Here is a 288,358-nt window from a genome sequence, read left to right as displayed (position 1 = left end):
TTCTTTGTTAGGAGAATGAAGAGATGAAAAAGATTCTTAAAATATTAGTATTTGTCTACAGAGCGTGAACGAAACTTCATTATTTTGACAGTTACAAAACTAGCTATGCCTAAAACCCCCCCCTAAAACATGATAACTCAGCAAGCACATGCCATGCACAATTTACTAGAAGGCACTCGACATACCCATTCTGTATAAGAATGTACAGGACTTGAGATGTAAGGTTACAAAAACCTTGGTATGGGGTGTGAATGCTACATTTATTTATTTTAATTGACTAACACTAAAACCTATCATAACATCATGACGCCGTTCATTGGATTTAATAAAACTAAAGGCCTATGTTTTTATCATTTCAAGGCAGATAATAAACAAGTTATGCAACGTTATGTGTGTTGATTGATGTTAAATAAGCAGCTGCCAATTTGAAAGCTCTGCCAAATTATTATCGTTGCATAATAGCAGTAGAAAGTAAAGTTCATGTGAAGATGTGTTTCACTTTTGTTGTTAACTTGAGGGTCATGCTACGCAGTGTTTTAAAGTCAGTTGGTCATTATTTCAATGATAACGCAATCAGTTTCTATTTCGGCAACTATTTTTACTTAAATCTCTTCAATTATAGTGCAAGATTTTTGCAGCACTTATAGTTATAAAACTAGACCATTCGTTTAAATCTTACGAATAAAACAAAACTTCAGAAAGAGACCTTAGCGCCGGAATAGTGACTTAGTTTATACTGTATTGGTTTCGCATTTTGCTATTTGCTATTAGTTTCACAAGATTTTTGTTTATATAACTAAAAAAAATATTTCTTTTATTTTTTTTTAAAGTAATTTTGTAAAAATATTGCATAAAGTAGTATTAAATCGTATTAGAAATACGCGACTTTTTCGTTCTCCTTTGTCAGAAACACTGACCTCTATTACCATGTTGTACAGGTCAGTGGTCAGAAGACGTTTAATAGATTATCTTGTGATACGTGACGTTAAGTCTATCGGTTTACCATAAATCTTAAATGAGCTCAAGCTAAAAAGAGTGTATGGTAATTATTTTGATGCAAATTTAGTACAGTAATGCACCGATTATTCTTGGCCAGCATCGCGTAATTTGCAGTTGTAATTGGCACTATGGCACCGTGCAAACGAATATTATCTATTCAAAGTCATGTAGTGAGGGGTTACGTAGGAAATAAAAGTGCAACCTTTCCGCTTCAGGTAATTAATTTAATGATAGCCTGGATATTTTCTCATTGAAATCCTCGATAAGAACGAGCGATTAAATCTTAACATATGTATTTTCGTTTTTGTTACTTCATAGATAAGTTTCATTTCTGTATGTTTTTACTAGTGTGTTGTTGGTATTATGCTCATTGTTTTCGTATGAATTGCTACAGTTGGTGTAAATTTAAGTCAACTATAGCTGCTGGATTAGAAACTACTTTTATAAGCTGCTAGAATAGATACAATTGGTTTGTTATCAATGAATCATTAATAGCTTGATATGGAGAAGTAGCTGGTTTAGATAGATTTTAGCCGATGCTTTTGTAGTATAGAAGTATTAGCAAAAGCAGATAGCGTAATGGAGAAACGACTAAACACCGGAGACGTCCGCAATATTACAATGAACGTGACACCTAATAAATTAGAGGACCAGCAATAAAGACAGGCATATACTTATCTACAAGCAGCTTAGAATCTCCTGTGGAAGTAGCTCATGAAGAAAAAAACATCAATTGACATGCCAGAAAGCCATTAAAAGAAATCAGACCTGTACCTCAGGGGCTTCACTCTCTTCTATTCATCCCCAAGGGCTAGTCGGAGATGTTATAAAATGCACCTTTTCCACTGACTTACACATTTATAAAAAAAACTACCCTTATCACTTCATCACCATAGACTAATTGCCCCCTTTTTTGGCTCAATCACTGCTCTTACTTAAAACATGGATTTTACCCCTTTAACACTACTTAGTACAGGTATTTTACCCCCTTAGCGCTACTTACATGCCATTTTACTACTGCCTGCGGTGGATAGTAATATACATGTCAAAGTGTTGGCATGAGATCCACACTTCCAAGTTCAGCTGCACATCCAATTCATTAACAGTGATGAGTCAGTTGAATGACTATGTACAGTTGTCTATGTATGAAATGCTTAGAAGGATACCTTTCGTGTAGCCAACGCCAGTAGCATCATTTTTTTCTGTATATTTAAAGTCTGCAGAGTTTACATCACTTCCATCATCTGAATTATTTTCATACTGACCAGACAAAAAATCATTAACGATCACAGGATCACAGCTCCATAATTCATCAATTTAAGCCTGGTTATTTAAACCTTAATATCTTGTTGATAACATGTAAAATTTACTAGCGTTTATAGCCTTTGTTTATTGTTACTAGGCGACAGCTTTATAAACGTCTACCGAAAGTGACAGAAGTCATTTCCTCACGCAACCGATAAACGACATTTTGGTCGGTTCCCCAGCTAAAGGCTCAGGGCAGTATGGCTTCCAAGATTGACTTCAACAGCTCCTAAGCACTACCAGGGTTGGCTCGGTTTAAACCGAGTGGTTTAAACCAGCCCGAAAAAAATGATTTTTATAGTTTTTTTGGTTTTTTCATTATTTTTGGGAAAAAACATAATATTTAAGCTCCTAGTGGTTCATGTGCGGTAGAAATGCAATTATATGTAATTATCAGCTGTTGAAGTTCATTTAGGATACAGTAATAAATTGATGGCAGAGCTCAAGTTGAAACTACATGAAATCCTAGCACAACAATGAATTAGTGAATTTCATTTTCAATTGGTTTTATCAAGTGATATGATGATCTCTTTACTGATGAAATATAAAAACCATGTGAAATATACTAATCCAATCATCGTCTCTAATAATGAATAAATATTTTCTCAAGTCTGACCAGTAAGAAAGGATTACTTATAATTAGAAATTAAAACAATAAAATCCTTTTGGGCAAAGGCTTCAAGTTTGCAAACTAATATTTTATTTATTGGGCACAAGCCAAAGTAGTTGGATTGTTAGAATTCAGTTTATAAAGTTTGTTGTGTTTTGAAAGGCAAAGGTTTTAAGGCAACACGCAGTAGGTGTGCTGTCGTAACGCGAGGTCACGCAGATAGGCTTAAAGCTCACGTAGCAAAATGTCAAGCTGAAAACACCAATTTAGACAGTGATGCTAGTATTCAGGTGATAGAAGTTGATTCATCTGCCACAGCTCCAAACACTAGCAATGCATCTGCATTATGCTCTGCTCTACACTACCACATGACTAATCACTGGGATTAAAGTTTCTACTTATATATAGAGCTGTATGTAAAATATTCACTTTATGTGATAAGATTTTTGCTCTGTATTTCATCGATCATGTTTGATTTAAGACTCATTCTGAAATTTCCATATGTTTTCTCTCTTTTTTCTCCTTAACAACTCCCACAGTACCATCTTTAACAGATGATTCCACATATGTATGTTCAATACTCAATCATGCAGCTATAGTAAGGGATGTTAATTAGACGTAAAATTGTAAAAACCTTGGTAAAATTATAAAAACCGGTTTAAACCAAAAAAACCTGGTTTTTTTCATAAAAACCGTGGTTTTTTCCAACTCTGAGCACTACACAACAGCTCGTGAATACCCCTTTTCACTGTGTGGAACTCAATAAGACAGGTTTGGCCCCTTTCCACTAAACCAAGCTAAATAAACATATCCTTTTTGTATGAAAACACTATAGTGTCTGGCCATCAAAAAACACCCCTAAAACGTGCTTTCTCTGTCGAGCCCTTGGAGATGAATAAAAGAAAGTGAACCACCTGGGACCTGTACCAGACACGACCAAGACAATTGGAGTTAGTCATCATTTCCAATCATTACATTCCTTTGACGTACTTACAGTAAGGCTAGTTCACTTTATTGCTAACCCTATGCAACATAAAAAACAAAACCTGATCGCCTAAACACCTTCTCACAAGCTAACAAAGACATCTATAAAAGAGAACAGCTCCTCATCCTCTCTCCCTCTCAAAGAGAGACTCATCCTCTCTCCCTATCTGCAGTCGATCTATCTCTCCTTCCTGAAGGATCTGCTGAGGCTCCCTCCGCCTGTTGAGGTGCGTTCCTCTGCCTCTAGAGCTTCCCTCCCTTTTTCCTCTGGAGCCTCTCTCCCTCTTCCATCTGGAGCCTCCCTCTCTCTTCCCTCCGCCTCTGGATCCTCTATCATTCCCCTACCTATCGAGACTCTCTCTTCATCATCAGCTGATTCGCTTCTACTTCTCTATTTCAACTACCGAGCCCTTACATATAGGGACTGCCATGACTCTCATCTGACTATTGAAACTCACAGCCGTACGAGACTGAGCAAGCAAACATGGATGACCGTTCAAGTAAGGGTGTAACTTTTATTGGCTATTTACCCTTTTGTCATTAATATTATTGCTTAGAATTTTGTTAGTTGTGTATTTTAATTGTTGAACTTATAGAATAAAGAAGTACTTTCTACGGGTAAATATTAGTATTGCTTACGATAGCTAAACACCTCACTAGTACCTGAACCAATAATAATCAAATTAGTTCCTACCTGCTAAAAAAAGTGCACAACTGAGCATAGTCAAAATAGAATAAAATGACAAAGCAAATTCAACACTGATGATATGTGTGAATTCGGATTAGTTATGCATAAAATAATTTCTCCAAGTCTACCCATGACATTTCTGGTGGAAGTGCCGGATACTTCTTCATTTCCACCCATAACACTTTATAAGGCGTCCTATTTCTTTGTATAAACATTGAGATAATAAGGGCAAGTGATTCGTCTGTTGCAGATGTGTTTGTGTGCTAGTTTATAGTCATAAATATCCCTTCATTCTTCTCGGCTTTATTATTGTGCTGTTTAATATTTGGCAATTGAATCAAAGTTGTTCACAGTCTAAAGCAAGTTACAATCTACATTTTCTTACCTCGGTACTAGTAATAGCGACCATACTAAGAGTACATTCTATATACAAAGAGTTTGTTCTGTGAACCAGTTATCTGTTCACGAAGCCTACTGAGCCTGTCAGCGGTTCATGGAGTCTACGGAGCCCGTCATCAGTTCACCGAGTCTACCAAGCCTGTCATCAGTTCACTGAGTCTACTAAGCCTGTCACCGGTTCACTGAGTCTACCAAGCCTGTCACTGGTCCACTGAGTCTACCAAGCCTGTCGTTAGTTCACAGAGTCTACCAAGCCTGTCTCTGGTTCAGACTCTACCAAGCCTTTCGTTGGTTCACAGAGGCCCCCAAGCCTGTCACCGGTTCACGGAGTCTGCCGAGACTGTTATCGATTCAGTCTACTGAGCCTGTTATCAATTCACGGAGTCGGCTGAGCCTGTTATCGGTTTAGTTGTTCACAGAGTCTCTTATCGGTTTATTGGCTACATTTCAGTAGAGTTTACTTTACAGTACTAAATTACATGTTGCCAGAGAGGTAGAACTGGTCCATTATCTTATGCTGAGAATAACAAAGATGTTCCAGACATTTCTTATTATACAATCTGCAACAGAAAAAAAATGAAATCAACTCGCTTTTCTCAGCTTGAGCCAACAGAGTACACCGTACTCTGGCTGCCTATGATGTAATCTGATGCAGCGGATAAGAGGCATCAAATTAAACATTAATAATTAATTTTACTACTGCCTGCGGTGGATAGCAATATACATGTCAAAGTGTTGGCATGAGATCCACACTTCCAAGTTCAGCTTCACTTCCAAATATTATCTGTGCAACAATGTACTGGATTGTTGTCACTCACTCAGTTATGATTAAAAGGTTGGCAGGTTTTCTCATTACACAAACATTTTTATGGAATATCTCCAACATCAAAGGATGCCTGATATCCCAGATATCTCTAAGTGGCTCAGTCTGTCAAGAATAGTGCCAAACTGTGGAAAGAAATGGCTTGTCAAATTGTTTCCATCAACTCTTGGGCTCCTTCGAGTTGGGTTTGTCCAAGCTGCATATGATGGGCACAAGTGACATCTGACTCGGGTAACACCTCAGAGTTATTACTTCTTGATCCTTTTCAGTGCCATCATTAGTATAGTTGCTTGTTTTGTGAATAATCTGTTCTACCTTTGTGTGTTGCTACAAAATGATTAATTGAGAACAAGTCCCAATTTAAAGAGCAGTCACATGGGCTGGTGTACTAGGCATTGGCTACAAAGCCTAGTAATTGAGCATACTCAATACTACTTAATAGCCTTGAAAATGATTTGCTGGTGCACATCATTTCTATCTTCAATTTTTATAGTAAAATTAATTTTTTTCAGGAAATATCTACCAAATATTTTGAACAGAGGCTTTAAGCAGAGCAGTATTAGTAAGCTGCTCTATTTAAAGGTTGGCTTGCAATACAATTCACATTACAGTTATTTGGTATCAAAAAATTCACCATGTCTTACTCTGTTGTGTTGTAGGTGCCAAATATGTGGAAATGTGATTACAAGCTCTTAAAAGCTCAAAAACGAAAAGCCGCTGTAAATTGGAATATCTTTATTTCGATGACGTAGCCATGAAATTTGGTTATTGTCCTGTCACGTGATGTTCTCACGTGAATTGAAAGGCCAATAAAAAGCTCAATATAAAACTCATCGTAGCACTAGTTTATGACAAACACTTCGGGTTTTACCGAAGACCCCGTATCAAATATAGATGCTCGCTACTTTACAGTTTTGTTTCGGTTTGGTCTAATTGGCAAGTCGTAATCTGATCATGTGACCCAATACTTCACAAATAATTTCTGCAGCACTTTTCGATTATCACAAGTGGCCAACAGTCTCGTCATGATTATCAGACAATGATATGTACTTCTTCAAGCTAAGGCTAAAAAATTAAACGCATTTTTACGGTTAGTTATAAGATATCGGTGCTAAAAGTGATAGCATTACAATGACGATAAAACAGACGCGTAAGAACAATAGAAATGGTTTTATTGAATGCATGAAGTATATTTGTAAAAATATTTTGACGAATAAGGTTGCATGAAAGTGTAAACAGAAACCATCTCCCACAGCTACATCACATTTGAGCCGTTTTGGAAAGAGAATCCAAACTACGGCGGTCTCGTGTGGCTGCGATTTTCTGTTCGTTTTTGAGCTTTTAAGAGCTTGTAATCACATTTCCACATATTTTGCACCTACAACACAACAGAGTAAGACATGGTGAATCTTTTCATATCAAATAACTGTAATGTGAATTTTGTTGCAAGTCAACCTTTAAGAAAAGTGAAGATCATTTTTGCTCTTTGGTTTATAAGGTAGTTTCACCAGCTACATCGCTCTATTGTTGGTTGTAAACAAAATACAAATACTTAATTGCTGGTAACCAAAAAAGTAATAAAAATCTCAACCCTACATAATCATGGTAGAAACAAGCTAACTGGTATCAATGGGTATCAGCATTTTTTCGCTGCCTGCTACGGGCCGATGTGTAATTGTTACTTGTAGGTATTAGGCTATGAGGTTGATGCCATCAATTCTGTTCAGTTCTGTACACATACACAATACAAGCACATTACTGGACAGATTCTTAAAAGCCAGGAGCTAGCTGATTTGTTTAGTGGATTAAAAAAGAATGAGTTGTTAGGGGAATACTCACACTTGCTCACAGGTAATTAAGCGTTTGCAGTTTTTGTGTTATTGCCACTTAAAACCTGTCAGGGAATATTATCGGCTTCTCTAGGCTTATTCATCTAATGTTTAAAAAATTTACTTTCATTGTATAATGTTTGAGAGTAATGTATTAGTGGATACAATACAGAATTATTTCATTGAGTGTTCTATAAGGTTTCTGGCATAAGTCTTAAAGAGTAAACGTGTTTCACACGATTGCGTGAGTTCAGCCAAACCTTGACTTAAGATGACTTCTTCTTAAAGATCTCACACAAAGTTTTAGTTGATGTTATCAGTGATTATCAATATTTTTCTACAATTTGCGATGGTTTTCTACGTTTGAGGTGATTTGACTGCCAAGATGTTTCAAGATTAAAATCGACAAAACTTGATCTCAGTTAAAACACTCGGATTCAATTGAAGTGTGATTATGACCTCTATAGTTGCACTTTGACAAAGAGACAGAACAGAGTTGGGTAACACTGCAATTTGAATGTTATAGCTGATATCTATAACGAGAGAGCCAGGCAGCCGCCCAACTAGTGATGTCATTTTGCTTCTATGACTTTTAACCGCAACCAAGTTTTGTCGATTTTATTCTTGAAACCCTCTGGCAGTCACATCACCTAAAAAACAATCGCAAATGATACCAAAATATCGATACTTTCTCATGAAATTCACTAACACCTTGTGTGTCGTCTTTAAAATCATCGTCTTTAAAAAGTTTACATACTACGTAAAATTTGATAAAATATTTGTCTCTATATACGAAGTAATTCTAAAATTTATCAAGACATCAATTTTATAAGCTGAAGAATAACTTATGGAAAGAATTACACCTTAGATGTCAAACTGAGAAAAAAGTAAGTTAATTCAGCCTATTTATTGTAAGTTGAGAAAGGTGTGTCTCTATGGTCAATTAACCATGTTTTTATTTACCGATTATTACTTCAATTTATTTTTACATATAATTTAGGTTTAGATTTAGCATTTTTACATAAAGTTTTATGTAATGCATTGGTTTTAATGATTTACGCGGCCATTGACAGAGTTTAATTTTTAGTTGTTGGTATCTAGAATTCAGTGAACAAAATATAATGTATACTTACCAATGTTTGATCAACATAGAAAGTAAATTTTAAAATGGGTTACCTTTGCATGTTGCGGCTGAGCACTCACTATGTTTCCATGACGGTGTTTGCATAATCCGCAAGATGGGAACGGTGAAAACCTGCGAGTCAAATGAGTTTTGTTACTCACAAACGTTTATCGAATTTTTCATGTTTGCGAAAAATAGAAACGACGATTGCGAATGATGTCTAAGAAAATGTCGAGTAAGTTATTCCATTTTATACACCAAAGTCATTCCTATTTTGATTTGACAAGACAGAAGTGCGCCGCTATGACCTCTGGCATAGAATTCCTTATCTTTTTTAACAAAGCCCCCGCGTTAATCCACATCATGTGAATGTCTATTGAAACACTTAATGCATCGTGACTCAACGCGCTCACAGTTCCAAATTCGCATAGTGGAAACAGCGAGTAGTTGCGTCAGTATTTTCCGTATAAAATCTATTTTACTAGGTCTCGCTTGTGTAAGCAGTTTTGTCTTACAGAAAAGTTTAGGTTGTTCTAAGATAGCTTGATTCAGTACGGCGTAATATGAAGTTCTGAAAGCCTATTGTAGGTTATATTGGAGATAAAGGTTTCTTACGGGAGGCAGTTGCTGTCGCTAAACAACTCAAAGCTAATAACCCAAATCTCAAATATGGTGAGGAAGTATGAAATATACATCTCATTATTGTAGCAGCAGATGTTTGACTAGCCCTGACATGTTGTTTTTCTTCTTTTGCCAGTATGCGATCCTGTCATGGGAGACGATGGAAGATTTGTAAGTATTCATTCTTGCTCTGCGCAGATCTGTTGACTGGTACACATCTTATGTTGTAGTTAACCTTTTGTTAAGTTTAATGACAAATACTATATATGGTAAGATTTTTTCTGATTAGAACTAGGGGCTGCCGCACAGAGCAATGCTGACTCTGATGTACCTGTTATTGAACACATTATAACTAACGCTTACCTCGACAACTTTGTTGTTATGGTGGTGCTCTGTAATGGATATTAACATATTTGGTTGTTGGCTATTTACAATTGGCTGAAAGTTTTCACACTATGATATGCAGCTAGCGAACTAAGAGAAGATAATTCTAACACATGCAATCATCAGTCATTTTGCCCCAGCGAACTAAAACGGTGTTGTCATAATTAATCATTTATTCATGATATTTTTTCTTTCGTATCAGAGTCTTCTCTATAAAATTGTTCATGGTTAGCCCTATGACATACACTTACCTTTTCCCAATAATATATACTCTCTGTCCTTTGTCCAATCACATCTACTCCCACTCCATTGTTCAATCACATGTACTCTACCTTTTGTCCAATCATATATAATCCTTGCGCTTTTTCCAATGACATCTACTCCCGCTCCATTGTCCAATCACATGTACTCTACCTTTTGTCCAATCATATATAATCCTTGCGCTTTGTCCAATCACATACACTCTTGGTCCTTTTTTCAATCACATATGCTCTCTATTCTTTGTCCAACCACATATATTCTCGGTCCTTTTTCCAATCGCATCTACTCCCTGTCCTTTTCCAATCACATGTACTCTCTGTCCTTCGTCCAATCGCATCTACTCCCTGTCCTTTTCCAATCACATGTACTCTCTGTACTTTGAGCAATCACATATACTCCCTGTCCTTTTCCAATCACATATACTCCCTGTCCTTTTCCAATCACATGTACTCTTTGTCCTTTGTCCAATCACATCTACTCCCTGTTCTTTGTCCAATCACATATTGTATGCTCTCTGTTCTTTGTCCAATCACATAGGCTCCCTGTTCTTGGTTCAATCACATGTACCTTTCAAGATTTAAACCAAACGAGTGCGCTTCTCTTGGTTTACGTTATCACATAGATTCGTCAAGATGTAGCAGTTTCACATTTTCTCACTTCTATGCTAAATCTTTTTTGGTCAGTAAAGAGTTTATTCAAGTACCTTTCAAGTCGTCGACATTAAGTACCTTTCAAGTCGTCTACATGGACTAACTAATTGTTTAACAATGTAATATTGCATCTCATCACAGTCTATCCAGCTTGAAATTTTGCTATTGTCTCTTTGTAGTATGTAGACGAAGCCCTGTTACCTATCTATCAAGACGAAGTATTATCGGTAGCTGACATAGTCGTCCCTAACCAGTTTGAAATGGAGTAAGTTAGTAACCTCAGAACAGACAAACCTTTACATACTAAATTAATCCATTATCCAAAATATGCTTCATATCTTAAAACTGTCAGATGTTGGCGCAGATATTATTTTAAGAATCCACTAGTAGCTTGACAGTATAGTAAGAGATCATCAGGTGTAATAACTATACGTACAATAATTCTGAAATGCCAGTGGGTGGTAGATCGGCGCACTTGTTAAGAGTGTTGGTCTACCAAACTGAATTGATGGGTTCAAATCCCATATGTAGCAATATTTTATCTCAACCTCTATTCGTTACTTTGGATGGACAAGCAGACACTGCTTTTACTATAGTAAGAATTGTATTTTGTTTAATTTGTTCCAGACCTTGAAAAGCAACGATAAATACTTAAGTAATCACATACAGCATTTAAATGAATTTGTTATATAAATCTATCTATAAACTGAATAGATAAGCCTAAATTAATGGTGTAATAAGCAGCAATAAACTTTCGTAGTAGAGTGGCTGATAGAAATTCACAGGGTTACTCACTGAAACTTACCTTCGGTATAATTTACCTTAACATCACCTATATATGTTATATTTTACATGCTTTTATTAGCTTGTTCACTTATACATACAATGTTTAGAGTTGTGGGAAATTTTTACTGTCAGATCTTGGAAACTGCTTGGTGTGTCAAGGCAAATATTTTCACATATTTTATGTAGAAAATTACATGTAGAAAATTCTGTCCGTAGAGGTGATCATACGACGAGGTTTGACTGTATTATTTGTGAACAGCATTTCAATACAGTTAACCTCTACTCACCATGTATGGTCTCTTATCTGTAGATTGTTGGTGTTTACTGTAAGTACATGAAGTGTTTGGATTATACTAATCGGGGCTCCTTCTGCGTAGTATACATTTGCACTTTTCTATTTACACTCTGCTCCATTTTTGTTTTATACTTTTACTTAAATACCTTTACTTTGGCGGATTATGAGTTGACATCTTGAAAAGGTTCAGTTGGTAAAATTGATTTCAAGAATGGAATACTTCGGTTTGATTGCACTTCCTTGTGTTTGTTATTACATCTTTTACTTGTAATTGTTTTTAAGAGCGATATTTTAGTTTGGTTATTTTGTTAACGAGTTGAGGTTGGATTGAGTTGGCCACTCAAGTAATCTTATTTTTAGTTTCCATGCAAGGCGGAGATAAAAAGGGTATTTTTCAACATTAGGTGGTATCCTTAGACCTTTATAATGAAATCCATGCCTGACATCACAGTTGCAGGCAATCAATGGTGGCCGTGGCATGTAGCATAATTTCGGTTGCACTTTTTATAATTAACTGAGTTTATCAAGGTGATATCACTAACCTGACATCCTCCAACAGGTGCCTGACTGGTATGAAGATATCAACTGTGGCTGATGCTGTAAAAGCTATGAGAGCGCTTCATGAGAAGGGGCCATCCACCGTTGTATTGAGCAGCCGTGACCTTGGAGACCATGAAAACCTCGTAATGTTAGCCTCAGAACGTCAAGGTATTTCTTTCCTTTCCATTATGCCCTCCCAATTTCATTACACTACTCTCGATTTCTAGGTGATGGTTGATTCATTTACCCTTACACCAACTACAAATTGGTGAATAGCCTGTGGTTTATATCAACTTAAGTAGAGTCATGAACTCAATAGTTGTGACGGCGGCCAAAGAAGAGAGCGAGAAAGTGGCCTCTTGTCCAGCTCATGAAAATGTCTTTAAACTGATGTGAAAGGAAGATATTACAGTAGGTGTTCTTACAATGTCCATAATCCATTCCGAGAACGTTTACGTTATAGGGATTTTACCTTGTAAAAACATTAGGATAAATGTAAATTGCCTAATGCCTTTTAAGGTCACCCCAAATTCACCCCTTCGGCCTCTCAAAAAGGAAAACACTAAACTTATTTTTTTAATTTAATGACTTTAATGACTGTGCAGTAACTCTAGTAGTATTGGTTTGTATTGACAACTTTTCTCTTTTTTCTTTTTTTCGGTTCGTGGTCCATGAATATAGTAATAGTACGTTAAGTTAAAGGGAGCGCACACCTGCAATGTCAATTTAAATTGCTTTTTTCACATTTTCTACACAGCAAAATCTATTTTTACACAGCAAGATTTACACCTCCAAGAAAAAAAATTATATATGTCTAAAATAAAGTAAAACAAAATATATCGTTTCTATAATAATAGCGATGTCTGTCCGTCTGTTCAAAGTCAGGGCTAGAGGTTACGGTAAAACATCGCTTTCAACGAGACTTCATCTCATGACATTCAGATTACTAAACCGACACTCTAACACCTGCACCAATCTACCACCTCTTAAGTATTTCTGAATAGTTGTGCACCTACTTATTCTCTTTGCTTTATCAGCACACCTGACTATCTGTCACCGCACACTAGATTAATGAGGTACTAGTATATACAATAGATATACCCATATAAATAAGAGAAAATGATATTGTAAGGCTAACTGTGAGATTCTCATTATTCAAATCGGATTTGAGAACTTGCGCTGACTTGACGCTTTACATTATTTGGAACTTTTTATGTAATGCGAAGCAAAAACTTTACATAAATTCTTCACGTTGAGTGGAATTTATGTAAAAAGATATTTACGTTATAGGAACGTCTACTGTATTTGTAAGTTGTTAAACTGACACAGGATTTAATTCATGAAAGTTTGATGATAGCTCATTGTTAACCTGCATGAATATGGACTCGCAACAAGTACCAATTAAATATATGGCTTACTTATTTCAGCCTTGGCGCTGACTGCTGAGTGTGTTTTTATAAAAGTTTTCATTTTTCTGCACATCAATGAATGTTTGCTGTTTATCTAACTTCCTGATATTCTTTTTCATTCGGAACACAGTAGAGTACAATGAAGGCACTTTTTAGATGCCTGTCATCAAAGTCATCCAGACATACAACTGGCCACAATGATTAGTTCTGCAGTCCAGCTAGTAACTAAATAAAAAGACAACATATGTAATGAGTTGTAGCCCACTATTCATTGTGTCATTTATAGACACCATATGTATTTAATGACAAACACAGAGTATAATTTTATAATTCATGTACCAGGCGCATAATTGTATTGTTAAGATATCACCACGAACATCTTTTTTGTAATCATAATTTGCCATTCTAATTTTTTTTCTAACATTCAGAATGATGAGGCATCGGGCAGCAATAGTGTTTCACATGCATTTACCAGCCCTCGCCCTTCTCCGAAACTAGGACTCGGCTGCATTTTCGTACCACCTGTTGCGTAATCAATTAGCAGACAGGGTTATTTTTTCTCCATTTTGACCAGCACAGAAAAACAATTTTTTTCTTTATTACAAATTGGGTTATAATATAGCTTATTAGTGATAAAAGTAACAGCGATTTACTTGCAGGTGATGGGAGTTACACTACATTCCAACAACTCATTCCAAAAGTTCCTACATCCTTCACCGGCACTGGTGATCTATTTGCAGCCTTGCTTTTGGCCTGGCTCGAGAAGGCCCCTCTTCAGGTTGGTTTAAAATGATGGAAGTCAGTTGAAACGTGTGGTAAATAGATGACTTTGATTGGTTAGACTTTCAAGGCGTATGAGTAGTTGAATCAGTCGGAATATTTTATAATGCAACATTTACTAAGTTTCCATACAGAGCAGATAGTGTAGCAACACCTGGGTGCACCAGTGTCGAAGGCTTACGCTGGGCTGACAAGTAGATCATGTTTACATAGGGCGCTATATTAGAGCAATGGTTGTACGACTCCTTATGTCAAGGCGTATGTCTGCATATGAAGCAACAGGAAGGCAAGACCTATGCGCACGCATAAGCGCAACGAACTTTGTCGCCAAGGCCATTTCCATGGCACAATGATGGCGGATCGCATGGGTATTTTGCTTTCAAACAGCGACACTGAGTCATGACAGAATGAAAACGACACGGCTGTTTCTATGATGGTATTGCAGCGCCATATGGGCGTGTGTCACTACGCTGCTATCACTGTATGGAACTTAGTAATAGTTTAACTCTCCAAACTGCAGTTAGTTGATTGCCTGTCAGAGTTTAAACTTACCTGCATTGTCTATTTGGAAGAGAGAACAATTTAGGTTACATGCCCTTCCTGTTTGTCTGACAATCGCACCCCAACCTGTTGTTTACATGTGCTCTAGCTGCTCATATTCTCATCTGGGGTGCAGGCCAACCAATATTTCTATTTCTTACATTCTTTACAGAACATCATATCTTACAAACAAGTCTAGCATAGTTTTATACTCTCTAGAGTGTATTGGAGTTGTGACCCCTTGTAAAGACAGCTATATTCAATGTAGGCCTACAATATAAAATTATCAATCAATATAATGTGTCACTTCAATTGTGGTTTAGTTTCTGCAGTCAGTCTAAATTACAGGTACCAATATGTATATTGAATTTTAAATGTCTTTCTGTGATGCGATTGTAATATCCCCTCAGGCATGCCAAGTCTGCCTTTGGTTGCAAACATTATAGGGCTATGAGAGCAGGACAGTTCATACATTAGTCAACATGATTATGTGGAAAACCTTTGCTTTAGTTCGGCTTAATGTGATAATAGAATAGATTTTTAATAACCCAGCTTGCTTGGTTAACAATCAGTCACGTTGGGTCTCTGTATCCTGTGTGTTCTTGAAGCTACTGTATGAGATTACTAAATTTTATTTTTTCATCATTTCAAATTTGTTGGCTAATTAGCCTAGTTCTGGTCAATTGCGGTTTTTTGTCAACCTTGTTACGTCGTTGTTGTAGCATTTGATAATATTTTAATAGTCACCGAAAATTTCAACTTTTTAGTTTTTTTTAGTTAGGTTTAATAAATTTGTTGCAAGCATCATGCAAACAAAGCAAGTGAAATTGTATATTTCAAGTTGATCAAAAATTGTACTAAAATTTTCAATTTTTGTTTACTGGCAGTTTACCCAAGCTGCTGCATATAGCAATGAAAACGGTAGCTGGCAGCACTTGAATTTAATCATCGTACATAAAGAAGGCAAATCTAAATTCTACTTTAACAGAAATTAGAAGTTAAAAAGTTCCACTAGTAAAAAATTGAAAAAAGTTTCCTGTCACACCACCTTTACTACCTGAGAACTGCATTGTACGCTCGCTATTCCATTAGGTCTTCATAACAGTGGAGCTAATGCATTTGGTTTAGATTGATCTCTGACAATGGAGCTAGTTGATTCAGCATGCATGTTTGCCCAACACTAGAGATAGTCAATTCAGCATTCATCTTTGTCCAACGCTAGAGCTAGTATATTCGGCATGATGTTTTGCTCATCAGTAGAGATAGGCGATTCAGCATGCATCTTTGCTGCAAGTCGAAAATCGCTTATCATTATTATCTTATCACAGGAAGCCTGTCAGCGAGTGATAGCTACAATGCAGCATGTTCTTTGGAGGACTCTAAAGGAAGCCAAAGGTATGATGACTTTTTATTCTGATGGAGATTACAGTTAGAGAATAATTTGTCATAACCTCAAATATTAATAAAATCCTGGTGCTCCGAAGTAATCTATCAACAAAATATACAGACTTCCTTTAATAATTGCTTAAAGCGAAATATCATTTACATACTCATGAGCAATACCCGTAGTAATCCATCCTTCCTGTGGTCAGGTCAACCCACAAGCAGTATTCATGGTTTAAAACCAACTCTATTATTAAGGTCTCCCATTCAAACAATAGACATAATGATATATGATACTGTAGATGATTCTATCTATTTCTAATTGTGGTTAGGATGAGCTGTTTTGGATGAGTCATGTAAAGGGGATTAGCTGGCACCACAATATTCTAGGGAGGATGGCTCACGGCGCTCTACAAGGTTATCTATAGGTCAAGTTTTTCATATGTCTCCAAAAAGTTTATATATGCTCATAAATACAGCTACTCCGTGAGGGTTCTAGAGAGAGAGTCTATATATGCTCATAAATACAGCTACTCTGTGAGAGTTCTAGAGAGAGAGTCTGTATATGCTCATAAATACAGCTACTCCGTGAGAGTTCTAGAGAGAGAGTCTATGTATGCTCATAAATACAGCTACTCCGTGAGAGTTCTGGAGAGAGAGTCTATATATGCTCATAAATACAGCTACTCCGTGAGAGTTCTGGAGAGAGAGTCTATATATGCTCATAAATACAGCTACTCCGTGAGAGTTCTAGAGAGAGAAAATATTTTGTGTTCTTATATATAGTTTCTGTATTTTCTTTTAGTTCTGTTTAGAACAAAAGGAATGCTTTAGTTGAAATGGTTAAAGTTCTCATCTACTCACTTGAAGAGGCAAGGGTTAAACTTTATATTTGATGCTTTTAAAAAACTAAAAAATTTATTTCAGTAGTTAAACAATTAACTGAATTCAAGTATTTTGATTAGTTTTAGATTTTTCTCCTTTTTTACTATTTGTCATCTGATCTTTGTGTAAAACAGGTTTTGATGCCAGTTGTTGAGTTGTACAAAAGTCAATGCCCCGTAGGTGTGTGCACAGGTTCAACTGTCGATGAGTAGTTTAGGACCAAAGCTAATACATGTTGAAGACAGTTGTAACGGCAGCCCTAGCGTGATCAACACACTTGTGTTTTGAAGGGTTGCATGGTGCTGCCATGATTCATGTATTTGGGTTGGCTGTCTATTTTCCTGTTTGCTGTTTATTTGACCTGGTGGATAATTAATTGGTAGGCTGCCTGAACTGGTCATCATTGCTCAATGCACTAACTTTCAATGATGAAAATGTAGTGACAACGCTGTCACCTATAGTAAAAGCAACAAATGAATCGGCGAAACCCTATTGCTTACCAATTGCAAAAGTTATTTTAGTGATTTATAAGTTCTAATTTTATACTTAGCAGTAGTTGTTTACATGTTTACAAGATTGCCACTGTATAAAAGCGAGATATCGTTTCAAGACCGCAGTACAGCACGAACAGTGAAGAGGTGCGCTCAAAGGTACGAGTGACACTTTCGACTGTATCTCTCAAGCAGATTGTAGTATTAGCAATGATATACAGCCCCAAAGGATAGCCGACGGCGCTCATATGGGCGTGGTTTAATGATGAAGCTCTGTTAGGATTAATCCGAACTCGGCACCCGAACAAACAAATATGCTGAATAAAGCACCTTGTAAATTTACGAATATTATGAACTATAGTGGTTATTTTACTAATCTGTTGAATTCATTTTGTTGTCAAATAAATATAGTATCCCAATATTGTCACCGTTATGATCAGTCAGTTGCCATTCACAAGCATTCGTGATATTAATAGTCACAATCGTAAAATAGCTCAAATTCGGTTTTGCATTTAGATTTTGAGTATGAAAACTACACTGCACAGCTTTGCCTGCTGTCCCATCTTATTGGCAAGGTAAAACAATGCGAAACCGATGAAAGACTTTGTCATTTTATATTAGGGGTGGCAAAATATTAATCAAAAACTAGAAAAAATATGCCGTTGTTCGGGTAATTATATTCAACTTTAGGCATATACTACGCCCTTTACTAATTTTAAAATTATTAAAAGTAGGTAATTTGAAATGTTTTATTTTGATTAGATCCATTATTTTGGTTAGGTATTACCCCTACATTGCAGAAATTCAATGTTTGCTATTGTGACCCGCGGGGTCTACTGGCTGAATAAGCTAGTGAAACGATAACAGCGATTCGTGTTTTCTAAAACCTAACAAGGCAACGCGACCGCCCCGCGAGAGTTGTGTTTGCTTTAAAACCCTGGCTAGCACAATCCTAATAGAGCTCCATCATTAAACCACGCCCATATGATAGCCGTCGGCTATCCTTTTGGGCTGTATATCATTGGTATTAGCTAGTTTCGTGACAGAGAGTACAAGGTATGCAATTTCTCATTTTATATAGCCACTATATATTTCTCAACTGCAATTTTATAGTTTAAGCAGAATGGCTGTAGTTTAACATTTCAATGATTTGCATCTGTTTGTTGCTGTGACAATACTGAATTTATACCTCATTATATGCTACTTTACCAATGCTATCTTTTAACAACTGCTTAAAGAGTGATGTAAAACTTTTATATATCATAAAACTGGTGTAAATTTTGACTGAATGCGAAATCTTGTCTATTGATACTTTTTATAATATGCATAATTCTATTGTAGTTTTTACGTTGTAAACTTTGGCCAATAAAGTTTGCATCAGTCACAAACCCCTCTCATATCTATCCGGAACATAGCTACAACAGTTCTGTTACATAAGAGTTATATTCAAAACTTACAGTAGGTTGAAATGTTATGTAGGGCAGTAATTAGATACAGTAGACACTCCTATATTGTATACTTCCTATAGCGTAAATTCTAGATAGCGTAAAAAATTATGAGAAGTTTTTGCTTCCTACTATGTAATAAGTTCTATATAACGCAAAGTGTTAAGTCGGGCGAGTTTTAAAATTTGATTTGAATATTAGTTTACTTCGCTGCGCTTGCGGAAGAAAAAATGACGCATGTGTATAGCGTTATATCTATTATATATATGTAACTTTCGCGACATTTTAGATCGTTGCAATAGATAGTCAAATGTGTCGACGAAGCTGAGAATAGGATAGGTTTTTGAGCTTTTAAGAGCTTGTAATCACATTTCCACATATTTGGCACCTACAACACAACAGAGTAAGACATGGTGAATCTTTTGATACCAAATAATGTGAATTTTGTTGCAAGTCAACCTTTAAGTCAAGTTTTTTATTTTGCATGGCCAAAGGGGCGAGTTTGGAAAGATCTTGGAACGGATTAGGCAATTCACATGTATTTTACTGTTCTTATAACGTAAATTCCCTATAATGTAAACGTTTCTAGAATGGATTATTTACGTTGTAGGAGTGCCTACTGTATATAATAAGTTGGTAACAGCGGAGCAGGTAACTGACATGCAGCTCATGACAAGTCTCCTGCGTTGCTTCATTCCTGACTGTGATGCTTATTTTAGTACAACTAACCACAAACTCTTATTTTAACTGTTTGTATCATGGGGCTTCATTTAGAGCACCTTTATTGTGCTTTAAAGTTTTTAAATTATCCTACCAAAAACCATAAACTGCTTCCTTGCATGATGTTTGATTAAACCAAATAAACAAGCATTTTTTTCTCAGGTTCTTATAAAAGTATTGAACATAAATTTAAATATTGTTGGTATGCAAAACACACAAAAAAAACAGAACTAAAAATGTGATGCGTGTGAGGAAATGGCTAGCATATGTGAGCAAGTGCACTAGGGTTAGCTTTGACTCCTCACTGTCAAAGTATTCACATTCTTTATCAGCTAACTTAGTGATAGTTTCATGCCTTTTCTACGTCTCAAATATCGGCCAAGTAGAAATGTTATTTTACATTGTTCATATTTAAAAACATCAAAGTTAACGAAATATTATAGACCGTTGGTTAATAATTGTACTATTAATATACATTTTTCAATGAGTTTGAACTGAAAACTTTTTGTGTATCTAAAAAGAGATCAGTTCTATTACACATGAGGAAATCACTGCATGGTTGGTTGACCAAAACTTGTCCATAATACATGCTCATTGGAGTGAAAATGCGAGCGTTACATGTAAACAGGTAATTCTTTTGTAAGTTTTTGTTGTTCTTCAAGCGGTGATACCAACAGGCTCAATTTTTCATATTGGTTCATGTTTATGTTGAATAGAGATGTTGCGGATTTTTACCAAAATTAGTACAATTTATGACCCACTGTTAGGTTTTGTGTATTCCCAAGAGATATTTGGCATTTATTCATGCCAAACCTGTCGTAGGTTCCTTGGTAATGTAATTTATCAGTTCTTGTGAATGTTTTGACTAAAAACATTACAAAAACTGTTGTTATGTAACAGTCCAAACATTACATGTTTTGACTGTTGCATAAAAAACTGGAATGAAGACAATTTGCAACTTGTGTTTATGGTCTCAAATGGATCTATTTTTGCATCCGTGGAATCTGAAGTATCATCTCATGTTTATGTAGAACCAGTGAAAATTAAAGTATATACTTTCCTTTTTGTGACCAACAAACGTCAGCAGTAAGTTTCTTATAAAAACAATTAGTTTCACAAAACTGTAACAAGCTGTGAAAACGGATGACTTTGGTTTTTAGATGGCAGTTCTTGAGTCATATTCATCACAATTTTAGGCCAGCTCTGTAATGTCTGTCTTTATTCTATTATCTTTTTTCTCCAATCTTGGTTAGCAGGAAAAATATGCAAGTGGAAAATTTCCATCCCTAGGAGAGGATGTTTGTTTAGCTCGTCAGCGTGTCTATGTGTTTGTTGATAACATCTCTGACATGGTCACATATTATGTCACCACAGTTGCTGACTAAACACTCTCATGGACTATTCCAGCTGATTGGCTCTTTGTTCAACATTGTAACAATAACATTTCGTCCGGCATCATGTCATGTTAGCTTGATTTGTACAAACATAGAACTATATTCTAAACATTGCAGTTTACAAGATTCAGGCCTTGTGATAGTAATAACTGCTGTTGTCTCTTTGCTTTAATGGTGCCGACCTCAGTCTATTTAGTTTTGCAAATACTGAAATATTTTCAGTTGATGTAGACAACAATACCATTCATCTCATATACTGGTCCGTGTAAAATTGTGAATTTCTCCGACAAATGCTTCTAGACTGGCACTCGGAGAACTAATGTGCCGTTAGACTGTCACCTGCCCATGGCTGTCTGTGTAATAGCCTGTAACTGACCTAGGTACCTACTGATGTCATGTGTATGCATTTACTTGATAGAGGAGGCAGGGGAGGGGAATGAGCCTACCGTGAGACATCTAGAACTGAGAGTTATACAGTCCCTCACCGATATTCAACAGCCTAGTATGTCTGTTCCATCTCCGTCTAAAGTGGCAATCTGATATGTCGCTACAGGTGCTCTGTTATGACAACGAATATACCAAGTACTCACTCACCAAACTAGCTAGTATTCTGTCAAGTGACTTTAGCTTATTACATTATATTGTTATTTATTATCTATGATTTTCTATAAACGCTCTAGAATATTCCATTACAGATCTTGTGCTGCTCTCTACCTCGTACTAAGTTCTCAATGTAGATGGTTGCTGTTAGAAAATATGGTTTTTAATCAGTTAAGTTCTTCCAATTCTTCGTACATCTATTATTGCTCTTATTGTTATTCGGTTTGGTTAGTATGAACTTATTCCAGATTATAACATTATATTGTTGTGTGAAAATGAGTACATTTGTTTTAAACAAATATATACAATGATTTCGCCTGCCGGCTTAGTCAAAATAAATAACTTCTTATTTACATTATCATAGTTCCTCGATAAAAAGTTTTATAAAAAATTATATACATCTGAAAAAGTAGTTTAATAAATCGTATAAGTTGTCAAGGGTCTATAGATGAGAACACTTCCTGACATGCTGTAATACATTAGCTAGCCTTTCGAGTAAGACTTTTGTTGTTTTAGTTGATATTCTCGGTAGGTATTTTAGAATTCGTGAATCTATTTTCATCACTTCTTCATTAATAATGTCAATTATGTTATTTGATTGGAGTAGAGCAGTTATAGAGTCTATTGTAGATTGTCTAAACACGCAAATAGCGTTAAGTGATTGTTCATGGTGATGCGAGTATCGGTCTAATATCCTGTAGCCATGGAATAATCCATCCTCATTGTCAAAGAAAATAAGTGAGCCATCTTTTTGTGCCAGATTATGCACTGACATGTCAAGAATATTCGAGTTCCACTGTTGATTGTGGAGGCTATTAACGACCCGATCCATATTACCCACTATATAGTCAAATATTATCATATCTGACCATTGGGCCAAGTTTTCTGCATTCTGTGGAGTTATGTCCTCTGGTGAGACGCTGCCTGGCTGCATAGATTTCAATTTTTGTGGTAGGACAACTTCTTTTGTGTCTGTTATGTATTTCGTCAAAATTAGGAGTTTGTTTGACTGCCAGTTAACCTCTAGTATCGAACCCTCTACTCTCGACCATTGATCGTTTCGTATATCTGGCAAGGTTGTAGCTAGAGGCGGAAGGTTGCCGATCCGTAGTAGTCTTCCAATCACGTGTGAATAGATCTCTCCTTGCATCAAGTGGCTGTTAGCTCGGTACCTTGCACACGCTTTGCTTCCATCATCAAACGTGACTATTCGATTTTGCATCCTCCCACAACCCCTTTCAATTTTAACTGCTTTGAGCATACTGAGTTTCTCTCGCCATTTCTGGTCAGAATCCAGTGAAAAGCTGTGGTTGGCCGTAATGAACACATCGGACTCTGCCGTAATAGGCCCATGACCTTCCCTTGTTTGTTGGCAAGCCGCCACTGCAAACAGAGCCGTGATAGTGGCTAGTAGAGTTCTTCTGTAAAAACTTGGCATGATTATTCGGTCTTCTGGTTTTAGTGACAGATCATTGCTTGTCAGCTCCAACTAAAAGCAAGATAAACAGTAAATCACGTCAATGGGCAGTTTGTCAAAACCAGTAAAGGCATTCTATTGGGTGCGTTCCAATTTAGTAGCTACTCTAGATGAGCAATAGAAATACTTTAGTGTTTTCTAGTAATGCCAACTTGGTGCCATAGCAAACCTTCGATGCATGAGTGACACACGTTTCATGGTAAAATCATTTTTAATATTTTAGCCAAGGTGCATTCTGTTAGGGCTAGGATTTTGTGTTGCAACTCTTTTATACTCAAACCATCAGCTAACAACATCTATAGCAGCAAGTATTTAGCCACAAACTATAGATAAATGTCATATACAGACATAATTTAACAAAGAGCTCGCTGGATAAAGCATGTTATACATGCCGGGCAATTATATACTATAGATGTTTTTACGCGGCCTGTGCATAGGGGAGGTAGGTTGGTATAAGGCCACACATGTGCCATTTGAGAAGAAATTTTTTCCAGGTAAGCCGCCGTATGAATCACCTCAAGCAGGCACATCTCTAGTAGTTCATTCTATTCTATGTGAAAATGGGTTGCATGCCATCACTCCTCAGCTTAAAAGGTTGTTTGGTCAACTACTGCATTCAATCAAAAAGGCCTAATTGCTGTCAGCTAGAAGAAATAGTAAAAATACAACACTATCATTTGATAAAAATGAAGCTGCCAGCCAACCCGCAGCATAACACACGTAAAATCAGAGTACGTCTACGCTATTCACCAGACTTGCTCAAAATATAGTATTTGCTCAGGCATTTTGGGTTCCTAAGATTTAATTAAACATTGAGCCAAAAATCTTCTAATCGGGTCATTCCAGAGCATGCCTTGCAAAAGCAGTAAATCTGTCCACAGTTAGTAAAAACCTTCTGGATGCTAAATAAAACAACAGAATGTATTTTATGCTATTTTGTAGCAACTTGCTAGACCTTTCGAAAGTGAGATCTCAGTCAATATAGTTGTTTAATCCGCATACATTTTAATTTGTTGTAATGTAATTATGCCACTTTAATTGTTATGATTTTCTCAAGCACAACAGTCAACATTTATATCGGATTCTGTCATGGCTAACCAACGAGCTAGGAGTTGCCTAAAACTATCACTCACTACTACCAATACGTAGTTCTTGGTTCCAATATTATGTGATATATATTTTGAACAAATTGATTCTTACATCAAAGCCTCCAATCGATGGAGTTTTCTTAAATTTTGTCAACCTGATAAAACTTAAGATGCTCAAATGTTACCTTGAAACAGTGTCGGGAGCTATAACAATGTTTTCCGAAAGGCTTGACAAATATATCGCAGAAGACTGAGATTTCACATAAAATAGAATAGACCTAGATTGATAAACATAAACAAAGCTTGCATGCGAGTTTTATCTACAAGTATTCTAAACTTGGTAGTATAAAATAGTGTATACATCTGAAATTTGGTAGAAAGCCATTTATATAAAAAAGCCTGATTTTGGCCTACAAGCATTTAAAAATACCAGTAATGAAGTAGGCATCTATTACAGATAAATATTCTATATTGACTCGTCAGTATGTGTCAATTCTCTTTAAAAAAAGGCAACAAAAACCCATTTGCTCAGGCAAAACTTTCTCAACACGAAAATAGTTTTTCTCTTGCAGTTTCTTAATAAAGATAAATAGCCTAAGTTTCGGTATTATGTTAATCCACAGGAGATTTTTATTATGCTATTAGACATACAACAGCTAAATAAGGTTGGTCTATCATCGTGCATATACAGCAGCATCTATGAAACCATAAACGACTGAATAAAGGGAGGTAGTTGTAACCTAGAGAAGAATGAATAGGGTGATAATGATGGTTTGATAATCAGAGGAAACAGGTGAAATTTATTGACACTTGTTAAATATTAATAATTACATTGATGGTATAAGCAAAAGATAAAAAATGGCAATTTAGCACAGGTGCTTGTCTACAAATGCATCCCCAAATAATAGCACATGTCGGGTTTTGATCAAAGGATGGCAAAACCACCGTCTATCTCACCAATAGCCACAGATTCATCTAGCTATTTGGCCCAAAGTGACTCCCTAATGTGCAATTTGTTTTCTTGAGTATGTAGCATGTCAGAGCTGTAAACACCATTATATGATTCATTACATTACCTACAGCACACGTAAATAGGCATTGGGAGGCACGTCAGACATTGAGTATAATATATGGCGTTTAAAAGTATTTAGCAAGCGTCAGTGATGACATTAATATCATTCAAAGCTGGAATATTTGGCTGGAGATACTAGATATATTAAAGCAATTATTCTTTTAGAGTTCTTTTATAGATGAAATATCATGTAATTTTAAACATTAGGATATTGTGAGAATACAGGCGCAACCATAAAAGGCATTGTTCACGAGATTAAATAGGATAACGTTATAGTGCTCTCTATACATACATGCAAGCTTCATATCCGGCTGGCTGTCCGCTCTAAAGTCGCTATCTACTGATATCTTGCTCATTACAGCGTATCTAATCAAATGATACTCCCTAGTGTCAGCAAGTGTTTGATTGCTGTGATGGTTATGCCAACACACGTGATAGCAATAGTCCAAGGAACTACATTCTTTATAGCCTTAGAACTTTGATGATATTACATTCCTTACTGCAGGGCTACCATACCCCCACCTTTTTTCTAGCCCAAAACAAAACATACTTGTGCTTCCTATTGGCTCTCATTCTGTTAGTTTAGAGTATAATCTCTCATCTGTCCACAGTGTCAATCCTGATGTTTTTCAATTAATTTCCTTCTATGTTAGCACTTATGATATATCTATTAACACAAGATGGTTCATCTATGTCATGTTAGTTGTTATAGCGGCTCTAAATTGTGTCTCATTAAACATTGCTGACAAGTTATGTCAATCAGATTTGCAAACAAAAAAGTGCGCCAAGGCTTATAATGATATCAACAGGGTTGCTGGCGGATGTTCCATTATGATGTTGTGATTAAAAAAAAGCTAGAGACAGCAACGGGCGTAATATTATTATTTCAGGTGATAAGTCTAGAGATACATACATCAGTCAAACTGAAATGGCTCCAATAAGAAAGCACCTGATAAGCTTGTCGCTACACTCACACGACTGCCAACCGTAACATGTAAATTACTCAGTTCCGGTGCAAATCTTTCTAGAGGGAACATCCCAGTTATAATAACACAAGTGGCACCTATAATCAAAACTATAAACTTCGAGTATGTCACGTTGAGTTTGCCATAAATTCATAAGCCTTAGCTGTTGTTAGGACATTTGACAGCTGGTTTCTGTCTCACACCAAAATTGTTATAACCTTGCAGAATCACACGGCATTAACGATGAGCTTACACAAAATTGCAGTAGATTTTATCAGAAAGTGTCGATATTTTTCTCTCATTTACGATTTTTTTTATGTTTGAGGTGATCTGACTGCCAGGATGTTTCAAGATTAAAATTGACAAAACTTGATCATGGTTAAAATATTCAGATGAAGCAAAAGTACCGATTATGATGTCTATAATTGCACTTCAGCAAAGAGACTGACAGAATAGAGACGTGTAACGCTGCTACTTGAACACAATAGCCGATATCAACTATAGCAACTAGTGACATCACTTCGTACGTTTTCTTTCTGAGCCTTTTAACCGCGATCGATTGTAATCTTGAAACATCCTGGCAATCAAATCACCTCAAACATCAGAAACAATCGGAAATGATAGAAAAATGTCAACTATTTTTGATCAAATCTACTAAAATTTTGTGGAAGTTTATCGTTATTCCAGTGATTCTTCAAGGCTACAACTATTTTGGTGTAACTCTTTTTTACATGAGCAGTTCTACTAATAAAAATATGGTGAAACGAAGCTAATTGTATTCAATCGCAGGCTGCAACCAATTAATTTTAATCTAATCTACTTAAAGGGGCATCTATTAGCGCATATCAATAACAACACACTCCTCTTATAATTATTACCAGATGGTAACATTTTAACATATCAGCGGTTTATTAGCCGGAGATCAGCCTTTGATATTCACTAATTGTTAAATGAGCTATGATGAGCCTTAAAACTGTTGATTAGCCAACTAAAAATTGAGATTGTCTTCTTTTTCATTAAGACAATGCCAAATTTCTAAAATCTAGCGATGTTTCCAACTACATAAATTACAAATACATTTTTCTCAAAAATATGCAGTTCAACACTAAATTAAATATAAGTGGTATTGTATTCAAAAGATGTAAATGTTTGTCAGCGGTGATTAATACTTTAGCGATGGAATTTTCATCTTTGTTATCAGAAAGGAATATTTGAACAGTTCCTTGAAGTTTGTAAAGTATTCTATGGTAGTGTTTATTATTTAAAATTAGATTATTTGAAAGTATTTTATACGAAACGTATTACACAAAGGCAATGTTGTATGACAAATCACAAGGGAATATACTTTTAGACAACAAGCTGAAGCTTACAGCCTTTTGGAGTAATAACGAGACATGGCGCTCGCTGTACAGGCATAAACTTTGTTAATGTGTCATTTGGCAACACAAAAATTGTGGTTGGTGGAGATCTTCAGATATTAAACTTTTTATAGAAACGCCAGCTGATATCAAATACAACACCCGGTAACGATATTTAAAAAGGATGGAATACTTAGTATGTTACATTTGACATTTTCCTAATTTGATTTTACATGTCAACATCATTCACATGTTGTAAGTTGTCATGTCATAGTATAACTGTTTGACATTATCCTATGATGACATACATTGTAAAACATAACAATCTGTCATTCTATTATCTTACTAACCAGCATTAGTCCCATTGGAGTATGTTACTTGTATTACTCTGTTTTTAGAAGCCACTGAGAATTAACATGCTCATGGAAATGCGAGCCTATATCGAATATTGAAGCCTAAATAATTATACTAAAAAAAGTGAATAGTGTTGGAGTGTGTTTCTCAAATAGATGTAATATACCGAATAATAGTTGAGTTGCTCTACTTGCACCAACAAATAAAGCAACTACTTTAAAAAGCTCAACGCTATTTCACCAGCTATTTGGTAAAAAAAACTTTAATAGCCTTTAAATTTCTGTATCAACTTGTATTAGCTGATTACTTATATACTATAATGATTGTGCAATGCCGTGAATCTTCATAAACCAAAATTAAGTAATCTTACTTCAAGCACCTCCGTAAGTTGTTGCACAATTTATTTATCACTTCAATTCCTTCAAAACATCCAAGATAGTAAAAAATGGGGTTATTTTGTGATGCATTTCAAAGCTATTTTTTAGATATCGCTGAGGCTTGAACCAGCTCTAGGTGTAATAAGTTGGTGAGTTTAGCATTCCTGATTCAACCAAAAGTTTTCAGATGAATCAATTCAACTATAGTAATAAATAAAAACATCAAGTGAATAACGTGATTCTAAATTTAGAAAATAGAACCTCATGTTATTGCATTCATGTGTCACCGTGTTTTGTCAGAAAATCACAGATAAAAATCTAATGACAAATTCACAAGTTCTGTCGGTAATGACTTGGTAAGCGATATTACATGAAATATTTTCCCCGCTAATTGATATTCAGTGTCTAGCTTGGCCACTCGTTGGCCACAGTCTCAGGTTTGCTATAAACGGCTACACTATCATTATAACGCACAGGTGTTTATCAGCTCTGTAGGTTTACAACAGCTGAGCTAGCTGTATAATTATTACAAGATTACAGCTAGCCAGCGGTAGGTCTAATCCTGCTAATGACTGCCTTTCCATCAAAGGCCAGCTAGGTCTTTGAATATCTTATTGAACTTTGCTGGAAATGACACTTTCAGTGATGAAGGCATTTCACTGCTCGTTAACATTCACGCCGTTGTTATGAAGGCCTCCAAAAGCTGATGTCAGCATATGCTTTCCATCAATAAACAAAAGTATTTAGCTTTCAGTTTTACATCTGTTAGAGCTCATAGCAAACTATGAACACTACCACAGAAGTTTGTATTTATTTGATGTTTTTATGTAGAGATGCCATGTTTGCTAAAAACCAGTAGTTTAATTGCATGCTTCAGCAGGGAGGTTAGTTCTGGGTAAGATCTTAAAGCATGCGACAAAGAGTTGTTCTCTATTGTCACCTAAATTGTCACCTCTATTGTCAGCTAGTCGTCACCTAAAGCTGACAAGCGAGAATTATTTTTAACAACCACTCAGCACAAAAACTGCATATATTTAATCTATATTTTAATGTTCAGCTAAATACCAGCATTTAGTCTGGCAAATACCCTTAGCTACTAATGGACCAGAGTTATCTGTGATTAAAATCATTAACAATTGCTGTGAGAACTTGTTTCTGCTCCGCTATGGCAACTTGCAATGGAATGGCGCAACAACCAATTCTCAAAACTAGACTCGAAACATCAAAAGCGCAACAACCGCTTTCCAAATGAAGACCTGAAAACTTTCTTACAAACTAGTTAGCAATTTGGATGTACAATACTGTGACTTTACATCTTAAAAGTCAGGTACCGCTAAAACTACTACCGGTAATACTCACTACTACTTCTAATACTCACTACTACCGCTAATACTCACTACTACCGCTAATACTACTACCACTAATATTCACTACTACCACTAATACTCACTACTACCGCTAATACTCACTACTACCACTAATACTCACTACTACAGCTAATACTCACTACTACTTCTAATACTCACTACTACCGCTAATACTCACTACTACCGCTAATACTCAATACTACCGCTAAAACTCACTATTAACTGTTAAGATAAGATGGATAAAAAGTTACGCCCTTGCATCTTCCTATCATTCAGCCTACGTATGTTTAGTAATCACCTAGTCTGCTCTTCTCTTGTTAGCGGTAATTACCTCCTAGTTGCCTCGATGAGTAACTACAAGTCAGCAATTAATAAACTCTTCTGATTTGTAATTGTCTCCACACTGAGTATATTGATAGTAGTTAGTCAGAACCTAGTTATTAAAAGTTAGATATGTTCCGCCCAAAAGTATATATAACAAAATATGGCAATCAATTGAATTACAACTAGATATAATTGTATACAAGTGATTACTCCCACTTATATATCTATTATTATTTTTATTATATATCTTACATATTACTCTCACATATGTTATCTCACATGCCAATACCTTTTTATTTATTGATTATTTTGTGGCACCATATGAATAACCTTTTCTTTATAAAAATTATTATGGACTGCCCAATAAAAGTATATATAAATACATATATATATATATATATCTGTTTAAGTGTTATATATAGCGCTTAAACACTCAAGTAGAACTTGAATATTATATATATGTATATAATATATATGTATGTATATATATATGTATATAATATATATGTATATATATATATGTATGTATATAATATATATGTATATATATATAATACTTGAACAAATTGTTGATGATGTTTATATAAACTACGTTGGTTGATTGACAATTAGTATAGTCTGAAAAATGTCTCACAAACAATCAATTAGTACACTGAGCAGTTTATCGTTGTACCAAAGGTTAGACTCTGACCTAGAACCTTCATCTTGTTCTCTTCAATGGAAGTAAACATTGACACTGTTAGTATATTTTGTCATGACTGCCAATTTTTGTAAAGAAACCTTGAAAAGTTGTGTTATGTTTTGATGTTCTGGGTTTATTATTAGTTTATTTATTTAGTTATTAAACAGAGAGTCAGCGATACTAAGAGGAAGTTCTTTTTGTCAGGCTTGTTGTGAAAGCCTCCTATTTGGTTGTTAGCCAACATTTTCAGTTGGGTTTTGTTGCCTCAGGTTTTAGTTCTATTCAAAACGTGATTGTAAAAGTTTTATGGGAATTCAGACCTATATCTATATCAAAAATCATTTGCTAAAAAAAAGTGCAAAAACTTTAGTCTTGCTAAAAAAATATTGTCTATATCACACAGCCTTTACATTCACAAACTCAAATAAAATTAAAGTTATTTTACTCTACTGTTATTCAGCTATGTTCTTTAGTGAATAGTTACCATAGCTCCATTTACCTCTATTGAGTTGATGGTATGTGTTTTATGGATAGCTCGTGTAAGATTCTCTCAAAATAAATAAATCAGTAGTCTCTGACTTCCTCTTCTGCGATCTTCAAACTACAGTCTAATTCAATCGCTATCGACCAGCCTTCTGAACGTGCCTTTGAGTAGGCGAAGCCTTTAATGTGGCTAGGTCAAGAGTTCACCCATGCGTGTAGCGGACTGGATGCAGATTAGAAAGATTATCCGTCTCAGCTGAGCTCAACTCTACTCTACCCAAATCTACCTGTTTACAGTTGTCAGTTTTTACACAACTTGGTCGCTTAATGTCAACAAAACCAACTGGCTTTAAGACAAATTATATGAGCTTTGAGATAGCTGCCATTGATTAGTTTTTATTGAAAGAGTGTCTAGCAGAAATATTGTCTAATTAGTTGTGTGTAATAATCGGATGAGAGCTCCAGGGGTTTGCACATTACGTATTGTAGACAAAGTATACTGCATCACAGTACTATAACAGTCCTATGACATCAACAGTCCTATGACAGTTAGTTTGCTATACAATGTTGTACTGTGGGCTGCCTCTGTTACACTTTAGGATTAATTATATATTTAGTTAAAAAAAATGTTTCAAGTTTAAAGTGTGAAAGAATTTGATGCAACATCATCCTTTAGAAATTCGCAGGTTGCTATAATAAAATCACATGAAGTCGCGATTTGTGCGCAAATTCGTTATAAAAAAACTATCTAACTGAAAATCTTCCCCACCTTTTCAAACTATTTTTTTAGAGTATAGATCATTGACGTGGTTTGTGTTTTTTGATGCTTATATACCAGAGAAGTGACACCAGCTGCAGGTGTAAATTGTTCACCATTCTCACATATTTTCAACTCGTAGTACTATCACCTGGTAATTTCGGGCACTAAAATCTTAAGAGCCAATTATCTCGCCACAAAAACCTACTTACATAGGTACACCATTACTAGCTACTATGTTATGAACCATTTAGAGAAAATGCTTCAGTTGCTCATGGGTGAGAAGGCATTTTGACAATGTCATCTCACCCAATGCTTCGTAATATAGTACACATATTCTCTCCTTATATTTAAATAATTCTGTCATTTCTGCTGGTTGTTAAACCAATAAAAGGAAGTCTTTACAAAGTATTGCTTGACAATAACATTCGTAATTAAGCTAATCCATCTTGAGCAATCACTAATAAAAACAAAATAACAAGAGATCTTTGCGAAAAATTCTTTTAAAGTTGGCTACCGCACTCATATTTTTCTAAAAAACTTTATTTTGCTGATATAAACTAACTATAATGGTTGTTAAACTCACCATCACTGACCGCATAAATTTATCTTACTATTACAATAGCTCTTGTTTTAAGTTTTGATGACGTTTGTTAGCAAATATTTACAGTTTAGACCCATCATCCTGTTTTAACTAGCAATAAAGAGAATTAAGCTATTTAATTTGAACTTTTCAGTGGCTGGCTGTTTCAACTTTGAATTTCGCAACATTTTACACGCATAACACAGACAGCTACGGGTATTTTCAAATAGACGTTTTGATTGTTTTGCAATGAGTCTAGACTCTGTCAGAGAGATATATGTCAGCCTCATCAGTTCCATCGGCATCTAGGGTTCGAATAAACCAAATACAAAGCTGCATGAGCTAATCGCTGTTAAATAACAAAATTGCGTGTTTAACTCACAAAAAGGAGGTTTAATTTCATGTATTTGATACATCTGCGATAACAATAATTTCCTAGTCATGATTGTTAGTAGTTGTCCCTTGGTGCTTAACTACTTAGCTGATACATCTGTTTGCGTGAAGTCAGCCATGATGACCGTGGATTTCCCTTTGTTGAGAAAAGCGCATGATTAATTTACAGCTGATTTTCGACTATGGCGTGTCTTGATGCTCCCACGAACTGGAGTCCGCTCTTGACTATTCAAAAAGTTTAGTCTGTCAAAGGCGATCGTTTCCCATGGGTAATGCTGACGATGCCTTCTACGTAAATATCAGTTGTTAGAGTCAAGTGCAAAGCAAACAACGAGTTGAGTTTTCATTTAAAGATGAACTTGTACAACCTTTTAGCAGATTTTATCAGAAAGTATCGGTATTTTTCTATCAGTTGCGATTGTTTTTTAGTTTGCGGTGATCTGATTGCCAGGATGTTCTCCAATTAAAATCGATAAAACTTGATCCCGGTTAAAAGGCTCGTAAAAACAATAATGTGCATAATGACATCACTAGTTATCGTTGTGATAGTTATTACTGGCTATTGCGTTACAGTTGCAGCGTTATGCCTGGTTCCCATATCGTCGCGAAGCACCGGAGACAGCACCGCAGGCTATTAGCGGTGAAATGGGAACCTACGCGTCGGGCTCCGCCGAGGACCGCCGGTAGTTGCTGGCGGCAGCGCAAGAGTTTAGCGCTGTTCAAATTGTGCGAAGAGCCGCAGGCAAAACCTTCCCGAAATGCATTGTACAGGTGAAGGTCAGCATTATCGATACGACATGGCGAACGAACATTTTTATGCCGTTATTAGCGGTGCAGCTTTATGTGAACATAAGCTGTCGAACCTCTAGCATCGCAAGCGTTTTGCTGCGCAACGGTACCGCCGGAGTCTCACAATCGATATGGGAACCAAACATTACACCTCTCTATTCTGTCGGTCTCTTTACAATTATAGACCTCATAATCACACTTTCACTTGATCTGATTATTTTAACCGTGATCAAGTTTTGTCAATTTTAATCATGAAACACCCTAGCAATCAGATCACCTCAAACATCAGAAACAACCGCAAATGAAAATTTTGTGCCTGTTTATCCAAAAACAGTTGGACATTTGATATTTCAGCCAACTAAAGACTTAACCCTCTCCAGCTAAGACCTATTTCAGCTGATGTTGATCAATCTTGACATGGTTAGAGGGGGTCGAGATAAAATAAGACTATTATGAAAGTGATGGCTGATGCCCGCTGACAACAAAATAGTTAGTTATTATTCATCAATAACCATAATTTCATGAGCGATGGGTTGCACCCCTAGCTTGCTAATGATAGTAATTATGACTGGTTTCGGAGAACTTGCTCGGCGGGCATCGAGTGCAGAAGATGAATAGGGCTGCTCCTCTCAGTGTCATAACATATATAACACATGCATGCCAGCACCAGCTATCTCATCACGCAATGTCAGAGCAAGTATGAAGAGAATGGCTAACATAAGTCTTGCATCGTTTCATCACACAGAGAGTAATGAAGCGATAAATGGATGTGGGCCAAGCAGTGCATGGAAGGAATATTTGCACCGAACGGGAATGCTGCAGGCTGCTGATATTTTGGAAAAATTGGCAAGACTTTTATAAAAAATCAACATTTTATCTATATATTTTGATGATCAAATAAATTATTGAATCCTATTGAACCCTCAATTGTGCAGAAAATCATTTTTTTAGTGCGATGCCTGGAAAAATTTTTGTTCGCTTGCAGCATAGCTGCAACGATCAAGGTTAAACACATAGTATGCACAAAAAATTCAAGGAACATAAATGCTTACTTGTGAGGAAAATGTGAATGTAGATGTCACTGAAACAACGTTTGCTGTACCTTCACTTCAATAGATAGATAAAGGCTTTCAAGTGTCCCTGCGGTAAGATGGGGACAGCCAGCCGGACAACAGCTCCTGGCGGTACAAGATTTTAGAGATTAGAGAGCTTTGGGGTAATTAATATTCAGCAATTAAAGATAAGACCCACTAGTAGAAAGGGATAGTCTGATGGTTGATAAATCTTTACCTTCAGTATGACGCAAGGACTGCGGCTAACAGTGTTAGAATGCTTGCACTTACTGGCTAGAGAGCTTCATTAGAACCAATAGCGACATAACCTGGTTTTCTTCATCGCTAAATTAATCATTCTATGCTTTAGACTAACTCTCCTACCTTAGTTTACAAAACTAAGGCTAGAGACAGCCATAGATATTATCTTAACTGTTAGCATATGAAAGTCTCCTATTATGAAAGTATTTTCTTTGTAAAAATATTTATAACAATAAACTCTCAATTTATTTATACATAAATATTAACTCCATGACATCTATAAGATATTTGTAACAAAAAACTGTGCCTTTTAGAGAGCTCACTGACAGATATTGGGTAGCTAGATGTCATATCTGAAGCATGGCGCCCATAGATAGCAGGTGTACCAAATAATGAGGAGATAACTAGCATTAGATGAGTGGACTTGAGACAAATTAGACTGTTCCAGTAATAAAGTCTGTGTTTAATGAACTCCTTGTACCCATTACAGAACTGCTAATGGTTGTTAGGAAACCCTAAAAGTAAATTGCCGTATTTCGTATACAGGCTATTTTTATCACCTACTATCATATAGTGTACATTGTAGAATATATAACTACTCACATTTGACCAAATGAAGTCTATTAGGAGACTCTGTTAGTGGTAATAAAACTAATTTGTTTGACAAAGGGTGAGTATATGAGTAGAAAGGTAAAATGTATCTATGGTTTGATGTGGTGCCAGCAAAGATCGATAGATGTAGGAATGATATAATTATTAAAGTACAATTTTTAAATCGATTTTATAAAGTATCATGAACCAACTGACAAATGTTGCATTTCTATGCTTTAGCATTATCAATATTTTAAAAAATCAATAAATTGTTGGTCATAGATCATTTTGTTTACTGAACCAAGTAAGCAAAATGATGGCACCTTGATCAAATAATTGCAAGCATTTTATCAGTGCTTCGCTCAAAATTTTTTCATAATAATGATATGCAACTGCTTTGAAATTTCATTTCACAATCACACCATACTAAATATAACATCAAAAGCACGTATTCAACACAATCTCTCCACACCAGCCATAATACGTATATACAGCACGTACTCAACACAATCTCACTACACCAGCCATAATATGTACAGCACGTATTCAACACAATCTCACTACACCAGCCATAATACGTATATACAGCATGTATTCAACACAATCTCACTACATCAGCCATAATATATACAGCATGTATTCAACACAATCTCACAACAACCATAATATATACAGTACGTATTCAACACAATCTCACACCAACCATAATATATACAGCATGTATTCAACACAATCTCACTTCAACCATAATATATACAGCACGTATTCAACACAATCTCACTTCAACCATAATATATACAGCACGTATTCAACACAATCTCACACCAACCATAATATATACAGCACATATTCAACACAATCTCACACCAACCATAATATTCAACAATCAACTTGGACATTGAATGATAATGAAGTAAGTCACTGATAAAAGTACATTACTATGTCATGACTTTCTTGGCTAATTTTCACTTGTAATAATGTAAGTAAATGAAACTGTGTTATAATATAGGCTATGTAAAGATTAGTTCAGCAGGAGCCATCATTGTTTCATGCGCCAATCTTAGCAATTATCATACCTTATTACAGTTTATATCATCTAAACTCCTCCAGTTTACAGTGAGTTTTAGCTTAAATTCAGTTGACAGTTATTACCAATCACAATAAGAACACATTTAGTGTTTTTTACGCATTTGTTTCAATTTCAGCTTCTCAATCTTAGCCCATCTACGCAGAGTACTGGTTTTTATTTAGCCACTAACTTGTTAACGGCATTGCTCAAAACATATTTGCTTGATCGCAGCTTTTTTGGTTTTTTGTACTAATTTGATGTGGGTTGTTCCGGATATGTGGATATAAACTTATTACTACTAAAGTTACCACAAGTTAGTTAAACACATGATAGATATAACAGATGTTTTTGCATTTGTTATCACAGAGCTCAACAGTTGCTTCTAATAAGCTGATGAGTTTAATATAAGAGATGTTCAACTCAAGTTATACTTTTTAATCAAAGTAATTAACTTTTGAAGATACGAAATTTCAGGACAAAAAAAACTGTTGGTACCCCAAAAAATGCCAAGAATTTAGATCAAACCATGAAAGTAGACTAAAAGATTGAAACTAACATGCAAATATTTTATGAATTTCAAACCATAAAGAAATTCCAAGGACTAAAAGATAACACGAAATTGTTGTGGTTTGACAACTATCTTTTATGTTGACGCACAAAGAACTTTTAAACTTACAAAACTTTTTTACAGTTACGGCCTTGTAACTGTAAAAGGTACTTGGTACTAGAGCAACTCCTAACCTCTCACAGCTGCATTACTAAAGCATCATGCATGTTTTTGCATGTTGTAGATCACATACATGTATATCTAAAATCCCTTTTCCATGAAGGCTAACAGCTCTACCAATTACACGTGTTTGGTTGTTAGTCATCTTCTGATGATAATTATTTGCTTTGCCAAATAAAACAAGAATGGAATGTAGATTCTTCACTGACACTTTATGGGTAGACGTGAAAAGGAAATTTGTGGCATGTACATGATAATGTGTATTAGATATCATGAGTCCTATCAGTGTAGTGTTTCTACTGATCACAGAAGACATTTTATCGATTCAACTTGACACGGGACATTACACAATGAGCTCTGCTTAAAATTCCTATAGCACATTTTTGCAGGTCTTGTGTTTCTTAGCGGCATTGATACCAAAACATATAGTTTAGGCGATACACTGATACTTCGCAGAAGGAAATGATGGAAATATAAGTTGACCCATTTGAAAAGTCATTGAATTTCTAAAATAATGGATCAAGATCAAAATTTGTATAATTGGATTTCAGAGTCAGAATTAAAAGTACTATGTCTGTAAAGTTGCTCTTATCATATGTAGGGCTCTGTGAAAAGCTAGGGTGCAGGAAGTTACGTTGCTAGTGTTCTGGTTGTTACCTCGATGAAGCGTATTTTCATGAAAAGGTAGACATATATGCGTGGTTCTTAGGGAAAATCATAAAAGAGTTGGTGTTCAAATGAATAGTAGTCTATTTCAACTGCTTTGATACTGAGAGAAGGTCTGATAGGAATTTCCACTAGTTCTGAATTCTGTTTAATGTACAGTTCAAAACCATATGAGTAGGAGACATTGGCGTTTGATATTCGCAAATGCTGTTGTATACTTCATTTTGATTTTTGTTGAGGTTATAAAATTGTCTGCTAAAAATATCTTATTGTACGATCAAAAGACATATTCTAACCAGGGTACTTTAGCTGTCTATGAGTTTGCTAATGTTTGGAATGGTAAACTCTGATCTGTCATCATATAATTGATTCAATAAAGGATGAATTCTGTTAGCTGCCAGACGATAGCCTAAAGTGGGAATCTCAGGTATTTTCCTTTCTTAACAAATGTTGCTAAAAACAATCAACATTCAGAATATTCTATCAATTTTAGATACTATAGATGATATTGTGAAATATCAAGTTCACTATTCTTGTTGTTTAGGTTCATAGTTCTTAGTTTTAAGAATACCATATGCAAAAATGATTTATTAGCAAATGGTCATATCTAGCGCTTTGGTGTGGTTGATGCACCAGCTTAACCAGTTCTGAATACATTTCAAGGCTTGTTGTCTTCAATTATCGATAGAAAAACTCTCAAAAAGCTGCTCAGTTTCTGATAAAGTCTAATAAAGTAACAAGTCAGCATTCTGGGAGTCAGCATTCTGGGAGTCAGCGTTCTGGGAGTCAGCATTCTGGGAGGATGACCAAAAGTGCTGCTTTTCTAAAATGAGATGCCATTGGCATACCCTAACAATTAATTTTTAATGTTTTTTATCTTTTGCTTCTGTAACAAATCTTCCACTTGAATGTTTTGTGTCATTCTTTGATTTGCTTACGATAAATATTCGTTCCATGACCTCTATAAGATTTGTGTAACAAAGAACTGTGCCTTTTACAGAAGTTTATGATGGCCTTTATTTTGCTTGTTTATTATGTTGGCATTTTCGTCGTACCTATATCTGTTATGATAGCAAGTGCAAATTATAGCTTCTTGTTACCCCATTGCATACATACTGGTGGCAATTAATGGTTTTACCAGACATATTTTAGTGAGAGCTTTAATTGAAATGTGGAAAGCAATATATTCCTATTATTGGTAACAAGTACTTTCTCTAACTAAATGATTATAATTGAGTTTGAATACCAATAAAAATACTTTTCAATCCTTTGAGTGACATAGCCTACATGTATATAACATTCCCTAGCTTAGTCTAGCAGATAAAACTGCAATGTTTGTTCTGCGATTAAGATTTCAGCTTCCATTTTGCCCGCTTTGATGATGCCTCCATTAACAACGGATAAGCTTCTGTCGACAGGTTAATTTTTTGCCAATATTTTATAAATATATCAAAATCAACCAGTGAACCAACATTAGATTCTCCACAAGTATCAACACAAACTCAGAAAAAGTTTGTTTGATCTTACCGTATGACTTCTTTAGAAGCTGTTGGCTGAAATGCTGTTAGTATGATTCCTTCTGATTGCTGGTATCTCAAGGATGAAAGGAGAGACACGCTGATTTAGTCTAGCAGTGGTACCCAGACTCAATCTAGACAAACAATGGCCGCATTTGACTGATTAACTCAAGGTGGATGTGAAGCAGGCCTTATCTGATCATTTTAAGATTTCTATTGAGGCTCTGAAACCAAACAATACATCCTTTTGCTTCAAATAATCTTTTCAAATGCATTTCTTAAAAAACAAGTATCGAAATACGACCTTTTCACTCTGAAGGTGTAGCCCCAGAGGAACTGACTGAGCGTTTGGCAGTGAGCTGTGATTTTGTTTTAGTAAAGCTTGCGTCCATAAACAACCTTTCTTTGTTCATGTTACAAAAAAACGCAGCATGTGGTTTATGATTATTAATAGCAGGTTAAACAAGGTGGTAGTTAATGCTAGGCCATGCGTGTAATGAAGAAGAATGAATGTTTTGTGTACGTAAATACAAAATCCTTCTGTACAAAATTTCTTTTGCACTCACAAAGCCAAACCACTAATGCCAATATACCGATTAGACTTTATCAATCGTAATGTAAAAAAAACCATCTTTATGTTACTGTGGCGCATTTCCACTATTAAAACTTCAGGAATTCATTTGAGTTTATAGTATTTGATGCAATAAAACCAATTTATTTTTCACATTAGCCTCAGCAAACTTAACCCTTTCGGCGCTACTTAAAGAATGTGAGATGTAGATAAAGTCTGGAGTTGGCAAAAATCTTTCCAAGATAAACTTCTTTAATTAAGCATTTTATAATACTTCTATCTGCTTGGTACACAACGAGTAGCACAGGCCTATGACAAACAAAAAATACTATCGTTATAGTTATGTAGTCAGCTATATACTGAGCTAACGAAAAGCAAACCTTAATGCTATGAACAACAGCTTATTGGGTGCTTTTACTAGATGATGTTATAGGGCTTGGTTTAAGATAGCCTCAGGTTCATAGCAGCTATGTATCTAATCCAAGTTTTTTTATGGCATATTGCTAAGGAATATCTGTCTATTTTGTGCTGACTATTGACACAAGCGATATTATATCACCTACATCAAAGGTCAGCAAATTTTACTATCACTTAAATTGTTGTTTAGTTTTTATTATATAATATGTAAAGTGTGTAAAAGAAACTATCACGGTAGCTATGCTGAGGAATAGCTACATACACGCGTGTGGCCAGTATGCTATGGTTATTGTACATTTATCCAGTATATATTAAGAAGTTAGCGTTGACGAGCAGTAAGCCTGATGAAGCCCAGGATTTCTCTCATTTTAAATCTGACAGCCTCCAGGTGGATGTTTAAGTGTCTGGTTTTTAGGAACTGTATGAAGTTTTGAAACCAAATAGTTTTACCAACCTGGTGGAAGGCACTGAGCAAACGAGTTTGAAGTTTGGTTAAAATTGACAAAAAAGTGAAAACACAAAAAGTTCACACAGACTAACAGACACACACAATGACCAAATGGGATTTATCAATGTAGATAGTCAACAAACTTGACGCGACTAGTCATATGAATCATCCAATATTTTCAATTTGGGTTATATACACTTACATGAAATATTGTGGAGGCAGCAAAAAAATTAATTGTCAGCAACATTTGAATGCGCTATTACTTAAAGTACAGATGGTGGGTAATGAATCTAAAAAAATTTCATTTGTAATTAACATATAAAAGTTATTTATTATATTAATTCTTCTGTAAGTTTAATACATGAATATAATAACTAAATTGTATGTTATCTGGGTTGAGAACAGCTGATGATGCTGCTTTATCAATTACCTAAAGCTACTCTTCTGAGAAACTATTCCTAGCTAAGGTAAATGTTAATGTTTGGCAGCCATAACTTAGCATTTTTTGGCCTGAGAAGATTTTAAAAGACATGAGATGTAGGAAGGTGTTAGCTTCTAAATCGTCGATAGTTCTTTAAAAGTGCTATAGTCAAGATCCTTTCTCTAGCGGTAGATGTCTTCATAGAGGTAACTCGTTTATACCTTTAAAGAATGAATGCAAAAGCAGATATTTCTTTTGTTATAAAGATTAGTTTTAATATGAAATCAGAAACTTTCAGCTTTTTGTTCAGCGTCCTTCATTTCTTTAATCGAGTCAGAGATCTACATAATAAGAAATGGCACCAAGCGAGAGGAATTTAAACAATGAGTCTTATCCAAGGTTCTGTCTGACTCAGCTAAAAAAGATCATCGAGGAAGTTTCAATACACTTTGGAATGTTCTAAAAGATTCTTGTTTTGCCCAATCTTCTGACCTGGCACATCAGATGTCGGTGTTAAGATTTACTGCTGCCATAAATATACCATCATCTTTTAATTTGCTCTTAGACATGCCTTCCACGTCCCATCGGTGCTCTCTCATCTTGTCAGTCATATCATCGACAGAAGAGTCAAAGTAGCTATAGATGAATTATTAATCGGTAATAATTAATGGCGTGACGTGGATCAAAGTCGCCCACCACCATAAATCATTAGTTCATCATACATCAGCAAATGAAAAGTAATGTTTTAGAGAGTTTTGATTTATATACATTTTATAAAGTTACCATAAGACATTTATTTTTTCATATTGCTTTATTATTAAATAGAGTTATTAATTCCTTTTGAACTTTTACCTTTTTCTTTTAAACTGGTTGACTGTAGACACTTGAATTAACTAATTCATATCTAAACAACTTAATCATATTTATGTCTTTGACTTCCTTTGAAGCTCTCAGACACAGAATCAATTGAATAATGATTTAATGAATTCTATGAACTTTCTGTTACTGCAACATACAATTCACTATCCTGACTCCTCTGCAATGCTATTCGATTATTCACTTTTAAAACGCATTTGTTCAACTCATTCAATAATTTCTGACTTTTGTAGTTTTACTTTTTTTGCACGTAATAAAAAACATTTTTTGATGATTACCAATCGACTGCCGATTGCATACCTACTGTATATACGTACATACCAAAAAACCTCTAATCGAACGCCACCTCTATTTGAGCGCCACCTCTATTTGAGCGCCACTTCCAATCGACTGCCACCTTGAGAGAAAAGTTAAAAAACAGAGCGCCACTTTTTAATTGAATGCCACCTCCATTTGTTGAGGGTGGCGCTCAAATAGAGGTTTCAACGCCACCTCCAAAAGTTGTTTGAGCTCTAATATCGACTAGCTCAGTAGTGCAGAAAAATAGTTGAGGTCAGAAGACATTGGGGAGGTACTAAACAACTTGAAGATGTTTGTTCCATCAAAAGCAACAATCGGAACACGGCTATCCAAGCAAACGATGCAAATATTTTTGTTTTAAAAACATTAAATTTTGTTTTTGCATGTATAATATACCGGTGAGTATGGTTCGTTTATGTTCATTGTTCATGAATATAAAAATATATGTATATATATTTGTAGCATTTGATTGATTATCTTTATATAACTTATAAATTTGCAGATTTATAGCATATTATTTAATAGCATCCTGGTGGTTATCTTAACACGACTTACAAAGGATCAACCCTCATAACTCCTTTTCTATTGCACATAAAAAGTTAGTGTTGGCTGCAAACTGTAGCAAACATACCAATGAGTGCAATGATATTGTATTAAAAATTGTTAAATATAAATGTCGACATAAAACAAAGAATATGCCTTCAAGTTTAGAATGAAATAAAAAATTGAAAGCTCTAACAAATTGCAAAGCGAGGAAAAGGTTATAATATCATCACAGATTAATTGTAGACAATCGACAACAACAGGTGAAAATACAGTACCTCTCGGCTTCCAACGAAAATTTTATTTACAGATCTTTGACAAATTAGAGGTGAATTAGCAGATTTATTGCATTAAAAAAGGTTTAAGATTTCTCTACCAGAAAATAAAGGCAAAATATAGGCGACATTTGCTTCGCCTGGAAAAAGGCTAAATTTAACTTCCTAAAATTCTGATGAACTATTTGAAAAATGCACCGCCAACCTATTTTGAACGCCGCCTCCAATTGACCACACTACAGAAGAAAGGTTGAGAAATAGAGCGCCATGGCATTCAATTAGAGGTTTTACGGTAAGTACATACATGCCTTTGTATATACATGCATAAGTATATAAGTACATACATACATACGTACATACATACGTACATACATACATACGTACATACATACGTACGTACATACATACGTACGTACATACATACGTACGTACATAAGTACGTACATACGTACATACATACATACGTACGTACGTACATACATACGTACGTACATACATACGTACGTACATACATACGTACATACATACATACGTACATACGTATGTACATACGTACGTACATACGTACATACATACGTACGTACATACGTATGTACATACGTACGTACATACGTACGTACATACGTATGTACATACGTACGTACATACGTACATACATACGTACGTACGTACATACATACGTACGTACATACATACATACGTATGTACATACATACATACGTACGTACATACATACGTACATACGTACATACATACGTACATACGTACATACATACGTACATACGTACATACGTACGTACATATGTACATACGTACGTACATACGTACATACATACATACGTACATACGTACGTACATACGTACATACATACATACATATGTACGTACATACATACATACATACATACGTACGTACATACATACGTACGTACATACATACATACGTACGTACATACGTACATACATACGTACGTACATACATACATACGTACGTACATACATACATACGTACATACATACATACGTACATACATACATACATACATACATACATACGTACGTACGTACGTACGTACATACATACATACGTACGTACGTACATACATACATACATATGTACATACGTACATACATACATACGTACATACGTACGTACATACATACGTACATACGTATGTACATACGTATGTACATACGTACATACGTACGTACATACGTACATACGTACGTACGTACGTACGTACATACATACGTACATACGTACATACGTACATACACACGTAAATACGTACATACGTACGTACATACGTACATACATACGTACATACATACGTACATACATACGTACATACGTACATACATACGTACATACGTACATACATACATACGTACATACGTACATACATACGTACATACGTACATACATACGTACATACATACGTACATACATACGTACATACATACATACGTACATACATACGTACATACATACATACGTACATACGTACGTACATACATACATACGTACATACGTACGTACATACATACATACGTACATACGTACGTACATACATACATACATACTCACATACATACGTACATACATACATACATACATAAATACATACTCACATACATACAATAATTTATCATGAATTCGGTTATATAGTAAAAGTTCTATTATGATATACATGTACTTTTTATCACAAGGAGCTTTGAATATAAATTTAACAAATGGTGTATTCTATAGATTTTTTAAATTAGACTGAAAGAACCCAGAAATGTTTGCAAGATCTGACAACAAATTTCAACACAAATTATTGAAAAAAATGATTTGGCTAGTAAACATTCACAAGCAATGTTTGAATGAGGGACAACAAAAAAGTTTTAATAAAAATTTTCACACAAGAAAATTGTTGAAATAAAATTTCTCTTGTCTTCTTTTTCAACGCTTCTAGAGACATCAATGGAAGAGACATCAATGGGAGAGAATGCACTACAAACTGGTAGGATCATTCAGCTTTTAAAAACGCTCATGAATTGTTTTCTAAAAAATATACATATATGTCAATCAAGCTTGCGTTACCTAACTTGTTCCATTAAGTTTTGGATACACAAAGTTTGTACGGCGCACCTTACTTTGCAGTTACTTTCCTAGAACTGGAACTACGTACTTATGTGCAGACCTTTTAATATGTAAGTGTGCTTGGAGAGTTTTTATATGGAAATTATTACTGACCAATGCACTGCTATTAAATTCGTTGCATACTTTGAAAGTATGCATCAGGGACATTTGAACTTTTAAACCGGTATTGCTAAACTTTCCCAAGGTCAGATGAAGGTTGTGAGTGATTTTTAAACTTTTCGACTGGAAAACAAGCAAATGAAATGTCTGTACCCTTCTTTAATATTTTGCAGCTGTGCCATATCAGTGACTGATTAAACTACTAGTTTGACAAGAAGTTTGACATTTTACTTATTATTCTTGTTGTTTATTGGTGCTCTGCAAGTAGTTCTCAAACTCAAGGGTTTAAAAAAGAATTAATTTTTGTGCTGTTACTGTAAAGCTATTCAGCGCTGGAAGCGAATATATGCTCTTCTATAAAGTTGTTTTTAACTCTGACGGGCGCAATTAAAACTGTAATGAAATGTTTGTGCTTGTAAGATAAATTCTAACTTGGGGATTATAGAGATATGCATGGTGATAAGGTCATCCGCATGTATATAGTTCATTATAATCTGCGGAAGCAACCATATACATGGGAAGGATTAATTTACTAAATTCTAACTCTTCCCTTATTTGATTTGAAGCCTAACAACTTATAACTACAGCTCAAGCTGAATAAGATAAGAAATATTAAACAAGAAAAAGTAACAAATTTATTTTAATACATAAGTTTATGCAAAACAACCGTCTGCACGAGAAGACGACTTACACAGCCATAAAAATTAGAATGAAGTGAGAACAGGAATATTCAGTCAGAGAAATTTTTTTAGGGAGAAGACGACTTTAACAATGTCTCAATCTTTTGCTTTGTTTGTGAGCTTTTGTCATAATGTTAGGAACTTGGGCATCAGTTAAATGCAGATTTATATCAACTTTATAAGACCTCACCATGTTCCATTACACCATAATCTACAATTATTTTTTTGCCTCTGTAGCTAACTTGTCATTTTGCAACTATCAGCAATTTTGGTCTCGATATAAATTTAACAAGAATGTAGTTGTGTAATCTTGTGAGAGTTGCGAAAGCAGGGCTCACATCAACTGAGGCTAAATGGAGCCAGTCAAAGCCTTCTGAGTCTAGCCAAGATAGCTATGTACAAGCCAGCGGTGCCTAAAAAATGACTAACATAACAAGAACAGGAAAAACACAGGTAATGAGAGAATCCACAAAACCTGACCTTTTTCGGATGCACTGTTTTAACCTTAGCAGCAGCAAAAGAAGAACAAGCATTATTTAGTTAAAGGACAAAAACTAGACACTGCGACTACTCATCGTAAATTCATGCACTGTATGTCATTAGCCAAGACAATTTCTGCTTTTGTATGTGTGAACAGATGGCAAACACACCAAGCATTATTATTATAAAATATATAAGTAAACAATTGTTTGTAACCAAAATTAACAATACGGATAAACAGTTTTCTCTTAATTACTTTTCGGGTAAACTGTATTTTACAAAATGGAGAGGTGGCAGCATTGTGAGATCTTTGTCATTGAGCATGTTCTTCCTTCACCTCAATTGTTCATTCACACCCTCATCAGTCTGTTGAGTTTATGAGTAAATACTTATCTCTTCATAGAGTACAAAATCTTTCTTAACCGCGGTGAGTATTATTCCCATTAATTCCGGATAATCCACTGATTTTACCAACACACCATTTGATATTAATTTAAATCCTCCTATGAAAAAATTAGCTTGCATAAAATTTTGCAAGAATGAGCTGAACATCCTTGAGTTTCTGGTGAGAAAGTCTGTGATGAAGGTGTTATTTTACAGTAGCTCGACAATCCTGTGAACTTGAGCAGTTGCTATGACGTTTGATGTTGAATACATGCTTAAAGCTAAGTGCTTGTAGGTAGTTTATACCTAGTTTATGAGCAAACAGACGCGACTTTTATCTTCGATTTGTTGTAAGGAGCTTTAGCATGAAATATATCCATTAGTTAGTGTCCCTGCTCACCGGCATGCTACACATTGAAATTGCATTTTAAAGACAGCAAAGTGAATGCAATAATACTTGTAACCTATACTGCACAAACAAGACTGTTAGAAGCATAAACAGTGCATGCATTACTTCTGGCAGCCTAGATGGTACATGCATTACTTCTGGCAGTCTAGATAGGACATGCATTACTTCTGGCAGTCTAGATAGTGCATGCGATACTTCTGGCAGTTTAGATAGTGCATACAATACTTCTGGCAGTCCATATAGTGGTTGCAACAGTTCTGGCAACCTATATAGGGCTGTAGCACTTCTAGCAGCTTAGATAGTGCATGCAATACTTCTGACAGCTTATATAGTGCTGTTACACTTCTGGAAGCTTAGATAGTGCATGCAATACTTCTGGCAGTCCACATAGTGGTTGTGAAGGTTCTGGCAGCCTATATAGGGCTGTAACACTTCTAGCAGCTTAAAGAGTCCATGCAATAATTCTGCCAGCTTAGACAGTGCATGCAATACTTCTGGCAGCCGATATAGGGCTGTAACACTTCTGGAAGCTTAGATAGTGCATGCAATACTTCTGGCAACCTATATAAATTCTGCAACACTACTGGCAGCTTGGATAATGCTCGCAATACTTTCAGCAACCTAAACAGCATTTGCAATACTGTTTAGATGGTGCACGCAGCGTTATTGACAGCACAGAGACTGAGTGCAATACCATTAATTAGTTCAGAAAAACTATAAAATACTATCACTCTTTTGGTTGGAGCATAGTATACTACTGCCTTGTCAGGTAGAGGATAGTTTACTATTGCCCTCTCAATAGAAGAAAGCAATAATACTGTCTTCTCTGGTGGAGTATAGAATGCTACTGTCCTGGCAAGCAGTGTATAGAATATTAGGGCTCTTTTAGGTAAAATTGAGCATACTAATGCACTATAAGAAAAAGTATATAATACTACTAGTCTTTCGGGTAGAGTACAGCATACTGCTGCCTCCTCTGGTGGTCTATAGTTCAGTAGAGCACTACATTCAAGCTAAAGGTGATTCAGTTCTTGCGAACCAAGACTTATACTGGCTCAAGTCAATTTTCAAACTACATGTTATGTTGGTATATTATTCATCGAGCCTGACGAGTCTAAGCGAGTCTTCAAAACAACGATTGGTTTAAGCGATGTATTTTACTTGCAAAAATGTTTTGACCAACACTCTAACTGGTTTTCTAAAGACTGGATAAAATACTATTGCAAACTTACTAGGAAAAGGACTAAAGTATTAGGAGTACAAATTAAGGCAAAAATATATCGAAAGATCACAAGTGCAAAAGTTGTTGAACATCATTTTTGGGTACCAAATAGAAATTAGACTCTCAGAATATTGAGGTAATTCATGTGGCTACAAAGAGTTACATAACCTGAAAGATATAAAGTTTTGAAGCTTCATTAATTTGGTCACCTCTAGGTGAATAGACTGACAATTATCTAATGAGAGTAAACATGTACATATTATATTAAAAGTTTAAAGTTTAAATAAAAGATAAATGATGTGGCAGGTATTTACAATGGCAGTAGCAGCATAAACCAAAGTCAGGATTACATCTGAACAGAGATGTCCTTGTTTAGGGATGCATAATATTTGTTGATTTTAAGTTTCATCTGTTGCTGATTTGTCTTCTCTTGAACTATAAGTCCTCTAATTCTAGCCTTTGCATCTGTACTGGCATCGGCAGATGCTACTCGTTTAGTAGTATGATTCCAGGCATTTTTTGCTGAAATAAAATAAAGTGAGAACAACTTCATAGATTGTAAAAATTTTCTGGCAAGTTTAGCTTTCAGCAAGAAAAAGTAGACAACTCTGGATGCTGTAGAGAGTTTTAGTGGAATTCAAATGTTTACCCTTTATGGCATTGGCTTAACTAAACATATGAACATTTAATGTAGCTAATTCATTTTTAAATACTCTGTTATCTGAACCCAGTTTGTTTACAGAGGAGTTCAATAGTGCCAACATTTTACGGTTATTAGTTAACATAAAATAACACATTTTAATATAAATATTATTTGTATGACAGTTGGATCTGCTGCTTTTGATTTTTAACCCAAAATTTTTTGCTTAACACAACCAAAGTGATTGATAAACTAAAAGAGTAATTAGCCATACAATTGGCTAGCTATATCTATGCGAGCTAGCTATACAGCTAACATGGCTAGCTTTATTTATGTGGGTAGCTATAGAGCTATATTTGCTAACTGTATCTATTATAATATCGCAGATCATACATCCAAACCTCTGAACCGTTAGCTGATTACCTGACTGATTATGTGAGCATTTTACTCAAATACACAATGCTTTATGGTTGCATGGCTTTATTTAATTTTTTATGTGGCTTTGTTTACGTTTTCTTATGTTTTCATATGTAAAGGATTCATATAAATAGAGGGCCAAATAAATGGTTGTCAGCCTAAACTAGTGGTGCTACAATAATGACTTTTACATTACACCAAACTTCTCTTCTACAACTTCTATGAACACAACAGTATCTATGTGGATTGGCTCTACAACTATATTGACTAGCTGTATCTATGTGCACTAGCTATACACTTAGGTTGGCTAGCTATATTCCTGTAGGCATATTTATGTATATTCATGTATCTATTCTAGTTATCTATATCAATATAGGCTAGCTATACTGCTATATTGGCTAGCTATATCAATGTTAGTTAGCTATACAACTATATAGGCTAGTTATAGCCATATGGGCTAGCTAATCAACTATGTTAGTGATAGTGTTCAAGCTGGTTTGCTATACAACTACATTGGTCAGCTATACATATGTAGGCTAGCTATACTACTATATTAAATAGCTATATCAATGTTGGTTCATATCTATATAGGCTAGCCATTTCTGTGCGAGTTAGCTAATTAGTTAAGTTGGCTAGCTAAATCCAAGTTGGCTCGCTTACAGCTACATTGACCAGCTATACACACGTAAGCTAGCTATGCTGTTATAATGGTTAGCTAGATCTATGCGGGCTACACGACACAACTTTTCGTCTTTAATAAAAAATCTGTTGAGTTTGAGGGAAACTATAACTACCTTGCTGCGACGTCTTTGGCATAAGCAAAAAATTGATGGTGACTGTATCTATATACCGGTATATAAATTTCAGTGTTTGTCTGTCATTCGTCTGTCCAGCTGTAGCAATAGAAACAGTTTTAGGAACAAAAACTCCGCTTCACACTGGATTTGAACATTCAGCCTCCAGGGTCTGCAGACTGGTGAGCTAATCCACTCCACTACACTGTCTTTACCATTCACAAACATCTTATCTATCCTTATAACGATTGGATGTTACAAGCTAAATATGTACTTGTTATTATTAATAAATATCACCTTTTGTGTTGGTTTTTCTGCTAAAAGCTTTTCAAAAGTCTTATGACCATTACCTATTTTTTAATTTGTCATTTTTAAATTCAAATGTGCCACTACACGCTTCAATTTCAGGTTTTTTCTAAGAGTAATCGCTAAAATCTGTAAACCCTAAAAGCCGATACCGCACCTCATTTTTGTGTTTGTACCAGTATTGAAAGGTACCAGTATCATTGTATTCAAAATTGTTGTATTGACGTATTATTATGTTGTATTCAACATATCCATGATTTTTATTTTGTTTTCTCAGTTTATATCAATTGTATAAGTATCAAATCATTTTTCGTTGTAATCATTGTAGTAGAACAGACTTTACCTAACCATTTCTTGCTTATTACTTTAAATTTAAACACCTTCACAGTTATTTTATTTTTTCTCTGAATTTATATTTGAACTGCCCAAAAAACTTATCCTATGATATGAAATGTAAAAGTTAGAATGGTAACTGTTGTCATATGTTCAACACAAATGGATTTTCTGTACAAAACTTTTTTTTATCACTGTTGCTCGCCAGGCATTCACCTAGTATGTGTAGAAGTATGCATTTCTCACATTATTTCTTCATGACAGTTAAAAAAGTTATGGGAGTCGCCCTTGCTTCAAGATGGAATGTTTCATCCGATATTAATCAGCTACGATTTTATATAATATAAGGTTGGAATTATGTTTATGGTGTTAGGAAGGGCACCTGATCGCATGTGGTCCTTAAACCTCAGGGTTTAAGCTGCTAGTTTTTAGGTTGATACTAAGTTATGATTGTGTCCAATGTTCATTAATCAGCTGCTATCATCTTCAACCTAACAACTTATTAGTCTCTACTCCATCAATGGCTGCCTGCAGCTGCCAAATCTTATAGAACCTTTTTGCAATCCCACATCCGGCTGAAAGGTTTTCAGTAGTTAACTGAGGGTGGTTAAGGATGTAATGCCTGCTAACCTATAACCACTCCAGTCTCCGTTGGATTTGTTTTCTCTTTGAAGAACATATCTAACCATGAGTTTATTTCTTGGTGATAAATGTTAGTAGTTTTTTCTGCTCTGAATTTCCTCAATTCTGTTTCCAAGATTACTATTTTTGGTAACATATGCAAAAAACCAAGTTATTTGTATGAATGAACAAAACATTTTGTGGCCGGCGATTCTCCACTGATGAAGGAGTTAAAACAGCTATATTACCTTCACTCGCAACTATCCCCTTTTACAAGGCTGCGATACCAGCTCTTATAAAACTCTGGACAGCAGCTGTGGACAGTAGAGGATATATGTTGAGAAATAGAGCTGTATTCATTCGTTATTTCTAGTCATTGCAATATGTATTTCATGTGTGAGCCCAAGAAAATTCTCTGTTCTTGTACAACAGACGGTACTTTTTAAAACACTCTCGTAGTTATGTTCTGTCGTAAAGTACATGTTTAATAACATGCTGAACCATACACCTCCTTTGACATGTTTAAGATCTTCACTTGTGAGGAGGATTCAAAGTACAACTATAAATGTTTATGACTTACGAAACGGCAGAGAATGGTAGGTATTCGTGGAATAGGTTCCACCAGGTCTGTAGACTCTGTTAGCGAGAGGGCACGTCACAGCCCTTCTAAACTGAAGGCGACCTGTTTCGCCATTTCCCTCTTTTCTCCTTCCCTGGGCTGACCGTTTTGCCTCTCTATGTTTTCCAACAATCATAGCGAAGGCTTTCTTCCATCTCATCTGATATGAAAAGAACAGTAAATAATGCTTGTTTATACCATTGTGTTGACTTCAGTTAGGGTTTAGTAAAGGAGGGATCAGAAAAACAATTTTTTGTGAGTAATGTCAATATAACCATAAAATCATGCAACAATTTGTAATTTTAACAAATGAAGTAATATTATTGAAGAAACCATATCAATCCCAAAAGGTGGTAAAAATTGTTTTGTCAAAGTTGAGCTTTATGACACCCACATATCATTGGTCAATTTGATCATAACTCCATAATCAGGCTGAATGTTTGAGTTGAATATTTTTAAATGTTATTTGATTCTAAATCTTTTCGAGCCATGAATTTACAGCTATCTCAGAAAGCATTATATTTTCATCTCTCTATATCCATGAGTTCTGTAACATTAAAGGTTGGCTTGCAACAAAATTCCCATTACAGTTATTTGGTATCAAAAGGTTCACCATGTCTTACTCTGCTGTGTTGTAGGTGCAAAATATGTGGAAACGTGATTACAAGCTCTTAAAAGCTCAAAATCGAACAAAAAATCGCCGCCATCACAAAACCGCCGTAGATTGGAATCAGTTTATTTCTCTGACGTAGTCAATCCATTTGGTTATTGTTTTAAACCTTTAACTCTTGTTAATTCTTGTTAACTCCTGTTAACTCCTGTTAACCTTTGTTAACTATTTTAGCACAGTTAAACCATTGTAAAAACTTCACAGTAAACTAGAGCATTAGAAGTTGTTATGTGTCCGTAGTTTTCCTGTTTTCCTGTTATGCCCGTAATTGCTTTGTCAAACAATTGAAGAACTTTATTTTAATGAGATTTCAACAACACATATCTATGCCACCTTTTAACAACATAATGCAATCATTACTCTCCGTCTATTACTAAAAGCCTCTCTCATCTAAAACACAAGTTAAAGAGTCCAAACTGTTTCGTAAGAAGCTTTTGGAAGGTTTTACAGAAGGTCAGTGACAAAAGGTTCCATCTCTGAGGGGCATAAAAATGCAAGCGTAAAAGTGTCCCATAGTGGCTGTGGGTGTCACGGTAGAAAGGAATAACATTAATACTGCTTTGACAAACCATTATTATTAGTATAATATTATCTCTTTCTGCTCTAATCAGAGCGCCTAACTGTTCTCATGTAGGTACCATAAACAGGTTAATTAAGTATATACGAGTTGTTGTTGAAAACAACAATGAAAACAACAAAACATATAATATTGCTCTGTACATCTGTACCGAGCATGATGTACAGATGTACAGATGTACAGATGTACAGATGTACAGATGTACAGATGTACAGATGTACAGATGTACAGATGTACAGATGTACAGATGTACAGATGTACTCTGTACATCTGTACATCATTGGTTACCAAATTTCCAACTTTTTATCTGCTGAAAGAGTTTTAGTTTTTATAGATTATTTTTCTTCTTCAGTCTTAAACTGCACTAAAACAGATACAGATGTACAGATGTACTCTGTACATCTGTACATCTGTATCTGTTTTAGTGCAGTTTAAGACTGAAGAAGAAAAATAATCTACAAAAACTAAAACTCTTTCAGCAGATAAAAAGTTGGAAATTTGGTTTTCTTATAGTTTTTGGATGGCATGTCCATATTATTACTCAATGACGGATACCTTAACATCTTACTACTGTGTGTGAATTGTAATCAAGATTCTCACATTTCCGAATTTTGTTCGATCAGTATTGCTCAACTGTATGAACAATCCACTCGACTGTTTTATCAATATTTGTAAAGGGTGAAATCCTTTGACTAGAGTGTGATAACTACAAATATTATGTATGTCATTAATATGGTTTATTTTCATTTGTATATTTGCTCACATGTGATATGTTACTCAGTATTGGTTACCTAATCCGCCACAACCCGCATTTTCAACGAAAAGCAAACAGTATTAAAACTTATGGGAATAACACCGATCGATGGATATTTAGTTTTATTATGTCATACAATTTGTACAAATAATTAATTTGATTAAGAAAAAATTGTATCACATAAACTAAAATAGTCATTTTTTACCGCTTTCAGTTATGGTATTTTAAAGCAAGTTATTCAAGGATTCCATAAAAAAATTGTTGTTGGCGTAGCAAATTAATTGACAATGTTCATGTGCCCACCCTGAAGTAAATTCATGTTACAAGTGGTTGTATTTAATTCTGTGGTATCCATCGTACAAAGGTCTCACTGTCTGTCTGATGATACCCACAAAGAAAGATCACAGAAGCGTAAAAGAAGATTTCGTCTCTTGGTTTTTGGAAATGTGATCAATCATACCTTGCTTCGTTCAGAAAGCTGTCGCGACCGTTCCGTGATTCGGGCAAATTCTGTGGGTTTTCTGGTTTCTGGCAAAGATTCCAAATTGAGCTTGCCTTGTTCTTTCAGCAGCTGTATAACTTCAAACATGGTTCGAGGTTTGCGCTCACTTTTTTGGTGGTGTTGTGTTTGAAACAGAAGGCGTCTCTGCTGCCGAACTCTTTCTTGTCCTATATGAAAAAACACGTTTTAGGGACCAAGTTCTCAATGGTCGTTAAAATAATGTAAATCAATTATTACAAATCTCTATTTCATTTTAAGAATACTTTCTTGCAACTGTTCACATGATTTTCACTCTTATTTTATTGCTCACTAAAAAAAAGTGTATTGAACTAATATTTTCATACTTCTGATTACAAAATAAGAAAACATTCAGCCTTACCGTTACTCAACAATACTAGTGTTCCAAACAGCCTAATAAAATAATTATGCTGACATGTTTTACTGGGCAGAGTTTATTTTATAAAAAATTACCTTCAACCTATTATTAGTTTCAACTCAAAATTACTAGTAGAAAGATAAATAGAGATATTATAAATAGAGCTATCATAATTAGAGTTATCATAAATAGAGTTATCATAAATAGAGCTATCATAAATAGAGTTATCATAAATAGAGTTGTCATAAGTAGAGCTATCATAAATGGAGCTATCATAAATAGAGCTATTATAAATAGAGTTATCATAATTGGAGTTACCATAAATAGAGTTATCATAAAAAAGCTATCATAAAACACGCTATCATAAAAAGAGTTATCATAAATAGAGCTATTATAAATAGAGTTATCATAAATAGAGTTATCATACATAGAGCTATCATAAATAGAGCTATTATAAATAGAGCTATTATAAATAGAGCTATTATAAATAGAGCTATTATAAATAGAGCTATTACAAATAGAGCTATTACAAATAGAGCTATTATAAATAGAGCCATCATAAATAGAACTATAGTAAATAGAGTTATCGTGCGGATGTAAGCTCTATCTCTAATATGAAAACTCATTTTCTACAAGTAGATTATACTGTTATCTGAATACTGAAAGCAAATAGCCACTTCAAATGTTGTCTATAACTGCATGTTTAAGTTACTCCATATATAAGGTGGCAGTTCGTTTTATTGTTTCAATGTGGATCTACATCTTTAGGTACAACTTTGCCATATTATTTGAGCACACATAAAATTGACGATATTAGAGAAACTAAGGTGAACTTACCTAGCATTTTGTTGATGAGAGACTCTGGTAGAGTTGTCTGTAATAATTGATTGAGTTTTGAAGAGGTCATGGCCTCGATGAAGCTCATGTTAGAGCGTGAATGGTCATATGCCAGCGAGTCTCGCCGCCTTTGCTCATCAAAAAAATCTTCTGCTAACCTTTGAATCTACACAAAGTTGATTAGATATTTACAGGATTTGTGCAAGTCTGTTTGATGAAACAACTTAATGGTTAAACAGAGAACTATTTTTGTAAAATATAAACTCCGTTCATCTTTAGGTTTTTAAATTGTATGTTTACAAGTTTTTGAAACAATTTACATAGAAAGTAACAACTAGCCTCTCATTTTGCTATTCTCAGATCAAACAATTAATAATTAGCATATAACAACTATATAAACAACACCAAGGATTAAATATATTTCATTGTTGCATAAAAATACACAACATACTAACTAGTGCAAGACCCAACTCTGCTGACTATATGCATGCCATTTGCTGATTGAAAAATGAGTGAGAGAACAGTGAGAGATGGGTGAGAGATGGATGAGAGACGAGTGATAAAAGAGGGACAGGAAAGTGAGAGATGAGTGATAGATGAGTGAAAGATGAGCAATCAGAGAGTGAGAGAAGAGTGAGAGATGGGCGAAAGAAGAGTGAGAGAATAGTGAGAGAAGAGTGAGAGAAGAGTGAGAGAAGAGTGAGAGAAGAGTGAGAGAGGAGGAAGAGAAGAGTGAGAGAAAAGTGAAAAATGTGTGAGAGAAGAGTGAAAGATGAGTGATAGGAGAGTGAGAGAAAAGTGAGAGGTGGGCGAAAGAAGAGTGAGAGATGAGTGAGAGAAAAGTGAGAGGTGGGCGAAAGAAGAGTGAGAGAATAGTGAGAGAAGAGTGAGAGAAGAGTGAGAGAAGAGTGAGAAAAGAGTGAGAGAGGAGGAAGAGACATAAAAAATAAAAATATTAAGATTGGTGTCCGGTTTTATATCCTACAGCCTCTTTAGGTTACAGTTATACCTCTTCACATCATGGCTACAATACAATTATAATGAACTCTTGTGCTTTGGTGCTTACATCTTCAAGGTTTCGTCTCTGAGCCTTTTCTTTAGCTACCTTCTCTTTGTATGTTTCTAGAAGAGCCTGCTTCTTGGCCATAACTTGCATGGCATATATAGCTGAGAGTCGACTGAGCTTTTTCTCTATAGATATGTTGATGAGTTCTCTTTGAAAACTCGCCTGCTGGACTCTGTTCAGCATGTACGCTTTCTTCTCTTCTGGACTAGTAGGAATAAAAGTATATACATGTACATGTACATGTACAAGTACATATAGACATATATATACACATTATATACAATGTACATCTACATATACATATTAAACTTGCATGTATACAAACGTATACATATACATATAAGTGCTTATATAAATACATAATAATATGTATATGAATACTTAAACATAAAGATTTATATGCATATACTTATACCCTCAAATCTGACTGCTTGAACTCAGTGAATCAAACATTTATTGCTATCTGCGTGTATCCTCGGAACACTCTTAATCAAACAGCAAATGTTTATTTGTTTTCTGATTTGGTTAGAGTCGCTTATCTATGCTCTGTTATCCAGATAATAACAATAATAATCAACTTGTTGGCAAACTTGAAAATTTTATGTATATGCATTTTGTGCTAGGTCTTTGAAGTCCTTACTGGGCTTGTATATCAGATAAAATAAAAAATGCATCAAGCGTCAGCTAACCTGTGTTTTATATACACGTATACACAGCTTAGTTCCTTGTGATTGAATTGATTCAAATGACATAACTCTTATACTAATGCACTTATTAAGGTTAACTGATTGAGATAAAGTAATATTCACATAGCTATTACCTGAATAAAACCTGGCATTTGTACGACTTTTTTATTTGTATAAAATTAAGATGACTTTGGTCTATGAAGACTGAGTGATTGGGTCAAATGGATATAAATTCTAATATGTTAGGTTTGTCAACTTTTGCAATTGGGGTGGTAAATATCGCCATGATATGCGGCAAGTGGTTTTATGCAGTTTTCTTTGTGTATATCTGGGCATTGTATTTGGGTTGTATTATAAGGGTGCTGCCTAGTTTATAAGACGGATAAGTTGGCGAGTATTCTATAACAGATTTTTAACCTTTCAGCTGAAAGACTTATTTGGTTTGAAATTTTAACTTGCTGTACCCTATACCATCATAATTGATGAATCCAAGAAACATTGCTTATTGAAACAGCCGGTGCTCAGTATCAGTGTGACAAGATCACTGCTACCAGCATATAGATGCCATCAGTGATGAACTCACAACTTTGCTGTTGCCGTCTCTCAACTAATAATGACAATGACCAAAATTTAAGAATAATTTTTCCATTAGAAGAAAACAACATAATAGCTTGAACAGCTAGAAGATATCCTTAATGCATGAGCCAGTAGATTATGGTTTTTCCAAAACTTGAGACAATCACGTAAAAAAATTCTCTGGAGATATAAACATCTTGCTGACTGATTGTTTTACATTTAACAAATTGTGACTTTAAGTAACTTTGCAAATCCAGTCTATGAGAAACACTAAGCCACAACCATTTTTACAGCAGAAAATTCTTTTACGTGAAGTCGTAATCAGACAAATTTCTATTTTTAAGCTCATTGGTCTTTCGACAAAAGCTTGTTACACCAAAAAGGATGAAGACAGATTTTTTGTTCAACTCTTACCAAGTGGTTCTTTACGATACCAACAAACATGGGTGTTAAAAACAGTAGCGATAGCAAACCCTACAATCACACTTGTTACGTGTTGTCAGTAAGTCAGGCTACGTTGAATTGAATCTATATTGTGTATAGAAACTCTGAGCGGAGAGACAGTTTCAAGGAATAAACAAAGAGGTATTTCAGGAATTAAAAAGACAGTTCTCTATTTCTCTATCTTAACTAAACCTGATGAGAGCACCATAGCCAGTTTTGCCAACGGCTATAAATGAGTCTGCACTTGATATTATTATTATTGTCCTTGTTGATTTTCTCAAATTTTCAGCCAGTGACATGTTGACATCAGGCTAGGGCCCCTAACCTGAGATATCCAACACCTTTCTCAGTATCCTCGCTGATCCTAGTAGGGCAGAGAAATGTACTCTATCTACTTCCTTCTTCTCTATGTCCAGCCGCTGCATTTGCTTGTGTTTGCCTCTGCTCCCAGTGCTCCCATTATGATTGGTACTATCGTCACTGATGTTTTCCATATTTTTCTTATCTTTTTTGCCAGGTCTTGATACCTCTCCACTTTCTCTTTTTCTGTTATCCTTGCGTCTCCTGGCATGGTTATGTCGATAATCCATGTGTGATCGATCTCTTTGTTTTGCACAACGATGTCTGGTCTGCGGGCTGGTATGGTTTGGGCTCTATTATCATTGTTATTAGTTTTATTATTGTTCATTGATTCTGACTGATATTATGTAAAAAAAATGATGCTAAAAAATATAAATTATTGTAATTCGTATTTTGAATTTGTTTATTATTATATTAATAACAAATTAGTCACTTAGATGCCATAATTACAACATTTTACGGGCAGCTGAAATATCATGTTTGACAAAATAACACTTTCAAGAAAGAAAATATTAATTTTTGTTAGTTTTTGAATGTGAGATGTCAAAAACAAAGGTCATAGCATATCAATAAGGCACTAAAAACAGCCATAAATATAGCATCCCTATACATAGATTGATCTTACCTTGCAAGACATGCCTGAGGAGGAAGTGTTAGCTTGTGTGATGGCGCACTTTTTATGAACTCGAGCAGGTTCCTGGTGATCTCTTCCGTCTCGTTCATTTTATCATAGTGCAGAGCCATGCTGACTGTCTGAGATGAAGTGGGATGCACGCCGTTATCTTAACGCTGCCAGTCTTATCATAAGAACTATGTTTGTTCTGGCGCAATCACATTTTGTCGTGTAGGACTAGCCACATGATTATTGGTTGAACAGTTAGACTGTGGTCCACAAACCCGATTGATATCGCAGTACTTTTGTTTAGATAGAGAAGATAGAATATAAGCTTGAAAAACTGCGTAAGCTTTCGTCCAAGTTTGCGGAATTAAAAATCGAATGTGTCAGAGCGAGCTAATATTGACTTTGTGAGAGCTAGACGATGTGATAGCATATGCTAAGAGAGGTAGTTCTCTGTAGATCTGTTTAGTAATTGAAGAAATCTAGATAGACTTCTAATAATTAAGCAGCATTTATAACAAGTGCTCTAGAGTGAATAGACATGAGAAACTTTATACAATTGAAAAGAAAGCAATTAGGAAAGACATCACAAGGTAATTCAAATCAAAGTGATTTGTTTTCTCAAAAATGCTATTAAATTTCCTTTCATAGCTCTGGTATCCAAGCAACCTTAGAAACAATATCACCGACTGAATGTTGGCAGGTGAACAGCATATTAACCACAGCATTTTCATCACAATATCTTCTGCACGGTGTATTGACCACACTCTATTCGCTACAGTATGCTCACCACAGTATGTTGACCACAGTATGTTTGCCACATTATTTTTACCACAGTATGTTCCCCACAGTATGTTCGCTAGAGTTTGTTCACCACAGTGTGTATACCGTGGTGTGTTTACCACAGTATGTTTCCTACAGTATGTTCACCACTGTTTGTTTACCACAGTATGTTTACCAGAGTGTGTTTACCACAGTATGCTCACCATAGTGTTTTTACCACAGTATGTTCCACACAGTAGGTTTGCCACAATAACTTCACCCCCTCCTACTACCAAAAATATCTTCTGTAAATAATAATAGCAATCTGTGCATTGCATTCTGTGCATTGCATTCTGGTGGTAAGTCTTTTTCATAAAACTATTGAAGTTACTAGTAGCAGAGTTTGAAAGCATTTGAAAACATGTATAATTATGGTTGTACGTTTATCACACTGAATTAAAATTACACTAGGTAGATAGGGAGAGACCATAATTTTATTCATTCAGTTGTAAAAGTTTAAGAATAGTTTGTGTACAACCAAAAAACTAAAAATTTATTCTTCAAATCTTCCAACTTTTTTACTGAAGCAATTACCTACACAAGTGTATGGCCGCCTGCGTTGCTGAATGACCAATAATCTTTACTATGATAAAAGCAGTGTTCATTCGTCTGTTTGTCCGTTTGTCCAAAGCCATGCTAGAAACATTAAGAAAATAAGTGCTTCGCACAAAATTAGACTTTGATCCTCTGTTTGCAATTCCCCGTTCTAACCACTACTTACTCCTACTAACTCCTACTCTAACCACTACCTCCTTACTAACAATAATAACAACCACTACCCCACTCGGTCATATTACCCTTTCATGAGTAAATTATCCACTTACTGATTACTCATGATGAGCTCTCACCGTGCGCAAGACTTGCAAGCGTACTGATGAATATAGAATGTCATCCGAAACCTTAACTAATAACAGCAATGCCTATAGAATTCTCAGAAGTATCTGGCAAAAACTACTTGATAAAATGTTGGCCTTGCAGCGTCTCTAGTTGCTTATTAAGTAGAGTAAATGGATACAAAATAAAAAAATGTTTAAACCTTTTTTATTTTTCTGTAATGCTAGAGTTGTCCACACCATTAGAAGACAAGCTCATAACCTGCACATATACAAAATATTGCTGAAAAGGTAACAGTAAGAACAGAACTGACTGGCCACGCTAAACAATTGGTAATGGAACATTGGAGCTAGCCATTTTGTGGAGAGGAGGGGGTACCTAAGCCCTTTTGCATGTCCGTACAAATATTTTGTTGCTACTAAACCCTGAATTGCTGCAGCTAAATGATGATGCAAATGGAAAGAATTGAAATAATTACAATACGTAAATCGATGTCATGGAAAATTGAGTCATGTTATGCATTGTTATAAAGCTATAGCAATAAAAATCATTTTATTTACCAAAAGTAGTTTCAAAATTTTTCATAAGAAATAATTATAAAATTAAAATAATAAGAGTACATTTCAATATATTGTCAATATATATTGATTATTGATAAGTTGGCAGCTCCGGCAGCCAAACACTTGCGCAGGTAATAGCTTCTGTGAGAAAGCTTGAAACATAATTTTTTAGTTTTTTTGTTTGTACATAAGTTATCTTTGAAACTTTCAAAACCAGTTAAATAAAATAGTTGTCTTTTTACAGCTACCTGGTGTACTTTAAATTCAAGGAGATAAATGCTCAATCATGCTTAGCCTATACCTACATTCAACAGCTCCTCAAACATGCAAAATGTAGGTTCACTTTTGCTCCCAACTGATCTACACGCAAGGCTATATGTGTGTTTGTGGAATGAGTAAGTGGAGCAAACATATTGGAAGACCTGCACACAGAGTATACTAGTTTACTATCTTATTTAATTGTATTTTAATAAAGATTCTTGAATGAAAATGTATCCAACTTCTAACAGGAAGTGTTGTGATATTCCTTCCACACCCACTTCACTGCACTGTGGCTCATGATCACTTCTGGCTGCCAGTATTGATAACTCCAAAATGATTTTTTTAACCTACATTTATTTAATTCAGCCTTTTATGCCAAGCAGGCAGGCAGAATATTAACCTTTCCAAATCAAATTAAAATTGTTTAGTTTGGTATCTGACTGTCTATAAAGAAGACGCTATGCTTGGACTCTGTAGCCACTGTGTCACTTGGTTTCCACTTGCCAATGGACCAGTAAAAATAATTAGCACCTTCAGGCCCAAGACACACATTCTGACCAGAAGAAAGTTTGATGAATTTTGACAAATCAAGTGAAGCTAGTATAATTTCATTAAAAATTGAACTATACATGATAAACAGGTGAAATGTGCATGTTCAGTTTCTATACATGTTGCAATGTAATATTAATCAGAAAAAGCTTTAGGTATCAGCTGAGCTGAGACAGTATACTTTACAGTTTGTATTAGTTATAGACTTCCATGTAAGTTTGTTTTCACATCTATAAAAGCGACAAACAATCACTAATTAATAAAGTCTAGCATAGCACCAAATTGATTTACTAAATGTAGCAAAAGTAGTAAAGGTTGTCAACAGCAATCCAAGATCTGCAAACATGACATTAGAATTAGAAAAATAAAGCATCACGAAATTAAAAAAATAACTATAGCATTAAAAAAACGTAAAAGTATTAAAATATTCTGCTATCACTTGACATAGAACATTGTAGAATATTCCTGGGCATACATCTGGCCATCACACAGTCTTCTAGTATATCCTGCATCAACCTAAAATTAGACGAGGGAGATAATTTGGTTTTAGTTGACTCGCCTACCATATGGCATTAATGAGGCTACTTCAAACACTTCTAATTAATGTTGATAAATGAACCCGTTAACTTATTCATCAGCATAACAAATGTTCAATATAATGTACAAACACCAACCCTCCAAGGCTACCTTACTGAACCTAAGCGTTGAGAAGTTGTGTTTATATCTGCTGAAGCAAACCATTTCAACACCATTTAGTAGCGCTAGGCCTCTTGGTCATCAACATCATTTTTCTATATAACTAAACTTGAAGATTTTATGATTATCTTTTGAGTGATGTAGCCTAACAAACTGAATAAACTATAATACAACTACAAGGGAAGATAACTTCAAACAATCATCTCCATAGGATGAAGGTGTGATTATGATTATATCGTTAAAATTTTATCAGATTAGAAAACAAATTTAAAAAACAAGAGTTATAAATGTGTGTTTGAATGTTTCCCTGTTAGCTGTGTTTTAAAGAACATCTATGATATGGTATCACCAGTCATGCTGGAAAGTACTTACCTATTTCTTGCCTTTGCAGGCTTGCTCCCATAGTGGCTGAAGGTTACGTACCATGCTCCAGTAATTGTTCTACATAATACCGTTATTAATTAAAGGTTGACTTGCAACAAAATTCACATTACAGTTATTTGGTATCAAAAGATTCACCATGTCTTACTCTGTTGTGTTGTAGGTGCAGAATATGTGAAAATGTGATTACAAGCTCTTAAAAGCTCAAAAACAAAAAGACGCTGTAGATTGGAATCTGTTTATTTCTCTGACGTAGTCATGAAAGTTATTTATTGTCTTGTCATGTGATGTTCTGACGTGAATTGAAAAGCCAATAAAAAGCTCAATATAAAACTTATTGTAGCACGAGTTTATGACAAACACTTCGGGTTTTACCAAAGACCCCGTATCAAATATAGATGCTCGCTACTTTACAGTTTTGTTTCGGTTTGGTCTAATCGGCAAGTCGTCATTTGATCATGTGACCCAGTACTTCGCAAATAATTTCTGCAGCACTTTTTGATTATCACAGGTGACCAACAGGCTCATCATGATTATCAGACAATGATATGTACTCCTTCGAGCTAAGGCTAAAAAATTAAACAAATTTTTACGATAAGTTATAAGACATCACTGCTAAAAGTGACAGCATTACAATGACGATAAAACAGATGCGTAAGAACAATAGACATGGTTTCATTGAATGCGTAAAGTATATTTGTGAAAATATTTCAACGAATAAGGTTGCATGAAAGTGTAAACAGAAACTATCTACCACAGCTACGTCACATTCGAGCCGTTTTGGAAAGAGAATCCAAACTACGGCGGTCTCGTGTGGCAGCGATTAACTGTTCGTTTTTGAGCTTTTAAGAGCTTGTAATCACATTTCCGCATATTTGGCACCTACAACACAACAGAGTAAGACATGGTAAATCTTTTGATACCAAATAACTGTAATGTGAATTTTGTTGCAAGTCAACCTTTAAAATGCTATATTCTTACAAGCGGCACTATGGTCAGCCAGAGTTCCATTTTTAATATCAAAGGCCTTCCAATAATGTTCCACAGTTACTACAATACTATATTCTTCCACACGAACTCGTAACACCAATGGACTTCCGACGCAAGCCTGTTGCACAAATATTGACAAAGACAACTTATTCATTTAGTGATTGTGTAGTGGTCCTTTTTTTGGTTAGCAAATGCAAGTGTGACCAAAACAGCAGTGAACCACACGCACGCGCGCGCACGTACACACACACAAACACACTACTTGCTGTCCGTAAATCAGGCTATATAGAATTGATTGTAGTATATTGTGTATAGACACTTCGAGCTGAGAATCAGTTTCAAGGAGTAAGCAAAGACATGAGATAAAAACACAGTTGATAAGTTCGCATAGAGGACGGACTACTCACTGAAATATTGCTAAGACGCTTGGCTTTTGTTGCATGAAATCGGCTATTCCTAGTCATTTTGGCTTTAGTTTTTCTCAAATCTTCCAGAAGTTTCTTGTTTCTTTGCGCTGCCGAAAACTCATTTTTTCTGTCTAGTGTGCTAGTGCGATTCAGCTTGTCAGGATCTGGTGTGCCATACAGTAAAGCCTCTCTTGCTGCCAGCCTGCAGCAAAGAGTAACACTCATGCAATTCCTTACTTGAGTTACACGCATAGACTAAATTGAATCTTTGCAAAAAATGTATTATTCTAATAATTTTTGAACAATCCCAAAATCTTTACTACATGAGGTTACATCTATACAGAAGGGCATAGATTGGTATACGCCTATAATAGATGTATATTTATAGATGTATACTTATCTATACATCTATAGATGTTTACTTATATAGATAAGCATACATCTATAGATGTATACTTAGCTTTGTAAGTATACACCTATAGATGTATAGATAAGTATACATCTATACTTAGGTATCTGTACATAAGAACTGTGTTTGGCCATCCATCTGGCTGAAACTATGCTTAGAGGTTAGGAAAAAATGCATTGCACAGGGATTGAACTCAGACTAACAGCCAGGTACACCGCCAACTGTACTTCACCACCTAGCTGCATTGTGGAATAACTGTGCATATAGTTATTACACATAGAGGTCTCTCACGGCACCCAAGACTTCCAGGGTACTAGTGTTAATAAAACAATAATACATGCATGCATTAGAGCTTAGTGGGGTTCAGCATCCTCAGTTTATAGCCTCAGTGCTGTTGATATGCAATGTAGGAGTTCTCTATTGCATATCAATACATGACTTATGTATTATAGAAATATTATGTATATATTATATTCTGTTACAAGATGAAACAGATTCCATTAACCTAGTCACTTATTGTTAATAAAGAAAACACACTAACACTTATCTCAATTATGGATGTCTATCATAGAATCTGTCTGCTTCAAGTATTAGAGCTCAGGCTAAACTTACAACTTCTGATGACGAATGTTCAACTCCTGCTCTTCCCTCAAGATATGTTCATCACTGAGGAGAGCTCGATAGTCCTGGTCACCTGTTAGTTGCTGGCAGTCCATTGCTAGTTATCCAACCTGCGCCACTATCGCATGCCATTCAGTAAATGTTTTGTTGGCAGGTGAATGCATCCTTTGTGCTCATTCAGTACTATGTCTATTAGGTCATTGTACCCTTACAACAGCAGTGTTTACCTTGGCTCAGGTTAACGAATGGTAATGAATAGGCCAAAGGCCAGTGATATCCATTAATCACAAATACAAATAAAATACAACTACACTCAAGAGATAGTTGCTAATGTCCGGCACTGCATAGATACGCAGTAGATGCATCTAACGAATACACTCTGACTGGAAAGCAGTTTTCTTAATACGAACACTGAAACTCTGATCAATATATTGATGATCAACAGGATATCGACAGAATTACTGACAGGAAACTTCGCAATAGTGTATTTTCTAATCCCACATGAAATAGCTACAATTTACGTTGCTAAGACATAATATATTGCATTAACTTCCAAATCCTCACCATATTATTAGATTCACTCTTGAACCTTGTACCTAATCTGACATTGCTTTAGGTACAATGCAAATATGTCCTTGAAAAACACGCCATGCTACTCAGTATATAATCACTTGAAAGCCCAAAACTTGGTATGACAAGGAAAGAAATTAGCACCAGGAGCTGAATGTACTTTCATTATCCTAGAGGCATGAAGTGATCACACCTCCAAAGTTTATACATATAACTACTGTTTTAAACAAACCTGCCTTCAGAGGGAATCACAAAATATTCTCCGAGTGAAATGCCTTCAAAGGCGTTGTTGAACATCCTTTTTAAGTTTTTATACAAACTACAGATCGATAAATCCAGTTATCTTTGCGTACAAGTGTACTATATTATACAAAGATATTTCACATACTAATATATTCATTTTTCTACAGCCAATGAGCTGATCATGTTTCCTATACATACAGTATGCTATTATGTACAATTAGAAGGCAGCAGGAGAGGATAAATCAGATAGACTCAGATGCACTCCTACAATGCCAGAACCTCATTCTGTTGTCGTCACTGCAGGTTATGAAGGTAGCAGATATTGGAGAGTGGCACATGGATGTTACACAGTTGTTATGACCTGCGAACACATCAAAGAGAGATAGACACATGTAATAACATACATAATGCAATTTTTAAAGAAGCTAAAGAAACTAAATTGCCTTGACCAGTACTGTTATGGTGTAAAATAAAGCTGGGTCATTACATGGTATGTTCATTGACAGTGTAGGCACACTAACTCAAGTTTAAAGAATGCAGGTTTTGTGTGCTGTTATAGCCAAGTGCTAACGCCATAAATGACATTTTGATTATTATAAATGACTAGCTGTCCTACCCGGCGTAATAAAACAGTGCGTCGCCCAGGTAATAAAAAAGTCTTTGGACAGAAAATTGACCTGTATTTAACATATAACAGCATTTCCCATTCTAACTACATATCATGAGAGGAGTGTTTTGTGTAGTTGAAATAAATTAAGAGAAAAATAAAAACAACTGTAAAGGTTTTAAAACTTTGTCAAACAACTGTAACTTTCAAACTTCATGTCATGAGGAAATGCTTTTATGATAATAAAAGCACTGACACATTGCCAATGGAAAATTCCAGTACGCTAGTTAATAAGCGCTAGGCTTCTAATGAAAGTACGCCATGACGTTACGTCAGCATTGTTCAGCTACGTTTTTCTAATAATAGCTATAGCTGGAGGGACACAAATACACACATATTCACACACATATTTTGAAAAAAAAAATATATATATATATAGATGATAGATTTAACAGATTTAGCAATTTTTTAGTTTTATAGTAATTGTTTTTATGTATTTGTGAGCCTAAGTAAAAAAATTTCAAGTTTTTTTTCAAATCACCGTCATGCAAAATTGCTATTTTCCTTACAGTAGATATTTGTTACAAGAGATTTCCAAACACTGATGCAGTGAAATAAAACCTTATTTTTGATACACACATTTATATTTTAAGAAATGCCACAAATTACTAAACAAAAATCCAATAAAAAGCTATAATATTTATTTCAATGCTGAACTAAACAATCAAACATGAAATTCGAGCAACTTCCGGTAGCTTCTGCTCAACATAAATACATTTTTATATACTACAAAACTCAAAGGAAAAAATTTGAAGATTTTGTGATGGATAAAATTGTTACACATTTTATATGCTCTTTTGACATAACTTTTATAGCTGAAGGATGATCCTCAACACTAAACGGAGTTCCTAATTTTGCTATCACTATTACATAAGGGTTTATTTTCACTATGGTTAGTCGTTTATCAGGCTTGGTATCTAAACTTGCAAGAAATTATGTTTGACATTATTATATATATTGACATATGCATATTATAATATATTGATATTATATGATTAGTTCTTTCACGGGCTTTGTATCGAAACGTTTAACAGATTATGTTAGATATTACATTATTTATGAAAACCAAGGGCAGTATTTCCATAACAGGTATACAGACGCTCCCCTACTTACGAACATTCGAGTTACGAACAGCGGTACATACGAACAATTCTGCGCGTATGTCCGACGCTATTAGTGACGGTATTACCGATATATTAGCGGCGGAAAGAGGCACTACTCAGAAGCACCACCCAGCATCCACCTTCCTCTGCCCAGTTCGTTGCAGTGCATAAGTGCGTGAACGTATCTCCAGTGCGCAAACAACTTTTTTATTTTTACTGTAAAAATGGACTGGAATTTGCCAGCCTTTACTTGGCACGATCTAGACTAACAAATAAAGAGAAGAGAGTGCGTGTAGTTTCATTCAGCTTTTTATTAGCGAAGGAAATTTAACTAGCCGAGGAGCGTACGGCTATCTGCTCTGCTCAACTAAGTGAGCGCGCTCCTTTATATACAATAATATCAACCTTTCCGGCGAACGGCAAACGATAAGAACACCGGCTAACAAGGTGAATGAATAGGACCGCTAGCGCATTGACATGTCAACAATATAAGTGACGATAAGTGATAGTGTTAAGACGGTATATCAGATATAACAATAGCATAACGAGTGAAACAACGATATAATAAAAGGACAACACATACAAAAAATAAGACAACAACGATAAGTGATAGCATAACGATTAAAACAACGATAAAATAAAAAGGACAACACATACAATAAATAAGAAATGCAGTGTCATGGCCCGGCGTCCACCACAGTATTCTCTCCATTTTATTAAATATTTTTTCAGTACAAACCAATACAGGTTACTTATACAAGCCTTAAACATACTTATATAAATCTTCAATATACTTATATACATGTAGGTCTTAAACATAAATTATAATACAAAATATAGCACCGAAGCAACTTACGAACGAATTCACCTTACGAACGATCGTTTGGAACGTAACTCGTTCGTAAGTTGGGAAGCGTCTGTACTATTAACTTAATTAGAACTACCTAAATTGAATAATAATCTTAAATTTGAAGCACCCTGTAGAAATATAGAGCGAATATGTTAGCAAATTTATCGGTGTTGACGCTGTAGCTAAGAGTAAACGCTAATGAATTCACAGGTATCAGGAGTGCCTGATAGTTTTCCCGTCACTTTTTCATGACTAGCTAGTTGATTATTATAAAATGAAACCAAAAGCTCACTAGAAGATGATAGTTTGACTTACGTGTATAATAAATACTAGATTAAACTACTCTGAGTAAAACAGTGCTTTTTGAATAAATGTACAGTGCAACCTCGGTTCTCGAACACAATCCGTTCCAGAAGGTTGGTTGAAAACCGAGTTGTTTGAGATCCGAAACAGGTTTTCCCATTAGAATTAATATATGTAAGTTTTAATCCGTTCCAACACCCTGAATGTTTACTTTTTTAGTATTTTATACATTATTTTATGCATGAAATTGCACATTAAAATGCTGACCAACACATAAAAAGCAATGTATATCTCAAAAAATGTTAAGCAAAATGGCAAAGACACAAATAACATAAACATAAATGTAACCCAGGCTAATCGTACGTTCGCCTTGTCGTAATCTTCCATACGAAAGATTACGCTAACATGAACGTGTAAAAATAAAAAAAGGATAAAGAAAAGAATTATGAATAGGATTTTTTACTCGGCTACAGGATGCTCTTTTCTCTTAAAATATCTATCCAATGACACTTGCTTCTGCCTTCTTTTTAGCACTTTTCAGAAGTGGTTCATGATAGTGTCATTAAAGTCATTGATGACTCTGGTGGCTGCAGCTTTATCGGGGTGGTGGAGTTCGACGAAATTCTGTAACTCGGCCCATTTGCTACACATTTGTTTAATCTCGGACAATGCGACAACAGTTGGTCACGAAGATAGCGATCTACACCCGTACGCCGCTCAGCATCCCACCCTCACGTACGCATTCACGCGTCGTACCGGCGTTTGAACTCCGATTTTTGTTCGAACTACGAAGCAAGAATTTCTTGAATTTTTTGTTCGGACTCCGATTTGTTCGAACTGCGAGTCGTTCGAAAACCGAGGTACCACTGTATTAACAACCGATACTAAAAATATGTAATTTATATTGCTTTATAATATTTCAACAATGATTTCTATATATGCTCATTCCTTATGTCTAATTTTCCACTTGGCAATGCACACTTTGCAAGGCTGATGCTAGTGCAAGTGTTTCACAATGTCTTCCATATTGTCTCCATACCACTTGACCTTTTACAGAATAAACTCAAGAGCCAGAATAAACTGGCTCAAAGCACTGAATGAACCAGTGCATAGCTCGCAGAAATATCTCACTAACATAATCTAATCATCCCATGTTGAACTAACTGTCTTTATGATACAATAAGTCAACTGAGAACTTACTGAGTGAGAGAAGGGGCTGTCGTTCAGCATTTCTAGAATCCCAGCAGCAAAGACTCGTTGTCCTCTCATCAGGGAAAAGAACTAAAAATTAGTTTGCATGATTAAATCAGGTGATGAGAGCGGAAGGTGAGAACATAAAGACACATGACATCAGAAACAGGAAGTAACATCTTGATACATTCATGAGATCGGAACTCAATCAAAAAGGAAAACTTTAAAGAGCGCCTTAGAAACTGCAAAGCACCAGATGATGAAAAAGACAAAAGAATGATTTTAACCAAACCAAATTCTTTTTAATGGTTTATATTTTAGCTACGCACCGTAATCCTCCGTGTGGTTGAAGACAGCGTTAGTTTTAGTGGTCATCTTTCCTGTTGTGCCAGCACCAGTGTAAGCTATCAGGCATCGAGAAGTAGACAACTCCCATAATTTCACCATGGAGTCCATACCAGCAGTAAGCAAATACTGCGCATATAAGCAAATGTAAAGTAAATATAACAGTCTTTGTACGGATAAAGCAAAACCTCCTAATAGTTATTTGTGAATATTGTGTGAGAGAATAGCCAGAGCAGAACCAGGACGCGCAATGATAGAGCCATAAGAATGCGTGGTCTATCCCTCCCTAAGGATGCATGGTCTATCCCTCCCTAATGATGCGTGGTCTATCCCTTAGGCTAGCTACCAGTTTGCATTTCATGTTTCTAAGTTTTTACTCATCATACTAACTGAATAGTTGAACAATATTTTTTCCAAAATGGATTAACATAAATAGTTAATTTAATTCAGTCACTAATTTTTTTAATTTTACTCTAATTATCAAGATATACTCCCTCTCTGCTGCATGTATGACACTATATTCCCAACCAGATTTAGCCAAGAACTAAATATACTGTAACTCTCTGTGAATGGGATTTGGCACAGGAGAAATTGTGGCTGGATGCCCTTCCTAACACCACTAAAGGTCCTTCTGTGATTCAAACCCCTGACCATGACAAGTCACTCCATGACTGATACTGTCATTAAACAGTTTATGATGAATGCATTATTCTATTAGACAATCTGTTAGCTATAGTAGCTGGCTTCCTCCTATATTATATAAATATTATGTACATGTACATATTATATTCTGTTACATGCTGAAACCTTTAACCTAGTCACTTGTTGTGAATAAAAAGAACCCCGTTTTTTAGCAGTTATCTCAATTATGGATATATATCGTAGAATATTTTATTAGCAACATTCCAGACAAGCCCAAGTTGGCCGAATTACTAACAAATACTCTAATTTTTACCAATAATCAAAAACATAAATCAACCAACTTGTTGGTGAAAAACCATTCATCTACGCATATTCTAGAACGCAAAATATTTTTACCAAACTTAGGAAGCCAGCTTATACGAGCGTATAAATCTATTAGAAAACAAACGAAATGACATTATGCTAACTTAATTTAAACAACTACAACTCGAGGAACACTGAGCATGCGACTGGTAGCCTTTTACCAACAGTTTGTTTGGTACAGTATTGATGGCTTGCACTTAAAGAAAAGCCACATGTGAAGATTTATTGAAAAAAATGCAATGTAACCGGTACAAGTAGCCTGTTTCTGTCCAGCTTTGGTTCTCACAGTAAAAGGTTCCACAGCTTTTTGTTTTGATAGGTACGTACGGCGTGCTACGATTTATAGGGTCGGCTTATATGGGAAATAGGCTTATACGCGGGATATACCGTAGTAAACCTAGAATAACTGGTGCTTTTTTGTCATGCAACAACAGTGAAAGGGGCCTGAGTAGAATAATGATAGGACAAACCTTGGAATTACGAGAGAAGGCAACTGATACTATCTCTGTGCCAGAATGAGCACCAGAAAATGTGCAGAAGCATTTGTTGCTAACACCGTCCCAGAGTTTGATGTTCCCATCCGCAGAGCCTGTTGCAAACATTTTAGCATTCATGCTCCACTTGCACTAAAACACCCAATCACATTCTGATCATTATTGAAAAAGCATAGAGATAAACATTGTTGAAACATGTGAGTAAACATACAGTATACATAAAGCATACGGTAGTTGAAATAACTCTGGTCTCCCTCATTTTCATATTTTATTTTAGGATTTACTTTTTTAACCTTTAATTTATAAACAGCTACTTATACAGTCTCTCATCATACAAAATATTTTATCTTAGCCCATCACAAAGTTTAGCCAATAATCTTAGTGATTAATGCAAGCCAGTAAATATTCTACTTCCTCATATCATCTTCGATTTCACACATCTTAATTTTGATTTCTATCATTAACATTTGTTTAACATTTGAGGTGAGGCCAAGCAAATGTTTAACAAGATAGTCTTCTCCATAAAAACTACTCCTTGTAGAAAACTTACAGTAGTGATTGGTCCGGAATGTTGGTCCTTAGGGTTACTTCCGACGAAACACTGCTGTGTTGTGACATCATACAGTCGCACTGCAACAGATAAAATAAGGCACCATAACCGCTGCTAAGCTTACGGACAAACATCATTAAACTGAATTAAAATTTGTTTTACTCACTCGTTGGGTGCTCGGTGCCCACAAGCAGCCAATCACATTTCGGGTGAAGATGCAGACATTTGACTGGATATGCCTCCTAAAGCGATGCAACACGGCAATAACAAATAAATGTACACAGAGTGGCATGCATGAATTACAACTTAGCAATAGTGGAGCATGGGAAGAGACCAAATCAGGTCCCACATTTAACAATAAATGGTTGTATAACTAGTGATCTGACTTGGCAAATATAAAACACGACCAAATTAAGGCTTCAAATTGCTCCAGAACACCAAAACTATGAGTGCCATAAAACTACAAAAAACAATGCCATTGCAGGAGAGCTCATGGAAGTGCTTTGAACTACCTAAGCATAATCACAAATCAATTACATGTATATATTTCAGTACAATGTGGCTACAGACTTTGCAGATACTGAAATATTTTAAAAGAGATGTAACATTATTTCAAGCCTGACCTTGACCCACCTACTCTGACAGTTGAGAACGACATGCGTTGAACAAAAATACAAATCGCTCGAAAAAGACTCCAGCTAGTATACCCTTAAAAATGGAAGATGCCAGAACAGAATGATATTTCACCTGAATGCTGCGTTGAGCTTTCTTAGTGGAAGATCTGGAGTAATCAAACACTTTGACGGTTCTGTCAGTGGATCCAGATATTAGCACTGAGCTAGCGATGTGGAAGTCTAAACAGGTGACGCCCTGTATGACCAATCAAATTCTTCATTTCTCAATTGAACTCGTTTAAAAACGTTTAGACTCCTCTAACAACATGCCATTCAAAATGGGAATAGATTATCAACTGACCACACATATAGAATTATAGACATTGAGCTTTCAGCAGAAGAGAAAGATAAACTAGCTTACAGCAGTATGATCATAGAGTGTGCGTATTACAGGGTGGGACTCCATCTGCTCTTTGGATGATTTACTAGCCTCACTCTCCTCCGTCTCATCGGCCTTCGCTATCATTCTGTTCACATCTAGCACCTTGATGGAGCAGTCTTCAGATCCAGTTGCCACAAGGTTACCTGGTAGTTGAACATCTCATTCCAAGCAATACTATTATCACTGACATTACTAGCATTCAAACAATGAACAAACCGTATAGGTTTCTCAGTAAAGCATTTATAGATATGGTTTGATTAATTTTAAAAGTTGCTTCTATGATTCTAATCCCATGTAAATTATGTGTTCGATTGGTTGTGATGAAAAGATGATCATATCATCATGCATATCATTACAAGCTCATGGTTATGAATATTATGACCGACACAAAAAATTTGCTATTTTTTAACTGTATTGTGCGGCATCCAAGATAATTTGAAGAGCTCGGTTGAACTGAACAAACAATAAAGTGAGAAGCGATAACTCAACAAAGGCTATAATTTTTTGACAGACCATGATTCAAGATAATATATATATAGATATATATATCTATATATATATTTCTCAAAGTCCGTCTGTGGATCTGTTGGTTTTCCGGCTATAGCTATTATTAGAACACCTGCGCTGGACAACAATGCAGACTCAAAGTCATGGCTTACCGTCATTGGAAGCCTAACCATATTAACTAGCTTTGTGGAATTCTCCATTGATAATATGCCAGGCTACTAGCTTGAAAGGTATAGTTGTTTGACAAAGTTTTAAAACCTTTACAGTTGTTCTTATTTTTCTCATGATATGTAGTTTGAAAGTTAGAATGGCAAATGTTGTTATATATTAAATACAAATCAATTTTCTGTCCAAATACTCTTCTATTACACGGGCAAAGCCGGGTGGTACAGCTAATATATATATATATATATATATATATATAAATCTCAGGGTTTGTCTCTTTGTTTTTTGTTAAACCCTGTGTCCAGTTATAGCAATTAAAATCTAGCAATGAAAAATCTGCATGACCCTAGATTTGATGACAAGACCTCCAGATCTAGAGGCAGCAAACTTAACCACTAAGCTACCTGGAATACAATGGATTTATTGGGCAAATAGTAATTACATTGGTTAAGATACTCACGCTTGAAGCGCTTGCTAGGGGTTAACAACTGGCACTGTTGACCTAGACGGCATAACGATTGTTGTATTGTTGTAAACGGGTATTGTTTAAGAAAAATTTAGTAAAGATCTAGCTTTCAGGTAAGCTACTCAAATTCATTAGGTAATTAGTCTATTGCCCGTGCAGCGGGCATTCACCTAGTTTTGTCATAAACTCAGTGAGAGCTAGCAAATACAGTTCACGGTTATAAAATACTCAAGTCCAGGTTTTAGAAACCATCACCAATATTTGAAACAATCTTAGCACTTTTAATAGCTTAGCGTTTACATGGCAGCGAAGTATTTAGCCTACACAATCAGACCTTAAATGATTTACAAGTTGGCTCTATCATGCTTTTAGTAAACTACTTGATAACTAATGCAATCCTTCAGTCAAACAGGAAGTTCTAATAACAATGTTAATGGTACCCTTTGGATGAAAGATTCCAACTTTGCAGGGCCCCTTGTGTGAAGTCACATACAGGGTCTGGTACTGGAAAGCATCTGGAGAGATTGATTTGACATCTGTTTCAAACTCCAGATCAACTCCTGAACCTGGCAGCACCAGCGCTTGTTTCTGAGCATCATTGTAGTCTATAGAAACATAATAAAAGAAAAATATCTGTAATTATCTACATAAAGAACTCAGCCTAGACAAACTAGAGAGCTCACGCTATACTCATGATAAAACATTGGGTATTGGAAAACTACACATGCATACATTTCTAAAATCTTAAACTTTCTTCTATTTTTCATATTACAGCTTAGGTGACAATGACGACATGTTTCTTAGCTTCAATAAAAATAACAAACTGGGCTTCCAATTGAAACAGAGTGAAAAGCAAAAGTAGATAAGAAGAAATGAGCTCTCTACCTTCCTCTTCTCTCAAACCAAGGTGAAGAACCTTCATCAACCTGTCACTAGGAGAGCAGGCAGGGTGGGCCTTGACAGCTGTGGCTAAACTCACGGCAAGGTTTTGGTGACCGTCATAAAATAGTTGGCTAGAAATACCAAATATGTGTTATCGTAATAAATAAATAATATTAATAAACGAACTCTAATGAACTCCAACAGAATATGCTACTCATCAAAAAAATATGAATAAGATATATGAACAATAACAGCGATGAAAATTTTCTTTCGATATTTACAAACATTTCATGATAATGGTAGTTGACCATTTCCCAAACTGATCAGAAACCTGTGACGGCGAATAAATTCGCAGACAGATTATCAGCCCTAAAGATTGCCGAAATTCAATGGACTCCACCAATTGAAACCATAAAACATTAAAAGCGAGTGGTCTGTTTATATAGGGACAATAATCCGCTATAAAATACACAACATACAGCAAGAAGATCAAAACACGTGTCTTATAGTTTAAAGCAAACCTTATAATCAGACGATACATAATCTCTCGATCTTTGACTGTAAAATTAAAATCCCCGGTCGCCATTGCTCTTGTACAAACACCTGTCAAACCAATCAATGTGTAATAAGAAAATAATTAATACACTGTACATTATGTACATATATTAAAGTGAGACACAAATTGTTGTTTGTTAACATTGCGTCATGCATTCCCAACTGAAAAGACGTGCCATTTATATGCTGTAAGACTAATGGCTATGCATAGAAGATTTTACTGCATTGCCATTAATATATGCATCGAGTAACGAATATACAGTATCCTATCACAAGTGCAAATTCCAGATGAGACATCAAGCTAATGTAGGTTTGTGTTTTAACTCTATTAAGAACAAGGACTACAATACAAATAGAGACAAACTATTAGTAAGTTAGGCTCACATATAAGCAACCAAATAATTGCTATTGCTGCACGAAGACAAAATCGATTGAAAAAACCGTCTAAGAAAAAGATTGTTTATTGTAGCAGTAAAACTACTTGCAGCAGAACAGTAAACAAGAGGCTGATATCTGAAAACTTAGAGTAAATAAAAACCTAGCAAATGGTGAATCCTGCATTATAACTGAATTATTCAATTCATAAAAGAAAAAAAAAATTCAACAATTATCTTAAAGAATGGTAAATATACTGAATATATTACAACCAAATGTAAAAGGTATTACACTGCATTTACGAAAATGTAGGGAGATGATAACTTAGATCAACCTTTCAAAAGCATTCGTGCTCATCACTAAAATAATAAATCACCTATGTCTAGTTACAATTAGGTATTTCATTTATAGAATAGCTAATGTAAATAATCAAACATGGCTATATTGTTCATCCAGGATGTAGCAAACACACCCATGCGCGTGCACATACACACACAGATACACACGCTTGCGCACACACACAGGCACACACTCGCACGCACACATATATAATAGCACAACTGATAACTGTAACAACTTTCATCATTACTGATGCCCTGTCAGTCTAGTGTTCCATGAGAGATCTGTTGTTTAGTGTAATTTTGTTTGTATAATATTACTCATACCCTGTCTACAAGTATGCTCTTTTTGCCTCGTTTATTATCTACTGCCTGTACTGACTCTAGCTAATTACTTTACCAGTTATTATTGAGGCTAAATATTGCTATGTTATCATACCTATATTATGTGTGTTCAGTTCTAATAAAGTGGTTGCTGGGATAAGACAATATTTCAACAAGATCGGTGTCTCTCGATCTAGCACAGCGAACAACTATTCTGAACTCCTGAAAGGCGGTCGATTAGTGTTATAGTGAACATCTACTAAACCGAACACACCAAGTTTGAGTCCTGTACAAAAATATATTTTTTCCTAACCTTTAACGATGGTTTCAGACAAGCAGACGGACCCAGCTCTTAATATAGTAAAGACTATTTATATAGAGCTTATTTTTATAATGCAAGATACATATCCAATGAAAGAAAATTACTGTGTTTTAAAAGTTGTAGCATAACCTTCAGAACATAATAGTTTCCTAAATACATGTAGTAACAGCAGTAACTAAATTGAAACTAAATGAGTGTTGCTTAAAAGGTGTTCATAGTTTTAATCAGGTAACAATTAAACTATTTGCAAACAAGACCAGTTCAACTCACCATTGTATGCTAGCAACTCATCAAAAAAGGTCTGATGCACAGATATGGTATGTGCTGAACATACATACATTGTGAACACTTGGATTAAACAAGCAACCATCGGTCAAGCAAAATATCAAATGCACAAATGTGTAGAACTTGGCATAGAAAATATAATGAACAGGTGAATAGATTTTAATTGCCTTAGGAAATGAGAACTAACACAAATTATATCCCTGTCACATTGTGAATGATGTTTCGCTTTTTATGATATTGAAGTGTCTTTAACTGAATGCATTTCGTAACTGGTAGCTCTTAAAAATGAAGAGCTCCATGTAAATTCACACAATTGGCAACTGAGTATAAATTCTCACGAAACAATATCTAAAAAAATGATGCTTGCAATCAAACTTAGCGCCCATTAACCAACCTTGAGGCAGGAAAAAATGCCATGTTCGAGGCACTGACAGGTTTAGGCACTAACAGAAAGTTTGCAGTGGACCAGTTACAGAGCCAAGAAACCATTGAGGCAAAGAGAAGACAAAATCTTGAATGGGTTCCTTCCTAGCATGCTTAATAGCAAGACCAAACTAACTTCCACTTGCTGCTCATATGCCTTAATAGTACAGTCAAACCTCCACATACGAGTGATCCAACATATGAGAAAATTGAGATACAAGCAGCATTTCGAACCATTTTCTTCCTTGAAATATGAGTAATCTTGGAGATGCAAGCCGTTTCTCGAAGGTCACTATATGGCGAAGTATGCGAGAGATTGCTTTCGAGCACAGCATCATTTAGTCTTTCTCCTCGAATCAGTTTGATTAAAATAAGTTTAGCAAAAGTTTAAAACTTAGCTTCAAAAAAAACTTCAAATAAAAGCTTAGTGTACCGAATGCGTTCTGTTAAATCTCTCAGACCGCGTTAGCTACTACATCTGTCTCAAAGATAAAAACTTTAAAAACTAAATAGGCATTTGTTACTTTTTTAGAGTATATACTAAATTACAACAGTTAAAAACAGGTTTTATTCTACTGTAATATCCTGTTTTCTGTGGTTTTTTATAGTATGGTAACAAACTAATTGGTATTTGGTTTATTTACATAAAAAATAATGCCTTGAGACACAAGTAGATTGACAAGCTTAGTCCTCAAATGCATTAAGCTCGCATGTCGAGGAATGTCTGTTGTTCAAATCTGTTGCTAACAGCATCCGTTTATCTGTTTATCAGGGTTTCATATTTCAGCTATTTTATGTACATACTGCACAGAGCAACTGTCGAGGCTATTTTGATACCTTTTCATGGTAGCGCTTTGTGTATTTTCAATATTACCATCTACCACGTTGGTTGCATGCTGCGTCTACAACCAGATGATTGTTTGTCTGAGAGATGGCAAAGCATTTACAATCTCCTAAGCAGTAAATCTGCCAACATGTAGGAGACACACTCTCATTCAAAAATCACTATAAGCACATTCACAGATGCACTCCAAAGAACTCCACCCTGCTGAGCCTTTATAATAAGCAAGGGTATCAGCTCACAACCTTCTGAGGCTTCTCACCAGAAGCCTCTACCTTTTTCCGCAGCCTTCATCTTTATTTTAAAATCGCATCATTTGTCTTCGCTGCTTCGCCACCATGACTACTGGGCGGAATTACTCCACTCTCATCTTTCTTCAGGAGAAAATGTTTGGGTTCAGCAGTGGTCCTGTAAACGGTCTCTTCACTCAACTAGCTAATAATATTTTTGAACTGTCTACATTATTCTCACTCTTTCATTGATCTATTTCTAACTTCTGCTTTGCCCTTAGTCTTATACTGCCCTCTCTACCACTACTTGTTACTATGACACGTTCTAAAGTACTTTTTGCTAAGATAATTTTTGTCTATACGTTAAGAAACTGACGTTACGCGTGGTTGTATTTAGTTCAAATGTAAGAATCATTAAAAGGGTCTCACTTTGTGTACATCTTTTGCTTTTGTTGACTATACACGCAATGGAGTATGATAAAAATAGAGATACAATATTAGTTCAATCGACTTCACTCATCAAAAAATAGAACCTGCAGCCGATTACCATATTGATTTTAAAATTCATGTGTATTAAACTTTACATATCAACGTGCAGTATAAAATAAGTGTTGTTGCAAAGCTTCCACTTCAATAAAATCAACCTCCTCACTGCCCTCAACAGGCGTTCCAAACATGCGAAAGCAAACTTTCTTCAATTGCGATACCTAGACCGCGATCTTAAATTTCTTTGGTACGCAAAACGTCTGCCGAAAACATTGAACACGGTTCTTGGTTTTACCAAAAACCTTGACATGAATTTTGTGAGTTCTCATTTTATTATTTGCTTACAAATTGTTTATATTATAAAAAAAAATTAAAAAGTTTTCGTTTAAATCGTATGGTGTGGGCAATTAGTCGGGCTCGACAGTTACAGTTCGAGCAGCTCGACTAACAAAGATGTCAGCGCCCGTGATGGCAGAAGAAGAAAGTTCTAGCCTCTGCGCAGATTTTATGAAATTTCAGGTGTAGTTTTTTTTACTGCATTTCGCTTTTGCCTGCAAAGTTTGCGTTGTTGAAATACGGCTGAATTAGCTCACTGTTTGCTAATTAATTTATCTATTCTTTGTGTAGAAATTACTGCTGTTGCATCCATATCGCATGTTTCATTTCACGTAGTGATAAAATGACCAAATACCGATAGGCGGTAGTCACCGTCTTTTCTAGTAAGCCTAAACATTTGAACTTTTAAAAATAATTCTTATCTTTTAGGTTTAATGTTTCGTGTGAATGTTTCAAAGTGTCACCCAGCTCTCTTTCTCTTTGCTTATATTCGCAGAGTACAAAATAGGCAAAACCCCTCTCACCCCCATGCCGACCATATAGCTAGGCAAATATTTGGTAAAGCTCAAAGTTTTTTGTAAAGCAAAAAAAAGTTTGAAGTTTGTTGATCGTTCTGCACTTGCAAAGTACTCTTTACAGATGCTTTAGCGGGTCTCAAATTAGTAATTGCAGCATCTCATAGATTTAATACATATTGGTAAAAAAGTAGTCGATGGCTTAATTAGAGAGAATAATTTTATGGAATTTGGCTATGATAATATGCACAGTGTGTTGTATAATGAGATCAGGCTCGTTTGGTGTGTTCTGACTGAACGGACCATCAAGATACTTCACTTCTGTTCGATTTGTCTAATTCCTAACCATGCACTAGTATTCATGACTTCCCATAACTTTTGTCACTCTACAACTGCAGCTGACTCAAAATTTAATTTAAAATAAGCTTCAACCATTCTGATCATCCATAACCTTTTTTCAGTTAATACAGTATTTGCTGCGCTGCCTAATTGACCGCATAAATAACATACAGTATATCTTAATTACTTAACAAAAAACTTGCTTGTTTTCATTAGTTTTATTTGTCTGGATTATGTGCTAGGCTCATTTACTCACAACTATAATTTGAATCATTCATAGGCTGCCATTTTAACTCATCTAAGCTAACGCCATTCTTCAAGTCCAGACACAGCTGCCAATCACCTACCAGTGCACTCTTTTTTACTACCACCCCGCTGTGACCATAATCACCAATACTATGACCATCAACAATAAATGTGATGGGAATTTTGTAGGGTTAACCTTCTAGCTAGCAATTGGTTGCACAGGGAGTGTTAGCACAGATCTAGATGTTGGTGTAGACCTACTCATACCAGTCTGCCTATTGAAAAGTACTGAGTTACTTTTTGCAATCTTGCTCTGCACCTTCAACTGCTCAATAGCTGCCCTAAATGCCTCCATTTCTGTGACAGCTGCTTTCTGACCAGTTTTCATCTTATCAATCTCTTTCTCTAAGTACCATGTCCTGTGAGGATGAAGGCGATCATGTTCTTCCCACTTCCTATAACAATGAATTTTCTTGGTGGGTTTAAACAATGGTTTGCCATGGCCTTCTGTAGGGTGTTTTTATTGCTAGGTAGTCGGCTGTTGGCCTACAGATGAGCTCCTCTGCCCTTTGTCAGGTTTTGTTTAGCAATGCTTAGCAGTGTCCTGTTTCAATCTCCTCTCTACCTCTTTTGTACCCCTTTTTTCCTTAGAACTATTGAACCCTTTATTTGTTACATTTTGTTCAGGGACTGCAAGGACAACTGTTCCTTGCATGAGCAGTTCACTGACAAAATGGTATACTCTCTCTGCTGGTGACCAATCTCACTGCATCTATATACATTGTTCGAACAATTACTTGCCATATGGTCACATTTGGCTGTACAAACCATGCATCACAACTTAGCTTTTTGACTATACACCATAAGCTTTTTTGTCTCACTCATACCTCCGCAGCTCACGCTTACCCTTTTTTTGGGATAGTCTCTTTGCTGCTTTGTATTATCTTCATGACTTCACCATCTTTACTTATCACCTTCTGGTGACACGCTTCTCTCAACCACTACACTCTCTTCATCACCACTTTGTCCTTCATCAGGCTTATTTACGGTGTTATGCAACTTGCTAGAATCTGAAGCATGGCATATTGTCTCACCAGTAATGGGTCTTGAATAAAACAGCTTAACTGATCCAGCACCATCTTTTAACTGAAGTTTAGCAATTTTGGCACTGTGTCTATTTCATCAAGAATCTGCTTAAACTCCTTAGCCCAATTCCTACATAATCCTTTGACAACAACCAATAATATCAGCCACTTCAACTGTGTTATACCAATGATATAAACCCCCCACAAGGATAGGCGACGGCTATCGCATGGGCGGGGTTTAATGATCAAGCTCTGTTGGGATTGTGCTAGCCTGGGGTTCGGGGCTAACACAGTGCTCGTGGGACGGTCGCGTTGCCTTATTAGGTTTTGGAAAACACGACTTGATGTTACAGTGTCATTAGCTCATTTAGTCCGTAGACCCCTGTGGTTCGCAATAGCAAACTTTGAATCTCTACAGTATAGGGGTAATACCTAACCAAAAAAATGGATCTATGAAAAATAAAACATTTAAATTAACTATTTTTACTAATTTTGAGATTGGTAGGGTCGTCATTTATGCTCAAAGTTGAACATAATTTACCCGAAATCACCCGGACAATGTCCATTTTTCTCTAGTTTTTGATTAATATTTTGCCACCCCTAATACAAAATGACAAAGTCTTTCATCGTTGTCACATTGTTTGACCTGGCCTATAAAATAGGACAGCAGGCAAAGCTGTGCAATGGTAGTTTTCCTACTCAAAATCTAAATATAAAACCTAATTTGAGCGATTTCACAATGGTGACTATTAGTATCACGAATGCTTGTGAATGGCAACTGACTGATCAAAACGATGACAATATTGGGCAACTATATTTTTTGACAACAAAATTTACCAGCAGATCAGTGAAATAACCACAAATGTTCATAATATTTGTAAATTTACAAGAGCTTTATTCAGCATATTTCTTTGTTCTGGTGCTATGTTCGGGTTTATCCCGTTTATCGTATGATAGCCGTCGCCTATACTTGTTGGTAGTTTATATCTTCGGTTATACCCAACAAGTTTATCCTCAATTCCATTAACACTTGTGCCTTGGTTCTCATAAATAGCCACTTATTTCCCTATTGAACTACTGTCATGCCAATCACCTCCCAATTAACTACCAGCTAAGCGCTTGGAAAAACAGTTGATAGCTTTTGTAAATTCAATCGAGCTGTTTTTCTTACTGCTAAAACTCCAGCCCAAATATCAAAAGCATATTCAACATCCTACTGGTCTGGTTACTGGTCTATTCATTGAAGTTCTTCATCATATTTGTTTCTAAAACTGTGCAGTCCAAAGCTTCTGTCAACATTCTTCACTATCTTACCAATTCATGTCCTACCACATCCAATGTAGTACCTATCATCACTGCTAATCCATTCTTGCCTCACATAATAATTGTTTCCTTCATCATCAAGGCTGCTTAATACTCTAGTATTTATGAGTGTTGTGGTCTCGTGATCTACATGACCTTTTTCGTTTACCACTAGGGCTAGCGCTGTCCCTACTTCTCTACCTATCTACGCTTTTCTTTCTACTAATCTTTCCCTGTTGTTTTCGTGATGAACATACTTCTCACAACTATTGTTGTGGCTATCATCTTGCCTACAGCTACTGTTTTCATAACTCTTGTGCATGTCGTAATTGCTGCTATGGCCTCTACTATAAGTTGTATTTTGGTACTTACCTCGGCAATTCTTGGGTACATTATCTGGCTTCCACAGAAAATCGATTAATAACGGTGTAACTTCAGATTTCATGACCACTATATTTACAATTATAGCAGGCTTTATCCCTACTATACCTTGCAACAATACCTTGCAGACTATAATTGATAACTTGTATGATGCATGGAGTTTTACAGCATTGTTCATAAGTTACTGTTTATTGTAGGAGGTACTAAAAGCTCAAAGAAAAAATGATGATATTATAATCAACCTTATTAATTCAACCATTCCTTCAATAGAGTCCTTAAGAAAAAAGGTGAACCTGAAGAGCGAGTGCTTACAAATTCAATCAGATGTAAGTAACTCAGTGTTGTATTCAAAGATGGAATGTATTATCTGCTCGACTGGTGATTAATTCAGTTTATAAACAATCCTAATAGTTATCTTGGCATACTGCTTCAGTTAGATGTATCACATCGGAAGAGAGAAAATCAAATCAAAACATGTATTGCCTACCAAGCCAAGCATGTAGAACAGTGGAAGTTGGCTAAAGAAAATGCAGATCCGAGTGACAATATGGAACAAGTAAAACAGTATAGTAGTGCTCAGCGAAAGGTATTTAAAATTAATGACTTATGAAAACTTACTAACAGTGGTATTGTGAATGTGCATTTTTGATTGCTTTTCTTTGTTTTACTTGTAACACCGTAAAAGGTTTGGATACAACGTTGTAGCTCCGTGTCCTGCAAAATGAAATGGGTGTAGAGGAGATTGTTCAAGAAAGAACCAAAAAGGTTGGTGCTGGTCATAAGAGTAATCGCCAGTTTTTGGGCTTTGAGTGAATGAAACAAATTACAGTGTAGCATTTACTAGCAATGCTAGACAGAAACGTGGAGTCTCATTGATTTTTTGCTTTAAAGGGAGATGCGTATGTTTTCATGCTTCTTAGGTAGCATATTTGTTATCCGAATTAATATGTGGCACTACATTAAAGTACATGTTGTTTAGTTTAGTACAAAAGGTGAGATGAATATAGAATTAACAAAACGGAATTAATGACCAACATTGTTTTAGGGCTAATTAGTGTGCCCTAATAACAAAATGAAGTAATACTTAATTAGCTAGCTTAACAAGGTTAAGGAAGAGAGAGCGGTTCGGTGAGACTTTTGAAAAAGCTCATCAAGGACAACAATCACATACCAGAGTTTAGTAATGTCAAACATCACCTTGCAGTATAACATTAAGACCAGAATTGAGTGTCATCAGTTTTCCGAATGTAGTCAGGGCAAAATGATACCTCGGTATAAGGAGTGGTCATTTACCTGCATGCAAAGGATGAATCTATGAGAGATGGGTGGTGGGCAAAGAGGTGGGCTGTGGCACTAGAAAACTAGAAGTTTTAAAGCTGGATTGACAAGTGGAAGACCACCAATGACCACTATCAGCGCTCATGCCACCTCGATCAGGAGCTCACTCAAGAGCTGCCATCCGCCAAGTCTTGGGCTGTCCATGTAATAGTGAGAGAGAGCGCCACTAGGACTTGGAGGATTCAGAGCTCTTAAAAACTGCTCTTAACAGAAGGTCAAAAGCAACAGCATTTGGACTAGGAAAAATCATCAGCTTTGGAGTTATGCTGAGCAGGGTTGGCCCGGTTTAAACCAGTCGAAAAAAACGGTTTTTATGGTTTTTTCAGTTTTTTCATTATTTTTGTGCAAAACATATTTTAAGCTCCTAGTGGTTCATGTGCGGTAGAAATGCAATTATATGTAATTATCAGCTGTGGAAGTTTGTTTAGGACACAGTAGTAAAGTGATGGCAGAGCTAAAGTTGAAACTACATGAAATCCTAGCACAATGATTTAGTGAATTTCATTTTCAATTGGTTTTATCAAAGGATATGATGATCTCTGTAGTACTGAAATATAAAAACCATGTGAAATATACTAATCAAATCATCGTCTCTAATAGTGAATGAATACTTTCTCAAGTCTGGCCAATGAAAAAGGATTACTTATAATTAGAAATTAAAACAATAAAATCCTTTTGGGCAAAAGCTTTAAGTTTGCAAACTATTATTTTATTTATTGGGCACAAGCCAAAATAGTTGGATTGTTAGAATTCAGTTTATCAAGTTTTTTGTGTTTTGAAAAGTTAAAGTTGTGCCTCAAATTTCCAACATGCCTCGCAAACAGGATCCCATTTGGCAGTTTTTCACTCGAACTGCAAAATGCAAAGGTTTTAAGGCAAAATGTAATAGGTGTGCTGTCGTAACGCGAGGTCACGCAGATAGGCTTAAAGCTCACGTAGGAAAATGTCAAGCTAAAAACACCAATTTAGACAGTGCTGCTACTATTCAGGTGATAGAAGTTGAGTCATCTGCCACTGTTCCAAACACTAGCAATGCATATGCATTATGCTCTGCTCTACACTACCACACGACTAATCACGGATTAAAATTCCTACTTATACATAGAGCTGTATGTAAAATATTCACTTTATGTGATAAGATTTCTGCTCTGTATTTCATCGATCATGTTTGATTTAAGACTCATTTCGAAATTTCCATATGTTTTCTCTCTTTTTTCCCATAACAACTCCCACCGTACCATCTTTAACAGATGATTCCACATATGTATGTCCGATACTCAATCATGGTTAGGATCTACAGGGCTTAGGATCACTACTCTATGGTTGTTTCAACATATGGCACTAATATTGAGCAAAATTTGTTTTGGTGCACCCTGTTACTTTTAAAGTTTCAAGGCTCTGTCAGTAGTGGTGAAAAATGCTGGTAGAAATTAAAAAACAAAGTATAAAAATAAATAGATAAAGCCAATTTAAACTATATAATGTGTAACTTTAGTAAGCTGGGCAGTCAGTGTCTTTCGATCACTCACTGTCATCGTACTTGGCATTGCTTCCATCCCCATGTCCTTCAGGAAAAGTAACGATATAAACTCTTTAGTTTTTATTTAGTTTTTATGTCTATTTTAGGTTTTTACATATATTTTTTTTCTTTAGCTTCATATAAAGCATTTATTTTCATGCTATATGTAGTATTTAATTTTTTGTTCTTTACTGGACTCTAGAATGACTTTAACATAATACCATATGTTCTTATAAGAGTATTCACTCTAGTGGATTAGCTTTGTCTGCCGAAGTTTGATTGTATTTGGATTAGTGCTTATGCTCACAAAAGATTGTTCTGTATCAACTCATCAATTCTGATATATTGTAGGCGCTGCATGAGCGATGCAGAGAGTTCTTCTGAAAGCATTTGAGACTTGTGGGTGCTTTAAAATTTTGGTGCATAGGTGTAATATGGAATTGTTTTGATTATAATGACATCCAATTGTCTTTTATGCTTTTCATATTAATTTTGGTTGATTTGTTAGTCAATCGGCAATATGATTTGCTCAATAAAATATACTGCTGCTGAAACTAATTGAGATCTTATTAATTGGTAACAATTCTACAGCATCTACGTAAAAATACAAGCGAGTGATCACACAATTTTTAAAGTTCCAATTTGTTTTGTGATCCGTGATGCAGTAGTAGCATATCACATATAAATACAATTAATAAATGATTTGTGCTGGAATATAGTTGTGCTGCAATATAGTTGTGAAGTACTTTTCATTTGTTCTAAAGATTTCATGCAATATTATGAAAATGGAGATTTATATATATACATTTATGTATACTGTATATAGTATAATGAATAAAATCATGATGCTGATTATTTATGCACATCCGCTCAAGTACTAGTCATCAAAGCAATATGTTATGTGTCTATATTACACAGTCGTTATTACAATGATACCGGAATCCGCGTTTGGTATTGCACTCAATACATTGGAGTTGTTACCTCGCAACTTTATTAACAGGAAGCAAAAAGGAAATTCGTGAAACTATGTTATTAGCCTGTGAGATAGTAAACTAGCCGTGTGCTATGCAGTAATGTGACCGCCGAATGGTTCTGCAAAGATTCGGCCTATAAATCATCCGTTGCCTGCACGCTACAGTGGTTTTTAAGTCAAGATTTAGTATCTCACGATTTAACATATTAACAATTTTTTTTATAACAACTATTGGAAGCTGATTTGAATTTTAAAAATTGTCTGTAGTGTTTGGCTCATGTTGTAACGGTACGTACACATAAGCTAAGTGGTTATGTCAGTATTATTTTTCATGAGTGTAATTTTGAAATTCAGTAATTCCTCCGTTTTTCTAGCTGTTGGACAACTATTTGTGGTTAACTACGCATTCCCGATTTGTTTGTGAACACCTATAGTTTTATAACGTAAGGTATAGAACAGTGATCTATTGAGTGTAGTATTATTATCTTTTTATTCTCGATATTGGATAGGTCCAAAGATGAAAGCAAATGTGATCGTCCCTAAAGGAACGTCAATAATACAAAAAGCTAGGACCTCTTTCCCAAGTGGTTTATGATTTTTCTTTTTCAGGAGTTACCTTTGCTGAGTTAATTGTGCAGCTGAGCTTTGCAACGAAATATTCAGCGACTAAATTGTTTTATCATTCACAAAGTCACTTTGTAGTTACGTGAAAATTCTCCGTAACAGATAACAGGCAATTCAAATTAGCAAGATGAGTTTTGAGATGTTCAAAGCTCTTCCAATTTGATTCTTTTTTTTGTTTGCATTGGTTTTACGACTTCTCAATAAGTTGAGCACATAATAACTCATGTTGTCACAAACATGCTTTTTATTGCAGATATCTTGTACCTTGAAAAAATAATTTTTGTAACTGTTTCGTGTTGCAGTTTTTTAAAATACCACAGCTGATGCAGTTATAATAACATTTTTATGTTTGTTTTATTTAAATAAGAAGGTTAGTGACAGCCAAGGGCACGAGCTCCTGCTCGCAATCTGCATTGCATTGTCATTAATGGTTGTATACATATTTTACACTGATAGTCTTTTTACTACTTATTGTATTTGACTAATGTTGGCATTGTGGTCATAGTTATGGCTATAAGTGTTTGTATTCCTAATATTATAGTATAAAAGTATTTTAGATTATATTATACGCTATACTATTTTATTCGTTTAAAAATTTGTAATCAAAACTGAAGCTAATAAGTATATCTCTTTCAAGTCGGCTGAGGCCTGATTACTGTGGCTAAATGCTGCACAGGTTGAGGTTGTTGGCTTGTGCATGTGTATATTTGTGGGACCTCATGGGACTGCATTGGTTTAGCCGAAGAAATTTGTATCAGAAGATTGAAAGCTTTCAAATGAGACATGACTGTTACAAGTGCTAAAATAATCGATCTCATTTGAAGATTAAATTGCGCAGATTCTTGTAATTTGTGCCCAAGAAAATCTTCTTTTGACATTAGATTGTTCTGGTATTTTTACTGGCTAGCGCTGTTCAGTGTATAGCTTGTCTACAGACACACTTCAGGTGAAGAGATTATGTATCAACGAATGCATATATCTTACAGAATGCAAATTTTGATTGATATGTTTATAACCACTGTCATGATAGAAAATTTGCATGTTTCCTTGTAAACCCTCATAAAGATCTATTGGAAAAAAGACGTATTTGTAGACTAACCATTTTGTGTAGTCTTTATATTTCACATACAGTTCTAGTGTTAATCATTACTAACATTATGTCACAAATACCAAAATAATAAGCGCTACTCCTAATATAATAGTTGCTAATATATTTGTCATGCCATAGTCGAAAGCAACTGTTTGAAAAAGCTGCTTTATTCTCGCAATTGTGTAGGTTTTCTCTTTGGTTGACCAGTTGTTATAGAATTTCTATCACACCTACACTCATTCATGTTCAGCGCATGAGCAGCCATTCAGATGATGTATGCATCATGTCACTGAGTTAATTTAATATCATTGTTGATTTTCTATGAATGACGAAAGTTCACCCATTCTTGACCTCCATTTTAGGGGACAGATATTTATAATCCACTGTTACTCTGCTCAATGTTTTCCTTCAGCTTACGAAATCTTTTTGTTGTTAGGGCAACAATGTTGAAGTATCACAATCACCCACTGTTCATTGGTGGCATAAGAATACGTTAGTGTTAGTTACTTTACTAAAATAGCGAGTGTGTTATAAGTAAGAATCATTATGGGAATTAAGCCTAGCTGTTGTTACAGACATCGAGGAAACATATAAACAGGTACACCAGTATTTAGAGTCTTTACCCGGAACAACTAAACATTATTAACCAAGTTTTTACTGCATTTGTAAAATATTTTGCGCGTCCCAAGTACCAATGCAACGGTTGCAATTTTTAACTTATTTTTGTTATCTTTAGAAAAAGCTATTCTGTATTGAATGAATGTTGTCATCAAGGGAGGTATAATGTGCATTGCTAAGCTCATACAGGAACAAAGGCTACTTAACCTTTGTGATGGGTCACAACTGCTGCCTGCTATTTTTTTTTAAAACCTACACATATACTAAGGCTTTTTCAAGTTTATAGTGGTATCACAAAGTGTTTTCCTAATTGACCCAAACTGTACTTCGCAAACTGCAAATTCACACAATTTGAAATCTATTTTTGAAAATCATCGTGAAGAGGACTTGCCATATGGTGAGCTAGAGTGGGTGCCTTTTTGACAGGGCAACTCTTATAGACTCGACTCCATTATGTTTACTTATGCATGCTAAATATAGCATGCATACATTTGCATAAAACGTGACATTCATGCATTAATTCATGCTCTGCATTTGCAGATTTTTGAGACAGTCAAGTTAGAATCATTAAAATATATTGCACATCGCGCTAGGTTTTCATGGTTTAACTCAATGTTCAAAACTACATATCACTATTGCCTGCTTTAAGATTCTGCTCTCAAAAGCTGTAAATATCAGCATAATTAACTTATATATAATTTGTTTATAAGATATCTTTACAACTCTCTGGACTTGGCAACCCACAAATACGCTCCACATGTTACTTTGGCTGCATTGACTGTTCTACCGTAAATTTGTACCAGTTGAATTATTAATATATATGTAGAAACCACTACAAATTATGTAACATTGTATGAATAACAAGTGCTTTATTTTCAAGATTTCATGACCTTGTCAGCAGCATCTATACAAATCAAAACTCATGGTCCTGTGTCATGGTGTTTGTAAGGCATTACATGGCCAAGAATTTGAACAAATAGGTGTTCTGTTCTAATCTATAAAATCCTCAGTTCGATAGGTTTTGGGATTTCGCTTTTAAGAATCATGAAAATATGTTTCAGAAAATGGAGTGTTCACCCGTCTTTGAAAAATAGTGAATAGGAAATAAGTTTTAACTCCTTGATCTTAACTGTTTTTATGGAAGAAAAAGCAGTTCAAATGTTGTAATTGATTCTATTGATTTGGCTGTTTTTTATTAGCCTCCTTAATGACTAGCATTGCTTTCTCTCACTTTGCTGGATAAGCGACTTGGACACTTGCAAAGGTAATGCAGTGCGTTTTTAACATGAAAGTGATTTTCTCTGTTACTGCTGTCTTATAAATTCTTTATATGTTTTTAAGCCCTGTCACCATCACACTGTTTGTTTTTATGAATTCCAATTGAGTAGATTTACTTTTCATAGGTACTCAAGAACATGACAATGTGATTTGTAAGCTTTCAACAGCAGTGTTATATCTGTAGGAGCTCAGACAAAGCGGTGCCTATTTAACAATTTTGATGTTGAAAGTTCTATCGGCGGAGCTGTGTTTGCGTCATGCAGTTGCCATGTTCAGAATGCTAGAGGCTTGCTCAACTGATACATAATACATTATTCAGACTCGTTGGTTGGCAACTTGTCAAACAAACACATGAAGAATAATGGATAGAATTTGTGAAACAAATAATGACAGAAGGAACCAAATAGACACGTGTGCATTGAATGCACCCTGGATTTTCTGTATAAAAATATTAGGCTCCGCCGGGCATCGATGAGTTGATTTGAGAGACTATGTAATTTGTTGGCAAAAGCGATTCTGCAAGGCACTGTACTGTGAAGGTAGATTGAGTCAAATTTGGCTAGATATTGACTCATAAAAATTTTAAATTCATTTTTTTTAGGAATTTTAGCTGTTCTGTTGTAACATTTGAATATCTTTACTTTTAGAGACTACCAACATAGCTTTTGTTAGTAGCTGTAGTAGTAGCTATGTTAGTAGCTATGTTAGTAGCTATGTTAGTAGCTATGTTAGTAGCTATGTTGCTAGCACATTCACACATAGCTGAAGTTTGGGTGAAAGCGCTTCAGTCAATTAATTAAGTTCGAAATCTATAATAATGGTCAAAAGAAGGTGTCTGTTCTACTAATCACATATGAATTATTTCATTGACATATCATGCTTGACTCGTTTTACAGGTGATGCTATGCACCTTAAGGCCACTCTCAAGAGTGGGCAGAATCTTGATTAATCTAAATTGTTAACATCGTGTATATTAGCGTCAATGGGGTGATGACCCTCGAAAGATTGTCAATATACTATTACAGCAGGATGCGTGCATTGAAGCACACAAGTCATCGCTTGTCTAAATAGCTAAAGACATGAAGGTGAATTTACTCTCTTCATTCACCTCTACATCACTTGTCTACTTGAACTCAGTGAAAATACTCTGCCAGAAAGTTATGCTAAATTTGACTATAATTGCTAAGCAGAATAGTTCTCACATCAACATATCTCTTTTAGTTGTGAATCGCAAACTTGTTTCTTCGAATAGTGGCTAAACAGCGATTTTAATGAGTTTGGTAATCAGGTTATCCCTAGCCTTACAGTTTCTATGAAATCAAATTTTTAGAAAGGTGCTGTAGTTTCGTAACAACAGGTGCTAGGGACAATACGAAAGCTTTTTGGCTTTTTGTCGTACAGTTTGTCATTAGAACTCCTACAAGCATTTTCATGGATACGCTTGAAAACCAGTTGGCAAGTCATTAGACAAGTTGATCACTAAAGGTGGGGTATGCCTTATTGTCTTGCGTATGCTGAAAACAACCAGTGGTTTAATGGGTTGACAATTTATACGCAAGTTGGCATACTGAAATGGGTTGGCGGCTCAGCTGTGGTTGTGTGGGAACGGTGGTATTAGGCAAGGTTACCCATTGGATATGTGCCATCATTTACTGACCATCGGCTAGATATTAAATGCAATCTTTATACGCTGTGGAGAACATTTATACTGCCAGCATCCCTCAGTCTATCTTGTCTCGGTTTGCAAGTTATGGGTGTTTACTAGTTAATAGTCGTGTAAGGAGGCATATGTGCAAATGTTATCATACTTTACAATATAACATCAGCAGTGCTAATCTTTCGATCTCATCTCTGCTTCACTTCTTTTGCTATTTGTATACGAAGGATCTTAAGATTTCACACAACTTTTAAAGCGGAACGCACCTATATTGTCAGATATTGAAGCAATAATTTTAGTAGGCTATCACCTCCTATGTCATGTTGTAACATACATCTGTGAATGGTATTTTCAGTAAGATATTTTAGTTATCACTACTTAAAATATCAATGAAATAGTAGATGTGAAACTCTGGTCAGATTTCATGTTTTAAAGTAGTTTTTTGTAGAACAGGCGACAAAGGACATCCGATCATTGCAATTGAGATATGTGTTAGTAAAGTCATGATGTATGCTGATAAGGATCAGCTAACAAATGTCTAACCTATTGGAACAGCTTAGGATAGATTTAACAAGTTCAATTTGTGTTATTACTAGTGATCCATACTTAGCCATTGGTGGTGTTTTCACAATCTAAAGAACCAATGAAATTTGTGGTTTAAAATATTGTTTTTATTGATTTGTTTCGTATTCTTCAGATACAGCAAAATAGCTTTCTAGTTATATTACAGTAATGATATCCTTGTAATTCTCTGAAATAAGCTAAACATTTCTTAGGCCTTCATCCTGGTTTGATACAATGGAGAGTGCTTACTGAAAGTGGTTAACTATTACTTCCACTATATTATTGCATTAAAATTGATCAAGTTGAAATAAAAATCCCATGCTGAAAAGCTGTAAACAAATTTATGATTGTAGCAATGGCCAAATAAATATTTGCTGTTGTAGCTAAAGCAAAACTATGGCACATAAAGCCACGATCACTCAAGTTACTAAGTTGAACAGATTTTTTAAAATATTTGTGTCTTTTAGATTTCAAGTTTTTATCGACCATTGGATATTTATTTCCCATTTCCAGCTCAAGCATAAATAACATGACATCAATTCCAAATTCGTGTCAGCAAAAACTAAAAGATTAACAAACATTTCAACTTCAAACATGTACATTGATCCAATAGCACTCGTATGAATCTATCAAACCTATCATTAAATAGAAAAACAGTAAAATTGGAGTTACTGTTCACCTTGTCAATAAATCTATTTACCATTTTTTTCATTTCTTGAACTGAAATGTTTTAGTATAAAATGAGCTAATATTGCATCAAAAGCTAAAATATTTAAAATAACAAGTCAGCCTTATAGTCTCAACTGCCAAAATATTTCTACAAGGAGCTATGACAATACTGTGTAGATAGTCAAAAGACCAGCATTTTTACCTAGCAATGGCAACTGCTTGATATTCGTTGATACAAATGTTGTTTTTACAAACTGCTGTGGTTTAATTCGCTCCTAATATTACATAGCAAATAAAAGTAGTCAGAAGGAGCAGTTTTGTGTTATGGTCGGCTAAGTCTCCTTAAGTAATAGAGCATCATTAGCAAAATCAATTGAAGCCATTTTGCCGTAATCAGCTAGTAGTCAAGCTATTAGTGCGCTTATTCATTGACAGCTAAAAGGTAATAAAAACCATACTTAGTCACGTTTAGGAACTAAGACCTACGAGTCATCATGACAGCCACCCGAATGGAAAAAGCACGCTAAATGAAGCCGCTAAGAGCAATATTCGCATATAGGGATCAAGTCATCTCGAGGCTCCTCATCTCAATGCTTTGTCATGTATGCCGAAGATATGGAGCCGTTAAAAATTACCTTTCTCTGAGTTGAACAGGAGCTATAGTAATATGTTATTAGCGAATACACTAACATGCCAAATAATGTCACAAATCCTAATGCCAATGTCACAAATCATATTGTCATGTCACAAATCACAATTTCTCATCACTTTTATTGACATCCCTTGAACTATCATAATTTTATAAGCAGCAGTGGACGATGCCCTCACGATGGTCTACAGAGTCCATTGAAAATGCGTCATAGTTTTCCAAGGCGACTAGGTCGACTAGGCTTGTCGACTTAAGCGTGTTGACCTAGTCGTGACGATGCTGTGTTTACATTGCTTATCTTACCTACAGTTAAATCACGGCATGTGAAGTTAATCAGTTCAGATATTTTTTTTGTATGTCAAAACCGTTGTATATTGGAGCAAACCTTTTTATAAGAATAAATCATATTTGGTTTCATTCGTTTCAAAGCCCAAAAACAGCAGTAAATAATTCAAGTAGTTAAATACAACACAAAAGCAAATAAATTATATACAAACATGTGAAAATAAATTTAAAAACCCAAGTTTATGTAAAATATGAATTATGTCATAATCAGTAAAATATATTTTTGTTGTTAGTTTGCTCTAGAGACCCATGAACGGTAGTGTAGGCTTGGCAATGCTCAAGTTCAATACTAGAGTGGCTAATAGCAATGGTTTTCATTAACTTAATTTATATGTATTTTTATGTTTACATTTTTACTTCATAATTTGCCAGCCTTTTTACAGCTACTTACAAACAAAGTAGTGTTTTCAAACATTTTCGACTGTAGATGTTGAGAATTACTTTGTCGAGACAAATATTTGCTAAAAGTGCCAATCGTTTGATTTTATCTGTATTTCTATATATAATTGTTTGGTTTTAATTGACTTATTAAATAATTTTTTACATAACTTCATGTTCAAAGATTCAGTTTAGAACAATCAAAAAGTTTAAAAACAAACATGAGTTGCAGCAATTTTTCAATTATGGATTGAAAAACAATTTTTATAAAACTATGATATAGCAGTTTACAGATGAATTGATATGCTCACTCTACTCCATACTGTATACTTTCAGAGGTTATAGACAACTGGACGTGTATTGTGTAGCCAGCAAGAGCTGAACATCAAAAGATTTCTAACCCGCTCAGCCCGAGTCTTTGCTCACTCCTACTCAAACATGTCAGCCTGATCTGATTGGCTCTTCGCGCTGTTAGCTTACTGTCCAAAGCTCTTTACAACTCAACCACAGATAAGATATGGGAGATTCTATCATGACGGAATTTGATGAGAGGAGGATCAGCAAGGTAGGTGTTCAGTGCGATGTCACGATTTGACAATTATACCGCTGCTAGTGTCTGTTGTCAGTTTATTTAGGACTACATATAGCTTCTACTCAGGGAGAAGTGATCTCTATGACAAGATGGCTAGTAGTGTGGCCTTTACTTTATTGTTAACCCGATACTTTTTGTAAGCATTTTCTCTTTGTTAGCATTTTATTTTCTGTACTTGAAGCCGGTCGACAAACCTTTTAAATAAGGAGATTTGAGCAAAATTTAGTCAAAAGCTAGAATACCAGTTATTAAAATGGACTCAAGTGAATAGTTGCAACACCAAAACAGTTACAAAGTGTCCCCAAGGCCTCTACTAGCAGATCCCTAAGCATGCATCAATTAGTTCAATCTTATAATGTATGCAACTGAAATGTTTCTTGCGAGAGCTATGGGAACGGCATTGAGCTATTCTTGTTGAAGGTCGATATCTCTCAGCTTGTTTCCTATTGCAGCTATTTAGTGTTACGACCTGCTTTCCTGTTACCCGAAATCCAACCTGCTGATTGGGATTATTCACATATTTAGTATTGACTAAACTGTCTTATAAATTAAATACCAACCACTCAGCTTTTTGCGCATTGAGCCGCCTGCATTTGGTATGGTTTTTTTAGGTGTACGTCATGCCGCTAGCTTTCTCCAAGAAAATTAAAACAAATTCTCTTCTCATATTGCATGCTCAATGTATCATGCTATTCCAGCGTACAATATAACAACAGTAACTGATGCAGAAACATTAGTATAGTATATCGCGCATTGTTAAGTATGTTTCCATCAAAATGGCCAGAGTTTTTTATGTGTCTGTGTTGTCTTTCTTTGTTGTGCATGTGTGATTTCTCTTTATAGAAAACTCTATAAGTGTAAGTAAACGTATAAATAAATGTGTGGCAAGGATATAATCTTCCTCATTCTCTTCTTTGCAGATCTTGGTATGTGTAGAGAAAGGCCACCAAAATGATATATATACTATTGAATAATTGTACAATATGGATAAATATAGATAAATATTATATAGATTTATAAATCTCAGTGTTTGTCATTTGTGTGTCCAGCTATAGCGATAGTTTTTGGTACGAAAAATCCAGTTTGCAGTGGATTTGAGCTGGGAACCTCCTTGTATGCAGGCAGAAATGCTATCCACAAATCACACGCTTTACTTGCGATACAATGGAATAATTGTGCACATAATTATTGCACTTGCCAATTTTTAATGGTGATTGGTTAAAATACCTACGCTTCACGTTTGAACTAATTTACTAGAAAAATAATTTTACTGAAAGATTAATTTCAGTACTAGAAAAGTACATGCTCATCCTTCTCCAAAATGGTGTAAATATATATATATGTATCTATAACAAAAGCTTAATTAAATTAGATAAGTGATAAAATTTTAGCTATGCAAAAATTGAAGTTCAGTAAAATAGTTAAAAATACATACTCAAACTTAGCTTCAAGTATGTGTTTAGTATAAGCTAAATTCATTTAAGTTAAATTCAACGTTTATATCATATGTCTGCCTCGAAAGTAAGAACTCCCTATATGGTATGTACTGCACATGTTACATTGTAACGTTACATTGTAATGTTACATTTTATTGCAGATCATAACCACTAAATACACTAAGGTTACTGTAGGTAACTATAGTTAGTAGTGTTAAAATATCATTTTTTTTACTAAATTTTAATATGTACACTACATATATAAAACTTTGATGATTTTTCCTAGGGATGATTGTATTAGATATTTGCTATGGTTTTATATACCCCTCTATATGAAATCTTCGCCGTGCAATGCCAACACTGGACTAATTGGAATCGTATGGTGGGGTCCATTGTAGATATATTCAGACAAACACACCTAACATGCGATACTGCGAAATCGATGTGTAATGGAAAAAATTTTAACTTTCCAGATAAGTTTTAGTCTAAACAATTACTCCACTCAATACTAATAGTATAGAGTTTATTTTAGCTTTAAATGTTACATTATCTTGCTTATGTTTAGTTATAGAGTTATTTTTAAACAAATGTAGGATAACCAGCTATTTATATTATATTGACTGTGATGGCATTACAGTTCCAATAATTTGAATTCTTTGGTGGCCTTTCTCTCACATTTGTATGAGCTCTCTCTCTGTGTGAAGTATAAATTTGAACCCTTCTCCTTAGGTCCTCTGCGAGCTATTTTGTGTACAGCATAACTTAAGTGCGGCCAACAGTATCAGAATTAGGGAAGATTTATATGTAGATGCATCTAGTTGATGAGAAATAGCGAATTGCTTTCTGTCAGTATATTATATTACTCAAGTGTACTAATGTTATCTTTACGACTTAGAATATGCTGTTTGGGTGACGACATAATAGTACTTGTGAAGCAGTTCTATAACATCATTGATATAGCTTGTGAAATCTTTCAAACAGCTCTGACACTGACAGGGAGATCTTTCATCTGCCCATTTTGTAGACATAGTCGCAAACTGCCACTGCTAGTTCCTTTAAGTTGCCAGCAGGTCTTAACTGTCAACCATTTTCAATTTGAAGCGTCGAGTCAATAATAATCTTAAGCGTAAGATTTTACTAAGTTTCTTGAGTTTTTTTGAAAAATAATGCCATTGTTGGAAGGAAAATTTGGGGCAGTCCAAACAGCATACAGTGTATCTTTGGCTGTGCCACTAATTGAAAAGATTTTTGCAGGCTATAAGCCGTTATCGATTTTGTACAAGTCACATAAATGTAGTTTAGGCATTGCGATCATTAGATTGTTCTTATCAAAACATACAATTGCGACTTTTGCTATTTAATCTGAATGTTTGATCATGATTACAAACGGAAACTGGCTTACGAGGCAAAACGGCCATATAAATTAGGGAACAACAACCTGTGGCTCTCTAGTGGTATGTCCTTCGGGCTTGCGCAAGTCGACCAGCTCACACCTAAATTAAATCCAAAATCTTTTCCTCATATGACATTCCCAGTGGCGCATACCAATCCGGCTTGCCACAGAGTATCCCGTGCTGCACCAATGCTATGAACTTATTTGTGACATGCTAGGTTCATTATGTACCAACTGCTAGACTGCCAAAATGAGCTCAGTATTTAAGACTGTTTGCTTACAAAAGTTGAACTTTCAAAGCAAACTCCCGCAAAAACCTTTTCCAGACGCACTGGACAGGTGAATGTTGACACGAGCTTGCCGCTGGGGTGTCGCAGCAGATAAAAGAACCGCGCTTACCAACTTCTGTCTCCTATTGAGGCTTGTAATTTGCGAATTGGCCTTGACTTGTCATAGCTGCTTGACCGTGTGATCACCGGCTACCCGCTTGTTGTGAACACAAAATGCTGAGTCTCATGCCATAATGTTTTGCTAAACGAGATTGCTGCCGGTGTCACTCGGTCTGTATGGGAGATAAAACAAAGAAATGTATTTATGGCATTGCAAAGAACATTTACGCTCCTGGAAATATTGTTGTTGAATTCCAGTTCCAATTGGCTTGGCTCAGTGGATTTGTGGTTCTGAGAGCTAATGTATAAACACATGCTTCCTGGAAAGAGACTGGTAAACATGGCATGATAGTCAGTCTTTGCTTAAATGTTAAAAACCAACCAAAACTGTCCAATTCAGATTCATTTGATCCACTCTTTGAAAGAGCTAGTTTTTTAAATTTTATTTGAGATATTGCCTAGAGGTTATGCGTATAATGTTTAGAAAAAAGCAATACACATTCCAATTGAAATTCAGAATTTCGTCGGTGTGATACTGACAGCTGACTATACTTGGAATTTTATGACCAAATTCATCGTTGGTACGAATACCAACTTTTGCCAGGCTAGACGACTCTACGATTTGCCATTTTTGTTTACAACTATCCGCTTTTGGTAGTTGCTGTTGTCTGATGGGTTGACAACGGTTTATGAGGTTTATACTGCAAATATCTCAAAGTAATTTACAGTTGAGTGACGGGGCTATACTATTCCACTCATACCTTGGCTTTTGAATGTTTCTGGTTTCGACCAAATCCGAATTCGACTAGAAAGTTTGTGTTTGAACCAAATCAAAAGAAGATTTTTTATTTTACAAACTTACATATTTTGCAAAAAATAAAAAACAACAAATGTGTCTGCTGTGCTTTTTCTATTTCGTACCACCTTTACTGGGGTGAATTACTGTTCTCTCTTAGTAATGTTTTTTTAGATTACAACCTTAGTGTAGGCTAGCCTGTGCTACTTTAACTCTTTCACTACCGCATTAAATTTTGACTGAATAATTAGTCTTCCCGAATTAATTCAAACGGATTTTCGAAAAATCGCTATACGGCTAGTATTTTCAAGCAATATCTCGGGAATCAAAACCGATATTGTTTTACTGTAAAATGTATCTTATTCAGAACAAAATTCTCTACAAGATAAGTGTAAAATTGTTTAGTGAATCCCACTCTCGCAAAACTTCTGATGCTTGCTTTGCGTTGAATGAACGCGATGCGTTTCTCATTGCCATGACGATAACGATCTGGTTTTCCCGTTATTAAAAATAATTAGAAATGGAATTGTTGAGCCAAAATATTTTCTATTGGTTGCACGTGATTGGCAACAAGGTTGTTTCTTTGGAGACAAAATTTGATTGGTCTAGCTAATGTGTGGGCTTCGTAATGAAAAGAAAAGTGAAACCCTATTGATAAGCCGATACATCGGCTTACGGTCTGTACTTATATTACCACGAAAGCCGATATGTTGGCTTACGGTAGTGAAAGATGTAATGCTTGTGTTAAAATTTGCAAAAAAACCATTAAATGTCTGTTTTTACTATGATTTTCATTAGGATATTATTTATTACACTAAAATACACAGTCTATTTAAACACTTTATATATCGTATGCAGTATACAAGACTTTGAGTAAGCAAAGCTGGTGTAGGAGTTGCTACAGATAGAACAGTACAGTACATTCCCACTCTAATCTAATCTATTAATAGATTTTTTATAAGACAATCACTGTTTCATATATTTCATGCTCTCTCATTGCATGTTTATACATTTTATAGTGTAAAATAGTGAAAAAAGTTTTAAAAAGATGTATTCTGAACTTGAAGCTAATTAAACTTATTTGCATTGATTATAATAGAAAAAATAGTTTTAGATTTTAAACAAGTTGCTTTTCGAACAGCTTTCTGAAACGAATTATGGTTATAACCGAGGTTTGACTGTACTTCTATGGCAGCGGTTGGTAAATTTGGGTTAATAATGATAGACAATGACATTTTATGTGCCTGATTCTCGATACATGAAAAGCTCGCTTATAAAAGCATTATGAATGCATGCAGGCTGTGTACATTTTAGTTAGAGAAGGAAAATTGTATTTTGGAACAATCTTGATTTCTGTGGCTCTTTGCTTTGTACCAGGGAAGCCTCCAGAGCCAATTCATATTACTCATAACTTAGTCAAATGATAGTTTGAATTATTAGTGCTTAGGTGCTTTCATGCGTCTATGCACTGAAAGAGGTTCCAGTTATTTGAGTTTCAAATAGCCTTCTTCAGAAATCATACAAGTACATAGCTTCTGTTGCTTCTGCTGTACTGGCGGTTGATTGTACCTGCTAAAATTATATAGCAATAGTAGATGACAATTACTTTTAAACTTTCTGCATGCTGATTATGGCTCACTGAAGCTCGATAATTAATTGTTAACAAAATAGGCGTACATGGAATTCTGTTATGATTTCTATTTGCCATTGGCAAACATCTGGCATTGGCAATCTGCCAATCCCAGAAATAATCTAATAAATTGCTAATATGATTTATTGAGATTTAGCTTGCAGAATTGTATTGTTAATAAATCATTTTAGTGTGTATGTGACTTCACATTAGATTTTCCATGCAAGACCCTTTTTAAACTGACTTCCTGTATTGGTTGATTATAAAGGAAATATGTTAGCGAGACCGACTCAGTATTTATTGTAGTGGGAAAACATTTTTGTTGTACAATATGAGTGCAGCTCATATACATATTATATACCCTACTGTCTTTTCACTAAATTATTCGCGGATGAACACATTCACGAATAAATTAATCCGTGAAAGCAGATAGCAATAGAGTAAAACCTTCACCTTATACCACGTGTTTAGGTTTCTATTTAGCTAAGAAATTTATGTTGATCATGCTAAGCTATAAATTTGTGACTGAAGCCAGAGGTTTTCATGAATATTCATCGATTTGGAGGCCTTTGGTGAACCAACAACTTGTGGTAAGTTAAGAGTTTTTTCAACGTAGAGAACTACAGGAGAGACTTTTGCGATGATGACGCCGTGCCGAATTCCGAATAATTTGTGACAACCTTGAATAATTTTGTAAAGAAGTGTGATGCATTGGCAATGGGTTTAACTCAAAGCCCCGGCGATGACTTTAAAAGAGTTTGCAACTCAGCTATGTTTACTAACTCTGCCTAGCGACTAGTTTTTAATTTGAGGTAGTAATTATTCTCTCTTGCGGTAAAAATTATAACTAATTATTCGCGGATTTTAATAATTCGCGGAATTGACAGTACGCAGAATTATTAAATCCATCGACTAATTTCATCCAGTAGGACATGAACTATACACAATTTGTACACCAGAATATATTCTCCATATAGAGTATTATGTGTTGGTTATCTGAAGGTTGTCACTACTTCCTCTTGGTAGTTCTCGTAGTAAAAATGTTGGGCATCCAAAGGTTTATATCAGATAACCAAAAATCGTTTTAATGTATTCCTTTTCTCATTAAAACATAATCTGTTGCCAAAGTAGCAAGATTTTTTGCTTGAAAATGGAAATTGAAAATGCTACTCATCAAATAGCATTCGGAAATTTGAAGTAAAAACTTAATTGAATTTGCATTTGTACCGAGAAGTCATGTATTATCATTGTTTTGGTATGTGAATTGGCAGTGATATGGTTTTTTTACGGATGTGCTGTTTATCGTAATTGGAATCATTGCGCTTATCATTGATACAATATGTAATAATGCATAGATACGATTAAAATAGCTAAATACCAACCAAACATCCTAATTCTCACCATACAAATTAAATATATCAAAGAATTAATCGTCAGTTACCTTATATATTTGATTATTAGATGTTTGTGTAGGATGATAGCGTTGATAGTCGACAAACGCTTACAATAGTATTAACTGTGTTTAAGACAAACATAATAATAGACTAAATGTAAACAAATATTTAATAATTTTATAATGATCACAATCCTTCATTTTTTGATGTCATTAATTTGTCTGCACACGCGCTCGTTTGCGGAAACACTGCCATATATGTGGACAAACAAACATCATTCCCGTTCACTTTATGTTATTGAATAGTATTTTTGGTGTTATTTCGAGTATATATCGGGATTCTCTGGAAAAAAAAAAGTTCGGCGTCGCTGTACAAAATTGCGAACAACAGCAGTTAATTTTCGTTCGCGAAAATTAATTGCAGAAGCTTAATGTTTTCAACGATAAAAGTTGTGTACAAAGATGGCGGACCACGATAATTCACAGTCACTCATAGAATTATGTCACGAAAAAATGAAGGATTGACTGCACTTAGATGTGATAATGCAGGATACAGCAAAATCAACTTTTTACTCTGAGGCTCTGCCTTACAATTGGGTAAAAGGCTTATGCATGATTTTGGTTGCAATTATAGCTTACTGTTTGGCATAGCATTTTTCTATATAGCTATAAATTTCAGTGTCTGTCTGTCGTTTGTCTGTCTGGTTATAGCGATAAAGTTTTAGCAACAAAAACACCTTTGCACTAAATTTGAATTTGCGACATTCAAATCACAAGTCTACTAACACACGCGTGTAACCATAAGGCTAAGCCATTCTTATCACACCCATCACTCTTACCATATAATGTATATCCTTTTCGTGATTGTACCCGCTTAAATGTGTATATTTTATTATTAATTAACACAGCGCACCCTCGGGCCATGAATCCTCTGCTAGACACATTTTTTTGCTTTGCAAAGTGGAACACGGTGTTTTTTTCATTCCACTTTGCAAAGACGAAAAACTCTTTCGTCTTTTTCCACCATACGATATCAACCAAAAAGCTCTCTTGAAATTCAAATTTGGCAGTCGGTGTCCTGATTACATCGAAATAACGAAGGTGCTGATATGCTGTTCGTCGAAATCCCTCTCGCAACGTCTGAAAGAAATACGATGCTCGCTCTCTATCTCAGTTCAGCGTTATTCGTTTTGAGTTATATTGAAAACAAAACTGAAAAAATATCAGTGAAAAAATTTTAGCCGATGACAAATTTAGCTTAGCTTTAAGGATGTGTTTAGTAAGCTAAATTCGTTTAAGTTGCAAAAATTCAATGTTTATGTTATACGTATGTGTCGAAGGTAAGAACTCTCTATGGTACATACTGCACGTAGCACATTGTAATGTTACATTTGATTGCAGATCATATGTACATTAATCATTAATATGTACAAGTACGTATATAAAATTTTGATGATTTTTACCAGGTGTTTGCATTAGATAATTAGTAGGGGTTTCTATACCACTCTACGACATATTCGTCTTACGATGCCAGCACTGAAAGGAATTAAAATTATATAATAGTATTCAAAATAATTTTTCATTGTAATTGTAGCAAAACATACTTTATTTTGCCATTACTTTGCTAATTGTTTTACAATTGAATTTAAACACCTTTACAGTTGTTTTATCTTTTCTCATAATTTATTTGAACTACACAAAACACTTTTCTCATGATATGAAGTTTAAAAGTTAGAATGGTACTGTAGTTATATGTTAAATAAAGATATATCTTTTGTGCAAAGATTTTTTATTCCTCGGGCAATGCTGGGCATTCAATTAATAATCATATAAATGTCAATATTCAAGTAAGATTTCCTGTTTATTGTTTTCGAAATTCCCTCACCTATGTACCATGGACCCACAGATGCCATGCCACAGATGCCATTATCACTTGACACCATGTAATACATTCATACTAAAATGTACCCATGACAGCTGCACGCTTCACACAAGAGAAGCCCGTTAGATTGAGCAATTTTCTGCTTCGTCGGCAAACTGATGACAATTTAATGTTGGTCTTTTCTGCTTTGTTAGGGTATGGTTAGTAATGCTGGTTTTGAATTGCCACTAAATCATCAGCTAACCTTGTGAATGTACCTGCAGGGCTCACTTTCCGCTGTTGATGACGGGGTGAAGCAACTAGTTGGGATAAGTCTGAGTCTCTCTGGACTCACAAACGTAGATGAAGAGAAGTCGCAGTCAAAGGATCGACCAGGTTTAGTTCGTGTGCGAAGCAGCTCTGCGGAGAGGGTCGTCTACAGACGCACTCATCAGACTCTCTCTCGTAGTATTTCAGATGAGCCAAGAGGTTTGTAACCGTAAATGCATATTTGTACAGAGGAATAAGGCACTTGTAATAAGGCTTTACCCTTCTCAACTATTCATAAATAGTCCAAGTATGTTTCAGTTTTGATTTTCTATTCTAGTTCAACTCGGAAAGTGATCTTTTTATACAAATCCAATTTGTGCAAGGTATACAACCCCTTTGGAAACTATTTTATATTAAACTGTAATCACTAAAGTACTCATTCACATGCCGAGAGTTAAGAAATGTGTGGAGTTTGCTCGCCTTCAAGCAGTTGCCATGGAGTGATTCTGGCGATCTTTGAACAGGTATAAATATCAAAACCATAAGAGAGTATAACTGCAAACTATTGTAGATTGTATTAAAAGGGTTTCTCTCTGTGTACTGTCTTTTCCTTCTGAATTATCTCTGCGCGAAGCATCAACAGTTAAACACACCTGTGCTTATTAGAGCTGCGTCGATTTTACTAACGGATTTGGTATCGGTGCCGATATGGGTGTTAGGTACCTTATTCGGTATCAGCCGATCTTTTCTTAAAAAATCGGAAACTTCAGATACTTTTTACAAATCTACTATTAGCAGAAAGCAGCATTTTAGCCTGATACACTAATAAAGATCATCAGCTGCAAGTTCCTTACCCTTACCTAACGAATTCCAGGACTGCCACACTATTTATTTCATGTCTATAGCCTGATCCATAGAGTTATCTTCCCCTAGAGTGATAACAGTGCCTTCAACAACATGAGCGTTTCCGGTGACAAGGAGCGTTTAGGCCGCGCCCCTTTTTTGTGCTAGTCAATTGTAGTGATTGACTAGATCAATAACATCAGCCATGAGAATGGTTAAACAATGATCTTGAATTTCCACAGTTATGATAGTAATTATTGCTCATATTAAAGAAATGATGATTATAGTTTATTACTCTAATATATGCTTATTATTTAAAGCAATTCAATACCTAAATAACTTGAAAAGGCACTGAATAGATAGTGTTAAATGAGTTAATGCAATCAGTTACTCATAGATAAGATAGATAGTCATACTGGGGTTGTATTACATTAGTGTGATGGGAAGCTAATTGGCTGCCATCAACTGAAAGTATTGACATTGTATGGTGATAGAGTGATTCATTGACACCACAGTTCACAAACAGCCCTTGCATGTAATTTGTAGTTGTTTGAAAAAGCTTGAAAACCTTTACAGTTGTTTTCTTTTTCTTCTTAACTCATTTGAACTGCTTAAAAACATTTTCTCATGATATGAAGTTTAACAGTTAGAATGGTAAACGTTGTATATGGTATGTTATAAAAATAAATTTTCTGTCCAAAGACTTTTTTATTACTCGGGCAACGCCGGGTATTACAGCTAGGTACACCTCTGATCATTCATTTCAGTTGTTAATACAGCTAAATCAAGCCTTTTTTAATTTCAAATACTGATGATATTTTGTGTGAATAAAAAAATATACCAGAAGAAATGAATAGCTTAACAAATTTAATTTGTTAAGCTATTCATTTCTGTCTGGAATTTTCTGTCTGGTGTCTTGCTACTAGAATTGGAGCAGCCAAAGGCTGCACAAAAACTACCATTTGGCATACTGTTAATGTGATGATCACAGTCATAGAATAAACAAAACAATTGTAGAAGAAGTAGTAGTAGTATAGAATGGAAATATAGTTGTAATGTATGAATTAACGTTGTAGTAACAACTGTCTGAACTAGTTATAGTAAAGTATTCAAATTCAGTTGCAGTTGTTTGTAAGGAATGAGTTTCCACTATTGTAAATTGGCAGCGTTTGGCTTTTAGGTCACTCCCCTTGATACATGTGCTAACAAATAAAAGGCCTATGTCTATATTTCTTCAGAGGTCTTCATTTTCAACAAAGCTTTTACTTGACAATTTAGTGACATTCATATGAATACATCTTTGCATATATACTTGTATTGAGTAATTTGTCCAGAGTAAAAAACAAGATGGCCGTCGCGCTTCCATGACGACGTAGCAATATGGTGGCACATGTTATCACTCTAGGGCAAGATGACTCTGGCCTAATCAATATCAACACAGTTGAGGAACCTTTTTGCTTTAGGCAGTGATGGAATTTATTGTAGCCAATCACGAACAAGATAACAAAGAAGGTTATCAAGAATGCAGTGTAATATTTCTATTTACTAGCATTACGGAAATAATTTGAGCAGATGACGCATAAAGCTATCTATCTTTTTTTCTTGATCTTGACATTACAATGTATCGTTTGTATCGTGCAAAATAACCCCAATGGCTTATCGGTATTTAGCCTGTCCTCCATCATCTGTGGCAAGTGAGTCCCTTTTCAGTACGACTGGCTACATTAATAGTGATAGAAAAAAGAGACTTTTGAAAGAATGAATCACTGAAAGAATTGAATCGCTAACAGTAATTAAAAGAAACATTGATTTGCTCTAAACTTGTACAGGCGCAGCAGTTTGTTTAGCAATAGAAGAGAGACTTCATTATCACAGAGAAACCTGTACCACTAACAGTAATTACTATTATTAATTACAAATTACATGAAACATGGACTGTTTTGTTACTACATGCACGGTATGTCATAATGTGAATATATATATTTATTTTTTCCACAAATAAATACAAATGAATAAATACATTAATATGTATATTTTGTATAATAAAATGAACAATTATGCAACACAAAATATCTGAATTGGATTATTTTTTCAGTAAGAATCGGTAAATCGTATCGGTATCTGAATTGGCTGGTGAATTTAGAATCGGGGCATCTCTAGTGATTATGCATATTTAATGTAGCTGAGCCAAAATCTCCACAACCTATGGTAGATTTCTATTCTTCAGTGACATCTAAAGGCCGGTTCACACTATATCGCCGTTTGTCATCGTAATACAGCTTTGAACATGTGTATACAATGTTGGTGAATCTGCAGCATAGCTAAAAAAGATAAGACATCGATATACTCATTTTAATTGAGTTAATTTTATAATTACTGTTTTATTATTTGAAAATTTGATAAATATCCGAGAAGTTTGTGGAGAGAGGGTGTGATTTAGGTGGTTTGAGAGTACAGATCAATGTTGATGTAATTCGTAGACTTTTAATTCATTAAAAGCACCCTCCAGATCCCTAGTTTTGCTTCCTTGCTCAATAAACTTCACTGAAGGCGTTTGAATTCAATGGCGTGTCTAACAAAGCAGTAAAATTTCAGAAATTTTTTATCTCTATTTCTGATATATAATATATTATATCACCGCGCTTTCATTTTTGCTTGGCATGTTTTATTATCATTATCATTGCAAAAGTCAACCAGGCAAATTTTAATGTGTAGTAATTTGTATTACAAAGGCACTGTTAAGTAAGGGTTAGTGTGCTCTTTGTGTCTGTCAAACCAGGATTTACAAAAGTTTAACTATGTAGATTATTTGTAATTTAGGATTTTTTTAAAGCCATAGCTAGACTCTTTATTTCGTTCAGAGGTTATGCTCTTGCTTGGCTTGTTGAGAACAGCTGGAGTTGTGTACAATCGCAATCAATACTTTCATAGTTAGTCAGGCGCAACCATATCTACATTTCTCCATTACGATGGGTCTCTAGATTTTATATGAATATAAGTAACGACTAGCGCTGAGGTCTGTAATGAAAAGGTGATGAGAGACATTGAATCTCCAGAAAGTTATTGATCGTATTATTAATAATAATTGCATTGTCAATAAATTATTTGTTCACTCCATTCCAATTAAGGCTGATTGATAGTAGATCTGCAGGTGCATTGAGATTGCAGTCTCCTTCATAAATGTTACGAGATTACAAGGACTCACTTGAACAGGATAGGACATTGTTGACCTACACCGCTGGTTAATTTCTAAACCCAGCGAGCCATCTTCACTCATAGATCTAGAGCAGTAATATAACATCTTGTTAGTAAGGTCATCGCATAGCATTCAACTGAAAAGTTTAATGTTTTTCAAGTTTTCTGTTGGCTTTTTGCAGTAATTAGGTAATGCGGTTATTTTAGTTTTAAAAATTCACTGATAAAAACAATCATCGCTAGAAACATCTCCAGCTCCTTTAAGCCCAGCCAGAGCTAACAAATTGGCTGTTGGCACCAAAAATAAATTGATCTTTTAAAATTTACTTGAATTCTGTCGAGCTGCTATGAAGAGTACAGAGCATAGTTTATTGTACTTACCTAATAATCTTCCTACCGTAAATCAGGCTGTTTTCAATTAACTGTCATGATGCCTTCAGAGTTATCTGCTCTCTAGAAAAGACAATGGAATTTTTGTTGCCATCACCGTGTAATAGGATGATTTACTCCTTCCCTTTATGTATCCGCATTCAAGATAATGGCATTACTCAGATAGCTGTTCAATACAAGAACATAGTTGTAACTTTTTGTCCTTTTTATTCAGAAATGCACATACTTTTTTGGGTTGATCATACTATTGAATTCTGCTTAAAACCCTTTCGACATTATTTGCGTTTTTGTTTCGAGTTTGGATACAGCCAATTACACAGTCAAAGTTTTTGGAAGCAGTGGAGGGTTCATTGCCGCTTGGCATTTATTATATGTTTAATGACAAATGGAATTGTTTAAAATGGAACTGCTTAACCTTCCAGACAATTTGATTGAAAAATCCAGCGAAAGCCAAAGAAAACATCTTGTCACTCTGCAAACTGCCCAGGCCATCATTTTTCTGCTGATCAGCCAGCAATGATAATAGCTGGCATTTGCTATTGGACTCATTCCAAAACTTGCAGCAGCTATCAATGCTATGCCATTTTTGGCATCACCTTGTTCAAAAGTCAGAGTAAAGTTGGTAGAATTTAAAGAGGTTAATCACTTGTCATCCTGGAGACAACTTTACTAGTATATATATGGTTAGTGCCATGCATCAACAAGTCCTTATTGAGCTTGTTTTTTCGCTCTTTGGGAAGTAGCTCACACTGTTAGTTGGTATATATAAATTACCACTGCAATCAACCTCTGTTTTTTAAAAGTCTCAGGTCTTGAACAAGTCAATGCTTAAACAAAATAATCAAGGTTCGTTTATTTTAGATAAGCAAAAGTTTGGAACTTACATGCCTCCGAAATTGCCAATTTAAACATGAGACGGTTCAGTTGCCAACTGATGCTCTCTATTTCTCTCCGTGTATCTTTCTCTGTCTTCATGTTTTTCATGTCTCTCTTTACTTCTATTTTTCTTTGTCGTTCCGTCTCACCCTCTTGCTTTCTCTAGCCTCAGTAAATGAAAGAGTGTGTCATAATTTTTCTACTAAAGGTTAGGTGACAGTTTGCTAAATTAAAGGTTAGCTGACAGAATTTTAAAATTATGTCTATTTATACCAATATAATCAAAATATTCTGCTTGTCACCAATAATCTTAATGTTAGAAGAACAAAAAGCCAGTTTTGGAGATGAAACCACTTGCAATGCAAACTTCAAGTCGTGGCATAAGGCCGTCATATTTTGGGTAAACTTTGATTTACAAGTTATAATGTCAACGCCGACAATTAGTCAATGCCTAAACGCAAGACAAAAGCACTTGTATTGACCACCATTGTTATACATTTCGGATTACATCGTCTATTTCTGACAGTACTTACATGTATATGTAAAGGTTAGCTGACAGAATTTTAAAATTATGTCTATTTATACCAATATATCAGCATATTCTGTTTGTCAGCAATAACCTTAATGTTAGAAGAACAAAAAGCCAGTAAGCCTTTAGCAGCAAAGATGATACAATGTAGTTTATTATTGGCAATAATTAGTAGTTTACCTAGATACACTTGCAGCAGATCATTTTCCAGATCTACTCAGACACCTTCTGACTATAGTTATGGTGTAATTTTGCTTTACTCTATATCTAAAGAACCATAGCATCTGGTAAGAGCTTGTTGTTAGCTGGATTATCCTTCGTTTTTTTCGTGACGTCATTTTATCGTTGTCAGCCATCTTTATAGTCAATTTTATCGTTAAAACCCGAAGCTTTTGCAATGATATTTTAAAAATGATGCTTTTATTTGCAATTTTTTTTATTATAGTATCAAAACAACACCTAAAAGTACTAGTGAATAAAAGAAAAACGATCGTTTTCTACAAATATGGCGGCTTTTTCCTGAACGAGCGCATGTGCAAATGACTTGATGACGTCAAAAAATGATGGATATATGCATTAATCAATACATGTTGGTTTTTGATTACTAACTGAAAGTAGTCCCTTGTAAGCAGTTATTTTCATTCTTTTAAAATGAAAATATGTCATTGACTTTATGTTAGATATTTTCTAGTTTTTAGCATCGACTATTCACAAAATATTTTACTCGTTTTTATTATGCTAAAATTTTCCTGATTGACTTTTGACAACAAAGAGATTTGATTCATTAGAATAATGAGTTTTTGCAAAATTCATTAAGCTGAAAAACTTGTAGGTATTGAACTTGAACAATTCGCCCCTTTAATGTAACCTTTAACCTTTAATGTAACCTTTAACCTTTAATGTAACCTTTAACCTTTAATGTAGGGTTGCTGTGCTTTGGTCGTAAAATCTATTTCGAATACAGTTGCTCATTATAAAAACTTCACGATGTCTACAATTACTAGAAGAAAATCAAGTCGATTCGACTATCAGACTAGCATTTTGGAAAACTCCTATCGCTAGCTGCATTAAACTCACGGTATTCAAAGTTTGCTGACAAATAATGGCAGCGATGAAGCATTTCTTACCTTCCCACACCCTGATGAGTCATATAATTACAGATTGTGATTAGATTTCATACATTTGTCAAACGCGCAATTCTATTAGTAGTTATGTTACAGACGGCGCCATTCAAGCAGTTTTTCCTTTAAACTAGAATCTAGATATCTGAATAATGTGATCTCTTATTTCTTCATCCTCTTTCACCTCATTTTACATAGTATTCCATTATTCTACTAATAGTTCACCAGGCCAACCTGTCACCTTATCTCTATTGAGCAATGGAGATAAGGGTGTGTCATAGGCATGACAACATATGTAGTAAAATTCCGTGCTCATGGTTCAGGAATTTACATTAAAACTATAACATTTCAGTGTTAAAAATGCATTGTGAAGCTCTACTACTTATCCTGTGATAGAAAAAACTATATTTAACATATTTATTTAGCATTTATTTACTTTAAAATCATAGCAGCATGCTATTTTTGTACTGCTAGAGCTGTGTCCTCGAATCATCGACCTGTGTCCCAACTCGACTAAATAGTTCATGAATTGACAAATGGATTGACCGATTAGAATCGGCTTCATCGGGTGAAAGCCATGACATCCTTGTTGGATTTTCGTTAACGTTATTGTTAACATTCAGCAGCTGTATTGGCTTTTGACCGGCTGTCATCTCTGGTTGGCTAGCCATGATAAACAAAAGTTTTTACTAATTGCTATCGTTGTTTTTATTGAATTGTACCCTTAATTATCATTATTTATTCATATGAAGATAAAAGGCTGAGAGAAGACAACTTGTCATTTGTATCTTGCAGCATGTAAATATGCCATTTAATATAAATATGTTTGTTTAGGTAAAACAAAAATTATAAAGAAAATAGTTTTCATAACATTTAGACATAAATAAATCGAAACTAGCAAACCAGAATTTTACCAATTAAGATGAAATCTATAACTCCATTGTGTGTAAAACTATACAGTAAACTCTTGCCATATGATTTCAATTGGTTCCGGTGTTGGCATCATAAAGCGAAAATGCCGTATAGAGGGGTATAAAAATCCATAGTAATTACGCAATGCAAATGCCTTGGTAAAAATCATCAAAATTTTATATACGTGTAAGTGCTGTACATATTGAAAATTAGTAACAAAATAGTATGTTAATCTTAGTAACTATAGTTACCAGCAGTAACGGTAGTGTGTTTACTGTATTCAGTAGTTAAGATCTGCAATAAAGTGTAACATTTTGATGTACATTGTGCAGTACGTACCATAAGGAGTTCTTACATTCAAGACAAGCGTATAACATAAACCTTGAATTTAACTTAAATGAAATTAGCTTACTAAACACATACATAAAGCTAAGTTTTAGTATAAATAACGCTAAACTGAAAAAGAGCGAGCATCGTATCTCTTTCAAACATTGTGAGAGGGATTTTGGCGAATAGCATCCCAGTAGCCTACCTTCATTATTTTGACATTTTCAACACACTGACTCCAGGATGAAAAAACACTGTGTTCCACTTCGTAAGACAAAAAAATCATATAATAGAGCCATCGTAACTCGAGGGCGCACTTTACATGCAATACTAACATCTAAATTTAGATGTTGAACAGAAGATCAAAAAGCAAATCAGTAGCTAGTTGTGTACTGTTCATCTACATCTGCGTTGTTACGCATGCACACCCCAGGACAGAGCGTATACTGAAATCAAGATAGACTCATGAGGGTACCATGATTAATGGAATCTCCACTTATTTACGTCATATAAAAATCTCTGATTAAATTGATCATATGATCTGGAACGTTCACATGCACTAGTGATGATACATGCGATATGTTGCTACGGAAGTCCAATAATGAATATAGTTACTGATGAAAAGTTGGGAGGCTGTTAGCTAAACTTCAGACTAATCCATTCCACAAATACAGCCATATTTGACCAGATCAAAGTTCAAAGATAAATTTCACAAACTTTTGGTAGATTTATCATAAATAATCGGTATTTTTCTATCATTTGTGATTGTTTTTGATGTTTGAGGTGATCTCACTACCAGAATGTTTCGAGATTAAAATCGGCGAAATTTGATCGAGGTTAAGATGCTCCGAAGAAAAATATGTGCCGAAATGACATCACTACCTGTGCGGCACAACCTGTCTCTCGTTATTCATATCGGCTACTGTGTTCAAGCTGCAGTGTTGCGAGTCTCGACTCTAGCCGGTATCTTCACCGGAGTGCAACTATATACGTATTAATCACACATTTGGTTGAATCTGAGCGTTTTAACTGCGATCAAGTTTTGTCAATTTCAATCTTGAAATATCCTGGCACTCCGATCACATCAAACACATCACAAAATATAGAGAAATACCCATACTTTTTGATGAAATCAACTAAGTTTTGTGTAAATCCATCTTTAATATATTGCACATGCGTCTAGCCATTTATTCCTACTCGATTAGAATACCCTATGCACACTATCTCATCAATTAGCTGCTCAGATGATATGATGGTTTAGCTAGACGAACAGTGCTGACCACAAAGGCTAAGACATCCGTTATTCGCAAACTCTGTTTTTAGTTTTTCGTTAATGACTCTATGGTTTTGGTCTTCCTTCTGCAGAACACATGAACTCTATTGGTAAGAATTTGGGAAGCAAGCGAAAAGGCTCGGATGCGTCGGAGTGTGACTCCATACCAGAGATGGAGCCAAGTGACAACAAGCATGACTCTTACAGGTTAGAAATACGTTGGCAGCAGTTTGTGGCATAAGCACGCCAATGGCTGCTTGTCTTAGAAATGGTAAGCCGATGCCCACTGAATGACTTTTTAATATTATTCGTGCTCCAAGCTGCTATTTTATTTTTGCTGCAAAGCATGTTAGCAGCTATGATCTTCCCTTCTGCTCCATCTTCTTATTCTTAAATTTGCCCTTGGATGTCACCTAGCATACCAGATTCAGGAGTTGTCTTCCTTTTTCACAGACCACAAGTAGGGAAAAATTTAAAGAGCTCTACAATCTTTGTAACCTTGGATTGTCAGGAAGTTTTACTTTGTAGTATTGTAATCAATAGCCTACTACTCTGGCAATACCGCAGTAAATACTGATTATTCTTCTGTCTAGATTGTTTTAATGATGTTTTTCGTTACTACTGTCTTGCAATTGTATCCAACTTGTGTGTTTCAGTAGGCTCTGTTTCAGACACTGCAGGTAAAGGTTGCTTATGTCCTGTTCAATGTATGTAATTTATAGGAGCCAATTTTGTGTGCAGTTCAGTTCTCTTAGCTTATCAGGCGAATCACTCATTTGTTGGCATCCATCTTGTCTGTCATAGAAATCCTCTGGTGAATCCTCTTGTACTCCTTTTCATTCCACCTGTCTTCTTTTGCCAGGATCATTCTGTATGTAAGAATAAGCCATTCCACCTGTCTTCTCTTGTCATACTCATTCTTTATGTTAGAACTCTTCATTCTACTTGTCTTCTCTTGTCAGAAGTTCACCGTTGCCATGGGCCTAGCAGTGTGCGTGTTTGTGTATTTCCGTTAACAGATTACCTGCTGACAGGTACTCTGTAAGGAATGAGTAGATTTTAATGTTACATGCATTCCAATTACCATTGTTACCATAGGTTACCATATATGAGAGGTCCACTGGTAAGCGCTATATTTGAGATTATATAATGGAAGGATATACAGTATGTGTTGATGTGTAAGAATATACAGCTGATGGAATAATAAAATGGTGTGGAGGCATGTGTACTACACGTATTGAGGTGTGATATGGTAAAGCGTACGGAGTACCCTTGTGTGAAAGAGATGGAGTATTCATAAGATAGAATGTGTCGGGTATGAATTGCACTGTCAACCAAAATGTCTAAGCATGTATTGAGCCATGCACGAAGAGAGATTTTGACCAACTCAGCGAAATGGGATATGTTATTCGAAAGAGTAAGACAAAGTGATCCTTACAAAATGGATAACACGATAAAGCGATTGGATGAAGACTTGAGAATGTGGAGTGTATGAAGGGGAAGAGCCTGCTTCAATACCTGGCATAGGTGAGGGAAATAGCAATGTTTAAGTTTGTGTTTTTGAAGAGATAAAAATCAAATGTTGGTCACAACTAGCTATTGCTAGATTTCGCGCTTGAAATGAAAACGTTTGCCTGAGAGCTGTAAGTAAATCTTATCCCATCTGCTTTTGAGACTTACTTATAATCCCATCTGCGCTTGAGGCTTACCTATTTAGAGTTAATGGTAAAGTGATAGAGTTGTAGAGTTGGAATATAATATTGAAATTATAATTATACTGCCAAGAAAAAACGATCCTCAAATTTTGCTGATGCATGGATTTTTCCTACACCAACCTAAGAGAAAAGCCTGATTGGTCTGTTTTACGAACTCCAACTTATGGCAAAATGGTACTCATTTCAAAGCTTAGAATGTGTACTTTTGGAATGTTGCTACAGAATTACAATATAGCAAACGATTTTTGCACATATCGCTTAATGACATCTTTCATGGAGCAAGGGAGTGCCAGTGTGCTAATAGTTCATACAAGTTACTATACTTTAAATAAATGCCCTTCTTTTTTGTAGCCGTTAGACATTTCTCATTTCCATAATACAAGGCGTCCTACCTCACTCAGGCTTCATTCAGGCTTTCATTCACTCAGGCCTTCAAAAGGCTACCTCACTCGCTCATAGATGCGAGGCTCAACGTCGGACTTCTTGGGCTAACAGCCTCTACATACAGTAATGACTGTTTTACAGTTCACATTGTTATAAGGTATTGATTTTGAATTACTTGATGTGGTTTACACTTGCAGTTGACTGGGAACTTGGTAACTCTAATTTTATCTTCAAGTCAGTGCTCAGTTGAAGCTGGTTCACTGTGTTGCAATACCTTAAAAATTGGTCATTCGTATGATCCTTCGATGCATAGAAACGAACAAAATTATTGATATTTGATGGTAGAACAAATATGTTCCTGTGATATTTATTTGTTAGGTGATTGGGTCTTTTCAATGATTGGAAATGATAACTTCTTAAGATTTTACAGTCATGAGTGATATGCGGTTTGAATTAAATTTGGTATGTTGTAATTTCATCATGACCAGGTAAACGTTTGCTGCAATAAGAAAACTAATTCAATTTAATTTCAAACCATGACATTCAAAAGCACTTTGCTACTCAGCTGTTGACTATGAATAACCTCAAAAATGGCCTGTTGACATTGTAAACTAACAAAAATGAACTACTCGATTATGTTGCAAACTGTAAAACACGATCTACAATGATGATTCCATCAACTTATTTTCAGCATGACAATCAACTAGTACTATCTTACTATACTCTCCTAAACCCATCAGCAGTACTTTTATAAAGGAATAACGACTCCAAAGATGGATAACTTTTATGTGTGATTAAGACAACTTTAAGATAAGGACAAGAACTAAGATTCACTGATTAAGACAAAAAGTCTGAATGATGAGATTATAGAAAAACGTTTGCAGCAAATTAATATTCTGCAAATAATGTCAATGATTTAATATGGTTTTATATTAAATAAAATTTCAAATAAAATAATACATGTAAATAATAATATGATAAGTCAATAATTTTATATGATAAATCAAATAAAATTTCAATGGTTTAATGTGATTTTGAACACTACTGCAAATCAGTTTTCTCTTTGTCATCTGATCTATTGATTATTATCAGTGTACCAGCTGCTCAATGCAAACCAAATGAGGGGTGACAGCTGTTATATCAGCAAAACAGATTATTCAACTGCCAGATTTTATGAAAGTCAGCCTACATGTACTCTGGGAATAATGCTCGCAGTAATATTCGAGCCACTTTTCCATCTTAGATTCCCTGTGGCTAGACGAATACACAACCTGGCATCACTTATCAAAATTTTGGTTGAACTCACCAAGTAGACCTTACTTACTGGCATTCTTCTTGCATAATAATGAATGTATATTGTATTTTATTGCATTGCAGTACAAATCATACTAGTTTGTATTGCAATATTTCTGAACATGTCAAAAGTCAATTAAGTGTAAAACTGATTCGTGGCATTAAGTTGACTAGAGGTTAACTACAGGTTGACTAAAGGTTGAAAAGAGGTTGAATAGAGGTTAACTACAGGTCGACTAGAAGTTGAATTGAGGTTAACTACAGATCGACAAGAGGTTGAATAGAGGTTGACTTTAGGTTGACTACAGGTTGACTTTAGGTTGACTATAGGTCTGCTATAGGTCTGCTATAGATTGATGAACAGAAAACCAAGAAAACTACTAAAGTTGAGATCGTTCCATACTGTTCATGGGAAAAAACATTTTTCTTCTTAACATTAGCTGATTTTGACAGTCTATGTAGTGCTTTTATTCAAAGCTTTTTCATATAGTGCGTAAAACGCATGGAAACATAATTGTTCATTGTTAATGGGTCCACATATTTATTGGCAATTTACATAAAAGTAATTATATAGCCTGGTAAATTAATGGTAAGTTTTTTAAGATATTCGTCAATTTAATCCCTATAAACCTTATAAGTTTTCAGCTAGTAGTAATTGTTACAAGATGAAATAGAAAGTTCCCAAAGCAGTTGATATAGCGCAGCTATATTTGTAATATAATATAGTTAATATAAGTGGTCAGTACGTATTGGACCAAGTCGATATAGCACAGATATATTTGTAATATAATATAGTTAATATGAGTGGTCAGTACGTATTCGGCTTAAGTTGATATAGCGCAGATATATTTGTAATATAATATAGTTAATATGAGTGGTCAGTACGTATTCGACTTAAGTTGATATAGTGCAGATATATTTGTAATATAATATAGTTAATATGAGTGGTCAGTACGTATTCGACATAAGTTGATATAGCGCAGATATATTTGTAATATAATATAGTTAATATGAGTGGTCAGTACATATTGGACTAAGTTGATATAGCGCAGATATATTTGTAATATAATATAGTTAATATGAGTGGTCAGTACGTATTCGGCTTAAGTTGATATAGCGCAGATATATTTGTAATATAATATAGTTAATATGAGTGGTCAGTACATATTGGACTAAGTTGATATAGCGCAGATATATTTGTAATATAATATAGTTAATATGAGTGGTCAGTACGTATTCGACTTAAGTTGATATAGCGCAGATATATTTGTAATATAATATAGTTAATATGAGTGGTCAGTACATATTGGACTAAGTTGATATAGCGCAGATATATTTGTAATATAATATAGTTAATATGACTGGTCAGTACATATTGGACTAAGTTGATATAGCGCAGATATATTTGTAATATAATATAGTTAATATGACTGGTCAGTACATATTGGACTAAGTTGATATAGCGCAGATATATTTGTAATATAATATAGTTAATATGAGTGGTCAGTACGTATTCGGCTTAAGTTGATATAGCGCAGATATATTTGTAATATAATATAGTTAATATGAGTGGTCAGTACATATTGGACTAAGTTGATATAGCGCAGATATATTTGTAATATAATATAGTTAATATGAGTGGTCAGTACGTATTCGACTTAAGTTGATATAGCGCAGATATATTTGTAATATAATATAGTTAATATGAGTGGTCAGTACGTATTCGACTTAAGTTGATATAGTGCAGATATATTTGTAATATAATATAGTTAATAGGAGTGGTCAGTACGTATTGGACTAAGCTAATATATCGTAGATATATTTGTAATATAATATAGTTAATATGAGTGGTCAGTACATATTGGACTAAGCGAGTCAAGAGGTTTTTGAGTGCATGTATTGCTCTCCGTAAAAGTTTTATTACATTTAGGTGGTGCCTAGCAGAAGACACAGAGGCAAACTGTTCAAACAGATCTAGATTGGACATTTTGGTTCATGCTCTAAATTAAGCTAAGGTCAGTATGTTTTTTTGTTTGCCAGGAAATGCGCTCGTATACTTTAGCTCTTAGTACTGAAGTAGAGTGAAGAAATATTGAGCGGGTATGCTGATCAATTCACTAGCAGCGAAGCTTGCAGGGAACGCTAGCATCAAAGTTAGCGGTGAATGCTAGCGTATTTGCTTGCATTGGCTGTTTCTGATGTTCATGCCAACGACTATGTCAAAATTGGCTTGCAGATTATTAAGGGGGTTTGTGCTAAAACTATAATCAAAATTTTATATTAACAACTTTATATTTTACACTAAACTGAGTTGATGTTGAATAATATTTTGCAATCCAGTTTCAAAAATATAATTATCACATTTGTAACAGATAGTGGTATGTATAAGTGTCAAGAACAAAATATTTTTTCTGTTTGTGCTTTGTCAAACATCGTTGTAGGCTAACTAGTACTATCTTTTCGTAATACCACTGTTTCACTCTCAGGGTCCTCTATCCATTCGCAGTTAGGGGTTCATGATGTCGTACTAACAGTAACTTGAGTTCAACCATTATTATATAGGCTCTTTATAAGACACAAAGTTATTTTGTTGTGGTATCTACCTAAGGATTGTATGAATTGTGGTTGTTAAACATCGAGGTTACCTAGAGCTTAGTACCTGGTAAGCCTAGAAGGATACAGTGATGTGCGAAATGAACTGGACCTTTTGTCGAAAACCTACAATTCTCATTTAGAACATTGTAACTCATTGTGAGTTTAGTTAATAGCCATAAATTATATATTAAATTAATCATCATCTTGTACTGATTTCAAATATATAAACCAAACAGCTGTAAAATTATGTTTTTGAATGATTATGTAATCTAAATTCTGAATATTTCATTTTTTCAATGGTCGAAGATAACAATCTGCACAGATATTATCACACTCACGGATTTTAACTGCTAATTTCAAGTCATGTACATATGTATATACACTCATTTTTCATGAAATGTTGCGCACACTGATGAAGTGTTAGTTTGAGTTTCTATCGAACAAACTAAAATACTAAAAGGTGTATCAACATACGTGAATGTCTGAACTGCCTGTTTACTGTTCTATCACTAAAATGGCGACTGTCACGATACTTGATGTTGTGACAATTTTAGGAGCTGTAAACTGTGTTAATTGTTTTATAGAGTTGTCTGCTCACTGTATCTTTTAGTACATCAATTGGCTAACATAAACATCTTTGTCTCCTACTAATTAACCTTAAGCTCTGTTCACACCAGCCGATTTGCAAACAGAGTTTATGTGGCTGGTATTTGAATGAGTTTATGGGAGTTATCAGCCCGATTTTTTTTGTTCACACCGACAAGTTTGGACTGTGTGGGTGATTTCGCCATTTTCCATATGCATGGTCAGATAAATTTAGCTGATGTATATTTAGTGAGTCAAGATTTCCTTTTTGTTACCTTTTCCTGTGAAGTTTCTCGTGGACGTTTTAAGCAAGTTTACCAGTTGTTTCACACTGCCTAGTTCATCCCTAATAACTATTATAGGAGGATGATTTTTTGCTAACATAATCTTTGTCAACTATTATAGCAAAGACAATAGTTGAAGCAGATGCATCAGTTATTATGCTGTCGCTATAGTTATTGAGCTTTAGTATTAATTTTGTTGATAGCACCCTTCAAGGGTGCTGTCAACAGAGTTCTTACCAACGTTTGAAGCTATTACAAAAACGTTGCACAATTGTGAAAAAATATGGCATTCACTTTAAATGACAATGTGTGATTGGCTGTGAAAGTGATTTCATTAGCTGCTAAAGTTGAAAACCGGTCTAGAATCATCCACCAATCGGGCACAGTCCGGGAAAATTTCTCTCTGGACAAAATCGGGCTCGGTTGCTCTTTTCACGCGAGGCGATTCTTGGCCAGTGGCAAATCGGCATCAGACAATCGGCATGAAATCTCCTGGTGTGAACGCAGCTTTACAGGTAGTTCAGGTTGTTTTCTTGTGAAACAAACAAGCCGCTAGATATATTATGCGGTGTCGCAATTGGTCTGTGTTTGTAGACCTCATTCAGACTGGTTGGTAAAGAGGGAAAGTCGGCAGCTTCAGCAGCTAGGTCATGCAAGGCTCAACACTCTCATGTTGAGTCTATTTGATATTTCCCTTGCCATTTCCTATTGTCCTTTGAGAGCCACGTCCGCATATTGATTTTTGTTTGTGATCTACTCATTGTCAGTCAGTTGGACTTTACGCTGATTCCGTCTAACAACTGAATATCAGCTGCTAGTCAAGGTGAGCTCTGATTACAATAAATATGATGTAATGTGTTACTAGATGAAGTACTAGTCACTGCTCGGGTCAGTTTTTTGCCATAGACCTATTTTCTCCATATCTTGCTTTTCCTATTATTCTAGCTCATGTTATGTATGTGTCTATGACATATTTACTCAGTCTAATTGCAAGGCTCTAATTTTTATCATGTTGATGTTTAATTGATAACGTAATTTAGCGGTGAAGAAAAGCGGTGATTATAGCAAAAAAAATAAAATGTTTTTCTAATATGTTTACATATATTTATTATATTTTTTATTATATTTATTTATCTCACATAGGGCATAAACAAACAAGCGAGTAGTGATCAATAGTAATGAGACGGAATGAAAAAAATTTTGTAGTTATAAAAATGACAACACAAATACAAAAAGTTTTTAGTATTTAGTATTATGCGGGCAGAAACTATAGAACATTGACTTTTATTTTCTCAGCATTCATTGAAAGCGCAGTGAAAAGATTTAATTCATTACTTTGTTGATTTGTAAGAATACAAGATGTTGGTCAAAGGAAATTATTCTTCTTGTTATATCAAGTTTTGATTTAAAAAATCTTACCTCTAAATAAAGGTCAGTGGCTTACAGTCAGTGCCAATTTCCAAAAAATTCTGTTGAACTGTGTGAAAATCTATATGGCATGTGCCATACCCACGAGGACATTTCCTTATATATTATATAATTATATGTGTGTATATATATGTTGAAGCAGAAAATTTTTTGTAAAGTTCACTGTAGTTCGTTTAATTTGTTTCATAATAATATAAACATGGAAAAAGGTTGGATGTTAAAAACTAAATTATATATAAAACACTAAACTGATAAATATTATATTGTTAGATTACCTTAGAACTGACACTGCATAGGTGTAGTGAGTAGACGCAGTGATAGAGATACCTGGCATAACTTAATTCAACTCCGACTAGGTGAAGGTTAAACAATTCATCTACTTTTCATTATTTATATTTTCTTTTGAAGTTTCACCAGCTTCTTCAGCTTTTTTATTAAGCTATAACTTTTTTAGAAACTTTGAATGCCTAATTTTGCAAACTACCGTAAACCGCTGATTGAAGCCATGGTGCTCTATATTTCCACCTTTCCTCTATGGTGGTGTTCAAATAGCTCCTGGCATTGTACTTTTCAAATGGTTCATCAGAGTTTTGGGAAGGTAAATTTAATTATTTTAGGAACGAAGCGAATGTCGCCCATATTTTGTACCCTTCTTCCGGTAGAGCGACATTAACCATTTTGGATGCAACCAATATGCTAACTTACCTCCAACTTGTCAAAGATCTCTAAATAAATATGCATTGGGAAGCCAAGAAATAGTGATAACCAGTTGATATTTATTGCTTTCAATTAACCTGCGATGATGTTTTAGCTTGTGTCCTGCTTTGCAATTTGTTGAAGCTTTCAATTTTTATTTCATTCTAAATTTGAAGACATATTTTTATTTTATATGTATATTTAATAATTTTGCTTAAAAGCTCATTGCAATTATTGATATTTTTGCTACAGTTTGCAGCCAAAACTAGCTTTTTATGTGCGATAGAAGAGGAGTGACGAGCGTCGACCCATTGTAGGATCAGATTAGCGCAATGATGCTATCAAATAATATGCTATAAATCTGCAATTTTGTAAGTTATATAACAATAATCTGTCAAATGCTACAAATATATATTCATGAACAAGTAACATAAATGAACCATACCTACAATACATGCAGAAACAAAAATTAACGTCTTTGAAACAAAAATATTTGCATTGTTTGCTCTGCAAGTTGCGTTCTGATGGTTGGTTTTGATAGAACGAGCATATTCTGGTTGTTCAATACCTACCACAATGTCTTCAGACTCAACTCTTCTTCTGCCCTGCTGAACTAGTCGATATTAGTGTCAAAACAATTTTTTTAGCAGAGCAAAGTTTTTACGCATAGCATTTTGCGCAAATGCAACGTGTAAAAAATTTGCTTGCCGATGACAACTTTTATCCTTAAACTAGTTTTTCATATTCCATAGTAGATGTAAACTGTTTTTTCACATACTTCAAAGTATCAAGACTGCGTTGAACAAGGAACTACTATTAGCCTGATACAATTATTAATTATTTCTATGGTACTGCATACAAAGTTTTAACAAAAAAATGAAAAGCTTTAAGAGTTGGAAAATTAAAGAATTGATTGTTATTGATTTAATTGGTTAATTATAAATTATTAATGCGATTTTGTGGACACTTTTCTACTGATCAATTGATATTATGGTTTCATTATGATCAACGAATGTCAAAGTGGCAGTCAAATGGAGGTGATGTTCTATTAAAGGTCGGTGTTCTATTTTCAACCCTTCTCCCACAGTGGCGTTCAATTAGAGGTGGCATGCACTTGGAAGTTTTATGGTAATACAGTTGTAGGGTTAAATCTCTTCCTGAGTTTTACATCATGCTGAAAATTTTGTATATTAAGACTATCTTAAGTGGATTTTTGACTGTATTTCGTACTTAGTCACTCCGTATGAGTCTGGTGAGTGTAGCATGTGCCAATCAGCCAGAGTCAGACTGTTTATTACATAAACCAATTGACAAAACATGGGAGTATATATAATAACATGACCCAATCAGCAAAAAGTGTGAGAATGTATATTAAAACATGCACCAATCAGCATAAAGTGTGAGAGTATATATTAAAACATGAACCAATCAGCAAAAAGTGTGAGAGTATATATTAAAACATGGACCAATCAGCAAAAAGTGTGAGAGTATATATTAAAACATGGACCAATCAGCATAAAGTGTGAGAGTATATATTAAAACATGGACCAATCAGCATAAAGAATAGTAATATTTATTATAACACGGATCAAGTCTCTTTTGCTTTTGTTATATCTTGCGCTGGTGCATTTTCTCACACTTCTATCAATGTATGAGAGATGCTGACAGTGGCTTCCTTAGCATAACTTTTTATTTCATACCCTGTTAAATTACTTTGGCCAGTATGTGTGTGGCTTACAGCATAATGAAATGCCACTCATGAATAATCACATCTTATCGGCTTCGACCGCTCTGCCAATTAATAATCTGGCCTTTGCTCCCAAAAATGAGCCCTTCCTAAATTATTAGTAGAAAGGTAGAAAGGAATGATTAGTCAAAGGCAGCTCATTGACGCAAAGAAGGGTCAAAGGCAGCTCATTGACGCAATTCTCATTTCTTTTCTAAACACATTTTTACACTTTTCTGAGGCTATTACTTTTTGAAAATTAAATGAATTTATGCAATGATTAGAAAGTAATAAGTTTTCATTATTTAATTAAAACTTGTTAGTTGTTTGTGAAACGGGCAACATAATTTCGTTAGTCTGATGAGTAGATCAACCACCCGAAATAGAATAATCTAAAATTTATGTATTTTGTATGCATATGTGCATTCGGTATTCTAAAGGTTTGCTGAAATTATTGTCAGCAATGGGAAAAGCGGATTTATAGTGTACTACTTATCAGCTTTATAAAGGACATTTTGATAGATCAACTGGAGTAATTTATAACCATACAGCAGGATATATACCTGCATCGACTAGATATATTTACTGTAAATGTCGTTTTACCTACACACGCGTAGGTGTTATCCTAAGGCAATATCAGTTATTGAAATTTCCCATTAATAATCCCCAACTTTTCCCTGATTCACAGCATCCTCCTTACTAAAGTTCAAGTGCAGCGCGTGCTGTTATATTATTTATTGATAAAATGCCGTGGCATAGCCATTTTATTCTATTTAGCGCCTAATCATCTGGCCTTGTGGTTTACAAACAGTAATCACCTGTAGCAACCTACGTGAGTTTCATTCTATATCTGTTATAGTTGACCAAGTGAAGGCATTCACAAAAGTATGAATGTATATATTCAGAGCGCTCGCAAATTTTTCGCCAGTTTTTGTTTTTTCAACTTTTTGTCTCATATTGTATGGGCAGTGCACACTAATGCAAAATATTAAAAATGAATTTTTTTTAATAATGCAAGCAAACAGTTCGCTTTTTTTTAATTATAAAAATAATGCTTTTTACTGGATTTATTTATTCCTTTTCATATTTTTTTTATGTTGGAAAGTTTTCATACGCACTTATGTAGTCAAGCTATTTTTAGTTTTGCCAGTTTCAAATTAATCGTTCTGCCTTTCAATATTACTTGACAAATCTTTGATACGTGAAATGGCCATACACTGTAAATATGCTGTTAAACAGTTTCTGAAAATTTTTGCTATAAACCTAGCCTGTCTTGACAAACTGTTGTTTTTGCGGAGTTGTCCCCCTGTCGAGCGAGCGAGCAACGCAACAGCTTGTCACAAGACGTACTGCACCTGATGCATCAGCTGCACTGAAAGGGAGTTGTTCTCTTCCGTCTATGCGGCTAGGCTGCGATGTTATGGCGGTCGCTCCATTGGCAATCATAACGGAAATTTATGTAGAAAAAAAATAAGATTACAACGTTTAACCAAAGACCAGTCTCTGTTGTAAATGTTAGTAGAATTGAAGAATAAAATAAATTGAAAATAAAATCCATAAGAACAAATAAAACTGACTGATACAAAAAATAGAAATAAAACTGACTGAGCGCACAAATAACAACATGTTTAGTCGCTGTTGTTGCCTAAGTTCTCAGGTTCTACTAAAGTTTACCGCAGAGACTGGTCGCTGGTTAAATGTTGTAATCTTATTTTTTCTACATAATTTTTTGCGCGAAATTCGTTATGATTACCAATGTAGCGACCGACATAACATCGCAACTAAGCCTCATAGACAGAAGAAAACAACTCCCTATAATTGCAGCTGATGCATCAGGTGCAGTACGTCTTGTGGCAAGCTGTTGTGTTGCTCGCCCGCTCGACGGGGGGGGGGGGACAACTCCGCACAAACAACAGTTTGTAAAGACAGGCTACTATAAACCCAACTCTTGACAATGCTTCTGTACATTAAAATTTTAAGAAATACTATATGGTGGTAGTATTTATTTTAGTACTTATTTATCCTCTGATGTATGTATACATGGAACAAATAAAACAATCTCATCAGCTGTGTACTCTACATTAGATAGAAAAGAATATTGCCACAGTAAGGTTTACAAGTTATCTGCATGTATGGCATTGTATTTCTCCTCCATTAAATGATTATACTGTTTTAAAGGATTTTTATTTCCTGTCACTGCGATTGATCAGTTCTCATTGACACAAATCATAAAATAATTTATTTTGCTGCAATTTTTACCATCCAAATATCATTTTAGATAGAAGGCATAACACGGAACGGTATTAAGGGTTTTGTAAAATGACACATGGATGTAAACATACTATCTGGTCCTATACATTAGTCAAACAATCACTAAATACGGTGAGAACTCTGTTTACTTGCTGTAAAACTAATGAATTACATTGTAGCTGTGTATCAGAATCTATTCCAAGCTACCATTAAATGAAGTTAAATTACCAGTCACCTTTGGAATCCTTACCCTTTCATGTATTAAGTACAATGAGTGCACCCTGGCTGACTAAACTATGTCGCTATTTGAAAGTGGTAATGGAGACCTTAAATGCTTCTAAGTTTTAAACCAACATAAACATTGTGATGAAAATTGTTAGTTTAAAAATAGAGGTTGTCTGTCCATGTCCATGAAAACCAAGTTTCGTTGCTCGTATCAACAACAAAAAATTTGCCTATTAGCCTTTAAAATTTTTCACCAATCATTACCGAGAAGAGACAACTTCTTACAGTTAAAACAAAATATTATTACTTCCAAAACATATTCTGTGCAAAAAGAACAAAACATGGTTTCTTACTCAGTAGGTAATACTTCAAAGTGCATCCTTACTAGTACTGGGCACGAGTACTTCTTGGCCAACGGGTTTAGACTCGTACCCTTCTGTTCGGGTTTTTCGAGTATCAGGTAGCTAGTAGTGCTAGGCTTAGGTATTTCTTTGCCTACGGGTTTTTCGGGTATCGGGTTTGTTGATATGGATTTTATGTTTAAATTTTCTAAACAGACATATTTTCAAATTTACAAAGCAATTATATTTCTTTTCAATTTATCATTTTTCACAGTTTTTATCGACTGACATTCGTACTCGCAGCGTTAACAGGCGGATTGTTAAACAGTCAAGATAGTCTGGGGCCACAGGGTATTTTCGTGTCAACAGGTGGCAGAGGATAAGGTCTATGGTAGCTTAATACTTAAGCATGTTCTATGGACCTCTCTGATTTTTTGTAGATGGTGCTCCAAATCTCATAAAAAACTTCACATTATCGGCTTTTTCCGTTAGTAAGGCTTGTTGGCTTAGTGAAACTTGGTTATAATGAATTATGTAATCCATAATAGCTAGCTGTGGTAATCAATTTAAACAAGAGTTATTAAATTTTCACTGCTACTACCAACGCTGATGGCAGTTTCTAACAAGGCGATAGCGGAAACAGACTAAGGACCTATGTGTTATCGGTGAAAGCGAACACGCGCCGTATTAAAAAAGGCATAGATTTGTTTATGAAGCCGATTTGGCTAATTGCGCAAATAAACGTTGATGATGTATTTCTACTCACGTTTTAATAACAAGTAATGACTGCTTGACTACAAGATCTCTGGTAGGTATGGTAAATAAGGTATGAGACGCTTTATTCTATCTATTAAATTAAAAACTCGTTATAACCCATTGTCGTGCCTCCTTAGCAAAAATGACACAGAAATGCCCTGTGGCCCCCAGACTAAGAGCGCAGGGCGCAATAGACTGAGTTTTTGTTCACAGTACCCGACGGATCCGTGTACCAAAACCTGAACTCGAAAGTCAAAACCCGAACCCGAAAGACCGGAATACCCGAAATCTCTATTACCCGATACTCGAAAGAAGAGAAACCCGTGAGTTCAACGAGTATTACTACTCGTGCCCAGCACTAATCCTTACAGTTGCATCGCATGAGTATGTTTGCGTGCAGGTGACATTTGTAACTGTCGGTGACAAAGAGTATACCTATATGCAAATTATATCCATGCATGTGGGTGACATATCTGTACATTTAGTTGGTATGTTTGTTCATGCAGGTGACATTAGCCAATATACCGGCGTCATGTCTGTGAGTCCGGCTGAGTGGCATGTTCTTATACTTGGATTACATGTGTGTACATGCCAGGATTGTGTGTATACATGTATGCATAAGATGTAAAGATTCTAAAATACTTACATCTGGCTACATAAAGCTAAATTATGCAATGTCTTATATTCCAACTGCCATTGATGTTGTTATTATATATAAAACAAACTAGTTGAATGCACGATGTTGCACAGCTAATAACAAAAACATTTTTCTACGTTTTCAAATTCAGCATTAGCTGAATTTATGGGCTGCTCTTTTAAATAATTAAGTTTTGAGCAGCCCTTGTTATTTAACAGCAATGATATGCATAGAATTTTAACTATTCTAGTTTTCTAGTAATGATGATTATGTAGGTAGTACTAGAGTTGTCCTCTCTTCATTTTTATTAAGTTCGTCTTGACACAAATTTCCAAATTTGCATTTGTATCACGTTGAAACCAAATTTTCTAGGTCATTGTCTCAGTTTGTTTATGTCACTGAATCAATTTGAAGATTCCATTAACTTTCTAAATAAGTTGGGAGAGTTTAATGTAAAACGTATTAATAATAAACATTAGTAATAATCTAATAAGCATCAATCGAGAAAACAGTAAGACATTATAAAAGGAAAGGTAATAACAAGGGCAGCTTGCGCTTATGTATCCATTTGCTTGGTTGAGATTTAGGAGTCCGGGCCCTTTGGGTCATGAAGCAAATAAGGAAACCTGTAATACAGTAAATACACGTCCAATAAGTTGGTGTTTTTCTTCTTCCAATCTGTATTAGTGATGAAGTTGTGTGACTCATACAACTTACAATATATAACACACTACGACATGTAAAGGAAATCTAACACATTTTTTAGTTCAAGTTATTAAGAAATTATGTCCCCTTATCCAAACTGGTATTTATGTTAGTTGCGCATGTTCACTCTTGACCTATATCTAAACTTTGGCCTTATTCGAGAAAGAACAATAAAATTAGGGCAATATGAAAGTTTACTGATCAATGAGTCAAACAATTATTGAAGCATTGGTCTGAATGCTTGTTCAAGGAGTTTTTCTCTCTTTGTACAATTATGACTAGAATAACAGAGAAGATGATTCTTAATGTTGTACTTTTTCATTTAGTTATGCCATACGTTACTTTAGCTTATAAAACCAATGACAAAACGTCATTTCTTAACTGATATTTTATTAATTGATAATTTCATTAACAAACCGTTTATTTCACTAGAATTCACCAAGGTTTGAATATGGTTAGCCCAGTTTTTAATCTTCTGTTTCAGTTAACACTCAAAATGATAGTATTAGTTTCAGAATTATTTTAAAGGTTGACTAGCAAAAAAATTCCCATTACAGTTATGTGGTATTAAAAGATTCACCATGTCTTACTCTGCTGTATTGTAGGTGCAAAATATGTGGAAATGTGATTACAAGCTCGTAAAAGCTCAAAAATAAACAGTTAATCGCCGCCATCACGAAACCGCCGTAAATTGGAATCAATTTATTTCTCTGACGTGGTCAAACGATTTGGTTATTCTATTGTCACGTGATGTTCTCACGGGAATTGAAAGGCTAATAAAAGGCTCAATATAAAACTTCTCTTAGCACTAGTTTATGACAAACACTTAGGGTTTATCCAAAGAGCCCATATCAAATATAGATGATCGCTACTTTACAGTTTTGTTTCGGCTTGGTCTAACCATCTAGTCATAATCTGATCATGTGACCCATACTTCCTCCCAAACAGTACAAATAATTTCTGCAGCATTTTTCAATTATCACAGGTGACCAACAAGCTCGTCATGTTTATCAGAGGATGATATGCAATCCTTCAAGCAAAGGTTAAAAAATTAGACAATTTTTTACGGTAGGTTTTGAGATATCAGTGCTCAAAGTGTCAGCATTACAATGATGATGAAATAGACGCGCAAGGACAATAGACATGGTTTTATTGAATGTGTTAAGTATATTTGTGAAAGTATTTTGACGAATGAGGTTGCATGAAAGTGTAAACAGAAGCCTTCTTGTTCAACTACATCCCATTTGAGCCGTTTTGAAAGGGATTCTTATCTATGGCAGTTTCGTGAAGGCGGCGATTAACTGTTCGTTTTTGAGCTTTTAAGAGCTTGTAATCACATTTCCACATATTTGGCACCTACAACACAGCAGAGTAAGACATTGTAAATCTTTTGATGCCAAATAACTGTAATGTGAATTTTGTTGCAAGTCAACCTTTAAAGGAGTTGTTTTCACTACTATATGATTATTGCTTACTGCGTTTATGTATGGTGTGTATAAACTGTGCCCATGCTACGTGACAGTTTTACAGAAAAAGCCACGTTTAACGTCGACTAAACTCAAAATCAAAAATCTTTTCAAATCCTACTGTTTAATACAGCTGCAGCATAAGATGAAAAGCAACGATAGGTCAGTTATGAATTTTATATATGAATATATGAGTACTGAATTCACTATAGCGCAGGATGCACATAGATACATGTGTGATGTCATAGAATGTTAGCTCTACTGTAAGTTCATCTGACTATACAGTGGAACCTCGGATCTCGAACGCTTCGGTTCTTGACCAACTCGGTTTTCGACCAAAAAATTTAAGATTTGTTCGTCTCGGATCTCGAACATAAATTCAGTTCTTGACCAAACCAGAACATGTGCATTTGAATTAAACGTTCGGAACAGCTTTGTAAACAGCATGTTTATACATTTAATGACGTTGTTATGAGCCACTTGCGGAAGGTTCTCAAAAAAAGAGAGAAGTTTCGTGTCATAATTCTTTACAAAAATGAGCCATCTGGGAAGACGTCGTCTCTACCGAAGATGTTCACTAGGGACACAGCTCCTCCAGTCGAGTTACTCTAAATTGTTTTGGAGGAGGATTCTTCTTCAAAGATGTGAAGTAAAGGTGCCATTGCTGTTTGTATTTTTTTTAGTCGATTTTTGATGTGATTGATCTGTTGCATTCTTTTGCTGTTTCACTATCAATTTCTGCATTTTTGGTGTTGTATCGTAACCTTTAGTGTTTTCAATGTTTTAAGAGCAAAGCATACAAAATGTTTACTTTTTATTTTCTTTTTTCATCATCATAGATAGAAAATCTTTCATTAAAGTTAAATACGATCTATATCTACCCGTTTTTATTTATAGTATGCAGTATACAGTACAGTTTATGGTGTAAAATGTTAAAAAATACTTTACCGAAGTTGTTAAATCGACTTGGAACGGATTAGAACTTACATATACATGTATTAATTCTAATGGGAAAACCTGTTTTGGATCTCGAACAACTCGGTTTTCGACCAACCTTCTGGAACGGATTGCGGTCAAGAACCGAGGTTCCACTGTACCATATTTTTACATATTTTGAACGCAAATTTTCAATTGCAGATTGTTTCATGGCATACATACCCTAGTTGCCTTTAAATTTCCTGCTTTTCGTCTCACCATTCTTTATCTAACAAATTGTAATTGCAATAACTGTCAGCCTATTGAACTCCAGGTTAATTATTAAGCAGGGCAACTGATGGGGTGTAGCTGGCAGGTCATTTACCGCAGCTATCCAATTTTCTACATTTTATGACGATTTTAAGGCAGCCTTTAGTTATTACTGTGCACATAATTAAAAACATAGATGAGTATGTCATTTATCACTAGCTCCAGGTTTGTTGTGTTGAGTTTGGGCCTTAACCCATTAAGAATAACTTTTCCATTGATATACGAAGTTAAGCATATATAGGGGAATTACTGTAGGCGGGCTCTTAGATATATCCTCATACTTGTTTACATAAGGTAATGTCTTTGAATAATCAGAGGTCTCAGAGCAGCGGCATTAAGCAACGGCAGCATTGCTATTGGCAGCATCCGCAGATATATTCAGCTCAAGAGCTTGTTGTGCATTATTGGACTGAGCGGAGTCGGAGGAGGGTAAACAAGCCGACAGCAAATTTGACTAATGACCAGCAGTTCCACTATATCACTTAGGCTTTCTAACTCTAGTGCTTGATCAACTGTGTAGGGGATATCAGCCTATGTGAAAATGCTGTCGTGTTTAGCAACAAAGGTCTCTCTGTCTGATGGGGGTGAGTGAAGGATACGCGCTAGATATCTGGATATATAGTATGTATCCAGATATCTGCTAGATATCTGAATAACTAAGTATTTGCCTTGATGACAAGCAGTGGTGATATGCTTGAGTTATGCGGAAATGTGGCATTAGCGCATGCCATGACTTCTGCCTTATTCTTGTTGATGGCTTCCATATTTTGAAAAAGTGTAGGCGGCCGCAGGTTTTTACGCGACTCAACTGGGAATTGTTTGTCTGTCTGAAAATCTCATACTGAATACAAGAATATAAAAAAGAAACTATCTTTAATTTACACATACAGTGGCGCATGAAATATACCGAACATCTTTGTTGAAAAACTGCAATTCTCATTTAGAATATTGTTACATATATTTTTATTTCCATATTTCTAGCCATAATCGTATATGACTTCAAATAAGCAAATATAAATGTAAGGGGTGTGATCATATCTGTACAGATTGTTCTCTTTAATCATTAAAATAAAATGTTCAGAATTTAGCCTGCATAATCATTCAAAACATAATTTTACAGCTGTTTGGTTTACATATTGGAAATCAGAACAAAATGAGGATTAATTTAATATGTAATTTATGGTTATCGACTAAATTTACAAGGAGTAACAATGCTGTAAATGAAAATTTTAGTTCTCCAACAGAGGGGACTAGTTTATTTCGCGCACACTGTATAAACTATATCACAAGCATATGCTCCTTATCCATCATATTCTTATATAAGTAAAATGGTTTTACCATGATTCATATTCTTATTCTATGGTTTCATTACTCCCTCTAAGAGCCACGGATGGCTAGGGTGCCATGAGTACATATTTAAACTGTTTATGGAAATTAAACACCTTACTTCGGGTGCGTTTGCTTTTTTATGAAAAGAGTTTCCAAATTCTAAGCCGCATTCAAGATCAACTATAGTTACTAAAATTATAGTTTGATAGTAGGCGGAAGTAGTAGACTTCAGATATAGTGAACAGCTGCACAAGTAAATATTTGTGATGCTGATATTGTCTCTGACAGACCAGGAAGGTTTCTGCTGTCATATCTGATTAGCCGATGTTTCCACTCTTATGTTCCTTTTCATAAACTTTCACATGATCCCAACTCTACCAATTTTATTACCCTTATATGTTTTGGAGGAAATGTGATTGGGGTTGAATGAGATCATTTCCCAAATTGCTACTGATTGGTTTAGTTTTGATAATGATTTGACACAGTATCAATATCCGGCTGCTTCCCCATTTCCTAATGCTAGTATGGGACATCCTAAGCTCATATTCGCCTTTCCTGAATTGTCAGTGCCAGCTAAAGTCAGAAATCAAGGTAATTTGCTATTTTTATTAATAAATTTTCAAAACTCATTAATAAAGAGTTCTGAAACCCCGCAGGAAATCTCTGTTACAGGTGGCAGAATTCAACATCACCATCTTATAAACAACATTTATTGTTGTACCAACAAGCTACCAGAATATTAGGCTAATGTTGATTTATTTTTTTAGCAGGCGATGTCAGTCTGCATCTTATTCGTTAACACACAACTTCAACTTTAGCTCTACGACATCGCTGCCCTATTCGTTTTCATTGCTAAAGCCCCAATGACTGACTAACAATCATGCACCAACCCATTTGAATGAAACAAAAAAGCTCAAAACATAGTGAAAAACAGAAATATTTAGATTATATGAAAACATAATGTTATTGGAATATCATTCTATGAGGAGTTTAATGCTTTCACCACAACAACATGTGAAAGCAACTCACTTATGATCTTGGGATTTTTTCTTGCCTCGTCTCTGCTATTATCTGATCAAAACGTGTTTCCTTATAGGTGAGTGAAATGTGCCGATCAGTTTCAGTGACGGCGTTAAGATATTTATTTTTGATGTATAGAAGAGATGAAAATTGGTTTTCGCGCTCTCACAAACAACAGCGCAAAAAACACCCCTTACGGGTTCAAACACCTCGAATTGGGAAGACCCGCTCTAGAAGTACATGGGAAAATCATTTTTATGCTTTTTCATGATTGATAGCATCTTTTGATATGAGTTGATATCACTTGAAGAAATGCACCGGGTCTATTTCAATGTAAGTGGAGAAGATCATAGGTAGCCAAAACTTCTCTACTTCAAAGGCTATTGCTGTATCAAGGATACATTGGAGGCATGGGCTAAGTAATGAGCAACCAAATATTAAATTACTGTTACCTGATGGAGTTGCAACAAGTTTGCCATAGCAGGGGTATTTTTCTTTCCAAATTGTTTAGATTAATCAGCTGTTTACATTTTTTGTTTGCACATTGAAATTAAAATGTTCTTTAACTCTGTAAGCTAAGCTTATATTTTACTGGATCAACAATACTACGGGCGATTTTGAATACAAACGAAATATTACTGCTGACAGTTAAAATCGTCCAAGGGCTTGTTTTTGGAAGAATAAAATTCTCTGCAATGGCTTACTTTGAAAATTACTATTCGTGCCTTACTCAACCTTCCCACTCTTGCCAAGGAGTCTGCCAAGGATCAATCTACAAAGCCATTCCACAGTCCAGAAATATAGTCATTGCGACTGACTCAAATGAGGTGGCCATATTGCAACCGAAACGAAGCTCTGTACGTCAGTTTTTCATTGAGAGAAGTATTTCAAGTAAATGAATTCCAAGTACTTACAAAAGCACATCTTCTGTCATGCTTAATCTAGTAGAGTTTGGTAAAACAGAGGTTCAAGTTTGCTTGGACACCTTAGCTAGAGTGAAATGTATAATTATAGGTTTTTTGCTACCGCTTTGGTCATGTAAATTCGCTGAAATCAAAATCACACGAAAAAGAAATAAAAAATTTTCGAAAATCGAAAGTAAAATTGATGATTTATTATTAATAAACACTCCTTTCAAATCTGTGTTTTCATAATTAATGCTGCTGCTCCTGCGAACATTGGTTTAGGTTGGTGTGTATGCTGTGTGGCTAACCCCTAAAAGCTGCTCATAAAATGAGGATATTTTAGGGAACTATGCTATAAGATGGCTAAAGTTACCATTACACTTGTCATACCATAATCAAGACTTCTATAGGAAACAGTGGAAATTAAGTTTTGCCTGTCAATAACATATAGTTGTGTAGCTATTCTACGCATGGATAATGCAATGATTGCTGCCGAGCTACGGTATATGATTGCATCGTACTCACCCAGTCAATCACTCTTCATCTTATTAACGACTTGCTAAACAATCTAAAACCCAATCAATGTTATGGCACTAGTTACTTTAAAATATTTAACAGATGGAATTGGAAATGAACAGCTAAATCTTTCGTTTTTGATGGTTTATCCTTCAGCCTTGCCTTTATGAGACTTTCAAATTTAGTTGACTATATATTAACATTGTAGTCTAGTTCTTTTGTTTTTAAACAGCTTCAACGGAAAAGTCTAACCTTCTGCCTAGTGTGACCAGATGTTAATGGTCAATGTTAAAGACAAGATATTCCTTGCGCTTTTCTTGTTTACATTATCATGAATGTTTGGCCTAGGTAGATCTCTTTTCTGGCTAGGAGTGGGAATTAATCAGAATACAAATGATCTCTTTCATATTTGTAGTCGCTATATGAACTTTTTCTTGTTGAAGACATCAGCATCTTATCAATAGGCTAGTAGCTCACTACATGTAGTATCGTTCTGTAAATATATCTGTTTAGTGTTCGTTTTTAATAGAAATGGCGTTAACGATAAAGGTGCCATCATGAAAATGATATTCGTTGGAAGCCCTTCATGTGAGAGCAATTATTCCATCCATTAATCAGTCTGAACAGAAAAATACATAGTAATATCGTTGCTAAATGTTTGCCCATCTTCATCGCTAGTAGGCAGTATTTGACAAACTGGTCTTTACTACCAAAGTGGGACCTCGTTTGATTATTAAGGAAGTGGGTTCAGTTAAGATCTATTGGTCTTATAATTGTCTTAGACTCATTTACAGGTCAATAGAATGCAGATTGGGACATCACCAGAAATTTAATTAGAGAATCAACCTCTGTAGGAATAAATGCATTTCTTGCTATTAAAATTAGTTATATTTTCTGAATGGTCTGTCTCAATATTATAATTGGATTGCTTCTTACGCCTGTAAGTTGTCTTGACAACAGCTTTCTAAATACAGATATGTCTAATGTGATTGCATGGTTGTGAGCTATGCGGCATTTCTGAAACTTTGACACCCATTATTTTGTACGTTGTACGCATGGTAGAAACAGCGACTCATCGGTTTTTTGAGGCTATAGTAAAATGCTCTCTCATTCTCGGTGCGATGTATTCAGTTTCCTCTTATCAACATCTTTAGGTGAGTACAGCTTTAAGCCCTTTTCTACTTATTACAACCTTGAGAAGTAACGAATCAGTATTTCAGTAGCGCTATCAATTTATTACCTCCTCATCTGTTGATGGTCTGTTAGTGGTCTGTTGATTCCTAAAGATTTGACACCTGTGAGGCAGATTGTATTTAGTTGAGTATTTGTTTTCTCTCGTCTGCTATGTCTCTCAGCCTTCTATTCTACTCTCATAGATAATTGGATCTTCAATGGATATAAATAATGTATAGGATATATTATAGCATAGATTCACATACAAATACAAGAACCTGAATAACTTGTACATAACTCCTTCAGTCAACGTTAGAGTTTTTATACTAGACAAAAAGAAATGTTTTTATTGAAAAATACAACATTCAACTTAATACAGTTAATATTGCTGTGAACCTACCAGGCCAGGGTTTTTGTTATAGAAGGATAAAGGCTTTTTGTTGAAGAATAGAGGCTTATAGTTTGTGTTTTCAACATTCTAGCACCTGTGTACAAGACCTCTATCTTCTTAGTCTGATAGCGCCTTCATTCTTAGTTGAATTTTATGGAGATTTAATAGGATTGATTATACACGTACAAGATTCTAAAACCATCTTTATTTTCATCAAAATATCGCTTTTATTTTAATTGAGCTACACTTTTTTCTTGTTTGTATAATTTTACATAAACATATACATGTATTAAACATTATATTATCATATCTACTACACATATATCCCATTCTGCACCACTTTGACATAGAGCTTTCATTACAATACCTCACTTTGTAAGTTCGTTTACTTACTAGGCTTGCCATTGTGAGCTCGTAAATTTTGTTTTGTCAGATTATCATAGCTAACATGGCACGTAATTGGTAAACGATTAACATCTAACCTTTTGTGTAATAATAAACTTCTAAATAATATGAACAAATAGTTTAAATTTAGTAGTGAACCCAGACTGCATCCTAATATGCTCTCTCGTGTACAGTATATATATATATAGTTCAGCTTAGCAGGTGTTATGTTTGCTTGACCTTGCTTGACATGCCATAACGTTAGCTTTAGTCTGAGTCTAGTTTGTGGAAGTTATTTTGCAAGTAGGCGCATCTTAAGTGATCTTCAGCTCACAGCTTGAACGAGGCATTAAGGATACAGTAATCTAGAGTACATTGATGGATCGGCTATAACTTCTACTACTGTCAGTATTTGCTCTGAACTAATCCTAGAGCATATCACACATAATCACTCATGTTCTTTCTGGTATTTTGTTCACTTCATTTGATTAACAATTCTCAGTCGACTATTACTGTCTGTTATGTTACCATCCTTACAGTTTTGTTGTTTGTAAACCTCATGTCCAAATCTGGTTCACTGATGATTCAGATGTTGATGGCTTTGAGTGAGAGATTTACGCTGATATATCAGCTGGTCTGAGTATTAAAATAGGTATCTTATGAATGTAGAGACTAGTTGGTATTGATTGTTTTGCTGTCATAATAATTTTGGGTAAGAGTCATAGTTTTTAACAGATTCTAATGTTAGAAGTGCTTCAACATTAATTTCTTCGACTGATTTTTAAAAAATATGTCGAAAATAAGTGATTGACTGATACATTAGTTGTAGGGAAGGGATCGTTGCCGTTGTAGATTGTTGAATTTAGGTTAGGCTATGCCTCACTGACAGTTTTGCAAAAAAAGTAGATCTTATGTCTTCATTCCTGAGGATCTGTTGATTATATTGCAAAGAATGAGTAGTGAGCAACTTACATATTGCAAGTAATAAAAAGTAGAAAGCCTCGTCGGTTTTCTGTTGTATTTACTTACATAAAATTGCTTAAATTAATATCATGGCAAGCAAATAGTGTACTAGTAGTCTGGCTGAGAGTCTGATTGGCTATCAGAAGAATAAATTATTTTGCGTCGGTCACACAAAGGTGTGTGACAGACGCGTTTGACGCCTATACTATAACCCAACAAACCTATTTATACCTGCATACGAGACATTATGCAAACAGTTTGGTTACAGTTTAGGATGTCAGCCAACTAGGATGTCTATGTTGTAAGAGCAACATCAATTTTGGAGAGTTTGCATTGAAAATAGTGTTTTTATAAAAGTAATGCTATGATTATTAAAAATTGTTGATATCCTTTCCATATCACTATATAACATTCAAAAGATTGTTTATGAACATTGAAGGACATTGAACAAGAACATTGAAATGACCTTTGGGGTGTGGACCTTTGCAGACGAGTTTTTCTATTTTTGAAAGATTAATAAAAAGTTGATGATAGATAGAAAACAGAAAAGGAATTTGCAATGCTCTGAAATTTATCACAAGGATTCAGATCAATTTTAAAGAGAACAGCAACATCCTAAACTTATTACTGATGATCATTTTGTGGAATTTGTTGTTTGACATCCCAGCGACGCAAATTTTTGTCAAATATTGAACTGCTGTAAAATGGATAACTATTGCTATACTATTATAACAGCATTTAGTATAAGTTGTCAGTTTTTAATTGAAAAAGACTTGTTCATGAACTCAAGCCCTTCAAAAGTACAAAATGGCCAATATATGGAAACCAATGGAGCGTAGATGCTGTAAAAGCAGTCGGTGGTAAACTTAAAGGTTGACTTGCAACAAAATTTGCATTACAGTTATTTGGTAACAAAAGGTTCATCATGTTTTACTCTGCTGTATTATAGGTTCAAAATATGTGGAAATAAGATTTCAAGCTCTTAAAAGTTCAAAAACGAAGTTAAAAAACGGCCGTAGGTTGGAATCCCTTTATTTTGATGGCGTACTCAACTCAACGTAGTTATTGTCTTGATACGTGATATTATCACGCGAAATGAAAAGCCAATAAAAGGCTCGATACAACACTTCTCGTGGCACTAGTTTATGACAAACCCTTCGGGTTCTACCGAAAAGCCCTTGTGAAATATAGATGCTCGCTACTTTACAGTTTCGTTTCAGCTTGGTCTAATCTTCTAGTCATAATCTGATCATGTGACCCATATTTGTAGCCAAATGGCGCGAACAACTTCTGCTGCATTTTTTGATTTTTCAGAGGATGATATGCACCCCTTTGAGCTAAGGTTGAAAAATTAAACTAATTTTTAGTCTAGGTTTTGAGATATTAGTGCTCAAAGTGACAGCATTACAATGATAATGATTTGATAATGAAATAGACGCGTAAGGACAAATATATAGACATGGTTTTATTGAATGCGTAAAGTTTATTTGTGAAAATATTTCGACGCATGAGGTTGCTTGAAAGTGTAAACAGAAGCACATCCTGTTCAGCTACATAAAATTTGAGCCGTTTTGAGAGAGATTCCAATCTACGACGTTTACGGGATGGCTACAATTAACTGTTCGTTTTAGAACGCTTAAGAGCTTGTAATCACATTTTCACATATTTTACACCTACAACGCAGCAAAGTAAGACATGGTGAACCTTTTGAAACCAAATAACTGTAATGTGAATTTTGTTGCGAGTCAGCCTTTAAGTAAGGCGTATTTCACATTCTGTATTTGACATCCTAACTCAAGCTATGAGCATAAATGCTCAGCATTCTTTAACTATATCCATGGCCATAAAATACTTGCTGAGTGTTTTTGCTTGCTTCTAGCAAGACTGCTATACATTTAGTACAGTTAGTACATGTGCCTTAAATAAGTAGGCCTTTGTTTGTAGTTAGAACACGCAGGGAACTATTCTTGTATGTTGTTGATGGGTTCTGGTAAACATTTTGGAGCATCTTCTGGTCGGCGTGTCATACATAATTTCTAATCATAATGTGACACAGGCTGTAGTGTGTCTCACAGTTGCGTTTTATCGTAGCAAAGCCGACCATGAACATGTTATGCATGTTAGCCTATAATACGAGATATATGCAAGTGATATAAGTTACGTCATAACAACATGGTGAACGTATACAACACAAATTTCTTTTTTCAACACTATTTAGAGCATTTTAGTTGGCAACATATTTTATTGCTTGTTTTTAGATCTTTTTTAGTTTTTTTTCAAAACTTTTGTTATGGTTTGAAAAAAAATTTCTTCTATTGGCTTTTCTGAAAATCGTTTCAACTAAAATGAAATGTTTAATTTAATACCAGTTATAGGGAAACTGGCCGCTGGATTGACAATGCTGTGAATGTTATTGCTGAATATGAATATTAAAAGAACAGGCATCGGATGTAGTCACAAGAAGCTTAGCTAGCTAGAATTCACAGGAGATATTAAGAGGTCTTATGATATTCACATGAATCTCCAAATGATGTGCATTTATCACATATCACTTTTACTACTCTCAGCTCTGTTATTGTCATATATAACCCAGAATCTGACCTGCTTTTCTCTTTTTGTCATTAGATAAACTTTCACTACTCTATTGTTACTGCATAGACATGCACTGTGTATCTAGATTTCTTGCTGATGAGCTAGCACTTTAATAAATTTGATACTTCAATACTCGTGGAAGAAAGGAATATAGTTGAATCTGATCTAATCAATATCAGTGACCTAAATGTAGGCTTTCTAGGGAGCTTAAGTGCTTCTACGCCGGTATGACTGGGGAGAAAACACAAGTGCGTTACTGTGCAGCATCAGACTGTCGACATCGCCTAATTTAATCATCAATAATGCTCAATCATACGTCATAAGTATAGAGTACACAACTTAGATGTCCCTTCAACAGATAAAGAATTATGGCTATTTATATACAGTACTTACTCTAGGTTACTCAAGGATTATTGTAATTAGCTACTTACCTTTCTTTAAGTAGTGGCACTTGTCTCATTTACCCGTTTTAATGTAATTAAAAATGTAGTTTTTACATTATGATAACTCGGCAAAGCGGTAGGAATAAGGAATTCTTCAGTTGCGCGGGCATAAGGGGACACTTACTAATCTTTGTGTTTACTGTGTAAGATACTTGAGCACAACTTTGACATCAAAATGCGGTCTTTCTTTTACTCCATTCACAGACTCTGTGAAGAGCTTAGTTGTATTGGAACATCCTTCTCTCAGTGGTATCGTACTGTATTGCAATGCGGGTGTGGTCAGTGCTGCAGAATGCATACTGGCCTAATGACCAAGGCTGGCCTATTTTTCGCCCAATCAAATTAACTCTTTCAACATCTAAAAGGCAAATTTACATATTTGTTGCCAAGTTGTTAATAGCAACATTTCTAAGCAATTGATACAGATGAGTGGGAAGGGAGAATTGAAGGGTAGGAGGAATGGTGTCAACATAAACTCATCTGTTACAACAAATATGGAAATGAGCCTACGGCTATTTACATCAAAAACTTAATTTGTCAAACAAACGTGGCTGGACAGTTTTCTGATACTCGAAGGCTACATAAGTGAAGGTCATTTACAAGATTCTTTGGCCTGCATGGTCCTTCTGCAGCGCTCTCCTTACCATTTAATGTAAACAAACAGCTAGTTTATCATTGTTTTCGGGTAAAAAAAAATAGCCAACTGGAGATTTTAGTTATGCGCTACATCTTGTACGCAAACTGGCTTGCAAGTTATTTATAATCTGCTTCTGCAATCTCTCTTTATCGCTAAACATAAATGCTGTTGTAATTATTTCGACAAATCCAAAGTTGAGGTTAAAATTACTTTTAATAATTTAGGATAATTTTACAAGACTAGTTTATTTGCAGTAGGCTACCCGCATTTATTTTGGTGTACATACTGCTTTTCTGAACCTTGTTTGTATGTAAAGCAGTCTTAAGTACAGTGGAATTGTTTTATTTACGATTGAGTGCGAAAATTTCGTTAGCATGAGGCATTTGAGTTCCCACACTGCACTGATTTCCTCTCTAGTAGTCCCAATACGTTCCATGAATGTATCTTCTTAATATGGTGCATGTTGGTATTCCGTGCTAAGCTGGTAGTATGGAGTTATTATTATATTCTGTGTGCATCTGCATCGTGTGCATCTGCATCGTGTGCATCTGCATCGTGTGCACATTAAAACAAAAGTCCTTGGTATGATTGACAACTAAAGTTTAAAAGAGCATTTGCATATGGTTAAAATATGTTTTGCACAAAAGCTAAAAGCGCATACATGTATTTAGCTAAGGTACTATGCAGATTTGCGTATTTATGAAGTGTTTGGTTGCGTTCGATAGACCAAAGTCATCGCTGATGCCATAATTTATTTCTGCTTAAAAGAGAAAACTAAATATCGTTAAGTTGCTAGAAATTTGAATATACAGTCAAACATGGATAACTCGAACTTCAAGGGACCGAGCAAAAGTGTTCGAATTATCAGAGCATTCAAGTTATCAGAGCACTGTCACAAGTCCATATATTTACTTATTTATTAGTAGATACATGTACATATACAAACTATAATATAAATCAAAAGCACAAATGGCTTGTTTCAAATTAAATGCTTCTAATGTAAAGTTTAAAACGTTTTCATGAAAAAGTATAGAGATTTTTCTATCACTTGAGATTGGTTTGTTGTTTGAGGTGATGTTATTGCCAGGACGTTTTTCAGATTGACATTGGCAAAACTTGATCGTTGTTGAAATTCTCAAAAGAAAAGACATTTTTTTCTTTTGGGGTTTTACCCACCATCAATTTTGCCGTTTTTTCTTGAAGTTTATGCAGATTACTTTACTTTACCTGGGATTCGTTAAGAGCAACACTCCGAGGCAGTTCAATTAGAAGTTTTGCGAGGTTTTACGGTACATTCTATATCACTCACGCTTTTTTAATAGATACTTATTGAATGTACACACGTATTCTGTGTTTAGGTCAAACGATGAATAGTTTTTTGTAGCTCAAACAACGTATACGTTTAATTACAACATTTTTTAAGGCGTTTTAAACATTCAACATTCCGACGTTGATTCAACACGGAATCAACGTCGGAAAACTATTCATTACGGGCTAGCCGAGTCACGCACTCAAAGATTTTCGCCACGCACATACAAAACAACATGCGATTTTTGTTTTGTATGTGCGTGGCGAAAATTCTTGCGCGCGTGACCCGGCTAGCCCGTGCTATTCATCGTATCGCAGTTTAAATCAAATTTCACCAAACTTTTAGAAAAGTCGTTGACAAAAATATTTCGCCGATGGTGGTAATAACGACGCTTATGAATTACGAAAAGATGAAGTTTACCTCTATGGCTTTGAATAAAGTGATTTTCTAAAGCGAAAACAACCGTTTCGGTAGCTGTTGGGCAAAAAAACAGTTCGAATTAACAGTGTTGAATTCGAGTTATCTATAGCAATTTATCATTACGTGGGAACGGACCAAAGGAAATGTTCGAATTAACCATTTTTTCGAGCTATCCGTGGACGAGTTATCCATGTTTGACTGTATATTATTCTTTCAACAGCGCAAGGTAACAAATGCGGTATATTTATACCAAGAGATAGATTATGTTTGCCTTTTGTGGTATATTTATATCAAGAGAGGAGTCAGCTATGTAGCAGTTTGAGGATTATCTTCTCTGTGTGCTCTGAAACTGAGTGGCGGCGTCTGAAACTGAGTGGCAGCGGCACAGTTGGAAGTGCGCATAAGAGCAACTTTTTAGATGATGTGTTTATATTATATGTGGCTTTGATTATCGGAATATAAGCTTAAAAAGATGCGCAATATTGCAAGAGGATTCCAGTGCTTGAGAAGTATAGATTTATAAAGCCGACTGGGCATAATGCACGGTTAGTCGGAGCAGGCTTTATTTGCCATTAGCTTTTGATCAATTCTTTTTCATTTTCTTAAGTGGCTTTATAATTATTTCCACTGAAGTTGGAAAACTTTATATCGATCAAGCTTATCGGCTAGAGATCACGAGTATTCATTTTGTGTAACTGGACTCGATGCGTTACAGTTTGTAATTGCCCATCACTCATCCCTCAATATATATATTGAGTATAAGCGTACGTATGACAGGATATAATATGTACAGTTACATGCTTTTTTAGACTGTGTTTGCTGGTGACAAATGCCTATATTGTTTTTTGCAGCTATAACGCATTACATATTTATCATTTATATTTTATTATTTAACACATATTTAATATTATATATTCTGTATTAAAAAAGAAACATATTACAATAGTTAATGAGTTGTACTAAAGGGTTTTACAGCAGTGTAGAACTGAAATTCATGTTTGTACTCGTGATTTCTCTGCCTTACCGGCGCTTTTATCGGCATCATTTTGGTAGATGACTAATATCTTTGATAATATGTTGCAAGATTGTATCATGATTAGACAATTTTTACTATCTGCAACGATGTTATGATATGTTGTTGGTTCCATGAATGGTGTGGTAAGTGGTTTAGTTTTAAATTATGCCATAAAATACTTATTACAATTATATTATATATATTTATAAACAGATCATTGTAGAGCAAGTTAACAAAAACTTGTTAAGCATGCACACCATGACTACAGGCTAAATCTTTCGGTATAGCTTAAAGGCAACTAATCGAAATTTCATTATCGTGTTATTACTGCAATAACCTTTGTTCGCAGTTCTAGGGTGATCATCAGCTTTTAATAGACGTATTGATTTAAAGAAATCAATGCTGCCTTAAAGGTTAATGCCTTTTTAATGCAATCGTACTGCAAAGTGCTTTTTATTTCAAACATTTTTAGACTGTTTGCTCTATTATGAGTATGCATCATGCTTGTATCATGCAGTGGTATTCTAGCTGCTTGAGTTGTTTTAGAATGGACTTACGTAATGTTTGTGTTATGATTGTTTTTATTGGTATCTATTCATTTTCCTTAATTAGGTCGCTGTAAACCTTGACATTTGCCTATCAGCATAGACTTAGTTGTATCATATCCCAGTCATACACACTGAGATGCGCTATGTTTCCATGACGCGCATGATATGTACATTTGAGCCAATCTGCAAGTTAACCGCATCATGGAAATGGCATAAATCCGCAAGCTAAGCGAGTTTTGCGATTCGCAAAACTTTATTGAATCCATCATGCTTGCGAATAATGGAAACAGCAATTGCGAATGATGCGCATTAAAATACCGCTCCAGCTATTCCATTTTAAATATTTTCAATACTTCCATTCGTCCTTTCTCGATTGAGTTTCACGTGTTTGCGTCACTAATTATTAACTTATAGCATACAACCTTACATTTTTTTATCAAGCCGCCGGAGTCAATCCGCATCATGCGTATGTCCATAGAAACACTTAATTCGCATGGTAATGCAACTAGCGCACAACTCCAAGTTCGCATAATACGTGTCATGGAAACAGTGATCATGAATATTAACATACATATTGGCTTTATGTGGGACTACGGTGGATAGGCCCACTCCCTTGTTGAACTGTAGGTAAATATTGTTAGTTGAGGAGCTGCTGTAGTATGGACACTATTGGTGACTGAATTGATTTAGGTAAGCGAACCCTGTCTGTAGATGAACTGCGGATAAACCTTGTCAGTTGTCAGTCATGACACTAGTCAAAAACTTACGAGTAATATCCTCAGCCTTGGCTACGCCCTCCTACTCAATATATACCAACTAGATATAAATAACCCTAAATTTTAATTGCTACAACTAAATTATTTAAACACTTCACAATACGACAGCTACCCTGTCTCTAAAGTGACCAGGACATTCCGTCTCAAACATTCATTCTTGGATCAATTTCTACCTGTATATAAAATAATATTGACTAAGCTAACGATTCCAGGAAATTTCTGTGAATTGAAGTAAAATAAGATTGAAGAGTGGGTTTGCGCCATTCCAAAGGATACGTTTTGAATTCAAGGAATTGTCGTTCAATCGGTAATTGATCAAGGGAATCGACCAGGCAGCTGCCTTGAATCGCAACAGGATTTGACTCTTGATTGTGTGCTGTTTGCTGAAAAGCTCCAGAGTACAACCAGTGCAAGATCTCTCATTATGTTTCAGAGGAAGAGCCTCGCTCAAGCTTCCTCATGCCTCTATTAGGAAAGATCGGCCGGTCACGGTCTCCCAGCATGCCTACCATAGAAAATACAAATCTCGGGCTCTCCAATGCTAGTGACACAGTGAGTAAATTTATAATTTCAACTATCGTAAAACCTTTATTTAAACGCCACCTTTATTTGAACGCCACCTCTCATACATTTAGAACGCCACTACAGGAGAAAGGTTAAAAGATACAGCACAACCCTGTAATTGAAGGGCACTTCCATTTGACCGCCACTTGGACATTTTTTGATCTTGATGAACCCATAATAGAAAGTGATCAGTAAAAAAGCGTTCACAAAATGGTACAAATAAATTAATAATGACTCGGTTACATCAATAAAAATTTATTCTTTTGTGGTTGCTGTAGTTTTAGTGACGTGTAGGAAAACTGATCATTACAATCATCGAAGCTACACTCTGATACGAAGTCACTAAGGTCTAAATCTGATCCTTTGTCTTCCGACTCATCCATAACGTGGTTTACAAACTTACATGAAGACTCGACAGCGGTTTGATGAACGATGAGAATACTTTTGAGGAACACCATACAACGTAATAGCATCCATTGTTATGGCGTATCGAAATATATTTTTAACTCCAAAGTTTTACAGTTTTTCTTTAAAAGAAAAACTATCGAAATACGTAATAACTTTATCTTGCTAATGTTTTTTTAGTCAAAGTAGTTCCCTGTTAATGAAAAACGATTTAGCAAAAATGCCGAGGCCAACAGCATTAATGTCGCTCTCCCCAAACAAGAGTGCAAAATAGAAGTGATGTTAGCACCGCTTCGTCCGTTAAGGGGTTAAATTTTTCTTTCCAAAGTTTTGATGAATTAGTTAAAAATATCACGCCAACTAGTATTGGAACGTCAACCTCTAATAAAACACCACCACAGGGGAAGGATTGAAAAATACCGCGCCATGGCATTCAAATAGAGGTTTTATGGTATATTGTTTTATGTGAACTAAACATTTACCCTTCAGCATAGAAGTGCTAAGATGTTAGATCGGCTAAGTGCAGTTCTAGTTTTATGTGAAAGCTTAGCTTAGATTTAATAAGCAGACCAACAACAAAAGAGCGTATGATGTTGCCGTGCCGCATAGCAAGTTGAAATTAATGATAGGCATGTCGGTCCCCAAGGCATCAGCATCCGCTCCTAGCATTCTGTGAATCACAAATGTTCTGTAACTAGTGGTAAAAATAGCTCACTCATATGTTTCTATGTATTAAATTACAAATTAATAGATGCTGATTGAAATGCCATTAACGAACTCTGAGGAATTGATATAGCGCTTGTCCCCCCTCCCACATTCACCCTGTTGACTTCTCAGCAGAGTTTTAAAGCACTGATGGAAATGAACTTACACAGCATTACGGCACCACAACATTTTTTCATCATTTGTGATTGTTTTTGATGTTTGAGGTGATCTGACTGCCAGGATGTATCCAGATTAAATCGACAAAACTATCAATACTCTCTGACGAAATACCAAGACAAAATTACCAATACTTTCCGAAAAATTCTACTAAAATTTTGTGTAAGTTTATCTTTAAACCATAACTGTCACGAACAACTTTTATCGTATTTATTAGGTAAATCAGACACGCTGATTCCGATTTTGTACTCAAAATAAAGATTAGTCCACTAACCTTCAAAGTCATTTAGGCTTTTTTAAAGCGTTTCAATGTCCGTTTTGAAAACAACACAATCGGCGTTACAAGCTCCGCCCATAAATATGTGACGAAACCTAGCTTTTTAGGAACGGAAATTGGGAATGTTTAGTCCGATTTAGAATAATAGAGATGGGTGTCTTAAAACCCATTATTATCTAAATCCAGCCTGTAAAATAATTTCAGTTTTTCATGAAAGGTATATAAACTATTTAAAATTGCTCGTAGCTTGTTACATGACGTTTAAATGGGCTGAACGCCAAGAAAAATGAGCTCAAAAAACGCGGTTTTATCACAAGCTAGCGTTGTTATCGCGCTTTTTTAAATATGCAATGCTAAACAGCTTATCTACCTTTCAGAAAAGACTGATATTATTTTTAAGGCTGAATTTAGATATTAATGGATTTTAAAACACCCATCTCTATTATTCTAAATCGGTCTAAACATCCCAACATAACTTCTGTTCCTAAAAAGCTAGGTTACGTCACGTATTTATGGGCGGAGCTTGTTTTGCCGATCGCGTTGTTTTCGAGACCGATATTAGAACACTGTAAAAAAGCCTTCATTACTCTGAAAGTTAGTGGACTAATCTTTATTTTGAGTACAAAATCGGAATCAGCGTGTCTGATTTACCTAGTAAATATGATAAAAGTTGTTCGTGACAGTTATGGTTTAAGGTGGAGCAGTTGGTATTTCATAGACACTGAGCGCAAGCTTTAGACAGTTTCATCGACTTGAGTGCATTGAAGATTTGAAGGGGAGAATAAAAAGTTGTTTATCCTTTGCTGACAAGTTTTGATAAGTTGTCAATATTGATGAACATTGATTGTGGTCAACAGACTTTTTACCCAATGTTTAGATTATATATATATTTCTATGAGGGGAAGTTACAACTCGTGTCATCCGCAGGCAGGTACTGTAATTCATCATGTATGCTTTCATCAACTTCTTGCTTAGCGGTTGAAACAGAATTGAACAGGCTTTTTAAATATTTCTAGACCTACAGTAACTGATTTAACATGCATCAGACTGGCATGTAATAACAAGGAAAACAAGCTGTTTATAAAGACATGCAAATTCATTTTCAAGGAGCTGCTAATGGCATCGCATACAGTTCTTAATTCTCACATCTCCCAAATACACATTGTTGCACTCACCTGCATGCACCTGTTGCACTCACCTGCACTCACCTGCGGAAGTTGCAAGTTATATCATGTTAATTTACAACCTCTAAATTAGCTTTTTATAATCAACAAATTTGTATCAGTTGGAAGGCAAGCTTATAAAACCAAATTAACTTTTCTGGTACTAATGAAAATTTTCAGAGGCGAGTTTGATCCAGGAAGTTCCTTAAAAATCACTAGAACATCGCCATTAGGAAGCGTGCAATGGATTTGTTTTAATAAACGTATACAGCTATAAGTTATGTTAACATCAACCAGTTGTTGTTATGACAAACTAAAGTTTGTCATAACAACAACTGGTTGATGTTTCCATTTGACATGGTGTTGAATGAGTTTCAGATAGACATTTTACAATTCCAATTCAAATTACAAAACTAATTCCAAAGTTATCTCCTTCTGTCAACCCTTCAGTCAAGCGTTGAAACTTTCCTGTTTAAATACTTCATATAAGTGTCAATTGTAAAAAATTGGAAGAATGGGTTGTTTTTTATTGTATTGCAGCTAAAACAGGAGATTTCGCAAATTCGATTTTCAAAAATATTTTAAAAAGTTCGATAAGGCAAAGTAAAAATTTAATGAAAGTAATTTTCGGATTTACTGACTTTTATACCTTTGTTATCATAAACATAGTTCTACAAATTCCTCTCTCGAAAGAAACCGAGGTAGTAATAATGCGTTGCCCATAGCATTAAATTCATAGTTAGTTGAGGAGATATCTAGCCGCAAAACATAACAATAGTCTTCATTTGCCATTAACCTGCTCATGCTTCCCAAGGATTGTTTCACCCAGATATTACTCCTGATGAATATAAAGTTTTCTGTGGTACTTTCATTTTCCCAACGTGTGTAGACTTTACCACCCTCACACTTCCTTAAAGATCAATGGGAGATAGACACCCTTGAACATTGTACCTGCTACGAGGACATGGTTGTGAGCATTAGACATACGCTTGTGGTACGCCCCAAAAAGAAATGTATGGCTTGGGCAAAGTCTTGATCGAGTCAAACTATGTTCCTTTAGGTAAAGTTGCCGAATATTATATCGGCTAATTTATAATGCCTTGTAATTATTTTAAACATTTTGTTTCCACAAAAATGGAGGATAGTTTGAAAACTTTTAAAGATTTGGCAGTCACTTCTCAAACTTAACTGGTTGTTAAAAGGTTTTTAGCAACATCTCGTTTTCTGTAAAGGGGCCTGGGACTAAATAAAACTCATGTAGGTATCACAAATGTGTCAGGAAAATATCTCTCTGTTGGCAAGTCTCATCCTTGGCTATGTTGAATGGTGCTGCCATGCAGTTTTATATTCTGCCAAAGAGGTTGTATCTACAATCCAAACTGAGCATCTAAAAAGCATATGCTTTCTGAGAGGTTCAAATAGCACATGAATTAGCACTAGTTTTTTGTGAGTTGATTTGCCGGATGTTACTCAAGGTAGACCCGATAGTAGGTAGTATGAGTGAACAAGCTTGTATTTATTTAAACATGAACTTACATAAAATGGTAGATTTTATCAGAAAGTATCAGTATTTTTCTATCATTTGAGATTGTTTTTGAGGTTTGAGGTGATCTGACTGCCAGGATGTTTCAAGATTAAAATCGACAAAACTTGATCATGGTTAAAACGCTCAGATCAAGCAAAATGATATGAGTATGAGTATAGGAGTAATAGGAGTATGATGTCTATAGTTGCAAAGAGTCCGAAATAATAGAGATCCTAATGCTGCAACTTCGACGCAATAGTCGATATTAACTACAGCAAACGATAGCAATTCGTGACGTCATTTGGCATGCATTTTCATTCTGAACGTTTTAATTGTGATCAAGTTTTATCGATTTTAATCTTGAAACATCCTGGCAATCAGATCGCTTCAAACATCAACAACAATTACGAATGATAGAAAAATATGGATACTTTCTGATAAAATTCACTAAAAATTGTCTACAAGTTCTCTTTAAATTGTAATTATGATGTCGATAGTTGCACTTCGACCAAGAGACTGACAGAATAGAGAAGCATAACACTGCAACTTGAATACAATAGTTGATATCAATAATGAGAGAGACAGGCAGCAGTGCAACTAGTGACATCAGTTCGGCGTGTATTCTTTCTGAGCGTTTCCACTGCGATCAAGTTTTGTTGATTTTAATCTTGAAACTACATCCTTGCAGTCAGATCACCTCAAATATCAAAAACAATTGCGAATGATAGAAAAGTTTCTTTCTGACAAAAACCTGCTAAAATTTTGTTTAAGTTCATCTTTAAACCTTTGTTAAGTGTTGTCTTCTCTTCATCTGCAGCCCTGTCTTGTTTTGGTGAGCTTTATGTAGAATGATAAAAGTAAACATCAGCAACGTTTCCGCATTTTTCAACAGAGGCATTCTTGAATGTACCGTAGTTGTATCCTAAATTCTTATTAAGACTTGCTTATTATTATTATTATTATTATTAATATTATTATGCGTTAAGGTATAAGCTCCTATTTCATATTACCGACCTATTGACCAGAGCATATTTATTTTTATGTGTGTAATGAACCAGCAAGCTTGGGATGATTTCAATAAGATAAAAACTTGACACAAAATTTGAGAAACTAAATCATACTGTAGGAATACCTTGCAAATTATCAGTGACTAGGTTTAGCGAAAAAGGAAGATAACTCCTCACAGTCTGTTAGAATATGATGTTACTTCATAATGCACGACTGAAAAAATTGATCTCACTGTACTTTGTGGGAGGTACATGTATACAGTAATACTTCAACTTACGAGTGCTCCAACGTACGAGAAACTTGAGATACGAGCCAGCTTTTAAGCAAGTTTTAGCACTAACATACGAGCCATGTTTGAGATACAAGCACGTGAGTCAGTTGCCAAGTATGCCGGAGGTGTTTTATGAGAACAGCATCACTCTGTATTTTTCAACTGCTCAGGTTATACTGTTGTACCATGTTTTTTGTGCGCGATTTTCAGTGCAGAATTATGTGAATTAAAAGTACACTACTGTGCGTAGACCGAAAGATTGCCAGTAAAATGAAAGATGAAATGCAAAGAAAAAGCAAATGATAACAATTGATATTAAACGGAAAACTATTGAAAAATATGCAAAATGGGAATGCGTGATTGAGCTAGTTCAGCAAAATGACAGAAATACATCCACAATTATCAAACAGAAGGATTATATTCAGGGCATTTATTTAGTTCGCAAAAGGACTAACCATAGTTTCTAAACGGCGCAGCGATCTTCACGACCGTTGACGAAGAGACTGCTCAGGCATTGGATAAAAGATAAACAATTGGCCGGTGACAGCGTAACTGAACGATGCTATGTAAAAAGGCCAGTGCTATTTATCAAAACTATAAACATTCGGACAAGTTGGCTAGTGGTCGTACCATTAAGCGAAGCAAGGCAAAGCGAAACAAAGGAAAAATTAGCTAACCAGCGAGAAACTTCAAACTATGAATGCCGAAGAAATTTTAATTGCGTCACGTTAAAATTGAAAGTTTGCTTTTAGGTTTGCTTCTAAGTTTGTCTTTTAAGACTTTGATAAAATCCAAATTTATCAAACTCAACTGTTGTAATGAAGGATAACTCTTTATAACTCCCTAGGATATCTCCCTCTCTGGCGAATGCTAACATTAGCTGCTATTGTATGTATTTAATTTTACATTTTAATTAATCACATTTCCTTGCATTATTTTTTATTTGTTGCTTTTTAAAAGCTTGTGGTAAGTTAGGACAATAACCAACATGTTTTTTCTGTTACAATATCTTGTTTTGAGTGTTTTATTTGCATTTTTAGAGTATGGAAACCAATCAATATATATTTAATTGTTCTATATATAAATAAATTGCACCAACATGCGAGTAGATTGACATACGAGCTCAGTCTCGGAACGCATTAAGCTCGTAAGTCGAAGTATGACTGTATTTGCATAGGGCCCTTTAGCAATTAAGGTTGATTTCAAAATTGGAGTCGTCTCCATTTGCTTACACAAATTTTTCAATGGCCAATGATCCATATCAATAGCTTACAAAACTTCTATACATTTTTGTAAAATGCAACATACTTACAAAACATGTAATATTTGCGAATGAAGACTGAGAATCAAAAGATACATGTGGTAGCTACATTTTCTTCATGATCCGCTTGACTGTCAAATTATAGTGTTGTTAGGCCTTTCCATCAAACTAGCTGGGTTTCTAAGGCTTGCTGGTGGCAAGTTATTTTGTGGTGTGTATGCAGCGGATCAGGTGTGTGCCAGAGGCTAGGTTTTTACTCCCGGTAGACTTGATCCTCAGGCCTGTGTCTATTTAAATAATGATCCGTATTGATTACGACCAGGTCATTGCCAGCGAGAAAATATAACATACTCGCTCTGGCTTGATTAGATTCTATGATTGAACAGATACTGATATAATACAAGAGTAATTAAGATTTTTGACTTATCATTTTTAATTATTTATGAATAGCTGTGTTTTGAGAGGCGTGAAGTTTGTACTGTTGGCCTAGACAGAAGTAAAAATAATTATAAGCATTATGAGCATGAGGAGATAATTCTCTCTCTCGTTTAACGCAATTTTTGTGCCAACCAAGCTGATGTGTCAGCGATAACTTCAACTATTGTAACTGTGATAGGCTTTACATGCATGCAATTTATTCTCTCACTTTCATTGGCTATCAGCATAGGCAGCATCAAGCGATACCTTTAGTCCAGTAGCTAAACAGCTCTAACATGTATGGATATATTTTGAAGAAGCCAAGTTTGCTGCGGATCAATCAAGTTTTGTTTTGTGAGCATAAGCATGGTAAAACCAAAGCAAGATGGCTTAAGTATCAAAGATGCTGTTTCTATTCACGTTCGTCGTATGTTTAAAAATACAGAACAGTTTTATGTCCAACTAGACTGCATGAAAAGTTCCTTCTTGCTTGTTCAGCTTATAAATTCATGGTAGGTTTTTAAACATGAGAAAGTTGTGAGCAAACAGTCTGATGAGAAAGCAGCATAGCGATAGATATTTTAATGTCAACTAATCAATTACGCAGGGCAAGAGACTTCCTGTAGCATTTGGCTTTGCACTCCAGTGCTCTTTACATGATTCTTTTCAGAATAAGATCCATTTTCACCTCACTGCTGTAATAGTATTGTATTATGTTGAGTTGTTCGACGCTATCAGAATCATTTTTATAACTTTGATAAGGAATGTTTCTATGATCATCATTATGTTTGGTGGTTCTAATGCCGTTGTCATAGTAGTGTTGCAGCTAAATATACTTTATGCAATGATCTGTTGGTGCCTTAGTATTTTTCATGGAAAAACTAGTTACATATATTAAAAATTACCTACTCTCGCTGCTCAAAGGCAATTTTGCTTAATTGCTACTATTAACTTGGTGCTTTTGGGTTAATCTAGTATTGTTGTGTTACAGCTGATAGAAGGTTAATTTCTCCTTCTAAATACCCCATATTTATTACAGTACTGTAATAGTGATTTTTCATTTTGAAAATAAAAGGAAAAATTCAAAAATGTATTTCATTTTTGACTGGTTTATTAAAGCATCTATTATACACAAGTGATGTTTACATTTAAAATCTATACAAGGATGTATTTGAAATTTGAAAATTATTTTAAACATATTCCAGCAAGATTACAATGTTATTGCGGTTAAGGTTTAAAAAAATCAGCTTCCGATCGTCTGGACCGTTAGTCTGAGCTGTTTATAATGATGATAATAGTGACTAAAGAAATGAGTGAATTGGCTTGATAAGGCTCAATCGCATTTGTTTTACAACGACAGAGCATTTTAACTTTTTTGGTTTTTTGAAACCCGAAACTGAACCTGAACTTCGAAACTGAATCTGAGATTTGAACCTGAATAAAAACTGACTAGCTGTACTACCCGGCGTTGCCCTGGTAATAAAAGTCTTTGCACAGAAAACTCATTTTTATTTAACATATAACAACAGTTACCATTCTAGCTTTTGAACTTCATATTATAAAAAAGTGTTTTGTGCAGTTTAAATATACATTCATTAAGAAAAAAATGAAACAACTGTAAAGGTTTTCAAACTTTTTTAAACAACTCTAACTTTTAAATTTTATATAATGAAAAAAACTTGTTATAATGAAATATATGAAGAAAAAAATAAAACAACTGTAAAAGTGTTTAAAGGTGGCTGAAATAATTAGCAAGTAATGGCTAAATAAAGTCTGTTTTGCTATGATTACAATGGAAAATGATTTGGCAATGATGCTATTAATACAAACAGAGAAAGTAAAATAAAAATGATATTATGCTAATGATACAGACTATGTATATGGTAAGAGTGAGGGGAATAATAAGAGTGGCTTAGCCTTGTGGTTAGGTGCATGTGTTTACACGCTTGTGGTTGCAATCTTTGTGAGTTCTAAACCGAAATGAAGCAAATCTTTTATTTCTAGATTTTAATCGCTGGACAGACACCGAAAGACAGACTAGAACCTTTGAGAATTATATACATGTATATAGATTAAATTATATATATTATATATACACAATATTTGTGTCGGTTTTGTTACGCATGAACTTGTACTGAAAATAATGAGAATATTGATTAATTTGTGCTTGTTGTATATAGTCTGTCTGTTCTTTAGGCAGCAAAAGATTTAAAAAACTTGCAATGAATTTTGTACTTATGATGAAGTAACAATCTTCTTAAATCCTTTACCCAAAATTTCAGGGTAACGCAATTAGCCACTCAAGTATTTAAAACTGCTGGTTATTCTTTGTGCACGGTAAAGTGAAATCACACTCATAACGTAAAGGGTTTTTTTATCAGTCATCCATAACAGTTGGATTGTCTGAAAATTGAACATTTTAAAATAGAAGTTAGGATGATTGTTCAGCACAATGGTGGTCAGCTGATATAGTCCTGTCTCTAAATAATCGATAGATTTGATCTTTTATAAACATACTAATTATATAATTGTGCGCTTAAGCACTGCTTTTTCGGAATAATGTATGTAAAAAATTGTTTGAAGTTTTTGTTTAGTAGCTGATTAAGTTCCTATAGACAAATCCTTGTTCAGATTAAAACTTTGAATAGCAAACTTGATATTGTTTTATCAGCATTTAGTTGTTGAAGTGAGCATGCAAATACTGACTAGCATTAATAGCTTATAACCTTTAAAATCCAGAAAAGCTGGTGGCTACATAACTATTGTATTGTACATGTATATACAGTATCATGTATCATATAGTAGCCATTGTACTTACGCATGATGGCCATTTAATAAACTCTGAGTTGTCTTCTTTTTTTCACATATTTTTTTCAATGTACATGTAATTAAAAATGCATAACTGGAATGGCTATTAATCGTATATTATAGTAAAATTAATTTAAACTATTAGCATAGTGTGGGCACAAGGTTATGTCACAAGATAATTTTGTCCAAATCGTGAAATCCTAAATCTAGTGGAAATGGGGCCATTATTTTTTGTAAAACAGAAGGGAGAGTAAACTGAATGGTTTCGAGTTGCTGCTTGTTAAGTTTGAAAAGCTAAACACCTCGTAATAGAATTGTGTGCTAACTTAACCAGTAGAAATGCTCCTGCTATCAAAACCATAAACATGGTCAGACTTTAGCTATGCTAAAATTGTGGATGAAACGGAATTCATGGGTAAACTTTAAAATAAAGGCCTTGGTGTTTGTGCTAAAAAAACATCCCGACTTTAAAATGAGGCTTATCCATGGCTCTTGCGGTGGTTTTTTATCCAGTTATATTTAGTCACACAGTGAGCAACAGAAGTGAAAGTTTAACATGCTCAAGTTGTCTCCGGCTACTAAATATATGAGCATTGGTTCCTCCAAATCGTTTTTGATATCACTTTAGTGTGAGTTTTAGTCGATCTGATTTAGAATTTGTAGTAAATTTGTCAAGAACACGATTGTAAAACGTCGTTGAGAATATTTCTTGTAAGTAACATATCTTTAGATGTCAAAAACCTAAATGAGATTTAAGTCCAAGTCAGTAAACGCAGCTGTGCTCAAACGCAACTAATTTGTTAATTTTTTTATAAATAATATGTCTTTTGAAGTTTTCTCATAAGGAGACAGCACAAAAACTGGTCATCGATGTGATTATTGTCTATGTTTTCTGTGTCAGCGCCTCAAATTTATGGAATATGTACTAAAATTGTATAAAGAATTGTTTTAAAAGCTCTGATACAATTTAGTTTCTAAATTTTGGTAAGGTTCACTCATAATATCAGTGACATGTGACATGTGACTCATAATATCAGTTATGTGACATTCTGCTGATACAATTATCTGCTGTGGTGTGGTACCTCGTGTACATGTAATTATTAGTGATGAACTAAGGTGTCATCGTGCCTCATTGGTATTAAGAGAACGAGATGTAATGGTATATTCTATTGGCTGTCCTCTGCTTTCTCGTTATTGTCATTTTATCACCATCACACTCATCATTGGTATAATATACTAACAACAATCAGCAATAATGTCTCGTCAATCGATAGTTATACTTCAATACTTGCATACAAGAGTATGTTGCTGAAGATGGAGCCGTGACATTATATACAAATGCTTGCATAATAACTTCCATAATGCTGTGACATTTAATTCCTTCCAGTCGATATTTCTGCAAGTGCCAAAGAAAAGGCAGGAGCGGTCACAGTCTGTCGACATGACTCCTCGGAATCACCTGGGAGGAGCCCGTCGAAAAGTTTTTGGAAGCAAAATTTTCTCTTCGCAACCAAGCATCAGTCCTGGTAGCAGCTGCACATCATCCGAGACCAAACTGAACACACTTGGCCTTGATGATCGAAAAAATGAAGGGAAGAAGTCGCCAATCAGGATTAAAGGTAAGTAAATTACACCAAGCCCTGAATAGAATGTCTTGCTGAGTTTGCTAGGTGTTGGATGGTTCAGTTTCCTTCCTCTCACGTTCTTGTTAGCGCCAGAAGACGTAAGTGGATATCAACACGATTGGTTGCTGATCAGAAGAACCTCTTTTCGTGACCATTCTACTCAATTACCAATCAATAATCTATAATGATTTCATTCTTTGAAGATTTCTATTGTAGAAATCATTAGTTTTTTTGTTAGAATGAGTACAGTCAGAAAAGATAGGTAACAGAATTTTGTAAATTCTAATTGGTTTTCATGCTGAAACCAGAATATGTTTATAGAAAATGTTACGGCTGATTGTATTTTGCATATTCTTTTATGTTCATCGCTATCGGTTCAAAGAGCCCAACACTGTTTTGGAAATATTTAAATGAAAAAGCCTACCAGTAACAAAATTTTGATTTTTGGTTTCAAATTAAAAGTTCTTTGAATTAATTTTTTGTTACAGCAAATTAATATGAACCTTCACAGTGAAATTTATATCATTTAGTCTCTAATACTTTTGCGTTAAGAAATCTCTGAAGATTATTAAAGCTAGTTGTATTTGAGCATTCAGTGACAGTGTCATTGTCCAGTATAGACTGATCCTCCCACAGAATACTGATTTATGTGTGTGTACTTCATTTAGGTTCTTTGACGTCTCTTCTAAGGATATGAAATCTCTCCAAATTGTCAGGCAGTAACAGAACATCTTGTTATTTTCAAAGAGTATTTAACAGTTTTAATAGATGTAAAGTGTTGTGTTTTTGCTATATATGGAGATGTGGAAAACTTTATAAAATAAACTTTGTGCTTTCCTGGAAAAAATTTTTCCTGCTGTAAATTATGTTCACATTTCAAAAACGGAGTTTGTTAAACCTTGGTTGACTAAATGTGGGTGCAAAATTGTTTTAATTGCATGGAGTGTGGTGAGAATGAATTGGTCATTGATTTTGTATAACTAGTTTGTTTCAAGTAAGTCGGTAGTTTAGTTGAAAGTTCTTAACAGCTTCCTAGCATCATTCGTTAGCCTCATTGAAAATAATCAATTTTCTGCAAGTTTCTTGTATCTATTTTTGCACAATAGATACAAAAAACTATATTCAAGGACTAAACGATATACATGTACAGTGTAACGAATTGCTTGTAGCCTGCTGCTTCAGGAAAATAAATGATTGTATTTCTGTTTGGCATCTATTAGTTGGATAGCAAAAAGCATGATTTATTTTGTTTTCAACTCATTCGCACCCGACTAATTTCTAGACGATTAGCCCCAGATACCGCTAATTTTTCAGAAAATTGCTGTAATTCAAATTACTACTACAGGAGACAGACTTGAGATAATTTACTCATTCACATTTCACAAGAACTAGCCAAGTCTCTTCTTTCAAATTATATTATATTAATGTAGACAACTCATATCTCTTTTATGTAAATTCGTGCCTCAAAGAAGGTAGTTTCAGGAAATCTCCAATTTTGAAAAAATTGTCATTTGCTGAAACAAAGTTAGATTTGCACCATAAAAGTTGCAAAATATACAAAGTTTGACTGAAATTACTTATTTATTACACACAATACATAGTTATGAGTATTATTGATACATATGCAGTTAGTCATGAACATGAAAATCATGAAACTCTAACTTTTCCTCACGAGTATCATCCTTCAAACAAAAGCATAGCAAATCTATATGCCATTATAACTCAAATAAAACGTCATGAAAATGTTTCAAATAATAAAAATATGTTCAACAACCCTGTTCTTGACTTTTCAGAATTCATAGACAGCTCTAAGAATCAATATGATCCTATCAAAACTGAAGGATAACGTTAGTCTGACTGCGGCTGGCAGCCAGAAGATTGCATTTTTATTTGAGCATAACGATTCAATTTGGCAAAATTAAAAGTTGATAAAAACTTTGAAACATTAAAAATAATGTTTTAATTTAATTTATGCAGTCTTTCAATGTCTTACCACTTCTGAATCTGCATATTTACTTCTGGAGTTGAAAAAAAATTATCGCGAACGATAGAATTTCAAGTCACCACGGTGATTTCCGGTTTTGGTAGATATTGAGATGGGTGTACTAATTTGGTTATAACTTTTGCCAGGGACATCATGTAGAGGCGTAATTGAGAGTTTTTCTGATTGGCCAGAAATTTTTCTTTCTAACTAATCAGAAACTATTTTTGATAATTTGAAAATAACGATGCAAGGAGTCGGTAAATTTCAGACGCGAGTTAACTCGCGTTGGGTGCTTAGCAACGTTATAAAGAGGCGAGTTAACCCGCGCCTGGGTGCGAATGAGTTAAGACAAACTTGCAACTGCTTACAGTGTTCACTTTATCTGAAAGTACAAGATATAAACTGAAGATGTGAAGCTGACAAAAACTCGTTATATTACGGTTTTATCACTATTTAAGTAGCTACATTACACTTGTAATTTTTACCTACAGTAGGCCTATACTGTAGACATATATAGTTCATATGTGGTGTTTGCCAATATTTAAAAAAAATACATAATCCATGTGTAGTTTTTCTTTATAATGTAAAAACATAATTCACCCGTGGTTTTTCCTAAATTGTAAGAACATAATTCGCTTGTAATTTTTACCTATATAATAAAAACATAATTCACCTGTTAGTTCTTACCTATACTGTAAAAACATATAAGTTGTCTGTGGTTTTAACCTATATTGTAAAAACGCATAATTTACCTGCGGTTTCCCCTATATTGTAAAAACATAATTTACCTGGGATTTTTCTCATCTTGTAAAAACATATAATTCACCTGTAGTTTTTCCCTATACTGTAAAAACATATAATTCATCTGTAGATTTGCCCTATATTGTGAAAACGTATAATTACTTTGTAGTTATTTCGTTTCTTATAAAAACTTATAATTCATCTTTAGCTTTTACCTATATTGCAAAGTCGTATAACGCACCTTTAGTTTATTGTTTGTGTTAAAGTAGTTGTCTGCTAACTGCTAGAATATTATCTTAAATGAATGTATTAGGCATTTTCGCATATAAATTTTTTTAGATCCTCTTAAGATTTAAAAAGAAACATTAATTGTTGCACAGCTTTTCTGTTGTTTTTCATTTTTAAATATCTTCACCAACTATCAATTCATTTGGCTGATCTACTCGTTAGGAAAATCTTCCGTATGCTTCCATTTAATATCTTTTGCGTAAGGTAATCTTATTAAGATGCTAGGATTGGAAACCTATATGAAATCATGCTATATAATTCTATTATATTCCAAAATTCTAACTCTAATTCCGAATTCTAATCCTCATTTGAGAAGTTTCTTTATGAATGTTGACATGGCTACAGACATGACTACAGGCATGGCTACAATCATGACTGCAAACATGATCATAGACATGATCACAGATATAGACAAGGCTACAAGCATGACCACAAACATAACTACAGACATTGCTACAGACACCACTGCAAACATGGTTACAAACATGATCACAGATATGGCTACAATTGTTGTATTTGAATTCAGCAATCTTGTTGTTTCTTCTCTCAATTACTGAGGCTTGACACTATGAAACCTAGTCTCATAGCCTATACACAAGCAGGTCCCCTTATCTTAGACCATCTTAACAGCTTTCTAGCCACTGTCGAAAGCACTTACAATAACACAACTCCTTTTGAACGCAGTTGGAAGCTTGCACAATACAATGAAAAAACAACAGACATCAAATAGAGTAAATAGTTTTTATTTCACTCTCTCTCTCTTGAAACTGTGACGTTTTAGAGGTAATGGAAGAAACTTGTAGATCACCTTCATTATCACTGGCAGGTTCCAAGTCCTCTTCAATCTCTGAACACAAATAACTCACAGCAATGTATTTAGACAAGTCTATTCCTTAGCTTTCATTACCAAGAAACTCAGCCAATGGGTTATTAAAACTAATTTCGTATTAGCAGCAATTTTTCATTTATCGATCTGTTTGAATCGCCCTCACTAATTCGGTGATATCTCTCAAATCAGTCGTTCAATTGAATTAAACGTTTGGAATTATACTGAGAAGGTATCAAACACGAAACTACAAAAAATTGGTAATCTTACCTAAATCGACAGCGGGTGAGAATGAAACGAAACTAGCGGCTAAGTCGTTTTGGTCGTATAATCAGATGGAAAAGCATCTCCTCGAATTACTTTGTGCCCAGCCTTCGGTATTAACTCTTTCCCTTTGCTCCAGAAGGCGGGAGGCTTTTACTTTAACATTGTATGTCTCTTTTGCATATATATGTATATTTATTTTGGTAAACCCTGGCCAGGCCTGCTATACAGCATTGGTAAACCCTCGCCAGGCCCTCTATACAGCATTGGTAAACCCTTGCCCGGCCTGCTATACAGCATTGGTAAACCCTCGCTAGGCCTGCTATACAGCATTGGTAAACCCTCGCCAGGCCTGCTATACAGCATTGGGGTTGGCAGATTGAATGTAATAAAACAAAAAGCTCATCACAATGTCAATATTTTGCCCGCTTTTGGCGTGGTCCTGGTGTAACATTGTGAGCTGTACCTCGAGTCAAATATCATATTTTTGTTCATCTGAATCTATTTTTTATAATTAGTTGCTATCACATACAGTGTAGAATATTATTTGCAGTGTATTTGTTACCTTAATAACCTCGTAAGTCATGTTTACCTTTGATAGGCTAACTTTATCTATTTCAAAAGCGCATGAATTTTGCTATATAAATGTGATGTTTGTTTAAGTGTTTAGTATCTCCATTTTCCTTTTTAATTTACGCTTCCTCGCTTCCTCGCTTACCTGCACAGATTTGGGCTAGCACGTGGCCATGCTTTTACCCTAACATTTCAGAGGCTATATACAACACCAGTGATTATAGACAAATCCTCTGTCATTACTTAGCCTCAGATACACGCATGTCATTACTTAGCCTCAGATACACGCATGTCATTACTTAGCCTCAGATACACGCATGTCATTACTTAGCCTCAGATACATGCATGTTCCCTAGTTTAGAGTATTTTCAACTTCATACCATAAACAATCTTGCGTTCTCATCCAATGCTGCTCGCCCTCAGATTACATAATAAAGTTTTTTTTAAGGTGTTGATTTATTGCGTCACCTGGTCCTTTTTAATAAACATTTTAATAATCCAATACTTGATTGGCTTGAGAGCAAGATGCATATCATGTGTAGACACCTTTTGGACACAAATGATTATTGCTAGTTCGGATAATTTGATTATTGAATTGTTCTCACCTAATGTTAAAAGCTTGACATTTAAGAATATATTCCCTGTTGACTTTAATTGCATTATAGTCTATTATCTTTGAAGGAATATACAGAATTGTAGTGAACTGTGAACCTTATTAGAAATTTGTTCTACACGAATATAGCAAATTTTTCCTATCCAACTTTTAGCTTTTCTCTTAGTTTGTGAGAAAAAGTGAAGGCAATACATAGGGTTTTTTAAACCTTTTATGTCAGTTTTGTGTCTAACACCGAAGGCCATCTCTGTCTAACTTATCTCGCTGATCAGTCATAATGTTGCTTCGAGTCTCACAGTGCACCGATTTAGTTTTTCCTATCGAGCTTTCTTTGTTTTCTTTTGTGGCATTACAATATATAATTTGATATTTATGTCTGATAATATAATAAGGAAATATATTTCATTGCAGAGCTCAGATGCCACCACTGCGATCTAGTCCAGCAGGCAAAGCTATTACGTAGTCTTGCCTCGTTCAATAATCCTGATGCATCCATCAGTTCATCATGCTCCTCTATGGAAGACGTATCTAGCGGCGGTGATATTCCATTAAATAGCGAGATCGTGAATGGGGATGGATCAGCTGATGACACTAAGTTATTATTAGTGGCTGGTGTCCCTAGTCCCATGCTAACTATCTCAAAGGCAACAGCAGAGGGTAGGCATGCCGGCAGTGCGCAATCCTTTTGACATCCTAGTTATCACGATTTCAAGGTCGCTGCCAGTAGCCTATTTCATTTCCAGAAGAGTCTTATATTTTAATTACCTTTTGGTAGTAAGTGTCTATGAGCTAATACTTATCACTCGTCTTTCCGATGAAACCAGAAACCGCATTGATTTTCTTTTGCAGATGAGGTTGTCTCTGACTATTCAAGTCGCTCAAGTAGTCGTAGCAGACGGAGCTCTTATGTTGCTCTTTCTCAGTTTAGTTCCTCCTCAGTAGAGCTAAATCCTTCTCCACGCAAGCTGTCTCCTCACGGCAGCAACTCATGCGGGGAGTTCATCTATCCCAGCCAGTTCTCGATGGAGAGTGAAACCGGTTATCTCGCCTCGGCCAGCTGCCAGTCGTCACTGGATGCTCCGGTGGACAGCGAGATTAGATGGATTAAATCATCTCCGCAAATTAGCACGAGTTTGTCCTCTCCGTCTGAGGAGCACGAGTTGACCGCTGCCTCTGCTGCTAGCATCCCCGAGGCGCACTCTTACATGAACCGGCGTAGGCGGGCATTCCGCCTTAAAACTCAAATTCCCAGACCATATATAAATGCTTTGAGCCTGCATGTTCCTTCGGGCAAACCTGTGAGTGATGGCGATAGTGACACCGATGAGCCACCTCGTCGCGCTTCATTTGACGACCGACTCATGTCAGAATATAAACATTTGCATATGAATGCTGCCGAGTCTATAAAGTGAGTTGCTTTTCAAATCTCCTCCTTATACGCTGGAGGTTCTCTCGTTGTGCTGATCTGGTGGATGAATGGTATTCGTTACTCTAGCCTGAAAGTCTGTGAGTGAATCCACCTACAGGACATCAGATCATTTTAGCGTTTCTCTTAATGCTGCTTTTCTCTTGGCTCTGTTTGCATTCAATTCACCAATATTCTTTTGTTATACTGCACCTTGGTCATCATGACTAAAACAAAAACATGGAGTTGATACATTCATTGTGCTATACCGGTGCAGAATGTGTGGTTGTGGCAGAGTCTGTGAATGATGTAGTGTCAGAAGCTGTAAGGGTAGATGAACATTAGATAGTATATGATAATTTCATGCTATTAAATGGATGCGTCTAGTTATTGCAGGTGTTGTAACGATAACTCTATGAAGTGTGCAATATAGTTTGTGGCTAGGCCCTTTCTTTCTTCTCGGTCATACCATTTCTCTTCATACTCCATGACTCATTCTGAACATGGTTCTTGTGTCGCAACTCTTGACTACCCCAAGGACAGGATATAAAATACCCAACCTCGTCCAGTGATATGGACATGGTGTTTGTTGCTGTCATTGTCAAATGTACAGAAAAAGGCGATACTATTTCAGAGAAGCTATGGTCAAGAGTGAGCCAACTACACCGAACAAGAAGTCTGTAAACGGTTCGCCACAATCGTATGTACCGTGCCTGTTTTTTCACTTGGCTCTTTCTTGCAGTGAGACCCTTCGCTATATTGTGCTAGTCTGCCAAGCTTGCATGCTACTTAACGCCTCATGCTTTGGGTTAGCTACCTACCGGCTGCTTTCTCCCTTCCTCGTCTCTTGCCAACAACTTGCCTTCTGTCGGTCTGTCAGCCCTCAGTTCTCACTATTTGCCAAACTGTTTTATGAAGCCTGATTCATCTTTCCCTCATTTTTTCAGCTCATCGATTCTTTCCGAACAATATATATTTGAGTTGATTAGACTCCTTGTTAATTAGTGCTAGCTTCCTGTTTGGTTAATTGTTTAGCTGTTGTTGACTGCTTCTCTACCAGCATGTGTAACTGTTGTGCTCTTAATACTCCAACTCTGGTGGCTTAGTCGTCTAACGTTAAAGTCAAATATAGAGCTATTGCAATAGATGTAACGTGTATCTATAGATGTAACATGTATAGCTCTCGTATTCACTTATGTGAGTCTCATGCTTTTTCTACTCCAAGGTTTCATTAATAGATTAGTATTTTATTGGTCCGCATTTGTATCAAGCGGAACATTTTAATAATATTGTAAAAGAGATCACAAATAAGACAGTTAGATATAGTACACATGTAACGTGCAGGTAACTCACAGATAATGTTATGACTATCTAAATTCTGAAGAAGTTATCTTTTGCAGTTTTTAAACGCACTTAAGTACGTAACAAACACCATCAAAGATATTTTGTTCGGAATCGACGCAAAATTACTTTTTAATATATTACTCTTACTGTGCTAATAGGAAAGTGAAATTCACTAGTCACATTTGAATTGATGAACATGTACCCCGGACCAGCAGCTTCTGTTAGATTAAATGCAGACTAAAATAAACTAGTGATAGCTTGTATGATGAATAAACTAATTGACAATCAAACCGCTGTTTCATCTATTAAATCATATACTAGTCGATTTTTAGTCGTGAAATAACGCTGCAGCATCTGCTAAGCTTGTAACTTATTTTAACATCGAGCACTGCTTGAAGCCACCCAAGTTATCATCAGAGCACTAGATGTGTTCAACTTTCTTAGGCTAGTTAATGTACATTCGTGATGTTCTGCTCGTTAGAAATATGCGCTTTCTCCAGTTACAACTTTGTTTACAACATGTTTATAATAATTGCAAACTCGAAAAGTTTGAAATTTCTCACATACTGATATCTCCAATTACTTATGATAATGTTTTTACATTTTTGAATAATAATTTAGTCTGCATAAGTATGTGTACATCGTCTACCGGTTAATGTTGGAGACTTCTAACATTGTGGTGTAAAAGGTAGACACGAGTTAGCATTGGCTACATACATTTTTGTTTACAACACCTTTTATTGTTACATACAATGTTCTGCGGTTTGTAACTCTACACTGTAGATGCAGAATTCTATCTGACTTTTCATAAATGCTTTAGTCATTATTCAAGCGTTCCTCTGTTTAACTTGAGACGATATTAAAAACTTTAGTTTTAGCTGAATGTCTATGTTCCGTGGCCGGTATTTTCCAGTTCTTAATCCAGCGAGTTGTGTGCAACTCTCACTAGCTCTCTAATGATCGCACGAATGGCTTAGAGCCTTAGATAATGTAAATATGGCCATTAGCATATCTGTTTTTGGTGAGAATTCTATCACAATCTTAAAAGTAGGGGCAGTAATGCCTTCAGTGAACTAAGGATAGAATGTTACCCGACTACAAACGTTTAAACGATGTTATGTATTTAATATTGTTACCAAACAGCCGATTAATAAAATCTATGAAACAGGTTAATATAAATATTAACAAGGCGATTAGGTGTTAGCTCCAACCAATATGGGCTATATTACATATTATATATATATATTGAAATTTATAATACTTAGAACTAAAATCAGAGTGCTCAACATAAGATGGAGCAGTATAAATTAGAAATTTAAATAGTTCACTTATCTTTTTTTTCAGCTACTGACAGTTTCCTGCTAGTGCATTCTTCAGGCTGTAAACTTCAATTCTGATGAAGTCTACAGCCTGAAGAATGCACTAGCAAGAAACTGTCAGTAGCTGAAAAAAGATAAGTGAACTATTTAATTTTCCAATTTATATATATATATATAGTCCATATTACATTATATAGATATGTATTACATATTACATACAGGATATATATGTATATATTTGTGCCTTGCCATAAAAATAAGAGATAATTATATTAATATTAACGGTGTGAATGTGTTTCTACTAGGTACAGATCAATAGTGCCTGAATGGAGGTTTGTGGTGTGACATGATCTGATCAATAAAAATTACGTACATTTTCCACTGTAATGAAAAATACATAAACTGAAGATTGTTACATAAGTTTTAATAACTAATCTGTTTGCATTAGTACCTGTATTGACTTCGCCTTGTCTTGCGTTTCATTACGACAATCTTCACTGGTTGATAGTAGCATTTCTTCTATCCAATCACTTGGTTGTTATAGAAATTCGTTTGCTGCCTAAAAATGTTGGAAAGATAATTGAAAGAATAAGTTAAAATAATCGGAATAATAAGAATAATTTGAAAGAGTATTAGAATACCCATCAATTTGTAGGTTCATCGGCTAGCATACGACCGACATGGTATTATTGAATAGCAATTTTCGTATAAAGCCTGTTTAAGATAACCCTGGCATGTAGGCTCAACCTTTGCACGCACTAATTGACCTGCTGCTTCTTGCCAAGTTGTGCTGCCCTGAAACACCACTCTGTACAACAACCCCTATACATGGATTTCAACAAGCGAGCGTATTTACCTCTAGTCATATTTCCAAAACTCTTTCAGCTAAAGAAATATGGCTATTTCTTTTAGCCCATTCCTAGGAACTCTGTTGGCGCAAATCAGGCATTTTTCAGTTTTATGTAAATAAAGAAACATCAAAAAACTACTTTTACGATGTGATATTGTTTACCTTTGATAAATATCAGAAAGAGATCAGTTGTGGCCTGGTGGTTTAGTACGCCTGACATGCAAGCAACAGATGGTGGTTCGATTCCCATAACAGGCAACTGATGGTGACAGGAATGACGTGAAACCTTAAATTGCTCTCTGCAACTAGGCCTGTCTGGGCATGCCTCCAGTTGTTGAGGGTTCTGTTGTCACTGGACTCAGACATGTCAGATCGCAGAGCTATTGCTTGTGCCATGCTGCTTTTAAAAACGCTTAGACAGCCTCTGCTCGCAGTCAGCTAATCATACATGCTCGATCCTTGAGGGACGGCTCACACACGGTCGAAATGTTTGTTGGCAAGCTTCTGTTTGATAGACCGGTACTTATTGGAGAGTTAAAAGTTATTTCTCTAGTTCTCTCGCGTAGTACCTTACAATACTTGCTGAAGGAGCCAGTCCTTTCAGTTTCAATATGTAAACACATCTCATGGTGGTCTAAGGGGGTGGTGCATCAGTCTGTACTCTTCTAAGGTCCAGTTTACGCAGCTTCTTTGCTCGCAGCAGCTCACAATCTTAGTTTAACTTCTTGAAGATTAGTTGCAGTTTAATGCTGAAGCAATGCTGCAGAAATGAAATAAATTTTAGTGCAACTGCCAGCAACAAAGCTCAATATAATTATGCTCTATTGCAGAGAGGCTGTGTACAAGGCAATTGATGATGGCTCATTTGAGAAGCTCACCCGGTGTGAGGATAGTCCATCTGTCGACTGGAGCGTACGTATTTTCTCCAAACCTGTAGCTCATGAAATCAGCAACCTAAGATTTTATAGTTATTAAATTTATTATAATTTAGGATATTTAATAGTATCTGATGTTAATTTGTTAAATTTGTTTCTTACTAAAATAACTTTGTTTATTATAGTGAGGTGTTTGCAAATTTATATATTTAACTGTTGATGTACCCGATGCAGAAAGCTACACTTTTATCCTATTGCCTGGTTTATTGTCCTGCAAATACATTGTCTGGACACTAGCTCTTATTCGGATAGTCTCTGTTCGAATATATTTTTCATCTATAGCATCTATAGCATCTAACCTGAACGTTATACATTATAAGTGTGCGTTAACAGATGATAGCTATATTTAGTGTATGGAGGATGCTCAATCTGCTATATTTAGGGTATAGAGTACGCTAGCCTTGCTATATTTATTGTATGGAGTATGCTAGCCTTGCTATATTTAGTGTATGGAGTATGCTAACTTTGCTCGATTTAGTGTATAAGAGTATGCTAGCCTTGTTATATTTAGTGTATAAGAGTATGCTAGCCTTGTTATATTTAGTGTATAAGAGTATGCTAGCCTCGCTATATTTAGTGTATAAGAGTATGCTAGCCTTGCTATACATGTATGTAGTGTATAGAGTACGCTAACCCTGCTAATGATTATGTTTACAGGAGAACGCCAAACAAGGTTCCCATCTGTGGATGGATTGTCCATCCGGTGAAACTTGCTATAAAAAGGACTGTGTTCTTGGGCAGGTAAAGATTATTATGTCCCTGTGTGTCTAAAACTGTAGATTCTGGATTTGTAAACAATGTGTCACTTATATTTTTCATCTAATTTCGTCGGCTGCCATTTCTTTGACATGATTCATTTTGAAAATCCGAACAATTTGGTAACCATAGCAGCCGATCATGAGAAAAACCTTTCATGCATTTTGAACCTAATCATCATGCTATGAAAGAATTTTAGGTATGACCTTTGACCTATGACCTTTCAAGAACAACAACTCAGGTAAAACTTGCCTTTGTTATCATTAGGTTTGTCCCCTGATGAAGTTTGTGTTACTCGAAGTGCCGTTGGTTACACTGGAGTGATTTTTGGCAGCGGAAGGCCATTTGCCAAGTTGTTCGAAAAGTGTCTAGTACATAAAAATATATCTAGTTAAAAACTCCGCTCCACTGGCCTCCCAAGAACTAGTGAAATTATAGTACTCACCTCAGGCCATTTAGAATGTGATTAGTCGGAGGTACATCTATACTCCCACATGGCAGCCTGTTAGTGGCAAATTTCTAAACTGCTATATTCTGTCATATCAGTCTAGGAATTTAACAACTGTCAATGCAAACAAACTTTAGAATCCAGTGTATTGCTCATGGATGCTTATTTAGCATCCGTGTAAATATGCTCGAAGTGAAACTCCTTTAGTTGCCCATTCTAGAACGAGAGGATTACTCCTGTTCTATGGTGAGAGGATTACTGCTCATATGCAGTTAATTTTTGTTTAGATATATTCTCAAGATGTATCATAAGATATACGATATGTTCAATGTTATTTGCACCATGTGCACTCTAGTAATTCTTCTTCCCCTCGTGAAGAACCAACATGGTGGGATAACTTCATGTAAGTTAGATTGTAAACGAGACTTTGTACTATATGGCTTGCATGATTTTCTTTGGTTTTAGAGACATGGTCATAGGAAAAAGTGCAGCGCCTGCCATCTCACTGTGCACATCGAGTGTCTGCAGAATATAGAATTGGTGAGCTGTTTTACTCTAAATTGACAGTTTGCTTGCTTCTCTTAATGTGACACGTTGATTTTTTCTCAAAAAATAAGGCTACAAGCTTGAGAGCTTGGCTGCGACAAAGTCGACACATTACAAAATTTTTTCTTGGTGCAATTGAAGTGAAGGTCAATGACACACAGAAATTAAAATTGTTTTACAGTTTTGCAGCCGATTATCTACTCGTCTAGCTTAACTCTTTCGCTACCACAAGCCGCATAGTATGGCTGGGCAGAGTGTTTTCATATGGCCAAGAGCCACATGATACGGCTTTAGCAGGCTTTTTACAAGTTTTTAGTGACTAATTAATAAATTACCCTGTCGCATCTGTACTTAAACGAAAGGAAACAATTATCTGCGTGTGTTAAGCCATTAAATATGTTTACAACTCATCCTGAGCTTAGTTTCGCTTTGCAAAAGTTTTATTTTTTATCACAGTTTTTTAGCAATGACCAATCGTTTTATACGCATTATAGCTACGAATTTTTACTTACTGTCGATCTATTAACTTTGGGTGATTTTTATTGAACAATACTACTACTGAGAGTGATTATTTTTATCAATAATAATAATGCCATAAACTATAATAATATTGATAAATTGTCCAACTCGAACATGCTCACATTTTTTTCGAAAATGGCCCAAAAGAAAATGGCCAAAAAGAAAATGGCCAAAAAGCGTTTGTACTCATTTGTGGTATTTTTCATGGCATCAGCTGATGTAAGAAAAGGTAATTTAATTTAGATTATGTAATTTCTAACCATGTTGGAATCATGCTTATTAATTAGTGGATAATTGGAGGCAGCACCTTTAGCAACAGCTTATAGTTGTTCCTTGGAGTTGTTTTCACATGGCACCAATAGTGGTCGCGCCATGGTGTAAGCGCCTGCATTTATTTGCTACAGACTTCTCTAATCTGCAAAGAGATTGATAAGTGACTAGTCAAATCTTACTCAGCACTCATTCAGCTGTGTGGCTCAAGTGGAAGTTGTGCTCTCCTCATCAACACGCCTTAGTTATAAAAACTTATACTCATTATCTCATCAGGGAAGTAATCAGCATACGTAGAGTTTAATTGACACAATTTTATGGGTTCCTTTTCAGTTTAGTAATAAAGATATTTTAGCTGGTTGTTTTTTAGTACTCATAAGTTGGATTGCTTGTTCTTGGCTTATCAATGTACTGCTGATACTCGGAGTTACTGATTAGCTACATGTACGCTGTCATGGCAGAGAGGCTGTGTATGGACACTGGAAATGAGTATTGCATAGTTGTGTTGGTAGTTTGAACTTTACGTCTTTTTGGTAAATTTTTAGATTTTAATAGTTTGGGTAGTTGTTAATATTTTGGGGGATTTATAATATTTTTTGGGTAGTTTTTGATATTTTAGTGAATAAATATATCTTCAATTTTTTTGTCTATGGTATCCTAAAATTTATTACGTAACATGGTAACAACTATACATGCAAGATAATTGGCATGAAAAGAAAAGGCTGCGATTTACAAGCCAATAGAAAATTTATGCAGATTTTCACCAGATCTGTGTATTACGAGTCTGACAGTATTTTGTCAGTAATGTCCTCGGAAGTTTGTAGAAAATTTGTCACTTATCTGTTGTATGTTTATGAACACTTTCATGTAGAACTGTGCTACACTTAAATTTAGAAATTGGTTGTCTTCTTGCAAATTAGTAAAAATATTTCATCTTACATAGATTAACCGCTCCAAAAGTTCTACCAAAAGCTAATAATCAGTTGTTATTATGTTGTTATTATTACATTGTTATTATTATATTGTTGTGATGATTTCAGCAGCTTCAAATATTTAATTGGGGCCCATTATTATCAAGTTTAGCATAGAAATTTTTAATCTGTAATTGGGATATATCCAGAAAAACCTGGGTATATTATGTTCAGAGTGTTACACCTGTACCATGGGGATACATGATGTAAGTTGATTGAAAGAATTGAAAGATTGATATTTTGGGCTTGCTGCACAGTTGCTACATTTACAACTAGTGAGAAGCACAAGTCTGCTGCAAATAAGAAAGTGCGCTTTAGTATTTGGGTTGAGACAACTCCTGTCTGTTTTTAGTCAGCTCAATGTAAACCTACATTCAGAGAAGCTGGAGTTAGAAATTACAGAGAGGTAAGTTTGTTCGCTTTCTTATTTACTTAAAAATATTTACATATCTGTAAATATAGCATCCATTGTATATGTAATGTTAACTTCTACTCATTTGCTGGTATACTAGCAGAGTTACAGAGTTTTCGCAGCTCTTAAACTGTATACGTTCAGAAGTTTCAAGGAATATATATATTGTTTTTGTTCTGATATATATATATATATGAAAAACAAAATTATCAGTTTGTAATAATTATCATATTTTTCAGGGTACTATTTCAATTAATCAATTTAAACTGAAGGTTTTACCTAATAATATAATGAATAATGCAGCATAAAATAATTAATGTTAGAATTCTTCCTTTATCATGTTTAAAGTTTCCATCATTTACTTGTATTCTTCAAGCTAAGTAGTACAAGTATATGCATGAAACATACATATATTATAAAACAATACAATTAAACATAATATATTATAAAAATAATAATTAATCATTTCTTTGTCTTTCTCAACTTCTGAAAGTTTCATGCGTTGACTTGCATTCTTTGAACTAAGTAATAGAAATAAATGCATGAAACTTTAATTAGATAAGAAAAAAGATAAATGTCATTTAAAAGTAGTTTAAAATATATATTATTCTTTTGCATTGTTTTATTCACATGCGGCACAATCTTTCTATTACATCATCAAACTGATTAGGCTATTAAGATGCATAAACTTTCTACAATTATATAACTTAATTAGAATAAATAATATTTGTATTACTATTAAAGTGTAGGCCGCAGCAACACATTGGTAATTCAACTAGCATGGTTATATACGTCTAAAACTTTTTTAACTACTAAAGAGTGAAAGTTTCCTAAATTATCTATAAATATCATTTGTAACTGTAATCTTAAGTACCAATACAAGGAATTAATTTGCTCTCTGAACGTATAGTTCAGAGATCAGAGTTCAGAGTTAACGCTCTCTGAACGTTTACAGGCCAATGTGTTCTTTTTTATTATGTTTAAACAAAAACTGTCAAAAAATTGCTGTCGAGAGAAATTATAGACAGCAACACTGATAATATCTGATTGTATGAACTACAATGCGTAACAGGTTCAATAACACAGATAACTGTTGTTAGTGTTCTGATATTAGCTCTAGGATGCTCATGTTGCGTTACATGGCAGTCCAGTTTCTCCTTTCCCATGTTTGCTGCAAACTATTGTTTACCATGAGTGAGAGCATTCGTATATATCTCTGTTATATTTCACTGAGTTAAATAGTCCTAGCACATGGCTAACTGGAAAGTGTTTAATATTGTATTTTAGCTTATTTGGTGCCCCCAAGTCTGGTAGAACTAGTATAATAAAATGTGTTGAAGTTCCTCACCACTTCTTCACCACCACCACCACCACTTCTTCACCACCACCACTTCTTTACTACACAACTAAATAAACTATACAGTAATCATTGCCACAGTGTGTTCAAGTTTTTTATAATTTTTGCAGCTTTCGTCTCTGCGGTGTAGAGACAATTTATAATTTAGCATCTAATCTTACAGGAAACATTCCAGCTTATTGAAATATAACAGATCTGACATCTCAGATGATCCTGAGTGATGGCAGTTATACGCCGTTTTATTAACTATCAGCTTTGCTTTTATCACTGGGACTGCCAGGAATAAAGATGTCCGCTATTTAAAGAATAGAGGAAATGAGATGCTAAATTTAGTAATCACAGGTTTTAGGTACTTACTAGTTATGATGTTTAGTGTTGTAAACTTCCGTTATTGGAAGAAAAAGTAATTTACCAAAAACCAAACCTGATGCAGGTATATTCAAATGAGCATATTAGTGTTTGTTAACTACATATCATGATACAGTATTGCGGGAACTACAGTTTAGATAGAAGGTGGGCATGTTGATTATTTGGTATTAAATTATGCATGTCATGTTGGTGTAGCGCTCCATTGCCGTATCATTCATATGTTTACAATAATGTGCAATTCTTATTATTTTCATCAAATGAATGGTTGAAGCTGTGGTTTTTGGTGGGCTGTGGCCAAATATGCATGTACTGTTTAGCCAGCTACAAGTAACTCGCTGCTTCAAATGACCTGAAATTTATTATATATAATTATTTATATATTATGTTATAAAATGTGATTAAAGACTGCTTAACAACATGGTGATGGCATATTGCTTCGACTGAGCATGTCTCGGCAGGTCTTGAAAAGATGAACTTGCACAAAATTTTGGTATGTTTTATCAGAAAATATCGGCATTTTTTATCATTTGCAATTGTTTGTGATGTTTGAGATGATCTGACTGCCAGGATGTTTTAAGATTAAAATGGCAGAACTTGATAGCGGATTAAAAAAGCTCAGATCAAGCGAAAGTACGATTATGACGTCTATATTTGCAAAGAACCGACAGAATAGAGACGTGTAACGCTACAACTTGAACACAATAGTTGATATCAACTATAGCAACTAGTGATGTCATTTTATACATATTTTTATTCTCTGCGTTTTAACCGTGATCAAGTTTTGTCGATTTTAATCTCGAAACATACTGGCAGTCAGACCACCTCAAACATGAAAACAATCCCAAATGATGGAAAAAATATCAATATTTTCTGTTAAAATCTACTAAAATTGTGTGCTAATTCTACTTGAACACTAACTGCTAGGGTATAAATGCATCACTTATAATTGCTGGATCAATTGATAGGAATGCATATTGCTATCAATTGATCCAGTAATTGCTTATTGAACAGTTGAAAGCGTGACAATATTAATTATTGGGATGCTATAAACATACCGAAGCATTCATATTATGTTATAAATACTATACTTGTGTTTCTAGTTGGAATATTATGTACAGTTTAGATATTGTAAAAATATGAGTCCTTGCAAATTCTTCTGCTCGAATTATAATCCTTCATCCTTAGCTATGTATTTTTGCTTTGGCTTTTAAACTGGCTCCACAAGTTTGATATAAAGTCCTAATTAGTATTGCTTTTAGTTTTATTCTTGAAATAGAAACACAGAAATGTTATGTATTTTCTTGAATAATTTGTGTGATTACACATGGGTTTTTGATCTTCATTGACTGAGGAGAATTGGCCTTCACACTATTTTTGGTTGTTAGTAAATAGCTTTTTCATGAGATTCTGATTGCTGTTAGGACTTGCATTCATTTTACTGCCCAATATATAACGCTCAGACTGTTTCGTTTTGACAGCAACGGAAAGTTCTCCATCACTGGATACATAAAAAGAGGCAAGATGGCCGATGCAAAGAATGTACAAAATCATTTACTCAACGTAATTTCCCATTTCACTCAAGCAAGGTAAAGACCACATCTCCTGAGGATGCTTAGGAATTCTATATTTAATCAAGAGTGTGCGCAATCCCTAGAAGCTATTAATTATGTAGGCCAGTGTATCTCATTCTTATGCATTCATTTCGCTGGTCGTTTGGTCATAAAACATTCATTTTTGGCGAGTCTTTCTGCAGCAGATTAATAATTAAAATCGACTATCTGAGCATCTTCTATCAGTAATCATTTAATGCAATTTTAATAAAATATTTACTGGATTGAAGATCATGTTTTGTATCTTCATCCTCTTCACATTTTCACAGCATATTTGCCTGATTCTAATCTAGTCATCAAGCATCATCTTTTTGAAAAATGAAATGCTTCGCGATACAGTGGAACCTCGGTTCTTGAACGCTTCCGTTCTCGACCAGAAATTTTGAGATTTGTTCGTTTCAGATATCAAACATAAATTCGGCTCTCCGCCAAACCGGAGCATGCGCATTGTAATTAAACGTTCGGAACAGCTCAAAACTTTCAGAACAGTCAATTGATCAAGAGCGTGTGGCTGAATTATTACGGCAGTCTGACTGGCAAGCTGGAGGGTTCGAGTTCAAACCTTCTGCGATACAAAGTTGAGATTCAAGATTTTAATAGCTGTAGCTATAGTTATCCTACGTGTGTTCAAATTACTTAGAGCTTCAAGTTACTTAGAACATAACGTAGGCTAACTACCTACTTATATTATATACATGTATATATATATACATGTATATGCTTGATATGTATAAATAAATACACAGGTGTATGTATAAATACATACACCTGTGTATTTATTTATACATATCAAGCAACGGTATCCATTTCGATTCCTTCCAGATACCATTTGGTTTGGCTGCAGTTGCATTAATCAGTCAACAATCAGGCCAGGCTTTTTTTTACAAATTAATTGCCTAGTTGTGATTATAGGATGTGGTGGCTATTTGCTGTTCATGGTGCCAATCCGCATATCATTCAAAAGCGTCGTGCTTCCAAATGGACCAAATTGAGGAAGAATGCACACTGGGAGAGTTTTCAAATGTTCTTATTCCTCCGTCTTGGATTATAAAGATCTCACGAAAGGTATGCTTGCATTAGGCTAATTGTTATCAATAGACTTGTATACTACTCATAACACGAGCAAAATTACTACTTTATTATGAATTTCAACTTATTGTGCTTTTGTTGACTACACGTAGCAGCGGCGATGTGAAATGTCTAAGATTTAGCAACTATGCGTAGGTTCACTCATTGATTTGTTGCTTTTATGTCGCGTGAGGCATTGCGGTTCAGTGAGCCACAGTGACACAACTCCCACTTAGCTATTAAGGTTAGAAGATTAGGAACTGCATAGGATTAACTCAGCTAGTGTTACAGTAGCTGTCTGATGAGTGTGACAGCCTTCGTATGTAACGGTAGGTTGTTAGGAGATAAGCTGGTTAGAGTTGTTAATTCTCTTTTGCTGTTTCACCAGAAGAGACGGTGTCACAGCAACTCCTGGGTCCAAATCCTGTTCATTAATTTGTTAGCAATATGCTAACTAATATTTTATGCAATTCGTGTGCTCCATTGTATGGTATGCTTTCATTCATTTCGTCTTTTCTTAATTAAAATTTTTTTGAATAACTCAAGAATTGATTATAGTCTGGTACCTTTGTGAGAGAGCCAACTGGGGCGTTTTTTGAGAGGAGCACACAGACTTTGGTCTGATGTAGTACAGGAGCACTTGTGGTTGGATGCCCTTCCTAACTAGTGACCCCCAGCTTTCGTAGCCATCCCAGTTATCCTAGCCATCCCAGTTATCCTAGCCATCCTAGCTGTCCTAGCCATCCCAGCTGTCCTAGCCATCCCAGCTGTCCTAGCCATCCCAGCTGTCCTAGCCATCCCAGTTATCCCAGCTGTCCTAGTTGTCCCAGCTGTCCTAGTCATCCCAGCTGTCCTAGCCATCCCAGCTGTCCTAGCCATCTCAGCCATCCTAGCCATCTCAGCCATCCCAGCTGTGAGACTCAAACCTTGGACCTACTGATAATAAGTCAGCGCCCCAACCATTGAACTGCTGCCGCTCCCTTTTCTTTCCTAATTATAATTGGTTACTAAAATCTACACATTAAACCATTTTTGTCGAGTGAGTAAGGTTGTCATACATTAATTTAATAACTATTTATTCTGTGTCACCTCTATCCATTATTTGAAGTAATGTAAAAACTAGCTTATCACTCAGTGACATTCCCAACTATTAAAAGGTAGCTGATCTTCATAGATACAGTTTGCTGTGTCACATAGTTTGCCTCTTTTTGGCATATTCAGTCAGGAAATAAGGTGAGCTCGCTATTTTTAGTTTAAAAAAACCGAAAAATGATTCCGAAACTTGTACATATACAAGTTTTTGACGCAACCACCAAAATAATAGTACAAGGCTAAAGATGTTTTCTTGCAGCTTTAGTGAGATTGGTGTCAGCGGTGATATTGTTTTGATTGGTGCATCGACATACTGTTGATAAATAACCTGTTCACAGTGCACACAGCACGGCTGCCGGATGTAGCTGCACTTACAGTATATACTTGTCAATGCAAGACACTTGTCATAATGAACTCAAAGGATACGAAGCTCTGTTTCGCTCCTTCCTGTTGACTGGCTTACAATCAACTGAATTATTTATCTTATTTCCTGAGTGATACAAGTGCTATGCCATGTTTACGCATCACTCATAAGGCCGTGTATAGCACAGTGACTGCTCCGTTTCCTTTAGAACAGTAGGTACCAACAGTAGGTACCTGTGTGCAAACATTGTTTCACAATTGTAAAATTTTTCGCATGTATTCGTGTTAAAAAATAATCTATTGAACAGGAAATGTGGTCATTCAGTAGTTAAAATGTTGATATTTGAACCCTTGAACTCTTGCTTTAATTGAGATCATGTCTTCCATGTTCTTCTAACATCTCCTTTTCTATCTGCTTATTTCATGTTAAAGAAATTCAGAATTCTTGCACGTGATTCGCTGCGGAGGGCTGTAGGCCCAGTCTCTCTGCAAGGGCTTATATTCATACTAGTGTTTTTGATAAGTCTAAAAATATTGTAAATTGCTCCATGTATTTTTATAACCTTTAAAGAGATATTTTAAGGAGAAACTACAGATGAAGCCATCACTAAAGGTATAATTTGTGTCAACATTTTCAACATGTCACCTGATATTCTGGCTAATTTATCTAAAAAGTAGTTATAAGTAATGTGACGTGTTATTAAAAATGTATATAGCTGCAATATATATTCATTAAGTTACTGCTAAAATAAATCATTTCTTGCGTTTTTTTATGCTTTACAATACATGTAGAGTAATTTATTTATGTTTGACGTACAGTGATATTCTTAACGAACCGTCGTTGTAAGTCAGTAACCCGCTGTAAATGGTTAAAAACCATTTAGCATGAAAGTCAATGATTCTCAGACTGCAATTTTACATATTTTAATAATTTTTCAAGAATGTGAAAACGCTTAAAATACACGTGTAAAGTTATGCTAGCAAAATGTTGTGTGGTAAAACCTTTACTTGTTTGTTTTTGTGTTAAAATATGCTTCTCTCTGGCCCGGGCGGCATGCAATGATAAGGAAGTCAAGGACACAGATGTTGCCAATAGCAGTTTCTCTTTATGATATCTAAAGAATTGTTAGTAATAGTTCAATGAGTTCCTATGAAAAGAGGTTTAACAGCCTCCAGGAGACCAATTAATAGCGGAGGAAATGGGCGACGAAAGTTTCTATAAAAAAATGTCTCTGTATGGATAGCATGCGCTAAAGCTATCGACCTTCTTGTGCTTGTTTATACCGCCACTTACAAAGAAGGCTTGAAGAGCTAAAAATATGATCTGGTCTAGGCTGTGATGCAACTGCATTATTTATCCTCTACACCCACTTCCAGATCAGCCCCCAGCTTCCACTATTGGTTTAGTGACCTCCACACACTTGTAAACAGTAACAATATCTCAAAGTACAGTACCAGAGTTTGTAAACATGAAACCTTCCTAGCTGGATTATGACCATAGACAGTAAAGACTTCTGCGAGGTAATTCCATACATCGTTGGATTGTTTGATTAGTTTGGGTGGACTTGTAAATGTTCAGTGAGTGTGCAACGCTTTTACATTATACAATTGAAATACTTGATCGTATTCTCCATCATGGCTATTGCCTCATGTTTCTAGTGTTTTTAGCTGATATTTTTGTACTGTAATCTGAACAGTGATTAGTTAGTATTCAACGAGGGAATTGCATGTGAATCTAATACTAGTGTGTCAGGGTCTCTGAAGGTCGTGTTAGTGTCACAGTGAGTTATACCCACTCACACATAACTAAATGATCGGATAAGAGTGGTACCACATGAAAGATACTTGTAACTAATTTTTTAGTTGCTTCAAATGATTACAAAATGAGCAATGAGAGACTGTTACTCCTCACTAGTAGTACAATGGCAATGTTGATCAGATATGGTTAGTACAGTACATGCCCCTAAACTAACACGGCATTCAATTACTGATTCTCGACTATAGGTATAATAGGCATACATTCGCAAAAATGCAAATGTATTTTTACCTAAATTTAAATCCAATCTTACATTTGCCACTTATTACAAAACATTCTGAAAGTCTTGAGTCGTCACACGTAAATACAGAATTGGCCAGTTGCACGCATTTCTTCTAATACGTTGCATTTCATTAGCTCATCTAGTTTTTATTAGAAATAAAGCTGGTCCGTTAATTACTTCATCATTTGTATAGATAAAAGTTTTAATATTAGCGCAATGCCGTCTCGTGGTGACACAATGATTGCTATTAACTTGTCCTGTACATACATGTATAGTTATTAGGTTACTCTAAAATTCTAAAGGCTATCAGTAAAGTCACGAGTGCTAATTAACAAAAAACCTCAGCTCTAGGTTCTTGTAGGGATGGTATGTCGTTAATGAATGTCTATTATCACTTTCCAGGTTGTTGATATTGTGATTGAGATACTCTATTAGAAGCAGTCGGTTATGTATTGTTTCCATTGTGTGGATCATACAGATTTAGAATGGTTGAGTTACTGTGTGGTATTTGGAGTTGTGCGCACATTGAATTACCATGTGATAAGTGTTTCAATAGACATTCACATGTTGCGGATTAATGCGGGCACTTTGTTAAAAAAAATAAGGAATTCCACACCAGAGGTCGTAGCGGCGCACTCCTGTCTCGCTTGGCTTCACACTTTCGAAGTAAGAATGACTGAAGTGTGGAAAATGTTCTGAAATGGGATAGCTTGCATGACCTTTTCTTGCGCATCATTCGCAAAAGCCGTTTCTATCTTTCGCGAGCATGATACATTCGGCAAGAATCTGAGAGTAACAAACTCGCTTGACTTGCAGGCTTTTGTCGTTTCCATCTTGCGGATGACGCAAACTTGCGGATCAACCGTGTCATGGAACATGGTGATTGTGTGACACCCAATGAAATGCGTGTATGAGAACAGATTCATGCAACTCTGGCACGTTCAGTGTTTAGGTGTGACGACTCCAGAGTTTCAGAATGTTTAGCAATGTTTGACAAATGTAAGATTGAATTTCAGTGCAAGCCAAAAACATTTGCTATTTCGCAAATGTATGTCCGGCATACCTATTGTTGAAAATTGATATTTGAATGTCGTGTTAGTTTGGGGCCATGTACTGTACTAGCCATATCTGATCAACATTGCGATTACACTACTAGTGAGTAGTAACGGTCTGTCATTGCTACCCAACCGCGTGAGAATGGAAGCAAATCTATTGATATATGGGCATGGCTAATCCCTCACCGCATCATATCCTACTTTAACAATGGATAAAACCCATATTAATAACGTCAACGGTGATTGAGTGCTCATATATCATACCTAAAAATAGTCCTCATTTGCCGATTATTCATTAGCAGTGACGTGGATGCCGAGAGGACTGCCGCTATGTTTCTCTTACAATTTCTCTTATTCAGCAACATTTCTATTAAGCAAATATTTAACATTCATATTTGTTAATCACACATTGAAGTTACATTATAATGCAAATAGACATGCAATTAATTATTCTTAGCTTTGGCTTTTTAGCAATTATGTTAAGCACGGGTAGCAGAAGTATCCGTGTGCAACTAGGCGTAGTCCATAACCATTGCCAGTCATTTCTTGATGGAAACATTGCGCGGGCGCATGTGCGACCGAGAAATCAACTGATTTTGTAAATAATAATTTTTATTTATTTTCCGTCCAAAGATGTCCAGTCAATCATCGACATCTTGTTGTCGCTGGGTAAGTCATCATCTCTCTCATAAAACTAGCGATACCAAATTTTATCGCTTGTAGCTAAAATGTGTAGCTCCATAAAAATATAAGTGATGTAATTGTGGATCCGCGGTTCTGCGCTGTCGCTAGTAAGTTGTAGCCAAAGTTTAATCAAATATAATATAAGTGATTGTTATACTGTTATAATCCTAGTGTCTGGTATAGACTGTAGATATTAAGCTACTAAGGAACTATTTATTATGATTTGATGTTAAAACTTAATAAATTTTAATGTAAATTTAATTATTTATTTAGAACTGTCACTACATAAGTCATGTGATAAGTTTGTATCAAGTCTGATTATCAATTCACTCTGTGAATTCAGCACAAGTTGGTTTTACTGCAAAATCTACAAGGTATTAAATTGTGGTTAGATAGGGATAGCTTAATAAGAATTTGTACTTTCCAATAGCGATGCACAGGTTCTCGTTGTCTGCCCTTCATATTTAAGGCTTTGAAGATTCTTGGAGGTCTAGTAGTAGTCTGCTATACTATTAGTTTCTTTCGCCTCTGTTTTCACTCTTTAATCTCTCTACAATTCCGTTAACCATTATGCTAGAGAACCCATTATATATATTCTAATTAGAATTGAATCATATTCAATTCTAATTAGAATAAATGTGGTAACGAGTGATGCTGTCATGTCTATTTTAATAGTTTGTTTTGCTCTTTAAGCTTATAGTCTTCGTTGTGTGATCGTTTTAAAAACGATATGAAACTAAACAAAATTGTTAAAGACTCTCATTACAGATCAGATGTTGTACACAAGCAATGCATAAATAAACATCACTAATAATATTAAACTCCCTCCCAAGATATGTTTTCAAAAGTTCTCATGAGAATTGTCAAGGGGCTGTATTGTCAGCCTAGTAATGGATGTGCTCTTCATGGAGGGGATTCTCCTGATGTCTTACTTCAACAATTTCTAAACGATCAGCTTTTTTAGTCTGTCTGCTGACAGCTGATTTTTAAATAGAAATGTCTAGTTACAGAATTCTACTATAAATATGACTGGTTTAGCTTGAACAGTGTTGACAAAAGTGTAATTTCCAATGAGGTCAAATTAGTCTGCAGAAGTACCTCGTGCAATTATATCTTCATACCTTGGGACAATATTGCATATGATGCCATTGATTCGTTGACCTTGCCTTACAATGGGCCTGGGGTGGCCCAGTAAAACTTGCATTGTAAAACTCAAGATCCATATTCTATGACTAACTAGTTTAATCTAAAGTTAAGTCTGCCAAGAATTTTTTCTGAGATGGAACAGCTATATTTACTGGCTTCAACAAACATCTAACCCGTCTAATCCACGCCAACTTAGGTTTAACGTAATCCCTCGCTACTTGGCTGTTCAGCTTTCGCGGCTTCCATACTTCGCGGGGCTAAAAATATTCATTAGCAAATAAAAAAATTAAAGAAAATGAATAGAAGTAACAATACAGAAAATACATACATCTCTCTCTCATATTTACCAGCGTGTGACTTCCTTCTCACAACAAACCAATTAATCACGAGCACGCGTGTTCAGACTAGTTCGAATCCATACCAGCGCATAAGTACATTCTCTGGCTTAAATTGCTTCGGTTGAAGTTGAAATATAAACTAAAAGTTAATCAGAAAAACTTAAATTTTTGTACATATTGTATATGAAACTCATACAATAAAAACAACAAGTTTTGAAAGGAGTTTAAGTTTTCTGCTGTTAATGTTATGGCTCATACATATACTTTAAAAATTTGTTTTTTTTTTGTGGATTTTCACATCTCGCCGCAGATGGCAGTTCTGATTTCCGTGAAAAATGAAGGGGGTTACTATATTTCTTACCACATGTATATTTTATATGTTACCTGAAAAGATAATACCTCATATGTCTATCTGTTACAACTTCGTCTTACAAATCGTCTCTCTATGTCTCATCAATTACTTATTATATTAACAACTGTGATTTCCTATGTTATCTTTGAGTGGAAATTTGTGTTATAATCAGTTTTTAGATAGACTTTGTATATAAAATTATAATTTCTCTTGCGGGTAGCATTAACGTTCAAGATGTATTGGGAAATTATGTTTCCTGGTAAGAGCTTCCCAATCTTACTAGTTTTTGGCGCTCGCTCAACGGTGAGTCACGAATGAATTGTGTACCGTAGAAAAGACAACTTTGGTGAAGTTGTTGTCACATCTCTGGGTTGGACGGTTCGTCATTTATTACAGTACTGGCAGTAAGCCAGCTATTTCTTTCCTTTTTCATTCGTTGGCCACGAAGTTTTGAAACCATGTGAAGTTTCAATGAAATTGGCCAAAAAATTCTTGACACATCTTATATATCAGAATGTCTTACGTAGACTGTCTGATATATAAGATATTAAATACCTTGTATATAATGTATGTATATTATAGTACACTGGCAATCAAGAGTCAAGGTGGTCGAATGGCACAGTTGGTAGTGTACCTGGCTGCTAATCCGAATATCTGTGGTCGATTTTCTTAACCTCTGCAAAAGATAAATTGGGATTTACTTCTCTTGCCCGTCTGTTCAATATAATATTCATGCACAGCTATATACAGCTGATTTGCAATTGTCTGTATAAGTCTGGACAGCAAGATATGTCAAACTTGTACATTTTTCATGATTTTAGGCCAGCAAAGCATTGAAATTCTACACATTGTTTACAAAATGTTGAAATGCGTTTTATTAAAAGTAACTAATACTAAACTGACTTTCTAGTATTGACATAGTGACATAATACTAGCTACATTAGTGGAAGGTAAAGCTATTTGTTCTGTAATAAGACAACAACTATAGGCTTTTCTAGGGTGCAACTTTGAATGCCCACAGATCAGTTAATAAGTTATTTCACGAGTAAATTGCCGAGTTGACATTCACAGGTGTTTCAAAAGGCTTGTACGCCTTTTCTATAAACTAGATTTTTATTATAATGTTCATGTGTCTATATTATATTGTCGGTATGTTTCTATTATATTGTCTGTGTATAATCTTGTCTGTATGTTTCTATTATACTCTGTATGTTTCAAGTATATTGCCTGCATATTTGTATAATACTGTTTGTATGTTCCTATTATATGGCATTTATGTTTCTATCAGTCTTTAAGTTTTCATTATATTTTTGTATGGTTATATTGTCTGTATATTTTTATTATATTGTCTGTATATTTCTATTATATTGTCTGTATATTTCTATTATATTGTCTGTATATTTCTATTATATTGTCTGTATATTTCTATTATATTGTCTGTATGTTTCTATTATATTGTGTCTGTTTTTATTAGGCCTACATCATGTTCTACTCATGAACTATTCAAGCAATTAAATATGTGCTATTAAGGTTTAATTACCACTCATCATTATATCAAATCGTTGTAATTGTTGAAGTAGAAGGATAGTGTACATGCAATTCATTAGTTTCCACTTTCACCTTTCTTTCAATGGGTTAATGATGGGTTGCTCAAGTAGCCTCACAACATTCTCATACAGTTAACTGTTGCTTCCCTGAGTATTATAGAGGGTCTGTGTATGACTATTTTGTAATTGGTTTATTTTTGTTTAAAAACTAGTGACTAGTTGGCCTATTGGTATTTAAGGAAGAATCAAAAGATAGTTATCTTGCTTAAGGATGATGTTGTCTGCTGATTGCAACCACTCATCTATTCATTGAGTCCTTGCAATAGTCAAGTATGGTTTATGTAGTCAGTGCGGAAGCGATGTACTTGTAAGTTTATATACATGTCACAGAAGCAATATATATACACATTCATGCCACGTAGTTTTTTAGAAGCATGTAATGAGGAAGTTTGTTGCCACATTTAAAGCAACTGTTAACAGCTGCCATATTAAAACATGAATAAACTTCTATCATAAATACATTGGCTATGCTATTGGCTAAATTGTAATTTAAAATTGCAATTGTTAATTGGCTATGCTATGCTGAAGTGAGAATATAAACATTAGTGTTGACAAGACATTGCAGGTGAGAAGTGATTGAATAGAGGTCATTGGATTGAGGAGTGAGAAGACCAGAATTGTATGATTTTACTTGATAGCATTATCACTAGTCAATAGATAGTAGCCTCAGGTATTTGCTTCAGTTTTTTTTAGTTCATTTTCTAACGTAAGGGCTGAATAATTTAAATGTTCGCACATCGTGACGCGTGAGTTGGGTGTTAATGAAAGCTGAGGTTATTAATATGCTCGTGTTTGAGCAACGTGATGTCGATGATGAATATATTTACACCTGAGACTTTTCTTTTCAGCTAGCATTCAAATCATCCGTAAAGAAGTTTTCCAAGAAACGGAGCAGGCGAGGTGCAAAGAGGCCCCCGGTGGACCCTAGCAAGTTTGCAGCCTCCCCAGACTTCAAGCCTTTTATTATAAAGCCAATTCCTGTGATAAATAAGAAACCGCTCATAGGTAGGTGGCTATAGGCTGGCAGGCCTGTTATAGCTAATTCGTTTTAAATACATATCACTTCTGGTAGAACCAGATTGGCTCAAACCTTGTTGACAAAAAATTTCTGGGATGTTCCTGGAGTGAGTTGAGTCATCTGGCTCATACGCAAGCCTGACTACCACTAGTATCACATACGAGAAGGAAAGTGGCACTGGCTGCTCTTTTGTCTATGTGACAGTTTTGTGAATGCAATAGAAAGATTCAAATTGAGTAAACATAATATCACCAGGTTATTACGGTATTGAACTAGCTAAAGACTAACAACATTTATATTTGGCTGGCTGAAATTTCCTAACGGCTCCAGTCTTGCAAGATTTTCATAATTTTACAAGTTCTAGGCTAATTAGCACTGTGAATGTGTCTTGAATCAATTGTAATGTAGGTAGTCTTTGCTTAGGCATGGGCTAGCGTAATGATGATTTGGAGTTACGATGACATGTTACAAGTTTGAAAATCGTTAAAATATACTTGACAAAGCTAAATGATAATAAAAAGAAAATATATTTTGTAAAACTATTAAAGTAATCATGAAAGTATAGATATTACACTTGTACGCTAGCCATGACATAATTTCTATCCATGTATGGTAGCGGGTGTTAAGCTAATAGCAGGTGTTAGGCTAATAGCGGGTGTTAGGCTAACATCGGGTGTTAGGCTAATAGCGGGTGTTAGGCTAATATCTGTCGTAGTTGAAACATAAACAGACTTATTGTACATAAAAAGACTAAATGAAAAGAATAATGCAGCGAAAGCAAACAAGGAATAGGTAAAAACATGTAAGTTCTCCCGCAATGTACCCTACAGTAGCCTAGCATTTGTTTACATGCTTGTGCACACATGCAATTTTAAAGCAAAATGAAAAAAGCTAAAATTTAATAAAGTTACATAACGCCATTTTTGTTGTGTTCATCGTCATGCTGCAGTTTCCTTTTTTGTTTATGCAATGTTTATGTTTTCTCATCTTTTAAATAATTTCGTTCAGTTTGCCCCTTGTAGTAAGTTTTGGTGATTGACTAAAAATGCTTGACACCCTTTCATTCTATCTTCCAGTTAAGTACACACTACAGATTCAGATTTCCATCAGAGAACATTTGTAGTCAAGCCTACAATGATGGATTAGTGACAAACCTCACAATAGTCCTTCAAATTTCTATTATTACCTTTCATTATTGCATTTGTCCAGTATTTTCAATTTCTTAATATTGTCTATCACCTTTCACTGCCTGTCACTACATATCATCTATCATCAAACAACCGCTTCTAGTACCTTTTGTGATGTCAAGGCAGAAACAATGACAGAGCTTTGGTTGTTCACAATGCTGAGACACCATCTTTTCCTGTACTTGAGGCCAGGCCTTTGGTTAACTTGCTCAGTAGGATTATTATAGGATATTGTGTAACAAGTGCAGGGGATTGTATCGCGTCATTTGAGCTGAAGAGCCTGTTGACTAAGACCATTTCTTCGCAATAAAAAGACTGGTCCTAATTACAATTTATTCAGTTTTTATTAAAAAGTCTAGTTTTGCTTTTTTTCGTGAAGGATGCTCTGATCATTCTCGTTGCCATAGGCGAGATTGTCAGTGTAGTTTCGGTTTAGGACTATGTTTATATTACATTAATAACAATAGTTTCATTGCAAACAAAAAAAAATTTTGAACTATGCCATACAAGAATCATAAAACAAAAATGGGCAACAATCAGTCAATCAAATGATATCATGGTTTGACTTGGCAGCGTTAAAAATACCTTTTTTTTCAAGAGAGCTGGTATTAGGTGGAACATTATTAAAAGAGCTAGCAATGATGTTTCCAAAATACTTGTTAGAAGTCATATTTAGTTTTTTCAAATGAGCTGAAAACCTAGTCAAAGATTGTCATGTAAAATTGAAGACACGAACCATTAAAGGTCTTGTAACCTATAATTGATGTAAAATAAACATCAGGCATAAGCAGAGTAAGACGATGCAAAGATTGAGAGATATGGTTCATCAGAGTTTACTTGGGTTTGTACATGTTTTTGTTACCCAATGTGACAGTAAGTAAGTACAGTAAGTCACAGAGGGTACAACATCAACTGTCAGGATACTATCTATTAACGAGTTCATGGTCTGGACTTCACTACATATCCAGAACTTCATCACCTATTTTTAAAGTAACATAAATCATATTTACATTTTTCTTTGTGAATCATTTATGCTTTTGCTATTAACTATTTTTTAATGTTTTAGCCATTTCTTAAGCTCTTTGTTTGAAGTGCTTTAAGTTTGCTGCAGTTAATTCCTCTGTATGCTATTTGCATGTTTTTGTCATTAATTTAAACCATAATATTGCTCCATAAGCACTGATAGAAGGAAGTGTGTGTGTGTGTGTGTGATACTAATCTTTTTGATGCACCGTCTTCAAGGTGGCACATAAAATGTTGGTCAACTTGACACAGCAGATATTTTGTGATATACATGTATTTAATTTATGTTAAAATCAGTTTTTGATCTACTCTCAATCTGCCATTTGTTGTGGTGGTGGGTTCAAATGCTGTCGATTACACATGTGTCGCTGCCTGTGCAATACTTCATATAAGCATATACCGTATAACAAGCGTTAAAAAGGTTGGTTTTTATTTATATTTCTAAAGAAACTTAAAATGGGCGATTTTGTATACACTGTCTTTATGATGATTAAACAGATTAAAAAACATCAAACCAAAATATAACTACTATTCAACTAGTAGTTTTCAAGCTATTGCAATTGTTAGAAATACATGTACAGTATTAATCGTATTGATAGACAGCAGTAAGTAGCAGGCTTAAATTCTTTAGCTGAAGATATTGCTGAAAAATTAGGTGTGATACTATTACATCCTACTTTTACAGGATTCGTGTTCATGACGAATATTAGGCTATTGCGTAATCCTTGAAAAGATTTCCATGCCATTATGATTTTTCTCATCCGAGTATAGTTGGTTATATACATCAAGAATACTAATGTGTACAATTGGCCTACCCTACTGTCCCTGCGCATGCATGATAAACAGCTATACATTGTTCAATGGCAAAGTTATTCCTGATTAGGGCTGAGTAGTATGTACTAGTGCTGGGCACGAGTACTTCTTGGTCAATGAGTTTAGACTCGACCCTTTCCATTCGAGTTTTCCGAGTATCAGATAGCTAGTAGTGCTTGGCACGAGTACTTCTTGCCAAACAGATTTTCTGGGTATCAAGTTTGTTGATATGGGTTTCATGTCTAAAATTTCTAAATATAAAAACATATTTTAAAATTTACAATGCAATTATAATTTTATTCAATTTATCATTTTTACTATTTTCTATCGACCGATATTCGTGCTCCCAATGTTAACAGGCGAGTTGTTAAACAGTGCTCGTAGCGCAGGACGCAATAGACCAAGGTTTGTCTACTCTACCCCACGGATTCGTGTACCAAAACCTGAACTTTCAAGTCAGAACCTAAACCCGCAAGATCGAAACACTCAAAATTTTTATTACCCACGACTCGAGAGAAGATAAACCTGCGAGTTCAACGAGTTTTGTTACCCGTGGCCAGCACTAGTCTGTACTACAAAAAGTTTCACAACACGCATAGACTTCTCTGCTGTCGCCCCATTGAAACCTTCCACAATGGGAAGTCTTTAACATGCATTGACTTACTAATTGAACATTACTACCAAAGACGGTATGTCTGTGAGGTAAACAGTTGCACTGAATGTTATTTTAGTGTTTGTCAACCCCAGAAGTGGAGGCAATCAAGGAGTGCGCCTTATACAGAAATTCAATTTCTATCTTAACCCGAGGCAGGTGTTCAACTTGAATGATGGTGGTCCACGAAAAGGTCTTGAACTCTACAAAAAGGTCAGTAACAATTATGCTTTAGTCTTGCAGAGGTGTGGTTGTCTGCTCTTGACCATTTTATCTTCAAAGTTTGAAGTTGTGTGAAGATTGCCACTTCATAAAACTATTGCATTTGGTTATTACATTGTGTTTAATGCATGATTTCACTGCATCCAGTGTTATGTGATACTGTGCAATCATATAACACTTTGATGTAATGCATGGCAATATTGCATGGCACTATTCTATACATTATTGCATTGGTAATAAATGGGCAATACTGTATAGTTTTATTATGTTGTTGTGAAGCTCTGCAGTATTGTATACTGTACTGTATAATGCTGTAAAACACTACTAGATTGCAGTAATGCTTTACAATACTGTATTGCTCTGCATTATTGTATTATTGCTTTGTTCTTGTGTGATATTCACTATAATTGGCCATCTTGCTTATTGGTTACTGTATTTCAGGTACCAAACCTCCATGTGCTGGTCTGCGGAGGAGATGGAACTGCTGGATGGGTTCTTGCCGAGATTGATAAAGTTGGTTTCTCTGCACCTCCTTCCGTCGCTGTCCTTCCACTCGGCACAGGAAATGACCTGGCTAGAACTCTCAACTGGGGCTCTGTAAGCTTTGTTGAGTGTTCGACACAACTAGCATTGTGTGTGATATGCATTAAGAATCAGGGTTAGGTAGTACCTTACTTTTCGGACTATAAACCGCACCTCTATATAAGCCGCATCTGCTTCATTTTTCAAAAATCGATAATAAAACAATACATAGGCCACACCTTTGTATAGGCTGCAGAACTCAGGACGGTGCTTTTTAACACGGCAGCAACTTTGCTGTTTAAAACGAAACAGTGCCCAACAGCACTGTTTCGTATTAACCGACGCTTTTCAACCTAGTGTCTAACGGAACAGTACCATTAGGCATTGTTTCGTTTTTTCTTTCACTGCTAGAGGTGCACTAACCGGAGATTCCAGTTAGTGCACCCTAGCGGTGAAAGAAAAAGCCACAGAATAGCCGCACTCTTACATAAGCCGCATGGCTCAAATCATCAGAAAAAAGTAGCGGCTAATAGTCCGAAAAGTACGGCATGTGTAGTTATTCCTTTACAGTGTTTTTTTAAATCATCATAGACTCACAGATATGTGTTAGTATAATATTCTAATGCATTGAAATCATTAAAGATTCATAGATATGTGTTAGTAGTATGGTATTCTATTGCATTGAAATCATCATAGACTCGTAGATACTAGTAGAATATAGACGAATACATTGCGTTATTCAACTTTTAACTCGAAACAAGTTTATATTAAACTATGTATATAGTGATACTAATTACATGTTCCTAGTCTGAGTGTACGTATTCTGTTTCTGTACTATTGGTGTTTCCTTGTAGGGCTATACAGATGAGCCTATCGCTAAAGTTCTACAGCAAATAGAAGACAGTGAACCGGTAGATTTAGATAGATGGGACTTGAGCTCAACTCTAACTGGTACGAGAGATACCTCACCTAGTATAGAAGATAAGGAGGTTACTGACAAGTTACCGATATCGGTGATGAACAACTACTTTAGGTACGAGACTTCTTTATAGCCATCAACCTCTTCGAGCATTCAGTATATACATGTATGTAGCGGTGTTCTTTTGAAAACCGTTGTTATTTACATGTAGGTATTCAACTGATTATTCTGTACTCGGATTACCCTCTTTTGATAGCTTCAGAGTGATCAACAAAGTCTCCTTACTTCAGTGTCTTCTCATCAGAACCATCTTAAACTTTTTTGTAAAATTTGTGTCAACTCACATTATGGTGCAATACTGCAGTTTTGGTGACCTTTGGTGAGCTTTGTAAGGCCAACAGGTACCTTACACAGAAATGTAAGGTAGCTTTGGTTATCTCACATTTGTGTGATATTAACTCTTTCGCTACCGTAAGCTGATGTATCAGTTTTCGCTGTAATAAAAGCACAGACCGTAAGCCGATGTATCGACTTATCAATAGGGTTTCACTTTTTTTTTCATTACGAAACTTACACATTAGGTAGACCAATCAAATTTTGTCTCCAACAAAACAACCTTGTTGCCAATCACATGCAACCAATCACATGCAACCAATCAATAATGTTTTGGCTCAGCTATTCTATTTCTGATTATTTTTCAAAACGGGCAAACCAGATCATTATTGTCATGGCAATAAGAAACTCACCGCGTTTGTTCAACGTAAAGAAAGCGTCAGAGGTTCAGTGAGAGTTGGATTCACTAAACAATTTTTTACTTATCTTGTATAGAATTTTGTTCTGAATAAGATGCAATGTACAGTGAAACCATATCTGTATTGATTCTCGAGATATTACTTGAATACTAGCGGAATATCAATTTTCCGAAAATTCGTTCGAATTAATTTGATCAGAATAACGATTTTAGCGCAGTAGTGAAAGAGTTAAAGCCGTAACTTCCGTTACTATTGTAGCCTTGGTGCAGATGCTCATTCCTTGCTCGGATTTCATGAGAGTCGAGAAGCTAACCCGGAGAAGTTCAACAGTCGCATAAAAAATAAAATGGCGATAGCTGGAGCCGGAGGAATGGATGTATTGAAGCGACCATGGAAATCTTTGACAGATCATATTACCTTGGAGGTAGAGAAGTTTTACGATTGTCAACCGTATATTCACCAGTTCAGTTATCGATAAAAGCAATAGTATGTTACATCACCGCGATCATAAATAAACTCACCCGAAGGCCCAAGTACAAGGTACTTTAGCAGATAATATTAATAATAATGTACAATAATGGTAAGGGGATTAACATAAATAGCTTTGTATAATTCTACAGATTAAACGGATTACCTGTAACATTCACTTAATAGTTTTTCGCTTGCTAGTTACTCATCGACTAGTTAATCAGTAATTACTGGACACTCTGTCACTGGTTATTTGGTTATTTGTCTAGTTATCAGTAGACACCTTGTTAGTAGTTACTACTTAGTGTCTAATTAACTTCAGGCTAGTTATTCAGTCTTTAGTAACTCCTAGTTTCTTTTTCACTGGCAGTTTGAAAAAGTACTAGTTCATTTTTAGCTAATATTTTTTAGCTAGCAGAGTAATATTTCAATATCAATTATTTTATCGCGTTATAAACTTGCTTTATTGCACGAATATAACATAATACGGTGGGGAAACTATAAAAAGTTAAGTATTCAATCGTGATGCTGTAGCATTCTAGGTCAGCTCACAGGTTGACAGAATTTAAATAAATTATTCTTTGTGGTTTTACTTGCTGTCTCTCTATTTTATGGTATATGATAGCGACATCCAGTGAACAATCCACCATAAAACATTAAACAATGAAAAAAGCAAGTTCCTAGTAGTTCATGCCGTTGAGTCCTATGAATTCTCATTACGGTAACAAAGTTAGACGTGAGAATGGCAGGAAATATCCCTGTATTATCTCCATGTTGCCATGGTAATAAATTGCACTAAGTCGTTTATAATCCACTGCTACTAACAGTTGCTGCCATTTGAACAGGTAATGAATGAGCTTGAGTACACCAAATCCTATACGAATATAGGTAGTTAAATACGTATCTCTGGGTCAGTAGCATAGTCGTACACTGGCTAGATTATTTTAGACTACAGAAGATCATAGTTTTTCTCAAGTTGAAGCGCCAACTAATGGATTCCTTGTTGTTTCAAGTTTACTGTGAAGGATGAAGTATTTAGCATGTTGATGTAATTGTATGAAAGGTACAAGACAGTGTATCCTTCTTGACTCGAGACTTACAAAAAGTCTTGCGGTAGTTTAACATTTACTCCATATTTATCAGCAACTTAAAAGTTGCATGATTCACAGGTAGACTTTTGCACCAGCACTACTACTTTTAGCATATAACCACTCGTGTACCATGTGCTTGCAGCATATAAACACTCGTGTACCATGGGCTTGCAGCATATAAACACTCATGTACCATGAGCTTTTAGCATATAAACACTCATGTTCCATGGGCTTGTAGCATATAAACACTCATGTACCATGGGCTTGCAGCATATAAACACTCATGTACCATGGGCTTGCAGCATATAAACACTCATATACCATGGGCTTATAGCATATAAACACTCGTTTATCATGGGCTTGTAGCATATAAACACTCGTGTACCATGAGCTTGCAGCATATTAACACTCGTGTACCATGTGCTTGCAGCATATAAATACTCGTGTACCATGGGCTTGCAGCATATAAACACTCGTGTACCATGAGCTTGCAGCATATTAACACTCGTGTACCATGAGCTTGCAGCATATTAACACTCGTGTACCATGGGCTTATAGCATATAAACACTCGTGTACCATGGGCTTATAGCATATAAACACTCGTGTACCATGGGCTTGCAGCATATAAACACTCGTGTACCATGGTGATGATTTAAAGGAAAAATTACATCAATATCATTTTATATATCACAGTAGCCATACTACATTTGTGTAACATTGTATTTAACAGTAGCTATACTTACCTTCGTGTAACATTGTATTTAACAGTAGCTATACTTACCTTTGTGTAACATTGTATTTAACAGTAGCTATACTTACCTTTGTGTAACATTGTATTTAACAGTAGCTATACTCACCTTTGTGTAACATTGTATTTAACAGTAGCTATACTTGCCTCTGTGTAACATTGTATTTAACAGTAGCTATACTTACCTCTGTGTAACATTGTATTTAATAGTAGCTATGCTTACCTCTGTGTAACATTGTATTTTACAGTAGCTATACTTACCTCTGTGTCTCTGTGGAACATTGTATTTAACAGTAGCTATACTTACCTCTGTGTAACATTGTATTTAATAGTAGCTATACTTACCTCTGGTTAACATTGTATTTTACAGTAGCTATACTTACCTCTGTGTAACATTGTAGTTAACAGTAGCTATACTTACCTCTGTATAACATTGTATTTAACAGTAGCTATACTTACCTCTGTGTAACATTGTATTTAACAGTAGCTATACTTACCTTTGTGTAACATTGTATTTAACAGTAGCTATACTTACCTTTGTGTAACATTGTATTTAACAGTAGCTATACTTACCTCTGTGTAACATTGTATTTAACAGTAGCTATACTTACCTTTGTGTAACATTGTATTTAACAGTAGCTATACTTACCTCTGTGTAACATTGTATTTAACAGTAGCTATACTTACCTCTGTGTAACATTGTATTTAACAGTAGCTATACTTACCTTTGTGTAACATTGTATTTAACAGTAGCTATACTTACCTCTGTGTAACATTGTATTTAACAGTAGCTATACTTACCTCTGTGTAACATTGTATTTAACAGTAGCTATACTTACCTTTGTGTAACATTGTATTTAACAGTAGCTATACTTACCTCTGTGTAACATTGTATTTAACAGTAGCTATACTTACCTCTGTGTAACATTGTATTTAACAGTAGCTATACTTACCTTTGTGTAACATTGTATTTAACAGTAGCTATACTTACCTCTGTGTAACATTGTATTTTACAGTAGCTATACTTACCTTTGTGTAACATTGTATTTAATAGTAGCTATACTTACCTCTGTGTAACATTACTTTTAGTGTGATGGAGAAGACCTGACTGCTAAGATCAAGGAGCTCAAAATTCACTCGCTGCTCTTTCTAAACATTCCCAAGTATTCATCGGGCACGACGCCATGGGGCTCAAGCTCACAATTTGGTAGCCCAAGAACTGATGATGGAAAGATAGAAGTACTAGGGCTAAGTCCCACGCAACTGGTGAGTGTATACACTGCATATATACCCACCTCTCTTTTTATTCAGTAGCTCTACACTAACTGCCATTGTCATATCAAAGTTGGCTTTATCTGTAATGTTTCAACCACCGCATGCATGATATTCACTTGTTTATGTTAAAGCATCGTGGGACTGTGCCTATCGTGAAGCTATTTAGTCCCTCGGTATTTTTTAAAGAAATAGTCGATACCTTAGAGTGTGTTCCTTTAAGTCATTGCTCATTGCATGAACATAGCATCTGCTTTTAGTAAGGCTTTGAAAATATGTATTTGCTTATAAATTATCTTTCTCATAGAGTATATATAATATTATGTGTGCATGCTAAATATAGCATATTTTTAAGTGGGAGGCTGTAGGATAGGAAGGAAGTGTTGGCAGCCCGCTATCGATATCTCTCATCTAGATATTAATAGTGGGCTAACATGTAGTAGCTCTCCCTCCCTAATGTGTTGGGATGGATGTCGCCTGAGTGTTAGTGTGATAATCACTTACATGGTATTTGAACATTTTTTAGCCTTATTACACTCGAAACATAATTCTGTGTTGTTAAGAGATGAATGTGTACAGAGATGAATGTGTACAGCGCAAAGTAAGTCGGAGTATCAGACTATTCTATAACTCATTCACTCACGCTTTAGTTGATACAAATCTCTCAGCATTTTAAGAGAAGAGAAGACAAATCTCAACTTGTGACGCTTGTCAGATTACCTTTAAATTTGTCATGATCGATTTCAGGCGGCGCTGCAAGTCGGAGGACATGGGGAGAGGATTGCTCAATGCAACGAAGTGAAGATAACAACACGTAAAACGATACCCATGCAGGTAGGTGCTAACTTATACTATGACTATTCCTATGTAGGGAAGTGTTAACCTCTAGGTCTATTCCTATTCTGGTAAGTGCTTTTGTCATTCATGTTACATATGAGTCATGTAATTGCAGAAAACAATCTAAATCTCATTTAGATTTGTTATAAAAACTACTTTACATTGTTTTAAAACTGATTCATGTCGATAGAGATAAAGTATTGTAGCTTAGTTCTGTATTTTAGGTAGATGGTGAGCCGTGTAGACTCATGCCCTCAATTATCAGCGTCAAACTGAGAAACAAGGCTCGAATGCTCATGAAGCCGAAGAGAAATAGCAGCGCACAACCTTCTAGCCTCAAGTATGTATTCATGCTTCATCTATGGTTATTTCTACTCCTCGACGTCACTTTGAAAACTCGTAAAAAAATTATTTTGTGTCTCACAACAGGCAAGGTTTTATTTTGTGTCACTTGTATTAGGATGTTGATAAGGGTAGGTTTCACGTGAAACATTGGTGTTGTGGGATAATGAGATGAATACAGTAAGACCACATTAGTAAGAGCACTTTAGCTAGGACAGCAAGCATTTGTCTGTCCATAAAAATAGTTGGTCGATTCAAATGACTGGAAAGTAGATGAATTCTAATATAAACAACATAAGGTCGTATTACGCTCAGTTTCTCATTCATTATTGTTAGTGTTTGTCACACCTGGTTTATTGATTGCAAAATACTTCAAACTTATAAAGAAAAAGTGCATCAACCAAAGTATTTATTTTATATGTAAGGGTTTATTTGTAAGAGTTTCCATATGATATTAGTACATATAGTGTGTTTTCATGGTATGATGTAATTTAGACATTGGTGTCTGTTGAATCTTAACATGGTCAAAGTTTGCATATACTTTGCCCCTGTCAAATTATTTTAACATTAGTCCATAAACCCTATTAGCCCATTTTAACCCTTGTTAAAATGGACTAAAAGGGTGGTCGTTGGTCCAGTTTAGCCGATTTTCTGGTTGAACCGATATCCTATATATAGGTCTAACGACTCAGTAAAAAATCTCATAGGGCTTTTATACATTGGGCTTTATACTATGCACTAGGATATACTGTATCTACTATAACATATTTAGCCTGTGAAAAAAAATTATGAAAAGAAATATTTATTTACGCTATGTGGATGGCTTTGTAAAAGCATGGTGAAAAATTGATTTCAATTATGTCTAATATTTTGCATGAATGGAAATTTCCACAAAATTGCGAAAAATATTTGCATTGTTTGCTCGGCCAGTTGCTTTCTGATTGTTGCTTTCGATGGAACAAACATCTTCTTGTTGTTCAATACCTTCCCCAATGTCTTCTGACCTCAACTCTTTTTCTGCATTGCTGAACTTGTCGATATTGACATCCAAACAATTTTTGAGCAGAGCAAAACGGTTACGCGTTGCATTGCACCCAAATAATGATAAAGTTTCAGCACTAGGTGCGCTAAGCGCAACTTTTAGCCTAAAACTAGTCGTACATCTACCATTGTAAATGTAAACCATCTTTTTACCTACGTCGAAGTAACAAGACCGCGTTAAACAAGGAACTACTATCAGCCTAATACAGTTATTAATTGCCTTCATGGTGGTGCTTTCAAAGTTTTCACGAAAAAATGAAAAGCTTTGCAGTTGAAAAACAGACTTTGTTACAAACAGAAACAAGGAAAGAATTAATTGTTATCGATGTAACTGAGTCATTATTAGTATTTTGTGGACACTTTTCTACTGATCACTTGCTATTACGGGTTCGTAATGATCAAGGAATGTCAAATTGGCGGTCAAATGGAGGTGGCGTTCAAATAAAGGGGGCGCTCTCTCTCTCTCTCAACTTTTCTCCTATAGTGGCGGTCAAATGGAGGTGACGTTCAAATAAAGGTGACGTTCAAATAAAGGTGACGTTCAAATAAAGGTGACGTTCAAATAAAGGTGGCGTTCAAATAAAGGTGGCATTCAAATAAAAGTGGCGTTCAATTAGAGGTTTTACGGTAGCTGTGATTATATATAAACGGCTCTAACAGATAAGTGTGTCTTACATTTAATAATCCTTAAAATTTTTAATAAAAATCATTGTAGACCGATTTTAACTGCACTTTGCTGGCAGCTGCAATGCCAAAATTTTCCATCTTATCCAATATTTTGATTAACGGGTCTGTGTTAACGAGAGTCCACTCTATGGTGATTGGTAAAAGCGAGAGTCCACTCTATGGTGATTGGTAGAAGCGAGAGTCCACTCTATGGTGATTGGTAGATAAGCATCACATCATATCCTGATAGTGTCTTTATCGCATGAGTCATGTCAAAGTGTGGGAGCCTACGATTAGCTATGATCGCTAATTAATGTAATCAAGGCTTTTGTTCTGAAAATTCATTTTGAGTTATTTATTTTATGTCATTAGTCTTTGTGGCTTATGGTAGCTCCCTGCCTCCTACAATTGAGTGTCCTCATATCTCTCCCTAGCAAGCCAACATCCGTCAATACTAGTTGATCATTCACGCCTGAGATAATCCTTCTAAATTATTATTGAATCGAAAGTAATGCCATTTCCATGAAAACAAAAATCCATATAACTATGATTTGTTATACAGAAATGTAACTGGTCTTTTATTAAAAGCTGTACTATTTTACGGATAAGATAATAGCTTGATACGAATTAAATGTCTAATCGCATTGCTAGAGTATCTGTCTAATCATTTTATTGTTGAATTTGGTGGTGTTAGCCGTGGGCTTGTGCAACATCTCATATTATTTATCATTGCTTGCCTTATCGATACCTTATCGATACCTTTGTGTTATCAATATTTCTTGGATTACCTGCAATATTACCTCCAACACTTCTTTTTGGTTTTCAGGCGTATTAAGTTTGCTGCGAGGCACAATGCGTCTAGTGTTGACAGTGTCATAATGGAGCAGTGCCTCGCACCCCAACCACTGCAAGTAGCCAGTGCCTAGTAGTTGTCTTCTCTCTCATGTGCCTTCGCGCGTGTCTGTGCAAGCTACTACACTCTATTTTGTGTTGTGGCCTTGTTGTAACTTTAACTGTGGTAATCATGGTGGCAGTTTTAGTTTATTCTCTCATCAAATTATGGTTTCGTGGGTAGGGTGTAGTGGTCTAGATATTTATTGCGATATGTTATACAACACTTGCTGTAGTAAACTTAGATGTTCAGGCAGATTCATGTTTATTGTATGTTTATTTTATGTTTATTGTACTATTTACCATATTTGGTAAACAGTGATCTCCTTAGGGATGCTATTGTGTTATTTCACTATGGCAGACATAACCGGCAGCAACGATACATGTACATATTATAGTATTCATTAGACAAACCACAACAGCTGTTACTAGATTTAATTTAGTAATAATTCTGTAATTTGGTAATATTAATTAATCTAGTAATCCAGGACATCTCCGAGATATGTATGTCAAGTGGGCCTTTCAATGTATTATCATACTACCCTGCAATTGCTTAGACTAACAGGATACTAGGTACAAGGGTATTCAAGAACATTTTGTTTCGCTTTTCTTTTCATTGTTGGATCATGTGTTTAGTACTCTGAGTCAAACCCTTATAATTCATGCATTATGTTTGTCTATGCTATAGTTATGACTAAGCCATAAATTGAAGTTGCGCTATCCTGTATATTTACATACATCAGGCAAATCTTTCCCAAGAAAAAAAATTACATTTTGGTGTTATCTGTCTGTATGTCTTTTCCGTCATCTTTCACATCATATACTCATTGTAACACTTTTGGGGAATTTTAATAGGGCAGTTAGTAAAATATTCAAGCATAGTAGCATCACCTTATATTATCCATGAGTGTCTGTCTGTGTGTATGTAAACTTAGTTCTCTCGAACTTGCTATGATTGCAGTACAAAGAATTCATAAGGCTGAGTTCAGTTGACCAATACATCCCTTCGCTTCATTTTGGAGCACTCCAACAAAAATTCTGCCCGTTTCAATTCCTGATTTTTATTTTTTATAATAAGTTTGCACATATCAATTATTAGAAGTCTGTCTTTCGATAAATACAATCCATCCGATGGATTTCAGAAAAAGTTTTTGAGCATTTTTATGCGGTACGGTACATCCACGCAATGTCATAAGTTTTGATGACATAATAAGATTTTTGTTTATAAAAGTTGGCCTTTGATAATATATAGACCTTTTGTATTTGTTAGACAATTACTTGAAACAATGCGAAGGTTTATTCTTAATATTGCTATGTGTAAGATTTCAGGCTTCAATGCAAAACATTTTTCATATTGATGCTTATAAAAAACATACCTCACTTAACACAACACATTAACATTCATATAGATATTAATGATCTGATGTCAGCTTGTTTAGATAGATTGAACAAGTACAGGCTTTCAACTGCCAACCTTTGCTATCCAGCTTTAGCTTATAGTTGGTAGTCGGTGTATTTCAGTGTCGCAATACTGTTTTGTCTTATTCCGGCATACTTTCTTGGTGTTTTGGTAGTTGAGCAGTTGTCAGCTATTAATTATTACCTTCTCATGCAACAAGGAATATCGCGGCAGAGCGAGCATCTCAATAATGTGACGTGCTGAATGACTGCCAGTACATATTTGTTGTGCCAGTAACTACTGCCTTCAATGGCTAGTTACCGCTACTCTATGTTCTACTAGTAGTTATTTTGTTTTATGGCTAAACACTGTATATTCTACTTGTAGCTACTGTATTTTATATTAGTAGTTGGTATTAGACTTTCTATATTGTAATATAACTTGTTATCTAACGAGTCGTAATGTTGCAGGGATATGAACATGAACACCAATCGAATGAGGCTACAAGTGAGTAGAATCGGGCTGAAGGATTACGAAAAGTATCACTATGATAAGGAGAAGCTCAAAAAGATTTGTGAGTAGCTTATAATACAACTTGTTGTAATTGTCAACTTTTTATAGGCTGTCTGTTTCAGGTTAAAACAACACCTCTTATTTGTCAGCTTTTTATAGACTGACTGTTTCAGGTTAAAACAACACCTCTTATTCGTCAACTTTTTATAGACTGTCTGTTTCAGGTTAAAACAACACCTCTTATTTGTCAGCTTTTTATAGACTGACTGTTTCAGGTTAAAACAACACCTCTTATTTGTCAGCTTTTTATAGACTGACTGTTTCAGGTTAAAACAACACCTCTTATTCGTCAACTTTTTATAGACTGGCTGTTTCAGCTTAAAACAACACCTCTTATTCGTCAGCATTTTATAGACTGACTGTTTCAGGTTAAAACAACACCTCTTATTCGTCAGCATTTTATAGCCTGACTGTTTCAGGTTAAAACAACACCTCTTATTCGTCAGCTTTTTATAGACTGGCTGTTTCAGGTTAAAACAACACCTCTTATTCGTCAACTTTTTATAGACTGTCTGTTTCAGGTTAAAACAACACCTCTTATTCGTCAACTTTTTATAGACTGGCTGTTTCAGGTTAAAACAACACCTCTTATTCGTCAGCATTTTATAGACTGTCTGTTTCATGGTAGAACAACACCTCTTATTCGTCAACTTTTTATAGACTGTCTGTTTCATGGTAGAACAACACCTCTTATTTGTCAGCCTATATTTATATATATAATCATAATAAATATATAATGTGAAGCCGCTAATTGAACGCCACCTCTTTTTGACCGCCACTATCATGAGAGAAGGGTTGAAAAATAAAGCACCATCCTCTATTTGACTGCCACTTTGACAATCTTTGATCTTTATGAACCCATAATATCAAGTGATCAGCAAAAAGGTGTCCACAAAATCGTATTAAAAATGAATCATTTACATCAATAACAATCAATTCTCTCGCTGTCCAACTCTAAAGCTTTGACTGTTTTTGTTAAAACTGAAAGCAACCCCATAGAAATAATTAATAACTGCATCAAGCTAATAGTAGTTCCTTGTTTGATACGGTCTTGATACTTCCAAGTACATGTATATAAAAAACGGTTTACATTGATGATGGTAGATGAACGATTAGTTTTAGGCCAAATGCTACATTTAGCGAGCAAAACTTTTACGCGGTATATTTGTGCCAAACGCAATGCTTAAAAGTTTCGCTCTGCCAAAAAATTGTTTGGACACTAATATCAACTAGCTCAGCAGTGCAGAAGAAGAGTCGAGGTCAGAAGACATTGTGGAAGGTATTGAACAGCCAGAAGATGTTCGTTCCATCAAAAGCAACAATCAGAACACAGTCATCCGAGCAAGCGATTCAAATATTTTTATTTTAAAAACGTTATTTTTTGTTTCTACGTGTAATATACCCGTAATATAAGTATGGTTCGTTTATGTCATTTGTTCATGAGTATATATTTGTAGCATTTGATAGATTATCATTTTATAACTTATATATTTGCAGATTTTTTGCATATTATTCGATAGCATCATTCTGATAATCTGATATTACAATTGATCGACACTTGTAACTCCTCTTTTATTGCACATAAAAAGCTAGTTTTGGCAGCAAACTGTAGCAAACATCAATGAATGCATTGAGCTTTTATGAAACATTGGTAAATATAGACATAAAATAAAACTGTCTTCAAATTTAGAATAAATTAAAATTGAAAGCTCCAGCAAATTGCAAACAGGACACAGGCTATAATATCATCAGGTCAATTGCAAACAATAGATATTAACTAGTAGAGATATTTCTTGGTTTCTTGATGCATATTTATTAATTGATCTTTGACAAGTTAAAGGTAAATTAGCAGTTTTATTGCATCCAATAGGTTTAATATCGCTTCACCAGAAAAAGCGGGCATAATGTAGGCGAGATTCGCTTCGCCCGTAAAAGGGCTAAATTTATTTTACTAAAAATCTGACGAGCCATTTGAAAAATACAGCACCAGCCTCTATTTGAACGCTACCTTCAGTTGACTGCCACTAGAGAAGAAGGGTTGAAAGATAGAGCGCCATGGCGTTCAATTAGAGGTTTTACAGTAATTATAATATATATAATTATAATAGATATAAATAAATTATTTCCTCACCACGGTTAATCCAAATGGGCCATAATGTCTACTCAAGCTCAGTTTCCTATCAGAGACTTGGGAGTTATAGCACTCGCCTCAAGATCTTAGTCGTTACCAATAATACGCTTGTCTGCAACTTGTGTTGATTGTCCCTGATGTTTGGGTACGCCACATAGATGCGCAGGTGTTATTACGCCCAATGCTTTAATGTCGACTGGGATTACAGTTGTTATTACATGCCAGCACTTTTCAGTAACTATGACTCGTGAAGCCCTCCACATTGACAACCACTACATAGTTGGCATATACAGTGAAACACGGATAACTCAAACTTCAAGGGACCGAGCAAAAGTGTTCGAGTTATTAGAGCGTTCAAGTTATCAGGACAGTCATAAGTGCACGTATTTATCAGTAGATACATGTACATATACAAACTATATATAAATCAAAAGCATAGATTGCTTGTTGCAAGTTAAAGGGTCTCTCGTGTGAAGTTTTAAATATTTTTAATCAGAAAGTATAGATATTTTTCTATCACTTGAGATTTGTTTGTTGTTTTAGTTGATGTGACTGCCAGGTCCTTCTCAGATTAAAATTGGCAAAACTTGATCGCGGTTAAAACGCTCAGAAAAAATACATACGTATTTTTCTACCGAGCGTTTTAACCAAGATCAATTTTGCAGTAAGTCAGTTATTACAAAACTGCTTTACTATTAAAAACCCATTATCAATTTTGCCGATATTACTTTAAAGTTATCCCAATTTTACCTCGCTTTTTTTGCATTCGGAGGGCTTACCGCTAAGCGGATGTTTGGTAAAATTTGATTTTTGCAAACTTTTAGAAAAGTTGTTAATGAAAATATTTGCCGATGTTGGTAATAACGAGGCCTAAGAACTACTAAAAGTCGATGTTTATCTCTATGGCTTGGAATAAAGTGATATTCTAAAGCGATAGTAACAACCGTCTCGGTAGCCGTTTGGCAAAAACTGTTTGAGTTAACGGAGTTTTGGTCGAGTTATCTAAAGCCATTTATCATTGCGGGGAAACGGACCAAGCAAATCCATTCGACTTAACCATGTGTTCGATATATCCGAGGGCGATTTATCCGAGTTTCACTGTATCATGCTTTTTAAAAAAAGGATTTTGGTTACTATTTGGTTACGCTGTGTGAAATTGTGAGAAAATTCATAATTTTCCAATATATGGTATGTTGCAGCTCATAAGGCAAATTATGTTTTGCTTGTAGCTATTCCTTTGGGAATGATTGTGGTGCAAAGAGATGCAGACCTTGAATTTGTTCGAGGCCAAATTAACAGACTCGGAAAAGAAATGCTTGGACCAATTATCAGTTCTGATGCTACCAAGAGATCTCGAGGACAAGCAGTTGATCCCGAGATGGAATCACAAGGCCCTCTTAGCTTTAGGCCTCTCGCTTCTAACTGGTGTTTCCTCGACTGTAAGCTCAACATTTACAATGTACTTACAATCATGGCTTGCATCGATGTTAATAAAATAAGTGACTTTGTCATGTAAACTATCTGCTGTGCTGTCTGTCTGTATGTCTGTTGTGCTGTCTGTCTGTATGTCTGCTGTGCTGTCTGTCTGTATGTCTGTTGTTTTACTACAATCAAACTTTCACACAAAATTTGTGCAAATACTTTTTTCAACGTATAAAAAACTTTGTAACATTCAATTTCTGAAGTTGCTCGAAACATTACGATTTCGTAAATTAGAAGACATGTTTGCAATTCTCTTTACCATAGTTTGGTTTTACGGTGCACAAATAATATAAAACTGCTGGATATTTTGCTTTGTCCGCTTCAGGATTCTCACGAAAACTAGCGCGATTGATAGTAGTGGTGAAAAAGGGAAAGGCTGAGTTTTTCTTGGAATTAAAAAGGTTTCCATGAATAAGAAAGTGAATGTGATATGAAGAAAGCTGAAAACAACTGAAGGTAGAGAGGCTGGTCTAAATAATCGGATATGAAATTAAATAAGTAATTTTTACAGCTCATTTAGTTAAAAATGGATTAGCTCTTTAAATCAATTGCGATTTTCACCTACTATTATTAATCTTTGTTTATTTTCAGTATTTTGTTTTAGTTTAATTTTTATTATTTATATTTAATTTCTATTTTGTTTATTTTTACTTTAGTTTTCTGTAAAGCATTTGTTGTAATGCTTTATGGAAGTAACCGAAATATTTATCACTAAGTTCTTTGGACTGTGGAACAAATTAAACTGAATAAAGTGTACGATTCGAATATTCGTTTTGTTATTATTATTATACAGTGAAACTCGGATAACTCAAACTTCAAGGTACCGAGCAAAAGTGTTCGAATTATCAGAGTGTTCAAGTTATCAGAGCACTGTCACAAGTCCATGTATTTACTTATTTATTAGTAGATACATGAACATATACAAACTATAATATAAATCAAAAGCACAAATGGCTTGTTTCAAATTAAATGCTTCTAATGTAAAGTTTAAAACGTTTTTATCAAAAAGTATAGAGATTTTTCTATCACTTGAGATTGGTTTGTTGTTTGAGGTGATGTTATTGCCAGGACGTTTTTAGATTGACATTGGCAAAACTTGTTCATTGCTGAAATGCTCAAAGAAAAGACATCTTTTTCTTTTGGCCACGATCAATTTTGCCGATCTTTCTTGAAGTTTATGGAAAGATTACCTTACTTTACCTGGGATTCGTTAAGAGCAACACTCCGAGGCAGTTCAATTAAAAGTTTTACGAGGTTTTACGGTACATTGTATATCACTCACGCTTTTTGAATGGATACTTATTGAATGTACACACGTATTTTGTGTTTAGGTCAAACGATGAATAGTTTTTTTTAGCTAAGACAAAGTATACGTTTGATTTCAACAATTTTTAAGACGTTTTAAACATTCAACATTCCGACGTTAATTCAACACGGAATCAACGTCGGAAAACTATTCATCACGGGCTAGCCGGGTCACGCACTCAAGGATTTTCGCCACGCAAATACAAAACAAAAACAACATGCTGTTTTTGTTTTGTATGTGCGTGGCGATAATCCTTGCGCCCGTGACCCGGCTAGCCCGTGGTATTCATCGTATAGCAGTATAAATCAAATTTCATCAAACCTTTAGAACAGTCGTTGACAAAAATATTTTGCCGATGGAGGTAATAACGACGCTTATGAATTACGAAAAGTTGAGGTTTACCTCTATGGCTTGGAATAAAGTGATTTTCTAAAGCGATAGCAACCGTTTCGGTAGCCGTTGGGCAAAAAACAGTTCGTTATAACAGTGTTGAATTCGAGTTATATAGAGCCATTTATCATTGCGAGGGAACGGACCAAGCAAATCCAGTCGAGTTAACCGTGTGTTCGCTATATCCGAGGGCGAGTTATCCATGTTTCACTATATTTTGTTTTTGCATATTAAACTAATATGTATAATCGTAAGTATGTGTTAGACAAAACTAAAATCTATTATTATAAGAATATTTTGGAACTGATTAACTTCGTATCTCAAGGTTTGACCGCCTTTAAATTACCTTGGAGACCATTTCTCGGATGCCCTCAGTAATCGATCAGCTGTTTGTTGTTCCTTCATCAGATGCTCTAAATATATTAGAGGTCTGCTGCCATAGTCTCATTTAATGAGGAAGATTACTTGATCACATGATTTTGCAGCTGCTACTGCACCTAGATTTTTCCGAATTGATCAAGGACAAGAGAATGTTCACTTTATCACCGACATATCGAGTGAGGATTTATATATATTAGACCCAGAACTTCAGCTGCAAGACCCTGAACCAGAAATCACTGAGCCGGTTTGTTTCCAGATTTTGCTTAATCTTGTTGTTTACTTCGGTACCTCTTAGAGACACGTGGGACATAGCACTGTAAGGAATGGGGAGATAACTTTGCTATATGTGAATGCTTGATTTAATTCGGTACCTCTTAGAGACACGTGGGACATAGCACTGTAAGGAATGGGGAGATAACTTTGCTATATGTGAATGCTTGATTTAATTCGGTACCTCTTAGAGACACGTGGGACATAGCACTGTAAGGAATGGGGAAATAACTTTGCTATATGTGAATGCTTGATTTAATTCGGTACCTCTTAGAGACACGTGGGACATAGCACTGTAAGGAATGGGGAAATAACTTTGCTATATGTGAATGCTTGATTTAATTCGGTACCTCTTAGAGACACGTGGGACATAGCACTGTAAGGAATGGGGAAATAACTTTGCTATATGTGAATGCTTGATTTAATTCGGTACCTCTTAGAGACACGTGGGACATAGCACTGTAAGGAATGGGGAGATAACTTTGCTATATGTGAATGCTTGATTTAATTCGGTACCTCTTAGAGACACGTGGGACATAGCACTGTAAGGAATGGGGAGATAACTTTGCTATATGTGAATGCTTGATTTAATTCGCGCATGTTAGTAGTGTTGTTAAATTCTTATCAAGAGTGGGATCTGTGTATTTACTAGTACAACTCAAGTCTCTTGTGTAAGGATGTAACCTATCATTAGCAGTTATAGATGCTCTGTGTAGAAAATGACTTGGAACTGGTTAGGCAAATAACATGGAATGTATTTCTAATTATTATCGCTTATAACGTTTTTCTAATGTTTTTCTAATTACTATCGCTGATATGTTTCTATTAGAAGGAAAGACTTATTTTATTTAGACTCTTTCTTGTGCCTAAATTCTAGTGGTTTCCGTGCTCGCCTTTGATATTAAATCATTCTTGTTGATAGAGAATTTGAACACTTACGTGGGCATATGCTGAACTAGGTTGAAGATAATGCTCTTGTTGTAAAATAACAGTTTGACTTTTGACTGCTCATCCTGATGTCCGCTAGGCTAGTTTAACTACATGTATATCAAGAAAGATTGTAAAAGCTTCAATACAGTTTTAATTATTGATCAATTATAGCCTTTGAACCAACCTCTGGCACTTGAGAATACTTGTGGCCATCATCTCAGTAAAACATGTTGGTATAACAATGTTATTCTATCAGGTCTGTGAAGGCTTGTTCACGCCTTTAGAAACACAGTAATGCTGGTACTGATGCTGCAGAGGGATTGTATTGCATTTTATTATGCCAAAACGGAAAGCAAGCAAAATTTAGCATATACGCGATTTCACTTCATAGCCTACGCAAATTCAACTGTAGCGACGCATCAAAGTTGTCTTTCCATTTATTAAGCATCGGGTGCAGTTTGTTGGACATAGACACTGATATCTACTCGTTGAGCGCTGCAATGAGTATAAAGTAGTATAAAGTCACAACTAGCTGCGCAGAAGTCAACTTATTTATCTTCACGGCTCTGAAAATTTCAAACTTATCACGTTCATGTAGCATGAAGCTTCCATTGCAATCTATGACCAAAGCGGTTCATTGGTTATATTTATAGACTGAACTCGAGAAGGAATTGCGCAAGCTGAAAACTTGTGCGAGCACGGTGTCAGAGTACAAGTACCCCGTTACTCCACCCGCATCTCCCTTGTAAGTATCGATCTGTGCATCAGCTGGATGTGATTTCTCATGAGTGTCAATGAGTGTCAATTAACTCTTGCACATCCCGACCATACATGGATATGTGAACACTAGTTTTTTCTACTTTTACTAGATCCTTCCTTTGAGTGGTTCAAAAGTTCCGCCATGAGAAACATGGTATATTGTTAACACATGGGTAGTCTTATGTTAACAGTCATGGTACAACGACTCCTAGCACTTTATAGCTATGGTGCAGCTTAGTTACTCGTTGCGTCTCATGCAATTGCTTGTCATTTGTTATAGAAAGATAGAGAATGGTCTGGGGTTAGAGTCTTCAACAGACAATAACAACGAGCTAAGGTCCATATCATGGTCATTTCACAGCTTCCGCTTACTTTGAGTTGCTCATTCTGTTTTGCAACCAGCACACATTAATTGCCTCTATCCGCTACCTTATTTCAGTTTGAACACTCCGTACCACTTTGTTTCTCCCTAAATGATGGAAGCTTGCTTGTAGTGCATAGTTACCTTTCAGTATTTCCCTGCGTATGCAATATGTGCGCTATAACCTCACTCGCACAAATTCCACCAGCTGATATCTGTAGATCGACCGTTACCCAAGGTGTAATCAAATATTATATTGGTTGGCTATCTAACAAAATAATATAAAAAACTAGTTGCTTTTTTACAATCTTAAGTGGTTCTGCACCACTAAAATATTATTAATTACGAGTTTATTAATATTTAAGTTGTTGCAGCGCAAGTTTGACTATGCAGCTTTTACAACTCAAATCTTGTCATTGAAAAGTCACTAGCACTCAACCAGCTTTTCATTTGTCTTCATATAAATAAAAAAACACAAAAAGTTTGAATTTTCCAAAAATTTTCTAAAGTTTCCAAACTAGTTTGCGCGCAGCCATTATTAAGGCCGATGAAAGATTACTTCTAGGTGAATTACCATTTTGGTAACTAGGAATTTTAGTTTTGCTGTCTCAGAACCTTGCTGTTTAAGTTTCGTGCATTTCTCACTCCCATGAGCGGGCACAGTTTATCCCTCCCTGCACTTGCCTATATTTTGAATGGTTTTCGTGTTGTGGTGCCAGATCTCATATAAATCCAATTTTATAGATAATCGGGTAACATTGACGTACAATGATCTCAACCATAGTTATATTGAACGATTATTAAATTATCTGTAGAGGCTCATGAATGTTTTTATCGGTGAGCTGAATAATTTGCAAACCAAATAAAACTAAAAATTTGATGGATGTAATGTGGCATAGTTGAATTTTTATTTCTGATAGATGTGATTGGTAGATCTAAACCTGACAAATTTGTTGGTTTATTGACCTCACTCGGTTATTTTCTCAAATTAAGACAGCAAAGCTATAACACTGTTAATTTCTCAGGACTGCACTAGGTGATCAACAAAAGCCTTTTAAGTACCAATCTGTAAGGGTATTCCTCGCTGTCTATTTCAGTGTTACCTCAGATTCTCGTCTTAGTCTACGCTCGAGACTCTTGTTGGACTTTTCCAAACGAGGAGATCTGAAGAGGTTCTGCGAGGCTCACCAGGAGGGCGCAGACATGCTCAGCACCGATGTCGGTGGTATGACAGTACTGCACCATGCAGCAAGGTTCAACAATAAAGATGTCTGCCAGTACATATTGCAGAATGCTCCTTTGCAGCTCATTGATGCGCTCGACAACGAGAGGTCAGTGCTTGCGTTTGTTGTTTTTCACCTGTATGCTTGGCGATTGATTCAAAAGGTGCCAGTTAAAAGCAAATACATTTTTAGTGCTGTCTTTAGTTTCCCTATATATAAACTGCTCTTAGGTACAATGTAGTTTTCTTAAATTCTCCAGGCAGTATCTAATTACTAAATACTAGATTTATATTAAAGCATTACAAACATTTTAATAAAACCATATGCATTACAAGGAAAATAAAATTAACTAGAAATAATGCTGAATGTACTATATGCTATATATAATAAAATGTAATTTGACTAAAATATTGTATTGTTCTAGCTCATGTTTAGTGTCTGTATCTTCACCCTCTCTGACCAGTTTTATGCATAAACTTCCGTTCCTTGTATGTAGAGGGTTTTTCTGTAGCACGGATGAATTATGGTTTGCATTCCTTAAACAAACTGAAGTACTGTAGATGTAAAAAGGGGTGTTCAATTACCAAAGTGTGGGAAGCGTTCATTCTAAGCAGGTTTTCTTATCTTTCTTTCGGTCAAGGTTATCCGCCCACAAATTGTGCAATTGATATGTTGCAGGGGACAGTCTGCATTGCACAAGGCAGCTTGGTATCAAAGAAGGACCATCTGTCGAATGCTCATACAAGCTGGTGCTAATGTGCTTCTAAAGGATGCCCAGGTAGGAGGGAGAGGATAAGCTGCGTTGTTATGAAATAATTTGCCTGTAAACCGAGTGTGAATTGCTGAATAACACTCATTGTTGTTAACCGTTTTGCTGCCGAATGGTAGGTCACACTTTCTCTTATAGCTTAAAGAAGCATCGTTTGTTTAGTTGGATTTAATTTAATTTGTTTGATAATTGTTTAATTTAATGTTTCATTATCGTGACACTTACAGATCTTATAGAAGTCTCATTGGCTATCAGTAAGATCAAATTGTACGCAAACAGTTCGCTCGAGATCGGTATTTCTTATCTTTATTAACCATCTTTGAATACCCTTGAAATTCATCATATGTCATTTTAAAAAGTGTTTGTCTAAAATGCAATCCTCAGTGGCTAAAAGGAGAACTTTTTAAGGCTATTGCCACCTCTTTTCAATGCTCCAGAAGGCTTGTTCGGTAAAGCTTTGTCTGTTCTTGGTTAATTTAGTCCAAATGAAAATATCCCCAGTTTTTCCAATATTTCAATGCAATATGTAGACATAGTGTAAAGGGTTTGAAACCTTTTGTTCGATGTTAGGCTTATGTGAGCTTCCTTAGCCTTGGTTATTTGTGGATGCAGGAAATTCCATGCAAACTTTTATAGCTTTACAAGACACCCTTCAAATGTAACATCGAGTCTCGTATGCTGTTGGTAATATCATCGCTTGTTCGCTTGCTTCTAATTTAACAATTGATTGGTCGCTGCGACCACTAGTGTTCTAAGATGGTTGATTGGCTGAGAGCAATGGATATGTAAAATGGCCGCTGTAACTGGCTATTTCTTCTGTAAAAACCAAAAAGTATGTCTTTGGCTAGGTGGTTGTTTGATGATACTTCATTTATGCAGGGGATGACACCGAGAGAGCTAGCACTAAAGGCACAGGATGTTGAGCTAGCTAATTTTCTTAATTACCATGAAATGCTGCTTTTACAAACCGAGTCAGCATCTACCGAAGTCTAATACTGTCTCTGACCAGCTCAAGACAACTTGAGGATTTACAAATTGATGAAAAGATATGGTTTCTGCTCACACCAAGTCCAGTTTCCTCGCAGATATATTTTTTACTTAACTGGCTTACGAAAAACCTCACCTTTTTTCGTGATAGGATTGGACCAAATAGATTAGTTTCTAATTCATAAAATAATCTTACTTTTTTATTTAACTTACACTATATTCTTTCTCACCAAACTATTAAACGCTTCTACGAGCGTGTCTAATGACTTTCTGATTATATAAGATGCTTGTTGGCAAAGCTGTCTGTGACAGACTGCTCCCTTGCTTCCTCATACAGAGTATTTTTGTTTATTGTGGTGTTACGTGACACGGACAAATATTTGCATAGTCCCCTGTTTGGCTGCATATCGTTACATTTATTTTATCTTATATCTAAGCTGCAGAGATTCGCATCGGGCATGTGAAATCATCATTGACATTTTGTTACTTATTCATAGTTTTAGGGGTATACATACATGTATTTTGTTAGATATCGAGTAACTTTTTAGTTATTAGTGAGATTATTCATAACATGCAGGCATGTGAAGGTTGAAAATATAAAACTTTTCGTATTTGTTTCCTGTTTGTGTGTAAAGTTTATCAGGTTACCCTTGTTACGACTTTAACAAATATCCTGGAACAAGCATTTGATTATTTTGTATATTTTTTTCATGTAACTAGTGGGAGACATGGCTAAACAAGAATGTTAGATTCAACAATGATTGCGTGCTTCAAATGTATATATTTTTTCCACCACCTTATCTACTAATAATATAATATTTAATTATGGTAATGTTGAATTGATCCTTACGAATCAATATAGTATTGTGGGGGTGAGCATCACTGTATATCAGTTGATACCTTTGGATGAGAGTAACATTTTACTATTCAGTGAAGTTACTGGCGTCATATAATGAGATTACCTTTTCGTTCTGAAGATTTGCAGCAATTGCTTGGACTCGTTGCACCATATCGTAGGAGAGCTGCATCTAGGCATTATTGTTGACCAAAAACCATTGTACATAAACTTCATTCACTTACGAAAATTCACTTAACCTTACCAATATCTTGATACATATCTTTGGTGTGAATAAAGTTATATTTTTATAAAGCATGATACTGAGTCCACCCATGTTATGCCAGCCTACCAAATTGACAACGTATTTATGGCTAGTCTTTTGAAAGATCAACTGTTAAAACACTGTTGTAGACAATTTTTCTCCTCTGAGATCATGGAGTGGTAGCTGAGTGTGCAAATAGTCTGATATCTTATACCAGGAAGGCTATGAAAACCAGGTAGTTCACACAACCAACTAGTGGCTTTCATAACATTATTAGTAGTATTTGGGTAGATTGACTGATTATCCTATTTTAGCTATTGTTTATTCTTGATTTTCTATTCTTGTAGCCTACTATGAAAAATGAGAATAATTCAAAATATGAATTCCAATTTTACTAATGAGACGGTTAGGTGGTCATATTCAGTTGCAGTTAAAATGGAGAATACAACTCCATTTCAACTGCAATTGAATGTCTCCTGTTCAGTTATTGGCACAACAATGTATAACAGAGGAGATTTTCCTGTTACTGACTGAACAGATGCCGTTTGTCATTTCTCCCAATTGTTTAATGCGAACGAACATGCATTTTGTCCAGTACCACGTAAGTACATATAGACATTACATTGCTCGTCTACTTAGTGTTACGAAGTAGGACAACTCCTTATTTAACTAACAAAGCTATATACTGTATTTGAGAAGGTTCGTTATTTTACGACGGTAACTTTCTGCATAGACATAGCGTACTCTTTGGAGTTATTATCTAAAAAGGTGAGTCGTAGTTACACGTGTAACAATGCGATATAGTGTCATAATTGGTTTTTCCGCTTTCAACTAATTGGGACGATCTTTAGAAGATGCCAAGAAAAATGTGTGTAACAGCATTAATTTATTTATATTATGTTTTTTTATTTGTCTTAACGTTGCATAAAAATTCAAACGTTTTAAAAAATATAAGCTAGGCTGTAAATATAAACTTTCTGCCGAAAGGTCATGTTCTAATGTTTTGTTATGGTATTCCAAATATATTGTTGTGGAAGTCAGCGCTGACTAGCCACTTGCAAGTAGGTTCTACGTACAAGTTGTCTTACACCGGATGAGTAATAGCTCTCATGCACAACTGTAATTGTTGCAAGCAAGGTGACTGGTGAATGAGTGTTGATCTTTATTACACAAGCTCACGCTTTTCTTAATGATTTGTAACTCAGTCCTTCGTTTTATCGTTCGTAGTCTGTATCACTTACTCTCTGCTCTTTTTCTCTTTCACTAGGGTATCTTCTCTTGTTGCATATCCTTTCCCTCCTGCTTCACACTGGAGCACCTTTGCTTATATAGCAAGGGTTGGGTGTTAATCCATGGGCTTTCTGTGCAAGCTGGCTTTTGGGCTAATCTGAGAATAGTGGAACACTTATGATAATTAGAAAAAAGTCAGCTCAGTAAATCCATCACATTTTCTACATCTAGATGCGGTGCCAGTATCCAAATGTAGTGACAACCCTGTTGCAACCATGGGTTACAATTCTTAGTTGTCTTCATAGCACGACTTATTTCTTGTTTAATTAGGATGTTGTAGAGTGTTCTTTTGGCCTGAGTCGATGTGATACTTCAGGTCATCATATATAAGAAGCAGCTTCACGTAGCCACGTTGCATTTCATTTCTTTCTTGGACAACGTCATCAAGGCAAGATTCCAGTGTATATTTGTAGTCATGAGGTTGCTTTGCATATTTTTTAGCATGCACCTGATAGACTGTTGCAGGGGTATGAATAGCTTTGCTACTCGAATACAATTTGCTGCTATCAGCTGTGCTAGCAGTCCAGTGCTTGCGAGAGTTACTGGTTGCTCCACAATGCTGTACCTTCCCTGTGAAAGGACTACTATTGCCGTAAGAGTTATGCCTGGTACGATTTCGTTGGTGTCTCTTGCAATGTGTGGGCCTTGACTGGCATTACTCTTGTTTAACCACAACCTCCTTTGCTTATGCATGTTGAAGCCGTTCATCTGAACCGACATGCAGCTGCTCCTCAACCATTCCTGGAACATCGAGGGTCGAGGTAGCGGCTGCAAAATTGGTGCAGGGTTTCTCTGCACCAACTTGGTATTGTAATCAGAAAGATTACCTACAGACATCTTAGCATGACAAGAACTGTGCACAGACAAGGGAAGCGAAACAGTTGTCTTATTGAAATGTCGTGAATGAGGCAATTTACCAGTATTGTCCGCATTGCTTACCCTTGTTTTACTATTGCATGGTCTATCCGATTTGTTGTATCTGGTATAGGACACAGGTTTAACCACTTTTACCTATAATCTTAGTAGCGAACCTTTGTCGCTTCTCCTGATTAGGGCCTATGGATGGCTGTGACCATTTCTTTGGTACCGTACAACTCTGTATCAGATGTGAGAAGTCTTTACATTGGAAACGACGTTTGATTCTCCGATATTTGCCATTGGCTTTGTTATCGCTTTGTCTCCTTTGCTCCAGAGCCGCGATTCTGGCAGACTGATCTTTTATCAGCTTGGTCTGTTTGGCCATTTTTAGTGAAATTGAATGTAGCACAGCAGCTAGGTTTGTGTAATCGCAGTCAGTGTAGGTTTCTGCAGTCCCACAGCTAACATCGCTCATATTTTCTGTTTGGGTTACTTTAGGAAGATCTGCCATCCTAGTGTTCGTACTGGTTGATGCCCAGCTAATTCATTATCTGCTGGAGACAATATGCGATTGCTGGCAGCCTGTCTGTCCTGCAGTTCCAACACATATTTTTGGTACACATTGTCAATGAAGGTTGCCCCATCGATGTGTCGGGGTGCATGACCTGCTTTGGCTGTTTCTCAGCAGTATCATTAAATGGATAGCCATGTCCCAGAATGGTTTACTGATCGGCAGGAATGGATTAGTAGACATTCTGTGATCTGTGCCTTTAGCCATCTTTTTCTAGAGAGCTGTTCAACAATTACTAGATTGTGCGTACAGCTAAACTTTCAGTAGCAACAGGATTACAGATATCCCACTGCTGCCACCAATGTTGTGAAAGTCAGCATTGACTAGCCACTTGCAAGAGGGTTCTGCGTACAAGTTGTCATACACCGAATGAGTAATAGCTCTCATGCACAACTGTAATCGCTGCACGCAAGCTGACTGGTGAATGAGTGTTGCTTTTTATTACACAAGCTCACGCTGTTCTTAATGATTCGTAACTCTTCGTAATTCTCAGTCTTTCGTTTTGTCATTCGTAGTCTGTATCACTTGCTCTGTGCTTTTTGTTCTCTTTCACTAGGATACCTTCTCTTGTTGCATATCCTTACCCCTCCTGCTTAACACCTGAGCACCTTTGCTTATATAGCAAGGGCATATAAATACATATCTATTTTGCTTCCCCTATTTAAATCAACGAACAAACCTGATAAGAAGTGTACACCCTAAAACCGCTCATTGCGGGTTGCTTCATTGCAGAACAATACGCTATAAATGGTGCAGAAAATCTTTAGGGTAGCAATTAGTTTACAGTTTGCAAACACTTGCGCCTTTTATGAGATTTCTAAATTTGTGTTAAGGTACATAAAAGTAGAGCTTACTTTTATTTCAAATTGTTTTTGACAGCTCAAGGATTCATGTTAGCAGTGGCAATTCAAATTGCCTTACATTAAAAGTAAATATTGAAAATTTAAATTTGCCTCAAGACCAATAAACAGTGCCATACATTCAGGCTAACATTTATTTGAGGCTATGCAGATACTAAACCATTTTGTGGCAAATAAGATTGAACAAACCACTCTTATTATCAGTTGCACCCAGTGAAAAGGGCCAATGGGAAATTGGCTAGGTCTTTACCGAACCAGTTTTTCACTTGTGGCAAAGAAAGCGGCGATGGCCACTGGTGGATTGGAAGGCATGCGTGTACTGGCTCAACCTGATTCTTTTGTTCTATGGTGGCTGTCAGATATGGTGCTCTCCAGTTGTGAGGCGAATGCTGCACTACCTTGTCGACGTTGCGGGTCGCAAAATGCTTTTCAAGTCACTTATTGCTACAATGCTCACAACATTTGTGGCAGTTAAAGTGTGTTTGTGTTCACTTAAACTTGTGTTTGTGGAAGCATGCAAACAGGTAAAAATCAGCCAGCCGTGGTTGCAGCTGGATGCCTGTGGCAAGGAGTCACCACACCAGAGCTAGCATTTCATATTTTTTGCACCTTACAATGTTGAAGTAATTTGCAACATATGATCTTTGAAGTTTCTCAAACCATCATAGTTTTATAGAGCAAGGAAGAGAAGCTGGTGAAAATTGAAAATAACACGTCAAAAATATAAAATAATTGAAACTGTATAGGATAACTTTGATTAACCTTCATCATTCAGTGTAAGTTTGAGCAAATTACGCTGCCTCTTTTTATCACCACCTCTGCCTCCCAACCTATGCATCACCGAGCTTACATTTCTGTTCATGTGTTCCTAAGGCAATTTAACAATAAAAACCTTTTTATCGGTTGTTATTACAGTATTTATTTGGTTTTTCATTCATATTATTTAGTTTTTTCCCATATTTTCATCATGCAATTGTTTCAATTACCAGAAGTATTTATGATTGTTTATGGACAATAGAACAAATTAAGCAACATCTATTGGGTTTTACAGAAATTTTTGTTCCAACAATTAATGGTTTTTACTTATGAAGCAGTCTCAGAATGAACTGATGTCATTTGTAGAAGTTTGGCTTATACGTCATATAGCGTAGACAAAGCCGTCGACACTAAATGAATTAATATGAGATTTTCTTTCAGTCGTGTGCACATAATGCAACATTTAATTAATAAATATTACATTTATAATAGAGCATAACAACGTTTTGATAAAACTCTATGCATTACAAAAAAGGTACTAATAAAAATGAACTAAAAATAGTAATGCTGCATATATATAAAATTATAATATGACTTAAGTTTTATATTGTTTTAGCTCATATTTTTGCTCATTAATGCATACAGATTTGGTAGATGCAAGATTCAGCATTTCTACATCAAAAAGTATACAGTGCACCCACACCATATAACAATTAATTCTGGTGTTGACGTCGTAAGGCGGAGATGTAGTATAGGAGGGCATAGAAACCTATAGTAATTATCTAATACAAACACCAATTCGTAAAAACATCAAAATTTTATATACGTACTGTATGTATTAGAATTAGTAACAAAATAGTATACTAACCCTAGTAACTATAGTTAACGTATAGTTAGCCTAGCAACTCTAGCTCCGTTGCAATGGTAATAATTTTCTTGCTTCTTCCTTTAATGTCGCTATAAAACATAGGACACATGGCTAACAAATTAAGGTTATATACATTTGTATATAGCTATAAAGTTATATATGTATAATGAATTAAAGTTTATAGTAAAGATTATATTAAACGCTAAAATGCGCAATAAACTTTCACTTTCCTTTGCTTTTCACTAATTTTTGTTCCACTCATGCAGTATTACGAAACACAAAGAATGCTGAACTGAGAGGGAGAGCGATCATCATATCTCTTTCATGCGTTGTGGGAGAGATTCTGGCAAATAGCATATTGGCATCTTCGTTATTCCAACGTATTCAGCACACCGACTGCAAAATTAGAATTTTGAGGAAAATTTTTGTTGATGTATGGCAGAAAAATATCGTATTGCCGGGGTGGAAAAACAGGTTCCACATCATAGGGCCAAAATTCGTATAACAAGAAAATTGTAACCTGGGCGTGCAATGTATTTATGTTTGTCAGCTAACTTATTTAAATTAAATGGGTTACTTAGCAACACGTGTGTTTACATAAACTTTCAAATTTTTTGTTCTGATCTAGTCACTTTTATCTTCACTTTTAGACATCCTCTCACAACTCATCATATCTTTTGCTATCTGTATTCTTTAGACTTCTCAGAAAAGAAATATGCAACACAGTAATCGCATCTTATCTGCCATATTTTACCTGCTGATGGAGACATGTTTGTTTAAAATTCTAATGCTGCATATACTGACTAGGTCTAATAGTTCATAGCTTTTGATCTACAGAAATTTTACCAGCCGATGTTTCTCAGTAAGTTATAAGGTTCTATGTTGTAGATTTTGACTCAATTACACAACTGACCTTATGGAAGGACGGTACAACCTCCGCAGCCCTGGTGAGTGAGTGATATCCTTATTCTTTTGTGACCAGAAGTCTAAAAGTCTCTGTTGTTAGCTTGCGTACCATTGGGTGTGGTTTGAAATCATTAAACCACTTTGGACAACCTTTTGTGGTGAAAGAAAAGGTTATGCTAGGGTCACTCAATATTCTAAAAATTTGTGGCCGTTAATGTAGATGGTCTCATACATTTTTAGCTGTTAAGAGGCTAATGAGGGAGGCGCAGGAGTTGGCTGAACCAACAGAACAGTATTATGCTCAGCCACTCGAGGTGAGCATAGCTACGCCTGTTTAAACCTACTGATTACTTCGCAGTTGCAGAGCTGATTAACGGGAGTGGCGTTAATTGAAAACCTTTATTGTATGGTTTTTCAATTGTGTTTTCATATTCTTCAGGACAATTTGTTTGAGTGGCATTTTACTATCCGAGGACCGGATGATTCCGACTTTAGTGGAGGAATATATCATGGGCGTATTATACTCCCTCCTGATTACCCGATGAAGCCTCCTTCTATAGTGTTTCTTACCCCAAATGGCAGATTTGACTGCCACACTAAGATCTGTCTAAGCATTAGCAAGCATCACCCCGAGTCATGGCAGCCATCTTGGTCAAGTGAGTTACTAAATCAGTCTCCATTCGTTTACATTTTTGCTATCACCTCTTTTATTTTGCTTTACTTGAGTTTTCTCGGTTTTCTTTCACTCAGATTTGGTTTACATGGTCTGCCCTTTTACTATTTTGATTCATGAGTCTACATTTGACTAAACATATCTCAATCAACAAGTTATTAAACTTCTCAGAAAAGACAAAAAAGTTTTACAATTTGCCTTCATTTTTATTTAAAAACTTGCACTATTACCAGAACACTGTGTTCTAGGCACTAATTCTTTTGTTACTAAAATGCTAGCTATCTCCATTTATTGATGTGTGAGTATTTGTGAAAAGAAATTACATTTTAATATTATACATTCAAATTTTATGGAAAAACTGCAAACAATCTTTGCGCATAGTTAAAAAAAAAATTTCTTTTAAAAGAAAAAATTTATTTTAATATTGTATCCAAATTTTATTATATTTTAATCGTTTAACACAGTGACTCAAGTGTTTATTACTTATTTTTGAGTATACTGAATATTTGGAAGTGAAATATACTTGCTCAAGTCCTCCGCTTCATATTGTAGTAAGAACAGCCCTTCTTGCCATAATAGGATTCATGCCCTCCCCAGGCCATGGAGCGATTGGGTCTTTAGACTACACATCAGGGGAGAGAGTGAAGTTGTCTAGAAGGTAGGTCATATACCTAATCGTGTCTCTTACTACATGAATGGGTCCTTAAAAAACCTTACCGGTGCCAACTATAGATTCCTTCACTCAGTCCAGGTGAACATGGATATCGGCACTCATCCATATAAAGTTGCGATATGTCAAGGTTTTAACACAGTTGTACAAAACTTTCTAAACTGATTTTAAATCTGGCACCTCATGGTATCATTTAGAGCACATGTGTCAAACTCATGGCCGGCGGGCCACATCTGGCTCGCCTTGAAATCTTATCTGGCCCGCAAACTGGTTACCTTATCGTTGTTCATGGCCCATAGATATGCAGCGCTGATAACATAATACCACACAGAACTGTAGATCCCGTAATGTACCACTCCAGCTGCCCTGCCGCGTACTTCTCACGTTAATTAGGTTTAGTTATTACAAGATATTACGAAAATAGTTGTTAGCCTGATGAGCACCTGCTGTCTATCTCAAGAATCTCCATAACACAGAACACGAATTTGTTGCCAAAAAATATGCAAAGAAGCCGGCTTCGGTCAGAGCATATAATCAGACCAGCGTCATAAGAGCAAAGAAAACTGAATGATTTAAATTGTTGTTGCTGAAAAGCACACATTTTATGTATATTTCCAGGTTTTTTAGCATGCTCATATTTCTAACTTGTATAATTTCAACAAGATATATTTTTAAGGAGAGCAAAATTTTTTTGGGATATTCAAGTCATTTTTTATATACATTAACATAGGAGCAAAGGAATTTGAAATTTTGTTTTTCACAAAATATTCTTATGAAGAGCAAAAAATTAAATAGAAGTAATTTGAGGCTCAAGTTTGCTTCAGAATAATATCCCTGTCTGTTTTTATTCATACGGTGTTTATATTCCTTCTGAATAATATCCCTGTCTGTTTTTATTCATACGGTGTTTATATTCCTTCTGAATAATATCCCTGTCTGTTTTTATTCATACGGTGTTTATATTCCTTCTGAATAATATCCCTGTCTGTTTTTATTCATACGGTGTTTATATTCCTTCTGAATAATATCCCTGTCTGTTTTTATTCATACGGTGTTTATATTCCTTCTGAATAATATCCCTGTCTGTTTTTATTCATACGGTGTTTATATTCCTTCTGAATAATATCCCTGTCTGTTTTTATTCATACGGTGTTTATATTCCTTCTGAATAATATCCCTGTCTGTTTTTATTCATACGGTGTTTATATTCCTTCTGAATAATATCCCTGTCTGTTTTTATTCATACGGTGTTTATATTCCAAAAAACGTTTAGTTTTAGTGTGTTAAATAAATGTTTATCCTGTTCAGCCCGCGCCCTAAAGTGTGTTTTCAATTTTGGCCCGTTGTAAAATTGAGTTTGACATCCGTGATCTAGAGGTACGTTGTCACGAATAATTATGGATATTCAAATAATTTGAACACAAATATTCATGCTATGTGCGCTATAGTAAATATTGAATTCTGTTGGCTGTTAGTTTCATTATTATTTGATGTCTCTTGCAGTGTCTGCTATACTTAATATAAAATGATGACACGCTATATTTATCTGTAACAAACACATCAATGTACTATACATATCTGTATTCATCTATATGAAATTTTAATGTATTGGTGCAATTTTATTGCTAGAGTGTTAGATATTAAAGTATTATTCAGTCATTTTATTGCTATTTTCACTGCTGGTACGTTTGTTAGACCAGCTGCTTTTGTTTGTTGTGAATATACTGATAGTAAAATAGTCTTTCATGGGATTATTTAATGAAAAGCAAATTTTATAATATTTATTTGTTACCATACTTCTTCAAAAGTAATTGTTTGTTAGGTTTTATCAATAGCATTTTAGACAATGTAAGATTCAAGTTATTTGTTATTGTTTATAAGTCAATGTTGATAAGGCTGTTCTGGTCAACTGTTCTCATGTCATGTAACTCTATAGAGTTTTGTACAAAATTTTAGCAAACTTGTTGCAAGTATAGCAAGCCATTATTTGACAACAGATATAATATAATAATATAATATACGCTGTGAAAGATATCATATATTTGTGGACCAAGCATTCACTAGATACATGTGCTACTATGCATATTATTATTTACTTTTAGATCATTAGTAGTATTTGGTTGTGTATTAATATATAGAAACACTAATGCGCAGGCCAAAGTTACATCTCTTCTGATTGAGTTTACAAATTAAATTTTAGTTTTAACTCCGTGCATTTCCGTTCTGATGGCCACTTCCGTACATCACGCTCCCTCCTTAGTTTAGCGATATAATAGCGTGGCGCTGTTACAATACTCATAACTTTTACCATTCCTGCATCGGCATCACATATGACTGTTATTGCATGAAGGTGGTCAACTCTCCTCAACAGGTAATAAAATTCAAACAGATGGAGCTTGATCATTTCTAAACTTTTGACTTGAGCATCTATCGTTACAGATTGCAACTGCACTTCACTATTTACACTTTTGCGCAAGCATCTTGATCTATTTCTCATTTAGCCTTAGGCCTATGTATAACAAAGCCCAGAGTTGGACTTACATGGTTAACCACACATTGTTATTCAAAGTGCCCGCACAATTGCAAACGTCTCAGTTTGTTTATAATGTAATTATAGCTGTGGTGAAATGAGGTTTTTATCATCCTGTTAAATTTGTTTCCTAGTCTTAGCCTAGTTCTAGTTAAGGCAGATTTGGTAGATGCGGTATTTTGCCTGATGTCATTAAACAAAGTTGATTTCTTATTGTTTGAGCTCCTCCCTTGTGCCTTGTGTTAAGCTGTGATGTCATAAGCACTTGCATTCTACTTGAGATCTCTTCTAAATGTTCAAGTTTCTCTACATAGCTCTGTAGTACAAATGATAACAGGGCTGATAAATGATGTTACTCACAAGCTAAATAACAACAAAGGGTGGAGATGGGAGGCTAGGGAGCAAAGGGAGGCTTGCTCCACCTTACCTAGCATGATATGACAGCTGCTGGCAGGGAGTCTGGTCATGTTGCTCGCTCTACCTTACCTAGCATGATATGACAGCTGCTGGCAGGTAGTCTGGTCATGTTGCTTGCTCTACCTTGCCTAGCATGATCTGACAGCTGCTGGCAGGTAGTCTGGTCATGTTGCTTGGTCTACCTTACCTAGCATGATATGACAGCTGCTGGCAGGTAGTCTGGTCATGTTGCTCGCTCTACCTTACCTAGCATGATATGACAGCTGCTGGCAGGTAGTCTGGTCATGTTGCTTGTTCTACCTTACCTAGCATGATATGACAGCTGCTGGCAGGTAGTCTGGTCATGTTGTTTGCTCCACCTTACCTAGCATGATATGACAGCTGCTGGCAGGTAGTCTTGACACTGTAATCTCAAGTAGCCGGTGTGCAGGAGCATTTGAGTCTTATTACATTAGAACGGCGCTAGCGTGTTCTAGACTCGTTTAAGGTTCAACTCGTTTAGGTTCTTAGACTTAAGTCTTTCAATCCAGCGCACTTGTTTAAAATTGTCATGAATGGCAATGTAGTAACTGTGGACTCGCCATACATGTTCGACTCCTCAGAGGTCGGTATACTTGATAGAACATTTCATGCAGTTGGTTTTAAAGATGGAGAGGTTGTTCTCTCAGAGAACTGGACACTTCTGCAGCTTTTATTTTGTTCTATTCTATTTATTTCTGCAAGTTTATTGACATTATAAACTAGCAGTATTGTGACTTGAGATCTCGTCATTGTCGAGAAGAACTGTCCTGTCATTAGCGCCAAAAACTGGTTTCTTCATACCATTTCAATCTTGCTGCAGGAGTTGAAGGAGATTTGTAGCCTGTACCTGATATCTGTTGTGTCTTCTCCTGCTTGTTATCGTTTGGTTTGCATCTCTCTGCTGAGAGATTTTTGCTTATTAACTGAATTGAATTGAGGTCGAAGTTGAAGATCAGTTGAGCATGGTAGGCCCGTACTCCGATGGACCGCTCTGTAGTTACGCAGTGCTGCTGGCAAGTCAAAGTTTATCCTTCAACTCTCTGACCTGTTCTCTCTACATGTCTATTATTTTGCGAGTTCTTTAGTGCGGATGTGACTTGTAAAATATTGTTAACCCTCAAAGCTTTTTTAATTCTGATCTTTTAAGTGGCCCGCATTGTCTGTCACTAAAGTCAGTAGAATTCTCACTGTGCACATAACATCTTAGAATACTTAATCTCAGTTCTTGAACTCACATATGTCTATCTTTACTACTACAGTGCGCCTATGCAAATAAACATCTATGATATAGCATGATGGGTCTTCTTTCCCACATAAATCTGCAGCTAAATGACACCAGGATCGACTAGGTAATGATGTTTGGCGCAAAGGTTCCTAGGGTGACCTACTCAATTCGTCATATTGAGCCATAGGCCTATTAACTAAACTGTATGGTTAATAGGTCTATGTATCGAGCACATTTTCTCATAGAGTTACTGTTATTGGTAGTCAGTTCTGATCATTAAACAACTTCATGTGATCTTATGTGAAGTATTTGGTCTCACCATGATTGCTACGCCGTATGTCCTTAGGAAGACTTGCACTCGTTTGTCAGTATTCTATATATGATACAATAGTGTGTATTCATTAGCTGAGTGTCACGCTCTTCATCCTCTGTTACAGCTTGAAATAAAAGATTATTATGAGTGGGTTTTGAACTGTAAACTTTTAGTTTGATAGACCTGCATTTTACTATTAGCCCCATGTGAATGCTTTTCTTAGAAAAAGGAAGCAAATCTTTGTAAATAACGTAAGGTTATCGAAACAGTTGTAAATTGGTGCACTCTCAGTTTGCATTTATACCTAGTTTGTTAATAATTGGAAGTCAATTTTTTTGAAAAAATCTATTTTTTAAATTAGTTTGCCAGATGTTAGTATAGTCAAATAATCCAGTGACTGCTTCATGTAGTATTTATTTTAGTCACGTTACTGCTTGAACCACGACTCTCAGCACGTCTTTGACGCTATACTTAATATCACAATCTACTCTCAAGCTCTAGTAATGAGTCGTTTACTCTCTATTCATTTGAGCTTAACTTCGCCTCGTATGACATCATGGGTACCTTTCCTCCTATTCTTCTCCAGGATGCTGCGTTCCAGAGATTACTCGTGTCTGTTGGCATGTATCTTGATTATTACAGTTTTCCAGAAAAGATAATTACATGCGGAGTTCAAATAAAAAATTACATTATAACCAAAACACCAAAGTAGTTTTGTAAAACTAGAAATTCAACACACTGCAAAAAACTTATGCCTTCAACTCTGAGCCACTTGGATATATTTTTGTTCGCTAAATAGTTGGAGATATATCTTCATATGACTTTGTTGCAGATCAACCTCCTTCGTATGTGAGGTTTGCGGACCTACGAGTGGAAAAGTTTTAGCTTTGACTGACAAATCTAAAAAGACGCAGGAGGAAATAGCCGCACTCGCTGCCCAATTGTCCATGGCTGGTGAGAAGCCAACTGCATCAGGTGAAAAGGTCAAGCTGCCAGACGCGCAGTCTCAGGTGCGTCAAAGGGTAATTTTGAAACACTATTTGTAAATATTTTTGAGGCTAGAAATTTTGAGTGGTTTGTACCATCATAAGACAATGCGATTACCGCTTGTGTTGCAACTTCATTATATGAAAACAGGAGTCCGTTATATGCAAAATTATTTGCTGCATGATTTTACGCTCTGTAGGCGTTTCAGACTAAGATGTCATGTCACCACACTGTTTGAGCAGATTAATTTTAGCCCAACATGAGATTGCATTTTAGCGACACTTTGGCAATTTGCCAAATCCTGTAATAGATAAATAATGTTATTAGGCATGTCATCATGTAACAGTTCTTGACCTTGAGGCTACATGTGATCTTTTTTTGTATCTCAAATATTCAGTCTTTGGATGATTGAAGCTTAATATAATTATATTTTTACCTGGAGAATTAGACAAGCTTTCTAAAATATCAACATCCTTTTATGTTGACTGTGCTCTGTCATGACATTTTAATGTCTTTTGGCCTTGAAGGATTGTGGCTACGACCTGGTAATCTCTGTTAGTTAAATACTATCGACTGTTTTCTTGCAGGCTGATACCGGTGATCATGCTACGGTAGTTCCTGAAAAGGAATCATCTGCTCTTCCTCCAGAGTCTGTTGTTGAGCCTCCAGCTTCAGTTACCACACAAAGGAACACAAACACATCCAATGCTACTAGTAATGAACCCAGTGCTACTAGTAATGAGGCAGGCCCGGTTAATAATAACCAAACCAGTTCTAGAAACTCTCTCCGATCAGAGAATGCTGCAGAGCCTGTTAGGTCAAGGTCGTGCTTAGACAATGTGACGCTCTGGGCACTTGTCATCATAGGTGTCTTGATGGGGGCTCTTATTTTCCGCCGGCTTGCTAAGTTTAACTATCCATGGAATAGTGAAGAGCTCTGATTGACTCTTTCCTTGGTTTGAGACAAAAATTCATCTGTCACAGACAAAGGAAAAGGGCGACAACTCATGGATTGCGCCACACCCTACCATTAGAATGAGGCATCCACTCCTCATATTTGATTATATATTTACTATCTCTTGCTTTTATCACAATCAGTTGCAATCTGGTCGATATTTTGGAAGTTATTCTCTGACATAGATGACAAGGTACCTACATGCTCTGACGCTCTACAAGTAGATCTTGAACCTGGTTTAGTTGACAAACCTGATGATCTCTGATAAGACAGCTGTTCTTTTAGGTAAAGGTCAAATTGTAGAACTATTGTTTAAAACATTGTAGGGCTGCTCAAAATGGCACAAATATATTTCACATATTATATTAAGACATAACTAATTAAAGAAACGTTCTATATTGCTTAAATATGTATTACTCAGATGCTTTTTCTTGTTTTATATACAACCCAAGTTACTGTCACTTACACTGTACACTCTGCGTATTGCTGACTTTCTAAAAAAAAACAGAAACTTGCTTATGCTTAAATCATTTGTTGAATCCATGCTCACACTGAGTGATGTGAACTTCTTCATTGGGTGATTAGTTATAGGTCCATCTATATACATGTATATATATTTCTCCAAGTATGTGTGTGGATATGTGTGTCTCACCAGCTATAGATCTTAAAATCTTGATATTAAAATTCTGTTTTCTGATGGATTTGAACTCACAGCAACTGCGTCTCGGCACTCCGGTTCTCATCTGGATGCCCTACCACTGAGCCAGCACAACAGAGTGATTACTCTATCAAATACTACATAGCCCATACACGTGCTAATTATTTTAGCCTTTCGTCCACGAGTTACTATGCTTCTGCTCAATAATATTTTGGGACCTAAGTATATGCAACGCTGTGTTTATTCGTCTTTTTCGATAGGGCTAATTTATTCAGCTCCACGGTATCGACAGTAATTTATCTCAAACTTGAAATTTGGCGATTTGTGTACCGATTATATACAGTGGAACCTTGGCTCTTGTACGCTTCGGTTCTCGACCAACTCGGTTATCAACCAGACTTTAAGATTTGTTCGTTTCGGATCTCGAACGTAAATTCGAGAGCATGGGCATTGAAATTGAAACAGCTCCGGAAACACCATGAAAACATTCATTAACAAACGGAAAAGCAATTTACGCTTCATAAATTCTTTACAAAAAGGGAGGAACCATCTGGGACGAAGAGATTTACCGAATAGATTTGCTAGAGAGATAAACCCTCCAGATGAGTTACCTTAAATTGTTTTGGAGGAGGATTCTCCTTCAAAGGTGTATAGTGAACGTGCCATTGCTGTTTATATTTTCTTTTTCCTACGATTTTTGATGTAACTTATCTGTTGCATTTTTTTGTTGTTTCATTATCAATTTCCGCCCAATTTTGGTCATTGTATCTTAACCTTTAATGTTTTTGGTGTTTTAAGAGCAAAACATACGGAATGTTTACTTTTGTTTTCTTTTCCCATCATCATTAATAGAAAACCTTTTATTAAAATTAAACACATATCTACCCGTTTTTATTTATAGTGTGCAGTATACAGTACAGTTTATGGTGTAAAATGTAAAATACTTTACTGGAGTTGTTTTCTCTCCTTGGAATGGATTAAAATTTACTTACATTCATTCTAATGGGAAAAATTGTTTCGGATCTCGAACAACTCGGTTTTCGAACCGTGGTTCCACTGTACGTTATTAAAAGATATACGTCGCTGAAAGTTATGAAATTTTAAATTTACAGTGGTTTAAAAACCTTTGCAATTGTTTTGCTTATTTTTATTTTAGTTGTCTCTCACAAAACTTTCTGGTATTATATGAAGTTTGAAAGTTACAGTTGTTTGACAAAGTTTGAAAACCTTTACAGTTGTTTTTATTTTCTCTGTTAGTTTATTTCAACTACACAAAACACTTTTCTCATGATATGTAGTGCAGCACCAGTGTTGGGCATGCCGCCGTTGTTGTATACAGCCCCGGTGTTATATGCAGCCCCGGTGTTGTATGCAGCCCCGGTGTTGTATGCAGCACTAGTGTGGCGCTTATTACCAGAGTTGTACCGAACACCAGGGTTGTGTCTAGCACCAGAGTTGTGTCTAGCACCAGGGTTGTGCCTAGCACCAGGGTTTTATCTAGCAAATATTTGGTGAACAAGAACACCTCTTAGTCAGGTATTGATTTCCTTACCAAGATTGAAATCAAATGAATTCACTGCGCTATCACTCCTTAGTTAAGCTAGATTGTTGCATATTCCTTTTTCAAGAAAATAGCTGCCTATTTAAAATAATCTAATTTGAGATCAGTACATGTATTAGTTTTGATGCGTCCAATACACAATCAAACAACGACATGTAATATTACTACAGTCACACCATCATTCACTAGTTTGTTGGTTTGATACAGAGCATTGTTGGTTATCTTGCAGACCTGCTTTGTAGGCTTGATAATCTGTAATTCCTCAATTATTCAGCTTTTCTGTGGCCTGTAATGGAGGATTCCTAAACGATGCTTAATGATGTGGGCGTGTCTAGCCTAGTTTAATGAATAATTATTGCTGGGCGTTCACTGTAGAAATATAAACATAGCCCGTCCCTTCTATAAATGAACTTTAAGCGTGTGGAACCAAGGTTATGGGCTGTTTTTCTAATAAGTAAGTTGTGATCATTTTGTTGCCCTCATTATAAGCAGGCTTGCTAATAGTGAAGCAGTGTATTTGTAACAGAAAGCTCTCTCTCCGGAAACGTAAAGGCATACAATGTCTAAATCGTCTCTAGATAAAGCTATTGATTCTACAGGAGCATTCAAAAAAGTTCCTTCTGTATTCCGCAATTGGATCAAAGGTAAGCCATACATTGAAAATTACTGTCTGAAATAGCTAACAGAGACTTCATATGACAAGCGACCAGTACTCGTACAAACCTTGAATTTGCTGAGTTCAGGTTGTCAACTTACGACATCGTTACATTCCGACCGACAGGTCGTAAACCTGTCTGGATGTGACGATGTTGAATGTTAAAATATAATATCGAAGTGTAACCATGTTTTTAATATATATCAAAGTGTATATACATGTAACATACATGATTACATGTATTGTACCACTGAATACCTGGCGTTACGAATGGAAGTAAAAAGGTTTTGCATAGAAAGTTTATTTTTAATCAGCATGTACAACATTTATCATTGTAACTTTTACATGAAGATGTTTCACCACATTTGTTTATATCTGCTTGTGTCCGGTCAATGACCAATTTAAATATTCGAAATCGAAAGACAGATCAAACAGATTGTTCAAAAACATGTCTTACTTCATAGGCTACACATTTCTTAAGATTAAAAACACCTTATAAACAGTGGCAGGTAATGGAGTTGCCACTGGCTAAGTTTCTTTACTCAATAAGTCTGAGCAACTTCAGCTAATGTTTTAGTGTATATAAATAGAGTTACCAGTTAGCAATAAAATTAAGAATTAAAATTCTGCTGCACACTGGATTTGAACTCGCAATCTCTAGTTCTGCAGACAAGCACTCGTCCAATACGCTACGCTTTTCAGCTGGCTATACCATGGAATAAATTGGGCACATACCAATCTTTCATGGCTTCGCGCTCAACATTGCAGCTAGCATTAAAAAGTGCCCATATGGGATTAAAAATACATGTACTTGAACTCACTTGCTACAGTATAGATCTGTAGTAGGCACTGCAGCTGGTATGGTATGAGTTACACAGAAATAAAAACAGTAAACAGAAATAAACACAATAAACTAAAATAGATCTACATTTAAAATGTAAATGGTAAATATTGTATTTTTTGATTGCAAATAATCTTTTGTGCAAAATTTTCTTCATTACTAGTGCAACGCCGAGTTTTCAGCTAGACTATATTTGTAAATTTCAGTGTTTGTCTGTTTGTTGGTCTGTATGTCCAGTTACTTGTACATATAGTGATAAAGTTTTAAAAAATGAAAACCAGCTTTACGCTGAATTTGAACTCGGCATGTCCAGTTCTGAAGGCGGCGAGCTCACCCATTTTAAGTCACACGAGCTTCTTGTGATTGTTTGTCTGTTTTTTGTCTGTATGTCCAGTTACATGTACATATAGCGATAAAGTTTTAGAAAATGCAAAACAAGCTTCACGCCGAATTTGAACTCGGCATGTCCAGTTTTGAAGGCAGCAAGCTCACCCAATAAACCACACGGGCATCTTGTGATACTATGGATTAATCGGATTAATGGATGCTATTAGTCATTACATCAGTTAAAATACTCACTCTTAAAGCACTTGGTGTTAGTAACTAGCACACTTAATCATTACATATACCATAACGTTTATGGAGCTAGCTTCTGACTTAGCTTCTAACAAAGTAAAGATTTTGCAAGCTTACCAGGTAAATTATTCAAGTTCATTGGGTGATAATTACTCGTGCAACGTTTGTTATAGTCTATAAATTCCAATGTTTGTCATTCGACTGTCCAATTATAGTGATATAATTTTAGGAATGAAAGATGCACTTCGCACTGTTTGAACTCGGCACCACCAGTTCTGGAGGTAGCGAGTTTACCTGTTAAGTCACACGGACTACTTGCGTTACAATGGATTATTTGTGCTCAAAGTCATTACTTTGATTAAAATACTCACCCATCGGGTTATTAATTAGAGCTCTTGACCATCACTGTCACATACATGTGTCTACTAAGCTAGCTTGCGACATAGTTTTTACTATAGTCAAGATTTTACTAGCTTACCAGGTGAGTTCATTGGGTAATTATGTTGTTACCCATGCAACTCAGGGCATTCACCTAGTCTTTACTATAATAAGAGATGTGTTTGTCCAAAGCCAGCTAAGAGCATTAGGAAAAAGATTCCACCTCACAAGAATCAAACTCATACATTCGGTTGTGAAGGGTATGTGTACACAAATGTGAAGCCAAGCGCGCTACCACAAAACTATGCAGCCACCTTGCCACATCGCGGAATGAAAACCTATAATTAATTTTAAGTCTTTGTTTGTCGTCCACAAGTCCAGTTACAGCCATAAAGTCATATAAAGGAAGAAAATGCTTTGCACTGAAATTCAACTCGGGAAACATTGGTTTGGCAAACATGTGCGCGCTAACCACTATGCCATGCAGCCACCTTGCCATACTATGAAATAATTAGCACCAACACTGGCATGCTTGTAGATTACGCTTGCGTAAGAGATCATGATGTGAAACAATTATGAGTGCATTTATTCCAAGCTGTGGCAAGCTAGCTGCGTGGCTTAGTGGTACTGCAATTGGGTTCAAAACCATGCATCTGCTGAATGTATGAGTTCGATTTCTATGAGATGCAATCTTTTTACTTAACGTCCAGACAAAAGGACGAACACAATTGACATCGTAGATTTTACATCATTTTGCTAAATCCTTGACAGTTTCTGCTGGAGTGAGTCGTCTCTCCACAAACAAGGAATTTCTGCTATTTGTCAACTTTGATTTTTCCTTTCTCTGATTTGTTTCACATGTTCTTAGTCATGTGCGAATCCTCCACACGCCCAATAGCCTCTACCTCTGCTTCTCTTCGAATTCTTTACGGTCTGCATAACTGAATCCTTTTTCACTTGCTCCACTTAATATATACTAATTTTCTTTCTAATATTTTTGCTCTTTTCTTGATCCGCAACTAAATTGACTTCTGATACGGAATTTATGCTAGACTTATTGAAAATGAAAAAGGCTCTTTTAGTTGCTTCATATCTGCTACTCAATGGTTTTATTTTTCTTAAACTCAAGTTTTTTTCTTTAACAACTCATTCCGGACTTTGTCAATCTGCATTGCGTTAATAATAACCTGTATCATCATTTCATTTACTAGGTCCCCCCATCTGCATGTATTTCCACGTCTTTGTACTCTTTCTATAAATTGATTTAAGCACTCATCTCTTTTTTGTGTCAAAGACAAAAAAGGTGTCTAGTTGGAGCAATATTTTTACTTGCGAAACGTTCTTCGAAAGCTTGTCGAGGTCTCTGATAATGCATTTCTGCCACCTCTATATTCAATGTATTAAATATGTTCATACCATATTCACCCATGCTGTCTAGTAAGAATGATACTTTTTTCTGTTCAACATTAAAGGTAACTATCACTGTTCCTGCTGATGTTTTCCTAGACATAGCTCATTCGAGGTCTTTCTGCTTCAGTCCTGCCCCAATGATAGCAATCTCAAATTTTCTCTATCCTCTAACTCTGCTCTCTGCTCCAGTTATGTATTGGTGTCTTCGCTTTTTAAAATTCGCCATTTATATTACAAAACTCTGTTCAAGCAATAGGGAAAATTCAAAACTAAATCTTCACAAGACAAGATTCACAAGATCAGCTAGTGTTTCTTCTAAAGTTTTGACCAGTTTTTTACCGACTCTTTGAGTTCGAATTTAACCTCCACCAAACTCCTGACACCATGTACTGCGAACCGCATATTTTATATACATTTTTATGTTGGGTCTAGCGCTGAATACATAACCACAAGAATGGGCGTGGCCAAGTGAACTTCGTACTCGCTGCAACATCTGCACAAATAGTTTGAAAGCCTTCATCTTCCTAAATCGTATTGTATCTATATTTGGCTGTACCACACAATTTCTGTTGAAAACATTTTTCTTTTTATTTATTCCAGAGAACATTTTTGTTTCAGTGGACTAACTATCGCATAGGCTAAAAGTATTCTGTTGTTGAGCCAAACTTTCGTACTCGATGCAGCATAATTGATCTGCACTGCCAGGCATGACATATCTGCTTGGTACTCTACTAACTGCTAACTATATGTATGCACAGTCTCATAAAGAGGTTATAGATTATAGTCGCAGCCGTCGTAAAGTCCGTCAGTTATAAGTCGCATAGGTCCGTCAATCAACGACAACCTGTGTTTCAATTAGCGATATGCTACAGAGCTGTTTCAACAGAGTGCTAAACTTTACTCTGCATGTTTTCATGTAGCTGATGGAAGCACAAGATTTGCTCCAGAGCCAGGAAGATATCACCTTTATGTGAGCTATGCTTGTCCTTGGGCAAACAGAACACTCATACTGAGGAATCTGAAGGGCCTCCAAAAAGTCATATCAGTAGACGTTGTTCACTGGTTCCTTGGTGGCCAGGGATGGTATTTTAATCCAGAGGTATGTTTTCTGACAAGATTAAAATGTGGTAACTTGACACCTATAGTTATGTACTTGGTATATGTATGTACATACTTTAATTTGACAGGTCGAGGGCTGCACACCAGATACAGTGCATGGCTATACTCACCTGAGACAGGTTTATGTAGAACATGGTGGAGGTAAGCTAATAGTTCTCTAGCTACGAGTAGTTGTGGATGCCATAAAATAATTGATTAAATCGCTCAAACAGATTGACAAAAGTTATTCATCAAGTCTTCAGATAAGAAATTTTTGGAGCAAGATCTTTTTGGCTTTGAGCCTGTTTGTGTCCCCATGTGTTTTTGCAGTTTGAAGAATTCTAAACTAGCAAAGCAATATTGGCTTTGTACTTGGCAAAAAGCTTCCATCAGTATTAGTGTGAACGCCCTTTAATTGTTACTGTCTTTAGTTATTAGTGCCCTATAGTTGTTAGTACTCTTAGTTGTTAGTGTCTTATAGTTGTTAGTGTCTTATAGTTGTTAGTGCCCTATAATAGTTGTTAGTGCCCTATAATAGTTGTTAGTGCCCTATAATAGTTGTTAGTGTCTTATAGTTGTTAGTGCCCTATAATAGTTGTTAGTGCCCTATAATAGTTGTTAGTGCCCTATAATAGTTGTTAGTGCCCTATAATAGTTGTTAGTGCCCTATAATAGTTGTTAGTGCCCTATAATAGTTGTTAGTGCCCTATAATAGTTGTTAGTGCCCTATAATAGTTGTTAGTGCCCTATAATAGTTGTTAGTGCCCTATAATAGTTGTTAGTGCCCTATAATAGTTGTTAGTGCCCTATAATAGTTGTTAGTGCCCTATAATAGTTGTTAGTGCCCTATAATAGTTGTTAGTGCCCTATAATAGTTGTTAGTGCCCTATAATAGTTGTTAGTGCCCTATAATAGTTGTTAGTGCCCTATAATAGTTTTTAGACCCTATAATAGTTTTTAGTGCACTTTGTTGTTAGGAATTAGTTTGAAAAATTGTCAACTTAATTTTTTCAAAACATTTCATTTGCTAATCTAATTTGAAGGAGTTTCAAAGCAAAGAATGGTAGAGAGTTGGAGTGATCTGCTCATTATTTATTTTTGCTATCAAAAATCTGGTAAGATAATAGCAACAGATCTTTTCAACATTACCTACTATGAGTTTGCGAGTTTTAAAGAGGTGTGGTAGAGAGTTGGAGTTATCAGTCTGTGGTATATCAACAGTAGGCTTAACATTTGAGCAGACTATTATGTGTAGTTATAACAATTATAATGATAAACAAATCCTATGTCATACCTTTTATGTAATAACATATTTTTGTTAAAATTTTAGTTAGTTCAAGTTATTTTGACATCTTGATTTTAATGATATTTACTGGAACATGAAAGTAAAAAACTAAAAAATTTTTTTTTTTATTGTTATGGAGAATGCATTACAAAATAATTATTTGTTTAGGTTTTTGTGAAGATGCAATAACCTAGCAATTGCAATAATCTAATACAATAGCATGAGAAAAATTATAACGATTTGATAAAAAATTTATTACTACCTAGATTATTACCGCGATAGTATTTTTATGGCGCCTTACAGTACCTCGTGTTGCGTGTTCACAACTCGAGTTGCACAACTCGAGTTGCACAACTCAAGTTGTGAACACGCAACGGGACTTTGTAAAAGTAAGGTGCAATATATTGGTATTACGGTAGCATAACCGTAGATCTGGCTATATTAACAATGCCAGCAATAGGCACCCGTTAGCTAATAGAAATTAAACTATGTATGTATGTACTGTAAAACTAAAGCTAATGGCGAATTATAGTGTCCCGAGTTTACAACTTGAGTTGTACAACTTGAGTTGCACAACTCGAGTTCATCAAAACCCAAGCCGAGTTCTTTCAACAACTCGAGTTCAACAACTCGGCTTGAGAACATCTCATCATTTCATTTCTCTAGCTATATTTTCTAGATGGACTTTTTTTGATGCATCATTAAACGCCGCTGAAATAATTTTTATGTTCATTTTCGGTGTTTATTCAGTTTCTTGTCAGGTTCTAAAGAGAACTCTTTTTTCATTTGAAAAAAATGTTGCCCGGCTCCCACATAGATTGTTTTTTAGTTTGCTTTTACATTCTACAGTTGTTTTTGTCTCGTTATATTTATAAAAATAAATATGCGCAAGTATCGCCAATATATATAATTTAAATGTGTCTATATATTTAAATTATTATTATTAAATTTCTGTAGATGTTCTGTAAATAAGACACCCCAATTACTCACTTTGCTTTTTTTACAAACCCGTGTTAGTTTTGCGTAACACAACTCGAGTTCATCAAAAACCCAGGCTGAGTTGTACAACTCAGCAACTCGAGTTGTACAACTCGAGTTGTGAACACGCAATGGAGGCACTGTAAAGCGCCATATATTTTAGTTATATGTTAAGTTATTGCATTTGGGGTAATTCACCAGTGTCACTATTTTTACACATGAGATTATTCCTTGTTGCATTATTTGTGAATTATTTATTCAATTATTTAAATTTTCATTAACATTAATCAATACAAGATTGAAGCATTTTAAAATTAATATAACATACGTATTGGCATGGCATTTTGTCAAAAATCTATAGTTTCATCCTAATCATTCTCTTCCCATAGACACTTTTAATGGTAAAGTATCCGTGCCAGTTCTGTTTGACAAGAAAAACCAGGAGATTGTCAGCAATGAGTCCAGTGAAATCCTTCGCATGTTCAATTCTGAGTTTAATGAATTCTGTGAGACGGAGGAGCAGAAGAAATTAGATCTGTATCCAGAGAATCTGAGGGCTGACATAGACTCACTTAATGGCTGGATATTCCCGTGAGCTTCCAATGCATTATAACAATTTAATTTGAGGACCATGATTGGTGTTGAGTTATTTGTAAGATATTCTTTGATTTGCTCTTTACATGTAGATTGTAAGTTACCTTCTCTATTGCTATCTCTGTTTATTATTTGTGCTTGCGACACCTCATCTCTCTAGTTCATGGCAACAGATCATCCTAACATTCTAGTGTATCCAGTTTTATCATATCGTAGAAATATCTCAATTTATTAAGCTTACCTTAAATATGTATTTGTTTGTGGTGGTTGCTATTGAGCTTGTAGTAAACAGACTAAACCACTCAGCATGTCTAGGGTTATCTCGTACTAAACAGACCGAAGCTTATATTCTGTATCCGTACTTATTTGGCTTGGCAGCAGTTAATGATAGAATTATTCACGTTCTTTTATGTAAAACAGCATTTACTTGTATGTGCAGGTCCATAAATGTTGGTGTGTACAAAGCTGGATTTGCACGAGCTCAAGAACCGTATGACTTGGCGGCCAATGATGTCTTCAATGGACTTGACAGAGTGAGAGTTCATTTTTGAAATTAGATTCTAGATTGTTTTGAGGTATCCACAAGGCAGAAGTGATGGTTTAGCTTGCCAAACGATTATGAGTATACAGTAAACACTCCTACAATGTTAACCTCCTTTTATGTGAATTCCACTTACATGTAGAGTAAATAAATAGTTTTTGCTTCATGTCATCAAGTCGGTGCAAGTTCTCAAATTCAACTTGAATTGCGAGATATAGTGAGCCTTAAACATATCGCTTTCTCTCTTGCCGTACTTTGGAGAAAAAACGGCATGTGGAGGTATCTTTATTACATTATATATATTCTGTAATAGAGGTAGTTTCCTCGATGTCAACAGCAGTACAGTAGATGCTCTAATAACGTTAATAATTCGTTCCAGGAACGTTTACGTTATAAGAACATTAAAATTGCCTATTCCATTCGAGATCTTTCCAAACTCACCCCTTTGGTCATGCAAAAAGGAAAAAACTTTACTTAACTCTTTTAATTTGTGGGCTGTACCGCAACTGCAGAATTATTGGTTTGCATCAACAACTTTCTCCTTTTTACGATCAATCTCACTGGTTATATAGACCATGATTGCGGTCAATTTACAACAAGTTGATAGAAACTGCACATTTTCGACGTTCGTTTACAACGATTTGCTTATATTTCTAAACAGCAAAGTCTATTCTACAAAGTATAGCTAATAACAAATATTTTGAACGACTACAATAAGGCAAAATAACAACATATTTTTACTATAAAAAGCAGTTCTACCTGTTCGTCGTCTATTACTATCCAGGGGTCAAGGCTAAGATAAAGATAATTTTCAACAATACTTCAACTCGTGACATTAAGACTGGTAAACCGACGCTGTAATAGCTACACTTACCATCACCTTTGTATTTTTGAACAATTGTGCAGCTATCCTGTTCACCTTTTTGTCGACACATTTAACGATCTATTACGATGAACTAGAATGTCAGGAAAGTTATATACATGTACATGTATAATAAATAATACGCTGATTGCACCCGTTCTTTCTTGCACAAGTGCGGCAAAATAAACTAACATTCAATTGATTTTAAAAACTCACCTGACTCGACACTTTACGTTATATGGAATTTTTTGCGTAATAGGAAGCACAAACTTTACATAATTTTTTTACATTATCTGGAATTTACGTTATAGGAGGGGTTCTTTATAGGAGCGTCTACTGTATTAGCAATGTTGTCAGCAGTGTCGACAATGTTGGCAGCAGTGTCGACAATGTTGGCAGCAGTGTCGACAATGTTGGCAGCAGTGTCGACAATGTTGGCAGCAGTGTCGACAATGTTGGCAGCAGTGTCGACAATGTTGGCAGCAGTGCCGACAATGTTGGCAGCAGTGCCGACAATGTTGGCAGCAGTGTCGACAATGTTGGCAGCAGTGTCGGCAATGTTGGCAGCAGTGTCGACAATGTTGGCAGCAGTGTCGACAATCTTGGCAGCAGTGTCGACAATCTTGGCAGCAGTGTCGACAATCTTGGCAGCAGTGTCGACAATCTTGGCAGCAGTGTCAGCATGATTAGTAGCATTTTAGCAAGGCCAACCGCAGCACAGCAGTATCAGCAATGTCAGCAATATTGTCAGCAGCATCGACCATGCCAATTGTAGTATGACATTTCGAGCCTATAAAAGCCAACTGCACCATCCACACTGCTCTATGATGGTTTCTATAAGAATTCAGTTTTAAAGAAATACATAATAGCCTTTTGAACACTACGTAATTTGCACAAACAGCTACGAGTTAACAAATCTTATGATGAGCTTTCTCTGCTGACAGGCTGAGGAAATACTGAGTAAGACGAGGTACTTGACAGGAAGTGAACTTACGGAAGCCGATGTGAGACTGTTTGTCACCCTTATTAGATTTGACATGGTCTATGTTCAGCACTTCAAGTGTAATAGAAAAAGAATTACAGGTAACGGTTATTACATTTTCCTCTCTCGCCATTACAAATAATAACTGCTGCCTGTGTAACAGAGTATTCTTAAGCAGACTAGTCAACCAAATCTACCATAAAATGGCAATTACATCTTTAAAAATAATTGTTTCTTAATTACACAATTTTCTGTAAATTGAAATGCTATATGAACTTACATGTGAGTTTTAAAATTAAAATTGTTTGCCTAAACCAGCTCAGGGTTACATTTTGAAATGTACATGTATTTGTACATTAACTGTGCTAAGGGCTCTCTATAAAGTTTGTAGGACGTCTCAACTGCTACTATGTTATGGTAACAGTTGAAACGAGCAGAGCTATATCTGCATATATGTAGCTCAAAATTAGTTCCTTGACCCATGAAAATGTGATGATTCTGATGGCGTCTGCTGTTTGTTACTCATGATTTCTTTAGAACAAGTTACGGGAGTTTAAATGTTTATGGGCTTTTCCTGATTGTCAGGCAATTTCTTTTGACAGTAAATTTGGCTTGTTCTAAACATGCTCGAACAGTTTGTGATCAAATGTTGTGAAAGAGTAGATGCGATTCATTAGGATCTTAGATGGTTTAAAAGTAGCAAAATTAACAAATATTTGCACAGGATGAATTTTAACACTCTTTTTTCAAAAGTGAGATCATCGGTTTGTCTTGATTTGGTTAGTATACACGACATGTTTTGTGTAAGGAACCTTTGGAACTAAGGCTTTGGATAGCACTGGACCATGTTTGAAGTTTAACTGGGGTCTGCTGGGGTAACCCTACCTGAAATATATTGGACAGGGCTATTGCCCACTCCACTTGCTACTTCTGCATAATGCAGGGTGTGTTTTAGCCATTACCGTAGGTTTCTTTTCACCAGAGTTATATAACTCTGTTAATCACTCTCCTTAGTCACATGTCATATACAATGTATGCTTTTCCTACTCTACAAGGGTAAAGGCTGTTGAATCCAGACACTTGTCTCTACCTGTCAGACTCTTTGCCTGTATACCTTTAAAGTTGGTATAAAATGCATTGGAGTAGATATCTTTTAATTGGTTAATCGGTCGTTAAGGTTCTGTAACGGTAAACGATTTGTTTGAGTCAGGTAGTGACAACTCTTAAGAGGGTTTTCAAATATAGTTTTACGTGAACAAATAGTTGGCTCAAAAATTTGCTCCATCAATATTGAAAAACTTAAATGTCATTTAACAAAAAAACAAAGTTAAAACTATATATCTTGTAAAACTAAGCTAGACTATATACCTAATTTTCATTTTATTCTGTGTAAATATTACAAACTACTTTATAGCATTTGTTTGGCTTGATTTGACAAAAGGAGTGATTGACCTACAGAGGTTGGATGAGTGGCAAAGTGTGAAGGCTCTTAAATGATGCAATGAATTGTATTCTTGTTTCTTCAAAACTTCATTGTTCATCCAACTGTTTACAGATTATACAAACTTGTGGCCATATGTTAGAGATATCTACCAAATCCCGGAAGTCAAAGAAACGATCAACATGGAGCATATCGTCAAAAGTTACTTTGTGAGTATTTAGTGTTTGTTTCGTATCCTACATATGCGACCATGACCATGAGCGCAATAGCAAAATTCTCAACTCTACTTCAACATACTAACTTATGTTATTATCTAAAACCATGCAAAATAGCAATATCTTCCATGCCAAAACTTTATTTTGTGTATCAAAATTGTGATTGAATGGATTTTGTTGCATCAAATAGCAGTAATGTCTTACAGCTAGCTCTAAATGATTTATTCGGTATTGATTGCATTAATTACTGGCTTGTGCCATTGCTCTATTAAGCTACTGATACCAACAGGTTTCTCAGACAAACATCAACCCTTATGGCATTGTACCAATAAATCCCATACTGGACTTTGAGGAGCCTCATCACAGAGAGAATATGTGAACAGAGATGAGACAACTCACCAGTCTTTATTTACAAAAAATTCAGTCCAGTGTTCATGTATGGCTAATTTATATGTTATGATCGACGTCGTTGTAAAGTAAAAAATACACTGTTTTGTTATGTTCTATAAGATGATGATTTGGAATAACGTCTTTTATTTTAGCTCTAGTGATACATAACACAACTTGTCATGCTCGCATTCAAATGCTAAGGGCCAAACAATCTAGAAGTCATAGTACTTCTCCTTGACATCAGTGCGCACATTTACACACTATAAAATAACACAGCAGTTATTGATATCAAGAGAATAACTCCAATGTCTAAACTTAACATGCCTCTTCTTCAACAGTCATGTTACACTCTGTAAGCTGCTAGATTGTACAAGCGCAAATGCAAAATAATGCCAATGTAAAATAATAAATTGTTAGTAATTCAACTCTCGTGAACGTTTCTAGAACTAGATATAGTCAAACTGAAACGCCTAAATTAGCACTAGTAATATTGAAATGGGAATACATTGGTATGTGATATAGTCTTTGTATCTAGCGGGTGGATTAGAAGTTCTGCTACTTCTCCTTGGTGCTGGTTCACTTATAATATCTTCTCCATCTGCAGCAATGTCATTAGGGAACACCAGTATCACAGCCACCATATCACCTGCCTCGTCAGGCCTAAAAACAACACCAGACTCCGGCAGCAAATATGGTTTAACAAAAGTACTGTTTCTGGAGTAATTACGACCATTTTTCAGTCTAACAGTGATCATGCTACCACATTTTTCAACCACCTCCCTAGGATCTTTACAAAATGGCGTGTCAACCTTGGATTTTTTTCATTTTTCAACAGTACTTGATCCCTCAAAGCAACCTGTGATGGCTTGGCATCTCTAGTTTGATCAGTATATAACCTACTAAGTCCTTTAACCATGCTATCCCTGTCAGACACAGCTAAATCCCTAAATGATTCTATAAGTTAGGGCAATTTCGTCCTAACCATGCAGCTATGCTGGTGACTGCCCAGTGCTAGGGTGGGCAACTAGCCTATAACATACTTTCTTAACTCAGATTTCCAATCTAACCCTTCACTGAATGCAATTCTGATTCTGGTTTTGTCTCTCAACCTGGCCATTAGCCTGGGGCCATAGTGGTGTGGTTTTAACATGTTGGATCCCAAAATGTTCACAAAAATTCTTAAATTCTGAAGAAACAAATTGAGGACCATTGTCAGTCTTTAGAGAAAGAGGCAAACTGAGTATAAAACATATTCTCAAGCACTTGAATTGTCTTGTCTGCTGTGATTAATTTCATAAATTCCAGCTTGTAATATCTGCTATAGTATTCTTTAAGGACAAACACGTATTTCCCAGTAGGGAAAGGGTCTAAAAAATCAGCAGCCAGGTCTTCCCACGGCCCGCAAGGTAATTTGGTTGAGCGCATTGGCTCTGGACTAAGACTAGAGCTACTTATTTGGCACCCATGACAAGACAGGCACAGCTTTTCAGCTCCACGATCTACCCCTGGCCACCAGACCTTAGACCTGAGATTTTGCTTTGTTTTGTTTATGCCTAGGTGACCTTCATCCGCCAAAGTCAAAACCCTAGGTCTCAAACATTTTGGCACGTCTATTCTGTTACCCCCTCATGACCAGTTGACCTAAAGAGTAAAATTCACTTTACACAGCTAAGTAGCCTTTTTCCCCAGTAAAATTTTTCCAATTTCCATATGACAAACACTCTCTGACACTCGACAGTTCACTATCACGGTCTGATTCACGCTCAATATGTTTCGTAGTCACAGCTGATGGAGTAGAGCGCACAGTCAAAGAATATACATGGAAACAATCCTCCAACTGATACTTGGTGACTGTTCCACAAGTTTGCACCTGAATCAGACGTGAAAGAGGATCAGCGATATTGTTCTTCCCTGGTCTGAAGACAATGTTAAAATCAAAAGACTGGAGCCTAAGAACCCAGCACTCAATTCTAGCACTAGGTTTGTACTTGGGCGGGTATATAACCAAAAGGGGTTGGTGGTCCGTGATCAAATCAAATTTAATATCAATTAAACAGCTTTCAAAACGCTCACAGGCCCACACTATTGCCAAAGCTTCCTTTTCAGTTTGGCTAAATATTTTCTCCACATCTGACAACATGAGATTAGCATACATGATGACCTTAGATGACTTGTACAAGGACAGCACCCAAACCAATTGGGCCTGCATCAGCAATGACCTTTGTACCTTCAGCTTTTGCATCAAAAAACCCGAGAATGTCACAGTGGGTCATTGCAGATTTTAGGTCATTGAAAGACTTGACTTGTTCAGGACCGAACCTGTCCTGGTCAGACTCTTGGTCAGATGATGCAGAGGCTCCGCCAGCTCTGAGAGATTACGAATAAACTTCGTACAATATGCAACGAGACCAAGAAAACTGCTAACCTCAGTTGCATCTTTGAGTTGGCTAGCATTTTGGATAGATTCCACTTTACCTTTACCAGGGTCTATGCCTTTTCAGACACTTTATGCCCCAAAAACTCTATTGCTGCTACTCCCAGTACACACTTTTCTTTGTTTAGAGTGAGCCCATGCTGTTTAATGCGTTGAAACACTTGTTCAAGCCTGGCATTGTGCTCCTCTCGTATTGATATGTCTACGACTAAGTCGTCAGACATATTTGCAACAACTGATATACTTTGTATTACTTTGTGTATCTCATATTGATATATCTCTGGGGCTGCACTTATCCGAAACATCAGTCTCTTGTACTGGTACATGCCAATATGGGTGCAGCAGCAATGAAATGGTGAAAACCCCATTTCAGGTCTAATTTACTGAATACTTTTGAGCCATTCATGTCTAACAACATCTCATCCATAGCAGGTATGAGATGTCGTTCCCTTAAAACTGCTTTGTTGGCTAGTCTCATATCAATGCAAAGTCTAATCTCTCCATTTGGCTTTGGAGCTACAACAGCGGGTGACACTCAAGTAGATGAACCATCCACAGACTCAATAATGCGCAAATAAAGTAATTCATCTATCTTACTTTCTACTTTTTTCTTAAACCAAAGGGGACCCTGCAGTATGGTTGTACCACTGGTTTCACTTGAGGATTCATGGTCAACATGATGCTTTTATTTTTTAGCTACCCTACACTATTGAAAACTTCCTTGTATTTGTCACACAACTCTGAGTATTCAGAGGAGACACATGTATTGATACTAAGCTCCATTTTCAAAATCTCCAAAGCCTGAGCGGTTTCAAAATCTATTATTTCAGAAACTATTGGTTTCAGAACCTCATGGTCAATGACTGAAATCAGCATTTATAATTTGATCATTAACAGAGGCGTCAGTATGAAAAGAACCCAGTGTTCTGATTGTCTTGTCAGAAATGTACAAAGAAAGATTTCCCTCGGGTTTTTTCTGCTCATGCACATAAATTTTGCTTTTTTCAGGTTTTCCCACAAAATTTTGCTTACTATGTTGCAGTTGCTACCAGAATTCTTTTACCCCTCTAAGGCTGACACTGATCCTGGTAACTGAATCGCTTGATTTACAAAGAAACACATACCCCGGTGCATTATTTTCATCATGTTCGTCATCAGCAATTAACTAGTGTACTTTACTGTCCGTTTTTCTCCTACTGCGGCACTTTACGCCGAAATGGTCTCTTCTTCCACAAACATTGTACATTTTTCCTTTTGCAGGACAAGATGGGTTTTTTCCAGCATGACCCTTGAGGCCGCAATGGTAACATTCAACATTTGAAAAATCCCCCTTTGATTTTGATTGTAAGTTAGGCTCATGGTTACCATTGTTCTAGATTCGCGGTATTGAACCCTATTAACTTGAGCACTAAGATTCATTTCTTTGATTTGCAACTCAACTGCTCCAGAAGTGGCGGCCAAGGACAATGTTTTAGCCAAGCTCAAGTCAGTCCCGTGCTCAAGTAATTTTGATCACAGTCTGTCTGACTGGCACTCAGAAACCACTTGGTCTTTTATCTCTGTTTATATCAATAAAGTAACATCCCTCAGCAATACTATGTAGTCTAGAAACAAAATGAGCAACCGATTCAGATGGTAGTTGATTTGCTTTGCAAAACAGATGCCTTTGAAAAGTTACATTAGGAGTGACAATGTAATGGGCGTTCAACTTAGCAATGGCCTTATCATATGCATCAGGGCCCCAGTATCAGTGAAAAAACAAAATGCCTCTCTCACCTGAGGCCCAGCACAATACAATAATAATGCTCTACGTTGGCTTCTCTGATTAACCCAATCATCCTGAACTGTGTCAGCAGGTTTGGTGTTAAATAATTCTTTACAATCAGCAAAAACCTCAAGCTCTTCCAACCAATTTTTCCATGCAACACTAATTTCACTAGCAGAACCATCAAGATTAAACCTTACCGGGCCTCTCAAATCAGACATGTCATAAGCACCAGCCATTATGTAGATTCCGCAGTGTAGATTTTTTTGGGAAAGAAATGTTGATTTTTTTCAACACCAAACTTACCTATGACACAGTATGTTCACAACTAATAGTAGATATATTATAATAGTATATAATTATATGTACATGTACTTGCCTTTTCATTGACTCTTCACAGCTTTAGATGAGAGATTCTCAACCACGTGTGTGTGCGCGCGCGCAATAACTTTTAATTGTCACTCGAGCATACTAGTGCCCAAATTTCTTCAGCGTATATTTAATAATTATCTCTATGTTTATTCACACGTCACCAATGTCATGTTTTATAAGATGATGATTTGGAATAACGTCTTTTATTTCAGCTCTGGTGACACAAATTCATATGTTATGATCAACGTTGTTGTAAAGTAAAAAATACACTGTTTAATTTAATTTTAGTATGGTTAGTTGAAATCTGTTCTAAATTATAAGCTTATGACTGCTCAGAAATACATGTCTAGTTTGTTTAATATTTTATAAAAGCACAGTTTTTGTAGTATGTCTTTTTATAAGCTAACCTTTCCTTGTTGCTGGTGTAATGCTCTGCCGTAAGCCTAAAATATTAGTATTTTGGTAGCTCAATGCATATGAGTGTTGGCTTATGCCAAGCAGTACTGCTAATAGTGCATGTTGTGCATTTGTTGTTTATAATTTGGCTACTTCTAGAATAGGTATTTGTAGCTTGAAATCTGAATGTTTTCTTTCAGTAGGTTGATATTGAAGCTCTCAACATAATAGAGAATTGAAAAGAATTGATTGTTAAAATACACTCGTATATGATGTTATGTTCATTTATAATCTAACGAAACAACTCAGTAAAGTTTGTTTACCCGTAACAGTCAATAAAATTTGGTCCATGAACCTTTCGTCTCAAATTACCCGGCTCTGATTAATCAATCAGCGGAGTTGCTTACTCATGAAGTTAAATCCATTGAACGTTAGCGGGCTATGTCGCTTCGCTCCATACTGATGTTTATTCCACCATTTCGCTTTCTACCAGACATCTCCACGAACAGGCGTGTCTTGCATAGCTTTTCTCTATCTTCATAGGTTCTGTTAAGACGGGTTTTGCAAACACGCCTCTCACCCACGATGCCGTTTATCGTTTGAAATGTTACTAAACATTTTGGTTCCTTGATGACTAAGAAGTGTATGGTTTAGTGGCATTTCTCTGTTGAAAGCGGTCATTTCATTTCAAACACATTTTGCTGCCACACTTGTCTGCTATGTCTCAAGTGCAAAAAGGCCCACCGATTGATGAAAAAGGTGCATTTAAAAGATTCGACTCTATATTTCGTGATTGGATAAAAGGTAACTATTATCATGATCTCATGTTAGATGTTTTGGTATCACATGGGTGCAATATGTGGTAACGTTTCTCACGAATTATCTTAAGTTGTTTGTTATGTGAGGAATTATAAACGTGTGGGGTAAGCATAATAAAATTTTAAGATCATAAAGCGCGTGTTCTGCTTACTTCAGTAGGCTGTTGCCGTTTTAGTGTACATCGATAGAGTATTTTTTAATTATATAAGTAATAACACATTTAATGAAACTAGTAATGTGATTAAGTGCAAAAGTGCTCTGACAATAACGCGCACACGAAGAGTGTTCTGCCATTCTGGTATCAATATATTGTACATGTAATTTCATTTCAAGACGTAGGAAATTAGTAGGCTATTATCACGCAGGGTTGGCACGAACAAATCCAATCAATTAAATAATAAATTTCCTTTGAAAATACTTTTTTTAAGCAGTTTAAAAATACTGTTTTATTTACAATTTTGCAAAAATCAGTGTTTCTCGACAAACGATGTTGTTTTGATGCATGTAAACACTCTTCTGTCACGAATGGGAGACAATTGGCTGAATGTGTAGTACAATGCTACAGAAAGTCTTTTAAGGTTAGGACCTAGGAGTTTTTTGTAAACCTCAAATAGAAATACATGTAATAGAAAAGTTACACCATGCCTGCATGAAACTGCTACATTGGTAGTAATACTATAACCTCTAAACAGTTCATGGCTGTTGCACACAATGGTGTAGATCTGTTACCATATAAAGACACTGCATATTCCAATGATGGCAATGATTGTCATGCTGGACAGTCATTCATACAATTTAAAATTGAATGTTACTGCTTTTGTAGTATCTGTTTAGTTGCGGTAGATAATATAGGGAGAAAGTTTTCAATATTTCAACAGCCTGCTAACCTATAGGCTGCCATTTAGATGGTTAAGTTCACTTCTTGCTGACTATTTTAAACAGTTTACTGAATACAGTATGCACTAGCTTAGCCAAAGCAGAAGTTATGCATATACACTAGCACAGACCAGCCTTACAAATGCATCTTCGGCTATGATGTCGTTTCGTAGGGAATTCCTTATGCTGTTCTTAAAGTAACAACATGTATCCTAGCTGAAATATCTTTCCAATTGAGGAGCAGATATCTGGTGTTTAATAATTCTGTTTTGTGTACTTATCAATGCAGCCTTAAACGACATATCGTCTGTTTCAACCAATTATATGCATGATGCCAGTTGGGTAATATGGTGTGCATGCTCAGAAATGGCTGCATTTTACAGTTACCTGCAGTATACTTTATAATCTAAAACACTCAGTCTATTCTTACTGTATTTCCATCAGCATAGTTACTTGGGGAGATTCAGCATTGTTGTCCATTTTCAATAAAGAAGCATCTGCTTACATACTATGTGTTGCCAGATTTATTTTCTGACTAGCTGTGCCACCTGGCGTTGCCCGTGTAATAGAAGTCTTCGGACAGAAAATTGATTTGTATTTAACATATAACAACATTTGCCATTATAAATTTCAAAGTACAAAAATAAAAGCAACTGTAAAGGTTTTAAAACTTTGTCAACCAACTGTACCTTTCAAGCTAGTAGCCTGGCATATTGCCAATGGAAAACTCCACTAAGCTAGTTAATAAGGTTAGGCTTCCAATGAGGGTAAGCCATGACTTTGAGTCTGTATTGTTGTCCAGCTCAGCTGTTCTAATAATAGCTATAGCCGGATTTCCACCAGACGGATTTTCAACACATGGACTTTGAGAAATATATACAGTCAAACATGGATAGCTCGCCCTCGGATAGCTTGAACACATGGTTAACTCGAACGGTTTCTTTGGTCCGTTCCCACGTACAGTCAAACATGGATAGCTCGCCCTCGGATAGCTTGAACACATGGTTAACTCGAACGGTTTCTTTGGTCCGTTCCCACGTAATGATAAATTGCTTTAGATAACTCGACCTCAACTCTGTTAACTCGAACAGTTTTTTGCCCAATGGCTACCAAAATGGTTGTTATCGCTTTAGAAAATCACTTTATTCCAAGCCATAGAGGTAGACCTCAACTTTTCGTAATTCCTAAGCGTCGTTATTACCACCATCGGCTAAATATTTTTGTCAACGACTTTTCTAAAGGTTTGGTAAAATTTGATTTTTACCAAACATCCGCTTAGCGATGGCCCTTCGGAAGCAAGGAAAAGTGGGGTAACCTTCGCATAAACTTCAAGAAAAATCGGGAAAATTGATCTTGGTTAAAACGCTCAAAAGAAAAAAATGTCTTTGAGCATTTCAACAACGATCAAGTTTTGCCAATTTTAATTTAAAAAACGTCCTGGCAATAACATCACCTCAAACAACAAACCAATCTCAAGGGATAGAAAAATTTCTATACTTTTTGATAAAAAAAAGTTTTAAACTTTACATTAGAAGCATTTAATTTGAAACAAGCCATTTATGCGTTTGATTTGTATTATAGTTTGTATATGTACATGTATCTACTGATAAATAAATAAATACATGGACTTGTGACAGTGCTCTGATAACTTGAACGCTCTGATAACTCGAACACTTTCGTTCGGTCCGGTGAAGTTCGAGTTATCCATGTTTGACTGTATATAGATAAACAAAGCTAGCGAAAGGAAAATACGTAAAGAAAGCAAAAAATCAATACTAGCATTTCGCTAGAAACAATAATAATAATATAATAGTAATAATATAATAGTGTAATAATTTCACTATATTTAGCTATTATGAATAGTCAGGAATAATAGTATTGCACTGTTAGCTAGTATATACATATATGCGTGTAACTATTGTACTTTCTGCTACATCAAACGTAGTGCCCTTTGCATAGAATTTGTTATGGCGCGATGCATGCAAAAACTGGCTACATAAATTTATGCAAAAGTGAGCTGTAGCCTCCACACCAAAGCTTCCTTCTTCCAGTTTGATTTCCTTAGTTTCTTCTTTCCGGCTCCAAGTATGTTCAATTTTTGCGATTCAATAAACCCTTGAAATTTTTTAGCTGATGGTAGTACAAGATTTATTCCAGAAGCTGGCAGGTATCACCTATATGTTAGCTATGGTTGCCCTTGGGCTAACAGGACTATGATAGTACGAAATCTCAAAGGCTTACAGAAGACCATTTCGCTTGATATTGTAAGCTACAAGAGAGTGGAGGGCGGCTGGGCGTTTCATCCTGAGGTAAATATCAACTTGCAGCTGGTCACTTTTTTGTAGATTTCTCAGTGTAATGTTTTATTATATTCTCTATTATACTAGATTTCTGTTGTATTTTGTACCACACTTGGCTAATTGCTTTAGAGTCTTGACTTGCAAAAACAAAATGGAGAGTTAAATGAAACTGGTAGAACTCGTCATACACTCATATCTCGACATAAGAGCTTAATGCATTCCGGGACTGCGTTCGTATGTTAATGCGCTCATATCTCAAGGCACTAGTTCCTATATATAATAACTACATAAAAATTAATCAGCTCCCATACATTGAAAAATCACCTAATCACAGGACATTACATCGGAACACATGTTTTTAGCTTTTGTATTAAAGTACCTACGCTCACAAAACAAAACAGTTACCTAGTTAGCTCTTGATATCCAATAAAATGTAACATTACTATGTACAATACTGCACGGAGTTCATACCCTCGATACATACATAGTGACTAACGACGGTGTGAGAGACTTGACAGCAACACGTTTGACACTCTAGACTTTTGTCACGCTACATAACACAACATAAACTTTGAGTTTAACTTCAATGAGTTTATTTTACTAAACACACACTTGAAGTAAGTTTTAATCTTTTACTTAACTTTAATTGTGGTATCATCTTAATTTTTTATTATCAGTTTACGGCTCTTTTGCCTCACTTTCACTATAAGTTTTAACTTTTAAAATTTTGTTTAAACTGATATGACAAAAAACTGAGCTATGCTTTTTTTGAAAGTGCCCTCTCGCATGCTTGCCCATTTAATGGCCATCGAGAGGTGGCTCGTATCACAAAGGTTTTTTCGTATCTCAAGGCAGTAACAGGCTCGGAACTTGGCTTGTATCTCAATTTTCTTGTATCTCGATTTTCTTGTCTGTTGGGACATTCGGGTATCGAGGCATGACTGTATGTAAGATGTGGAGAACTAATAACTCTTAGGTCATCATACTGAATAGCAGAAATGAAATGAGAGCTTTGCAATTTTAATTGATAATTAATTTAATTGTTAATTAATTCCAACATGTTGTTGATGACTTGGCATTGTGAGATGCTCCATAACTGTTACAGCTTCCAGGATGTACTGCCGATACAATAAATGGTTTCTCAACCCTGAAAGAACTTTATAGGTCACAAGATGGTGAGTCACATTCATCAGTAGTGCTAATTAGAGACATATTATGATAAGCAATTTACAGTTTTAACAAATAGTTATTGTTCAACAATTTTTTATATTTTTAAACTCTGCCCTGAGCTCTACTCCTCAAAAGTTTATATTACAAATGTTGTTGGTATGTTGAGCCAAAAGTTCAGTACTGTAAAATACATTTTGAAATGATTCAGGTAAATGTACAATATCTATCTAATAATATAAATATTTTCAAAATATGTGTGTACGCACTTCAGCTATAGATCTTAAAATCTTGAGATAACGATTCCATACTGAAGAAGATGCGATCTCGGACTCTGCCGTTCACCAGACCGACGCGCTATCCACTAGACCACAGAAATTGAATTGCTACCTTGCCAATATAAGTCAGTATATGAGAGCAAATACCTAACAGATTTGCGTATGATGCAGGTCATAGCATAACGTCCCGAGAAGCTGTCCACTCACATTATTAAACGTACTCTCACTACTTCTCATTGTTGAAAAAGACAAAACACTTTTTCATGATATGTACATTGTAGTTTAAAAGTTAGAATGGTAAATGTTGTTATATGTTGAATATAAATCAATTTTCTGTCCAAAGACTATCAGCATATCATATAAAGATTTTATTTGTATTATACATGTATATATTATATATTACATTTATATTTTTTTAAATCAAACTTTCTGTATCAACATACCATTACAATTGGTACTAGCTTAAGTTATGCTACTAGCAGATGTTTCATTTTTGGCAAAGATGTCACATTTGATTATGTCCATCAACTAGGACATTAGTTACCTCTTGTCAGTATATGGCAGGAAGGCAAATTTAGTTTTACGTTATTGATGGCTTTGGGCTACTTGACAATGTTAACACATCACTGGTCATCAAGGGTTGACATTTTATTCACTACACCGTCTCTTTATTCTTTGATAGTTCTAATTCTTGAGGCTAACATTTTTATACCTGTTACCTCCTGTCAACGTATGTTTGCTTCTGGTGTCACATGTATGTCATTGGATACGGAAAGAATGTAGGTTACCATAGATATTTGTTCGCTGAAGAGAGGTTTCGTTTTCCTTGTCTATTTAGATGTAATAATATTTAACTTCAAGTAATATAACTAATTAGATATTATATGTAACATAGATTCATACAGTGGAAGAGTGACAGTGCCAGTTCTGTACGACAAGAAAAACAAAGAGATAGTCAACAATGAGTCAAGTGAGATAATCAGGATGCTCAACACTGAGTTTAATGAATTCTGTGAGACGGAGGAACAGAAGAAGTTGGATCTCTATCCAGAACATCTGAGGGCTGGCATAGACGCTGTCAATGAGTGGATTTATCCGTAAGTGATTGACTTATACGTAAGTGTCTGATTTATCCGTAAATGTCTGACTTATACGTAAGTGTCTGATTTATCCGTAGGTGTCTGCGATACAGTACAAGATGGACACATAGTTATTAGAATATGTCAAAGTATTTCATGTAAGATGTTGTCTCATTGATAGTATACTGGGTGGAAAGTAGAGATTCATTGATTCTCATAGCATCACTGATGTAGAGCTAAAGTATTTGGATTGACAACTGCTGACTTTCGAAGTTTCTACCAGTCTGCTATAGAGAGTTGACCATGTTAATAGAATCTTAGCCTAAGAGACTAACAACTGAACTAGGTTTTACCCCTCGTGTGAATATACCGTATAATGAAATATAATGATGATGAATTACTTTTTTCATACTTGAGTGAAGTAGCTGATAATTTGACATGAATTATTAACATCTTGCTGCAGTCCAAATGCCAATAATGTGTGTCGCTCTTCACATCTATAGTGCTGAAACGTATCACCCACTGTAAGGGAAAGAAGTATAATGTTTTTATTTGTTGGTATTATGAAATTTAGTTGGGTATTCATATTTCTCCAGCACCAACAAATAAATACCGTACTTTTCGGACTATAAACCGCACCCCTATATAAGCCGTATCTGTTTTATTTTCCAAAAAATGATAAAACAATACATAGGCCACACCTTTTTATAGGCCGCAGAGCTCAGGACGGTGCTTTTTAACACGGCAGCAACTTTGCTGTTTAAAACGGAACAGCGCCTAACGGTACTGTTTCGTATTAACCGACGCTTTTTAACTTAGTGTCTAACGGAACAGTACCGTTTGGCATTGTTTCATTTTTTCTTTCACCGCTAAAGGCGCACTAACCGAAGATTCTTGTTAATGTGCCCTAGCGGTGAAAGAAAAAGCCACAATATAGCCGCACCCTTATATAAGCCTCATGGCTCAAATCATCAGAAAAAAGTAGCGGCTAATAGTCTGAAAAGTACGGTAGATGTATATTTTGTGTTTTTCTAATTTAAAGAAAACAGTTATTCGAGATATATAAAAGATGTGGATCTGCACCCGGACTGAGTGAGGGTTGGTAGATCAGTTCATGTTCATGTCATGTTCAGCTCTCATTTTTGAATTAATACATTATTGTAAATAGTCATTTTTATCAGCAATGGTTAATGTTCTGGTCAAGAAATCGGTACAAGCAGTTTCGCATGCATAATAATTCAAATTGTTAAGCCTTGCATATTTAATTTCAGTTTTCTCATCAAAACCAACCATTTCATCACACAGGAGTTAAGAGTTATCCCACGACCAAACGAGCGGATGCGAAGTTTGGGAGTTTTTATGATAAATGCATGTGCACACAACTTACGAAAATTATTCATCAACAATGAGACGCCCTTGTATTAAAATTTCATCAACAAATTTAACCACCATTTTGTAGATTAGTTAAAGTATAATAACGATACAAAACACATATAAGCCTATTTAAATATGTTACCAAGTCTTTGTAAATTATCGAAATTCTCTAAAAACTTACCCATCTGATCGGATTATACACAAATAGACAGATTTCTTTAAACGAAAATCTTCACAAAATGCTTGAAAAGCTTGGTTTATTAAAAGTTAAGACCGGAAATTGAAACGCCGGGCGACAGAGAATAGAACGATTAAATCGTGCGCATTTCGCGAAAAAATAACGTGCACATTTCACCAGTCTATGGCATTGTCGACGGTTTCTGTAATTAATGTAGGAGTACTGAAATCGTTTCATTTTTGCCGATTTCAAATTGACATTTTAGACACTGGAGTACTTTGGTATTCTAACTGATGTCCAACGCAGTGTAAGTAAAGGAAATGACGATATTTTTTCTAACGATTCTTATGAGATTATTACGATATTTAATTATAAGTTTGGATGACTACAGAACAATGACTACGTAGTACAGATTTTCTAAAAATCTATATAAATATCACAACTTCTTGATATCGCTAACTATGACGTTTTTAAATGTAAACAAAATTGTGCGTTGGTTTTATATTATTACTATATTAATAATATTGATTATTCTAATAATATCAGTGCATTTTACTTCTAATATTGGCCAATATTGCATTTCTCCTATTGCGGGGAGAGATATAAACATATAATCTTTTCCTTTCATTATTGCTGTTTGTTGTATATAATAACACCCACACCCAGTACATTACAGCTACCATTGCAGTTATCCTATTGCACAGCAGTGCCATTTGACTGCTAATATTGCGTTTCTCAACCATCAGTACGCTTTCTTTTTTCCAATATCACTTTGGTCGTGGACTGTATGACAGTGGAATTTCTAGTCAGTTAACAGTTGGTTTAGCAAAAGTAAAATTGGTTACACAGTAAAATCTTTCGCCATCCTGAGACATTTTGTGCATAAAATCTGTGAGAATCGCTGTGTATTATTAACATGGCCCAATAACAGGTGAAGCTATGCAGCTTTGCAAGCCATACATGAAAACCAGGCTTCATTAAGTGTTATATGTGTATTTTAATAACATGAGTATAGGGTAGATTAGCTTCGAGTTTCTGTTACTTTTTGATGAAGTGGTGTTTATCTACTGCAGGTCGATTAATAATGGAGTGTACAGGTCTGGATTTGCCCAGACGCAGGAGGCCTATGATGGGGCAGTACACGAGCTATTTGCTGCTCTAGATCGGGTAGGAAGTAAACCTACTTATCTTTATTGTAAATATACCTGCCAAAGCTTTGTCTGCATACCTCTACTTAGAATAAATATACCTGCTAAAGCTTGTCTGCATACCTCTACTTAGAGTAAATTGGCTCGCTCTGGGTATTTTAGTATCATCTAGTTTCTTTCAGTGCTTGATGAGTGTCTTTGGCATGGGTAGGCTAAAATAGGCTAAAATGAGTGACAGTTACAGGGACAAAGCAAACTAGTTGCAGATGAGCGTGCGCAAAATTCTAGTAGATATCAGAAAGTATCGATATTTTTCTATCATGTGCGGTTGTTTTGATGTTTAAGGTGATCTGACTGCCGGGATGTTTCTAGATTAAAATCTACAAAATTTGATCATTGTTAAAACGCTCAGATGAAGAATGCGTCGCCAAAACTGCCTGCAGCATTGTGCATATTGTTTAGAGGTGATAAATATTTCATCAGTTGATTTCATCAGCCTCGGGTGGTCATATGTTTACACAGCATCTAGAGGAAAGTTGGACAATTTCTAACCTACCAAACCCATCTTTAAATTATTTTAACCATCTATAGAATTATCTCTGAAGTTATATTTGAAGTTTTCTTTTGATAATCAAGAGCAAGTACATATTAAATATGTCTCTAGAGACGCGTAACACTGCAACTTAAACACAATATCCGATATCATAACAAGAGGGACAAACATGAAACATGACTACTGACATCATTTTTGGAGACATATTTTTCTTTTGAGCGTTTTAACGGCGGTCAAGTTTTGTTGATTTTAATCATGAAACATCCTGGCAGTCAGATGCCTCAAACTATTAAAACGATCAGAAATGATTGAAAATATCGATACTTTCTGATAAAATCTGCTAAAATTTTGTGTAAGTTCATCTTTTAAATGCAAATTAAAATCTTTGATGCTTTAAGCGAACAAAAGCGGACAAAGGTGGGTGGAAGTCTTTGAACAGACACTTCAGATGATTTATTTTATTAACATATCAGATTAATATCTGATAATTAATATTATCAGATATTTATTTGCTAACCAGTTGCTGATTGCCTCGAAACTTATTCTTCTGCTGACAGGCTGAGGAAATTCTAAGTAAGACACGGTACTTGACAGGAAGTGAGCTCACAGAAGCCGATGTGAGACTGTTTGTCACCCTCATCAGATTTGATATGGTCTATGTGCAGCACTTCAAGTGTAACAGAAAGAGAATCATAGGTGGCTATTATTACTACATTTTCTTTTTTTGCCATTATATTGCAAAAGATAAAGAATATTGCTTTTATACAAAGCTGTTAAGTCATTTCATGGCTTGTTTTATAAATATCTCCTCTTCATTTGGAAAAACAACTCCAGATAGCTGGATATCCTTGATAAACACCACTGAATATTTGTTGTTCCGTTCACTCACCTCAGGCCTTCACACCGTTTACAGATTATCCCAACTTGTGGCCGTATGTCAGAGATATTTACCAGATTCCAGAAGTTAAGGAAACAATTAATATGAATCATATAGTCCAGCTTTATTATGTAAGTATATGCATTTATCAGGAATGCACTTGAAGTTGAGTTTATGATAAGCCTTCAATGGTTTCAACCATCTTTCCTACGTTTTTGCTATTGCTTCTGAATGTCATGGATGGTATGCGTGATTATCAACTAATCTCTTACAAAATAGGTGGTAAACAACCTTGGTTGGTTTCATTAACCATTCGTGGCAGTTGAGAACTCTTTATGAGCTAATGAATGGCAATAAGTGACAAGTCATGCAGGTGATTAGTTAAATGAACATGGCTCAGTTGAAACAGCTAGACATAGCGCTTTTATCTGCAATGAAATTTGAGTTGTAGTATTTGTGAGTCATCACCTGAGTTTTTCAGCATCAAGAGGAGTTTATATGCTAATAGTTTTAGAGGTTCACTAAAAATATGATTCGACTATGTCATTCATAGTTTTTCTGTTATCGTTTGCACTATCATCAGACATTTACTATGGGCTTAAGATAATCTTCTTGGATTTAATCTGATAACTAAATTAATAAAGCGTCTTCTAGAAAACCAAATTGAAAGATGCTTCATCGTAAAGAAAACACACTACTTTAAAACTGGCCAAAAAATCCCATTGTGTGGTCTCATTATATTAAGCAAACAAAATATTATGTTCACATGATGTAATGACACAACATGGTGTGATTTGAGGCTAATACTAGCATAGCTATAGAAACTTTGACACAAAGACTTGCTTTACATAGAGAAACAAATTAGTGGTGTTGATAGTATATTTACTTATATTTCTTTAAAACATTTCTCAATTATCACAAAATATATACACTTTATATTATTTATTTTATTGGTCATAAAGTATAAACATAATATAAGGGTTGTAATATTTCGCTCAAACTAGTTTTTTGTTTGTAGGCTAATATGCTGCACGTCAATCCTTTCGGTATTGTGCCCATAAATCCTCTCATTGACTTCGAAGAGCCTCATCACAGAGAAAATATGTAGACAGGGGAGACAATTACCACACAAACCCATTTTTTTCCCAATTTTGTCTGTCATATTTTACATGTAGCGCAAGTATAAGTGAAGTCATTTCATTATAAAAATTGAATTTGGTATGTTGTGCAGTTAATAGGTGCTGGTTACCTTAAGATTATATATACTTATTAAGTTTGGTGTATTAAAGTGCATGTTGGAATTAGCTAATCATATTATTTATGTGAAGTCTTGTTGATTGTTTATCCATGGTTCAGTTGTTCTATATATGCATGGGTAATCCTTTAACATTTATCTATTTTACACTAAATTGTTAATCAATGCTACTTTTGATTTAAAAAAATTGATTAGTTGGATCTAATATAATTATTACAATATAATTTTTCAATTAATATTTACCCTCTAGTTATGAGGTTTCAGTCTGTTCTTCTCTACATCTTGAGACATGCGCATTTCTCAAGAGATCAACTTAGATGCAACTTATTTCAAAATTTTAAATATCATTGAGTCCTCGTGTTAGTTTACTATAATTAAGCCACTTATAAAGACATGTTTAAACATGCTTGTGTATGTCTTCATTTTACAACAAGCACTTTTTGAGTAAGTTATATATAAATACAAGGAAAGCGATTACCTTTCAATTGTACTTATTCGTTAGTACATATATATTGTATCACCCCACTACTGCCAGTTGACTTTTTACTGTCAACTTTCAGATGGCGTCAGTGTCATATACTGTACATGCAAATGTTGACATATCAGATATGTCAGATGTCATTAACATACATGCCAGATAAGACAATACCTGGCATGTATGTACATGATATCATCACTTATACAAATTGTTGGACAATGTAGTTATTTTACCAACAAATAATAATAAGTTAAAACAACTTATTTTTGTAACACGAATCAAAAACGGTTTCAGTATGAAGCTAGAGATCTAGACACAAACATCTTAACTGTTCTTGGGAAATAAGCTATGATATTTCACACAGTTAATAACCGTTCATAACATTGGCAGTATCTTACACTGCATAACATCCTAGGAACAACTAGATATTTAACCTATCACAGCGCATCTTCCCGTGTAGCACAAAGTAGTACCAAGAGGTTACCAATTAATCTAGTGATTTGCTATTTAATGCTAAAGAAAAAACTAGGATATCAGGCTATCAAAAGCAAAGATACCTCTATGTAAAATACCAGTACGCGGTCCGAGCTAATGAGCTTTCTGTTAAAAAATTCTGTTTTCAAGTTTTAAAAATATATATGGCCAAGCTAGGCTTGATTCTTTTGTCGACGAAAAGCCTTACCCAGATATAATGTTTGATAGTTATAATTTGTCAACTAATGCTCAAACCCCTACCTACTCCCCCAATAATCGCACAGATGGTAGAGAGTAACAATCGGTCTAGCTTTGTTACACCTGCTGTTCTATATTATTATCTGATCTCTATAATCATACCTTACTGATAAAACTCTGTTGCTTGGAGTAGATCTTTTTGTGTTCTCTTTAGTCAGTTCGTTTGCGCTATAGGGATCTGGTATTCAGCTACATGGCGCGCTCTTTGGAGGTGTGAAGTTATTCTGGGATCTTAAGTCAACTGCACATCAATAGGATCAATTTGAAAAACGGCCAAGTTACATTTGTTGCAAAAAATGTGGCAATTTTAGTGCTTTGTGTTTCACAGCTTGATTTTATTAATATAAGTACATCATAATGTCAAAGACAGATGGTAAGACTTAGAAAACTAATTCTGCGAATCAAAGAGATGAGTAAATTGGAGCAAATAGCTATTTATTCCTGGGTGCGGGTGTGTAAAGGTACTGCACCACACTTGTCACATACTAAATGTCAGAACACAGGAACTAGCTATGCGGAGACATAGGCTCTAAGGTGCAAAAAATGGTGTATTTCTTTTGATCTGTCAATGTATCTGACTACAAATTAATTTTGATGAAATAGTAGCATTGTAATTCGATAACATTGTGTTTTGGCTGTATACCTCTATAAGTATGTAATTCCATAGCATGTGCTTTGTCTAGATATTTCTATTAAATATGTAATTCCATAGCATGTATTTTGTCTGGATACCTCTATAAATGTAATTCCATAACATGTGTTTTGTCTGATACTTCCATAAATATGTAATTCCATAGCATTGTGTTTTGTCTAGATACCTCTACAAATATTTAATTCTATAAAATGTGTTTTGTCTGAATTCCTCTATGAATATGTAGTTTCATAGAATGTGTTTTGTCTGATCCCTCTATAAATATGTAATTCCATAGCATTGTGTTTTGTTTGTATACCTCTATAAATATGTAATTCCATAGCATGTATTTTGTCTGGATACCTCTATGAATATGTAGTTTCATAAAATTTGTTTTTGCTGATACCTCTATGAATATATAATTCCATAGCATTGTGTTTTGTCTGTATACCTCTATAAATATGTAATTCCATAGCATGTGTTTTGTCTGGATACCTCTATGAATATGTATTTTCATAGAATGTGTTTTGTCTGATACCTCTATGAATATGTAATTCCATAGCATTGTGTTTTGTCTGTATACCTCTATAAATATGTAATTCCATAGCATGTATTTTGTCTGGATACCTCTATAAATGTAATTCCATAGCATGTGTTTTGTCTGATACTTTTATGAATATATAATTCCATAGCATTGTGTTTTGTCTAGATACCTCTACAAATATTTAATTCTATAAAATGTGTTTTGTCTGAATACTTCTATGAATATGTAGTTCTAAAGAATGTGTTTTGTTTGGATACCTCTATGAATATGTAATTCCATAGCATGTGCCTTTTTTCTGTATACCTCTATAAATATGTAATTCTATAGCATGTGTTTTGTCTGATACCTCTATGAATATGTAATTCCATAGCATTGTGTTTTGTCTGGATACCTCAATAAATATCGAATCCTCTCTGAACATGTACTTTGCCAGAAGATGCAGTAAGGAAACCATCATGAGTTGTTATCTGAGTGTCAGTTTGTCACATAATATATATCTTTTGTGACACTTACCGTTCTTTTAACTTTTGTTTCATACGTAGCCAGCAGCAGATTTTTAAGAATATTTAGAATAAGTTTAAAAGCAATTAAAATTAATGTATTCATTTATTATTCATATAGATAGATATTAACTTTATTCACACCAGCTAATGAGGTTGAAAGCAAATTAAATCATGAGACAAAAACAAAAAATAGTGAAGTAAATTATCTGTATTGAAAGAGGAAGCTCTTTTTGCATAACGCTGTTCTATAATGTAAATTGTTAAGATGTTGGTGTCTGGTATAAGGTGTAGTAGCTTTTATATGTAAGTAGGAATGTAATGCATAGTGCGGATTGGAGATACGATTTGAGTATTTTAAACAGCAAATACCTAAAAACACATTTAGCTCCTCAGCATAAAGGGTATTTAGATACTGATTGTAACTGTCCATATCAGGTATCATAACCCTAAAGCATGTATATAACACATAAATGTAAGGCTGAAGGTTTCTTGGTACCAAACTGTGATGCAATTCAATGAAAACAGCTGAGTCATGAAATTTCGACAGTTACAACTATAATACAGAGTGAGCTGTATGGTATCAAAGAAATTATCAAGAATTGATCCGAGCCGAAAGGAGTCTATAACTGGTTTCCTATTATAATATATTACGGTAAAAACTAGTGCAGATGATAACTTTTTAAAACTGCTGAGTCATTTCTTTACAGAAAAAAATATTTGTTTACTCACGAATGGCAGTGCTTAAACAAAGGTGATGTCGGCTTCGGTGTTGGAACAAGAGCTTTGGCTTTTGTTTGCTAACAATTCAAATATGCATGAAATATGCAGCCATTGTGTTGGCTGTAGAGCAAGACTAAAGGTCCGGCCACACGTAACGAATTATTCGTTTAATCTGACCGAATCCACGAATTTCACAGAATTCACAGATTTATTCTGCCGAATATCATAGATTCGTCTGAGCTGTGCATGCACACCGAATTCGTTAACGAAACTCTTTTAATTGGCTAACCAATTTTTTTTAGCGAGCACGGTTCTAGTAGCTTTGACAAGTGGTATAGTCCAAGACACGTACGACGACCCACAATAAAAGCATGACCGTGATATCACTTGATACATACGATGCAACTGCCTATATGCGCTAGAGATAGCGACTGTTTTTGCGCCGGAGCTTTTGTTGCATAAAATAAATTATTATTATTGAAAAAGAAATAATTCATAGTTTTTAAAACATCTAAAATAAAATTCTGGATACACGATGAGAAGTTCCTGTCATGGTGAACCAACGAGAAAGAACCAACAATAGCGCACATAGGCCGTTGCATCGTATGTATCAAGTCATATCGCGGTCATACTTTTATTGTGGGTCGTCGTACGTGTCTTGGACTATACCACTTGTCAAAGCTACTAGAACCGTGCTCGCTAAAAACAATTGGTTAGCCAATTAAAAACGTTTCGTTAACGAATTCGGTGTGCATGCACAGCTCAGACGAATCTATGATATTCGGCAGAATAAATCTGTGAATTCTGTGAAATTCGTGGATTCGGTCAGATTAAACGAATAATTCGTTACGTGTGGCCGGACCTTAAGGCTTGCGCTAGTCAATAGTTTGTACTAGCTGATAGTTCTGCATGAATCACATTCCACATTAATCTGAGGGCTAATTAATGTACTTATATAGTGGCGCTCTAGAGAGAGCGTATTAGTTAACCTCGTGTCTTCATAAAGTGTGCTGCAAGGTTGCTTAAATATGTCAAAGGAAATTTTAGCTAAATCTGTTGATGGGAAGGGAGCATTTCAAAGGGTTGCATCTGTCTACCGTAATTGGGTCAAAGGTAGGTAGCTATCTCACCAATCTACAATTCAGTCAGGCTCAAACTCACCAATGTATTTCTCTGTGACATATTTTACATTCTTCAGCTGATGGCAGCACAAGATTTGCTCCAGAGTTGGGGAGATATCACCTTTATGTAAGCTATGCTTGTCCTTGGGCAAGCAGAACACTTTTGCTGAGGAGTCTAAAGGGATTAAAGAAAGTCATCTCTGTTGATGTCGTTGACTGGTTAATGACAGAGAAGGGCTGGTCGTTCAATCCTGAGGTAGAGTTTAAACAACTCAGTGATGGAGCCAGTGTGCACAGTGTTATGTGTTTTGTTAGCCAACTATGAAGGTCAAAACTTTTGTGGTTTATTATAATGTGTTCCAGCATATATTTCCTTATTTTAAACAACTTGTCTTTTTTTATTGTTCAGAATGTGCATAGTATTTGGATCTTTATACACGTGATATTCCCTGTAGGTTGTGATATGTATTTTATACAGGTCGCTGGCTGCACTCCGGATTCAGTCAATGGTTACTCGTGTCTTAGACAAGTTTATACAGAGCATGATGCAGGTGAGTATGCTTTGGTTAGGAGCTCTATGGTTGGTAATGCTATGACAATCTAGTAGTTCTATGACTATGAATGATTTGATTATCTGATAGTCTGTGTTTATGGGTTAGTGAATTGCTGAATACAAAGCTAGTACAACTGTGCTAGCCGTATAATATCTGTCTTATGCACATTAAAATGTAACAGAATGCTGCAGTATCAGTGCCTGACACCAAGTGGTTTCTTTTCAAGTACATTGTGTACTAACTTGACATAAATTCCCTATCTGTAAATATAAGAAGATTATCCACATGCAATATACAAGATATACAGTGTGGGAAAAGTCTTCTCCCAAAATGCAGGCAACAGTTAACATGTTATAGTTGATACTATACTGTTGTATCCTAATTGTTTTGTATCTTTGTCAGTTCTTACAATGATATGAAGTAAACATATATTTGTCAGAGAACTTCAATGGTAAAGTAACGGTGCCAGTTCTGTACGACAAGTATAACAAAGAAATAGTCAACAATGAGTCAAGTGAGATAATCAGGATGCTCAACGCTGAGTTTAATGAATTCTGTGAGACGGAGGAACAGAAGAAGCTGGATCTCTATCCGGAGCATCTGAGGGCTGGCATAGACGCTGTCAACGAGTGGATTTATACGTAAGTGTCTGATATACAGTACAAGATACACAGGCCCTGGTGTTGTGATTCTCTGACTGTGAGCATACTGGTGTACAAGATGTAAGTTGATGATATAAAAGTTTCATGATATAGATTAGTTATATGGCTGTGTTTCTATTCTTCGAACAAGTTTGGAATTGCTCTCTGTAAATGAATTCGCACCCTCCCATTTCACTATATATATTTTTCCAGGATTCACGCTGTATACTCCTAAGTATAATTTGATAAGGTAGACTCACTTTCTTACAGCAAATGCTTTCGAAAAAATTTAGCTAAGCGAAATGGAATTGAATGCATTCGGATTTTATCATTTCTATGAATTGAAGTAAAAGCTACTCTGAACCTATTCGAAGAATGGAAACAGGATATAATACTAGGTGTTTGCAGTGCATTGCTATACGGTACATCATTTAACTACGCTGAGGATGATGTCACATTGATTTTTTGATACTTTATAACAACATTTGATCTTTCAGCTGTTCATTTTTGTTGCAGATCAATAAACATTGGAGTGTACAGGGCAGGTTTCGCTCAGACGCAGGAAGCTTATGACAAGGCAGTTCATGAGTTGTTCGATGCTCTAGACCGGGTAATGTTTGAATAAAATTTTGAAAGCTCAAGTTTACTCTCACGTGATAAGTTTGGTTTCTAAAGTTGATAATAGTTGAACAGTCTAGCAAATCTTAAATATTTCATAATGCCTTTTTATGTCTTTGGTTCTCATTCGTATATCGTGTGAAACTGCTAGTTGCTCTAGTTATAGTAGCTTAAATTGCGACGATGCTGGTAGTAGCTAAAATACTTATCCTGGTAGCTCAAATTATAATTTTTTATGACTGTTGAACGCAAGAAATATATGTATCTGGCAAATCAAAGCAAGTAAGCCACTGATACTGAAAAGTGATAAAAAGGAAAAAAGGATATAGGACAAAATTTACAGACATTTCACCTTCACAAAATCTGTATACATATTTCTCCAAGTAGGTGTGTATGTGTGTCCCTCCTTGTATATGTGTAGGTGGACAACGCTGATGCAACGTCATGGCGCACCGTCATTAGAAGCCTGGCGCTTGTTAATTAGCTTACTGGAAGTTTCCATTGGCAATGTGCCAGGCTAATAGCAAGTGGTAGGCAACTCTCATCACTTCTCATTGTTTATAAGCTGATTCTTAAACCCGGGCAACGTCGGGAAGCGCAGCTAGTGAGTCAATAAATCAAATTTATCAAAAAATCAATTAACAAAAAAATCAAATTTATTCGAAGTCCTAAAGATTTGTTCTTGACCTGGTTGGACAGCTTAGTCACAGTTTGCTATCTTGATATGTTCAGAGTTTACTTGTTATGAGGGGGTAGGTATTAGTGTGAAGTAAAATATTAGATTTCATAACATGTAAATTTTTATGAGGAAGAGACTAAAGCTTATTCGTTAAATTTTCTTGCTTTTAAATATATCAATAACTTTAACAGATCGATAAAGTTTAAACCACTTTCAAGCTACAAATTCTTTTTATGCTTCAAGTGATTCTATTTTATTCCCACACAACTCAGACAACAAAACCTGTCACAGACTGTAGCATTAGAGCAGGTAGATTTAATACGGGTTAACCAGTTTCACTTGTAAATTAATTGATCACTAATAGTGTTATTGAACTAGAAAACAGCTCAATGTAGTAGTATTTGATTTATTAATTTAATATACTTGAGCTGCTGAGAGAATTGGTCTACTAGCTTTACTAACCTAAGCTGTCATGCTGTTCAATAAAACTTTCATTTCTCTGCTGACAGGCTGAGGAAATACTGAGTAAGACCCGGTACTTGACAGGAAGTGAGTTCACGGAAGCTGATGTGAGACTGTTTGTCACCCTTATCAGATTTGATATGGTCTATGTGCAGCACTTCAAGTGTAACAGAAAGAGAATTACAGGTGGCTATTATTAGTACCTTTTTTCTCTGTCAATATGTTGTTACGAATATTAAAAACCAATGTTTTTAGAACAGAGTAATCACAGCACCCTGGCAACTAATTAAACCTCAACAAGACCATGAACACAAGACAGTATGAATTTTATATCACGGTTGTTATATCAGCTCTTAGAGTATTATATATCTTCGTGGTATCGGAAAATTACATTAGGTAATCAAATGTGGGTTAACTAGAAAAGCAACTTATTTGTGTTATATTACACATGTCAATACTTGTATGAATATTGAATACACGTATCAAAACCTATATCAATATACAAATTAATACACGTATCAATACTTGTATCAATACACGTATCAATACACGTATCAATACCCGTATCAATACACCTATCAATACACGTTTTAATATACATATTAATACACGTATCAATACGTGTATCAATACACGTATCAATACATGTATCAATACCCGTATCAATACACCTATCAATACACGTATTAATATACATATTAATACACGTATCAATACGTGTATCAATACACGTGTCAATACACGTGTCAATACACATATCAATACATGTATCAATACACGTATCAGTATACATATCACTATGTTCTGTCAGACATTATTAACAATACTAATATTATCAATATTGTATTTGTATTACAACAAGGTTAATGATGATTTCTAAAATGACTCAGAAATGATATAGGCCTACATGTATAGTATATTTGCAAATCGTAAAACAAAGTGAAACTATCATAAATAATGCTTTGCATTTTTACTGTCAGCTGTAATGTTCCTTGAAATACTAACACCAGCCGATGAGAAAATGTCAAAAAGCATTGATGGTTGGAGAGGAAACCACATTTGAAAATGGATAAGTTTTTTTCATTGCTTGTTGGTTTGCAATTCATTGATGAACGATTTCATGGTATTCATACATACCTGTGGCTAACCGAACTTGAAACTGTTTGCAGATTATCCTAGCCTGTGGCCATATGTTAGAGATATCTATCAGATGCCAGGTGTTAAGGAGACAGTCAATATGGAGCATATTGTCAAACATTACTTGGTTAGTACTTGCAGTTTAAATCTAAGCCAAATTTCAGCAGGTAACATCCACTTGTATTTATAATTGTTGATCATTTGTACACCCTCTAAAGGGGCCTACACTGATTTATGTTTCAGAAGTCCCATAAACACATTAACCCTTTTGGCATAGTGCCAATAAATCCTATTCTGGACTTTGAGGAACCACATCAGAGAGAGAATATTTGAATAACGGAAATGCATAAATATGTAACCAGTGATCGGATGAGCTTGTGCTATGATTTACCAAAGATTTCCTTTTAAACATAAATATTCTTAACATGTCTTGGCTACTGATGAAAAACATTGCTTATTTGTAAAATGTACTTGTTTATTTGATTTTAATTTTTAAACAAATAAATTTGATTATTATTATTATGATAATAATTTGATTTAATATTTTATAAATAGCTCTATTGTGCCATGTTAGCTTTATTAATAGAGCTCAGACAGTAATTCTGATTGTCTACAGAGTATGAATATATTTTAACGTTGAACATTGCAATAGTTTTTCTTTCGTGCGCATGATTCCATGATATTAATATTATATGATAAACTAACCAATAGGACACAGACACATGATACTTCTGAAGCTTGGTCAAAATCAAATAATCTTGTTCATCTTCAGATAATGGGAAACAAGAATACAAAATCAAAGAACAAAATGTCATACTAAAATCAATGAAAGCAAACATGTCAAACATAATAACCTTTACACAGTAAATCTGACAATTGATGAGTAAATTATATTTTTGCTAGCAATTAAGCTACTTAAACAAAATCCTCTTTGTAGTTGTCAGGATGTCATACCATAATTTTAATCATAATACGGTTTGCTAAAAAGCCCCAACGGCTTGAGGAGATGAGGTTATTATTTGTGTATACGAGTTCAGATCCTGTACGATGCAGTCTTTTTTTCAACCACAAAGATAGATAGGATGACTTACAAAACTGAATCTGCGAATCAAAGAGATGAGTAAATTGGGGCAAATAGCTTTTTATTTTTAGGTGCAGATCTGTAAAGGTACTGCACCACACTTGTCACATTATACTAAATGTCAGAACACAGGAACTATCTATGCGGAGACATAGGCTCTAAGGTGCAAACAAATGGTGTATTTATTTTGACTTGTCAATGTATCTGACTAAAAATTAATTTTGATGAAATAATAGCATTGTAATTTCATAGCATGTATTTGTCTGGATACCTCTATGAATATGTAATTCCATAGCATGCATTTTGTCTGGATACCTCTATAAATATGTAATTCCATAAAATGTGTTTTGTCTGGATACCTCTATAAATTTGTAATTCCATAGCATGTGTTTTGTCTGGATACCTCCATAAATATGTAATTCCATAGAATGTGTTTTGTCTGGATACCTCTATAAATTTGTAATTCAATGGTAATGTGTTTTGTCTGGATACCTGTATAAATATCGAATCCTCTCTGAAAATGTACTTTACCAGAAGATGCAGTAAGGAAACCATCATGAGTTGTTATTTGAGTGTCAGTTTGTCATGTAATATATATCTTTTGTGACACTTACTGTTCTTTTAAGTTTTGTTTCATACATAGCCAGCAGCAGATTTTTAAAAATATTTAGAATAAGTTTAAAAGCAATTAAAATTAATGTATTCATTTATTATTCATATAGATAGATATTAACTTTATTCACACCAGCCTATGACATTGAAAGCAAATTAAATCATGAGACAAAAAAAAATTGTAAAGTAAATTACCTGTATTGAAAGAGGAAGTTCTTTTTGCATAAACAAAAATTGCATAAACATTATGCTGTGCTATAATGTAAATTGTTAAGATGTTGGTGTCTGGTATAAGGTGTAGTAGTTTTTATGTGTAAGTAGGAATGTAATGCATCGTGCGGATTGGAGATACGATTTGAGTATTTTAAGCAGCAAATACCTAAAAACACATTTAGCTCCTCAGCATTAAGGGAATTTAGATACTGATTGTAACTGTCCATTACAGGTATCATAACCCTAAAGCATGTACATAACACATAAATGTAAGGCTGAAGGTTTCTGGGTACCAAACTGTGATGCAATTCAATGAAAACAGCTGAGTCATGAAATTTCGACAGTTACATCTATAATACAGAGTGAGCTGTATGGTATCAAAGCAATAATCAAGAATTGATCTGAGCTGAAAGGAATCAATAACTGGTTTCTTAGTAGAATATATTACGGTTAAAACCAGTGCAGATAATAACTTTTCAAAACTGCTGAGTCATTTCTTTACAGGAAAAAATATTTGTCTACTCACGAATGGCAGTGCTTAAACAAAGGGGATGTCGGCTTTGGTGTTGGAACAAGAGCTTTGGCTTTTGTTTGCTAGCAATTCAAATATGCATGAAATATGCAGCCATTGTGTCGGCTGTAGAGCAAGACTAAGGCTTGCGCTAGTCAATACTTTGTACTAGCTGATAGTTCTGCATAAACCACATTCCACATTAATCTGCAGACTAATTAATGTGCCTTATATATTAGAGCTCTAGCCGTTAATTTGCTACAAGGTTGCTTGAATATGTCAAAGGAGGTTTTAGCTAAATCTGTTGATGGAAAGGGAGCATTTCAAAGGCTCTCCTCTGTCTACCGTAATTGGGTCAAAGGTAGGTAGCTATCTCACTAATCTACAATTCAGTCAGGCTTAAACTCACCAATGTATTTCTCTGTGACATATTTTACATTCTTCAGCTGATGGCAGCACAAGATTTGCTCCAGAGTCGGGAAGATATCACCTTTATGTGAGCTATGCTTGTCCTTGGGCAAGCAGAACACTCATGCTGAGGAGTCTAAAGGGATTAAAGAAAGCCATATCTGTTGATGTCGTTGACTGGTTAATGACAGAAAAGGGCTGGTCGTTCAATCCTGAGGTAGAGTCCTAGGGGTTCACTCTCTTTTATTCATCCCCAAGGGCTAGTGTGAGATGTTATAAAATGCACCCTTTCCACTGACTTACACATTAATAAAAAAACTACCCCTTATCACTTCATCACCGCAGACTTATTGCCCCTTTTTTGTTCATGAATAACCCTTTCCACTGTGTGGAAAGGGCTATTCATGAACTGCGCTTTTTTCATCAAGCCCTTGGAGATGAATAAAAGGGAGTGAACCCTCTGGGGGTAGAGTTTAAACAACTCAGTGATGTAGCCAGTGTGCACAACCTTATGTTTTGTTGGCCAACTATGAAAGTCAAAAATTCTGTGGTTTATTATACATGTAATATGTGCCAGCATGTAACTCCCTATTTTAAACAATTTGTCTTTTTTATTGTTCAAAATGTGCATAGTATTTAGACTTTTATACACATGATATTTCCTGTAGGTTGTGATATGTACTTTATACAGGTTGCTGGCTGCACTCCGGATTCAGTCAATGGCTACTCGTGTCTTAGACAAGTTTATACAGAACACGGTGCAGGTGAGAATGCTTTGGTTAGTAGCTCTATGGTTGGTAATACTATAACAATTTAGTAGTTCTATGACTATGAATAATTTGATTATCTGATAGTCTGTGTTTATGGGTTACTGAATTGCTGAATACAAAGCTAGTACAACTGTGGTGGCCGTACTGTATATCTGTCTTATGCACATTAAAGGATAACGGAATGCTGCAGTATTGGCGCCTGACACCAAGTGGTTTTTTTTCAAACACAAATCTGTACTAACTTGACATGTATTCACTCTCTGTAAATATAAGAAGATTATCCACATGAAATATACAAGAGATACAGTGTGGGAAAAGTCTTCTCCAAAAACTCAGGCAACAATTAACAGGTTATAGTTGATACTATACTGTTGTATCCTAATTTTTTGTATCTTTGTCAGTTCTTACAATGATATGAGGTAAACATATATTTATCAGAGAACTTCAATGGTAAAGTCACGGTACCAGTTCTGTACGACAAGAAAAACAAAGAAATAGTCAACAATGAGTCAAGTGAGATAATCAGGATGCTCAGCGCTGAGTTTAATGAATTCTGTGAGACGGAGGAACAGAGGAAGCTGGATCTCTATCCGGAGCATCTGAGGGCTGGCATAGACGGTGTCAACGAGTGGATTTATACGTAAGTGTCTGATTTATCCGAAAAGTGTCCGAGTACAAGATAGACCGACCCTAGCAATGTGATTCTCTGACTGTGAATATACTGATGTACAAGGTGTAAGTTGATAATATAAGTTTCATTCTGTAGATTAGTTATATGGCTATCACTGTGTTCTAATTCTTCGAGCAGGTTCGGAATTGCCCACTGCCAATGAATTCGCACACTGCTATTTCACTATAGCCTATATATTTTTTCACGATTCACCCTGTAGGTACCTCTAAGTAAAACTTGATAAAGTAGACTCACTTTCTCACAGCGAATGCCTTCGGAAAAATTTAGCGAAGCGAAATAGAATCGAATGCGTTTGGATTTTACCATTTTTATCCTTTGGAGTAAAACGAACTCCGAACCCATTCGAAGCATGCAAACAGGATATAATACTAGGTGTTTGCAGTGCATCGCTATACAGTACATCATTTAATTACGCTGAGGATGTTGTCACATTGATTTTTGGATACTTTATAACTACAACTGATCTTTCAGCTGTTCATTTTTGTTGCAGATCAATAAACAATGGAGTGTATCGGGCAGGTTTTGCTCAGACACAGGAAGCTTATGACAAGGCAGTGCATGAGCTGTTCAATGCTCTAGACCGGGTAATGATTGAATAAAATTTTGAAAGCTTAAATTTACTCTCACGTGATAGTCTGGTTTCTAGAGTTAATAATAGTTGGACAGTCTAGCAAATCTTAAATATTTCATAATGCCTTTTTATGTCTTTGGCTCTCATTCATACTTGGTAAGTATGGTATGGTACCTCGTAGTTCGTACTCGGTACTTCCTACTAGTTGGACAGCTTAGTCACAGTTTGCTATCTTGATATGTTCATAGTTTACTTGCTATGATAGGTAAGTATTAGTGTGAAATAAAATACTAAATTTCATACCATGTAAATTTTTATGAGGGAGAGACTATAGCTTATTCGTTAAATTTTCTTGCTTTTAAATATGTCAATAATTTTAGCAAATCGATAAAATTTAAACCACTTTCAAGCTACAAATTCTTTTTATGCTTCAAGTGATTCTATTTTATTCCCACACAACTCGGACAACAAAACCTGTCACAGACTGTAGCATTAGAGCTGGTATATTTAATATGGGTTAACCAGTTTCACTTGTAAATTAGTTGTCCGCTAATAGTGTTATTGAACTAGATAATAACTCCATGTAGTAGTATTTGATTTATTAATTTAATATACTTGAGCTGCTGAGAGAATTGGTCTACTAGCTTTACTAACCTAAGCTGTTATGCTGTTCAATAGAACTTTCATTTCTCTGCTGACAGGCTGAGGAAATACTGAGTAAGACCCGGTACTTGACAGGAAGTGAGTTCACGGAAGCCGATGTGAGACTGTTTGTTACCCTTATCAGATTTGACATGGTTTATGTGCAGCACTTCAAGTGTAACAGAAAAAGAATCATAGGTGGCTATTATTACTACATTTTCTCTCTCAATATGTTGTTACGAATAATAAGCAACAATGTTTTTAGAACAAAATAATCACAGCACACTAGGCAACCAATTAAACCTCAACAAGACAATGAACACAAGACAGTATGAATTTTATATCACGGTCGGTTGCTATATCAGCTCTTAGAGTATTATATATCTTCGTGGTATTGGAAAATTACATTAGGTAATCAAATGTGGGTTAACTAGAAAAGCAACTTATTTGTGTTATATTACACGTATCAATACTTGTATGAATACACGTATCAATACCTATATTAATATACGGATTAATACATGTATCAATACTCCTATCAATACAGGTATCAATACACGTATCAATACACGTATCAATACCCGTGTCAATACACCTATCAATACACGTATCAATATACATATTAATACACGTTTCAATACGTGTATCAATAAACGTATCAAAACACATATCAATACACGTATCAATACACATATCAATACACGTATCAATACACCTATCAATACACGTTTCAATACGTGTATCAATAAACAGATCAATAAACGTATCAACACACATATCAATACACGTATCAATACGCGTATCAGTACACATATCACTATGTTCTGTCTGACATTATTAACAATACTAATATTATCAATATTGTGTTTGTATTACACAACGAGGTTAATGATTATTTCTGAGATGACTCAGAAATGATATACATATATATAGTATATTTGCAAATCGTAACACAAAGTGAAACTATCATAAATAATGCTTTGCATTTTTACTGTCAACTGTAATATTCCTTGAAATACTAACACCAGCCGATGAGAAAATGTAAAAAAGCATTGTTGGTTGGAGAGGAAACCACATTTAAAAATGGATAAGTTTTTTTCATTGCTTGTTGGTTTGCAATTCATTGATGAACGATTTCATGGTATTCATACATACCTGTGGCTAACCGAACTTGAAACTGTTTGCAGATTATCCTAGCCTGTGGCCATATGTTAGAGATATCTATCAGATGCCAGGTGTTAAGGAGACAGTCAATATGGAGCATATTGTCAAACACTACTTGGTTAGTATGTGCAGGTTTAAATCTAAGCCAAACTTCAGCGGGTAACATCCACTTGCATTTATAATTGTTGATCATTTGTACACCCTCTAAAGGGGCCTACACTGATTTATGTTTCAGAAGTCCCATAAACACATTAACCCTTTTGGCATAGTGCCAATAAATCCTATTCTGGACTTTGAGGAACCACATCAAAGAGAGAATATTTGAATAACGGAAATGCGTAAATATGTAACTAGGGATTGGATGAGCTTGTGCTATGATTTACCAAAGATTTCCTTTTAAACATAATTATTCTTAACATGTCTTGGCTACTGATGAAAAACATTGTCCTATTTGTAAAATGTACTTGTTTATTTGATTTTTATTTTTAAACAAATAAATTTGATTATTATTATTATGATATTAATTTGATTTAATATTTTATAAATAACTCTATTGCGCCATGATAGCTTTATAGAGCTCAGACAGTAATTCTGATTGTCTACGGAGTATGAATATATTTTAGTGTTGAACATTGCAATAGTTTTTCTGTCGTGCGCATGATTCCATGATATTAATATTATATGATAAACTAACCAATAGGACACAGACACATGATACTTCTGAAGCTTGGTCAAAATCAAATAATCTTGTTCATCTTCAGATAATGGGAAATCAGAATACAAAATCAAAGAACAAAATGTCATACTAAAATCAATGAAAGCAAACATGTCAAACATAATAACCTTTACACAGTAAATCTGACAATTGATGAGTAAATTATAATTTTGCTAGCAATTAAGCTACTTAGACAAAATTCTCTTTGTAGTTGTCAGGATGTCATACCATGACTTTAATCATAATACGGTTTGCTAAAAAGCCCCAACGGCTTGAGGAGATGAGGTTATTATTTGTGTATACGAGTTCAGATCCTGTACGATGCAGTCTTTTTTTCAACCACAAAGATAGATAGGATGACTTACAAAACTGAATCTGCGAATCAAAGAGATGAGTAAATTGGGGCAAATAGCTTTTTATTTTTAGGTGCAGATCTGTAAAGGTACTGCACCACACTTGTCACATTATACTAACTGTCAGAACACAGGAACTATCTATGCGGAGACATAGGCTCTAAGGTGCAAACAAATGGTGTATTTATTTTGACTTGTCAATGTATCTGACTAAAAATTAATTTTGATGAAATAATAGCATTGTAATTTCATAGCATGTATTTGTCTGGATACCTCTATGAATATGTAATTCCATAGCATGCATTTTGTCTGGATACCTCTATAAATATGTAATTCCATAAAATGTGTTTTGTCTGGATACCTCTATAAATTTGTAATTCCATAGCATGTGTTTTGTCTGGATACCTCCATAAATATGTAATTCCATAGAATGTGTTTTGTCTGGATACCTCTATAAATTTGTAATTCAATGGTAATGTGTTTTGTCTGGATACCTGTATAAATATCGAATCCTCCATGAAAATGTACTTTACCAGAAGATGCAGTAAGGAAACCATCATGAGTTGTTATTTGAGTGTCAGTTTGTCATGTAATATATATCTTTTGTGACACTTACTGTTCTTTTAAGTTTTGTTTCATACATAGCCAGCAGCAGATTTTTAAAAATATTTAGAATAAGTTTAAAAGCAATTAAAATTAATGTATTCATTTATTATTCATATAGATAGATATTAACTTTATTCACACCAGCCTATGACATTGAAAGCAAATTAAATCATGAGACAAAAAAAATAGTAAAGTAAATTACCTGTATTGAAAGAGGAAGTTCTTTTTGCATAAACAAAAATTGCATAAACATTATGCTGTGCTATAATGTAAATTGTTAAGATGTTGGTGTCTGGTATAAGGTGTAGTAGTTTTTATGTGTAAGTAGGAATGTAATGCATCGTGCGGATTGGAGATACGATTTGAGTATTTTAAGCAGCAAATACCTAAAAACACATTTAGCTCCTCAGCATTAAGGGCATTTAGATACTGATTGTAACTGTCCATTACAGGTATCATAACCCTAAAGCATGTACATAACACATAAATGTAAGGCTGAAGGTTTCTGGGTACCAAACTGTGATGCAATTCAATGAAAACAGCTGAGTCATGAAATTTCGACAGTTACATCTATAATACAGAGTGAGCTGTATGGTATCAAAGAAATAATCAAGAATTGATCTGAGCTGAAAGGAATCAATAACTGGTTTCTTAGTAGAATATATTACGGTTAAAACCAGTGCAGATAATAACTTTTCAAAACTGCTGAGTCATTTCTTTACAGGAAAAAATATTTGTCTACTCACGAATGGCAGTGCTTAAACAAAGGGGATGTCGGCTTTGGTGTTGGAACAAGAGCTTTGGCTTTTGTTTGCTAGCAATTCAAATATGCATGAAATATGCAGCCATTGTGTCGGCTGTAGAGCAAGACTAAGGCTTGCGCTAGTCAATACTTTGTACTAGCTGATAGTTCTGCATAAACCACATTCCACATTAATCTGCAGACTAATTAATGTGCCTTATATATTAGAGCTCTAGCCGTTAATTTGCTACAAGGTTGCTTGAATATGTCAAAGGAGGTTTTAGCTAAATCTGTTGATGGAAAGGGAGCATTTCAAAGGCTCTCCTCTGTCTACCGTAATTGGGTCAAAGGTAGGTAGCTATTTCACTAATCTACAATTCAGTCAGGCTTAAACTCACCAATGTATTTCTCTGTGACATATTTTACATTCTTCAGCTGATGGCAGCACAAGATTTGCTCCAGAGTCGGGAAGATATCACCTTTATGTGAGCTATGCTTGTCCTTGGGCAAGCAGAACACTCATGCTGAGGAGTCTAAAGGGATTAAAGAAAGCCATCTCTGTTGATGTCGTTGACTGGTTAATGACAGAAAAGGGCTGGTCGTTCAATCCTGAGGTAGAGTCCTAGGGGTTCACTCTCTTTTATTCATCCCCAAGGGCTAGTGTGAGATGTTATAAAATGCACCCTTTCCACTGACTTACACATTAATAAAAAAACTACCCCTTATCACTTCATCACCGCAGACTAATTGCCCCTTTTTTGTTCATGAATAACCCTTTCCACTGTGTGGAAAGGGCTATTCATGAACTGCGCTTTTTTCATCAAGCCCTTGGAGATGAATAAAAGGGAGTGAACCCTCTGGGGGTAGAGTTTAAACAACTCAGTGATGTAGCCAGTGTGCACAACCTTATGTTTTGTTGGCCAACTATGAAAGTCAAAAATTCTGTGGTTTATTATACATGTAATATGTGCCAGCATGTAACTCCCTATTTTAAACAATTTGTCTTTTTTATTGTTCAAAATGTGCATAGTATTTAGACTTTTATACACATGATATTTCCTGTAGGTTGTGATATGTACTTTATACAGGTTGCTGGCTGCACTCCGGATTCAGTCAATGGCTACTCGTGTCTTAGACAAGTTTATACAGAACACGGTGCAGGTGAGAATGCTTTGGTTAGTAGCTCTATGGTTGGTAATGCTATAACAATTTAGTAGTTCTATGACTATGAATAATTTGATTATCTGATAGTCTGTGTTTATGGGTTACTGAATTGCTGAATACAAAGCTAGTACAACTGTGGTGGCCGTACTGTATATCTGTCTTATGCACATTAAAGGATAACGGAATGCTGCAGTATTGGCGCCTGACACCAAGTGGTTTTTTTTCAAACACAAATCTGTACTAACTTGACATGTATTCACTCTCTGTAAATATAAGAAGATTATCTACATGAAATATACAAGAGATACAGTGTGGGAAAAGTCTTCTCCAAAAACTCAGGCAACAATTAACAGGTTATAGTTGATACTATACTGTTGTATCCTAATTTTTTGTATCTTTGTCAGTTCTTACATTGATATGAGGTAAACATATATTTATCAGAGAACTTCAATGGTAAAGTCACGGTACCAGTTCTGTACGACAAGAAAAACAAAGAAATAGTCAACAATGAGTCAAGTGAGATAATCAGGATGCTCAGCGCTGAGTTTAATGAATTCTGTGAGACGGAGGAACAGAGGAAGCTGGATCTCTATCCGGAGCATCTGAGGGCTGGCATAGACGGTGTCAACGAGTGGATTTATACGTAAGTGTCTGATTTATCCGAAAAGTGTCCGAGTACAAGATAGACAGACCCTAGCAATGTGATTCTCTGACTGTGAATATACTGATGTACAAGGTGTAAGTTGATAATATAAGTTTCATTCTGTAGATTAGTTATATGGCTATCACTGTGTTCTAATTCTTCGAACAGGTTCGGAATTGCCCACTGCCAATGAATTCGCACACTGCTATTTCACTATAGCCTATATATTTTTTCACGATTCACCCTGTAGGTACCTCTAAGTAAAACTTGATAAAGTAGACTCACTTTCTCACAGCGAATGCCTTCGGAAAAATTTAGCGAAGCGAAATAGAATCGAATGCGTTTGGATTTTACCATTTTTATCCTTTGGAGTAAAACGAACTCCGAACCCATTCGAAGCATGCAAACAGGATATAATACTAGGTGTTTGCAGTGCATCGCTATACAGTACATCATTTAATTACGCTGAGGATGTTGTCACATTGATTTTTGGATACTTTATAACTACATCTGATCTTTCAGCTGTTCATTTTTGTTGCAGATCAATAAACAATGGAGTGTACAGGGCAGGTTTTGCTCAGACACAGGAAGCTTATGACAAGGCAGTGCATGAGTTGTTCGATGCTCTAGACCGGGTAATGATTGAATAAAATTTTGAAAGCTTAAATTTACTCTCACGTGATAATCTGGTTTCTAGAGTTAATAATAGTTGGACAGTCTAGCAAATCTTAAATATTTCATAATGCCTTTTTATGTCTTTGGCTCTCATTCGTACTTGGTAAGTATGGTACGGTACTTCGTACTCGGTACTTCCTACTGATTGAACAGCTTAGTCACAGTTTGCTATCTTGATATGTTCATAGTTTACTTGCTATGAGGGTGTAGGTATTAGTGTGAAGTAAAATATTAGATTTCATAACAAGTAATTTTTTATGAGGGAGAGACTAAAGCTTATTCGTTAAATTTTCTTGCTTTTAAGTATGTCAATAATTTTAGCAGATCGATAAAGTTTAAACCACTTTCAAGCTACAAATTCTTTTTATGCTTCAAGTGATTCCATTTTATTCCCACACAACTCAGACAACAAAACCTGTCACAGACTGTAGCATTAGAGCGGGTAGATTTAATACGGGTTAACCAGTTTCACTTGTAAATTAGTTGTCCGCTAATAGCGTTATTGAACTAGAAAACAGCTCAATGTAGTAGTATTTGATTTATTAATTTAATATACTTGAGCTGCTGAGAGAATTGGTCTACTAGCTTTACTAACCTAAGCTGTTATGCTGTTCAATAGAACTTTCATTTCTCTGCTGACAGGCTGAGGAAATACTGAGTAAGACCCGGTACTTGACAGGAAGTGAGTTCACGGAAGCCGATGTGAGACTGTTTGTTACCCTCGTCAGATTTGACATGGTCTATGTGCAGCACTTCAAGTGTAACAGAAAAAGAATTACAGGTGGCTATTATTAGTACCTTTTTTCTCTCTCAATATGTTGTTACAAATAATAAACAACAATGTTTTTAGAGCATAATAATCACAGCACCCTGGCCAACCAATTAAACCTCAACAAAACAATGAACACAAGACAGTATAAATTTTATATCACGGTTGTTATATTAGCTCTTAGAGTATTATATATCTTCGTGGTACCGGAAAAATTACTTTAGGTAATCAAACATGGGTTAACTAGAAGAGCAACTTATTTGTGTTATATTACACGTATCAACACCCGTATCAATACACCTATCAATACACATATCAATACTCGTATCAATACACCTATCAATACCCGTATCAATACACCTATCAATACACGTATCAATATACACATTAATACACATATCAATACGTGTATCAATAAACGTATCAATACACGTATCAACACCCGTATCAATACACCTATCAATACACATATCAATACTCATATCAATACACATATCAATACCCGTATCAATACACGTATCAACATCCTTATCAATACACCTATCAATACATGTATCAATACTCGTATCAATACACGTATCAATACACCTATCAATACACATATCAATACCCGTTTCAATACACGTTTATGCTCTGTCTGACATTATTAACAATATTAATATTGCCAATATTGTATTTGTATTACACAACAAAGTTAATGATTATTTCTAAAATGACTCAGAAATGATATACATATATATAGTATATTTGCAAATCATAACACAAAATGAAACTATCATAAATAATGCTTTGCATTTTTACTGTCAGCTGTAATGATCCTTGAAATGCTAACACCAGCCGATGAAAAAATGTCAAAAAACATTGTTGGTTGGAGAGGAAACCAAATTTAAAAATGGATAAGTTTTTTCATTGCTTGTTGGTTTGCATTTCATTGATGACCGATTCCGTGGTATTCATACATACCTGTGCCTAAACAAACATGAAAATGTTTGCAGATTATCCTAGCCTGTGGCCATATGTTAGAGATATCTATCAGATGCCAGGTGTTAAGGAGACAGTCAATATGGAGCATATTGTCAAACATTACTTGGTTAGTATGTGCAGGTTTAAATTTAAGTCAAACTTCAACAGGTGACATCCACTTGTGTTTATAATTGTCGATAATTTGTATACCCTTTAAAGGCCTGCACTGATGTATGTTTTAGAAGTCCCATACAAGCATTAACCCTTTTGGCATAGTGCCAATAAATCCTATTCTAGACTTTGAGGAACCACATCAAAGAGAGAATATTTGAATAACGGAAATGCGTAAATATGTAACCAGTGATTGGATGAGCTTGTGCTGATTTACCAAAGATTTCCTTTTAAACATAATTATTCTTAACATGTCTTGGCTACTTATGAAAAACATTGTCATATTTGTAAAATGCACTCATCTATTTGATTTTTATTTTTAAACAAATAAATTTGCTTATTAATATTATACTAATGTTATGATATTAATTTGATTTAATATTTTATAAATAGCTCTATTGTGCCATGTTAGCTTTATAGAGCTCAGACAGTAATTCTGATTGTCTATGGAGTATGAATATATTTTAACGTTGAACATTGCAATAGTTTTTCTTTCGTGCGCATGATTCCATGATATTCATACTTTATGATAAACTAACCAATAGGACACAGACACATGATACTTCTGAAGCTTGGTCAAAATCAAATAATCTTGTTCATCTTCAGATAATGGGAAATCAGAATACAAAATCAAAGAACAAAATGTCATACTAAAATCAATGAAAGCAAACATGTCAAACATAACCTTTACACAGTTAATCTGGCAATTGATTATGAATATATTATAATTTTGCTAATAAATAAGCTACTTAGACAAACTTCTCTTTGTAGCTGTCAGAATGTCATACCATAACTTTAATCATAGTACAGCATAGACCTACTAACTATACTAAATACTATAATATATATATATAATATATACAACATAATACATTTATATATTATATAATATACTATATTAGTATAGTTAATAGGTCTATGTAGTACAGTATGTTAAAAAGCCCTTTCAGCTTGAGGCAATTATTTGTGTATACGAGTTTGGATCCTGTACAATGCAATCTTTTCCCAACACTGGCTTTGGACAGACACAGCTCTTATTATAGTAAAGAAGTAAATAGGATCAAGTAAACAGAATACTGAGGTGACAATTAATCAGTTGAAAATGTATCTGCATGGACTATACATGTGCACAGCTATCTACACACAATTCTTAAAGGTTGACTTGCAACAAAATTCACATTACAGTTATTTGATATGAAAAGATTCACCATGTCTTACTCTGTTGTGTTGTAGGTGCAAAATATCACTATGTTTCCATGGTGCCCAGTACTGCGAAGCAGCCCCCTCCAAAGTCGAGGGGATTGTACGTTTCCATGCTGCGCAGTGGTTTTCAGCAAATACCGCAAATTAGCCAGAGAAGAGAAATTGTATAAATAGAATCGCCTGATGGAGAAATAGAATCGATCACGGATACCGAACGTCATAAACAGTCTTTTTTATTACTCTCTCGTCATTATACTTTTATTTACAATACACATTCACAAGGTTTTACAAACCTTAACACACTTTTTACATAGTAATATATTTTTAATAAGTATTTTTAAGTAATATATTATTTAAACGTTAATTTAGGACTTGCCACCTATTTTTCGAAGTGTTGGCATCGATAACAAAGTCCAGGAAAGTAATCACCTCATCATCCTCGTGAATGCAGACTATAATTAAATTTATGTGAAAGAAGATCGGAAGAATAGTGAAAAAACAAGATTAGCAGGACAACCTTTGTACTAGTTTATGGCCATCGAAAAATCTGTCTCCACGGCATGAGGGCTATGCGCAGCCACTGCGCAGTCGCTGTTTCCTTGCTGCGAATTTGCACTCGCTTCGCACTGATCAGTGCGCAGTGATTTCAGTGCGAAGTCGCCGTTTCCATGATTCGGAGATAGCGCAACTCCGAAGCACTGCGCATCATGGAAACATAGTGTATGTGGAACTGTGATTACAAGCTCTTAAAAGCTAAAAAACGAACAGAAAATCGCAGCCCCATGAGACCGCCGTAGTTTGGATTCCCTTTACAAAATGGCTCAAATGTGATGTAGCTGTGAGAGATGGTTTCTGTTTACACTTTCATGCAATCTTATTCGTCGAAATATTTTCACAAATATACTTCACGCATTCAATAAAACTATGTCTATTGTTCTTACGCGTCAGTTTCATCGTCATCGTAATGCTGTCACTTTTAGCACTGATATCTTATAACTTACCGTAAAAATTCATTAAACATTTTAACCTTACCTCGAAGGAGTACATATCATTGTCTGATAATCAAGACGAGCCTGTTGGTCACCTGTGATACTCGAAAGGTGTTGCAAAAATTATTTGCGAAGTATTGAGTCACATGATCAGATTACTACTTGACGATTAGATCAAGCCGAAACAAAACTGTAACGTAGCGAGCATCCATATTCGATATGGTGTCTTCGGTAAAACCCGAAGTGTTTGTCATAAACTAGTGCTACGATAAGTTTTATATTGACCTTTTTATTGGCCTTTCACGTGAGAACACCACGTGACAAGACAATAATCAAACTGCCATGACTATGTCAGAGAAATAAACAGATTTCAATCAACGGCGGCTTTTCGTTTTTGAGCTTTTAAGAGCTTGTAA

At 35.4% G+C, this 288,358-nt stretch overlaps 12 protein-coding genes across 17 annotated transcripts; 9 read left to right on the top strand and 3 right to left on the bottom strand.

Annotated features, from left to right (window-relative positions):
- Positions 1 to 1,039: 1,039 nt before the first annotated feature.
- LOC137403654 (pyridoxal kinase-like) lies at positions 1,040 to 22,272 on the top strand. Of its 2 annotated transcripts, none has more exons than XM_068089635.1 (9): positions 1,040 to 1,214; positions 7,497 to 7,659; positions 9,349 to 9,432; positions 9,518 to 9,552; positions 10,856 to 10,941; positions 12,317 to 12,465; positions 14,366 to 14,484; positions 16,355 to 16,421; positions 21,763 to 22,272. In XM_068089635.1, exons 1-9 carry the CDS (start codon positions 1,128 to 1,130, stop codon positions 21,882 to 21,884), a joined length of 912 nt encoding a protein of 303 aa, XP_067945736.1. In that variant the 5' UTR covers positions 1,040 to 1,127; the 3' UTR covers positions 21,885 to 22,272. The 2 variants fall into 2 exon arrangements, with proteins under 2 accessions (XP_067945736.1, XP_067945737.1); XM_068089636.1 differs by lacking the exon at positions 1,040 to 1,214 and adding an exon at positions 4,038 to 4,398.
- A 112-nt stretch (positions 22,273 to 22,384) lies between these two features.
- LOC137403653 (extracellular serine/threonine protein kinase four-jointed-like) lies at positions 22,385 to 40,030 on the bottom strand. Of its 3 annotated transcripts, XM_068089634.1 has the most exons (3): positions 39,907 to 40,030; positions 35,066 to 35,191; positions 22,385 to 23,433 (listed from the first exon to the last, which is right to left on the bottom strand). In XM_068089634.1, exon 3 carries the CDS (start codon positions 23,380 to 23,382, stop codon positions 22,387 to 22,389), a length of 996 nt encoding a protein of 331 aa, XP_067945735.1. In that variant the 5' UTR covers positions 23,383 to 23,433; positions 35,066 to 35,191; positions 39,907 to 40,030; the 3' UTR covers positions 22,385 to 22,386. The 3 variants fall into 3 exon arrangements, with proteins under 3 accessions (XP_067945735.1, XP_067945732.1, XP_067945734.1); XM_068089631.1 differs by lacking the exons at positions 35,066 to 35,191; positions 39,907 to 40,030 and adding an exon at positions 31,508 to 31,637; XM_068089633.1 differs by lacking the exons at positions 35,066 to 35,191; positions 39,907 to 40,030 and adding an exon at positions 25,874 to 25,992.
- A 23,458-nt stretch (positions 40,031 to 63,488) lies between these two features.
- LOC137404654 (centrosomal protein 15-like) lies at positions 63,489 to 67,020 on the bottom strand. The gene is made up of 4 exons (XM_068090878.1): positions 66,886 to 67,020; positions 65,865 to 66,066; positions 64,459 to 64,527; positions 63,489 to 63,906 (listed from the first exon to the last, which is right to left on the bottom strand). The coding sequence occupies exons 1-3, from the start codon at positions 66,987 to 66,989 to the stop codon at positions 64,459 to 64,461; spliced, it is 375 nt and encodes a 124-aa protein (XP_067946979.1). The 5' UTR covers positions 66,990 to 67,020; the 3' UTR covers positions 63,489 to 63,906.
- Positions 67,021 to 67,591: 571 nt separating this feature from the next.
- LOC137403830 (cleavage stimulation factor subunit 1-like) lies at positions 67,592 to 77,895 on the bottom strand. Its single transcript, XM_068089895.1, has 11 exons — positions 77,813 to 77,895; positions 77,295 to 77,422; positions 76,850 to 77,014; positions 75,251 to 75,414; positions 74,963 to 75,085; positions 74,382 to 74,457; positions 74,216 to 74,295; positions 73,642 to 73,797; positions 72,151 to 72,295; positions 71,831 to 71,911; positions 67,592 to 68,068 (listed from the first exon to the last, which is right to left on the bottom strand). The coding sequence occupies exons 1-11, from the start codon at positions 77,875 to 77,877 to the stop codon at positions 67,950 to 67,952; spliced, it is 1,302 nt and encodes a 433-aa protein (XP_067945996.1). The 5' UTR covers positions 77,878 to 77,895; the 3' UTR covers positions 67,592 to 67,949.
- Positions 77,896 to 81,778: 3,883 nt separating this feature from the next.
- LOC137403831 (protein MIX23-like) lies at positions 81,779 to 89,085 on the top strand. Its single transcript, XM_068089896.1, has 5 exons — positions 81,779 to 81,989; positions 85,872 to 86,000; positions 86,108 to 86,260; positions 86,380 to 86,439; positions 88,883 to 89,085. The coding sequence occupies exons 1-5, from the start codon at positions 81,924 to 81,926 to the stop codon at positions 88,913 to 88,915; spliced, it is 441 nt and encodes a 146-aa protein (XP_067945997.1). The 5' UTR covers positions 81,779 to 81,923; the 3' UTR covers positions 88,916 to 89,085.
- Positions 89,086 to 89,658: 573 nt separating this feature from the next.
- On the top strand, positions 89,659 to 218,005 carry LOC137404668 (diacylglycerol kinase zeta-like). Of its 2 annotated transcripts, XM_068090892.1 has the most exons (27): positions 89,659 to 89,792; positions 97,713 to 97,941; positions 107,151 to 107,355; positions 116,695 to 116,809; positions 168,889 to 168,954; positions 172,598 to 172,679; positions 173,360 to 173,443; positions 174,372 to 174,446; positions 176,565 to 176,618; positions 179,829 to 179,936; positions 180,873 to 181,025; positions 190,553 to 190,709; positions 194,477 to 194,610; positions 195,061 to 195,216; positions 195,996 to 196,174; positions 197,071 to 197,236; positions 200,210 to 200,386; positions 201,140 to 201,230; positions 201,458 to 201,569; positions 206,039 to 206,142; positions 209,502 to 209,711; positions 211,936 to 212,075; positions 213,685 to 213,776; positions 214,071 to 214,127; positions 215,249 to 215,482; positions 216,053 to 216,152; positions 217,023 to 218,005. In XM_068090892.1, the coding sequence occupies exons 2-27, from the start codon at positions 97,894 to 97,896 to the stop codon at positions 217,134 to 217,136; spliced, it is 3,213 nt and encodes a 1,070-aa protein (XP_067946993.1). In that variant the 5' UTR covers positions 89,659 to 89,792; positions 97,713 to 97,893; the 3' UTR covers positions 217,137 to 218,005. The 2 variants fall into 2 exon arrangements, with proteins under 2 accessions (XP_067946993.1, XP_067946994.1); XM_068090893.1 differs by lacking the exon at positions 214,071 to 214,127.
- A 1,009-nt stretch (positions 218,006 to 219,014) lies between these two features.
- LOC137404025 (ubiquitin-conjugating enzyme E2 J1-like) lies at positions 219,015 to 232,591 on the top strand. The gene is made up of 7 exons (XM_068090180.1): positions 219,015 to 219,098; positions 224,322 to 224,380; positions 224,580 to 224,653; positions 224,779 to 224,995; positions 225,565 to 225,670; positions 231,021 to 231,198; positions 231,763 to 232,591. The coding sequence occupies exons 2-7, from the start codon at positions 224,350 to 224,352 to the stop codon at positions 232,114 to 232,116; spliced, it is 960 nt and encodes a 319-aa protein (XP_067946281.1). The 5' UTR covers positions 219,015 to 219,098; positions 224,322 to 224,349; the 3' UTR covers positions 232,117 to 232,591.
- Positions 232,592 to 234,851: 2,260 nt separating this feature from the next.
- On the top strand, positions 234,852 to 246,730 carry LOC137403929 (glutathionyl-hydroquinone reductase YqjG-like). The gene is made up of 8 exons (XM_068090050.1): positions 234,852 to 234,993; positions 239,130 to 239,308; positions 239,397 to 239,469; positions 241,960 to 242,161; positions 242,604 to 242,697; positions 244,512 to 244,650; positions 246,105 to 246,199; positions 246,495 to 246,730. Exons 1-8 carry the CDS (start codon positions 234,909 to 234,911, stop codon positions 246,582 to 246,584), a joined length of 957 nt encoding a protein of 318 aa, XP_067946151.1. The 5' UTR covers positions 234,852 to 234,908; the 3' UTR covers positions 246,585 to 246,730.
- Positions 246,731 to 252,159: 5,429 nt separating this feature from the next.
- Positions 252,160 to 263,704, top strand: LOC137404169 (glutathionyl-hydroquinone reductase YqjG-like). Its single transcript, XM_068090326.1, has 8 exons — positions 252,160 to 252,366; positions 255,388 to 255,566; positions 256,663 to 256,732; positions 257,898 to 258,099; positions 260,707 to 260,800; positions 261,892 to 262,030; positions 262,248 to 262,342; positions 263,230 to 263,704. Exons 1-8 carry the CDS (start codon positions 252,282 to 252,284, stop codon positions 263,317 to 263,319), a joined length of 954 nt encoding a protein of 317 aa, XP_067946427.1. The 5' UTR covers positions 252,160 to 252,281; the 3' UTR covers positions 263,320 to 263,704.
- Positions 263,705 to 267,944: 4,240 nt separating this feature from the next.
- Positions 267,945 to 272,733, top strand: LOC137404166 (glutathionyl-hydroquinone reductase YqjG-like). The gene is made up of 8 exons (XM_068090321.1): positions 267,945 to 268,187; positions 268,273 to 268,451; positions 268,674 to 268,746; positions 269,189 to 269,390; positions 269,907 to 270,000; positions 271,197 to 271,335; positions 272,319 to 272,413; positions 272,530 to 272,733. Exons 1-8 carry the CDS (start codon positions 268,103 to 268,105, stop codon positions 272,617 to 272,619), a joined length of 957 nt encoding a protein of 318 aa, XP_067946422.1. The 5' UTR covers positions 267,945 to 268,102; the 3' UTR covers positions 272,620 to 272,733.
- Positions 272,734 to 274,735: 2,002 nt separating this feature from the next.
- Positions 274,736 to 279,467, top strand: LOC137404167 (glutathionyl-hydroquinone reductase YqjG-like). 2 transcript variants are annotated; one of them, XM_068090324.1, is made up of 8 exons: positions 274,736 to 275,064; positions 275,150 to 275,328; positions 275,803 to 275,869; positions 276,320 to 276,521; positions 277,063 to 277,156; positions 277,845 to 277,983; positions 278,973 to 279,067; positions 279,185 to 279,467. In XM_068090324.1, exons 1-8 carry the CDS (start codon positions 274,980 to 274,982, stop codon positions 279,272 to 279,274), a joined length of 951 nt encoding a protein of 316 aa, XP_067946425.1. In that variant the 5' UTR covers positions 274,736 to 274,979; the 3' UTR covers positions 279,275 to 279,467. The 2 variants fall into 2 exon arrangements, with proteins under 2 accessions (XP_067946425.1, XP_067946424.1); XM_068090323.1 differs by having other exon boundaries at positions 275,803 to 275,875.
- A 1,893-nt stretch (positions 279,468 to 281,360) lies between these two features.
- LOC137404168 (glutathionyl-hydroquinone reductase YqjG-like) lies at positions 281,361 to 286,225 on the top strand. The gene is made up of 8 exons (XM_068090325.1): positions 281,361 to 281,715; positions 281,801 to 281,979; positions 282,454 to 282,526; positions 282,971 to 283,172; positions 283,714 to 283,807; positions 284,490 to 284,628; positions 285,612 to 285,706; positions 285,822 to 286,225. Exons 1-8 carry the CDS (start codon positions 281,631 to 281,633, stop codon positions 285,909 to 285,911), a joined length of 957 nt encoding a protein of 318 aa, XP_067946426.1. The 5' UTR covers positions 281,361 to 281,630; the 3' UTR covers positions 285,912 to 286,225.
- Positions 286,226 to 288,358: the final 2,133 nt, after the last annotated feature.

Source organism: Watersipora subatra, chromosome 9 (genome assembly GCF_963576615.1).
Source record: "Watersipora subatra chromosome 9, tzWatSuba1.1, whole genome shotgun sequence".
Classification (NCBI taxonomy): domain Eukaryota; kingdom Metazoa; phylum Bryozoa; class Gymnolaemata; order Cheilostomatida; family Watersiporidae; genus Watersipora; species Watersipora subatra.
The sequence above is the reverse complement of the archived record's forward strand: the minus strand, read 5'-3'. Positions and strand labels throughout refer to the sequence as shown.

Coding starts and splice junctions, on each gene's coding strand:
- LOC137403654 (XM_068089635.1), top strand. CDS start 1,128: ATGGCACCGTGCAAACGAATATTATCTATTCAAAGTCATGTAGTGAGG. Junction 9,433..9,517: donor TAACCCAAATCTCAAATATG/GTGAGGAAGTAT, acceptor TTCTTTTGCCAG/TATGCGATCCTGTCATGGGA. Junction 9,553..10,855: donor TGGGAGACGATGGAAGATTT/GTAAGTATTCAT, acceptor GTCTCTTTGTAG/TATGTAGACGAAGCCCTGTT.
- LOC137404025 (XM_068090180.1), top strand. CDS start 224,350: ATGGAAGGACGGTACAACCTCCGCAGCCCTG. Junction 224,381..224,579: donor GTACAACCTCCGCAGCCCTG/GTGAGTGAGTGA, acceptor ATACATTTTTAG/CTGTTAAGAGGCTAATGAGG. Junction 231,199..231,762: donor TGCCAGACGCGCAGTCTCAG/GTGCGTCAAAGG, acceptor GTTTTCTTGCAG/GCTGATACCGGTGATCATGC.
- LOC137404654 (XM_068090878.1), bottom strand. CDS start 66,989: ATGGACTGCCAGCAACTAACAGGTGACCAGGACTATCGAGCTCTCCTC. Junction 66,067..66,885: donor AACATTCGTCATCAGAAGTT/GTAAGTTTAGCC, acceptor TCTTTGCTGCAG/GCTGGCAGCAAGAGAGGCTT. Junction 64,528..65,864: donor AGCGTCTTAGCAATATTTCA/GTGAGTAGTCCG, acceptor GGTATTATGTAG/AACAATTACTGGAGCATGGT.
- LOC137403830 (XM_068089895.1), bottom strand. CDS start 77,877: ATGGCGACCGGGGATTTTAATTTTACAGTCAAAGATCGAGAGATTATG. Junction 77,423..77,812: donor ATGTATCGTCTGATTATAAG/GTTTGCTTTAAA, acceptor TGGTATTTCTAG/CCAACTATTTTATGACGGTC. Junction 74,458..74,962: donor AAGCTCAACGCAGCATTCAG/GTGAAATATCAT, acceptor GCATCGCTTTAG/GAGGCATATCCAGTCAAATG.
- LOC137404166 (XM_068090321.1), top strand. CDS start 268,103: ATGTCAAAGGAAATTTTAGCTAAATCTGTTGATGGGAAGGGAGCATTT. Junction 268,747..269,188: donor TTATACAGAGCATGATGCAG/GTGAGTATGCTT, acceptor TATATTTGTCAG/AGAACTTCAATGGTAAAGTA. Junction 269,391..269,906: donor GTCAACGAGTGGATTTATAC/GTAAGTGTCTGA, acceptor TTTTTGTTGCAG/ATCAATAAACATTGGAGTGT.
- LOC137404167 (XM_068090323.1), top strand. CDS start 274,980: ATGTCAAAGGAGGTTTTAGCTAAATCTGTTGATGGAAAGGGAGCATTT. Junction 275,065..275,149: donor CTACCGTAATTGGGTCAAAG/GTAGGTAGCTAT, acceptor TACATTCTTCAG/CTGATGGCAGCACAAGATTT. Junction 277,157..277,844: donor TGTTCAATGCTCTAGACCGG/GTAATGATTGAA, acceptor CTCTGCTGACAG/GCTGAGGAAATACTGAGTAA.
- LOC137404168 (XM_068090325.1), top strand. CDS start 281,631: ATGTCAAAGGAGGTTTTAGCTAAATCTGTTGATGGAAAGGGAGCATTT. Junction 281,980..282,453: donor GCTGGTCGTTCAATCCTGAG/GTAGAGTCCTAG, acceptor TACTTTATACAG/GTTGCTGGCTGCACTCCGGA. Junction 282,527..282,970: donor TTATACAGAACACGGTGCAG/GTGAGAATGCTT, acceptor TATATTTATCAG/AGAACTTCAATGGTAAAGTC.
- LOC137403929 (XM_068090050.1), top strand. CDS start 234,909: ATGTCTAAATCGTCTCTAGATAAAGCTATTGATTCTACAGGAGCATTC. Junction 234,994..239,129: donor ATTCCGCAATTGGATCAAAG/GTAAGCCATACA, acceptor GTTTTCATGTAG/CTGATGGAAGCACAAGATTT. Junction 244,651..246,104: donor TAATAGAAAAAGAATTACAG/GTAACGGTTATT, acceptor AACTGTTTACAG/ATTATACAAACTTGTGGCCA.
- LOC137403831 (XM_068089896.1), top strand. CDS start 81,924: ATGTCAGCGCCCGTGATGGCAGAAGAAGAAAGTTCTAGCCTCTGCGCA. Junction 81,990..85,871: donor CAGATTTTATGAAATTTCAG/GTGTAGTTTTTT, acceptor TGTTTATTGTAG/GAGGTACTAAAAGCTCAAAG. Junction 86,001..86,107: donor GCTTACAAATTCAATCAGAT/GTAAGTAACTCA, acceptor ATACTGCTTCAG/TTAGATGTATCACATCGGAA.
- LOC137403653 (XM_068089634.1), bottom strand. CDS start 23,382: ATGCCAAGTTTTTACAGAAGAACTCTACTAGCCACTATCACGGCTCTG.
- LOC137404169 (XM_068090326.1), top strand. CDS start 252,282: ATGTCTCAAGTGCAAAAAGGCCCACCGATTGATGAAAAAGGTGCATTT. Junction 252,367..255,387: donor ATTTCGTGATTGGATAAAAG/GTAACTATTATC, acceptor GAAATTTTTTAG/CTGATGGTAGTACAAGATTT. Junction 262,343..263,229: donor ATATAGTCCAGCTTTATTAT/GTAAGTATATGC, acceptor TTTTGTTTGTAG/GCTAATATGCTGCACGTCAA.
- LOC137404668 (XM_068090892.1), top strand. CDS start 97,894: ATGGGAGATTCTATCATGACGGAATTTGATGAGAGGAGGATCAGCAAG. Junction 196,175..197,070: donor GTGATGAACAACTACTTTAG/GTACGAGACTTC, acceptor TTACTATTGTAG/CCTTGGTGCAGATGCTCATT. Junction 209,712..211,935: donor TAACTGGTGTTTCCTCGACT/GTAAGCTCAACA, acceptor ATGATTTTGCAG/CTGCTACTGCACCTAGATTT.